General features: G+C 43.9%; 2 protein-coding genes, 3 long non-coding RNA genes, 1 other non-coding gene and 1 pseudogene across 8 annotated transcripts; 3 read left to right on the top strand and 4 right to left on the bottom strand.

Moving 5' to 3' along the window:
* The first annotated feature begins 2,822 nt into the window (after window positions 1–2,822).
* On the top strand, window positions 2,823–48,211 carry LOC116593216. Its single transcript, XR_004286833.1, has 3 exons — window positions 2,823–3,624; window positions 28,196–28,320; window positions 47,289–48,211. It is a non-coding gene; the product is annotated as an uncharacterized LOC116593216 (long non-coding RNA).
* Window positions 45,907–45,979, bottom strand: TRNAK-CUU. The gene has a single exon. It is a non-coding gene; the product is annotated as a tRNA-Lys (tRNA).
* Window positions 48,212–92,225: 44,014 nt separating the features above from the next.
* RASSF3 (Ras association domain family member 3) lies at window positions 92,226–171,497 on the top strand. Of its 3 annotated transcripts, XM_032347159.1 has the most exons (6): window positions 154,798–154,801; window positions 160,073–160,075; window positions 160,587–160,694; window positions 163,496–163,724; window positions 165,407–165,516; window positions 168,735–171,497. In XM_032347159.1, the coding sequence occupies exons 3-6, from the start codon at window positions 160,686–160,688 to the stop codon at window positions 168,882–168,884; spliced, it is 498 nt and encodes a 165-aa protein (XP_032203050.1). In that variant the 5' UTR covers window positions 154,798–154,801; window positions 160,073–160,075; window positions 160,587–160,685; the 3' UTR covers window positions 168,885–171,497. The 3 variants fall into 3 exon arrangements, with proteins under 3 accessions (XP_032203048.1, XP_032203050.1, XP_032203049.1); XM_032347157.1 differs by lacking the exons at window positions 154,798–154,801; window positions 160,073–160,075 and adding an exon at window positions 92,226–92,541; XM_032347158.1 differs by lacking the exons at window positions 154,798–154,801; window positions 160,073–160,075 and adding an exon at window positions 159,876–159,938.
* Window positions 111,961–139,118, top strand: LOC116593215. Its single transcript, XR_004286832.1, has 3 exons — window positions 111,961–114,877; window positions 122,427–122,433; window positions 139,106–139,118. It is a non-coding gene; the product is annotated as an uncharacterized LOC116593215 (long non-coding RNA).
* Window positions 171,498–185,378: 13,881 nt separating the features above from the next.
* On the bottom strand, window positions 185,379–242,450 carry GNS (glucosamine (N-acetyl)-6-sulfatase). The gene is made up of 14 exons (XM_032347156.1): window positions 242,089–242,450; window positions 237,055–237,114; window positions 233,999–234,205; window positions 231,381–231,446; window positions 230,691–230,789; window positions 229,108–229,275; window positions 227,382–227,464; window positions 226,082–226,200; window positions 223,837–223,940; window positions 217,045–217,146; window positions 193,694–193,801; window positions 192,647–192,757; window positions 190,538–190,698; window positions 185,379–187,741 (listed from the first exon to the last, which is right to left on the bottom strand). The coding sequence occupies exons 1-14, from the start codon at window positions 242,275–242,277 to the stop codon at window positions 187,663–187,665; spliced, it is 1,656 nt and encodes a 551-aa protein (XP_032203047.1). The 5' UTR covers window positions 242,278–242,450; the 3' UTR covers window positions 185,379–187,662.
* Window positions 189,123–189,273, bottom strand: LOC116594555 (annotated as a pseudogene).
* A 7,955-nt stretch (window positions 242,451–250,405) lies between the features above and the next one.
* On the bottom strand, window positions 250,406–260,487 carry LOC116593212. Its single transcript, XR_004286831.1, has 2 exons — window positions 260,155–260,487; window positions 250,406–251,755 (listed from the first exon to the last, which is right to left on the bottom strand). It is a non-coding gene; the product is annotated as an uncharacterized LOC116593212 (long non-coding RNA).
* Window positions 260,488–261,898: the final 1,411 nt, after the last annotated feature.

The following is a 261,898-nucleotide window of genomic DNA, read 5'->3' as shown; positions in this document are numbered from 1 at the left end:
AACATGTATGTATTTGATTGTATAATTTAAATGTTCATGTCACTGAACATTAGGTAAAATTTTACTTTTATTATGGGATCAGTTCACATATTTGCAGATTAGTTTTCAGCACCTCTAGAAAGATTACCAATAAATAAACCTATGCTGTGGGGATTGAATTTTTATGAGTTGTATTGACAAGAACAAATCCATTCCACGTGAATATCAGTTAAGATTTAATGTTTTAGGGGCACCAGAGTGGCTCAGTGGGTTAAAGCCTCTGCCTTCGGCTCAGGTCATGATCCCAGGGTCCTGGGATCAAGCCCCGCATCAGGCTCTCTGCTTGGCAGGAAGCATTGTTACCTTCCTCTCGTTGCCTACCTCTCTGCCTACTTGTGGTCTCTGTCCGTCAAATAAATAAATAAAATCTTAAAAAAAAAAAAAATTTAATGTTTTATTCCCCATAACAGCAACAAGGAAACCAGGCATTCTTCCTTTTTTATTTATTTATTTGTTTATTTGACAGAGAGAAACACAAGCAGGGGGAATGACAGAGAGAGAGAGGGAGAAGCAGGCCTCCTGCTCTCAATCCCAGGCCCCTGGAATCATGACCTGAGCCGAAGGCAGATGCTTAACGGACTGAGCCCTCCAGGCATCCCTAGTATTCTTGCGTTTAAATTTTACCTTCAAAAATACAATCCTCATTCAGAACATTTTAAGTTAATGAATACATGGTGATACATACTAGTGTGCTTACCTAATAATAACCCAATAGGCTATATCAGTTTAGTAGCCTTTTTTTCAATATTGTGATATATTTTCAAAAGGTAGGGATTAATGATATAAAAATGGTATATACTTAGTGGATTTAACTCTTTACATAAGCTATAGTTCTAACAGCAGAAGAAATAAAAACTCAAGTGAACATAAAGCATATGGGAAAAAAACAATCTTTTTAAGTAAATAAAAAAGGAATTAGAGGTTACGGAAGAAAGGTGAAAAATAATCCCATAATATCTTCTGAAGTTCCAGGTTCTATGGTTTTGGAAATGACCAAATACTATATGATTGCCTTACAGACCTCTACACTTTGTCAAGCAGGGTGACTCTTCTTAGATGTGAAAGATCTTCTCAAAATATTTACTCTAGAATATATTTATCCATAAATTATCCAGGAAGGAATTATAATAAACTTGGGTTTATCTTGCTTTCCAGTTATTTTTTTGAGCAGTAATTTCACTTTTACGGTGTTCTGTGCTAAAAATAAGAGGTAAGTTGTTGGGAATTAAGAAAGTCACTATTGGGGGTGCCTGGGTAGCTCAGGTTAAGCGTGTGCCTTCGGCTCAGGTGCTGAGCCCTGCCTCAGACTCAGGAGCCTGCTTCTTTCTCTCCCTCTGCCTGCTGCTCTGCCTGCTTGTGCTCTCTATCTCTCTGTCAAATACATAAATAAAATATTAAAAAACAAAAAACCAGGGAACCTGGGTAGCTCGGTGGGTTAAAGCCTCTGCCTGTGGCTCAGGTCATAATCCCAGGATCCTAGGATTGAGCCCCACATCTGCTCAGTGGGGAGCCTGCCTCCCCCACTCTCTCTGCCTGACTCTGCCTACTTGTGATCTTTATCAAATAAAATCTTTTTAAAAATAAATAATATAAAAATTTAAAAAACCACTATCAGTAGGAATAAGCAATCTCAACTGATATATCAAAAATTTATTCTCCCTTCAGAATCACAGTCACAACCAGGGTAAGCCTGCTATTTCTGATTTCACCCCACTCAGAAACGTGTTACGCATTGTGCTTTGTCTTTCAGAAGTGCTGTAGGAAATTTACTCCAATGTTTAAAACTCTGAAGTACTGGGGTGCCTGGGTGACTCACTGGGTTAAAGCCTCTGCCTTTGGCTCAGGTCATGATCCCAAGGTCCTGGGATCAAGCCCCAAAGCCCGACATTACGCTCTCTGCTAGGCAGGGATCCTACTTCCTACCCACCTCCTCTGCCTGCCTCTCTGTCTACTTACGATCTCTGTCTGTCAAATAAATAAAATCTTAAAAAAAAAAAAAAAACTCAGAAGTGCTGAAAATACAAAGTGTTGAAAATATAAGGGAGTTATAACACTATTGTTTTAGCTGGATATATCATTCATGTCCCCTTTTTTAAGATTTTATTTATTTGAGAGAGAGCAAGAGAGAAAGAAGAAGGTATGAGCAGGTTGAGGGGCAGAGCGAGAAGCAGACTCCCTACTGATCAGGGAGCCTGACACGGGACTTGATCCGAGGGTCCTGGGATCATGACCTGAGCTAAGGGCAGACACTTAAGCAACTGAGCCACCCAGGTGCCCCCACATCACATTTTTAAGAACACTAAAGTTGGGGCTACTGGCTATCTCAGAAGAGTATGCAACACTTGATCTTGGGGTCGAGTTCGAGCCCTATATTGGGGATAAAAATAAATAAATAAACGTAAAGACCTAAGTATCTTCAAAAGTCTTACACTGTTGTTTTATTTGGACTTCCTCCCCAATTGTCACTTACAGGAAGACTCAAAGTCCAAATCCTAAGGAATACCAAAAATGGAATAGAAAACAAAGACAGCGGTGTGGAAATAAAAACTGGTAATAATACAGTTTGTGTTTTTTAGCATACAAATCAGCATCAAAGATTTAGTGTGGTGTATAAACACACAACTCAGACACTACATCAGGATATTGAGGGACTAAGCAAGCTATCCTAAGTTTCTTTTGACAAAAAGCACAAGGACTAGTGGTTAAACATAGCTTCAGGTGGGATGATCAGAACCTCAGCCGCAGTTGTTTAGTAGAGAGCTAAACATTGGTGTCCACTGAAATAGTACACAATAATGTTAAAGGTCTAGAAAAATATTCAGCTAAGGGTCAAATTCCAAAACGGAATCTTAGCAAGAATCTTTGTTCTTTTACACATTTCTTGGCTTCTAAGAATCAAAATTTTTTTCCAGGACAAATTCTTGACAGAGTTTAAAACACACATGATGTCTTCACTGGAAAAGTTTTCAGTTTGTACAATATAAAACATTTTAAATTTGTGCAAAACAACTGCACTCAAGGCTATGGCTTTGGGAGGCAGCTTGTTAATCACCAAGTCCTACAAATTGCATTGAAATTCTGCTGGATGCTGAACTTTAGTGGATACTGGTAACTTTGCTCCTCCATTGAAAGTAACTGTGTTTTTTTTGAAAGAGGGAGGGGCGGTCTAGCTTAAAAATTATCAAGTGTTATAATAGGTTAGAGTTTCTGAAGCTTAAAACGCTTTCTTTAGAAAGAACATCTATTAATACAGTTTCTAAGTTATGAGGGCTAAGGTCTAAAGGACAAACCAAAGGAATGACAGGGGAAGGGGATTTAGGGCTAACAGGTGGTCCCCAGACATATTGGCTGGAAGAGAGTTCACAGCTAAAGTGTCATATGTGGGTGTTACTGTGCTTTCATCATCCATATTTTCTGTAGGGAGTCATTCTGGAACATTCATAGTTTTAGCTATGGCCATTAGAAGTGACTTCAACAGGACCTTCAGAAGAATAGCCCATCTCTTTTACTGGTTCCCCAAATCACTGACCTGCTCAAAGAATCGGAAATCCAAGTTGGTGTGGAGCCAAGGGAGCCAAGGTAGAGGTAAGTTATCTCAAGCTAATTCTTCATTTCAGATACTTTTTTTTTCCTCCCTCAAGTATGGAGAAAAAATAAAGCTCGTAAGGCATTATTTAAAATGACTGAGAAGGGGCGCCTGGGTGGCTCAGTGGGTTAAAGCCTCTGCCTTCGGCTCCAGTCATGATCCCAGAGTCCTGGGATCGAGCCCCGCATCAGGCTCCCTGCTCAGTGGGGAGCCTGCTTCCTTCTCCCTCTCTGCCTGCCTCTCTGCCTACTTGTGATCTCTATCTGTCAAATGAATAAATAAAATCTTTAAAAAATAATAAAATAAAATAAAATGACTGAGGAAAAACTGAGAAAATGAAAGCAATTTGAAGGTGAGATATTAAAAGCCATGAACATTTCTGTAATTCAAATTTTATGCTTCGTAGTCATTTAGGTTCAAAGTTTTCTAGAGAAAGATGGAGAATCTTTAGCTTTAAAAAAATAGCTTTTATTTTCAGTGAGCCTTAATTTGCTTATACAATTAAAATACCTCAGAACACATGGAAAAGAACTAATGATAGTAAGTTTCTCCTCCTAGAAAACTAAAAAGGTCAATGGACCTTATATATCTTTGGTTGGGGTCAGTTTATGCAGCATATTTTAGTTGGGATTTTTGTTTTGTTTTGGGGGCGGTTCAGTCAGGTATTGATGTGGGATTTTTAAACACCTTAAATACACTACCACATAAAGCTGTGCATTTTCTACCCTACTCCTGCCTGATGGGAGTGTAGAAGGGTCAGAGGAGGGGGGAATGGATGGAGTAAATGCACGGCTGGTGTCTGGAGCGCCTCCTGCAGGAGGAGGTTGGGTATAGCACTTGGAGCAAGGTGAGCAAATTCTCTTTATAATCCTGCCTGAAGCGGGATTAAAATTATAGTCGTGTGTTTTTGACACCCATACAGGTATGCGTTTTATGTAAGTGCTTAATGTTTTCCCCTTGTCTGGTAGATTATCAAACATCATCTGATGATATGAAAAATGATCCAAAACCAGATCCTCTCCTGCCCCCCTGCAAAGTAAGCTCTAGGGTCAGTGTGAGGCTTGAACTCACATCCCCTAAATCAAGAGTCACATGCTCTACCACCTGAGCCAGCCAGGTGCCCCCAGATCCTCTTTTATTTATGGGACTCCTGGGTGCCTCAATTGGTTGGACGACTGCCTTTGGCTCAGGTCATAATCCCAGAGTCTTAGGATCGAGTCCCGCATCGGGCTCCCAGCTCCACGGGGAGTCTGCTTCTCCCTCATGCTCTCTCTCACTGTCTCTCTCTCAAATAAATAAAATCTTTTAAAAAAAAAATTCTAAAACAGAAATGACTGTGATCTATAAACACTAAGGAAGATATCTGATAAAGAAATCTACAAAATGTGAGGCCTAGTATAATTCAAGCATCTATTGTTCCTTTAATAGTTTATTTTATGCTTTTTTCACTGTCAAAATATGGGGAATCTAGGTTTCAAAGTCCCTCTGTTCATAAATATCATCTTTCAGATATGGAATAGCATAATTTGGATGTCAGAAGCCCCAAGAGAATGTAGAAAAACCATCTTCTCTAATCCCTTTCATTTTATTTTTTAAATTTTCTTTCTTTATTTTAAGTGATCTCTGCACCAAACATGAGACTCAAACTCAAAACCCTGAGATCAAAAATCACATGCTCTTCTGACCAAGCCAACCACACACCCCTCCAGTGGTTTCATTTTAAAGATGAGTAAATTGCCTCCAAACGGTTAAATAATGTAGCCTTCCAAAACAATTACATGGAAGGAAACAGAAGTTTATCCTACACTGTGATTGTTGATCCAGTGCCTTTGTTACGGCACCACAGTGCTAAGTGTGGTGCGTGCACATTGGAGAATGTGAACATATAAACCCTCACAGAATATTTCACACAGAGCCTTCATCAGTGGGGAATCTATCCCTAGAAAGTGTGGTGATTTATTCTTCCAAAGCAGAGCTTGCTAGCATTATTAGTTTGGAGATTAGTAGCCTGTTTCCAGAAATCTTTTTACTCACAGTATGATAAAATAAAATCTTTTAATAAGATACTACCCCATTCTAAGGAGATTATTTAAATATTTGCCTTACAGGGGCTCCTGGCTGGCTCAGTCGGTTGAGGGTCTATTCTTGATTTTGGGCTCAGGTCATGATCTCAGTGTTCTCGGATAGAGCCCCATATTAGGCTCTGCACTCAGTGCCAAGTCTCCTTGAGGATTCTCTCCCTCTCTCTCAGCCCCTCCCCCTGCTCATTGCTTGCAGGCTGGCTCTCTCTTTCTCATTTTTTTTTCAAAGATTCCATTTATTTATTTGACAGAGAGATCACAAGTAGGCAGAGAGGCAGGCAGAGAGAGAGGAAGGGAAGCAGGCTCCCTGCTTAGCATGGCCCGATTCCAGGACCCCAGGACCATAACCTGAGCCGAAGGCAGAGGCCCCAACCCACTGAGCCGCCCAGGCGCCCCTCTCTTTCTCTTTAAAATAAATAAATATGTGCCTTACAGAATCCTATCCCCTCAAAAACAAAAACTCTCTCTCATCTTGTCTCCAATGTTTAACACAATATTTTGTATAGTAGGCAGTTAATAGCTATTTTTCTCACTGAACTGACTTACAAAGACAGCCATATGGGAACTGAATTGGATGAAATAAGAATGGATTGACTTGTAGAAATCAGCTGATCCCTTGCTCCAGCCTTTCATGTAGATCAAAGCATTGTGGCCACCTACAGAAGAAAGCTCAACATCAGGTCACCTCTTCAGGATTAAACTCCTTCTGTCACTCATCAATACCTTATGGTGTAAAGGTGCCTCAGAAATTTGTCCTGGGTTCCTTACATACCTCTATCCCAACCAACCCCACATGAAAACTTAAATGGTCTCAAGGCAGGACCTGTGGTTGATATTTTAATGCTAAGTAAGTACGTGTAACTTTAGCTCACTCTCCTTTATTTCTTCTCTATTTCCCCACCTTAGAAAGTAGTAAGTTGTACCAAAGCCTAAGCTAGGAAGACATATACAAAGACAGTCACAAATATGAATTCAGTACAAATTTTAAGCACCTCATTAATCTCTGGTCTTGAAGGGAAAGAATGGGGAGACGTGTATGAGAAAGTCCACATTCAGTGGCCTGGAGCCCTTTCTGATCAAGTCGAGAAGCCTAAGCAATGTGTGAAAACCACAGAGCTCAGAAGCCTGGGCATCCGAAGGGGAGAGCACAGAACTGTGGTGTCAGACTTTGCTTCTGCGGCTGAGAGCTCCATGGCTCTGAGCAAGCCGCTGGGATTTCTCATCTGTAAAGTGGAAGGATTGGACTTGATCTGAAAGATTCCTTCCAGCTTTGTAAATGCCATGACCCTGAGATACAGGAATATAGATAAAGCAGCTGCAGAGTTGCTGAAGAGAGCAGAAAAAGGAGAAGTTTTCTGGAAGTCAAACAGCATGTCCCCATGTCACTCATCCACAGAAACAGGACTGCATCAGGAATCGTCCATATATCTGAGAACTTACGTGAAATACTGTTTAAGGAGCTTATATATCAAATGCATACAAGCTCTTTTTTGAAACAAACATGAGATCTAGACTCTCCATACGTAAAGATGAGCCCCAGCCTTTAGGCTCCTACATGTTGAAATTGGGCTTGTTTTGAGATGAGTCTCAGGGAAGGAAGGGTACCAGGGGGCTCTTTCATACCAAAGATCTCCTCTGGTCCTCCCTCTCACCTTTTTGCCCCAGGTTGTAGCAGGCAGCTCAGTGAAATTTGGTGGCTGAATGAAAATCTCTTGCTTCCTATGGGGAGGCAGATGTGAGCACATCTGGAATACCCAGAAAACCACCAGCCTCCCATGGCGAAGAAGACAAAGGGGAGAGCTGCTCACCAGACAGCACCCCATTTGTGCCCAGTGTTCCCTAACGTCCTCATGGGCAGCCCTAGAGGAGGAGCCCTAATGAGGACACCGCTCCTGGCTTGCGGGTGAAGAATAGAGAGTAGGCTGTGATCTCCAGGTAGCATTTACCTTCTGCCATCAGTGAGGGAACAGGCAGGCTGACGGACAAGATGACATCACAAAATCTATAAGGCCTATCCTGTACTCAGTGATCTATGAGAAGCAAACTCTCTCTGATTCTAAGCGAGGGGAGCAAGCTCAAGACCCGTCTGACATTACTATCACCGTCAAAGTCTGCTCGTCTACCCTCTGCCTGCCACACCCTCTGCTCACGCGTGCACACGCTCTCTCTCTCTCTCTCTCTCTCTCTCTCCGACAAATAAAATCTAAAAGAAAGAAAAATATACTGGACAAGGAGACAGAAGACAGGAAAGGGTGTTAAAAACCAGATTTCACTGATGGTACCAAAGTCTGATTAGAATTCTCAGACTCAGGAGATAAATAATAAACCCAGCTCTGAAGGGCCTGAGATCATCAGAGTCCAGATGAAGTACAAAATTGATGCCGTCAGAGACAGAGAGGCCTTGCGCAGGTTAAGGCTCCGGGGTCTTAGATATGCGTGTTATTACTGAGGCAGGGGGCCCAGGAGAAGCAGCCAGGGTCTTGGGCAAATTTCAAAGACCTCCAAATTGTCCTTGTTCATTCACCCTCAGCCTCGTGTAGACAGACCTGTAGACCATACAATAAGGGATTCCTCACACCAGAGCAATCATGGGATGTCTCCCCAAAGAAATGGTAGGTTGTACAGGACTGGAGGGGGAGAAGGTTGGTGGTTAGGGCAAATGGAGATGAAGCAGCGTTCTGATAGGCACAAAGCAGGGCTATGTGTAGAGGGATCAGTGTTGGGTCTGGAATGTGAAGTGGTCCCAGGCTCCTATGTCCCTGGAAACCACAAAATGAAGGTGACTGTGGAATATCATGGCAGGAACATCCTTATCTCAAGTTGTGCACCTGGACTGGAAGTTAAAGTTACCTTGTTGTGTCAAAGTGACTTAGACCTTCTAGGCAGAATTGTGATGTTTCATTCTTACCGGTCTTTTCTCTTATCAGCAAAATTTCCCACGCTGCCTAGCTTGAGGGATTTTTCTGGGGGCATTATGACACGTTATTAATGGCAGTGTGGGAGAAACATTAGCAATTATCTGTTTATCTTCCCAGACTGATGAATCATAGGAGAGAGTTTAACTTTCCCAGTCCAAGCGACATCGTACTATCTCGTTAGAAATTCTTCCTCTATTTTTCAGTAGCCTCCCAATACAATTTTACATATAATGGAACATTTCAGATAACCAGTCACTTCCACTTTCCACACTTCCCCCAACCCCAGAGCCACTCCCGTTCCCATTTGGATATGTTGCTCAACTCTGGTTGACCCTTTATCACGGGAATTCCCTTGCCGTAGTTCAGGAGTCCTATTTATTGTTTATTTTGTTTACTCCTTCCCTATAGTGGACAACATCTAGTAGCTTTCTGTAACAAGGGCTCATGAAAGGCATTTCATGTTTCATCTTCAGAAATTCCCCAAGGAAGGGCTTTGAAATTGGTCTTTTTAAGATTATTTATTTGGGGGTGCCCGGGTGGCTCATTCAGTTAAGCGTCTCCCTTCAGATCATGTCATGATCCCAAGGTTTTGGGATCGAGTCCCACATCAAGCTCCCTGCGAGGGGTCTGCTTGTCCCTCTGCCTGCTGCCCCTGTTCTCTCTCTTTCTCTCTCTCACAAATAGATAAAATAGATTTTATAGATAAAATCTTTAAAAATAATAGTAGTATTATTTATTTGGGGCGCCTGTGTGGCGCAGTCAGGTTTTGGCCGGGATTGTGGTCTCAGGGTGGTGATCTCAGGGTCGTGAGATCAGGCCCAAGCCTGGCCTTGAACTCAGTGCAGAGTCTGCTTGGGACTCTCTCTCCCACTCCCGCTACCCTTCACCCCTCCCTTTCACCCCTTCCCCTCCTGGTGCACACAAGTGTTCTCTCTCTCTCTCTCTCAAATAAATAAATCTTTAAGATTATTTATTTAACTAGACACTCACTGGGCCCTTTCAAACTGGAAACACATGTCTTTCAGTTCTGGGAAGATTTCTTGCATTATTTCTTTGAGAATTCCCTACCCTCTGAGTTTTCTACTCTCTTTAAGGTTATCAGCCTCTTAGATTGATCCTCTAGCAGTTTCTCTCCTGGACCACCTCTTTGACTTTTCGTCCTGCATTATCCTAGCAGCTGGTTGTGGGCTCCATGGGGATAGAAACATGTTTTACTCGTTACCCCCAGTCACTTTCCCAGGACCAAACAAGTTCTGGGAAATTACCTATAAACCTAAGAAACTTTAGAGGGACCAAAATTGCTTATTTTCAGTTTTGGAAGCCTTAGTTATGTAATTACTTAAGAAAAACAGAAATATCAGGAAATAAAGAGACTGAAAAGTAATGAACAATTTATTGTAGCCTCTTCTGACTCATAGTACCTGGGCTGGACTGCTGTTTGCTTTTCATTTATTTTTATTTATTTATTCTTTTCTATTTGAAAGAGATAGAAAACAAGCAGGGGGAGTAGCAGAGGGAGAGGGAGAAGCAGGCTCCCTACTGAGCAGGGACCCCAATGCAGGACTCGATCTGAGGACCTTGAGATCAACACCTGAGCCGAAGACAGACACTTAACCAACTGAGCCACCCAGGCATCCCTGCTGTTTGTTTTTGTGCATGCTGTGAAGAAAGACCTGGTGAAACATTATTTGAGAAGTAGTGGGATGTTAAGCTGGTTAAGAGAGCAGATTTTTTTGTAAGTATTTCACTAAATTATTTTTAACAAAGACCATTGCTGATTATAAAATTAAGTGTTCATCAATTTCATTAAAAGGAACTGAGGAGCATCTGGCTGGCTCAGTCAGTGGAGCATGTGATTCTTTTTTTTTTTTTTTGTTAAGATTTTATTATTTGACAGAGAGAGAAATCACAAGTATGCAGAGAGGCAGGCGGAGAGAGAGGAGGAAGAAGGCTCCCTGCTGAGCAAGAAACCAGATGCGGGGATCGATCCCAGCACCCTGGGATCATGACCTGAGCTGAAGGCAGAGGCTTAACCCACTGAGCCACCCAGGTGCCCCTGGAGCATGTGATTCTTAATCTTGGGGGTTATAAAATCAAGCTCCACACTGGGTGTAGAGATTACTTAAAAAAAATTTTTTTTTAAAAGAATGTATCCATTCATTTGACAGAGAGAGACACAGCAACAGAGGGAACACAAGCAGGGGGGGTGGGAGAGGGAGAAGCAGGCTCCCCTCTGAGCAAGGAGCCCGATGCGGGGTTTGATTTCAGGATCCTGGGATCATGACCAGAGCCAAAGGCAGATGCCCAACAACTGAGCCTCCCAGGCATGCCGTCAAAAATAAAATCTTTAGGGGACACCTGGGTGGCTCTGTTGGTTAGGTGGCTGCCTTTGGCTCAGGTCATGGTCCCAGGGTCCTGGGATCGAGCCCCGCATCCAGCCCCTTGCTTGGCGGGAGCCAGCTTCTCTCTCTCCCTCTGCCTGCCCCTCTGCCTGCTTGTGCTCTCTCTCTCTGTCGAATAAATAAATAAAATCTTTAAAAAAGAAAATAAATAAAATAAAATCTTTAAAAATAAAAAAGAAAGAAAGGAACTCTCAGGATCGTGAGATCGGGCCCAGTGTCAGATTCCTTGCTCAGCACAAAGTCTGCTTGAGTTTCTCTCTCCTCTCCCTCAACCCCACAGCCTCCTCCCCGCACTTTCTCTCTCTCCAAAAAAATCAATAAATCTTTTTTTAAAAAAAGGAACTGAAGTCTTACCTATTTTGTAAAGTTGGTCACCAGAAAATTAGTTCTTTTTTCTTTTCTTTCTCTTTTTTCCAGGAAATTAGTTTTAATTTTGTTTGTAGAATGTAGACAAATGTATGTAAAAGTAAGAAACCAAATTTATTAAACAATCTGAAATTCAGACTTATTAATTCAAACTGACATTATGTAATATACATTGTATATACATACGAACACACACACATCCACACATATATAATTATAGGTATAAAGCTTATATCAGACTTCTAAATATTGCTACTCCTGGGGAGTGAGATTGGAAGTTGAAACAGGGAAAAATGAGGAACTTTTCTTTTTACTCCCTATGGTTTTTTTTTTTTTAAATAAGGAGGGAGTTTTTTTAAAGATTAATTGATTTATTTGAGAGAGAGTGCACATGCATATGATGGTGGGGGTAGAGAGAGAGACAAGCAGAGTCCCCCCTGAATGAGGAGCGCTACTAGGGGCTCCATCCCACAGCTCCGAAATCATGACTTGAGCCAACATCAAGAGTTGGATGCTTAACCGAGTCACCCAGGCAACCCTAAAAAAGATTAATTATCCATAGCTAATGAGAACAAAAAACTAATTAGGAAGTCAAAATCTTTTGCAGGATGGATTTCAATTCAGCACATTCTATGGTTGGCAGCACACTCACTAGTCTTTGATGTAGTCCACCATGAAAGATTCTGTGGTCAGTGAGTTTAGAAGCACTACATACCATGATCTCCTTGGGGACACCCAACATAAATTAGCATGTTCAAGTTCTGCAGTAAACTACTTTACTTTATTGAACCACTTTTTCAAAACACTTTTTCATTTCATTTTGGCTTCAGTGTTTTACTTTGTCTGTCTTTCTCTCTCCCCTCCCTGCCTGCCTCCCTTCCCGCCTTCCTTCCTTCTTTCTTAAGTTTTATTTTTATTTAAATAATCTCTACACCCAACTTGAACTCTTGACTCTGGGATGAAGAGTTGCATGCTCTTCTGACTGAACCAGCCAGGTATCCCTATTGTCTTTTTCTTTCTTTTTTTTTTTTTTTTTTTTTTTAAGATTTTATTTACCTGACAGAGAAAGAGATCACAAGCAAGCAGAAAGGCAGGCAGAGAGAAGTGGGGGAAGCAGGCTCCCCGCTGAGCAGAGAGCCCGATGCGGGTCTCCATCCCAAGACCCTGGGATCATGACCTGAGCTGAAGGCAGAGGCTTAACCCACTGAGCCACCCAGGCGCCCCCCACATTGTCTTTTTCTTAATAGAATACCCAGTAGACACCAAGAACATAGTCAAAAGGAGATGTGGTGCAGGGTGTGGGTCGTGAAAGATAGTGTGACCCAGACACTTCTATCGCCAAACATCATCTAGAGGGAGCACATGTTGGAAAATGCTTGCAGATTCTGACTTTTCTTCTGTAACTAGAAGCTTGAAACTCCTACAAGTCACAAGATTGATTCTAAGTGGGTACATGATTTGAAGACCTCTCTCCTGTGTTCTTCACGTTATCTTTAAAAATATGTTAGTTCTGGGGCACCTGGGTGGCTCAATGGGTTAAAGCTTCTGCCTTCGGCTCAGGTCATGATCCCAGGGTCTTGGGATCGAGGGTCCTGGGATCAAGCCCCGCATTGGGCTCTCTGCTCAGCTGGGAGCCTGCTTCCTCCTCTCTGTCTCTCCTGCCTCTCTGCCTACTTGTGATCTCTGTCTGTCAAATAAATAAATAAAATCTTAAAAAAATATATATATGTTAGTTCTTAGGCCAGTAGTAATCCGACCAGCATTCACCCGGCAAGAGGGGAGGAAGATTGACTGGAAAGGACCATGAGAGTTGACGGAAATGTGTTAGATCTTCACTGGGGTAGTGGTTACACAGGTGTGTACCTCAGAACGTGGCCAACTGAACACCTGTGCATTTCCTTATATGTAAACTCCACCACAAGAATGTTAACTCAGAAGAGATTTTAGATCAGAGCAGCATTGTGATGAAGAGCGCCAGTGTTAGAACCAAACCGGTTAGGTTCATAATCCCACCCCACCATCTTCCACATGTGACCTTGGTCAAGTTCCTCAGTCTGTCTCTAAAATGGGTAGCGTAATAGTACCTCCCTTGGAGGATTATTTGTGAGGACTGAGTGAGTTAATAGAAATAATATATTTATATCAGAAACTGGTACAAAAGTACTCAATAGATGTTAGTTTCTACTTCTTGTTATAAGTATATATGGTGCATTTAGAAAAGCTGCTAATTTTTGATCCCTTAAAGAAAAAAAAAAAAAGTGTGTTGTAGGTTTCCAGACTGGAAGCCTAGATACATGTGTTAAATATGAATGTGGTGTTTCAGTTCTCTGGTGTTCTGTTACTATTCCTGCCAGCTAAAAGAATATTGAGGTCATTACTGAAAAGGGGACACTGAAAAAAAAAAAGAGAGAGAGAGAAACGAAATAACTGATTGCAATAGGGGTGTTATATAGTTTCTGGAGAGTTTACATTAAAGTCTTAAAATAGATGGATTTCAAACGTCTGTGAGCCCAGCAACAAACGCCAAAATAGACAAGTGGGACTACATCAAAGTAAAAAGTTTCTGCACAGCAAACAATCAGTAGAGTAAAAAGGCAGTCTATGGAATGGGAGAAAACGTTTGCACACCATATACTCCATAAGTAGAAAATTTCCAAAATATATAAAGAACTCCTACAACACAATAGCAAAAAAAACCTAATAACCCAGTTTGGGGATGGCCAAAGGATTTGAATAAACATTTCTCCAAAGAAGACATACAGATGGCCAACAGGTACATGTAAAGGAACTTGATATCATTCATCATTCAGGGAAAAGCAAATCAAAACCACAATGAGATACCACCTCCCATATGTTAGGATAGACATTATCAAAGAGATTTAAAAAAAAAAAAAAAAACAAGTGTTGGGGCGCCTGAGTGGCTCAGTGGGTTGTTAAGCCTCTGCCTTCGGCTCAGGTCATGATCTCAGGGTCCTGGGATTGAGTCCCACATTGGGCTCTCTGCTCAGCGGGGAGCCTGCTTCCCCCACTTCTCTGCCTGCCTCTCTGCCTACCTGTGATCTCTCTATCAAATAAATAAAATCTTTAATTAAAAAAAAAACAAGTGTCGGTGAGGGTGTGGAGAAATTGGAATCCTTATACTCAATTGGGGACACAACAAGTGCACATAGAAAACAGTAAGAATAGGTGCCTGGGTGGCTCAGGCAACTGAGCCTCCATCTGACTCTTGGTTTTGGTTCAGGTCATGATCTCAGGGTCGAGTGCCACATCAGGCTGCACAGTCAGTGGGGAGTCTGCTGGAGATTCTCTCCTTCTGTGCTTCCTCCCCACCCCCGCACTCACACACACTCTCTCTCTTTCTGTCTCAAATAAATAAATCCTTACACCCCCCCAAAAAAATAGGAAAATAGTATGGAGTTTTCTCAAAAAATTAAAATAGAACTAACATATGTTGTAGCATCCCAAGTCTCAGTATTTATCCCCTCCAAAAGTGAAATCAGGATCTCAAAGAGATTCTGATACTCCCCCAGTCATTACAGAACTATTCAGAACAGCCAAGATATGGAAACAACCCAAGTGTCCACTGACAGATACATGTGGTATATTCATAGGATGGAATATTATCTAGCCTTTAAAAAGAAGGAATGGTAATATGTAACAATATGGATGAATCTTAAGTATATTGTACTAAGTGAAATAAACCAGTCACAGAAGGATAACTAATTCATGATTCCATTTCTGTGAGGTATCTAAAATAGTCAAACTCACAGAAGCAAAGAACAGAATGATGGTTGCCAGGAGCTTGGAAGAGAGAAAAGGAGGAATTGCTAGTCGATGGGCATAAAATTTCAGTTATGCAAGATGAATAAATTCTAGACATCTGCTGTACATTGTCCCTATAGAAAATAATCCTGTACACTTAAAATCTATTAAGAGGATAGACCTCGTGTTAAATGTTTTCATTTACCACAATAAGCAAAAAATTTTTAGGTTTACTTATTAAGTAATTGACCCCAACATGGGGCTTGAACTCACAACCCCAATATCAAGAGTCACATGCTTTACTGACTGAGCCAGCCAAGCACACCTAAACAAAAATTTTTAATGTATTATTTAAGGTTTTATTTATTTATCTGAGAGAAAGAGAGAACACACAGGCAATGGGAGGAACAGACAGGGAGGGAGAGGGATAAGCAGACTCGACAGGGATCATGGAGCCTGACACAGGGCTCAGTGCCAGGACTCGGAGATCATGACCGGAGCTGAAACCACAAGTCAGATGCTCAACTGACTGATTCACCCGGGAACCCCCCAAAAAAGTTCTTAAGATTTATTTACTGGGATGCCTGGGTGGCGGTTAAGAATCTGCCTTCAGGGGCGCCTGGGTGGCTCAGTGGGTTAAGCCGCTGCCTTCGGCTCAGGTCATGATCTCAGGGTCCTGGGATCGAGTTCCGCATCGGGCTCTCTGCTCAGCGGGGAGCCTGCTTCCCTCTCTCTCTCTGCCTGCCTCTCTGTCTACTTGTGATTTCTCTCTGTCAAATAAATAAAATCTTTAAAATAAAAAAAAATTAAAAAATTAAAAAAAAAAAAAGAATCTGCCTTCAGGGCGCCTGGGTGGCTCAGTGGGTTAAGCCGCTGCCTTCGGCTCAGGTCATGATCTCAGGGTCCTGGGATCGAGTCCCACATCGGGCTCTCTGCTCAGCAGGGAGCCTGCTTCCTTCTCTCACTCTCCATCTGCCTGCCTCTCTGCCTGCTTGTGATCTCTGTCTGTCAAATAAATAAAATCTTTAATAAAAAAAAAAAAATTAAAAAAAAAAAAAAGAATCTGCCTTCAGCTCAGGTCATGATCCCAGGGTCCTGGGATTGAGAGCCCTGGGTCAGGCTCCCTGCTCAGTGGGGAGCCTGCTTCCCCCTCTCCCCTCTGCCTCTCCCTCCACTGGTGCTCTCCCTTGCTCCCTCTGGAGGGGCCGAGGGAGAGAGAAAGAAAGTAAATCTTCAAGCACAGTCCATGCTGAGCCGGGAGCCCAACTAGGGGCCCTGAGATCATGACCTGAGTCGAAACCAAGAGCTGACTATACCACCCAGGCACCCTATAAAAAGGTTTTTAATGTTTTAAGAGCCCAAAGGAGCTAGAGTCAGCCATTCTTTAGAATAGGCGGAGGTGCTGTAAACTGACTAAATTTAGGGCTCCCAGTTGTAGCTTGCTGATGAAAGAAGTCCATCCACAAATAGGGAGCAGGTGAGTGGCCTGAGCCACATTTATGGCACTCAGCTAGAAATGGCTTTCAGGGTCATCGGTGGAAGTGTGTGGAGCTCCCCAGTTATGGCTCGAAATGGTGCAGAGACTTAGCCTCCCACCTCACCCAAGAACTGGACCCAGTAGCACATCCTTGTTGCCTCCAATGTTCGGGACCAGCTCCCACCTTCCATTCTCTGCCGTCATGCTCAACCACACCCTGTGCCGGCTGTGCCGCTCAGACAGGCAGGAGATGACAGACAGGGAGTTGAGGAATGCTCTTTGAGAGAGAAATCCATCCCCCACTGCTTGGACAGAGTCAGGAAAGCAACATCCCTCCTGTGCGGCTAAGAGTGCGATCCTGATCAGATGATAACATTTCTGGCTTTTTCCCACCTCCCCACTGGCCCACAACTGCCCTTGATCTGTCCTCAGTGTCAGAGGGCTGTACTGAGAAGACAAAGACTCTGAAACTATGTACATCTTCCTAGGCCAAAATTAAAGTCAGAGAAGTCTTAATTTTGAAAGTCCTCACCTGGTAAAGTCATGCAGGCAAATTACATGTGGGTCCTAGAACATGCACAAAGGAAGAAAGGATCGTGTCCATGGGCATTGGGATGGTAGGTAATGGTTTTCTTCCCTCCATGTGCCTTATATGGTTCTGTTTTCCAAAGTTTCATCATGTTCATTGCCATTTTTGGAATGATGACTCTGTGCCCTTGGCCTCTGCTGCAACACTGCTGGTCTCCTGACTCCCCTCCCCATTTTATTTTGACCAAAGAAGGAATCAGAGAAGCTCAAAGCCTCAAAAGAGTCTCACCCAGATCCCACAGCTGAAAAGAGTTAGAGGCCAGGGCAAGGATCGGTAGTCTCAGCCGCGCCTGACTTGGGAGCACTCCCCCCACTTCCTTGAGTCCCTTGCCCCAAATAGTGGAAACACAGCCCTTCTCCTTGCTGGCTTGATTCATCTCCAGGAGAGAAGAGGAGTCTGTGAAATTATACAAAGTTCAACTTGTGAAGCTTCAAAATTTTAATTTCACACTTGGAAGTTCTTTGGAAACAGCAAGCTTTTTTGGAACACCAGGAGGCATGAAAGCAAATGCCTTTGGTCATGTACCGTGTTTCTGGTGACACGATTTTCCAGACGCCTCTGGGAGGTGCAGTCAAAGTAGAACACCTTTGAAAATACCAAAACCCTAAGTGACAGGATGGAGCTTTCCCAGGCCCCAAACTATTCTTTCTTTCTCTGTTTCTTTTCTTTTCTTTTTTTGAGAGCATATAAAATGAAAACAGAAATTGCAACAGAACTTCTGTTCTCCAGATGTCAAGTCTATTATTTTCATCTCAGCCTCTGCAGGGGGGAGCGCAGGGAGAAACTGGCAGTGACCCGTCTTCAGCTTCTTTTAGTCCCCGTGTAGGCCCTCGGTAGGATGTGCTCAGTGCTGTAGGTGAAATACGCGGTTAGCATTTTTTTTAATAATAAGTAGATAAATCTATTTATTTTACCTATTTATCTTTTTAAATTTTATTTATCTATTTGAGAGAGAGGGGGAGGGAGAGGGAGCAGGAGTGGGGGTAGGGGCAGAGGAGAGGGAGAAGCAGGCTCCCCACTGAGCAGGGAGTGTGAAGCTGGACTCTATCCCAGGACCCTGAGATCATGACGCTTAACCGACTGAGCTACCCAGGTACCCCTGCAGTTAACATTTTTTCATCCCTTGCCCTACCTCATCTTCCTCCCACCGAGCCCAGCTTGCACACATACAGCATTTAACTAAGTCTCTTGTCAAAAGCACTTTTAGGATTGGCCACCCTCCGATGGTTGGTTGAACTGCCCTCTTAGACTTTGTGCCGAGAGAACTTCGATCTCGCTGTCGAGAAGGCAGTGCAAGCTGGGTCCCAGGAGTGCCAACCCAAGGCATTAAGAGACTGCAAGTCTCCTCCATCCCACCCCCAAAATTATATACTCTTGGCTGGGATCTCAAGAGCCATCCACCTACTCAGTTTCAGCTGAAGAGGCCAAGGATACAGAAGTTTCTCTGTCCCGGCAGGGGTTTAAGATGTAACAAAGTGTGCCATCTGAAAAATCTGGTTCCCTGGTAAAGGGGGTGGAGATATATCCCCCCATTCCCTCCCTCCCACTACTCCAGCAGCTGATCCCCTCTGCGAATCCAGAAATAGATTGTTGCTTCTAGACCCTAGAAGGGTAGACTCTACATTCCCCAAATCCAGGGTAATGAGATTGGGGAGGGGAGTGCAGTGCTAATTGATTTCTGGGCAAAGGAGGATGCCCACATTTTTAAAACTGCCACTCTGTTCTTTTTCTGAAATTCCATTTTCTTTTTATTTGCTCTAAAGAAAGGGCTTCCTTTACAGGCATTGCCTCACGGATAAAGAGGTTCCCTAAGGTTCCAAAGACCTCCCTCCTTGCCCCACAAACCCACCAGCCTGTGGCAGGAGCTTTCTGTGAGGACCAGCTCCCCAAATTTACGAATGATCAGAGTCACTTGTAGACTTGACTTGTAGACTAAGACCAAAGCCTCTGAACTCTGGGATGGCTTCAGGAAGGAGAAGCCAAACCAGCTGCAACAGGGACAAGGGTTCTGTCCTGCATCAGACCCCAGTTCCTGAAGGGGACCCGTTCAGGGAGGCCTGGAGGGCTGGTGGTGGGGAAGGAGGTCCCAAGTCCCACCAGATGTTGACAGAGACACGACGCTGTCATTTGCTAGCTGGTCTTCTTGCTCGAAATCATCCTTCTTTCCTTCCTTCAGGCGCCAAGCTTCCCCCAGAGTGATGTTCTTAAAATACAGAGCTACACTCCATCCTCTGGTTCCCTATTCCTTACAGCTTGGGTTCCAACTGTTGTTCTACTTCCAGGCCATTCTTTCAGCACATCTGACTAGCAAAGCTATGCCTGGAGCATGAGAAACTCTTTCCCTCATTGCCTCTTTGGGAAAAAAACCCACACAGATTCTTTCCCTTCGTTTTCAGCCTTTGTAAGCCCCTTACCCTTAGCCCACTTGGGCTACTAATGAGCCTGGCTGCGGCAGGGGTTGTTGGGGGGGCGGGAAGAAGCGGGGAGAAGGGGCTGGCAGCTGGCGGCAGGGAGCTCGGGTGAGATCCTGCTACTCCTTCATATGCTGGCTCCACACTGAAGTTTTTCAAAGTCAACTTTCCTCTGGTTCTCCGCGATGGAGTTTCTTTTACTACTGGTAACCAGAGACAACAGATCTGCTGTCAGAACAGCCTTGAGAATAAAGATCAGCTGGTCCCTCATGACTGCTGTGATGGCGTGATAGGAGCAGCTGAAGGAGACACGAGGTCCAGGCATTACTTTTGTCCCTCAGGCTGAGAAAAGCCTCAAGTATGAGGGGAGAGCCAAGTGAGCTCCCATCCCAACGGTGACTCATTCTTGTAATTATTCCTCGGGCTGCTGCGTCTCCCAACCTGAGACTGTAGGTTCACCTGCTCCAGAACTACCTGGGCTGAGCGGTAAAGCCCAGCATTCCCACACCCCACCAATCTGATGTCCAGGACTTCTGAAGGAAGGGCTGAGAACCTGCAGTTTTAACACGCTTCCCAGATACTGCTCTTGCTGGCTTTGGCGGAGACCGGTCGAGCCCCTGATTCCCGTCTTTGTGTCTCGGTGAGTTGTCTGCAGTCCATCCAGACGGCCAGTGGAGCACAAGGACTAGGAACATGGCTTGAGACCCTGGCTCTGCCACATATTGGCAAGTGACAGTAAGAAAGCTGTGCAAGTAGGCAAAGAGGCAGGCAGAGAGAGAGGGAAGCAGGCTCCCCGCTGAGCAGAGAGCCCAATGTGGGGCTTGATCCCAAGACCCTGGGATCATGATCTGAGCAGAAGGCAGAGGCTTTAACCCACTGAGCCACCCAGGTGCCCAGGATTACTTTTTAAAAACAAGGAGGGGAAGCTGGCTGGCTCATTCAGGGGAACATGTGACTCTTTTTCTTAGGGTTGTGAGTTTGAGCCCCACGCTGGATGTAGAGATTACTTAAAAAATAAAAGAATTTAAAAATTAATGCAAGGGTGCCTGGCTGGTTTGGTCTGTAGACCATGCAACTCTCTCTGTTTTGGGCGGGGTGGGGGGGGGGTTGGTTTGTTTTTTGTTTTTTTGTTTTTTGAGCTCTTAATCTCAGGGTCAAGAGTTCAAGCCCCACGTTGCTCCTGGAGGCTACTTAAAAAAGAAAAAATAAGGGACACCTGGGACACCTAGGTGGCTGTCAGTTAAGGGTCTGCCTTTGGCTCAGGTCATCCCTGGATGATGAAGTCCCACATCAGGCCCCTTGCTCTAAGGGAGGCCTGCGGCTCCCCCTGCTTGTGTTCTCTCTCTCTCTCTCTCTCTCAAATAAATAGATGAAATCTTTTGTTAAAAAAGAAAGAGAAAAAAATGAGTGCATATTAAGTGCAAGTTTCCTGGCACATAGTAAATGTTCAATAAATGGCAGCTCTCGTTTTCCAGTCCAATGCTTCCCAAACATCAGGCATTCACAGGCCATTGTCACAATTTTTGTGATTTATGCCTGCATAATCCTCTACTAGACTTTGCAAAATATTTGTTACTAAATAACTTGCCCTTCTTCTTTAGCACCATCCTAAAAAGCGATACCTGGGAAATAATTGATTTGATGCACTATTATATTCTTTACACATTAAAATTAATACATAATTAAATCTAACTCATTTGTTTTAGGGACTGCCACGGTATGTCTACCACCAGTGGGAAACTCTGGTCTAATCCAACTTCAGGAAACTGAGACTCAGAGAGGCTAAGTGGATTTTCCAGGGTCACACAGGGAATTGTTGGAAAAGCCAGAAGTAGAGGAATTCAGGTCTCCCAACTAGGGCAGTACCCTTTACCCCACATCAAAACTGCTGGTTTTACAGTGTTCTTAAAAGACACACTGAGGGGTGCCAGACTGGCTCAGTCAGTAGAGCGTGCAACTTTTGATCTCAGGGTTGTGAGATCAAGCGCCATGTCGGGTGTAGGGCTTACTGAAATTAAAAAAAAAAACAAAACCTGAAATGTGCTGAAAAGGGATCATTCTTTTGTTAGTCTGATGTTAACAAATTGGAAATAACTTTTATAGATTAAATTGGCTACAAAGATAACCTCCATTCGGCATGAAGCAGAAGAGGAAGTTGAAAGCACATGTTCACCTCATTTCACCCGTCTGCTCTTGAGCGGGCGCTGAGCTCACAGGACAAGGAAGACTGAGGTGCTGAGCCCTGGAGGTGCCGTGGGAGACCGTGTGCAACCGTGACTCCTGGTGACTCGTAATGGTGCAGACAGGAGTCTGCCTGCAGCAAAAGCAGCTCAGGGCACAAGCTCCAGTGTCAGATGGGGCTGGGTTCTAAGGCCGGTCACCACTCACAAGTTTGACTTCGCCTTTCTGAACCTCAGTCCCCTCATCTGCACCACTCTCGCAGGGTTGCTGGGAAATTAAGTCCTCTCTAGAGAACGTGCCTAGAGCAGCAGGGAAGGCTTTTTTTTTTTTTTTTTTTTTTTCGAGGGAGAGAGGGAGAGGGATTGGTGCAGGGGCAGAGGGAGAGGGAGAGAGAAAATTTTAAATAGGGTCCACACCCAGCACCGGCTTGATCTCTGTTCTTGTATCAGATATGTGATTTGTGGGGAGCCTGGGTGGCTCAGTGGGTTAAGCCTCTGCCTTTGGCTCAGGTCATGAAATCAGGGTCCTGGGATCGAGCCCCACATCAGGCTTTCGGCTCAGCGGAGAGCCTGCTTCCTCCCTTCTCTCTCTCTACTTGCCTCTCTGCCTACTTGTGATCTGTCAAATAAATAAATAAAATCTTAAAAAAAAAAAAGATATGTGATTTGCAAATCTTCCAGCCTGTGATTTGCCTTTTCATTCTCTGTTACAGTCTTTTGGAGAAGTTCTAAATTTTTTTTAAAAGATTTTATTTATTTATTTGACAGAGATCACAAGTAGGCAGAGAGGCAGGCAGAGAGACAGAGAAAGCAGGCTCCCCGCAGAGCAGAGAGCCCGATGCAGGGCTCGATCCCAGGACCCTGGGATCATGACCTGAGCCGAAGGCAGAGGCTTTAACCCAGTGAGCCACCCAGGCGCCCCTGGAGAAGTTCTAAATTTTGATGAGTCCTGACTCATCCATTTTTTCTTTTATTAATTATACTTTTGACATATTCTCTAAGAAATTTTTACCTAACCCAAAGTGACAAAGATTTCCTCTTAGAACTTTTATAGCTTTAGGTTTTACTTTTTTTTTTTTTTAAAGATGTAGTTATTTGTTTGAGAGAGAGAGTGAAGTGGGAAGGAGCAGAGGGAAAAGGAGAGAGAAACTCAAGCTGACTTCAGGTTGAGCATGGAGCCTGGCATGGGACTCGACCTCATGACCCTGAGATCACAACCAAAGGTGAGCCAAAACCAAGAGTCAGTTGTTGAACCAACCATGCTACCCAAGCGCCCTGCTTCAGCTTTGCATTTAAATCTATGGTCCATTTTATGAAAGATTTTGTTTACTTATTTGACAGAGAGAGAGAGCACAAGTTGGCAGAGAGGCAGGCAGAGAGAGAGAGGGGGAAGCAGGCTCCCTGCTGAGCAGAGAGCCCGAGATTCGGGGCTTGATCCCAGGACCCTGAGATCATGACCTAGGCAGAAGGCAGAGGCTTAACCCACTGAGCCACCCAGGCACCCCGATCCATTTTTTTTTCTTTTAGATTTTTTATATGAGAGCAAGTGAAAGAGAGAGCATGAGCAGCAGAGAGGAGTAGGGAGAAGCAGACTTCCCGCTGAACAGGGAGCCCGATGTGGGACTCAGTCTCAGGCCCCCGGGATCCTGACCTGAGCTGAAGGCAAGTACTTAACTGACTAAGCCACCCAGGTGCCCTCTATGATCCATTTTTTTTTAAATTTATTTATTTGACCGAGAGGAGGAAGCAGGCTCCCTGCTGAGCAGAGCCCGATGCGAGGCTCCATCACAGGACCCTGGGATCATGACCTGAGCCAAAGGCAGAGGCTTAACCACTGAGCCACCCAGGTGCTCCTATGATCCATTTTTGAATTAATTCTTATATATGGCAAGGGGTACGAATTGCAATTTATTTTAAAATATGCAAAAGCAAAAAAAAATTTTAAATAAAATACAACATGTAAAAGCATATGAATATCCAATCCCAGCACCATTTGTTAAAAAGAGCATCCTTTCTTTACTGAATTGCCTTGGTACCTTTGTCGAAAATTCATTGACCAAGTACGTGTGGGTTATGTCCGGACTCTCTCGTCTACCTGAATGTTATTTTTTAAATTTGTTTTATTGTGGTAAAAATATATATATAACTGAAAATTTGTGATTTTAACCACACTTAAATATACAGTTCAGTGACATTAATTATATTCACACTGTTCAATCATTACCACGATTTTTTCCAAAATGAACGTTCTTTTTTTTTTTTTTAAAGATTTTATTTATTTACTTGAGAGAGAGACAGTGAGAGAGAGCATGAACGAGGAGAAGGGCAGAGAGAGAAGCAGACTCCCCGTGGAGCTGGGAGCCCGATGCGGGACTCGATCCCGGGACTCCAGGATCATGACCTGAGCCGAAGGCAGTCGTCCAACCAACTGAGCCACCCAGGCGTCCCCAAAATGAATGTTCTTTTAGTCTTTTTTCTTAAAAAAAAAAAAAAAAAAGCCTGAGAATTTGATATAGCATTCCATCACACCCTTAGTTTTGTTTTAATATGAAAAAATAATGTCAATGCTCCTGAAAGATAACCATGTTTAGCCTCCAGCCTTATGTGGATTCCATGACAGCCCTCTGTCCCTAAGTTGTTCAAACCCCCATTTCAGAACCTCAGAGGAAACGAGAATTCACAGAGATCTTAGAGATGACCTTGAAGCCCCTTCATTTTACAGACTTGAAAGCCGAGAACGCGGGTCCCAGGCTGGTGAGTGACAGAGCCAACTGAAACACAAGAAATGCTATTCTGGTGCCATGGGGGTTTGCACCAAATCCTGGAGCCTCCCTTCCATGAGACCCGATTTTGGTGAGATCCCTTCTCTTCTCAGGACACCAGGGAGGTGACGCCGCACAACGCTCCTCACATGGCCATCTTGAGAGTTCACCCAAGGGAAAAAAATCACCCTAAAGTCAACAAAAGGCAAGGGGCTGTCAGGAACAGAACAGCTGTGGGATTCCTGACCACCAGCAAGCGGCCACTGAGGACAGAATGCTCAGAAAGAGTTCTTGAGGGGCACCTGGGTGGCTCAGTCATTAAGCATCTGCCTTTGGCTCAGGTCAGGACCCGGAGGTCCTGGGATCGAGCTCCACATCGGCCTCCCTGCTCAGCAGGAAAGCTGCTTCTCTGTCTCCCACTCCCCTTGCCTGTGTTCCCTCTCTCACTGTGTCTCTCTCTGTCCAATAAATACATAAAATAAAATCTTAAAAAGAAAAAAGAAAAGAAGGGAAAAGAAAAGAGTTCTCATAAGAGTCAAGGAGGGCACTAGGCAGCTCTTCCTCCTCTCAGGCTGGATTACGAGTCTTAGAGAAAATAGAAAAGAGTCCTGTTTACGGACCCGACTGAAAATGCGATGCGCACCCTGCTTCCTCTCATCCATGAGGCCATTATTACAGTGGAACCTCCCCCAAAACACTGAGAATTGTGATCTATCATATGAAGTGGGGTTTCTTGGAAGCAGCTAGAAAACACTACTCCAGGTCATGATCCCTGCCCCCAAATGCAAATTTTCTTCTTTTAAGTTGATTTATTCATTTTTTTAGTAAGCTCTGTACCCAACTCAGGGCTCGAACTCACGGTCCCAAGCCAAGAGTCACATGCTTTTCTGGCTGAGCCAGCCAGGCACCCCCAAATGCAAACTCTCCTAACCAGAAAAGTAGGAGGTTTCTTCCAACAACACGGTATCAGCAGCTAACCCTGTGGAGCGTTTACTCTGATGACGCCATCACCGGAAACTCTTCTGGCACTTGTTAGAATTCAGTGAGAGGGGGACCATGGTTTTCTTCACTTTATAAAAGAAATGAAGGCACAAAGAGGTTCAAGAACTTGCTCAAGATCTCCCAGCTCCCCTCCACTGGGTCCAGAGGCCTTAACAACCACATTACTGGCATCTCCAATCAGGGCTGAGGTCGGGAGACCCTCCCTTGACCTCTCTCACGTGATTCACGGCTATGGTTGTGAGAGTCTGACAGCCCCCAGTGAGTGAGCTGTCGGGCATGCTGGTGGACAGTTGGAAAATACATGAAGCCAGGGAGTGGAGGGAGGCCCGGCCTCCTGGTGGGCTCTGAGTCACACAGGTCACCCCGGGCTGGCCTGCTCGGCCTGTCGCCGTCAGCTGTCTATCTTGTCTGTCTGTCTCTCATGCTGCACAGCCAGCCTGGGACTCACAGATGGGAACTGCCATTTACAAGCTCTCTGGCAAAATCAACTTGCAGGTGAAGAAAACCCACAGACCGGGTAGGTTACCTTTGCTTCTGAGTCTGATGGCATCTGGGCTGCTGGGAGGACGAGGAGCCTCCACGTGGGTTCAATGGTCTCTGCCTTTGATGTGCTAGAAAGACCCAGGCGGCCTTCAGGGATGGGGTAAATGCTTCAAGGGGCTCTGCTGTTTCCGTTCCTCATCATCTGAGTTCATTTATCAGCCTCTTCACAAACCGGCTTTATTTCTTGGAGGCAAATGTGCTTTTGAATTTCACACAAGTCCGATGAAGGATGGAGACACCAGAGCCATGGGCGTCTTTCTATTACAGGACAGCTCAGTAAGTTAAATTTTCCAGAACAGATGGAACAGTAACGCCAGCATTATTGTGACCAGTTATAAATATCAAAGACATGTGTTTTGCAGTTCAGATTCTTCCTGAAAGGGCTCAAGGACTTTTAAGCTTTAGTCCGCAGCTCCCAAATCTTTCTTGAGGAGCAATGGAAAAACGCGTTCAGGCGTGCAGCGCTGGAGGCGGAATGGTTGGTGGGGGGTGGTGCTCAGGTAGGGGCGCCTGGGAATGCGTGGGAAAGCCTCGGGTTCATAAAGTGGGCAGATGCTGGTTTGGGGTCCCCAGCACCATGTTGGTGCATTTGCCACACTGTATCATGAGGGTTGCTTCCTGTACCCTTTCCTTCCGCCGAGGGCAGAGGCTGAGCCTTCCGGTAACGGTCTAATGAGCCCTGGGATGACGCAGGCACTAGTATTTTGGGTATGTATTTAAGAATGTATACCTGCATGAGGAATAAGTCTCTGCAAATTAGTTGAGTTTGACTCTAGAGGTTCTGGTTTCTAGGTCACTTCTGGATGCTATTTTGTAAGCCAGGGCCCTGTTACCCTCCTATGGGTTTGATCGGGGGATCAGCACACAAAACATTTTGATGATACAGACTGCTTTATCCTTGGCTAGAATTGAAAACTACGAGTGGATCCCCACTCTTCATTTTCCTGCAGGGTTTTTCTTACCCGGATAATACTACTTTAATGGGTGAAGTTATTTCATAATAAGGTCCCTTAAAGACTTCATAATATAAAAGATTCATTACTAGACTAGTATTGTGAGAATTCTAATTGCCAGTGAACAGAGTTGTAGAATTTCTTATCTATGTGTTGTAAAATGGCTGAAAGAGCTCTTTTAAAGACATTTACATTGGAAAACCGTTTGGCAGTTCCTCAAAAAATGAAACAGAGTTACCATATGACCCAGCAATTCCATTCCTAGGAATGGAAACCACTCATTGTCTATTAACCGATAAGTAGATAAAATGTGGTCCTTCCAGGCAAGGAAACATTATTTTTAAAAAAGAAAGAAAGAAATATTACTCAACAATAAAAAAGAATGAAATTCTGGGGCGCCTGGGTGGCTCAGTGGTTAAGCCTCTGCTTTCGGCTCAGGTCATGATCTCAGGGTCCTGGGATCGAGCCCCACATCAGGCTCTGCTCAGCGGGGAGCCTGCTCTCCTCCCCCTCCTCACCTCTCTGCCTACTTGCGATCTCTGTCTGTCAAATAAATAAATAAAATCTTAAAAAAATATAATGAAATTCTGACACATACCACCACCTGCTGGGTGAAAAAGCCAGACACAAAAGGCCACAGATTGTATGATTCCATTCATGGGAAACATCCAAAAAAGGCAAGTACACAGAAATTAGATTTGTGGTTGCCAGGGGCTAGAGGAAGAAGGAAATAGTCTGTGACTGCTCACAGGCAACAGGTAAGGGTTTTGTTCTTGGGGTAAATGAGTGTTCTGGAATTAGATCATGGTTGCACAACTCTACTCTTCAACATGGTGAATTTTACATTATGTGAACTTTATCTCAGTCGAAGAATTGAAAAAAGAAAAACAGAGTAGCCTAATCCCCTGTCTTTGTGAAATATATTCACCGATATATTACATTTAGATTTCAGTGAAGGCCTGTTAGTCCAGGTTTAAAGGGCTCTGCATACTGTTGTGAACAAACAGGCCTCTCACAAACACATGTTCATTGCTCCGGGTCAGACGCTGGCTTTTGGTTTTGGAGGCTTCATTTCCCTCTGCCACATGCATCTAAGCAGGAACCTCATGTGCTCTGTCTTTCAGAGGGTAAATATATATGTCATTCTTACTGCCGAGACCTGGTTCATCTGGATTATCCCCCAAATGGGAAATTACCAAGCCGCGTGCCAGCTTGTGAAGTAAGACGCTCAAGCGAAAAGCACACTCAGGTAGGCACTGTTGGCTGACGTTCTGGGTTCAGGAGTACCATCTCGCACACGCCCGATGATGGTCTTTTTATCCCCGTGGCTTCCCTGAGTGTCTCCACAGGCTCCACATAGCCCATGTCCAGTATCTGCCGTTTCTCCTGGCCTCAGGGCCTGCCCAATCAGAAGCTGGACTATGGGTTGTGATTTTAGAAATAACCTGATAGAATGGCTTGATGGTTCATCCCACAGATCTGGGGTGAGAGCTGGGGCTCGTCGCAGCTCTGAGTGGGGTCTTGTTGCGAACACGTGGGTCGGTTGGTTGTGTCTGCATCTGATGAGGAACCTCGCAGGAGCGCCCTGCAGGGGAACCCACCTGTGGTCATGGGTCTGTCAAAGCAAGGCTCGCTAGCTAGGAGGTAGAGATCCACTCCTGTAGATCCCCAGCCAGGTCCCTACCGGTGCCTCCACCCCGCTGTCCTCCCCTGCCTTGCTGAGATTTTCCAAAGGAAGGGGGTGCGACTGGCCCTGTTGCCGGCTCCTCCAGAAGCTCGACTATTTCTAGCATCTTCTTTCCTGACCCATCAAGATTGTTCTGCTTGTTCATTTGTTTTTTTGTCAGAAGATTGAGTTGACACTTGCCTTGGATGATCTCTGATTCTCTCGTCAGTTTCTGGGAGCTCACTGCTGTATCTGAGTAGGATTCCTGAAAGTAGGCAACGATTTGCTTTCTTTCGTATGTGAATAACACTACTATTCAATTTGCACCACCCACCCACACCACCCCCCCCACCACGCCCGGGCTGATTCCTCATTGCTCCCTGACCAGTGCTGAGTACAAAAGACCGGATCCGTGGTTTTTTCTGCAACAAAGTTAACTCTTGTTCAGTTAACTCTGCTGTTGTGCAGAGTTTGTTCAGTGTGTGTGGCTCACATCTGCGGAGTTCCCATTGGACTTAATGACACTTGGCACGGGCACGGGACGCAAATGGGGATTCTGTAAAGGGCACGGAGACTAGCTTTTCTGGCAAACTGACAGCTTCATTTTAAGTAATGACTGATGTGAATTTTACAACTGGAGCCTATTGGAGTTCCTGCGAAGTTGTGTCAGCCTTAGAACTAACTTCAGAACATGCCTTCATCTCAAAGAAGAAAAGCTTGGATTAGGGATGCAGTTTGTAATTTAATAGGATGTCTTTAGAGCAAGCAGAGAAGATAATAGACGTATTATGAGAAGCTCTAGGGAGAACAAATATATTCTTGTTGGGCTTGTTGGGCTTGGAGGAAAAAAAAACTGTAGAGTTCAAGTGCGAGGTTTAAACAAATGCTTTAAGAAGTTTCTCAGAAGCTACCTGAGCTACAAGTGCTTGAATCATTTACATTCTTTTCTTGTATAGATCATTTTTTCTTGTATAGATTTTTTTTAAAGTAATACTGAGTTCTCTAAAAGTTTTAGAAAATGATAATTTGATACTTATTTTAGTTCTGTAATTTCAAATTGTAGAATGTAAGATTTAGAAGTTGACATTTTGGGGAGTCCCAGATTTGGTTTGCAAGATGGAATCACACAGAACATTATGAAAACAGTCTTCCCAGCTGGCTGAAGATAAAATTCCTCCGTATTAGAGTAAGAATAACCTCCAACTGGGAATGCCACTCTAGTAGATCATTCGCTGTATGTACCTTTCCAGGATAGTGACATGGACCTGTCCTGCGGTGATGAGAAGCATATTAGAGCTTGAATATTTCTTCTCATAAGGCACACCCAAAATGTGGTGTTATAAAACATCGTTTTAACATTCTACCTAATCAATCTACTCCTGTGAACTGGGATTTAATACTCTGATTTTCTCTTACTGGCTGATGTGCAATTGTTCCAAAGTCATTAACAGGATTCTGAGTGTTGGCAATATCTCTAGCCTCAGGAAATTAACCTTTTGAAAGTGTGTATCAGCTGATTGTGTTACAAGATCTCTCAGTCTAATTATAATCCCCAATGCTGTTGGCCTTGGCCACTGATAGTAAAAGAAATTGCAGAATGGCTTTAATTAGTATAAGACCCTTGAAAAGAACAATTCAAGCAGAATCTCCTGGAAACAATTGAATTTGGCCAAAGAACCAAGAAATGAATTCCTCCCTCTTGTTTTCCTGCTGCTTTCTGTTATGGTGAGGACTTTGAAAGATGGTTGGAAAGCACTTTTCAACTATAAACCACGTATATATTTTTTTAAAGATTTTATTTATTTGAGAGGAAATGAGAGACCACGGGCAGAGTGAAAAAGCAGAAGAGAATCAAGCTCTCTGCTGAGCAAAGAGCCTGATGCTGGACTGGATCCCAGGACCCTGAGATCATAACCTTAGCCGAAGGCAGATGTTTAACCAATAGAGCCACCCAGGCACCCTCAACTATAAGCCATACTTTAAAACATATTTAGTTATTTATCTTTAGGTTTCGATGTAACCTGTTTGGTTTCTATATTCAATACTATGAAGATTTGATTGATTTGCAAATCAAAAAAAATTTTTTAAAGATTTTATTTATTTATTTGACAGGTCACAAGTAGTCAGAAAGGCAGGCAGGGGGTGGGGTGGGGTGGAGTGGAGAATTAGGCTTTCTGCTGAGCAGAGTGCCCAATGGGGACTCAATCCCAGGACCCTGGGATCATGACCTGAGCTGAAGGCAGAGAGGCTTTAACCCACTGAGCCACCCAGGCGCCCCAAAATCAAATTGTTTTTATATTCCATATAGTTTAGCGATTATGAAAATAATACATGATAATGATAGAAATTTTGGAGAACGTAAGAAAGTGAAAAGAAAGAAAGAGGGGTGCCTGCCTGGCTTAGTCAGTAGTGTGCAACTCTTGATCTCAGCGTTGTGAATTCAATCCCCATGTTGGGTGTGGAGCTGATGTACCCAAAAATGATCACTCAGTATTTCAGTACCTTTCTTTCCTGTTTTTAAAGTGTCTATTGCCTGTATGTATTTCTCATAAAATTGGAAGCATTTGATCAATAGATATCATATAGCTTTACTCTTCATTATACTGTGACCATTTTTCTACCCTGTGTTCTCTGAAAACATGATCTCAAAGATAAAATATTTCATCTTATTAATGTTTTACACTTGATTTAATAACTGTTTCTTTTAATGTTGTCTTACTATTGTAAAAAAAAGAAAAAAGCTGCCATAACATATTTGTATGCAAATCTTTTTGCATGTTTCCATTTATTTCCTTAATACAGATTATCTAAAAAGAATTATTTGGTCAATGGCTTTATGGCCCTTGATACAAACTGCCAAATTCTTTAACAGAAAGTTTGTGTCAGTTTACACCCTTACCAGCCATTCCTGAGCCAACTTATCTCTGTATAAATTCATCTGCAGTCTCCTGCATAATGTATTCCAATAAAAAAAAATTTTTTTTTAGGCACTCCTAGGTGGCTCAGTCAGTTAAGCGTCTGACTTTTGATTTCAGCTCAGGGCGTGATCTCAGGGTTGTGAGATGGAGCCTCGTGATCAAGCCAGAGTCAGACTCCCTGCTCAGTGGGGAGTCTGCTTCCCCCTCTGTCTCTTCTCTCCCTCCCCCGACCCCAAAATCCTGCTCTTTCTCTCTCTCACAAATAAGTAAATAAAATGTCAAAAAAAAATTGTTTAAAGGCTTATTCCCTTAAGATTGGAGGATGAGGTTGGGTCTATTCTAATTTTTCAAAAATTGTGATTATTAGTAAAGCTAAGACCCAGAAAAATTGGTGATTTTGTGATTCAGTCTGGTCTTTCTCAGAAAGGAGAAAGACCTTTTATGCAAAGGATATGAGGTTCACAATTGCTTGTCCTCCTGATTTTCTGAGGGCAGATCTCTTCCAAAGTAGGGCAGGAGATGGCAGGTCTGTGTGAGCTAGTAGAAAAGGAAAGTACAGGGGCGCCTGGGTGGCTCAGTGGGTTAAGCGTCTGCCTTTGGCTCAGGTCATGATCCCAGGGTCCTGGGATCGAGCCCCACATCCTTGCTCAGCGGTGGGTCTGCTTCTGCCTCTGCCTGCTGTTCTCCTTGCTTGTGCTTGCTCTCTCGCTCTCTCTCTCTGACACATAAATACATAAAATCTTTAAAGGGGCGGGGGGGGGGGGGAGAAAAGGAAGGAAAAGAAAAGAAAAGGAAGGTACAGAAGCCAACCACCACTTGTGTTTCTGGTTGAGGCAAGGCGGGAACTGTAAGGATGAAGGGTGTTGAAAGAGATGTAGGTGATTAGAAAAACAGCCCCAGATATTAAAATCCCTGAGGAGCTTCACAAAATGTGAGAAGTTGTCTGTTCCTCTTTCATCTCTAGATCCCACAAGCCACAAAGTCATTCTTAAGTCGTTGTCTGTTTGGTTTCCTGGGTTTAGCATTTTACATTCTCAACGTTTTTACTTGCTCCCCATACAGCAGCAAGGACAAGCTTCAACCCTATGAACTTGCCATTTCATGGGTCAGAAATGGCCGACTACCTCCAGCTGGTTTCATAGGGCTCAAATAGGGAATCCTTCTTCATGATCCTCAGTTAATGGTACCATTTTGTGACGGGGGCACCTGTCGCATGGCCTCCGCCCTGCCCTTCCCGGGCAGGTGCAGACCGGTGGTTAACAGTCGGGCAGAGGCTGCTTCTCTCCCCGCCAGGCTGGAGGGCGAGGTCGGCCGAGTCGTCGCTGTTGGTGGCACCTCCGCCACCAGAGGGTGCTGTAGCACCGGTTACCGGACGTTTGCCCGCTTCCAGGGGAAAACAGTAAATATGTAGTCATTGCTAGTACTTAACTGCGCCTTTATGGGCAAAACTAGGGTGTAAACATAGCATATCATTATTATTTGTATTTTTAACATGAACCAAACTTCCGTGTGCTTGCCACCTGTTATTTCTTTCGTGCTTGCCACAATTCTATCAGCAAAATACTATTTTTATTTTTATAGACGAGGAGATTGAAGCAGAGGACAGTTTTACAAATGAGAAAAAATAAAACAGATTTTATCCACAGGCTCAATCCTCTTAAGGCATTCTTTCCTTCCCTCCCTCTTTTTTTCTGTTCCTACTGACAAGGCAAAGGAGATAAATCCTTGTTTAAAAAAAAAAGAAAAGCTTGGGGTGCCTGGGTGGTTCAGTGGGTTAAGCCTCCTCTGCCTTCAGTTTGGGTCATGATCTCAGGGTCCTGGGCTTGAGCCGCACATTTGGGCTTCCTCCTCAGTGGGGTGCCTGCTTCCCCACACACACACACTCTCTGCCTGCCTCTCTGCCTACTTGTGATCTCTCTCTCTCTGTCAAATAAAAAAATAAAAACTTAAAAAAAAAAAAGAAAGAAAAAAAAGCTGAAGCTCATTCCCTAGCGCTGGCAGACTCTCCAGCCCTGTCTGCCTGCTGCTAAAGCAATAGGGCAACCGGCCGTCCCCATGCCTGGTCCCACACATTTCTCAGGCTCCTGCTTCTGTGACCCCTTTCCCCTTCAACCTTGCCAGAAATGACTGATCTTGGTTTCACCCTTATTCAAATTCTGAGGGGCGGAGGGCAGACTGGAGACAATGCTAGGACCTTCCATAGCCCTCAAAGATGGCGGCTTTCCTTCCTCATACAGCACTTTACAGCATGTGCTCAGACTGCCCACGCGCTGTGACTGAGGGCCAGATCCAAGCTGAACCCCGCCACTAGCTGGGTGGCCTTGGTTAAGTCATTTAACCTCATCCATCACATTTATGCAACAAATCTAGTACTATCTCATTCTTAATATTTTTGTGGAGATTTGTTCAGCACATAGGAAAGTCCTTAGTCCAGGGGCTGGGAGAAAACTATTCAATTAAGGTTCGCTAATACTACCATTTTCCTTACTTCTCCCAACAACCTATAAAGTAAGCCTTTAGCAGAGAACCTGGCGTAGAGCAGATGTGTTGAGTGCTGGTGGTTAACAGAAAAGTCTGAGTTTCCAAGAGGCCAAGCAACCTGCCAAAGCTCAACAGGTAGCATTTTAACTACAACCTATTTTCAAAATTGTTTTCAGTTTTTTGGTAGGCAAGACTGAGAGACATTATTTTCAGATAGATTACAAAAGGCACGCAGCACTGTGAGCCCCACCTTACAGAAGAGCCAGAGGTCTTCCAACAGCCTTCAGAAAAGGCCTGGTGTTTGTTACCTGAGGTTCCAATAACACAATCCCACCCTGACCCCAGATTTAGGGGATCCTTAAAGTTAATCTCATTTAAATATTGTAATGTGACTCTGAACAATTAGCATTTTCGTTAGGCTTTGATTATTTTTTTAAAATATATGTATTTATACTATATTTACAGATATAAATATATATACCATATTATTAGTACAATGTATTCATATAACTAGATCTATTTATATTTATATAATTTATATACTTATATTTATATGCAATATAAATATATAGGAGAATATAATTTTGTGGACTCGGGGTCATGGTTGGAAGGGGGAGGGAGGAAAAAATAAAGTGTGGTGAGAAGGTCAAGAACTAAGACAAGAAATTGGAACCCTGGGCTTCATGGTCCTTTTTTCCAAGATGAGCAACTTGGATTCTACTTCTAAAGTCCTGTGATTTAGGGGCACCTGAGTAGCTCAGTCGTTAAACGTCTGCCTTGCCTCTGATCATATCCCAGGGTCCAGGAACTAAGCCCTGCGTTGGACTTTGCACTAAGTGGGGAGTTTCCCAGGGATTCATTCTCTCTCTCTCTCTCCCTCTCTCTCTCTCCTCCTTCCCCTCCCCCTCCCTCCCTCCCTCCTCTCCCTACCCAACCTCGCTAGCTCTCTAAAAGAGGGTGGCTCAGTGGGTTAAGCCTCTGCCTTCGGCTCAGGTCGTGGTCTCGGGGTCCTGGAATCGAGCCCCGCATCGGGCTCTCTGCTTAGCCGGGAGCCTACTTCCCCTTCTCTCTCTGCCTGCTGCTCTGCCTGCTTGTGATCTCTCTCTAAATAAAATCTTTAAAAAAAAAAAATAAATCTTAAGAAAGAAAAAAAAAAAGGAAAAAAAAAGTCCTGTGATTTGAATATTTTCTTTCTACCACTATCCTGCTGATCTTTCTACATGCTCTCTTAGATATTACACAGTGTTGGGTGCCTGGGTGGCTCAGCGGGTTAAGCCTCTGCCTTCCGCTCAGATCATGATCTCAGGGTCCTGGGATCAGGACACCTTGGGTCGGGCTCCCTGCTCAGTGGGGAGTCTGCTTCTCCCTCTGCCTCTGCCCTTACCCCTCCCCGCTTGTGCTCACTGATGCACGTGCTCTCTCTCCCCCAAAATAAAACCTTTAAAAATATATATATTACATGGTGCTTTATGTTCTCAGTACCAGCTTTAGAGACCTGCAAGTTGTTAGCTTTTTCTTCCCAGGGACTTTATTAATATACACTTAAAAGGCTGGCTCAATAATGACACTAGGTTCAGTCACTAAAGAGAAGAGGTCAAGTGATTTTGTGGAATAAAACTGAGCAATAAATAGGAAGGAAACAGCTGTGTGTCTAAGGGCTTCTGGGGTGCGGGACTGCTGCACAGTGAGAGGGGGCCCCTGAGGGGGGGTCACGTGGCCCCTGGCACTCAACAGCATTTGTGGAAATTGTGCTGCTCCTGAAGTATGGCTAAGAAATTTGGAATTTTTACTAAGAATTATAGTAAAGTATATGCTTCGGGACCCTGTGTCCTTCATGAGTAGAAATATGCTATTTGGGGTTAAGAAACATTTGATGCTTGAGGTGCCCAGCTTGAGGTGCTCAGTAGAGCATGCGACTCTTGGTCTCAGGGTCTCAATTAGTGCAAGCCCCAAGATGGGTGTAGAGCTTACTGGGAAAAAAAAGGAAAAGAGAGAGAGAAACATCTGATGCTCAATCAAGTCCACAGAAGCACCACATCTCAGAGAGAGGACCTTGGGTGTCAGTCAGCCTGACCTCCTTCTCAGTCAGGCTTGCAACCTAAAGCAGATGACCATCCAGTCTCCACTTCAACATTTCCCCTAAAGGGTAGCTTATTAATTTAAGGAGTCTCCAGTGTAGTTAGGGCTATAGACTTCTTGATGCTGGGCACAACCTTTGTCTCCCTACAGTTGTAGCCCAATGGCCCAACGCTTGATCCAAGGAACAAAACAGAACTTCTACTTGTTCACACTCCTGACCATCTCCTTCTTCTCTGGGTCATTGTTCCTCTTAAAATATAAGGAAAACAGGGGCAGGGTGCCTGGGTGGCTCAGTCGTTAAGCATCTGCCTTAGGCTCAAGTCATGATCCCAGCTCCTGGGATGCAGCCTGGCATTGGGCTCCCTGATCGGCTGGGAGTCTGCTTCTCCCTCTCCCACTCTTCCTGCTTGTGTTCCCTCTCTTGCTGTCTCTCTCTCTCTGTCAAATAAAGAGATGGATAATAAATAAATAAACTTTTAAAAAGGAAAACAGGCAGGGGCACACGGCTGGCTCTGTTGGTAGAGCACGAGACTCTTGATCTCAGGGTTGCAAGTTTGAGCCCCATGTTGGGTGTAGAGATTACCTAAAAATACCATCTTTAAAAAAATATCGATAGATAGAGGTAGATATGCAGAGTCACTGCTGTCAGAATGCAGAGGAATCTGCTAGAAAGCCTTTCTGAAGTGCAGAATTTGAGTAAAGATAAAAACAGGAATGAAGAGTTTCCAGGAGGTGTCATGACCAAGTGAGCTTAAGAGCTATCAACAAACTGGCAGTTCCTGTAGGACCACCTTAAGGAGATCCTGATCTGGCTTCTGGCTCAGTTCAGCTGATCAGATTCAATATTTATTCCATCTCCATTCTGTGTAGGACACTGGTGATTTTGGCACAGTCCTGTCCTCAAGGAGTTCATGACCTAGCAAGTAATCTTATCTAAAATAGCGGCTAGGTCACTCTCTATCCCGGCACCCTGCTTCTTGTCTCAGGCACTTCTTTCTAGAAATATTTATTGATTGCCAACCATGTGATCAGAATAGACAAAAATCCCTGCCTTTGGGGAGCTTATATTCTGGGGGGAGAAACAGAGACCATCAACAGGAAATAAACAGTTCAGTAGGTACTGATAAGTGCTTTGAAGAAAAGAAGTAGAAAAATAGAAAAAGGATAAGAGAATCTGGAGTGCCCAGGGGTAGTGGTTTTCAGTGTGGGCTAGATGGGTTTCACTGCAGAGGTGACATCTGAGAAAGACGGGAATGTGAGGGTGAGCCCTGTGGCTGACTGGGACGAGCACTGCAGACAGAGGGAACAGCTGGAGGACGGTTGGGGCGGGAGTGTGGCTGGCCTTTTGGAAGCCAGAGTGGCTGGAGGAGAGGGAATGGAGAGGAGAAAAATAAGGGGAAAAGAGTAGGGGGGAATGGTGGGGTGATTTTGGCTTTTATTCTAAGAATAAATCCGCTAAACAGATTTTGGCTTTTATTCTGAGTGAAATGGAGAACCACCACATGGTTTTGGATAAAGAGTGACATGTTCAAAATTTCCTTTTGAAAGGATCACTGGTGGGGCACCTGGCTGGCTCAGTCAGTGGAGCATGCAACCCTTGATCTTGGGGGCATGAGTTCAAGCCCCTCATTGGGGGGGGTGTTAATTTGCTTAAAAAAAGAATTTTTAATGGGATTATACCTTTGTTATACCATCAAAAGTCTCCGTCATAGGGACACCTGGCTGGCTCAATCGGGAGCATGTGACTCTTGATGGCGTGGCTGTTAATTTTGACCCTAGTTGGGTGTGGATATTACTTAAAAACATATTTTTTTCATCTTTTTTTTTTTTAATCTCCATCGCAGGGGCACCTGGGTGGCTCCATCAGTTGCGTGTCTGACTTTGGCTCAGGTCGTGAACTCGGGGTCCTGGGATCAAGCCCTGCATCGGGCTCCCCGCTTGGAGAGGAGTCTGCTTCTACCTCTCCCTCCCCTCCACTCCTCCCCCTGCTCCTGCTTGCTCTGTCTCTCTCAAATAAATACATAAAATCTTAAAAAAAAAAAAGTCTCCGTCATAAAGTAGATGAGTGAGACTTCATGATACACTTCTTTGTTTATTTGGATCTTCAAAAAAATAAAGAAAAGAAAAGAAATTAAAATGGGATTAGACAAGCAAGACATGTACTATGGGGAGTGCCTGGCTGGCTCAGCTGGTGGAGAATTGATCTCAGGGTTGTAAGTTTGAGACCCATGTTGGGTAGAGAGATAACTTAAAAATCGGGATGCCTGGGTGTCTCAGTTGGTTAAGTGGCTGCCTTTGGCTCCGGTCATGATCCCAGCGTCCTGGGATTGAGTCCCACATCAGGCTCCTTGCTCCGCAGGGAGCCTGCTTCTCCCTCTGCCTCTGCCAACCACTCTGCCTGTGCTCACTCTCTCTCTCTCTCTAACAAAAAAATAAAATCTTTAGGGGCACCTAGGTGGCTCAGTTGGTTAAGCATCTAGCTGTTGATTTTGGTTCAGATGATGATCTCAGAGTCGTGAGATTGGGCCCTGAGTCAGGCTCCACACTGGGCAGGGAGCCTGCTTAAGATTCTCTCTCTCAGGCGCCTGGGTGGCTCAGTGGGTTAAGCTGCTGCCTTCGGCTCAGGTCATGATCTCAGGGTCCTGGAATCGAGTCCCGCATGGGGCTCTCTGCTCAGCAGGGAGCCTGCTTCCTCCTCTCTCTCTCTCTGCCTGCCTCTCCGACTACTTGTGATTTCTCTCTGTCAAATAAATAAATAAAATCTTTAAAAAAAAAAAAAAAAAGATTCTCTCTCTCCCTCCCCCTTTGCCCTCCCCCCAGTCCTGCCCCACCACTAGCTCTTGAGCATGCTCTCCTTCTCTCTCTTAAAAATTAATTAAAGTTCTTTTTAAATTTTTTCTTAAAGATTTTATTTATTTATTTGAAAGAGAAATCATGGACGAGAGTACAAGCAGGGGGAGCAACAGAGGGAGAGAGAGGAGTGGGTTCCTCACTGAGCAGGGGCTCCATCCCAGGACCCTGGGATCATGACCTGAGCCGAAGGCAGATACTTAACTGATTGAGCCACCCAGGCAGCCCTAAATTTAACCTTTAAAAAAAATTATTGTGGGACCATCTGTGAAGGGGAGCAAGCCAGGGGAAGTGAGGAGAGACTTCCAGTAGCAATGCAGACCTGACACCTGAAGAGGAAGGGGTAGGGGAAGGAAGAGCCTGAGACTACAACAGAGTTCTGAGAAATCTGAGTTGAGAATCCTTGAGTCGATTTAAAAATGGTCTAAAAACAAATCTTGCGGGGCGCCTGGGTGGCTCAGTGGGTTAAGCCGCTGCCTTCGGCTCAGGTCATGATCCCAGGGTCCTGGGATCGAGCCCCGCATCCAGCTCTCTGCTCAGCAGGGAGCCTGCTTCCTCCTCTCTCTCTGCCTGCCTCTCTGCCTGCTTGTGATCTCTCTCTGTCAAATAAATAAATAAAATCTTTAAAAAAAAAAAAAACAACAAATCTTGCCATTTACAACAACATGGATGACCCCAGAGGGCATTACGCTAAGTGAAATAAGCTGGACACAGAAGGACAAACACCACAGATGCCCACTTACATGAGGAATAAAAATAGTCCAACTCATGGAAGCAGAGAGTAAAATGGTGGTTGGGAGGCTGGGGATATGGGGAAGTATTAGCCAAAGGGTATCAAGTTTCAGTTCAACAAAATGAATAAATAGGTACCGGGCACCTGGCTGGCTCAGGAATAGAGCATGGGACTCTTGATCTTGGGGTTGTGAGTCCAAGCCCCACCTTGGACATATAGCTTACTTTAAAAATAAAAAAAATTAAAAAGTGAGAAAATAAAAAACAAAGAAGATCTTCTAGAGATCTGCAGTATGGCACAGTGTCTGTAGTGAACACTTTTGTATTTTATATTTTATACTTTAAAATTTGCTAAGAGAGGGTGCCTGGGTAGCTCAGCTGTTTAAGCATCTGCCTCCAGCTCAGGTCATGATCCCAGGGTCCTGGAATGAAGTCCTGCATGGGGCTCCTTGCTCAGCGGGGAATCTGTTTCTCCCTCTGCCTCTCCTTTTGTTTCTCCCCCTGCTCATGCTCTCCCTCTCTCTCAAATAAGTAAATAAAATCTTTAAAATTTGCTAAGAAGGTAGATTTTATGTTAAGTGTTCCTATCACAAAATAATGACGATGATAAAAAGGGCAGGAGGAAACTTCTGGAGGTGGTGGTTACATTTATGACCTAAATTGTGATGAGGGGTATATGGGTATATCTGCAAACTCATCAGGCTGTATGCATTAAACAGGTACAGTTTCGTTGTATTTTTTTTTTATATATATATATGCCAGTCATACCTCAATAAAATGGTTTTTTAACAAATTAAAAGGTTGGAAACAGGGCGCCTGGGTGGCTCAGTGGGTTAAGCCGCTGCCTTCAGCTCAGGTCATGATCTCAGGGTCCTAGGATCGAGTCCCCCGTCGGGCTCTCTGCTCAGCAGGGAGCCTGCTTCCCTCTCTCTCTCTCTCTGCCTGCCTCTCCGTCTACTTGTGATTTCTCTCTGTCAAATAAATAAATAAAATCTTAAAACAAAAAACAAAAAAACAAAACAAAACAAAACAAAAAAACCCCATCTCTGTACACAATTCCATTAAAAAAAAAAAAAGGTTGGAAACAAACAACAAAGTTGTTCGTTAAAGGAGCCAAATCTGGCAAGAAGGGGCTTGTATTAGCCCCCTCCTTGCTCAGTGGTTGGCTGGGAGTAGCCTGTAGGAAGAGTGGTTTCCAGTCCAGTGTGGGGTGGGTCGGGGATGCCCGCAGTCCTGGCCCTCAGTCACGCATGCGCCCTCAGCAGGACATCGGACTGGCGTGTTTTCCTGGCCATCACAGCCTCCCGCCAGGTCCCCTGAAGGCTGCTTATATTATTGTTTATATGTCTTGTGAGTCATGGACTAACAAGGCTGGAATGAACCTCAGAGATGATGTCATTGAATCCCCTCATTTTAAAGATGAAGAAAGAGAGACTCAGAAATTTTAAACAAACTTTCCCAAGGTAACACATTTCATATTCCTGGCCGCAGGATTAGGTGCCAGGGTTCCTGACCCGCTGTGCAGGGACAAGCAAAGCTGTGCCTTCCCTTTCTCGGAGCTCCGTGGAGGCAGAGGGTCGCAGGTAGTACAACCGAACGGCTCACTGATTCTAGAGTCAGAATGATTATGCAGATATGACCCCTGTATGACGTACTTGTGTAACACTGAGAACACCATATAATGAAAAATACCCCACGGAACTTCCCCGTCCTGCTTTGGGGAGTGGTCTGCACGTTGGCAGCATTTATCTTGTTTATAGAATCCCCTCGGGAGGCGCCTCGGTGGCTCAGAGGGTTAAGCCTCTGCCATTGGCTCAGGTCATGGTCTCAGGATCGTGGGCTGGAGGCCCGCATCGGGCTCTCTGCTCAGCAGGACCTGCCTCTCTGCCTACTTGTGATCTGTCTGTCAAATAAATAAATAAAATCTTAAAAAAAAAAAAAATCTCCTCAGACATCTCGGAGAGAAGGACCATTCCAGGCAATTTGGGGGATAGTTCAACTTGGCGTCATCTCCTCCTCTCCCCTCCTCCTCCTCCTCTTTTTCCCATAATGCCTTTCCCACCTTTGTCCCCATCTTTCCCTTCTAACTAAATGACATCTCTCTTTAGTTGAACAACTGTCCAAACTAAAAACATGGGAACCTTCCTCCATTCTTCTTGCCCTTTCTCCCCACATCTAATGAGCAGATTCAGTTGGCTCTATCTCCAAAACACGAACAATGTCTGTCCATTTTTCTTCATGTCCGCTGCTGCCACTTGGGTCCCAGCCACCATTGGCTCTCACTTGTACCACTAGGGCGACCTCCTACCATTTTTTCTGTCTCTCTTACATGCAGCAGCAGCCAGAGAATATTTGTAAAATGTCAATCAGATTACATCACACACTCGTTTAAACCCCTAGGGCCCTTTAAGTAAAATATGCATTTGGGGCACGTGAGTGGCTCAGTCAGTAAAAGTCTGACTTTGGCTTAGGTCATGATCTTGGGGTCCTGGGTTTGAGCCCTGTGTCAAGCTCCCTATTCAGCCTGTGTCTGCTTCTCCTTCTCCCACTGCCCCTCCCGCAACTCATGCTCCCTCTCTCCCTCAAATAAATAAGTAAAATCCAAAAAAAAAAAAAAAAAAAAAATTAAAATCTGCATTCTTTACCATGCCTTACAAAGCCCTTTATGACCTAGGCCCTGCCTACCTTGCTGATCTTGGCTTCTACCACTGCCCTATTCAATCACTGTATAACAGCTCTGCTGACTCTTGTTCTCTCCCTTAAATATGCCAAACTCTGTCCTGAGCTCCTTTGTTTTTCACACTGCTTGTAATTTTCTCCCAAGGACTTCTCTCAACTGGTTCCTGGATTCAGGTTTCACCTTCTCAATGAGGCCTTCCCTGGCCATCCAAACAAAAGTGGTCCTCATCCCACCATTATCCTCTAACTATTACCCTGTTTTATCTTTTTCATGCCACTTACCATCTGCTGACTCTAATTTATCTCTTATCTCCCCCATCTAGAATGTCAGTTTCTCTCTCTCTTTTTTAAAGATTTTATTTTTGCATAATCTCTACACCCGATGTGAGGCTTGAACTAACAACCCCAAGATCAAGAGTCATATGCTCTACCCAGTGAGGCAGCCAGGTGCCCCCAGAATGTCAGTTTCATCGGAGAAGGGGCTGTGTCTGTTTAGTTCCTGGCTGCATCTCTAATGCCTATCTGTCCCAACCTGGTGCAGGCTGGGGTCTCAAAAATCCGTATTGAATGAATGAATGGTGGCTTCCATGTACACAGTCTGTGCACATCCAATGTTGCTGTAGATTTTGGTCATTGACTTAGATGATCTTGGCTTTCAATATTCAACATCCCAATGCTGGAGTTATTGTCTCAAACACTGTCAGTTGTCACTGTTGACTTCAACTCTCAACTGATAGACAATGTTTGCTATTTGACAATGGAATATGTGTAATTTCAAAAAAGAATGTTTTATAAACAAAATGTGAGGAGCCCCTGTCCTCTGATGACTAATATCCTAATTTTATTGGACTGGGGACTCAAAATTTTTTGTTAACTTCTAAATTCAGTAAATACCTCCCTCCCTTATCACATTTATACAAGCTGACATCTCTAACAAAGAAGCAGTCATGTTCTTTGAAAAACAATTAGTGTTAAGTCTCAACACTTTTACATAAATTTTTAACAACCTCAAAACTAAATTCAGTATCCATAGGTAATAAAATAAGGTAAACTACAATGATCATGTGAGCAAGAAACAAAATGCTGGTCCATGAGCAGACCAAAATTTCTTCAATTTGGCGGGTGGGTCAGGAGGGTGCTGGGGTGCGGGGGATGACATCGTTTTGTACTGATCACCAGTCCCCAAAGGACTCAAGAGTCTTACTGATGGAACTCTATCCAGAATAAAAGGGGAGGGAAACTTTTCTAAGAATGCTCACCATCCTAGACATTTCTGCTTTCTTCTCCCAAGGAATGTGAACTATCTTGTTTTACATTTTTTTATTCTATCATTTAATCCATTTGCATGGCACTGTTGCAAAGCATTTGAAAAACACATTCCAAAGCAGAATTCACTGGCAGTAAAGCCACTGACTTCCAAATCCAGTGTCCAGCACGGCCGTGCACCTAATGGGCAACTCAACAAGTGTACTAACCAGATCCAGAAGTCCGGAAAAAATCTTGAAATAAGATAGATCCCTAGGTCCCAATGGCTCAGTCATTGTTTTGAGAACTCTAAAACAATATGAGTTGAAATTTCCACATGTACCCACTCAAGAATTTTCCTAGGCAGAGACCAATAGACCACATGCTAATACTGTCAAAAGCCCATAGTGAGACTTAGATGTAAAGATGGTGGGCAGGTCTCCTGCAGTCAAAGAGAACATTCAATTTTCTAATCATTCTGTACACATTGCATCTGTAAAATGGAGGTTATGGTGCGTGTCTGTCCCTGGATCTCCCCTGAGGGGTAGGGATTACAGACTCTTGAAAGTTGGAGGTGGTGTTTGTGTTGTTGCCAGGTGGGGACCAAAGGCAAAAAGCAGTTGTTCCCATGATTAGGTCCAGATTAAGAACAGCTTTAAGGGCTAGGGCTGACATCTTGAATCCTATCCTTCTGCGGAGCAGCAGATGCCGCAATTCACTGAGGGCAGGGATAATTGATTCTCTTGCTACTGGGCCGAGGAGGAGAGAAGCAGCTGGGGTTTGCAACTGTTGTGGCCGATCGATTTCAAAGGAGGCCTGGTTTGAAGAAGCCCGTTGCAGGAGCTGGGCCAAGAGACAGAGGCGTGGGTGACCACGGTGATTCCCAGGGGGAGGAACCTGGGTGACACTCTACCTGAACCCCGGGAAGTGAGAGTCACACCCTGGTTCTTGATCCTGAAGTTATCAGTCACAGCTGCGGGAGCAAGCCTCTGGCTTGAGCAAGTACAAAGTACAAAGAAATGGAAGGAATTCCGCCCCCATGTGTAGACACACACACACGCTCTGACCTAGAAACCTAGAACTTCCTTTCTACAGACAGAGGGTGACAGGCAGTATGCATAGATCTGCAGTCTCCACTTCTTCTGGGCATACATTTCCCAGCCTCCCTTGCAGTAAGGGTGGCCACGTGACGGAGTTTCTGCCAATGTAACGTGAGCGGAAGTGGGCCTCTCCCAGGTGTGGCCCGCAGACCTCCCATTCGTCCCCGTGGCTCTCACTTCTCGTCCACTGTCTGGATGGAGACAGCTTTGGGCAGCTGAGGGACTGGGGAGCCGTAGGTGGGAGGAGCCGGGCCCTGATTGACTATAGTCCTCAGAGTAGGATTTGGGGATTCCTACAATTAACGTACCCTGAATAACACACTTCTGGGACTGCAACTAAACCCTTCCCTGAAAGAGTCTCGCAGAGCCTCACTCATGGAGCTGCTGGCTGGTCAGAGGTGGTTCCACACGCAGGAGCTGCCCCTCAGGGCGCTTGCGCTGCAGGGCCTCCCGGCCTCCCCTTCTGCGTGTGCCTGCTTCCCGGGGCCGCAGCTGCAGCGGGGCAGGGGTGGGGGGCGGCGGAGGTGCAGGGAGCGGCCTCTCGCACCAGGCAGAGTGATGGTGCTGCGGCTTCCCTCTCTCCGGGGGCATGGAGAGAGTTCTTTGGATAAACTCCCATGCCTTTCCCTTCATATCCTGGGGTGTGTCTCTTTGGGTGTTTGCTTATTTGATGTTTTTTTAGACGTGTGTGTTAAAATACATAAAACATAAAATTTGCCATTTTTACCCTTTGCTTGTTTTTCTTCCTTGTATTACATTGCGGGGCCCTAAGCCTTGGTAAGGATCACATCCCCGTTCAGCTTAGGTCAAAAACAATTTTCTTCTCTCTCTCTCTCTCTCTCTCTCTCTCTCTTTTTTTAAGATTTTACTGATTTATTTAAAAGAGAGAGAGAGGGAGAGAGAGCATGCATACAACTGGGGGGGAGGAGCAGAGGGAGAGGGACAAGAAGACTTGGGGCCAAATGTGGAGCCCCACAACCCCGAGATCATGACCTGAGATGAAATTAAGAGTCCCAAAGGTCAACCAACTGAGCCACCCCGATGCCCCTTTTCCTTTTCTTTTTTCTTGCTAAATGTAAGCTCTTTGCCTAACATGGAGCTTGAACCCATGACCCTGAGATCAAGAGTCACATGCTCTACCAACTGAGCCAGCCAGGTCCCCCAGAGACATTTTTGACAGCTACTCTTCCTCACACCTCCCAACATGGCACATGGTGGCCATCTTTCTTTCCCCCTTCTCTGTTTCCAGAACAGCTTCCAGACTCCACCGGTGCAGGAGCTAAGGCAGGCACTTCCTCATCTGTGTGGGGTTCCCACTCTATAGAAAATTCCCAAAGGTGTCTTGTTTTCATTCACCACCTAACACAAGCCTTAAGGTGTAATGAGCCTTTACCAAGTTATCTAGCAGGAAGTAGCCAATCAATTAGGGACACAAGGCCAGTTGGTGAGGTTTAAGTTTTGCTTCCAGAGGAGGTTTTGGTTAGGAATGTTTTATACCCACTCCAGAGTTCGGTGACCCAGAAATAGCAATGTAGATGTGGATGGCAGCTTCTCTCTTGGTTCTCCCTAACAACCACAATTACTCCTCACTTTTATTTTTTTAAGATTTTCATTTTTTAGCGTAATCTCTATACCCAATGTGGTGCTTGAACTCATAACCCAGAGACCACGAGTTGCATGCTCCATGACTGAGCCAGCCAGGCATCCCTACTCACCACTCTGGATACCCCTTAAAAAAAAACAATCATCTTTCATCGTTACTATATGAGCCTCCAGAGTTCCACTGGGGCATAGTTTTTAGCACAAATTAGAAAATTCTCTGACATCTGCAGCCTTGCCACAGCTTGCATGGTGAAGAAGGCTAGATTTCAGCCTCCCTCTGGACCCTGGTCAGGTGCTTTGTGCAGTGCACAACTTGCACACCTGCAGTGCTGGCCCCTTCCATTTGACTGCTAAGTTTTTCTCCCAGCGTTGCCCTGAGTTATAACCAGTACCCCTCTCCTCCACATCATCAGTGTCATCCTGGGGGCTGAAAGGCATAGGCTTGGGGATCTTAAGGTGGCTGGAGGTGGAGGTAACTTGAATTACACTGTGTCAAATAGAATTCTGTGCACTGACCTGAGAACACAACTATCTCAACAACATTGTTCCTATGGGGAAAATATATTCCTAGGGCTTTTCAAAAAACCAACTCAAAGAAAGTCATAGGACCTGACTTAAATGCATTTGACTTCCTTCTCATCCTTAAGTTTGGGAATGTCTGTGGCTCACTCTAACTTTGGCCGTGGCTGGCTCAGATTTGATCTCTCAGACTTTGCCCTACAAGTTGCACAAACTTTGGAAAATAGATTTCTGGACATAATGTTTTCTTTGAAACTTGATCTCCTCACAGAGGATGTATCTTTGTAAATGACTGACTTAATTAAAAAGTGGGCAGGCACTGATTATATGCATTTTCCTCTTGTAGGGCTTATTTTGGTGTCTTCCCAGAAACTGATGTTTTGTGGCTGATGGGTGAGGAGGACAGATGTTTCAGCTTGGCCTTTTCTCCTTGATATTCCTCATCTGGGCACCATCCTAGTATCAAGGGACAAACAAGCTGAACTCAACACCATCACTTGACCTCATTTCTGATTTATGAATTCTCCTGCGACCATGCAATTGGAGAAGAAGGCAGGCTCTGAAGTGTGTTTTGAATTTTAATATCTTTTCATACTGGCCTCTTTTTCTGTCAGCCACCATGTGTGTGCGTCTGCCTTAACTTGCTGACTAGAAAATTGAAACATACTTCTAGCCAGCAGCCAGGAACAAAGGGAAAAATTGTCTAAAGAGCTATTTAGCTGCCTGCATTGCCCTCCACCCCACCCCACCCCACCCCCGCCAACACCCCCTCACTTATATGAACAACCTTCACAAGAATCTAAGCTGCTTTTGTATTAATGTCAGTCATGGCCTTTCTCACAGGGTTCTGTGAGCACTGAAACAGTAAGGATTCTGCCATCTTGGGTGTGTGTGGGGGGGGTACTGTTCCGAGGGAGGAGGAGCTTGAGGGTGTCTCCCATCATCTGGCAAGCCAGATTCCACGTGAAAAGAAGTATCTAGAAACTGGCTCAAGGTTATGTCCTTTTCACTCTGTCTGCTTCCTGGCTCCTTGGAAGACAGTCAGGATGGCTTCAAGGAATTGGCAGTGACTTCATCTGAAAGCATTTTCCTGAAACATGTAAATATTTATGCCTTAGAGGACGCTCTGACTCCAGAAAGGCTGACCCCAGTGGTGCTCTGTGGAGGTAAAGTAGAACCCACAGAACATGCTCTGGGGCAACAAAGTCTCACCTACCTGTCAAGAGAATTTTGAATTCCAGTGACAGGAACGATCCATAACAGGAAAGTTCTGTAGGAGTGGAGAAGTGGGGTGGGTAGGAACCAGGCAGTGCCTGAGAGTCAGGTTTTGAGATGTGAACTTGCTTATGGAGGAGGCACCCTGGAAATATCCTTACAGATGGCAATGGGTCTCTTGAGTTTGTCCTGCTCTGTGCTTTCTAATGGCCCGTTGGGGATGCTGGGCCCTGAGAGCCCTGGACAGAGAAAAGAGGCGGTCAGGTGTTCAACACAAAGGCTTCAAAGGACTGCGGGCCAACCTGGCATCAGGAGAGGAGATCAGCCCCCTCAATCCTGGACCGGCTGCTGGGAAGCCTCGCTATTACCTGGCAATGGAGTGGAAGCAGCAAGTTCTTTCTGGAGATCCACAGGCGAGGCTGAGGCTTCTGCATGAAAAAGCTTCCTGATCATTCAGCACTTTCTTAAGACACCTGTGCTTTTTGGCTGCCACGAGGGGGGAAAAAAGCCAAGCTCTTGGCAGCCTCCTCTGATCTGGTATTAACAGCATCACACCAGTCACTTCCAGAGATTTATGACGCTTTCTTTGTGTGGTTCCCATGCAGACATTAAAATGTAAGATGAATTTTGTTCAAATGGTCTATGTTCTCTTTTCCGAGGGTTCCCAAGTGCTTTGGCCATGCCCAGCGGTAAATGGCTGCAAACCATATTGGTGAGCACAGTGGGGCCAAGCAGAGTCGTTTCTGAGATTCTGCTGGTGCTAGAATTGCTCACTTTATTCTTTCAGATAGCTGGAGGGCAACAGTCCTTTGACCACACTTAGAATTCATAGATTATGACATTTATAAAACTTCCTATTAGGAGCACCTGGGTAGCTCAGTGGGTAAAAGCCTCTGCCTTTGGCTCAGGTCATGATCCCAGGGTCCTGGGATCGAGCCCCGAATCGGGCTCTCTGCTCAGCGGGGAGCCTGCTTCCCCCTCTCTCTCTCTGCCTGCCTCTCTGCCTATTTGTGACCTCTATCTGTCAAATAAATAAATAAAATCTTTTTTAAAAAGGGGGGGGCACCTGGGTGACTCAGTGAGTTAAAGCCTCTGCCTTCGGCTCGGGTCATGGTCCCAGGGTCCTGGGATCGAGCCCCACATCGGGCTCTCTGCTCAGCAGGGAGCCTGCTTCCTCCTCTCTCTGACTGCCTCTCTGCCTACTTGTGGTCTGTATCTGTCAAATAAAATCTTTAAAAAAAAAAAACAACCCTTCCTGTTACCCCAGATTGGGCCCAGTTCTCACTCTAACATTTCTCATGCCTCCCTGAACCTTTCTTTCATGGATCGTATTACAGTTTTTAATTGTAGATTTATGTGCAATTCTTTATTTTACCTCTTCCTCCCATTAGACTGTAAACTTTATGAGAGGACAGGCCGCATTTGTTTTGCTTGTAACTGACTTTCAACATCAAGCACAGAGAATGACATACAGTTGGGATCCTGTAAATATTTATCCAACAAATGCACAAGTGAATGAATGAATGAATGAATGAAGCTTGAAGATCAGAAAGAATAAGTCTAGTGCCATCACTTAGTAGATGAAAACACAAAATTTAAATGATTTATCTAAGTCTATGAAGCTTGGTTTTTGTTTTTGTTTTTGTTTTTTATGTATATGAAGATCCATGAAATTTGTCGATTAATTTGAAAGTATTAGTTACCTACATATTCTGTTGTATTAGGGGATCCAAAGGTGAATAAAATTCAATTCCTATTTTTTAAAAAAACAGCAGTTAGGAGCACCTGGCTGGGCTCAGTTGGTAAAACATGTGACTGTTGATCTCGGAGTTGTGGCTTGGAGCCCCAGATTGGGTGTGGAGAGGACTTAAAAATAAAATCTTTAAAAAAAAAAAAACAAAAAAAACAGTAGTTAAACTGTTAGGATAACAGTAATGACTATTCCCTAAATGCTTACCAAGACATTACTTCATTTAATACTTAAAACAGTCCTATGAAATAGATATTATTGCCCCCATTTAACAGATACGGAAAGATGAGCTCAGAAATAATACTGGTAGAGTGTATTAAGCTTTTACTAGTTGCCAAAATTGTTCTACATGTTTTACCTCTATTTATAAGCCCATTTAATCCTCAAGGCTTGACTAGGGAAGGATCCACTTCCAGACTCACTCATGTGACTGTGGTCAGGACTCAGGTCCTCACTGACAGATGGCCAGAGACAATTCCTGGCTAAATGGGCATCTTTATAGTGGTAGTCACAGCATGGCAGCTTGCTTTCCCTAGAGCAAGGGCTGAGAGAGACAGAGATGCAGAAAAAGAGGCAGAGAGACAGAGATCAAAGGGAAAGTCTTGGTAATGTAATTTCAGAAATTACGTCCCATCACTTAATTATTGCTATTTTCTGTTCATTTTCTATTCTAGTCACTAGGTCCAGCCCATATCCAGTAAGAGGGTATTAAACAAGGGCTTGAATACAAGGAGGTGGAGATGACAGGTCATCCCAGAGGCTGCTTACCAAAACAAGGTTAATTTAATAACCTAAAGTCGATCAGTGTAATCTGTCATATAAATGGTACAAAGAAGAAAAATATGATCACTTCAATAGATAAAGTATTTGATAAAATGTGATATTCATTGATGATTAAAAAATGAAAACGGGGCACCTGGGTGGCTCAGTCGATTCGACATCTGTCTTCAGGTCAGGTCATGATCCCAGGACCCTGGTATTGAGCCCCGAGTTGGGCTCCCTGCTCAGCAAGGGGCCTGCTTCTCCCTCTCCCTTGGCCTGCTGCTCCCCCTGCTTGTGCTCTCCCTCTCTCTGTCAAATAAATAAACAAAATCTTTAAAAATGAAACAAAACAAAAAAACTTAACGAACTAGAAATGGAAGGTATTGTTCTTTTTCTCCTTCTCCTGCCCCTCCCTCCCCTTCTCCTCCTTCTTTTTCTTTTGCTTTTCATGGAGCCCAATGCGAGCCAAACTCAGGACTCTGAGATCAAGACCCACGCTGAAGCCAAGAGTCCGACCCTTACCAGACTCGGCCGGCCCGGTGCTCCTGGGATTGCTCATATTCTGATAAAGACCCGTAATAGATTGGATTAATAGCCTCGCTTTCTCACTCCTTCTGTACCACACGCTTTGCCACGTGACTTTACAGGATCCTCCCATCCTGGGCAAAGGTACTGTTGATTCAACTGAGTCATATTTGGCAACAGTCTTTGAGATATTAGCAAATGTGCTTCTAGCAAAGTTCTGAGGTGGGATTGCCTACTGCAGTTTGCCCTTTTGTTCTACCATTTACTATGAGAAGGATCAACCCAAACTAGCCCACTGGCTCCAGCACTTGTTAAAAAATAAAAAATTTTTTAAAAAAGGTAACATTTGCAATGGTATGAAAAATAATCAAATACCTAGGAGTAAAACAAAAGATTTTTAACATCTCTGAATGGAAAACTATTGAGAGAAACTAATGAGCTATATATTATATATATATATATATATTTTTTTTTTTTTTTAAGATTTTATTTATTTGACAGACAGAGTTCACAAGTAGGCAGAGAAGCAGGCAGAGAGAGAGGAGGAAGCAGGCTTCCCACTGAGCAGACAGCCCAATGTGGGGCTCGATCCCAGGACCCTGGGATCATGACCTGAGCTGAAGGCAGAGGCTTTAACCCATTGAGCCACCCAGGTGCCCCTAATGAAGCTATATTTTAAAACAAACACAAAAAAGAGGGTTAGATCATGTTCATGGATTAGAAGACCCTATATTTTATTTTATTTTTGTTTATTTTTTTAAGATTTTATTTATTTATTTGATAGAGAGCATAAGCAGAGTGAGTAGCAGGCAGAAGGAGAGGGAGAAGCAGGCCTCCCACCGAGCAGGGAGCCCAATGTGGGGCTTGATCCCAGGACCCCAGGATCAGGACCCGAGCTGAAGGCAGACACTTAACCAACTGAGCCACCCGGGCGCCCCAAGACTCTATATATTAAATATGTCAGTTATTCCCAAATTGATCTCCCTAGTGCAAGTCCAATAAAATTCCCAAAAAGTCTTTTGTGAAAATTTACATATTGATTTCAAAATATGTTTGGAAGTGCAAAACGGCCAAGAACAACTAAGTCAACCTTGAAAAAATAATATGGGGAGATTTAATTTTCTCAAAAAAGTAAAACCAGTATAATTGTTATATAATTATATTAAATCAATATAAGTAATTATAAACCAGGGTACCTGGCTGGCTCAGTCAGTGGAGCTTGAAACTCTTTTTTTTTTTTTAAATATTTTATTTATTTATTTGACAGAGAGAGATCACAAGTAGGCAGAGAGGCAGGCAGAGAGAGAGAGAGAGAGGAGGAAGCAGGCTCCCCGCTGAGCAGAGAGCCCGATGCGGGACTCGATCCTATGACCCTGAGATCATGACCTGAGCCGAAGGCAGCGGCTTAACCCACTGAGCCACCCAGGCGCCCCAGAGCTTGAAACTCTTGATTAGAGCTCCATGCTGGGTATAGAGATTACTTTTTTCTTTTTAAAATTATTTATTTATTTGACAGAGAGAGAGAGAGAGAGCGAGCTAGAGAGGGAACACAAGCACCGGGAGTGGGAGAGGAAGAAGCAGTCTGAAAGGTCCCCCAATTTTGGGTCCATGATCAAAGGAGCTAGACTGATACAAAGTGAAGGTCAAGCAAAGCTTTATTTCGCGCCAAGCATCCAGAATCAAACCAACCAAGCAGGGATGTCTCTTACAAAGAGGCGACTCCTCTCTGCCTTACAGACTAGCTTTTATAGAGCAAAGACCGCGTGGTTGGGCCTGGCCACATACAGGTGGCCAATGAGATTGCAACACACAGAGAAAGCTGCATAGTCATGCTAGGTCACACACGAGTGACCAATTGAATTAAAATTTACCCTAGTAGATATTTGAACTAGCCTATCTCCTTGGTCAGAATTGGCTCCCAAAAGGCCGCACCCACACTCCTTGGTAGCTAGGGAAACAGTATGCACGCCCCACTGATTGGATGTCTCTACCTGGCCTGACTCACCCTGGTAGTCAGGCTTTGTTACCTGGGACTGGTTTGGGACTGGTTTCCCAGACTTGCTTTTAAGTAAGTCCCCTGGGTGCGGGGCAGGTTCAGTTTAAGTTTTACGGCATAAACAATGAAATCACTGTTTAACCAGATGGAATCCTCTGGCTAAATAGGCCCTTACACAGACTCCTTGCCCAGTGGAGAACCCAAGCAAGGCTTGATCCCAGGACACTGGGATCACGACTTGAGCCAAAGGGAGACACTTAAGGACTGAGCTACCCAGGTGCCCCAGTATAGCAATTATTTAAAAATAAAGTTTTAAGGGCGCCTGGGTGGCTCAGTGGGTTAAGCCGCTGCCTTCGGCTCAGGTCATGATCTCAGGGTCATAGGATCGAGTCCCGCATCGGGCTCTCTGCTCAGCAGGGAGCCTGCTTCCTTCTCTCTCTCTCTCTGCCTGCCTCTCAGTGTACTTGTAATTTCTCTCTGTCAAATAAATAAATAAAATCTTAAAAAAAAAAAAATCTTAAAAAAATAAATAAATAAAATAAAATAAAAATAAAATTTTAAGAGGGGTGTGTGGGTGCCTCAGTTTGTTAAGTATCTGACTTTTTTTTTTTTTTAAGATTTTATTTATTTATTTATTTGTTTCAGAGAGAGAGAGAGAGAGCATGCAGCAGGGAGAGAATCCAAAGCAGACTCCACGGGGAGTATGAAGCCTAATTCAGGACTTGCTTTCACGCCAGGCGATCACAACCCAGAAATCATGACCTGAATTGAAGTCAAGAGTGGGATGCTTGAACAACGGAGCCAGCCACCCACGCATTCCAAGCTTCCAACTCTTGATTTTGACTCAGGTCATGATCTCAAGGTTGTGAGACTGAGCTCTGCCCTAGGCGTGAAGCTTGCTTAAAATTCTGTCTCTCCCTCTCACTCTGCCCCTCCCAACTTGGCCCTGTCCCCACTCAGCTGCATACTCCAGCTATCTCTCTGTCAAATTAATTAATTAATTAAAAATAAAATCTCAAAAGTGAAAAGGCAAAAAGGAGAAAAAAAGAAAAGGCAAGTCCCTGAGTGGGAAAAATATATGTAACTAACAAAGATCTGTCCAGAACATATTATGAAGCCCTATAAATTCACAAGGAAAAAAAAAAACTAGAAAAATGGCGAAAAGAGATAAATAGATATATATGCATCAAAAAAAGAGTAACCAATAAATACATTAAAATGTGCTGAACACAGGCACCGGGGTGGCTCAAGCAATTAAGCTTCTGCCTTTGGCTCAGGTTGTGATCCCAGGGTCCTTGGACCCAGCCCTATATCTGGCTCCCTGCTCAGCAGGGAGTCTGCTGCTCCTCCCTCCATGCCCCCAACTTGTGTGCTCACTCTCACTCTCTCCAGTAAATAAAATCTTAAAAAATAATAATAATAATAAAGTGTGCTGAATAGCATGAGTGAAGAAATGCAGATCAAGAAATTGCTAATTAAAACTATAAAGAAGGGAGCACCTGGGTGGCTCAGTTAAGCATCTGCCTTCAGCTCAGGTCATGATCCCTGGGTCTTTGGATCAAGCCCCACATCAGGCGCCCTGATCAGCAGGAGTCTGCTTCTCCCTCTGTCTCTCCTCCTGCCCCTCTCTTCTGGTTCCTGTGCTTGCATTCTCTCTCTCTCTCTCTCTCAAATAAATAAAATCTTAAGATAAATAGGGGCACCTGGCTGGCTCAGTGGGTGGAATATCTGACTCTTGATCTTGGTCTCGTGAGTTCAAGCCCTCACGATGAGCAGAGAGTTTACTTTAAAAATAAATAAATAAAGAGATAAAAGTACACACTCCCAAGAATGACTAAAATTACACAGACTGAAAATATCAAATGATGATAAGACTATGGAACAACAAGAACTCCCATAAGTTGCTGGTGGGAGTGTAAATTACCACAACTACTGTGAAAACTGTTTAGTAGTATCTATTAAAGGTGAACATATATATGTACTATAACCCGTTATCTCCACTCCTACGTATATCCTAAATGAATAAGCATGTGTTCATTAAAATTCACATACAAGATGTTGGTAACATTGTTTATAATAGCCCAAATTTGCAACAATCCTAATGTCCATCAGTAATCAAACACTGTCATAGTCATACAATGGAATATTATACAACCATATATTTTTATTTTATATTTTATATATTTTTAAATTTAATATAAATGGTGTATATATGTGATATATATAATATATCATATATAATGTATAATATATAATATGAATTGAAAGTCGGGTAAAATGAATGCATGTTGTCAAAAGTCCATAAAGTGGTTCCCTTTGAAGAAGGGAAAAGGGCTGTGATTGTGAGGGAGCCTAAGAAGCTTGATGCTGCCAGTGTTGTATTTTTTAATCTACGTGGTGGTTGCGTGGGTGTATTTATTTTGTGATGATTCATTGATCTCTATTCCTAATAATGATGTGCTTTTATGCATGTAAATTATACTGCAATCATAAGTCTTCACTGATGAGTTGTTGGGCTGAGCGCAGGCAAATGCCAAGTTCTGATTGGCTGAAGACCGGACACCTCAACCAATCACTGTGGCAAGGGTGACGAGACCTCTTGACTGACTGTACACAAGTATTTTTCAACAGGGGTATTGTTGGCATTTTGGGAAGATAGGTCTTCACGGTGTAAGACTGTCCCACAGCGCCCTGGCTCCCCAAACACTAAATGCCACTAAACACTTCACCCACACACATACCATTTCCCAGTTTGGAGTGGTGGGGAGCCCATTCTGCTTTGTTTGAAAACAATCCCTTTACACTTATCGGGAAAAACTTTTGGAGCTGAAGCACATCCCACCAAAGCCAAAAGGCTGGTACATAGTAAAGAAAGGTGCAGTGGCTTTGGGGAGAAAACCACAAAGGTCACTACATACTGATGAAAAATGGGGACTGAAAAAACATTAATCACCACCCCCTTCTGTCTGCTCCGTCATCTTTCATTTCTTTAAGGGGGAAATTCAATCTTCTGGGGGAAGTAGTGTGTTCAGTTAGTGAAAATACTTACTTAATTGCTTTGATTGTGAGAAACAGGTAAATGAAAATAACTGGTGATCCGGACGGCTTTTCTTTATTTGCAAGTTAGTCTAATATCTTAAATGTACATAAGCTTGCTTCGGCTCAGAAAGGAGTTAATTGGATATATGTCATTGTGAATGTATACGTAGCCTCTGAAAACCAATTTAAAACACAAAAAATAGGGGCACCTGGTTGGCTAAGTCAGTCCAGTACAGCATGTGACTCTTGATCTTGGGGGTAGTGAATTCAAACCCCACACTGGGCATAAAGCCTACTTAAAAAAATTTTTTTTAAATTTTATTTAAAAAAAATATTTTTAGTGTCTGCCTTTTTTTTTTTTTTTAAGATTTTATTTATTTATTTGACAGACAGATCACAAGTAGACAGGCAGGCAGAGAGAGAGGGAGGAATCAGGCTTCCTGCTGAGCAGAGAGCCCGATGTGGGGCTCGATCCCAAGACCCTGGGATCATGACCTGAGCAGAAGGCAGAGGCTTAACCCACTGAGCCACCCAGGCGCCCCTTAAAAAAATATTTTTATTTAAAAATTTTTTTTATTTTATGGTTTTTTTTTTTTAATTAAAAAAAAAAAATCTTTCTGGGGCACCTGGATGGCTCAGTCAGTTCAGCATCCAGTTTTTGATTTGGGCCCCGGTTGTGATCTCAGGGTCCTGGGATCCAGCCCCATGTCTGGTTCTGCGCTCAGTGGGGAGTCTGCTTGGGGATTCTCTTTGTCCCTCTCCTGGGCCACCCCCCACAACTTGCACATGTGCATACTCTCTCTGTCTCAAATGAATAAATATATCTTTTTTAAAATGACCTTTTTTTTTTTTTTAAGATTTTATTTATTTATTTGACAGAGAGAGAAATCACAAGTAGGCGGAGAGTCGGCAGAGAGAGAGAGAGAAGCAGGCTTCCGCCGAGCAAAGAGCCCGATGCGGGGCTCGATCCCAGGACACTGAGATCATGACCTGAGCCGAAGGCAGCAGCTTAATCCACTGAGCCACCCAGGCGCCCCTAAAAATGACCTTTTTGATGAAATGTGGAAACAGGAAAAAGATCGCTGCTATTATGCAAAGTAAAGGAGGCGGGATGAGCAGAGACATGCACGGTATGCTGGCAAATATGCAAACCATGAGTGCCTCTGACCAAGGATGGAAAGATGTTTTGCAAAAACAAAGAGTCGTGATCATTTTCTCTTTTCTCAAAATGATCCCTAAAACTTGCATGACCTTCTATAAATGACAAACTAAAAAAGAAAGGAAAGCCTTCCTTCCCTTGGAAAATATCCCGTTTTCCCTAGGAAGTACCATAGTTTTGAAGATTTTACTTATTTATTTGTCAGAGAGAGAGAGAGAGCACAAGCAGGGGGAGAAGCATGTGACTTGATCCCAGGACCCTGGGACCACGATCCCAGCAGCGGGGCAGACACTTAACCCACTGAGCTATCCAGGCTTCTCAAAAGTACCATGGTTTATGCTGAACTCTGATGAGGTTTTTTATAAAAGACTAGCCCACCTCATCTGGGCTGTGCTGTTGGGAATTCTGGCTTCTAGTTCTAACCCTGCTGACAGGCCAATGATAGACCTCATGCACGCCCTTGAAACTTTCCCCATGTCTGAAGCTTAGAGCCTTTCCACCTGCTGCTGCCATTTAACTCAGTGAGATGCATTTAATGCCCATGAAGCTCACTCTGGTATTTCAGATTATAGTCTTTGAGAAATGTTTATAAAGGATGAAAAAATGGTAGGAGCACTGGCGGGTTGTTAGAAGTGAATTCCTTCAACCAACTTTATTGCATGGCTTCCATAAGCAAGGGACAGTATTTGGACTTATGAAGTATACACAAAGATGTTTAAATTAGGGTTTCTGCCTTCAAGGAGCTTACAATCTTACAGTGATAAAAATATCTAATATTTGTGTGTAAGCCTGACAATTCACAGACCTGTACCCCTAGGGCTAATAATATATGTTAATTAAAAAGAAAAGAAAAGAAAATAGAATGAGGGGGAGTGAGTTGGGGGAAATTGGAGGGGGAGACAAACCATGAAAGACTGTGGACTCTGAGAAACAAACTGAGGGTTTTGGAGGGGAGGGGGTCGAAGGTTGGGTGAGCCTGGTGGTGGGTATTAAGGAGGGCATGTATTATATGGAGCTCTGGGTGTGGTATATAAACAGTGAATTCTGGAACATTGAAAAGAAATTTTTAAAAAATAAATAAAAATTTGGGGTGCCTGGGTGGCTCAGTGGGTTAAGCCTCTGCCTTCGGCTCAGGTCATGATCCCAGGATCCTGGGATCGAGTCCCACATCGGGCTCTCTTCTCGGCAGGGAGCCTGCTTCTTCCTCTCTCTCTTTCAGCCTGCCTCTCTGCCTACTTGTGATCTCTGTCTGTCAAATAAATAAATAAAATCTTAAAAAATAAAATAAAATAATAAAAATAAATAAATAAAAATTTAAAAATATATCTAATATTTATTAACGGTTTACAATGTGACAGTGTTTTATGTACCTTCATTCTGTGCAAAATAATTATGTATTATTTATCATTACTACGTATTAATTAATATGTAATGAACTTATTTAATCCCAACATTTTACGGAGGTGAGGATTATTAGTATCATTTTATTTTTAAGTAAGCTCTACAGCCAGTGTGGGGCCTGAACTCACAACCCTGAGATCAAGAGTCCCATACTCGGGGCACCTGGGTGGCTCAGTGGGTTAAAGCCCCTGCCTTCGGCTCAGGTCATGATCCCAGGATCCTGGGATGGAGCCCCGCATCGGGCTCTCTGCTCAACAGTGAGCCCGTTTCCTCCTCTCTGTCTGCCTGCCTTTCTGCCTACTTGTGATCTCTGTCAAATAAATAAATAAATCTTTAAAAAAATTTTTTTTAAAAAGAGTCCCATGCTCAACCAAGTGAGCCAGCGAGGAGCCCCTATTAGCATCATTTTAAGAAATAAGTTGGGCGCCTGGGTGGCTCAGTTGGTTAAGCAACTGCCTTCGGCTCAGGTCATGATCCTGGAGTCCTGGGATGAAGTCCCACATCAGGCTTCCTGCTCAGCAGGGAGTTTGCTTCTCCCTCTGACCCTCGCCCCTCTCATGCTCTCTCTCTCACACTCACACACTCTCAAGTAAATAAAACCTTAAAAAAAAAAAAAGAAAAGAAAAGAAAAGAAAAAAGAAAGAAGCAAATTATGGGGTGCCTGACTGGCTCAGTTGGTAGAGTATGCTCTACCAAGATCATGATCTTGATCTCAGGGTCATGAGTTCAGGCTTCATGCTGGGTGTAGATATTATACACATACATACACAAATAAATAAACAAACTTAAAAAGAAAAGTGCAAGTTCTTTATCACTCTCATATACTGCTGCCCATGCATTAGCATAACTGTCTTCCTCAACTAGCTTTCAACCCATCAATTAACCTGTACATAGGTTCTGATCTACAGAATGATACCTTTTTTTAAAAAGTTTATTCATTTTTTGTTCATAATCTCTACATCCAACGTGGGGCTTGAACTTACAACTCCAGGATCAAGAGTGGCAGGCTTTTCCCACTAAGTCAGTCAGGTGCCCCATGATGCCCTTTGAGAGAAGACTAGTAAAATCTGTTAGCCAAATAGCCAGACTGGAAAGTCAGTACTTTTTTTTTACCCAGACTCAGTTTCAGAGGCATTTTATTCATTTATTTGTATTATTATTATTACTAGGATTTTTAAGATTTTATTTTGTTTTATAAGTAATTTCTATATCCAACACCAAGGCTTGAACCCACAGCCCCAGACCAAGAGTGGTGCATTCCACTGACTTAGCCAGCCAGACATCCCACACAGTGCTGTGCTTTATCCTGAGAACTTACCTTCTGGCTGCAAGTTTATACCCTTTGTCCAACATCTCTGAAACTGTCAGTTAATCTAGAACGGTGGGATAAAGTCATCACATTTAGTTTATAATTGTTTTAATATTTGTTATTTGGGGGGAAGGGAACTATGAACATTAATATTAACATTAACATTAACATTAATTAATTATAATTTAATTATAATATAATTATAATATTAATTAATATTAATTAATGAGTCATTAATAAACAATCTTTTAAAAAATATTTTATTTATTTTATTTGACAGAGATCACAATCAAGGGGGGGGGGGAAGCAGGCTCCCCGCTGAGCAGAGAGCCTGATGTGGGGCTCGATCCCAGGACCCTGGGATCATGACCTGAGCCGAAGGCAGGTGCTTAACCCACTGAGCCACCCAGGCAGCCCAATAAACAGTCTTTTCTGTAATGCTATAACTTTGCATTGTAAAGATTCATTTATTTGTCTGAGAGAGACAAATTATTTGTCTGAGAAGGGGAAGAGAGTGTGCAAGGAAGTGGAGGGGCAGAGGGAGAGAGAGAATCCTCAAGAAGACCCCTCGCTGAGCACAGAGCCCCACATGGAGCTCAATCCCAGGACTCTGAGATCACCACCTGAGCCGAAACCAAGAGCCCACTGCTTAACCCACTGAGCTACCCAGGCACCCCTGTGTTGTCAATTATTAAAATACTTGTCTTCTTTCCAGAATGTAGAAGGGATTATAGGTTAAAGATCAGCTAAAAGGAGAATAGGATACAAAGCTAGGTCTTTTTTGCTTTCTGGTTCTCCTGATCTACACCCCATTTATGTCTCCTAAAATCACAAATTCTCAAGTTTAGAAAGTTTAGAAAGAGGGGCGCCTGGGTGGCTCAGTGGGTTAAAGCCTCTGCCTTCGGCTCAGGTCGTGATTCCAGGGTCCTGGGATCGAGCCCCATGTTCGGGCTCTCTGCTCATCAGGGAGCTTGCTTCCTCCTCTCTCTGTCTCTGCCTGCCTCTCTGCTACTTGTGGACTCAAATAAATATAAAATAAAATGAATAAATAAATATTGATCTTTGTCAAATAAATAAAATAATCTTAAAAAAAAAAGTTTAGAAAGAACCTCAGTGGGAAGTCCGCAAGAGATTCTCTCTTTTTGCCTCTCCCCCAACGCTCTCTCAAATAAATAAATCTTTAAAAAAAGAAAGTGGGGGGCGCCTGGGTGGCTCAGTGGGTTAAGCCGCTGCCTTCGGCTCAGGTCATGATCTCAGAGTCCTGGGATCGAGTCCCACATCGGGCTCTCTGCTCAGCAGGGAGCCTGCTTCCTCCTCTCTCTCTGCCTGCCTCTCTGCCTGCTTGTGATCTCTGTCTGTCAAATAAATAAATAAAATCTTTAAAAAAAAAAAAAAAAAGAAAGTGGGGCACCTGGGTGGCTCAGCCCATTGGGCATCTGCCTTCTGCTCAGGTCATGATCTCAGGGTCCTGACTGAGCCCCACATTGGGCTCCCTGCTTAGCAGGAAGTCTGTTTCTCCCTCTGCCCCTCCCTCCACTCATGTGCACACATGCTCTCTCTCTCTCTCTCTCTCAAATAAAATAAAATATGAAAAAGGAAGACAGGAAGGAAGGGAGAGAAGAAAGAAGGATGGATGGAACTTAAAGAACATTTGTAGTCTGATATTTTTCATACTGTGGATCCCAACCTCTTAGAGGTTGTAAAATCAATGGACTAGTTATGATAAGCATTTACAAAAAATTAAACAGAATAGAGTAAAACTCAATGTATATGGTAAAAGTATCATTTAGCAAAACTTTTGTTTAAAAAAAGTAACTTTTGTTTTAATTATCATATTAGTGTCATAGGACTCCCACACAAAAAGTACCCAGACTGTTGGTTTAAAGCCACAGAGGAGTGTGGCTCAGTTGGTTAGGCATCTGCCTTTAGCTCAGGTCATGATCCCAGGACACTGAGATAGTCCCTGCTCAGCATGGACCCTGCTTCTCTCTCTCTCCCTCTGCTCCTCCCCACTGCTCACTCTCCCTCCTGTTTTCTCTCTCTCTCTGTCAAGTAAATAAATAAAATCTTTAAAAAATAAAATAAAAAATAAAGTAATGAAAGGTTGCCTGGGTGGCTCAGTCTGCCTCTGGCCCAGATCATGATCTAAGGGTCCTGGGATTGAGCTCCTCCTAGGGCTCCCTGCTCCATGGGGAGTCTGCTTCTCCCTCTCCCTCTGCCTGCTGCTCCCCCAGCTTGTGTTCAATCACACTCTCTCTCCCTCTCTGTCAAATAAAAAATTAAAATCTTAAAGAAAAATAAAGTAACAGAACTTTATTTTTTCACAGCTCCAGAAACTAGCAGTCCACAATCAAGATATCAGTACGTCTGTGCTCCCTCCGAACCTCTGGGTAGAATCCCTCCTTTTCTCTTTCTGCTTCTGATGGCAGCAAGCCATCCTTGCCTGTCTTTGCTTGCAGCTGCATCTCCCCAGTCTCTGCTGGTCATCATACAGCCTCCCCTCTGGTTGTGTGTCTCTGTCCAAATGTCCCTCCACCAGAAGGATACCAGTCAAACTCGATTAGGGCCCACCGCAACGACCTCATCTTAATTTGATTACATCTGCAAAAACCCTATTTCCAAATAAAGTTATATCCACAGGTACGAAGTGTTAGGACTTCAACATATTTTGGGGTGGGGGGACACAATTCAACCCATAACCATATATATGTATATATATACACACACACACACACACACACACACACACACACATATGTGTAAAACTTATAAACTGAGTTAATAAGTCAAACAAGTCATGAACTAAGTACATAAGTCAAAAAAATACATGTGTATGGGGTGCCTGAGTGGCTCAGTGGGTTAAGCCTCTGCCTTCAGCTCAGGTCATGATCTCAGGGTCCTGGGATCGAGCCCCGCATCGGGCTCTCTGCTCAGCAGGGAGCGTGCTTCTCCCTCTCTCTCTCTGCCTGCCTCTCTGCCTAATTGTGATCTCTCTCTGTCAAATAAATAAATAAAATCTTTAAAAAAAAATACATATGTGTAACATTAAAAAATTAATATTAGGGGTGCCTGGGTGGCTCAGTGGGTTAAAGCCTCTGCCTTTGGCTCAGGTCATGATCCCAGGGTCCTGGGATTGAGCCCCACATCTGGCTCTCTGTGCTTCCCTCTCTCTCCACCTACTTGTGATCTCTCTCTCTGCCTGCCTCTCCGCCTGCTTGTGATCTCTGTCTGTCAAATAAATAAATAAAATCTTTTAAAAAATTAATATATTTTTAAAGATTTTATTTATTTATTTGACAGAGAGAGATCACAAGTAGGCGGAGAGGCAGGTAGAGAGAGAGAGAGAGAGAGAGAGAGAAGGAAGCAGGCTCCGCGCTGAGGAGAGAGCCCAATGCAGGACTTGATCCCAGGACCCTGAGATCATGACCTGAGCCGAAGGCAGTGGCCTAGCCCACTGAGCCACCCAGGCGCCCCTAAAAAAATTAATATTAATTGTGATTAAAAGAAATCTTGGAGGCACATGGCTGGCTCAGTTGATGGAGTGTGCAACTTTTGATCAAGGGTTTTTTTTTTGTTGTTTTGTTTTTAAGATTTTATTTATTTACTTGACAGACAGAGATCTCAAATAGGCAGATGCAGGCAAAGAGAGAGGAGGAAGCAGACTCCCTGCTGAGCAGAGAGCCCAATGGAGGGCTTGATTTCAGGATCCTGAGATCATGACCTGAGCCGAAGGCAGAGGCTTAACCCACTGAGCCACCCAGGTGCCCCAACTCATCCAGTTCTTAACCTTTCTGTAATAACTTGCCAGTAGTAATTGGGACTAACTATCCTGAGCCCCTCAACAAGTGGCTGACCATCTCCGTAGACACCTCATTCTGAGTGTTGGCAGGGCTTTTATGAGGGAAGAATTTATTAGGACTGCATACATAGCTCACAAGAGACCTAACCAAGCACCTGAAACCACAGGATGGTTTTTTAGTTGCAACTGTTGCAAGTAACTGCTCTTTTGGAACAAATTATTATATGACTTGAAAGTAGTCATGCATAAAGAAAAAAAAAATAGCTATACCTAGTGATGAAGAGGATGCAGATTTTGTAAAAATTAGTTTTATTGTTTGATTGATTTTTTAAAAGACTTTATGTTTGTTTGTTTGCTTGACAGAGACATATCCAGAGAGTGAACACAAGCAGGAGGAGTGTAAGAGGGAGGAGTGGGCTTCCCACCAAACAGAGAGCCCGCTGTGGGGCTTGGTCCCAGGACCCTGGGATCATGACCCGAAACCATGGCTTAATGATTAAGCCACCCAGGTGTCCCATAATGATTAGTTTTAAAGGCACATCTTAAATATTAGGGCGCCTGGGTGGCTCAGCGGGTTAAATATTACATCTGAGGAAGGTCTCATTGCCAAAGCCTGAAGAAGGATGCATAATCTTTTTATAACTGAAAACCTTTCAAAAGAGTTCAAGAAGACATTTCTTCTTCTTTTTTTTTTTTTTTTAAAGATTTTATTTATTTATTTGACAGAGAGAGAAATCACAAGTAGGCGGAGAGTCAGGCAGAGAGAGAGAGAGAAGCAGGCTCCCGCTGAGCAAAGAGCCCGATGCGGGGCTCCATCCCAGGACACTGAGATCATGACCCGAGCCGAAGGCAGCGGCCCAATCCACTGAGCCACCCAGGCGCCCCTTCTTCTTCTTTTTTTAAATAGATTTTATTTGGCATGCCTGGGTGGCTCAGTTGGTTAAGCGGCTGCCTTTGGCTCAGGTCATGATACCAGCATCCTGGGATAGAGTCCCACATTGGGCTCCTTGCTCCTCAGGGAGCCTGCTTCTCCCTCTGCCACTCTGTCTGCCTGTGCTCACTCTCTCTCTCTTTGACAAATAAATAAATAAAATCGTTAAAAAAATAGATTTTATTTATTCATTTGAGAGAGAGAGAGAGAGATCTATAGTGGACAAGGAAGGACAGAGGGAGAGGGAGAAGCAGACTCCCTGCTGAGCAGAGTGCCCTAGGTGGGGTTCCATCCCAGGACCCTAAGATCATGACCTGAGCTGAAGGCAGCCACTTAACTGACTGAGCCACCTAAGTGCCCCCCCCCATTTTCTTAAAGATTTTATTTATTTATTTGAGAAAGAGAGAGAACATACACGGGCAGGGGCAGGGTGGGGCAGGGTGTGAGAGAGAAAGAGCCTTAAGGAGACTGCACTGAGCTCAGAGCCAAACTCAGCCCCATATCAGCACTCTGAGATCATGACCTGAGCTGAAAGCAATAGACTGATGCTTAACTGACTGCACCATCACCAAGGTGCCCCAAGAAGACATTTTTGTATCCTGACACTTTACTGAATTCCTGTACAAGTTCCACTAGATTTGGCAACAAGACAGAAGAAAGAGAAATTAAGGAGTCAATCCTATTTACAATTGCACCCAAAACCATAAGATACCTAGGAATAAACCTAACCAAAAAGGCAAAGAATCTATACTCAGAAAACTATAAAGTACTCATGAAAGAAATTGAGGAAGACAAAAAGAAATGGAAAAAAATGTTCCATGCTTATGGATTGGAAGAACAAAATTGTGAAAATGTCTATGCTACCTAAAGCAACCTACACATTTAATGCAAGCTCTATCAAAGTCCCATCCATTTTTTCTAAAGAAATGGAACAAAAAATCCTAAAATTTATATAGAACCAGAAAAGACCTAGTATAGCCAGAGAAATATTGAAAAAGAAAGCCAAAGTGGGTGGCATCACAATTCCAGACTTCAAGCTCTATTACAAAGCTGTCATCAGCAAGACAGTATGGTACTGGCACAAAAACAGACACATAGATCAATGGAACAGAATAGAGAGCCCAGAAATAGACCCTTAACTTTATGGTCAACTAACCTTCGACAAAGCAGGAAAGAATGTCCAATGGAAAAAAGGCAGTCTCTTCAACAAATTTTTTGGGAAAATTGCACAGCCACATGCAGAAAAATGAAACTGGACCATTTCCTTACACCACACACAAAAATAGACTCAAAATGGATGAAGGACCTCAATGTGAGACAGGAATCCATCAAAATCCTTGAGGAGGAGTACAGAGGCAACAATCTCTTCAACTTCAGCCACAGCAACTTCTTCCTAGGAACATCGTCAAATGCAAGGGAAGCAAGGGCAAAAGTGAACTATTGGGACTTCATCAAGATCAAAAGCTTTTGCACAGCAAAGGAAACATTAATAAAACCAAAAGACAACTGACAGAATGGGAGAAGATATTTACAAACGACATATCAGATAAAGGGCTAATATTCAAAATCTATAAAGAACTTATCAAACTCAACACCCAAAGAACAAATAATCCAATCAAGAAATGGGCAGGGGACAGGAACAGACATTTCTGCAAAGAAGACATCCAGATGGCTAACAGACACATGAAAAAGTGCTCCGCATCACTCAGCATCAGGGAGATAGAAATCAAAACCACAATGAGATGCCACCTCACACCAGTCAGAATGGCTAAAATTAACAAGTCAAGAAATGACAGATGCTGGCAAGGATATGGAGAAAGGAGAACCCTCCTACACTGTTGGTGGGAATGCAAGCTGGTGCAACCATTCTGGAAAACAGCATGGAGGTTCCTCAAAATGTTGAAAATAGAACTACCCTATGACCCAGCAATTGCACTACTGGGTATTTACCCTAAAGATACAAACGTAGATCCGAAGGGGAACATGCACCCAAATGTTTATAGCAGCAATGTGCACAATAGCCAAACTATAGAAAGAACCTAGATGTCCATCAACATATGAATGGATAAAGAAGATGATACACACACACACACACACACACACACACACACACACACACAGTGGAATACTATGCAGCCATCAAAAGAAATGAAATCTTGCCATTTGCGATGACATGGATGCAACTAGAGGGTATTATGCTGAGCTAAATAAGTCAATCAGAGAAAGACAACTATCATATGATCTCCCTGATATGAGGAAGGGGAGATGCAACGTTGGGGATTAGGGGATAGGAAAAGAATAAATGAAACAAGATGGGATTGGGAGGGAGACAAACCATAAGAGACTCTTAATCTCACAAAACAAATAGGGTTGAGGGGGAGAGGGTGGTGGGGTTATGGACATTGGGGAGGGTATGTGCTATGGTGAGTGCTGTGAAGTTTGTAAACCTGGCGATTCACAGACCTGTACCCCTTGGGCTAATAATACATTATATGTTAATTTAAAAAAATAAAATTAATTTTAAAAAAAGAAAGAAAAAAAAAAGAAGACATTTTTGTAAAAGAACAATGGAGGGTGCCTGGGTGCCTTCGTTGTTAAATGTCTGCCTTCAGCTCAGGTCATGATACAGGGTCCTGGGATGGAGTCCCACATCGGGCTCCCTGCTCAGTGGAAAGCCTACTTCTCCCTCTCCCACTCCCCCTGCTTGTGTTCCCTCTTTCGCTGTGTCTTTCTCTGTCAAATAAATAAAATAAGGGGCGCCTGGGTGGCTCAGTGGGTTAAAGCCTCTGCCTTCGGCTCAGATCATGATCTCAGGGTTCTGGGATTGAGCCCCGCATCGGGTTCTCTGTTCAGCGGGGAGCCTGCTTCCTCCTCTCTGCCTGCCTGTCTGCCTACTTGTGATCTCTGTCAAATAAATAAATAAAATCTTTTTAAAAAAATAAATTAAATAAACAAACAAATTAAATAAATAAATAAATAAAATCTTAAACAAACAAACAAACAGGGAACAATGAGCTAGGGCAAAGGCCCCCAGCCAATATAGTAGGGTCTAAGTAAAACTGTGAACCCTTACCTTGCCAGGTCACTGCTCTTCGGGACTGATCCCCTTTCCCTCCTCTGCCCCTCACCAGCCTGCTCATCCTAGTGAAAAAAATAAAAATAAAAAATAAAAAGCTTACCTAGACTTATCTTTCCTTAGGCAATTTCTAAATAAATCATTATGCCTGTTTTCATTTTGAAAGGCTTCACTGTTTTACTGGTAGAAGGTACTTTTTAGGGGCACCTGGGTGGCTCAGTGGGTTAAGCCTCTGCTTTCAGCTCAGGTCATGATTTCACCGTCCTGGGATCAGGCTCTCTGCTCAGCAGGGAACCAGTGTCCCCCTCTCTCTCTGCCTGCTTCTCTGCCTACTTGTGATCTCTGTCTGTCAAATAAATAAATAAATAAAATCTTTTTTTTTAAGTTACTTTTAATTTATTTTTTAAAAAAATTTTTTTAAAGATTTTCATTTATTGGGGGGGGCACCTGGATGGCTCAGTGGGTTAAAGCCTCGCCTTCCGCTCAGGTCATGATCTTAGGGTCCTGGGATCGAGTCCCGCATCGGGCTCTCTGCTCAGCAGGGAGCCTACTTCCTCCTCTGTCTGCCTGCCTCTCTGCCTACTTGTGATCTCTGCCTGTCAAATAAATAAATAAAATCTTTGAGAAAAAAAAAAAAGATTTTCATTTATTTGAGAGAGAGAGTGAGCTAGAGCGCAAAAGTAGGGGGAGGGGTGTAGAGAGAGGGAGAATCAGGGTCCTCACTGAACCCGACTCAGGGCTAGATCCTAGGACTCTGGGATCACAACGTGAGCCGAAGCCAGATGCTTAACTGATTGCGCCACGCAGGCGCCCTGAACCTAATTTTTAGAACTTGAAAGGCACTTTGAGTAAGGGAATCTTTTTGTGTCTCCAGGACATTCAGGTTGGAAACAGTCCTACCAATGACGATCCTTATCCAGCTGAGACTCCTGGCTGGGGTGGGGGATGGGGGTGGTGGTGCTCGTATTTTGGGAGGAGCCGGAGGGGTACATCTTAGAATGACAGGAAAGACGGTATGGAGTTCTGAATTCTGAATCAAGCTCCCTTCCGCTTTCCACCTTCACAACTGTGAAGCAGTCGGTACCACCTAAATTTCTTCTCCGAGGGGGAGTAGACCTGGGTGTTTCACGACTCCTGGCTGTGCTGTCGGCTTCACGCTATAGGTAAGCTACTAAGGGTTGAGCCAGAGTTCTGACTGGACCCTGCTGCTCATTTTCCTAAGATTGGGGCCGGCATTTATTTTTTCAACTCTCCATGGGGAGTCTGAACGAATAGAGAAGGAGCTTCGAAGGGACACTAGTCGGCCTATAGTGTCTGCTCAGTGCTGGTATTACACAGCTGGCCGAAAGCTTGGGCCTCTGAGTACCCATGTCGAAAGGAACCTTCCACCCTCTGCTTGCTTGCGCAACATCGCACAGACCTGGCCCCCAGAGATCTATCTCCCCACATCTCACCCCACCTCCACCCTAATCTCTCCCCCAGGCAAATGGGAGGTGCTTGGGGAACACACACAGCCTCCAAGTAGTGAGTCTTTGTCCCCAGGTTGGAACAAAACAGTCTCTACCCTCTGGCATGGCTGATTCAGATTATTTGTTTGGGCCTTTTCTGAAATTAAAAAGGATCGGTGTTTTTTTACTCTCTGTGAATGGGATGAAAGCTCAAATGTTCCGTGTCCTGTCGTGTCGGGTAGGGGAAGTCAGACTTGTGTTTCAGTCATGGACATGATTTCTGCAGGCTCCAGGCACACGTGGCTGGTCTCCATGCCCCTCCCTCCAGGTCTTCCATCCCATCCGCCCTGACTGGACTAGGCTAGAAGAAACCAGGGCTCCTGCTGCTGCCGTTTTCTTTACTTCTTGTCCCTCCATCCTGTGTCCTTCCTGATCTGAAGCTCCCTGGCAAGGTGTTATTTTGCATAAAGAATATGGTGGATTTATGGGCGCAGTCAGTTTCTGATGAATTTATATTTTAATCTCTGTCCATGCTCTAACTTGGCTTACGTGGAGCCGCATAGTTCTTGCACAGAAATGGCGGGGTCCAACTGAAATCATATATAGAGGTGCTGATTACAGGAGGGAGACACTGACCTTGAGCTCGAGAGGCATTGCTGTGTGGTGATCCAAGCCATGTGCACTCAGCCACGATTGAAACCTTCAGATCTCTCGGGCGTTTCCTTCCTTTGATTATAACTTAGGGTTTGCAGCAAAACTCAGGAGGAAACAGAGCAGACTGTGGTGCCCACTTGATTTCTGCAGGGCAGGTCTAAGCAGAGAAATCTCCACTTTATAGCTCCTCTTTTCTCAGCTGAAATGCAGGTACTTGACATCTAACAAACATCGTACATTTAATTATTCTGATTGCCTGACTCTTTTGCCCAGAGGGGAAGAGGGGCCTTTTGTTTATGGAGCCAAAGTCAGGCAAAATTATGAGGTAGTTTGTCCGGGAGAGCTCAAACCTCTCCCTGTTTCTCACATTTTCATTTTGGCTTCTCCTGCCTGCTCCTCATACCCTCAAAGGTCTTGTTGCCTTCTACTAAAGATGTCTAAGTAAAGAAAACAAAGCAAAAAAAAAAAAAAAAAAAGTGGGGGGGAATAAAGTTAATGTTCCATTAGGGTTTTGGGATGCCTGAGTGGCTCAGTTTGTTAAGTGTCTGCCTTCGGCTCAGGTCATGATCCCAGAGTCCTGGGATCCAGCCTTGCATGGGGCTCCCTGCTCAGCAAGGAGCCTGTTTCTCCCTCTCCCTGCTTGTGTGTGCGCTCTCTCTTTCTCTCTGATAAGTAAATAAAATATCTAAAATAAATAAATAAATAAAAGTGAAAGGACTAGGTTTTGTTAGTGGGTCACTATCCATAGGATTAATGTGTCTGAAGTCCGGTGGTATCATAGTCACCACCACCCCACCCTCACTCCCCCACCCCCTTCACTTGTGGGGGGCGGACAAATGCTTCTAGTGCAGAGAGGTATTCTGTTGGTATTTGCAAGGAGGGCGCCTGAACTTCCACAGTTGTGGCTTCTATACTAAGATGCAAGGTCCTGGTTGGTTTTTATCATTCCAGCCACTTACAAACATGTAACTGTTTGAAGAATATGGAAACTGTAACGGTTCTATTTTTGTCCCAGTTAAAAATACTTCGGCATAGACAATGGTATCTCCACCAAGTAGAGATTATAGTGTTTGGTTGTTTCATGGTGTTAACTAAATGACCACCACCCCCTTGCTGCATCTTTAGATTTCTATATTTATCAAAATCCATTTGTTAAAGGAGTACATCAGGAAAGAGCGAGTTATTCCAAGTTTTGCTCACATGGCTACTGAAAATATAGAGAGGGAAGAGAAGGAAAATGTCACAAGGCAATCTTTCTTTGCATTTGGGCTTTTGTTTGCTGTGATGGATTGAAGATTGGAAGAGTGAGTTGTTGAACAGCCAAGTCAACTGCACAACTTATTTCTGCTTTCCACAGAGTTGCTGGGAGCTGTGTATAATTATTATTAAACATCTCCATTATGGGGGCACCTAGGTAGCTCAGTGGGTTAAAGCCTTTGCCTTAGTCTCACGTCATGATCCCAGGTTCTCAGCTCCGCAGGAAGCCTGCTTCCCCATCCCCTCTCTCTGCCTACTTTTGATCTTTGTCTGTCAAATAAATAAATAAATAAATAAATCATTAAAAAAAAAAAAGGAGCCAGGGTGGTGCAGTTGGTTAGGTACCTGCCTTCAGCTGGGGTCACGATGCCAGGGTCCTGGGATAAAGTCCCACATCACCTTGCTTTGTGCTCCGCCCCCCCCAACAAATAAATAAAATCTTTAGAATAAATAAATAAAATTTTTAATTTTTTTTTTTTAATTATTTTAGGGGTGCCTAGGTGGTTCAGTTGGTTAAGCGTCTGGTTTAGTGCAGGTTGTGATCTCAGAGTCCTGGGATCGAGCCCCACATTAGGCTCCCTGCCCAGTGGGAGTCTGCTTCTCCTTCTCCCTCAGCCTACTGCTCCCCCTACTTGTGCTCTCTCTCTCTGTCAAATAAATAAATGAAATCTTTTTTAAAATTTTTATTATTTTAGATTAAAATCTGGTACAGGATGCCTAGATGTCTCAGTCAGTAGAAAGTGAGACTCTTGGTCTTGGGGTCATGAGTTTGAGCCACACATTGGCTATAGAGAATGACTTAAATAAATATATTTATATGACAGAGATCATAAGTAGGCAGAGAGGCAGGCAGAGAGAGAGAGGAGGAAGCAGGCTCCCTGCTGAGCAGAGAGCCCGATGTGGGGCTCGATCCCAGGACCCTGAGATCGTGACCTAAGCTGAAAGCAGAGGCTTTAACCCACTGAGCCACCCAGGTGCCCCTAAATAAATATAAAAAGATATTATTTATTCATTTGAGAAAGAGCATAATTAGGGGGAGAGACAGAGGGAGAAAGAGAAGCAGATCCCCAGCTGAGCTGGGACCCTGACGTGGGGCTCAATCCCAGGACTCTGAGATCACAACTTGAGCTGAAGGCAGATGTTTAACCATCTGAACAACCCAGGCACCCCTAAATAAATAATTATTAAGGGGCACGTGGGTGGCTTAGTTAGTTAAGAGTCCAACTCTTGATTTTGGCTCAGGTCATGCTCTCAGGGCCATGAGATGGAGTCCTGCCTCGGGGTCCAAGCTGGGCATGGAGCCTATGTAGGATTCTCTCTCTCTGCCTTCTGTCCCCCACTCCAGAGCCCTTGGCTCGTATGTGCTCTCTCTCTCTCTCTCTGAAAATAAATAAATAAATAAGTAAATATGAAGAAAATCAATTAAATGTAGAAAAACATTCAAAAGAAAATAAAAATGACCTGTAATTCCAGTAGGATAAGGTGACATTTATGAATATCTTACCTTCTAGCCTTTCTTTCTAAGCATAAATTATTTTTAGACAATTGGTGTCCTGCTGAATATTGTTTTGCATCCTACATTTTTTTTTACTTGATATTAATTCATGAATATTTTTCCATAATTTCAAATAAGATGATTTTTTTTTAAGATTTTATTTATTTGACAGAGCGAGATCACAAGTAGGCAGAGAGGCAGGCAGAGAGGGGGAAGCAGGCTCCCTACGGAGCAGAGAGGCCAATGTGGGGCTCAATCCCAGGACCCTGAGATCATGACCTGAGCCGAAGGCAAAGGTTTAACCCACTGAGCCACCCAGGTGCCCCAAATAAGATGATTTTAATATCTACATAATAGAAACATTAAAAAACCTACTTTATTTTATTTTTTAAAAATCTGTTGGGACACCTGGGTGGCTCAGTTGGCTAAGCGGCTGCCTTCAGTTCAGGTCATGATCTCAGGGACCTGGGATTGAACCCCACATCAGGCTCCCTGCTCAGCAGGGACCCAGCTTCTTTCTCTGTCTGCTGCTCCCCCTGCTTGTGGGCTCTCGCTCTCTCTCTCTCTGTTATATGAATAAATAAAATCCTTTAAAAAAATAAATAAAGATTTGTTTATTTATTTAAGATTTTATTTACTTATTTACACAGAGAGAGAGAATACAAGCAGGGGGAGATGCAGAGGGAGAAGCAGGCCCCTGGATGAGCAGGGAGCCCTGCACAGGGCTCTATCCCAGGACCCTGAGATTAGGACCAGAGCTGAAGGCAGACGCTTAACCCACACTGAGCCACTCAGGAGCCCCAAGATTTATTATTTTTTTTAGAGACGGAGAGAGAGTGTGTGCTCCCACATGCCTGTGACAGGGGGTGGGGTGGGGGGGTGGTACAGAGGGAGACGGAGAGAGAAAGAGAAACAGAATCCACACTGAGCATGGAGCCTAGCACACGGCTTGATACCAGGCCCCTGAGATCATGGCTTGAGCTGAAACCAAGAGTTTAACACTCAACTGACTGAGCCACCAAGGTGCCCCCAAAACCTCTTTTTCTTTAAAGATTTTATTTGTTTATTTGACAGAGAGAGAGATCACAAGTAGGCAGAGAGGCAGGTGGGGGAAGGGGGAGGAGGCTCCCTGCTAAGCAGAGACCCCCAATGCGGGACTTGATCCCAGGACCCTCAGATCATTACCTGAGCCAAAGACAGAGGCTTAACCCACTGGGCCACCCAGGTGCACCCCGCCAAAGCCTATTCTAATGTAACTTGCAATGTGGTTAAATATATGTGTATATATATATATACATACATATATGTATATATATATATTTTTTAAGATTTTATTTATTTGACAGACAGAGATCACAAGTATGCAGAGAGGCAGGCAGAGAGAGAGGGAAGCAGGCTCCCTGTGGAGCAAAGACCCCGACGCTGGGCTCGATCCCAGGACTCTGGTATCATGACCCAAGCCGAAGGCAAAGGCCCAACCCACTGAGCCACCCAGGTGCCCTGGTTAAATATATTTAATGGAGTCAAAATGTGTATCTTTTTTTCCTGTATTTGTTACATCTTCTTTTTAGTTTTCAATCTGCAAAAAACTGCTTCAACCCAAATTATAAGAAAACCTGAAGGAAAAAAATGAGAAACCATTACAGTGCCTTTTGAAATATAATAAAACAAAGTATTCAAATAATACCAAATGTGCCCCCATAAATCAAAGAACAAGGGCAACATGGGAATTTAGGTTGAAAGTTAATTCTCTTTTTCACATTAAAGTGTCAGAGTAATCAAATAGTTAAAAATGACACTCCATAATTAAAGTCTAAAGATAGTAGTCCTATAGTTAGGGCCTTCCCATATGCCAATATTGCTCCAGCAAACATGAGCATACTTTTAAAACATTTATGGATACTGTTTTAAATTAACTTTTTTTTCCCATAAAGAAAAACTGTTCAGGGCTTGCCCTGTAACAATGCATTCTGTGACTACTTGATGAACATGAATTTATTAGCTCAATTCTTCTCTATAGGAAGGAATTGTCAAGACAGCAAAACATTCTCAATAATCACTCTGTCCTGGGGTGTCTGGGTGGCTCAGCGGGTTAAGCCTCTGCCTTCAACTCAGGTCATGATCTCAAGGTCCTGGGATCAAGCCCCGCACCGGGCTCTCGGCTCAGTGGGGAATGTGCTTCTCCCTTCTCTCTCTGCCTGCCTCTCTGCCTACTTGGGATCTCTCTCTCTCTTTCTCTCTGTCAAATAAATAAATAAAATCTTAAAAAAATAATCACTCTGTCCCATCATGATTATTTTGTAGACATAGCCCATAAGCCTGACTTGCAAATAAAGTAGAAGGGACACCCTTGATTTCCTAGTAATGAAAAGGAAGACAGAGGGACACACACACACAGAGTGCCTAAATGCATAGTGTCTTTTTTTTTTCTTTCAGATTTTATTTATTTGACAGACAGAGATCACAAGTAGGCAGAGAGGCAGGCAGAGACAGAGAGAGGGGGAAGCAGGCTCTCCACTCAGCAGGGAGCCCGATTTGGGGCTTGATCCCAGAACCCTAGGATCATGACTTGAGCCAAAGGCAGAGGCTTAAACCACTGAGACACCCAGGCGTCCCAAAAAAACAAAATCTTTAAATAAAAAAGTTTGAGGGGTGCCTCAGGTCATGATCTCAGGGTCCTAGGATTGAGCCCTGCATTGGGGGGGGTGTCTCTGCTCAGCAGGGAGCCTACTTCCCCCTCTCTCTGCCTACCTCTCTGCCTACTTGTGAGTTCTCTCTCTCTCTGTCAAATAAATAAATAAAATCTTTTTTAAAAAAGTTGATCTAATATGTATACTATTTAACCACAGTGCTGTAGTAACAGCTAAAATATTATGAATTCTAATCTCATCTTTCGATGTTAATTTCTTCTGTAGTCTGTATAAAATAGTTGAGCTGGCTGATAGGAAACCTAAGTCCCAGTTTTGGTTCAACTGCAATCATAGACACATCATTTCACGTCTCCCAGACTCAGTTTCCCATCTGTGAAGTGTCAGTAATTACAGAGCCTTTAGGTGAAGCTGAGATAACTATATGAGAAAGTGCCCTAAGCATTTAAAAAAGTATAGCCCGAGATACACCATGCTATTATTATTATCCTCCTGTTATTTAGAAATGCAGCAATTAACTGAAATACCACTCAATGACATAGCAAAGCTTTATCTTTGAGATTTTTAAATAGCTTTGAAGATGAAAGGATGTTGAGAGATTTCTTCATAGGAGCTCAGATCCCAACTGAATTTGTTTTTAAATAGTGTAAGGGTTTGATGACTGTATTTCAGTAGGATTACTAAAAATAGAGATCTTATGCTTCTTTAAAAAATTTTTTATTTTGGGGGCACCTTGGTGGCTCAGTGGGTTAAAGCCTCTGCTTTGGCTCAGGTCATGATCCCAGGGTCCTGGGATCGAGCCCCGCATCGGGCCCTCTGCTCCACGGGGAGCCTGCTTCCTCCTCTCTCTCTCTCTGCCTACTTGTGATCTCTCTCTGTCAAATAAATAAATAAAATCTTTAAAAAAAAATTTATTATGAAACATAACCTGAGAATGAATTGTATAATGAATCCCCATGTCCCCATCACTAATAGTCAGCAGTTGTCAAGATTTTGCCATCTTTATTTTATCCATTCTTTTTCTTTCTCTTGCTCAAGCAATTCCCCAACAAAGGTCATTTTATCCATACATACTTCAAAATATATTTCGTTCGTTCTTTTTTTTTTTTAATAGGATTTTTAATTTATTCATTTAACACAGAGAGACACAGAGAGAGAGGGAACACAAGCAGGGGGATCAGGGGGTGGCAGGCAGAGGGAGAAGCAAGCTTCCTGCTGAGCAGGGAGCCCAATGTGGGACTTTATTCCAGGACCCTGGGATCATGACCTGAGCCAAAGGCAGGAGGCTCTCCACAACTGAGCCATCCATGCACTCCTTACAGTAAATTTCTTCTTCTTTTTTTTTTTTTAAATATTTTATTTATTTATTTGATAGAGATCACAAGTAGGGAGAGAGACAGGCAGAGAGAAAGGGGGAAGCAGGATCCCTGCTGAACAGAGAGCCCGATGCGGGGCTTCATTCGAGGACCCTGAGATCATGACCTAAGTTGAAGGCAGAGGCTTTAACCCACTGAACCTCCCAGGCGCACCCCCCCACCCCCGCCTTACAGTAGGTTTTGTTTTGTTTTGTTTTGTTTTTTTAGAATTTTTATTTATTTATTTGACAGAGAGAGATCATAAGTAGGCAGAGGGGCAGGCAGAGAGACAGAAAGGAGGAAGCAGGCTCCCTGCAGAGCAGAGAGCCCAATGTGGGGCTCATTCCTAGGACCCTGAGATCATGACCTGAGCCAAAGGCAGAGCTTAAGCCACTGAGCCACCCAGGTGCCCTCCCCTTACAGTAGTTTTAACTTCCAGTTTGATTATGAGTGTGACTGAAATTCTTGTTGTTGTTATTGTTGTTGTGTTAGGGCTCTTTTCCTCATTTTTCTGTGAACTCTATGACCTTATCTTTTGCCCATTTTTCAATTGAGTTACTGCTCTTCTTGATGTTTTTGAGTTAAGAGTCTATGGACTATGGGTATTTGCTGTCTGTGACAAAATTTGCAAAGATCTTTTCTTGTTTTTTTTTTGTTTTAAAGATTTTATTTATTTATTTGACAGAGAGAGAGATCACAAGTAGGCAGAGAGAGAGAGATGAGGAGAAGCAGGCTCCCTGCTGAGCAGAGAGCTCGATGCGGGACTCTATCCCAGGCCGCTGGGATCATGACCTGAGCCGAAGGCAGAGGCTTAACTCACTGAGCCATCCAGGCGCCCTTTTCTTGGTTTGTTAATTACATTTCTCCTCTTTTAAAAATTAGAACAGGGGGCGCCTGGGTGGCTCAGTGGGTTAAGCCTCTGCCTTTGGCTCAGATCGTGATCTCAGAGGCCTGAGATGAAGCCCTGCATCGGGCTCTCTTCTCAGCGGGGAGCCTGCCCCCGCCACCACCACCACCACCACCACCCCCGCGGCCTGCCTGTCTGCCTACTTGTGATCTCTGTCAAATAAATAAAATGTTTAAAGAAAAATGAGAGCATAATTTATACACAGTAGAACTCACCCTTTTTAGAGCATAGTCCAATGAGTTTTAACAAATGAATACCATTGCATAACCCACCACAATCGCAATCAAGATTTAGAATGGTTCCTGTCATTTGCTTTGACTCCGCCTATTGTATTCTGTTTTGTCATGATTTTGCACTTTTTCTTAGCTACTATAAGCATGACTTAATGTAAACAGTTTCTCTCAACAAATATTTCATAATTCCCATCTGGGTTTTTTTTGTTTTTTGTTTTTGTTTTTTTTTTTAAGATTATTTATTTATTTATTTATTTGACAGACAGAAATCACAAGTAGGTGGAGAGGCAGGCAGAGAAAGAGAGGAGGAAGCAGGCTCCCCGCCAAGCAGAGAGCCCGATGTAGGGCTCGATCCCAGGACCCTGGGACCATGACCTGAGCTGAAGGCAGAGGCTTTAACCCACTGGGCCACCCAGGCGCGCCCCCATCTGGGTTTTGAACAAACATTATAAAGCCTAAATATATATTCTACCTGGGGAGGTGAGGACACATATAACTAATAAAATGCATTTTTTCTGTTGAAGGAGCTTCTACTTCAAAATTACAGGTTTCTTTTTTTTCAGAAAGTACTTCATTTATTTATTTGAGAAAGATAGAATAATGGAGCGTGCACAAGAGCAGGGACGGAGGAAGAGGGAGAAGCCGACTCCCCTGCTGTTAGGGGAGCCCCCCGCCCCAGGGATTATAACCTGAGCCAAAAAGGTAGATGCTAAGAACTGAGCCACTCAGGTGCCCCCAAAAGGTGCAGGTTTCTTTAGCGAAGGTGAATAGGACTGCTCTTTTATATCTGTGGAATTATGGGGCAAGTAGTAAGCTGATGGTACCTCCAGCATGGTACTGAAGGGGATCAGGCTACGCCACTCCAGAATATGCCCCTTTGGCCAAGAATTTTTTGAGCCAAAGGCAACTAAGCACCAGCCAACTGTGGGGGTGGGGTGGGCAACTCTAAAACCAGTGTATAAATGTCCCTTTTGTAAAGGATATTTACATTTATAAAGGCCATTTTCATTTGTAAAGTTGTCTTCCTCTCCCTTTCTAGAAAGAGAATGGCTCCTATAACAGCTTTTATCACCTGGGATGACTGGAGCCTGCTTAACAAACCTTGTAAACAACCCTGATTTACCAGACGTTTCCTCGTCACCTCCCTACAGCCCACACCCTCCATCTCCACCCTGATTTAAAGATACAGAAGTGCTGGGTTTATCAGGCTCGCTGGGTTCTCACCCCTCTTCTGTGAAGCTTCCGTATGCATATGCAGTGGACCCTTTTCTCCTGTTAACCTATCTTTTGTCAGTTTAAACTGTAGGGCCCCAGATACTGCACCCCAGACGGTAGAGGAGAAAGTTTCTTGGTTTCTCCACTGCCCATATCCCTTGAATGCTTTGAGTTTAGTGGAAGATTGAATTTTGCTTCATTGTTTTCAACAACAGTCAGTGACAGCAAAGTTCAAGGATTTGGAGTTATGTTTCCCAATGCTCAGCCAGTGCTCAACCTCTGTGCAGCGAGTCCCTCTGAAAACCACAGGAAGTTTCTCAAGAGGTGGGCAAGCTTGTTTGTCAGCTCCTCTCGGGTTGGGGTTACAACACAGCCCCCCCCTCCCCACCCCCAACACTCTCTTCTCCAGGTCACCTCACTAGTAGTTCCCCAATTTTTAGCAGATAAAGTCTTGAACTCCTCAGCTTCTTTTTCAACACCTTGGCCCTCACCTCTCTGGTCAACTTTCCTCAACCTCAGGTGTTTGATTCAGCCTGAGAACAGGCTGTGCCTACTGAGTTTTTACAGGAGACCTTTCCTCTCATATCAACTTCATATTCTCTCTACCCACCTCCTTTAGGACTCACCAAATCTCATTGCACTTCATCTTTGGTTTGTCTTTTGATGCATTCTTCGTAAATTTATTGATTGCCTGAGTGTATCATGTTTATGTAATTGTTCCATTGGATGTAAGGGAAATGACAAGCGTTTAGAGGGCAGCAAATCTACCTGACACTTAGCTTTGTACCTTACCGGCTTCTGTGGTGCTAGGCACATAGTGAGGTCTGTGGATAAACACTATTTATTTATTTATTTATTCATTTAAGATTTTATTTATTTATTTGACAGAGAAAGAGAGAGAGAGATCATAAGTAGGCAGAGAGGCCGGCAGAGAGAGAGGGGGAAGCAGGCTCCCTGCTGAGCAGAGAGCCGGATGATGATGATGATGACGATGATGATGATGATGATGATGATGATGATGCGGGGCTTGATCCCAGAACCCTGGGATCATGACCTGAGCCAAAGGCAGAGGCTTTAACCCACTCAGCCACCCAAGCGCCATCCCCTTTTCAAAAAAATATTTTATTCATTTGAGAGAGAGAGAGAGAGCGAGAGAGAGCGCACGCGCACACAGGAGCAAGGTAAGGGGCAGAGGGAGAAGCCAACTTCCCACTGAGCAGGGAGCCTGATGTGGGACTTTGTCCCAGGAACCCAGGGTGGTGACCTGAGCCGAAGGCAGATGCTATAACCAATTGAGCCACCTGGGCACACCTGAATGAAATACTTAATGTAATGAAGAAAATGGAGGTTGCTGAGCACGAGAAGAGAGCAGGGAGCCTTAGTGCTCCTGCAGAAATCTCTCTCCATCAGCAATTTTTCTCCTCTTCCATGTGGACAATTCTTAGAGCCTAGTTCAACTGCCCCTCAGGCATCCTCCGTAGAAACTCTGAGGCCACCATTAGGTTTCTATTTGTATTTTTTTTTCTATTTGTATTTATTAAGAAGGATCAGCATCTCCCTGGAATGTCTTTCCTGCACAAAAAAGCATTTCTGTATATCTAAAGCTGCAGTCTTATGAGACACAGATTTCAAAGTCAGATACCTTAGGCTCTGGGTATAGGTACTCCTTATTAAAAAGGAGTTGTCAGATTTCTGTCTTGTATTTGATAAATTGTCCAAATTTAGCCACAGAACACTTTTTATTTCTTCATTCCTTCCTCCACCTTCCAGCCTCGCGAGATTAATGAAATCTCAAGGAAAACTGGCCAAAAGGGGCACCTGGGTGGCTCAGTCAGTTAAGTGCCTGCATTTGGTTCAGGTCATGATCTCCAGGTCCTGGGATCCAGCCCCATGTCAGGCTCCCAGCTCAGTGGGGAGTCTGCTTCTCCCTCTCCCTCTCCCCCTGCTTGTGCTCTGTCTCTGTCTCTTTCTCGCAAATGAGTAAATAAAATCTTTATTATTTATTTGTTTGTTTATTTGTTTATTTATTCATTAAGATTTTATTCATTTATTTGACAGAGATCACAAGTAGGCAGAGAGGCAGGCAGACAGAGAGAGGGAGATGCAGGCTCCCCACGGAGCAGAGAGCCCGATGCGGGCTCCATCCCAGGACCCCAAGATCATGACCCAAAGTGAAGGCAGAGGCTCAACCCACTGAGCCACCCAGGGGCCCCATAAATAAAATCTTTATAAAATTTGCTAAAAAATGTCTTTTTATTCTTCATAAGTTACAAAATGAACATGTCTGTAGAGGAGACATCACGTGACAAGAGCTATCCCAGTAGGGGAATGTGACTCTTCCTCCTGAGGACAGTATTGATCTCCCAGGTACAGGCTCTGTTTTTAGATGCCCTGTCAACAGGTTATGCCCATGGGAACCTGCCATAATCATGGTGTCTGGTACAGTCGGTGGCACACTGACTCTTAATCTCAGGGTCATGAGTTCAAGCCTCACACTGGGGGTAGAGATGACTTAAAAAAAAAGAAAATCTGGGTGTCTGGGTGGCTCAGTGGGTTAAAGCCACTGCCTTTGGCTCAGGTCATGGTCCCAGGGTCCTGGGATCAAGCCCACATCAGGCTCTCTGCCTGATGGGGAGCCTGCTTCCTCCTCTCTCTCTGTCTGCCTCTCTGCCTACTTGTGATCTCTGTCAAATAAATAAATAAAATATTTTAAAAAAAGAGAGAGAAAGAAAATCTTGGTGCTTGGGTAGCTCAGTCGGTTAAGCAGCTGCATTTGGCTCTGTTTTGCCCCAATAATGGGTCCGTGAATAAAGGAGCGAGATTGATACAAAGCTAAGGTCAAGCAAAGCTTTATTTAGCACCAAGCATCAAGAATCTAACCGAAGGTTCGGAACGCACCTCTTACAAGAGAGGGTGACCCTTCCCTGTTTCACAGACTAGCTTTTAAGGGCAAAGGCCATGCGGTTGGCCTGGCCGTGCACAGGTGACCAATGAGATTGTAACACACACAGGAAACTCCACAGTGATGCTAGGTGACCGGTTGAATTACAATTTACCCTAGTAGACATTTGAACCAGACTATTACACCTTGATTAGAATTGGCCTCAAAAAGGCTCCCAAAAGGCGGGGCCCATACTTTTTGGTAACCAGGGAGACGGTATGCGCCCCCCACTGATCGGAGGTCTCCACCTGGCCTCACCCACCCTTGTATCTGGGCTTTGTTACCTGGAGCTGGTTTTCCAGGACTTGTTTTTAAGTGAATCCCCTGGGGGAATGGGAGCAGGGACAGTTTCTAAATACGTCCGTACAGGCTCAGGTCATGATCCCAGGGTTCTGGGATGGAGCCCCACATCAGGCTCCCTGCTCAAGTGGGAAGCCTGCTTCTCCTTCTGCCTGCCACTCCCCCTGCTTGTGTTCCCTCTCTCTCTGTGTCTCTGTCAAATAAATAAATAAAATCTTAAAAAAAAAAAAATCTTAGGGCGCCTGGGTGGCTCAGTGGGTTAAGCCGCTGCCTTCGGCTCAGGTCATGATCTCAGGGTCCTAAGATCGAGTCCTGAATCATCCGGCTCTCTGCTCAGCAGGAAGCCTGCTTCCCTCTATCTCTCTCTCTGCCTGCCTCTCCGTCTACTTGTGAGCTCTCTCTGTCAAATAAATAAATAAAATCTCTAATAAAAAAAAAAAAATCTTAAAAAAAAATAATGGTGACTTACTCCATGGCAAAATGTATTCAGGTTCTCCCTCCTTGTATCCAAAAGAAGGCAAAGAGAGCTAAATCCTCTCATTTCGAACTTCAAATAGCACATTTCTCTCACAACAATATACTCTATTAAAATTAATTCACTGCAAATTATTTCTGACTGACATTTCTCTGAGACGGTCTGACTCTACTCCCCTTCTAGACTGGTTGAGCACAGAAGGCAGTGTCGGCTACGGTTAGACAGGCGAATTTAGGACCTATGGCACTTCACCATGTGGTAGCTATAATGGGTACTACCTGCTTCTCTTTCATGAGGAGAGAATGAAAGCTGTTGGGAGAAGTCAGTGAGTGAACTCAGACCGAGCCTTCAGGATTTAGCACATAGGAACTCAGTAAATGGTCAATGAATTCTATTATCACTTTTTTCCTTATTGAGGGATCTTCTGCAGGAATAAGTTCTTAGAAATCAAAAACCACAACACCCAGGTGCTTCAGTTTTTGTCCTAGAGGATTTCTTTCATTGCATATGAATAAACTAGTACTTTAAAGGCAAACAAAGTGTGTTTACTCAGTAAAATTCGCAATTATTTGAGGAACAATCCGCCAAATTAAGTTTCAGTTTCAAGTGCCCTTTGAAAGTCCTGTATGTTTGCCAAAATGATTCACTGTTAGTGTTTTCTTTGGGGGGAGAGGCAGAGAGAGGGAGAGAGAGAATGCAAGGTGATTCCATGCTGAGGGCAAGGCCTGTTGTGGGGTGCAGATCCCAGGACCCTGAGATCATGACCTGAGCCAACTTCAAGATTCAGTCACTTAAACCACTGAGGCACCCAGGCATCCCAAAATGTAATTATTTTTTAAAGAATGTAATTATTTGTTAAACTCCAGCTTTTTCTATGTCCTTTGGTTTCTTTTACTATTATAAAATTGAGAAGTACTGGAAGCATATAAAAAACATGGACAATACTGCAACAAAAAAATGTTTCCAATACACACATAAAATACACATTAACATTTTGTCATATTTGTTTTCATCCTTTTTCTTTTTAACAAAATAAGATGCCACAGCTCCAGTTAGAAACTGCTCCCCATTCTTCTTCCCTTTTCTCTCCCAAATTTTCTCTCCTCCCATCTCTCTCTTTTGTTTGTTCATCTTTGGATGGAGACAGGCAATTATCACTTAATGAGAATGTTAAGGTCAAGGGCTTTGAGGGTCTGAGATATTAGGTAACACGATTAAGTATCGGAATGATGAAGGACTTTTTCATCAGATAGGTGCTTTCCTTGGCCAGTTCTTATCCGAGTAATGAGGGGATACAGAAGCCTAAGATGAAATCTACTTGGACACAGACACCAAACGTGTGGTTACCCCCACTTTCCAGATGTGGAACTGAGCCTTAACCAGGTTAGACAAGCTGCTATGGATCACACCGTGTTCGCCTGCATTTCAACATAGTGGTCTGATTTTCTTTTTAATGCAAGCTTTAGGGGTGCCTGGGTGGCTCAGGTGGTTGGGCTTCGGCCTTCAGCTTGGGTCATGATCTCCAGGTCCTGAGTGTGAGCCCCATGTTAGGCTCCCAGCACAGCAGGGAGTTTGCTTCTCCCTCTCCCCCTGCCTGTCCCCCTGCTTGTGCTCTCTGCCTCTCTCTCAATGAAAAATAAAATCTTTAAAAAAAAAAAAATAGGGGTGCCTGGATGGCTCAGTGGGTTAAGTCTCTGCCTTCTGCTCAGGTCATGATCTCAGGGTCCTGGAATCAAGCCCTACACTGGGCTCTCTGCTCAGCAGGGAGCCTGCTTCCTCCTATCTGTCTGCCTGCCTCTCCGCCTACTTGTGATCTGTCTGTCAAATAAATAAATAAATAAAATCTCTTAAAAAAAAAAAAAATGTAAGCTCTATGCTAAATATGGTGGTTGAACTCAGGACTCCAAGATCAGGAGTCACATGCTCTGCCCTCTGACCCAGCAAGGCATCCCTAGCAGTGTCTAAGCCCCCATCTTTAACCAGCAAACACACTGTCTTCTAGATATCACAATGGTTATTTCTGTTGCTGTCATGAACAAAATGGAAGTAACCAGAGTGGTTGTTGATGCCACAGGCACTGTTTCTGACAAAGCAGAGGAGACACTAACTGCCCAGTGATATTTTCTAAGTACTGGCCCTGTAGTAACCAATTCCTATCATCTTTATCACAGAAATTTTGAGAGCAATTTTCTTTTTATTTATTTTTTTCTTTATTTTTTTTTTCTTTAAGGCCATTCTTTTTAAAGATTTTATTTATTTATTTGACAGAGAGAAATCACAAGTAGGCAGAGAGGCAGGCCCGGGGTGGAGGTGGGGGATCAGGCTCCCCGATGAGCAGAGAGCCTGATTGGGGGCTCGATCCCAGGACCCTGAGACCATGACCTGAACCAAAGGCAGAGGCTTACCCCACTGAGCCATCCAGGAACCACAGGTCTCAATGACTTAACAGCTGTGAGACCTGCTCACTCCTAAAGCAAAGGGAAATCAGGCTTTACTTCTGACCTGGGATTGGCCCTCCTTCCTTGAGAGGGGAGGATTTCTGAACTTCCTTGTTTGATTAACAAGGAAGTCGGTGATGGGTGTTGAATATGCAACAGGGTCGAATACTTGGAGTAAAAAAGACTAATATTTGCTTGGCCCTATTCTATGCCAAGGGGCTGTTTACAGGGATTCTCTTGCTTGGTCCTTACAGAAAGTTAAGAGAATAAAATGGAACATTGTTCTCTGTTGTTGTGTTTGTTTTAAGATTTTATTTATTTATTTGAGAGAGAGAGAGCAAATGAGAGAGGGAGAATGAGCAGGGTAGAGGGGGAGAGGTAGAAGCCCACTCCCTACAGAGCAGGGAGCCCCTTGCGGGACTTGATCCCAGGAGAGCAGAGTCATGACCTGAGACAAAGACAGATGCTTACTGAACTACCCAGGAGCCCTAAATGCAACATTGTTATTCCTATTTTACTCATGCTGAACCTGAGGCACAGGTAAGGTAATTAAATTGTTAAAGGTCAAAGACGAGTTAAGTGACAATGTTATCATTCACACTCAGGTTGGCCTGTCTTCCAAGTCCACATTTTTCTATATGATATAGGCATCAAAGTAAGTTACAGGTCAGTGAGATCTTTATGATACATCTCCCTGATAAATTGTCTTAGTTCTTACCACATGTTAAGAATATTACCTACAGGGTTGCCCGGGTGGCGCAGTGGGTTAAAGCCTCTGCCTTTGGCTCAGGTCATGATTCCAGAGTCCTGGGATCGAGCCTTTCATTGGGCTCTCTGCTCAGTGGGGAGCCTGCTCACTCTCTCCCACTCCCTCTGCTTGTGTTCCCTCTCTCAGTGTCTCTCTCTGCCAAAAAAAAAAAAAAAAAAGATACTTGCAGGGGTGCCTGGGTGGCTCAGTGGGTTAAACGTCTGACTTTGGCTCAGATCATGAATTTAGGGTCCTGGGGTTGCCTGGGTGGCTCAGTGCGTTAGGCCTCTGCCTTTGGCTTAGGTCACAATCTCAGGGTCCTGGGATCAAGCTCTGCATTAGGCTCTTCGCTCAGCAGGAAGCCTGCTTCCCCCACCCTTCTCTCTGCCTGCCTCTCTAACTATCTGTGATCTCTTTCAAATAAATAAATAAAATCTTAAAAAAAAAATGAATTCAGGGTTCTGGGATCGAGCCTAGTGTCAGGCTCCCTACTCAGCAGGGAGTCTGCTTCCGCTCTCTCTCTGCCCCTCCTCCTGCTCCTGCTTGCTTTTCCTCTCCCTGTCTCTCAAATAAATAAACAAAATCTTAAAAAAAAAAAAAAAAAAAAAAAAAACCTTGCCAAATTTCAGGGGGCACCTGCTGGTTCAGTGGGTAGAACAAGAGATTGTCGATCTCAGGGTCCTGAATCATGAGTTCAAGCACCACATGGGGCATAGAGCTTATTTATTTATTTATTTATTTATTTATTTTTAAATTTTTTAAAAATTTATTTGACAGACAGAGATCACGAGTAGGCAGAGAGGCAGGCAGAGAGAGAGAGGAAGGAAAGTAGTCTCCCTGCTGAGCAGAGAGCCCGATGCGGGGCTCAATCCCAGGACCCTGGGATCATGACCTGAGCCAAAAGCAGAGACTTTAACCCACTGAGCCACCCAGGCTCCCCATATAGAGCTTATTTAAAATAAGAAAAGAAAAATACCAACACTTTCTCCCTGACCTTGTCAATTTCCTTCTTCCTTCCTTTCTTTCTTTCTTTTTTTTTTTTTTGAAGATTTTATATATTTGAGAGAGAGAGAGAGAGAGCACAAGCAGGAGTTGTGGCAGAGGGAGATAGAGAAGCAGACTCCCTACTGAGAGGGGAGCCTGACACTAGGCTAGATCCCAGGACCCTGGGATCATGACCTGAGCCAAAGTCAGATGCTTAACCCAGCCACCCAGGCATTTTGTGAGATCTTGACAATTTCATGGGTGGAAAATGTACCTTGTTTTCATTTGCTTGAGTTTTCATAAGTCTTAACACTCTATTCTCTACCCAGCAACCAAAGGAGTCCTTTAAAAAAGTAAGTCAAATCATGCCATTCATTTGCTTAAAATCTCTAGTCATCATTCATCTCAGAGTAAAAAAACAAAATCAAAGCCCCTATAAGTACTCTTAAGGCATTATAGGAACTCTAAGCTTTCTCCCTGTTACCCTTTGTACTGAAGTTCCTATGACTTTCTTTTCCAATTGCCTACTCAGACACACTGGCTTCTTTGCTCTTATTCAAATATGCCAGCACATTCCTACCTCAGGAACTTTGCACTTGCTGTTCTCTTTGCCTTTCCCCAAGGATATCTACACAGCCAGTTCCCTTATTTCCTACATGTCTTTGCTGAAAGTGACTTTCTCAGTGAAAGCTTAAATAGCAAGTCTATATAAAACATTCTTTATCTTTTGGGCGCCTGGGTGGCTCAGTTGGTTAAGTGACTGCTTTCCGCTCAGGTCATGATCTCAGGGTACTGGGATAGAGTCCCGCATCAGGCTCTCTGCTCAGCAGAGAGTCTGCTTCTCCCTCTGACCCTCCCCTTCTCGCTCGCTCTCTCTCTCTCTCTCTCTCTCTCGCAAGTAAATAAAATGTTAAAACAAAAAACATTCTTTATCTTTGTTCATGATTTATGTGAGAGTACTCATTACCTTCTAATACACTGTAAAACTGTCCTCTTTGTTTTGCCTTTCTCCCTGTAACCTACACTAAAACATAAGCTCTACTAGGACAAACATTTTTGTTTGTTTTGTCCAGTGATGTAGCCTTTGTGTTGAAGTCAGTGTTTGGCCAGATAGTATGTGCTCTTTAAATATTTGTTGTCTAGGTGAACAATTTATTATTTTTATTTTAAGATTTTATTTATTTATATGGGTACTTGGGTGGCTCAGTTGGTTAAGCATCTGCCTTTGGCTCAGGTTATGGTCCTAAGGTCATAGGATAGAGTCCTGCATCCAGCTCCCTGCCCAGTAGGGAGTGTTTCTCCCTCTGCCCTTCTTCCCTTCTCATGATTGCTCTCTCTCAAATAAATAAATAAAATCAAGAGACTGGTGTGAGAGAGAGCACAGGATGGGGGGGAAGGGGGACAGGGGGAGGGAGTGCCAGAGGGAGAGCAAGAAACAGATTCCCCACTGAGCAGGAAGGCTTGATCTCAAGACCCCAAGGACCTGGGATAATGATCTGAGCCAAAGGTAGACACTTAACAGACTGAGCAACCCAGGAGCCCCTACTGAGTGAAAATTTTAATGTACAAAAGACTGATAAGTTATATGTATTTTTCCTTTTATAAACTGATTGTCATGTCCTTTGTTTATTTTTCTATTGTTCAAAGTTTTTATTGATTTGTATGAATTTTTTATGTTGTAAAGATAGCAGTTGTATGGCAAATATTTGCCTTAGTTTTTTCCCATTTTTACCATTATGTGTGTTAAAAATATTTAAAAGTTATGCAAATTTACAAATCTTTTCCTTTGTGATTTTGTGTTTTATTAGGACAAGTTTACAAAAGAAAAATTTTACCTTTAACTATATTTAGTTAGGGGCTCCTGGGTGGCTCAGTTGTTAAGTGTCCACCTTCAGGGGCACCTGGGTGGCTCAGTGGGTTAAAGCCTCTGCCTTCGGCTCGGGTCGTGATTCCAGGGTCCTGGGATCGAGCCCCGCTTCGGGCTCTCTGATCAACAGGGAGCCTGCTTCCCTTCCTCTTTCTTTGCCTGCCTCTCTGCCTACTTGTGATTTCTGTCTGTCAAATAAATAAATAAAATCTCTAAAAAAGAAAAAAAAAAAAGGCGTCCACCTTCAGCTCAGGTCCTGGGATCAAATCCCTCAATGGGCGCCCAGCTCAGCAGGAAGCCTGTTCCTCCGTCATTCATTTCCCCTGCTTGTGTTCCCTCTCTCACTGTGTTTCTGTCAAAGAGGTAAATAAAATCTTAGGGAAGAAAAAAAAAAGAAGTATAAAAGCTAAAAAAAAAGAATACTACCAGAAAAATTTAGAAATAGATTAAGTTGCTTTTAAAAAACAAAATGCCAATTCTTCCTTCCTTCCTTCTTTACTTTTTGTTGCTTAAAAGCACTTCTACTTAATCATTCACTTATGCCTTTTTATTTATTTATTTATTTATTTTCAATTATGCCTTTTTATTAAAACTGATTCTGATGGTGAGCTTACAAATATAAACACCTAGTCCTTTGGAGCTTAAAAATAATATCATGAATAAAATCCTTTTTATGGTATGATGGATCATAAAAAATGTTGGATCATTAAAAAACACTATTTATTTATAAAGATTTTTTTTTTAGATTTTTATTTATTTATTTATTTGACAGAGAGAGAGAGAGAGAGATCACAAGTAGGCAGACAGACAGAGAGGGGAAGCAGGCTCCCCGCCAAGCAGAGAGCCCGATGCAGGGCTCGATCCCAGGACTGAGATCATGACCTGAGCTGAAGGCAGAGGCTTAACCCACTGAGCCACCCAGGCGCCCCTATTTATAAAGATTTAAAAAGTGACGCCTGGGTGGCTCAGTTGGTTGGACAACTGCCTTCGGCTCAGGTCATGATTCCGGACTCCTGGGATCGAGTCCCACATCGGGCTCCCAGCTCCATGGGGAGTCTGCTTCTCTCTCTGACCTGCTTTTCGCTCATGCTCTCTCTCACTGTCTCTCTCTCAATAAATATAAATAAAAATATTTTTAAAAAGATTAAAAAAAAAGATTTTATTTATTTATTTGACAGAGACACAGTGAGAGAGGGTACACAAGCAGATAGAGTGGGAGAGGGAGAAGCAGGCTTCTGGCCGGGCAGGAAGCCCAATGCAGCCTGATCCCAGGCACCCCTATAAAGACTTTTTAAAAGTTTTTATTTATTTTCATTTATTTGAGAGCAAGAGAGAGCACAAGCACTGGAGGAGTAGAGGGAGAAGCAGACTTCCTGCTAAGCAGGGAGCCTGGTTTAGGGCTTATCCCAGGACCCTGGGATCGTGACCTGAGGTGACCACCAACTCTTAACCAACTGCGCCATCCAGGCACCCCATAAAAAACTTTAAGGTATTTTTCATTTTAATATTTTTCTTGCAGGTATTGAGAAACTTGAGCTCAGGTTGGGTTACTTCCCTTTTCCCATCCACAATAAAACAAATTACTTAAATTCTTTAATGTATGTATTACCCTTTTTTCTATACATTATCCTTAAATTGGAGGTATTTAATAAAGATTAGGTTAATGTAACAACAGAAACCAAATGACAAGTCTATCAAAGAAGCAAGTAAATTGTCTTATTCTCTTAAGTTGGGTTATGTGCCCAGCAGCAGCTATCAGTTTAGACCGGGTAAAACACTATGGAATTAGAATTCCTGGTTTCTAATTATTCAGTAGCTGTGTGGCTGGGAAGAAGGCTTTAATATTGCAGCATCTGTAAAATGGGCTTAACTCTGAGGCCTGCCTCTTGCAGAGGTGAATCACTCAGGGTAAGGAACAGCTTTTCAAGCTGGTGGGGTAAGCCTGAAGGTGGAGCAGGTTTGCAAGCCTTCCTTCTGCCTGGGGGTGGGTTGGCTCAAAGCCAGCTCTCCCCTCCACTAGCGCACAAACCCGCAGGCACAGCTGACTGGGAACCGAGCAGAGGACCTCCAAGGCTCTCTGCAGACCTTCAGATAAACAGAAAGCAAATCAGAACCGCCCAGCCCTACCACCTACAGCTTCTTTTCTCTTTAAACCTCAGCTGTTCTGGGTGTAAAATGAGCATACATCAGTACTAACCACTTTATAGAGTCGTTTTTGAGGTTTAAAGGAAATATGTATGATCTCTCTTTCTTGCATAGAAAGTTCAGCGATAATGGGTGAAAAAATTTTTTTCTTAGGTAAAATTCTCTTTTCTAACCCCTGTCTTCCTCTTTTAAATGAAACCTCTTCTATAAAGCCTGCTCACCTCAGCAGTGGCGGTGAACCTTCGAAACAACCTTTCCGTCAGGATCTCTGCAAGGAAACTAGTATGATTTAAATCAGTTCAGTAACACCAAGGTGTAAATGACTGGTACCCACAGGCGACTTGCAAAAAAACCTTGCATTCTATAAAAGGATTAACCGGAAGGATTTCAGAAAATATGGATTTTGCGGGGGGGGGGGGTAGGAGGGTGAATAGAATTCCCTGAACCCATCACCCCGACGCAGAAACCATGCCTTGTAGGACTGTAGGAGGGGACATGGAAAACGCACATTTAATTAATAAGTTCTTGAACCGCAGAACGATTTCACCCCTCACCCCCTTCACCAAGGGGCCTCTGAGATCATAACGACCTTGGCCGTCCTTATCTGAGAAAGAACCTCCGCTAGAGAAAAGGGGAGAGGGAAGAGCGCAGCTCAACTGAATTACCAGAAAGGATGTTTTCATTTGAATAAACTCTACCCAGTTGTTACCTCCCCCCTCTTCTCCCCTAACTTTTATCCTTTTTGGAGGGGCGAGATGCTGGGGTTCGGGACGAGGGGAAACGGCCGCCAGAGGTCCGACGGGCTGGGGGCTCCTCGGCGGGGCGATCTCCACTGCTGCCCGCTGGACTCCCGGGAGGGGCAAACAAGGAGGGGGCAGCGGCGAAAGTTCCCTGTTCTGCTCGGGTCCTCCCCAAAACCCGAGCTAGCGGAGCGGGGGGCGGGTAGCCGGATCACAGAGGACTAGGCAGTTTCCGGCAGGCTGGGGGAGCGTCCCGGGGCACAGCCCGGCCCGACACAGTGGTCGAAGTGGGCGTTCTGGGCAGCAGACTCTGCTGGGAACCAGCAGGCGCCGAGGAGGGCTGGCCGCACCACCCCCACCTGCGGCCGCGCGGGGAGTGCCCGGACCGCGTGGGCCCAGCCCCGAGCCTCCCGGGGAGGGGCACAGGGGGCAGGGCGGGGCCCCGGGAGGCGGGGTCGCGAGGCGCTTGGAGGCTAAAGCCGCGCCCGGAGGCTGGTGGGGAGGCGGCGGGAGGGGCCGGGACCGGAGTGAGCGGCGGCCGCAGCTGCAGCAGGACGGCCCGCCGGCGGCTCGGGGCCGCGCGCCGGGAACCTCGCGGGGCGGGCGGGCGCGGCACCCCCTGCCTGGCCGCCTGCGCCTGGGGGGGAGGCGGCCCACGCGTGACGGGACCAGCAGCATGAGCAGCGGCTACAGCAGCCTGGAGGAGGACGCCGAGGACTTCTTCTTCACCGCCAGGACCTCCTTTTTCAGGAGAGCGCCCCAGGGCAAGCCCCGCGCCGGCCAGCAAGTGAGTGGCGGGCGCGGCAGGGAGCTGCAGCGGGCACCAACAGCCCCCGCGATCCCCGAATCCACGTGTATCTGTGGGACGCGCCGGGCATGCCCGAGGGGAAGGAGGAAGGGGGCGCCTAAGAAGGGGCTTCGGACTTTTGGGATCCCGGGGTTGTGCCTGGAGGTCGTGCACGTGGGCGTGCGGGCGTGCGCTAGGGGCGGCCAGGGCGAGGGAAGGAGGTGGGAAGGGCGGGAGGCCGAGGGCCTGCTCCTGCCTTCGGCGCCGGATGGCCTCTGCCGCCCTGCTTTGGGCTGCGGGCTGCGGGCGAGCAGTTCTGAGAACGTGGAGGTGTCCCCAGCCACTCCCGGCGTTTCCTCTGCATCCCGGCTGTCCATGGTCGGGGTCCTGGCCCCGGCCTCCATTGGGAGTCGGTCCACGGACAGGGAACTCCCGAGGGGCTTGGGGACTAAGGGGTAGTTTTGGTGACCTGGACTCGGCCACCTTCCGGGTCCAGCACGTTGGGGGTGGGGGTGGGGGCGACAGCAGGCGCTCCCCAGATCTCGGTTGCGGGAGTCCAGGTGGTGCGTTTCCTGCGAAGTCAAGTTTATGAGTGCCTTCGGTGTTTTGCAAACAAGTTCCGGTGCTAGGTAAATACCAGCCGGCGGGAGCTGAGCATTAGACCGTTTTCTTCCTTTTTTGGAGGAAGTTTGCTGTGGGAAGTTATGACTTGGGAAAAGATGAGAAGGGAAATTTGGGCCGGTTTGGCCGACCCGAACCGACCGTGTTTTCCTGGAAGGCTTTCCTGAAACGGGCCACTTGGGGTGGACTTCTGAGTCCCGCGCGTGAACCCGCGGCCCCTTGGCCCCGGGAGCCGCACCGGGAAGCTCCGCCAGCCCGGCAGTGCTCGCCTCGGATTAGTGCGAGGCTGTAATGGAACAAATTTGTTGGCTCTTCAACAACAGGCGCTCACCAAACCGTTGCTATTAGACTTGGTCCTGGAGGCTGGAGGCAAGGAAAATCGTTCAGGGCCGGATGATGAGTTATGGGAGGGGTGAGGACTGAGTAATGTTGTCAGGGTTTCCTTGCCAGACCTTTTAAGTTTATTTAACCACTTTCTGAGGTCAAATTTCTTTTTATAATTCGGAAGTTCTAATCTTTTCAACCTCTTAACTTCCAAACCGGAAGAGGGGGGACAGGGGACAGTGAAGGGCGAGAGTGAAAAGTCAAGTGCCCTTTTTCAGTAGCAGGTAATTTTGAGTGAATTTCGGGGCGGTAGCCTGCCCTGTTTATTGTTTCTAAGGCTTAGGGCTGCACTATTTACTAGTCACTTTGAGCGGTGGCTTAGCTTAGGCTGCTGCAACAAATACCGTAGACACGTGACTTAAACACAAATATTTCTCTTAGTTCCGGAGGCTGGAGGTGGATCTCGGTGCCTGGCTGGTGGCTTCAGTTTTGGCAAGGACCCCTTGGCTTGGAGACCGCTGACTCCTTGCAATGACCTCCCATGGAGAAAGGGCTAGCTTTCTTCCACTTACAAGGACACTGATCCCATCGTGGGGGCCGCCCTCATGGCCTCATTCCTTACCTCCCACAGGACCCACCTCCAAATCCTTTGGCATTTAGGGCTTCCTCATACGAGTTTTGGAGTGGGGGTCCACAAACATTCAGTTCATAGCGACTGATCCTCTATTTTCGGTAGAGTGTATTTATTTTTTCTATTTTTTAAAGATTTTTATTTATTTGACAGAGATCACAAATAGGCAGAGAGGCAGGCGGGCGGGGGGGGGGGGCACGGAGCAGGCTCCCTGCTGAGCAGAGAGCCCAATGCAGGACTCAGTCCCAGCACTCTGGGATCATAACCTGAGCCGAAGGCACAGGCTTAACCTACTGAGCCACCCAGGCACCCCAGTAGAGTGTATTTTAATGGCATGAGTTTGCTCTAAGGTTTGGAAGGCAGAAATACTCTTCCTCTCTGTGGGTTAGGGAAGAGTTGCTTTTCCTTGTGCTTCTCTCACTTGGTTCTTTTTTTGGCCTCTCCTGTCTTTCTCTACTTTGTATTTTCTCCTGCCACTTCTGTTGCTGTCACCATTTGACTAGAACATGACAGAGGGGGTTGCACTCATTTGAAGTTGATTCCAGAGGTGGCTCTTCAGAAAACTTGCTGGTTCTTAGATTGTCCAGGTGTGTCAGTCCTTCATGAGGGCCAGAATATCCAGGTTAGAATTTCGGGAGAAAGTGTTAGTGCTTTAAAAGAATAAAACCTCCGATCGCCTGGGTGACTTAGTGGGTTGAAGCCTCTTCCTTCGGCTCGGGTCGTGATCCCAGGGTCCTGGAATCGAGCCCCACATGGGGGCTCTCTGCTCAGCGGGGAGCCTGCTTCCCTTCCTCCCTCTCTGCTTGTGTCTCTGCCTACTTGTGATCTTTCTCTCTCTGTGTCAAATAAATAAATAAGTAATCTTAAAAAAAATAAATAAATAAAACCTCCCCCCACCCCGGGGTTGAGATATACAGTGTTTCTGTTCATTAATCTAGCATATATATTATATAATGTAATTTATTTCACTTTCAGAATGAGCTTAACATTAATATGTATTTTGGAGTATTGTGGTGAAAGTCAGGACAGTAAGACCTAGTTCTTCACTTGAAGGACTTGTTCTCTATATTCTGAAGCATTACTGCCTGTGTATTTCCTCTCCTAACATAATACACGCAAGGTGCTGAGTTATGGGACTTATTTGCCAGTTGGCCACAGCATTTGAAACTGAATTTTATTTTTTTTAAAGGTTTTATTTATTTATCAGGTTTTATTTATTTATTTATCAGAGAGCGAGCACAGGCAGACAGAATGGCAGGCAGAGGGAGAAGCAGGCTCCCCGTTGAGCAAGGAGCCGGATGTGGGACTCGATCCCAGGATCATGACCTGAGCCGAAGGCAGCTGCTCAACCAACTGAGCCACCCAGGCGTCCCTGAATTTTATTTTTTTAAGATTTTACTTATTTATGTGACAGAGATTACAGGTGGTCAGGTGGAGGGGTGCGGGGGGGGGGGGCAACAGGCTCCCTGCTGAGCAGAGAGGCCTATGCAGGGCTGGATCCCAGGACCCTGAGATCATAACCTGAGCCAAAGGCAGTGGCTTAACCTGCTGAGCCACCCAGGTGCCCCTGAAACTGAATTTTTGTGAGCATTTTGGTTAAATTGACTGAATGAGTGTGTTAAATTCCGGATGAGATTTGTGAGTTAAAGAAGTAAAACTTAAAATATAAAGCAAGGCATCCTAAGCAAAAAACATTTCTTTTACCTTAGGTTGGATAACAGATAAGCCTCTTTCATTTTATTTATTTTATTTATGTTAGTATATTATTACTTTATATTTCTTTGTATTGTATTTTATAGTGGGACATACCCCCAGTGGGACTTGAAGTCATGACCCTGAGATCAAGAGCCAGCCAGCCCTGCCTTTTTCATTTTATTATGCTGGTGATTTTAAGAATAAGATAGGTATTTTTAACAAAGCATAAAAGTGAAATTTATCCTTTCTCTAGAAAGGTGGAAAGAAATGTTGCCATAAGGATCTATTATTGATCACAGTAAAGGGTTTTTTTTTTTTTTTTTTTGGTGCTGAACCACCTGGTGAAAAAGCCAGGAAAATTCAGTTTGTAGGACTCCTGAAAATATCCAGAGATAGCAAGATGTTTTTGGTAAATGCAGGATGGAGAAAAAGGGGGAGTAGGATGAGGAATTTCTTTTCTTCTCTTGACAGGCAAAGGAACATCGCCCAACTTCTTTCTGTCTCCCAACAAAAACAAAAATCCTATGGATATAAAGAAAATGTTACCGTTTTCTTCCTTGTGTTGGTACCCTCTTTAAAAAAAAAATAAATAAAAAGGCTTAAAAAACCTGTCTGGAGAGTAGAAACAGCAGTGAGAGGTGGCCTTTTTTGGTGGCAGTTTGATGACCTGTTTATTGCTGTATCCCTGGGGCGTCCATTGGTACTGGACACAAAGTGATTGCTGAGTGAATATTAGTTGTATGAATGAATGCTTTCCTGGTTTGGTAATAATTGGCTCATTGCAAGTTTTTCAGATGTACCCTGTCTAATGAGTCTCCCTAGAGCCCCCTGGAAAATTAACTTAAGGAAAGGTAAGGCCTTGTTAAGTGTGTCACTGAAGGGCCCACGTACTTTGCTTTTGGTTAATTCTCAGCCCCACCCCCCAAAATTATTTCTTCTTTGTTTCCTTTAAATTTTTTTTTTTTTTTTTTTTGAGAGAAAGAGCACATGCACCTGTGTGTCCCAGGAAGGGGTAGGGTAGAGGGAGAGAGAATCTTAAGCAGAAAATAACACAGAGGACATGGGGAGATGGAGAGGAGAAGGGAGTTGGGGGAAATGGGAGGGGGAGACGAACCATGAGAGACTGGACTCTGAAAAACAATCTGAGGGTTTTTCAGGGGCCAGGGGTGGGAGGTTGGGTGAGCCTACTGGTAGGTATTAAGGAGGGCATAAACAATGAATTCTGCAACACTGAAAAGAAATTAAAAAAAAAAAAAAAAAAGATCTTAAGCAGACTCTACTCTCAGAGGGAAGGGCACTCCAGACCTGATCTCACAACTCTGAGATGACCTGACCTGAAAGCAGGGGTCAGACGCTTTATCAACAGAGCCACCCAGGTGCCGCCCCCCCCCATTTAAAAAATCTGATTTTCTCTTTGCAAATATGGACATCTGTAATTCAGGATTTTCTTAAAAGGTTGACCCTCTATTCTGCACATATGTTTGTTACAGTGTTCTTAATTCCTGCTTGTGGATCCACTGTTGTTTCATGTAGAGCGGAGAATGGGCAGTTCTGTAATTTATAATTCTCCTTTTCTACATATTCAGACTTCCGAGAGTAGGAATGAACTGAAATTACTAATATGGTCTGTTGGAACTATCTTACTTCATAGCTAAGGTAATCCCTTTTCTTTCTGAGCCTTGGCTAGTTAACAGGAATAAGGAATGAGACACACTTTTTGCTTTAGCAGTAGAATAGTCAAGAATTCTTTTTTTTTTTTTTAATATTTTATTTATTCACTTGAGCGAGGGAGCAAGTGAGAGAGAGAGTATGAGTTGTGGGGACTGGTAGGGGCAGAGGGAGAAGCAGACTCCCTGCTCAGCAGGGAGCCCAGTGCCAGGCTTGATCTCACCTGGGATCATGACTCCAACTGAAGGAGACGCTTAACTGAGCCACCCAGGTGCCCTGAACAGTCCAAGAAGTCTTAAAATTGTCTTTGTACCACTCACACTTCCGAAAGAGTTATACTGAAGACTTGTTTAATAAGGAAAGCCTATATGAGTCCACATAACAGGTCTCAAGTTCGCCCTATGGGTAATTTCCTTACTATAATTTTTTTTTAAACATTTTATTTGACAGAGATCACAAGTAGGCAGAGAGGCAGGCAGAGAGAGGAGGAAGCAGGCTCCCTGGGACCATGACTTGAGCCCAAGGCAGAGGCTTTAACGCATGGAGCCACCCAGGTGCCCCTTTCCTTACTATAATGTAAATATTTTTCTGACTTGCAGTTTGGTGCTGTGTCTTGCTGCTAGAATCAACAGTAAGAAGTTGCACTGTTTTATTCAGTGTGTCCATTAGATGCTTTGGCAATAAATCACTGGGAGTAAAAGAACAGTGATTTAGGGGTGCCTGGGTGACTCAGTGGGTTAAAGCCTCTGTCTTTGGCTTGGGTCATGATCTCAGGGTCCTGGGATCAAGCCCTACATCGGGCTCTCTGCTCAGCAGGGAGCCTGCTTCCTCTCTCTCTCTCTGCCTGCTTCTCTGCGTACTTGTGATCTCTGTCTGTCAAACAAATAAAATCTTTAAAAGAAAAGAAAAGAAAAGAACTCTGCCTTTGGCTCAGGTCATGATCTCAGGGTCCTGGGATCAAGCCCCACATTGGGCTCTCTGTTCAGCGGGGAGCCTGTGTCTCCTTTCTCTGCCGGCCCTCTCTGCCTGTTTGTGATCTCTGTCAAATGAGTAAATTAAAAAAAAAAAAAAACAAAACCAAAACTTATGGGATACAAACAGGCCAATTTAGCCAAAATACATTATACAACAGCAACTCTTTCGCATGCATCTTTCCCCTATCTTGTTCTGTCATTTCACCATTGCTTCTGAAGAGCACCCCTCTTCCCAGATAATGGTGCTCAGCCAAATCAGAAGTGAAAAGCAAGCCTCAAACCAGGACAGGACATCAAAAGATAGTTACTTATGTGGGCAACTGGGCACGGGTTGAGGGACAAGAACTGATGCTCAGGGCTAAGAGTTACGGACCAAGCATTTGGTCTGCCTCATTTTTCTTCTCCCAGAAAATGATTGTTTACAGTATGACATGCACTGACTGCCAAAGGAAGTCTAAAAAGAATAAGCACATTATTGGGTATTTTTAGCTTCTCTTTTCATAAATGTTTTGTGTCACTGCTTTCCAAATAATTCTAAATCTTGCAAGTTAGCCAGAAGAAGAAACCGGGTAGAGATGTATTGTTCATTTAAGAGGTGACTAATTTTCTCTTGAAGTTGAGTTAAAAGAATGTGTCTTTGTGAGTTCTGCTCACACAAACACAAAATTCCAATGGATTAATAGGTACTGTGTAAAAACAGAATTTATCAGACATGAAGATGAAATGTGCAAATCACCGCATACCAGGCAAAAGGACTGGTAGGAATGTTTGCATTCAACAACATCGGGATCAAAACTGAATGCAAGAGTTAGTACAATCAAAATACCTTTGAGGTTTTTAAATCACTACTTTTTTTTTTTTTAAGATTTATTTATTTATTTGACAGACAAAGATCACAAGTAGGCAGAGAGAGAGAAGGAAGCAGGCTCCCTTCTGAGCAGAGCGCCCAATGTGGGGATGTGGGGCTCCATCCCAGGATCCCGGGACCATGACCTGAGCAGAAGGCAGAGGCTTTAACCCACTGAGCTACCCAGGTGCCCCTGGCCTGTTGGTATCCTTGTTTCATTGAAGAGCTCTGTATAGTGCCTAGGAAGAGGTTTAATTCATCTTCTTTTTTTTTTTTTTTTTTTAAGGTTTTATTTATTCATTTGACCGAGGGAGAGACAATGAGAGAGGGAACACAAGTAGGGGAGTGGAAGAGGGGGAAGCAGGCCTCCTGCTGAACAGGGAGCCAGATGCCAGACATGAGCTGAAGGCAGACGCTTAACGGACTGAGCCACCCAGGCACCCCCAGAAGTTTAGTTCTAAGCAAGCATTAGCAATGTGACAAGGCCCTGCTTCTTGTTCGCTCTCTGATACACCTTAGAAAATAACCACATGCGATGAGGACTGTAGTCACACCAGCCTCACTTTTTTTCAAGGTCCATGTGGTTCCCCGTTGCAGAACCTTACCCTGGGATTGCTGCCATCCATTCTCCTTCCCATGTTAATCTGCCTCTCCCCTCAGAGAGGTCTTTCTGAACCACCAGTCTGAAGTAGGTACCCCTCCCCTCTTAAAGCCCTCTGCTCTTTCCTTTCATAGCAAAGATGATAATATGTTGTTCTGTTTAGTTTAACAAGGTCAGAGACTCCCGTGTTCAAGGAGCACATAAAATAAATGCTCCATGCTTGGTGTGCGAAGGAATGAAAGCTTACTAATTTTGGATGGAAGTTGCTATACAAATTAACACAAATTTTCCCCCTCTCCCAACTAGACCATAAGCCTCCGTGGTATCTTACACATTAGTGTCATTTAAAAATAGATGATATTGGTAATAGGTGTTACTACTAGTTTATGTATAATTCACTTCATGTATTTCCCCCTTATTTTAAGAAAGCCTGTCATTCATTTATTCAGTAATTTATTGAATTTATTTTATAAACAATTTATTTCTGCTATGAAGGAAAGAGCAGAGCATTTTTGTAAAGCATTTGTTTTTATGTATTAGAGTGTGGGAGAGTGCCCATGCGTGCAGCGGGGAGGGGTAGAGGCAGAGGGAGGAGACTCCCTGCTGAGCAGGGAGCCTGAGGAGGGGCCCAGTGCGGGGCTTGATCGCAAAACTCTGAGATCTTGACCTAAACCAGAGACAGACACTTTACCCATGGAGCCACCCAGGTTCCTGGAGAGCAAAGGGCATTAAGAGGGGGAGGAGTGCCTACTTTGTTTTGTCTTAGTTTTATTTTATTTTATTTTTTATTTTTATTTTTTAAGATTTTATTTATTCATTTGACAGACAGAGATCACAAGTAGGCAGAGTGGCTGGCAGAGAGAGAGGAGGAAGCAGGCTTCCCGCTGATCAGAGAGCCCGGTGCGGGGCTCAATCCCAGAACCCTGGGATCATGGCCTGAGCCAAAGGCAGAGGCTTTAACCCACTGAGCCACCTAGGCCCCCTTAGTTTTATTTTTTAAAAGATTTTATTTAATTTATTTATTTTAAAGATTTTATTTATTTATTTGACAGAGATCACAAGTAGGTAAGTAGGCAGAGAGGCAGGCAGAGAGAGAGGGGGAAGCAGGCTCCCAGTTGAGCAGAGAGCCTGATGGGGTGGGGCTCGATCCCAGGTCCCTGAAGATCATGATTGGAGCTGAAGACCAAGGCTTAACCCACTGAGCCACCCAGGTGCCCCTAAAGATTTTGTTTAATCTCTGTACCCAACTCGGGGCTTGAACTCAAAATCCTGAGATCAGGGGCGCCTGGGTGATTCAGTGGGTTAAGCTCAGGTCATGGTCTGGGGTCCTGGGATCAAACCCAGCATCAGGCTCTCTGCTCACCGGGGAGCCTGCTTCCTCCTCTCTTTCTGCCTGCCTCTCTGCCTACTTGTGATCTCTTGTCTGTCAAATAAATAAATAAAAATCTTTAAAAAAAAGAATCCCGAGATCAGGAATCACACACTCCACCGACTGGGCCATCAGATGCCCCCATTTAGTAATATTTTTTAGAAGCTTACCAACTAGACAGCTCTCTAATTTTTCTTTAAAGAACTTGCTCCTTTAGTACAAAGGAAACCCGTACGTGTTGATGGTTTTTCAGGGAACCACGTCTATTGTGTAGATAGAGTGTGGTAAAGCTATACATCTGTTTGGATGGAAAGTTTACTGAGATGTTGTATTCCTGTAAAACAAGTCACATTTTTCCTGTTGACATTTGTCCAGAAACTATAGATGATTGTGTTCCACAGAAACGTCATCATCCTCAAGGATATGAGATGCACTAAACAGAGTTAATGTTAATACCACTAATCAGACCTTAACCACTCTTGTGAATGAAGTTAGTTTTCTGGGTTTTTCTTCACTACTACTACTACTACTACTTCTTTTTTTTTAATATTTTATTTATTTATTTGACAGAGATGGAGAGCACAAGCAGGCAGAGCTGCAGCAGAGGAAGAGGGAAAAGCAAGCTCTCTGATGCGCAGGGAGCCCTATATAGGGCTCCATCCCAGGACCCTGGGATCATGACTTGAGCCAAAGGCTTAACTGACTGAGCCACTCAGGTGCCCCCCAGGATTTTCTTTTTTTTTTTTTTTAACAGTTTCTTTTTTTTTTTTTAAAGATTTTATTTATTTATTTGACAGAGAGAAATCACAAGTAGATGGAGAGGCAGGCAGAGAGAGAGAGAGAGGGAAGCAGGCTCCCTGCTAAGCAGAGAGCCCGATGCAGGACTGGATCCCAGGACCCTGAGATCATGACCTGAGCCGAAGGCAGCGGCTTAACCCACTGAGCCACCCAGGCGCTCCCCCCCAGGATTTTCTTAATAGTTAACACTCGTTTGGGTATCTGTGGCTAATAAAATGATTTTTGTTTAATTTTTTCTTTTTCTTTTTTTTTTTTTAAAGATTTTATTTATTTATTTGACAGAGAGAAATCACAAGTAGATGGAGAGGCAGGCAGAGAGAGAGAGAGAGAGGGAAGCAGGCTCCCTGCTAAGCAGAGAGCCCGATGCAGGACTGGATCCCAGGACCCTGAGATCATGACCTGAGCCGAAGGCAGCGGCTTAACCCACTGAGCCACCCAGGCGCTCCCCCCCAGGATTTTCTTAATAGTTAACACTCGTTTGGGTATCTGTGGCTAATAAAATGATTTTTGTTTAATTTTTTCTTTTTCTTTTTTTTTTTTTAAAGATTTTATTTATTTATTTGACACAGAGAGATCACAAGTAGACGGAGAGGCAGGCAGAGAGAGAGAGAGAGGGAAGCAGGCTCCCTGCTGAGCAGAGAGCCCGATGCCGAAGGCAGCGGCTTAACCCACTGAGCCACCCAGGCACCCTGATTTTTTCTTTTTTAATGGATAGGGCCAGAGATGCAGTAGGATGTCCAAGCCCATGATCAATGATTAAAATGTGACATGCATGTAAAAATGTTGTGAATGGAAGAGACCATCTGCCCTAGATTTATTTTAGTATGCGTGAGAGAGCCCACATGCAAGTGGGGGGAGGGGCAGAGGGGGAGAATCTTCAAGCAGAGTCCTGCTGAGGAGGCCACTTGGATCTCACAACTCATCATATCATGACCTGAACTGAAACCAAGTCGGATGCTTAACCTACTGTGCCACTCAGGCGCCCCTAGAAGAGCCCATCATTCTAAACAAATTTTTTTTTTTTTTTTTTTTTTTAAGATTTTATTTATTTATTTGACAGAGAGAAATCACAAGTAGACGGAGAGGCAGGCAGAGAGAGAGGAAGGGAAGCAGGCTCCCTGCTGAGCAGAGAGCCCGATGCGGGACTCGATCCCAGGACCCTGAGATCATGACCTGAGCTGAAGGCAGCGGCTTAACCCACTGAGCCACCCAGGCGCCCAAGAGCCCATCATTCTAAAGCAGGACTGCCCAGTATGGGAGTTCTGGCCACGTGTGGTTGTTGAGCACTTGAAATGTGGCTGGCTTGAATTGAGAGGTGCTATAAGTATGAAATACACACTGGATTTCCAAGACAAAGGAAGAAAACATAAATTACCAGAGTGCTTGTTTACTATTGCTTATATGTTGAAACAATATTTGGGATATGCTGAGCTGAATAAAATTAAGTTTTACCTGTTTATTTTTTAACATGGGTACAGGAAAATTTAAAATTACATATGCAGTTCACATTCTGTTTTCTGCTGGACAGTGCTGTTTGCTAGGGGCTTCGATCTCCATCCTCTGGTGGCTGCAGAGGGACAGACCGCTTGCCAGCCAGGCACCCTGGGAAGATTTTTCTTCATAAAGAGGAACTTGCCCTTTACTGTTGGGAATGGTTTTTCAGCCCCTCTTGGGTCATGCATACTAGCATTTTGAGGTTGTGAAACCCGTGTGTGGGGAACTTCCCTTTTATCTGACCAATGAGCTGATAGATAAAACTGTCCTAAAGGCATTTCAAATTGCAACCCTGCCTTAAGTTTATAGAGAATGGGGTTCATTAATTCATAGAGTACTAACACAGCAAGAGTAATACACATTTTATAGAATGTAATTGCTAACTGCTGCTACATGATTCAGTCAGCTAAGAATAATTTACTAATTATATACTGCAGCACTCAGTTTTTTTTCCCCAGATGCTAAACAAAGTGAGATAATTGGAGGAGGAAGAAGGATGAATTTGGGAATTGGAATCCAGAAGAATTGATTGAGAAGATACGGATTTAAAAGGTTTTAGAATGCAACCAGCACAGAGTTTTTCATGAAATTAATGAGGTCTAGACAATGTGTGTGTTAAGATAGTAAGGTAGTTTTCTAAATTCATTCCCATGGAATATTCCATTAATTTTTTTAGAATTGTTTCCTAGTGTTTTCATTTGTCCTTCCTTTTTAAATAATTAATACCCCCAGTGTGGGGCTAGAACTCCTGACTCCGAGATAAGGAGTTGCATGCTGTGGACCAGCCAGGTGCCCCTCATTTGTGCTTTTACATGCATTATAATCATACTGATTTTCACAATCCCCATTAAAAAAAGTTGCGGTAAAATACACCTAACCTAAAATTTGCCATCTAGACAGTTGTTCGGGTAAACCATTTTGAAGTGTTCAGTGGTATAAAGTATCTTTTCATTTTAGTGTCTCCAGTTGCCAGAACTTTTTCATCTTGGAAACCGAAATTCTGTCTCCATTAAACTGCACCCCCACCCCCATACTCCTGGCAGTCAGCCTTCTATTTTCTGTTTCTAAGCATTTGACTAGTCTAGATAGCTCATATAAGTGAAATCATACACTATTAGTTTTTGCCTTTTTGTGACTGTCTTATTTCACTTAGCACAATGTCCTTAAGGTTCATCTGTGCTATTCCATTTGTTAGAATGTCTGTCCTTTTTTTTTTTTTTAAGATTTTATTTATTTATTTGACAGAGATCACAAGTAGGCAGAGAGACAGTCAGAGAGAGAGAGAGAGAGAGGAGGAAGCAGGCTTCCCGCTGAGCAGAGTGTCCGATGTGGGGCTCGATCCCGGGACCTTGGGATCATGACCTGAGCCAAAGGTAGAGGCTTTAACCCACTGAGCCACCTAGGCACTCCTAAAATCCCCTTCCTTCAATGGAATATTCCGCTGTATGTATATACCACATTATGCTTATCCATTTGTCAGTCGGTGGCTAATTGGGTGCTTCCACCTCCTGGCTATTGTGAATGATGCTGCAGTAAACATGGGTGTACAGATAGCTCTTAGAGACCCTGCTTTCAATTCTTTTGGGTACATCTATACCCACAGATGGCATTGCTGAATCATAACAGTAGTTATATTTTTAATTTTTTTAAGGAATTTTGTCCTGATAAATTTGAATCTTGCTATTTAGATTTAGGATTAATGAGCTCTTTCTGAGTGATTGATTACAGCTAGCCCAGCTATCATTTTCATGTTTGCCTTGGATTTCATTGAATAGGCATTATTTTCTAAATTTTGGAACACTGAGATGTTCCTGGTTTTTTTTTTTTCTTTTTCTTTTTTGCTGCTATGCATAACAGTGTAGTGAATGTTTTGAGGGAGAGACTTTCCAATATGGATTAACCTCAGGATAGATGTACAGAATGGAATTCTACTTAAGCAATGATGGTATGGCCATTTTTATAACTGTTTGTTCTCTTGCACTAATTGAAGGCTGCATTTTAAACTAGTTTCATTGTGCCCTTAGCTCCATTTTGGTGTAGTCATTAAAACAGAGGGAAAACTGGGACCCCTGGCAGCCTCAGTCAGTAGAACATGCCACTCTTGATCTTGGTTTGTAAGTTCAAGAAGCCTCACTTTGGGCCTAGAGTTTACTTAAAAAACAGGAAAAGCTTTGTAAAGGTACCTCGTTGTTAGTTAATTGCATTCCTTTAAGCAGTAAATTTAATATTTTTCTGCACTTCTAAGTGATCTTCCTCTTGGTATGAGCATTGTTCATGGCCTTTGACCATTTGCGAGGTAGGCAGGAAGTCTCCAGAGAGCCCGTTATTGAGTCCTGTGCACATTTAGCTGGGTAGATGGTTCTCCTTTTTTTGTGGTCAGCTAAACTTCAGGTTATTTTTGACTTACTGTGTTTGTTCCAAAGGGACATTACATATTCTGGCATTTTGAAATACTTTAGCATGTGTCTCGGGCTGACATCATTGAAACTTGGAGCGCAAAAACAAACAGCAAACCAAACAAACCAACCCCCCCAAAACAAAACTAAACACAAAACCACTTAACTTCTATAATTATGACACAGGAAAGCCATTACTAAGAAAGCATCAGTGTCCTATGAATACACTAGAATTACAGAGGGTGGGAGCTGGGTGATATACATCTTTAACCATGTTTAAACAGGCACTTTCGGTTGCTTTTTTTAATCTTTGAATTTCAATTTATTTATTTATTTATTTATTTATTTAGAATTTCAGTAAATTTAGTGCTAGTGTTCCAACCACCCTGGTAGATAGAATTCAGAACTATATAAATAGACCAGGTATTGAAAAAAGGATTGTAGGACAAACTACTAAAAACCCCACCTACCAAAAATGACTTTTATAGTGTTTACTTATAAGCTTCTTGTCTTTTGTTGAAACATTGCAATTAGATGGAATTTGGCATCGATACTTTTTAAGTCTTGGCAGTGTCAAAAATTTTTGCTTAATCTCTTATAATCTGATTAACTCCTACTCCTTGCTTTCATTTAATTTTTTTTCTTCAGAATATTTTAAATAAGTGAATCTTCTAAAGAGATGTAAGAAATTATTTCTGACTTTAGATAGATCACGAGCCCTCCTTCATCCTCCTATTCTTAGACAACTCAAGTTTCCTGTGAAAATTTCTTATAAATGCTTGTTTTGAGGACTCCTTTTCGGTACTTTGCCAGTGAAGTCATAGAAATTTATGTGTATCTGGTCACAGTTCTCAAACAGCAAACCAAAAACTGAAAGATTTGCATGAAAATAGAAAAATAGCTGTATGCATTACAGATGAAGAAAAAAATACCAATACTAATAAAACCAAGTTTAGCATTCCACAGTGTTTTACAGTTTAGGGAGCGTTCCAAGGGACTTAAAATGCAGTTGATTTATTTGGACTCTAATTTCAGTGGAACTTTGAGATAAGAAATTAAACCAACACAAGTTTTATCGCTTTAGACTTTTGCAGATTTCAGGTTTTAATGGCATCGCAGAGGTGAATTTAGGGATATTTGACTGGAGTCCGTCATTTCCCAGCTATGGGAAAATGTAAATATTATGTAGGTGGTTTAAAGAAACAATAATATTACTTGTGTCCATTTAAGGTCTGTTTCTCTTTGTTTAAACAGGCTTGTGGATCGCTTTTTCTTGCCAGTTTTCCTTTGGGGGGAAGTTACTGCCCTTTCAGATCTCTCTGAAGTTTGAAAATTGCTTTCTCTGATGACTGGCGCTGGCCACGTGGTGCGGACGGTTGGAAGGAGTATGGTTGGTTAGGCTGTGGCTGCTGTGCTGAGCTGGGGTGTGATTCTTGGCTGTCCTGTGGGGCTCCGTTAGAGGAAATGTGGTCTGTGGACTGTACCCAAAGCCCAATTATTCCTGCCATTTGGTGCAGAGGATCAGAGGTAGGTCCTCTAGGGGAAGGTAGTACCTCTCAAAAAGGCAAACATAGCACCATTATCAGAGAATCAACTTTTTTTTTTTTTTAAGATTTTATTTAATTATTTGATAGAGATCACAAATAGAGAGGGAGGGGGGGGGGAAGCAGGCCCCCCGCTGGGCAGAGATTCTGGGCTTAATCCCAGGAGTCTGGGATCATGACCTGAGCCCAAGGCAAAGGCTTTAACCCACTAAGCCACGCAGGCGCCCTGAGAATCAACTTTTTTTTTCTTTTTTTTAAGATTTTATTTATTTATTTGACAGAGAGAAATCACAAGTAGATGGAGAGGCAGGCAGAGAGAGAGAGGGAAGCAGGCTCCCTGCTGAGCAGAGAGCCCGTTGCCGAAGGCAGCAGCTTAACCCACTGAGCCACCCAGGCGCCCGAGAATCACCTTTTGATGGAAGTAGTTCTGTGCACCTATCTATCTATCTTATCTTTCTCTTTCTTTCTTCTTTCTTTCTTTTAGCATATAATGTATTATTTGCTTCAAGGGTACAGGTCTGTGAATCATCAGTCTTAAACAATTCACAGCACTCACCATAGCATATACCCTCCCAGTGTCCGTCACCTAGCCACTCTACCCCTTCTTCCCCCACCCCCAGCAGCCCTCTGTTTGTTTCCTGAGATTTAGAGTGTCTTAACGGTTTGTCTCCCTCCCCAGTCCCATCTTGTTCTGTGCATTTTAATTAACAGTGGATCTTTATCCTTTTTTTTTAGGCTTTATTTATTTACTTGAGAGAGAGTGAGCACGTGAGACGGGGGAGAGGGTCAGAGGGAGAAGCAGACTCCCTGCTGAGCAGGCAGCCCAGTGTAGGACTCTGGGACTCCAGGATCATGACCTGAGCTGAAGGCAGTCGCTTAACCAACTGAGCACCCAGGTGCCCTGGATCTTCTTGATCCTTTGAGGAGAGAGCTATTTAAAAAAAAAAAAAAAAAAGTAGCTGGATTTTGTGATGGACTAAAAGGTGGGGCGGTGTGTTCTTGATGGATGACAAGCAGCTGTGTAAGGCAGCCTGGGTTTTACTTTTTTTTATTTTTTAAAGATTTTATTTATTTGACAGGCAGAGATCACAAGTAGGCAGAGAGGCAGGCAGAGAGAGAGAGGAGGAAGCAGGCTCCCTGCTGAGCAGAGAGCCTGATGTGGGGCCCGATCCCAGGACCCTGGGATCAAAACCCGAGCCAAAGACAGAGGCTTTAACCCACTGAGCCGCCCAGGCGCCCCCAGCCTGTTTTTTTTTCTTTCTTTTTTTTAAAGATTATTTATTTATTTGAGAGAGAGACAGTGAGAGAGCATGAGCAAGGAGAAGGTCAGAGGGAGAAGCAGACTCCCCATGGAGCTGGGAGCCCGATGTGGGACTCGATCCCAGAACTCCGGGATCATGACCTGAGCCGAAGGCAGTTGTCCAACCAACTGAGCCACCCAGGCATCCCTCAGCCTGGGTTTTAAATCCGTGCTTGCCAGCCAGTGTCTTGGGCAAGTCCTTGCACCTCTTTAAGCTTCAGTCTGTAAAGTAGCAGGATGCCTGGCACATAATAAGCTATAATGAGTAATAGCAATTTTAAAGAACCAGCTATTTATCCTTGAAAGGTTCTTCTGTGTAGGGTAGGGTCATGCACTTCAACTGAGTTTTGGGCTGAGCAGAGAACTGACCATGGAAGGGAGATTTGAAGCCAAAGAACGGGGAAAGGTGGCAATGAATTAGGTGTGTCTCTCTGGTTTTATTGACCAAAATGAACTGGGAATCCTCATTGTCCTTGATCAAGAAGATTCAGTCATTCCTGGAGGCTTTTCTTGTTAAGCCACTTTAGTCTCACTGTAGTTCCTTTGTTTCTGGTAAAGGGGTTGTTGTCTCCTGACCAAGCCTGAAGCCACCTAGCGAAGTCTTCACCAACTTCTTTTTTCCCTTAAAGCAAGCCACTCCAGTGGAAAGAGAATGATCAGGCCTGTGAAAATGGGTTCTTCTTAAGAGATTATATATAGGGGCGTCTGGGTGGCTAAGTAGGTTAAGCCTCTGCCTTCGGCTCAGGTCATGATCCCGGGGTCCTGGGATTGAGCCCCACATCGGGCTCTCTGCTCAGTGGGGAGGCTGCTTCCCCCCTCTCTCTGCCTGCCTCTATGCCTGCTTGTGATCTCACACTCACTCTCTGTCAAATCAATCAATCAATCAATCTATCTGTCTTTAAAAAAAAAAAGAGTTCATGTATAAGTTAACAAACCAAAGGGTTTTTTCTTTTTTCTTTCAACTTCCTCTGTTCTACCTTACTTACCTTCCTCTGGCTGCAGAGTTTTCCTCAAGGCTTGACCTGCTGATGAATTTGGCTTCTTCCTGGGGGCTTTCCTTTTTCCTCCAGAAGGTGTAAATCACCTTGTGCTTGTTGATTAGGGACTTAGTCACCGTTTTGTTTCTGGTTTTCACGAGATCAGATAGAATGAGGTAATGTATTTAACTGTGTAAGTCACTGCAAAGGCGGTGCTGCAGCTGTCAGGTGAATCCTATCTCCACGTGGCGTTGTGGCCTAGTTCCCAGCCCCCTGGTCTCCCACCCACAGTGTGTCAGCTGGACCCAGCCATGGTTCAGAACAAGCCCCCCCCGCGCCCCCCCCCCCCCCCCCCCCCCCCCCCCGCGCTCCAGGAACACAGGCTTTAAAGCTGCCCAGTGAGTCATGTGATCTGCTCGGCGCACTCCTCCCAGTTCATTTATGCTCTGTAAAACTGGCATGAGTGTTGGAATCTTGTGGGAAACCTCTTCCTTTGGACCACGTGAGCCTCTTGGGGTTTGCTTTTCCCTCTCCGTATGCAGTCTCCCCTTCCTTTGGTTGTATTCCTTACAATGAATCGGTTGTCTAAAACTGGCTTGAGATTCTTAATGCTGCTGTGAATATTTTTAATCCCTTGAATTGTAAATTAGCTGAACTGTAAATTTTACTGATACACTTTTCCGTAAATATAATTTATTCATATAAAAAACCTAGACATTAACTAGCATATGAGTACATGCTCAATAAAGGTTAACTGTTACTTCTAGTAGTATTAGTATTAGTTTATTAGTATTAAAAACAATTTGTTAGGAGACTTTACCCAGTGTGATTTGCTGGAAGAATCCAGGGATGTAGAATTGGGAAATCATCTTGAGTTTGAATCTGTCATTTACCAGCTCTGGGAGTTTTGAACAGGTTCCTTAACTTCTTGAGTATTAGCTTGTTAATTTTTTTTTTTTAAGATTTCATTTATTTATTTGAGAGAGAGAAAAAAAACATGAGCTGAGGGGAGGCAGACTTCCTGCTGAGCAGGAAGTCCAACGTGGGGCTTGATCCTGGGACCCTGGGATCATGACTTGAGCTGAAGGCAGACAATTAACTTACTGAGCCACCCAGCACCCCCCTCTTTTAAAAAATATTTATTTATTTATTTGAGAGGAGAGCGAGCAAGGGAGCAGGAGAACGGGGAGAGGAAAGGGGCAGGGGGCAAAGAAAGGCAGACTCTCCTCTAAGCAAGGAGCTCAGACTGGATTCCAGACCCTGAGATCATGATCAAGGCAGATGCTTAACTTACTGAGCCACTCAGGCGCCCTCAACTTGTTAATCTTTAAAACAGTTATTATGGGGTGGCTGGGTGGCTCAGTCCGTTAAGCAGCTGCCTTGGGCTCAGGTTGTGATCCCAGGGTCCTGGGATTAAGTCCTACGTTGGGCTCCTTGCTCAGCAGGGAACCTGCTTCTCTCTCTGCCTGCCATTCCCCCTGCTTGTGTTTTTGTGCTCTCTCTCAAATAAATAAATAAAAATCTAAAGCAAAAAACAAACCCAAAACAAATCACTACCTTGCACATAAAAATAGACATACATGAGTGAGATGGGGGAAATAAGTTCATTTTTCAATAACAAGTGTCACCTCCAATGCTACCATAGGTTGAAAAATCTAAAATCAATTTTTTAGATAATCTGTATTAAGAAAACAATTTTGTAGGCATCTCTAAACACACTGGTGATGCAGTCATATTTGCAGTTATGTAACATTTTATAACCTAGGAATACTTTTTTTTTCTTACTATTTTTTTTAAGATTTTATTTATTTATTTGACACAGAGAGATCATAAGTAGGCAGAGAGGCAGGCGGGGGGGGGGGGGGAAGCAGAGCAGAGAGCGCGATGCAGGGCTCCATCCCAGGACCCTGAGATCATGACCTGAGCCAAAGGCAGAGGCTTAACCCACTGAACCACCCAGGTGCCCCACCTAGGAATACTTTCACACACTTTATCTTCTTTAACCGTTCTGTAGTAACTGTTTTTATTTATTTATTTATTTATTTAATTTCATTTGTCAGAACACACACAAGCAGAGGAAACAGCAGGCAGAGGCAGAAGCAGGCTCCCCAATGAGCAAGGGACATAGCAGGGCTCTATCCCCAGGACTCTGGGATCATAATCTGAACCAGAGGCAGATGCTTAATCTACTGAACCACCAGGCACCCTGTAGAATTATTTCTTTTCCTAAAGAGGGAAGTCTTGGGAAAGAAATCAGGGGGTCCTGGGGGTTTACTGAATTCATCCCAGTATATTGCTAGCACAAACGGGTTTTGCATAAGCCAAAGCGATCACTTAATTGTTCTGAACAACTTCTATACTGCAGGAGTTAATAAACATAGTGTTAAGAACTGTTTAAGGTCAAGACCACCAGCAGTGCCACATTCCTTGAAAACGGCAGGATGAATGTATGAGAGTCCTTTGCTTTTATGGAGAATGCTAAGGCAGTGGGGGTAGTTTAGTCATTGTGCTTCCTGAAGGATGAGTGCTTGTGGTATGCATTTCCATTTGGGAGTGAGGAAGTATATTCATTTCCTTTGGAAGATTAAATTTTGTCCTTTGTTTCCAGTCTTTTATTCCAGTTGGTCTGCATTTACTGTTGCCCGGTAAATGTTCCAAATAAATTTCTTCTAGCAAGTTAACCTCTATTTTAAAACATCAGAGTCTATTGTCTAAGTCAGTATATCCAAATATGAGGCTTCTAGATACTTCTATCCCTTTTGCCCACATCCTGTGTGGAGTGCCTTACTCAGCCTCTCCATTTGCTGATTCATGGATGTCCAGCTCAAGGCTCATTTCTTACAATGTCTTGTCCTCTGATTGCTACAGGTATTTTAAGCATTGCCTTTCTGACAAGAATGAAACCTCCTGAGGGCCAGGGGCCAGGGGTCTTTGCTTTATAGAGGCCATATCAAATGATTTTGTGCGTGTGATGATTAACTTGATTCATTTTGAGACATTGTGTTTCCTAAGAAGAATTATTTTTAATCTGAGCAATTTACTTAAAATTTTAATCTGTTTCTAATTTCATACAGACTTCAGGAGATACTTCAGCAAGACCCTGTAGGGAAAGATACTTCCTTAAAAACATTTGAGGGATTACTGAAAATTTAGAAAGACATAACTAACTCTAAAGGTATGGCTGGGTGGAATGGTTCCTTTTAATGTGAAGAGTCTGAGGTTTTCTTTTAGCTAGAAGGAACATACTTAAGTGCATAATTACAGGAAGTTTTGTTTTTAGTCATGGAAATCACAGAAAAATTATTTTTCTAGTGACTCCTGTTATTTTCATTAAGTACATCCAAGTGTCCCTGAAATTATGTGGTGCATTTTAGATTTGGAAAATGTGATGTGACAGTACGGATGGCAGATTTTGAGGCTGCTCACGTTTTGTGTTCATTTTAATTTGAAATGTTGGCTGCTGAAAAGGAGTATGTGTCAGAGTGGTTGGTGTGAACTAAAATGTTGCATTGGCATTTTGTGGCAAGTGGAGTACCAAGACTCCATACCGTTCATGTTCGTTATTAAATATTATTTGAAGTATCTCATTTTACATCTAGGCATTACGTTCATTTAGGCACTGATTGATTTTAACAGTTTTTATGATCAGATGGGAGAATGTGGGCTGAACTATAAATAGATTCCCTCAGCTGTATAATTGATGTCATCAAAAAAGGTAGACCCATAAAGTTGAAAAGCTTCTTCAAAATACTGACCTGTTCTTTGTGGCTGTTAGGACTTGGAGGAGTGCATTCTGGCCAGGGTTCAGTGGCTGGCAGTGATTGAGGTGGAATGAAGGCAGCTAGAATGGGGTGGCGTGGAAGTGGGGCCAGGTTACAGATACTGGTCAGCTGGGGGGATCTGGTAACTCTGGATGTGGGTATTGGGGTGGTAAGAAAGGACAGGGGTGAGTTGTGGCCTTCTTGGCTTGGGTGACTCAGGAGGTCATGTCACTCACCACGAAAGGGAATGTAGAAGAAAAATCAGATTTGGGAAGGAAGGTAAGTTCAGACAACCTATTGACTGCAGGCCATCAATAAAAACAGAATGAATGAATCTGGGTGTAGTTTTTTGAACTGTCTGCAGGGCATCAGTGTTTCCCAGGCTTTTCCAAAAATAAGATAGAGGAGGTAGACCTGATCTGGGGAAAGAGCTTTGGGATTTGTTGAGGCCTGGGAGGAGGAGGACCCAGGCAAGGAGGACACGCTGGAATTTAAAGGGTAAGGGTGTGTTCCCAGCCATAAGTAAAGTGAGTGGCTGGGGAGGTAGGAAGAAAGCCAGGGGAGTGGAGTCCTAAGAGTCCAGGAGGAGCCCACCTCAGGAATAAGGACTTGGTCAGGACAAGTGGAGCATACAGAAAAGCCAGGGATCCAGGGACTGAAGTTGAGCCAGGAGGAGACTCTGGAGACCTTGAGGAGTGTCTCTTCAGTGACTTGAGAGGCAGTCTGATTCCAGAAGGAGGAAGAATGAATAGTTGTGGAGGAGACTGCTCTTCCAAGGCATGGCTGGGAAGGAAAGCACCGTGCCCTAAAATGAGGCCGTGGGGTAGAGGGAGTCGTTGGTGTGTTGTCATCATTTTTAGATGAGACACTTGAGGAGAAAGAAAGCCCATGGGTGTTGGAAGATACAGGTGAGGGAAAAGGTTCCTTGAAGGAGATGGCTGGCTTGGCAGCAGAAGGAATGGTGTTCGGACCAGAAATGGGGAAGGACTGCTTAGGAAGAAGATGGCTCCTCTCGGAGAAGAGGGGAGGGGTTAAGTCTGGAAAACACGCTCCTGGTATAGGTGATGGAGACTAGGAGTTCGAGTCGAGGCAAATGGGGACTGATTGGGCGGGCGGGGGTGCGGCTGTGTGGCGAGAAAGCCACGGGCCCAGAGACAGAAAAATAAATAAACTAGCAGGAGGGTGGCGGGGCTGGAGGACCAGGTGACCCTGTGGGTGGAGCGGATGGGGAAGGACACACCTATGGGTGTGGTGAAAGGCTGGGAGAGGGCGCGGGCCCTGAAAGGGCCTTCCTCGCTTGCCAGGCTGAGTGAGATTGTTGGATTTTATTTTCTGGGTAAGGAGGAACCCTGTAAGGAGTAGTAACAGGTCAGACCTCTGATTTTGCAGCGGGGAGCAGTTTAACGGCAGAGTTTGGGCGGAGACGAGGATATTGTTTGGAGGCTATTGCGGTGACCTGGGGCAGGGTCGGTCCTAGGGTTTGAAATGGGGCAGCCGCAGTGGGAGAGGCGAGGATTCCTGAAGTTGACTGGGTAGATGGGCACCTGTTTGGCCAGGTGGGGTGAGGGGAGGAGACAGGTATGTGTTCGGGGCAGCTGAGGACGGTCCTGCCCCCGTGGAACTGGCAGGAAGGTAAGCCGGTCTGGCGAGGTGGCACCGTTCGATTTAAGGCACGTTTTCTGAACATTTGTGTAACGTCCAGTTGGCGACTAGAATGAGGGGTCTGAAGCTTGGGCAAGAGGTCTCTCTCTGCTAGAGACATATTTGGAGGCATGAGATCATCATCCTTCAATAGGAAGTGGTAAAATTTATTTGAAGGAACACGAAAAAAATCTTGATGTGGATATGGACTATAAAAATAAACTTCTCAGACCATTTCAGCATATTATTAACTTTCTTAGAATAAAGTCTTTGATCAGAATGCGGATGTGTTGCCCTCCAGTAGCTCAAAATTTAAATGACAGAAGGATGTTAGGAAATAAATTGAAGGAAATGTTTTTAAAAGATTTTATTTATTTGACAGGGACTACGAGAGAGGGAACACAAGCAGGGGGTGGTGGGAGAGGGAGAAGCAGGCTTCCTGCTGAGCGGGGTGCCCTGTGTGGGGCTTGATCCCAGGGCCGGATCAGGACCTGAGCAGAAGTCAGACGCCCAGCGACTGAGCCACCCAGGCACTCCTCGACAGAAATGTTTTTATCTTTATAGTTTATTGGTATTTTTTCTTAAACTGTTAGGTTGAAATCCTTTTTCTTTTTCTTTTCTTTCTTTGTTTTTTAAAATTTATTTGCCAGAGAGAGAGAGAGAGAGCGAGAGCGCGCGTGCACAAGTAGGGGGAGCAGCAGACTCCCCACTGAGTGGGGAACCTGATGTAGGGCTTGGATCCCAGGACCCCGGCTCATGACCTGAGAGGAAGGCAGCCACTTAATCAGTTGAGTCACCCGGGCACCCCTTATTATGTTTTTTTCTTTTAAGTTTTATTTTTATTTAAGTAATCTGTATACCCAGCACGGGGCTCAGAATCATTACCTGGAAATCAAGAGCTCTTCCAGCTGAGCCAGCCAGGCACCCCCCCCCTTTTTTTTTTTAAAAGATTTTATTTATTTATTTGACAGATCACAAGTAGGCAGAGAGGCAGGCAGAGAGAAGGGGAAGCAGGCTTACTGCTGAGCAGAGAGCTGGTGCGGGGCTCGATCAGGACCTTGGGACCATGACCCCAGCCGAAGGCAGAGGCCTTAACCCACTGAGCCACCCAGGGCCCCCCCTGCCCCCCCCCCCCCAAGAATCTAAAGTCTTTAGATTCTTTGGAAGTTGCAGCAGTGTGGTGGGTGCTCTAGAATTTGGAGCTGTGGGTAGCTCAGGTTCTCCTTAAGCCCCTGCCTCTCTCTTCTGAACTGCCTGCGCATCATTTGGATGTAATGATGTAGAAGAGTGCTGCTTTTATGGCATCAACAAACATTTACTTTTCCCAAGATTTTTATTTATTTACTGAGAGGAGGGAGCGTGCACCTGTGAGAGGGGAGGGGGGAAAGGGCCAAGGGAGAGGAAGAGAGAACCCCAAGCACTAGCCCCAGGGCTGAGCCTGACAGGTACAGGATAGTTCACAATGCGTAATTATGTAAAAGTAGTGTGAGTACCTTTATAGCTGACTACCCAGCTTTATTCTTAAGATTTTGAGGGTGCCTGGGTGGCTTAGTGGGTTAAAAGCCTCTGCCTTTGCCTTTGATCCCAGGGTCCTGGGATCGAGCCCTGCATCGGGCTTTCTGATCCGCAGGGAGCCTGCTTCCTCCCTCTCTCTGCCTGCTTCTCTGCCTGCTTGTGATCTCTGTCTGTCAGATAAATAAATAAAATCTTAAAAAGAAAAAAGAAAAGATTTTGAGAGGGGCACCTGGGTGGATTAGTCACAAAGCATCTGCCTTTGCTTCAGGTCATGATCCTGGGTTCCTGGGATCCCTGCTGAGCCGGAAGCCTGCCTCTCTCCCTCTGCCACTCCTTCTGCTCATGTTTCCTCTCTTGCTGTGTCTTTCTCTGTCAAATAAATAAATAAAGTCTTAAAAAAAATATTTTGAGAGTGAGTGAGTGGGCACGCCTGTGCCTGTGCGTGTATAGGGGGAGGGGCGAGGGGAGGGCCGGAGAAAATCCCCAGCAGACTCTGGACTGCGAGCCCAGCTAGTGTTGGGTCAGTTTCACCACACCAAGGCCATGATCGGAGCTGAAACCAAGAGTCGGACACTTAAACCTACTGAACCACCCCAAGGACCCTGACCATCCAGCTGTAAAGATAACACTTGCAGGTGTCTTTGAAGGCCCTGGGTCTTCCTGGCCCCATTTTCTCTCTGGTTCCTATCTCTCCAGTTCTTTTCTTTAATCATGCTATCCATGTATTTAATACTTTTATTACTGGTGTCTCTGTAAATATTAATCAGCAATAGTTAGTGTTACTTCACATTTTCTTTTCTTTTTTTTTTTTTAACTTGTGGATGTGATGGGGCACCTGAGTGACTTAGTGGGTTAAGCTTCTGCCTTCGTCTTAGGTCATGATCCCAGGGTTCCAGGATTGAGCCCCGAGTTGGGCTCTCTGCTCAGCAGGAGCCTGCTTCCCCTTCTTGCTCTATCTGCTGCTCTGCCTACTTGTGATCTGTCAAATAAATAAAATTTAAAAAAAAAATGTGGATGTGTAATTCCATGTTTTCTTCTTTTTTTTAAAATATTTTATTCATTTATTTGACCGAGATCACAAGTAGGCAGAGAGAGAGGCAGGCGGGGGGTGGGGAGGAGTAGGCTCCCCGCTGAGCAGAGAGCCCGGTGCGGGGCTTGATCCCAGGACTCTGGGATCATGACCTGAGCCGAAAGCAGAGGCTTTAACCCGCTGAGCCACCCAGGCGCCTCCCATGTTTTCTTCTGTAGCTCACTTTGGTTCAACTTTGTTTTTGAGATTCTTGCTGCTCCAGTTCATTCTTTAAGTGCTGAACACTCTAGTGTGTCCCATTTTCCTGTTGATGGACATTTAATATTTCCTTCCATTTTTCTCTGTTGTAAATGACATTGTGATACATATAGTTATTTACCTGTCTCCTTTTGCGGGCGAGTGTGAGACTCCAGGTAGGTTATAATCCCAGGAGTGGACTTGCTTAGTTTGTGGAGAAGGGAATGTGTATCTTCATGTTGGTTGGACAGGTTCTTCAGTTCCATCTTTGAATTGGGTAGCTTGAGGATTTAATTATTTATTATTCTATGTTAGTATTTTCTTTTCTTTCTTTTTTTTTTTTTTGATTTTATTTATTTATTTGACAGAGAGAGCTCACAAGTTAGGTAGATAGGCAGAGAGAGAGAGGAGAAAGCAGGCTCCCTGCCATGCAGAGAGCCCGATGTGGGACTTGATCCCAGGACCCTGAGATCATGACCTGAGCCGAAGGCAGAGGCCTAACCTACTGAGCCACCCAGGCGCCCTGTGTTAGTATTTTCTTGAAACTGTAATGGACCTATGGAGATGTGTGGTTTGGGGAAAATTTGGAATACACAACAGATAATATTTACTGTGTATTAATGGTCTGTGATTTTAGTGATTTGTGTAAAGTTCCATTTAAATGAATTTTATATGGTTTTATATCTTCACCTAGGATCACAATGAAAGGCTGTAAGAAAAGAAATAATGAAACTGTATTTCTTTGTGCTCTCCTGAAGTTAACACGGAGTGTGGCTTGGGGGTGGGGTATTAAAAAACATTGTTATTGAGGTGTAATTGATATTAGTTTCAGGTGTACAACTTAATGGTTCAATATCTGTATATGTTCCAAAATGATCATTAAGTCACCGTACCTTGTTACAGAATTTTTTTTCTTGTCATGAGAGCATAGGGCTTGAGTACCTTAACTGCTGCTCTCTGAGCTACTTTTTAAGTATGTGCCACAGTGTTTGTAATTTTGGCCCAGTGCTGTACTGAAAATCTCTTCTCAGCCCTCACTGATCTCAGTGATCAAGCAGAATGGAATGAATGATGAATGGCATCAGGTCATGATCCCAGGCTTCTGGGATCGAGTCCCAAATTGGGCTCCTTGCTTGGGGCGGAGCCTGCTTCTCTCTCTGCCTCTGCCTGCTGCTCTGCCTGTTTGTGCACTCACGTGTGCTCTCTCTCTTATCTGACAAATAAAATCTTAAAAAAAAAAAAAGAATGGCATAAATCCTGATGGGATCTTTGTGAAGTAACCTGGCATACTCCCTTGGGATGAAAGAGGGTTCTGTTTTCTTAGTCTTCCTCAGGTTGCTTCAGTTTAGTTTGTGGTGTCCAAGAGACTCGTTGGACTGGCTTTAGGCTGATACTAATCAGTTCCTTCGTATTTCCCCCACTGCTTTGTTGTTGTTTTTTTTTTAAATACAGTTTGGTGGGGAGGGTTAGAGGGAGATGGAGAAAGAATTTCAAGCAGGGAGTCCCAAGCAGGAGCCAGACGTGGGGCTTGATCTTACAACCCTGAGATTATGATCTGAGCTGAAACCAGGAGTTTGACTCTTAAGCGACTGAGCCATCCAGGGGCACCTTCCCCAGTGACTTTTTTTTTTTTTTTTTTTTAAAGATTTTATTTATTCGTTTGACACAGAGAGATCACCAGTAGGCAGAGAGGCAGGCAGAGAGAGAGAGAGGAGGAAGCAGGCTCCCCGCGGAGCAGAGAACCCGATGCGGGACTCGATCCCAGGACCCTGAGATCATGACCTGAGCCGAAGGCAGCGGCTTAACCCACTGAGCCACCCAGGCACCCCCCCAGTGACTTTTTTTAAAGAACTTCTGTGTAGCTCTCTTTTTTCAGTAAGATCCAAAAACCATTTGCTACTGTGGCTTAGTTATTTCTCCAAACATTTATTTCCTTCTGGCAGGAATCCGTAAGAGAGCCACTTCTCAGGGACCTTGGCTATAAGTTCTGCCATGTGTCATGTCATTATTGATAGGGACTTCTTGCAAGAATAAAGCATGAAATGGGGCGCCTGGGTGGCTCAGAGGGTTAAAGCCTCTGCCTTCAGCTCAGGTCCTGGTCTCGGGGACCTGGGATCGAGCCCCACATCGGGCTCTCTGCTCAGCAGGGAGCCTGCTTTCCTTCCTCTCTCTCTGCCTGCCTCTCTGCCTGCCTCTCTGCCTACTTGTGATCTCTGTCTGTCAAATAAATTAAAAAAAAAAAAAAAAAAGAATAAAGCATGAAAGATCTTGGCATCCTAGGAGGAGGCAAGGGGCGAGCTTTTTATTTATGCAGATTTAATGTTGATCAGTACTGATTTCATCGGAGGCTTTGTGGGCCTCTCACATACTCTCCACTCTCCTAGTTTATTTTTAAAAAATTTTCATTTAGGGGTGCCTGGGTGGCTCAGTGGGTTGGGCCACTGCCTTCGGTTCAGGTCATGGTCTCAGGGTCCTGGGATTGAGCCCCTCTTCGGGCTCTCTGCTCAGCAGGGAGCCTGCTTCCTCCTCTCTCTCTGCCTGCCTCTGATCTCTCTCTGTCAAATAAATAAATAAAACCTTAAAAAAATTTTTTTTCATTTATTTTTAAAAATTTCACATATTTATTTGATAGTGGGTGGAGCAAATGAGCACAAGCAGGGGGAGCTGCAGAGGGAGAGTGAGAAGCAGGCTCCCCACTGAGTGGCGATGGGATTATATCCCAGGACCCTGAGAGTAGGACCTGAGCCAAAGGCAGCCGCCTAACCGACTGAGCCACCCAGGTGCCCCTCCTGCTGGTTTAGACTAAGAACTTTAAAGCAGGTGCTCCTCGAAATAGAGAGCAAATGGGAAATCCTGTGGACATGGGGTCTCGTGACTATACAGTTGTCAAGACTGGGTTTGAGAAGTGACCTGACTGCTAGGGACATTCAGTGGGCAGGTCATCTGTTCTTGAACAGCAGCATTTCTTTAGTCCTGTGTGGCCTTCTCTTTTGATTTCCTGAAGCACTCAGTGACTCCTAATTCCAATACTCGGAGCTATCCGATCACAGTTATTTGTTGCAAATTATCTTTTCTACTGTATTAGGCTTTCTTGTAAGCTGATCATAATAAACTCTGGTTGATAGCTCACCCGTTTTTATTTATTTACACACACATATATGTAATACATTTTTTTTTTTTTAAGATTTTATTTATTTGGGGCGCCTGGGTGGCTCAGTGGGTTAAAGCCTCTGCTTTCGGCTCAGGTCATGATCCCAGGGTCCTGGGATCGAGCCCCGCATGGGGCTCGCTCTCGGCGGGGAGCCTGCTTCCTCCTCTCTCTCTGCCTGCCTCTCTGCCTACTTGTGATCTCTCTCTGTCGAATAAATAAATAAAATCTTTTATTTATTTGACAGAGATCACAAGTAGGTAGAGAAGCAAGCAGAGAGAGGAGAAAACAGGCTCCCTCCTGAGTGGAGAGCCCGGGGCTCCATCCCAGGACCCTGGGATCATGACCTGAGCCAAAGGCAGAGGCTTTAACCCGCTGAGTCACCCAGTCGCCCCTGTAATACATTTTTATTTAAAATAAGCGTGAGGCTTGAACTGATGACCCTGAGATCAAGAGTCCCGTGTTCTACTGACTGCGCCCATCCGGCACCCTCACCCGCTTTATTTAAGTTGTTTGCTTTCTCCTCAGACCTAGCAATTCTACTTCTAAAAATTTATCCTTAAATTAAAAAAGAAAAAACAACAAGGATATATGAAAAGGTTTGTTATAAGAGTTTCATTAAAGCATTTTTTTTTTTTTTTTTAAGATTAAAAGTGTTTTGGGGATGCCTGGGGTAGGTCAGTCAGTTGAGTGCCTTCAGCTCAGGTCATGAACTCTGGGTCATGGGATCAAGTCCCACATCGGGTTCCTTGCTCAGTGGGGACCCTGGTTCTCCCTCTACCTGCCATTCCCTCTGCTTGTATGTTCTCTCTCTCTCTCTGACAAATAGATATATATATTTTTTTAAGATTTTATTTACTCATTGGACAGAGAGAGTGCAGGCAGGCAGAACTGCAGGCAGAGAGAAGGAAGCAGGCTCCCCACTGAGCAGAGCTTGATGTGGGCTGGGTCCCAGGCATGCGATGATCCCAGATCGTGACTTGAGCCGAAGGCAGAGGGTTAACCCACTAAGCCATCCAATAATCATGGGAAAATAATCTCAATAATCATGGGGGGAAAAAAAAGATTTAAACTTTTTTTTTAAGTAATCACTATACCCAGTGTGGGGCTCGAATTCACACAGTGAGATTGAGTTACTCCCTCTACTTACTGAGCCAGCCAGTTGCCCCAAGGTATTATTTTTAATAGTGGGAAATTTAGAAACAATTTAAAGGTCCAACATTAAACCTGTCATGTATGTATAGACATTCACCTATCTAATAATGTTTGTAGAAGGGCACCTGGCTGGCTCAGTTGGAGGAGCATGATCTTGAGGTTGTGGGTTTGAGCCCCACGTGGAGTATAGAGATTACTTAAATAATTAAATAAGCAAAATTAAAAAACCATAACCTTGTTTAAAAAAAAAAAGTATTTGTAGAGTACAGTGGTACAGGTTCTGGATCCAGACTCTGAATTCTGCTTCTGCTACTGCTACTTGGAACTGTGTGACCTTGGGCGAGTTTCTTTGTCTCCTTTTAAAATTGTGGTAAAATACACATAACATAAATTTTACCTTTTCAACAATTAAAAAAAATATATTTTATTTCAGAGAGCACAAATGGTGGTGGGGAGGAGCAAAGGGAGAGGGAAAGAGAGAGAATCCCAAGCGGATTCCACACCAAGCCGAAGTGGCACTTGATCTCCCCATCCCAAGATGATGACCTGAGTTGAAACCAAGAGTTAACTTGCTTAACCAACTGAGCCACCCAGTTTCTTAATGGAATTATTCATTGTAATCACATCTTTCTTTAGGGCATTCTGAATGTCAGTGAAGTTAATGCATGTAAAAAGCATAGACTGGGCCATGTCCTAGTAACACTCAAACACTGTCTATCATATATATTTTAATTTACGAATTTTATGGGGACACCTGGGTGGCTCAGTTGGTTAAGCTCATCTGCCTTTGGCTCAGGTTGTGATCTCAGGGTCCTGGGATCTAGTCCTGCATCGGGCTCCTTGCTCAGAAGGGAGTCTGCTGCTTCCCCTGCTTTTGTGCTCTCTCTCTGTCTGACAGATAAATATTTTAAAAACCTTTTTTGTGTATGTAAGATATACAGCATGACTTGATATCCACAGTGGGCTGATTATTATAGTCAAGCTAATAAGCATGTCATTTCCTTATATGACTTTTTTTTTTTTAGTAATGATCACGACCTGAAATCTGTTGTAGCATATTTCCTGTGTTTAGTACAATATTAACTATAGTTATCCTGCCTGCCTGCACATTTGCTCTCTAGACTTAACTCATCCTGCAGAACTGAAACTTTGTACCCTTTGACCAACAAACATTAGCTGTTGTTAAAATATTCAATACACAGATACTCACACAAATAATTTTTTAAAAAGATTTTATTTATTTATTTGACAGATCACAAGTAGGCAGAGAGAGAGAGAGGTGGGGGGAAGCAGGCTCCCTGCTGAGCAGAGAGCCCGATTCGGGGTTTGATCCCAGGATCCTGAGATCATGACCTGAGCTGAAGGCAGAGGCTTAAACACTGAGCCACCCAGGCACCCTTACTCACAAAATTTTTTTTTTTAATAATTTTTTTAAAGATTTTATTTATTTATTTGACAGAGAAATCACAAGTAGATGGAGAGGCAGGCAGAGAGAGAGAGAGAGAGGGAAGCAGGGATGCTGAGCAGAGAGCCCAATGTGGGACTCGATCCCAGGACCCTGAGATCATGACCTGAGCCGAAGGCAGCGGCTTAACCCACTGAGCCACCCAGGCGCCCCACTCACAAAAATTTTTAACTGGAGATTTTTTAAATGGCATGTATAGTTTAAATACAAGAATAGAAAAAAAAAAAAAAAAACTCCCAAAGGATTTACCTTTCTGGGTGATAAGATAATCTTTTTTTTTTTTTTTCTTTAAGATTTTATCTATCTGACAGAGAGCAATAAGCAGGGGAATGGCAGGCAGAGGGAGAAGCAGGCTCCCTGATGTGGGGCTCCATCCCAGGACTCTGGGAGCATGACCCCAGCTGAAGGCAGACACTTAAGGACTGAGCACCCCAGGTGCCCCAGATAATCTCAATTTACTTCTCTGTTTTTTTCCCTCCTGTAATTGTCATGGTTTTCTTTTGTAATAGAAAAAAATTTGCATATGATTTTATTCTGGTGTCTGTGGGTAAAAACACTGAGAGGTTCCTAGTCGGTTAATCCTAAAAAGGACAATTTGATTTTTCACTTTATCTTAGAGTTTCATTTGTTCCCTTTGCTTGACTAATTATTTACATCAAGATTATTGTGGCATGTATACAGTTGTGTCCAAAATACTCTCACAATGGCCACTTCCTAAGGGTAGCCTTAAAATTGCATATAGTTTGTTAACCTTATTGTGGTATTTTGTTTTTCTTAACTGTAGTTTCCTGTTCTTTGGATTTTTTGCATGTCAACATTAAACTGAAAATATTTTGCTTTGGGGGGTTAATAAGCCAGACAGAGTGGTGTTGATAATTCAAGGAAATGGCCCAAGCCATTATCAATTAAAATTGCATAAAAAGCCAGGTGTACCTTGATTAGAGGTTTCTAAGGTAGAAAGCCAGGAATATTCTAAATTCCCGTGGCCTGTGGTATTAAAACTGTTCTGTAGTGAAGGTGGGGAGAGCAGAAGAGGCCATGAGTGGGTCAGGAAGAGTGAGGGCCAGCGAAACACACTTGCAGTGCTCGCCGCTGGGAGCTTAAGACTTCTCAGCAGTGTTGTGTGTTCTCTTAGCAAACCTGGTTGTCGTCGTCATTTTTTTTTTTTTTTTAAAAGATTATTTATTTGAGAGAGCACAAGCAGGGGGAGAAGCAGGGAGAACAGCAGAGGGAGAGGGAGAAGCAGGCTCCCCACTGAGCAGGGAGCCCAATGTGGGGCTCAATCCCAGACCTGAGCCGAAGGCAGACACTTAACTGACAGGAGCTACCGAGGTGCCCCAGCAAACATAGTCTTAACGTCTGCTTAGATATAGATCTCTTTTCTTCTTAGTTTTAAGTGAGCCCACCTCAGGTATATATGCCATATGGATCCCAACAACCTTCGGTGCACCTGGGCCTGCCCAGAGGTTTGTATGGGTCCTAGTATGGGAAGCATGGCCTAGACAGTGTGGGACTTTTTGTATGGAATCAGGTGGGAATTGTTGATAGTTGGCATGCTTTGAGAGAGCTTCCAGGTTTATTCTACCAATATCAAATGCCTGCTGAGCTGAGAATCTTTGAGGGTTGGGCTCAGAGATTGAAGGAAGTTGACAGAGAATTAGGGCAAATCCATAAAGTTATGATTCTGTGCTGTATTGAATAGGTATTGTATTAAGTGCTTTATTACGTCCCAGCAACCCTGTGAGATAGACCTTCACTTTTGTTTATAGGACAGTACATTACAGATGAAGTTACCCTTTTTTAAAAAATACTTTTAAAAAAGGATTTTATTTATTTGACAGATGGAGATCACAAGTAGGCAGAGAGAGGGAGGGAAGCAGGCTCCCCTCTCAGCAGGGAGCCCGATGCGGGGCTCCATCCCAGGACCCTGAGACCATGACCTGAGGCAAAGGCAGAGGCTTAACCCACTGAGCAACTCAGGCGCCCCTGAAGTTACCCTTTCTTTAAAAAAATTTTTTATTTTGGGGTGCCTGGGTGGCTCAGTGGGTTAAAGCCTCTGCCTTCAGCTCAGGTCATGATCCCAGGGTCCTGGGATCAAGTCCCACATCAGGCTCTGCTTAGCAGGGAGCCTGCTTCCCTTCCTCTCTCTCTGCCTCTCTGCCTACTTGTGATCTCTGTCAAATAAATAAATAAAATCTTTTAAAAAAGATTTTCATTTTGGAAGTTTTTATGTGCTTTAGGTATATGTTAGGTATATGTTTTATTAAGTGAAACTATATTACTAGCTTTCCTTCTGTCTCTTAACAAAAAAGGAAAAAATATTTTGTTCTTGAGGTTAAGTATGGAGCATATTTTATCTTCAGATACAGAACCTTTGTCTTTATATAGATAATTGCATCTTGAAAATTGAAGTATAGGGGCGCCTGGGTGGCTCAGTGGGTTAAGCCGCTGCCTTCGGCTCAGGTCATGATCTCAGGATCATGGGATGGAGTCCCACATCGGGCTCTCTGCTCAGCAGGGAGCCTGCTTCCTCCTCTCTCTCTCTGCCTGCCTCTCTGCCTACTTGTGATCTCTGTCAAATAAATAAATAAAATCTTTAAAAAAAAAAAAAAGAAAATTAAAGTATAACTAGAAGTAGTAAAATGTCTAAATCTTAATTGGACAGTTCAATAAGGTTTTATTTCCCTCATTTTCTTTCCCTCCCCCCCCAACTGCCCCCCTCCAGCTTAAAATATAGTACATTTCTGGCCCCCAGAAGGTTCTTTTGTGTCCATTCTTTTTATTGATTGATTAAAGCATATGTGCTGCTGAAGTGAGCACTTTTGTGTCCATTCCTAATCAGTAATCTTCACCTTTTGGCTGGAATCACTATTCTGATTCTGTTACTATAGATTAACTTTGCTTCATCTTGAACTTCATATAAATGAAGTATCCAGTATGTACTCTTTCTGCCCCGGCATCTTTTGCCCAAAGCAATGTCATGTGATTGACCCGCATGTGATTTATCACCATTAGAAGTATACTGAAGCCCGTATTGGTTTGATTCACAGGGTTGTTTTTTGGTCCCTTTAGGAGTATAAAACAGTGTAAGTGGAAAATAAGTTCAGTTTTCAAGAGTGCTGTATGAGGTACCCAAGGTAAATGCATATGGCTGATCATGACCTAGAACATGCAAAGGAAAAGTCTTGGTGATAACGCAGGTACCAGGCTTTGTGTAGAAGGAATGAGACCCGTACTTCGAAGACACGTGGGCACTAGAGGTTGGATAGGGGGTGGAGTCGGTGCTCCCAGCATGTGTTTGTGTTTGATGAGTGCGAGAGATGGAGGGCAGTCCTAAACTTGGCCTCCAGACTTGGCCCAGGTCAAGGAGGTGCTTTCTTGAATGTCAAACCTTTGAGGTATTTACACTTTGGAAAGATTCATTGGGCAGTGGTTATGGCATTGCAGGAATGTCGGCTGTGCAGAGCTCAGGGTCAGGAGGAAGATCTGGGCTGGAGAAAATGAACACAAAATGGGTTATAGCTGTGGGAGTAGACCTAGGCTCCTGGCTAGAGTTCTAGAGTGGTGTGGTTCACCAAAGGTGGGTGTTAGAATTGCTCAAGAGACTTCTTGGAAATATACTGGGTAAGCCTACCTAGGAGCTTCGATTGGTGCTTCTGGGGTCACAGCAGCTACTGGGATTTTTGAAAACACTTCAGTTTATTCTGATGTCCGTTCCCTCCTCATGCTGCAGATGGCAGTCAGTGAGGAAAGTGGGGCTTGGGCTCCCCTTTAGGACACACATCCCACAGGAGAGTCAGGAGACCGCAGTCTTGCTGTCTGGATGGGCAAGAGAGCAGTGTTCAGTGGGTCCCAAAGGTCTTGTTTCCAAAGTGGCCGTGGTGTGCCTGTTGAAACGCTGCCACAACAGGGAGCTTGCCAGCTTCCTAGGCAGTCATTTTGGGACCATTTTGAAGATCAGAAAAGGTTTTTGGTGAAATAAGCCAAACTGTCACAGGGTGGGCCTTGAAAGGAGCGCAAAGCTAGTCTACCCTGCATGGGTTACTCAGTCCTGGGTTATAATGACGGTTTTCACAACTGCCCAGTTTCCTTTTCCCATCCCGATCCTCTGCAGTGCTTACTACTCCTGTGTAGCTTTCAAAGCCTCTGTTATGATCCTCTTTAAATTGTTCCTCTTGGGACACCTGGGTGGTGCAGTCAGTTAAACATCTACCTTTGGCTCAGGTCATGGTCCTGGGGTCCTGGGATTGAGTCCTGTGTCTGGCTCCCTCCTCAGTGCTTCTCCGTCTCCCTTTCTGTAGCTCCCCTGCTTGTGCTCTCTGTCAAATAAGTAAATTAAAAAAATTTAAAAAGGGGGGGGCAGAAATTCAGCCATAAAACCTCACATGCCCAAGTCCTACGGTTTATGGGACAGTGTGACTAAAGTAAATAGTCAAGGGCAGGGACTTTCCAATGAGTGTGATTACTGTAAACAAATATGTATAAGAATCAATAAGAAACATCCAAAACAAAATGGCCCATCATTTTGGTGTAAGTTTAGTAAAACTGCTTCTTTAAGTTCCAGGAAAAGGCAAGACCCCTTAAAACTTGTTTACTAGTAAACATTCACTAGAGTGCAAAGGCAATTTTATTTTGGCAACTGAGGACAATTCATGAGTCAAGTATTGATTAAATATTTGAGCACCTGGGTGACTCAGTTAAGCATCTGCCTTTGGCTCACATGATCCCAGGGTTCTGGGATTGAGCCCCACATCGGGCTCCCTGCTCATCGGGGAGCCTGCTTCTCCCTCTCCATCTGCCTGCCCGCCCCCCTGCTTGTGTTCTCTCATTCTCTCTTGCTTGTTCTCTCAAATAAATAAAATCTTAAAAAAAAAAAAGTTGAATTTGGTCTTACGTGTCATATTAGAACTGAACACTTTAGGGGAGTCTTGAGGTAGGGACATGGAGGCAAGGCTGCCTCAGTGGGCTCTGAGCTCTGCTTTCTCTTCTGCTTGGAGAGGATCAGATTTACTTATCACACTGGTAGAATGACAGGCGAGAGGGTGGGTCAAATAAAAGTTAGGATGCATAGGCTCAGCACCTGGGTGGCTTGGTTGGGGGGTGACTGCTTTTGGCTGAGGTCATGACCTCACAGTCTTGGGATTGACTCCCCCATTGGGCTCCCTGCTCAGCAGGAAGTCTGCTTCTCTCTCTGAACCTACCCCCCCCCCTTTGTCTCTCAAATAAAAAAATTGATAGGCTCAATGAAGAGGATGAATCCAAGATGAATTAAAGATATACACTAGGTCTACACTTGTGATGCCTCTACTCCATCTCAAAAATCCAGAAGTATCTTACCTATACAAGGAGAGAGGAATAAATGATCTCTATTTAATGCTGGTCAAAATGCCTGATTGGGGGGAATGTCTTATTTGAGGAGCAGTAGTACAAAGAGGAACAATTTATTTGCTTATTTTTTACTTTTGTTTTTATTATTATTATTTTTAAAAGATTTTATTTATTTGACAAAGACAGCAAGAGAGGGAGTACAAGTAAGGGGAGTGGGAGAGGGAAAAGCAGTGCTCTTACCAAGCAGGGAGCCCTCAGTGGGGCTTGATCCGAGGACCCTGGGATCAGAACCTGAGCCAAAGGCAGATGCCTAACGACTGAGCCACCCAGGCACCCCTATTTACATATTTACATATTTATTTAGTTATTTTTTAAAAGATTTTATTTACTTAATTTGACAGATCACAAGTAGGCAGACAGGCAGGCAGAGAGAGAGGAAGGGAAGCAGGCTCCCCACTGAGCAGAGAGCCTGATGTGGCTCAATCCCAGGACCCTGAGATCATGACCTGAGCCGAAGGCAGAGGCTTTAACCCACTGAGCCACCCAGGCGCCCATTAGCTAGTTATTTTAAAGATTTTACTTATTTGAGAGAAAGAGAGCATGAGAGGGAAGGTCAGAGAGAGAAGCAGTCTCCCCGTGGAGCTGGGAGCCCAATGTGGGACGCCATCCCAGACTGCAGGATCATGACCTGAGCTGAAGGCAGTTGCTTAACCAACTGAGCCACCCAGGCACAAACCCCCGCTTTTTATTTTTTAAAGATTTTATTCGTCAGAGAAAGCGCAAACAGGGTGAGTGGCAAGCATAGAAGATAGAGGGAGAAGCAGGCCCCACAGAGCAAGGAGCCTGATGCAGGACTTGCTCCTAGACCCCCAGGATCATGACCTTGGCCAAAGGCAGATGCTTAACTGACTGACTTGACTTAACCCAGGCGCCCCTGGATTTTTGCCTTTTGCCTCTACTGCTACTAACACCGATCTCTTAAGTGCTCATAAAGTAGTTTCCAAGAGGAATTTGTTTTATGTGCTTTGTTACCTTTGATATAAATAGTTTTGAAGTTGGTGTTGAAACTGCTGTATAACCAACCATATACAAAGCTAATGTAGTAAGGATATGTTACTGTATTTGAAATACGTAAATCTAATACTGGAAAAAGCAATCTCTTTAACAGGCTATGCATCTCTATGGTGCCTCCTCTTTTTTTTTTTTTTTTTTAACTTAAATTGAAGAGATTTTTAAAAAGGATTTCATTTGAGAGAGATTGAGAAGGTAGGTAGGGGAAGGGAGAGAGAGGGACAAGCAGACTTTGCACTGAGCCCAGAGCTTCTTGACTTGGGGCTGGATCCCAAGACCATGACCTGAGTGGAAACCAAGAGGCAGACGCTTATTGGACTGAACCACCCAGGCCCTGCCCCCCCCCCCCCCCCCCTTTATTTAAAGCGCTGACTGAATGTCAGGAACACTGGCAGCTTACCTAATTTAAGGCTGAAGATATATGGACAGGCAATAAAAATAATGACCTTGGTACTTTGAGATAAAATATTAAGTTATTTTTAAGGTGTCATTTAACCTTTGATCGTAGACTTGATGATTGTTTTGTATAAATAAGATTTTGGTTTTAAGTAATCTCTACCCCCAATGTGGGGCTTGAACTTACAGCCCTGAGACCAAAGGTCTTTCTCATGTGCCACCGAAGGAACTAGCCAGGCGTCCCCAAACATTCTTTCTGAATTACTGGAAGTGCTAGGGCAGCAGCTTGAAATTTACAACAGACTAGTTGATGGTTAGATACTAGATGATCATGCTTTTTAGGGTATCAGCAGTTGCCTTCTTGCATGGGCTGAAGAGGGGTGCTGTCATAGCTACAGATAAAAGAGCTGAGGTGCTGAGGAATGAACACTGTAATCCTAAGGTTTCTTGAAGAACGTAATTTTCTGAATAGATGATATATTTTTGTTTTGCTTTGTAGATCCAGGTCAGTGACTTCTTTAAAGGCGCTGTTTTAAAACTTTGTGTCTTTCAGTATATGCTATCATGCTATCATGGGGCTTGCTTCATGGCAGGTCTTTTTTTTTTTTTTTTTTTAAGACTTTATTTATTTGTCAGAGAAAGAGCAGAAGCACAGAGTGCTGCAGTCAGAACAGACAGAGGGAGACGCAGGTTCCCTGCTGAACAAGGAGCCCCATGTGGGTCTCATCCCAGGGCCCTGGGATCATGACCTTGAGCCAAAGGCGACCCTTAACCGATTGAGCCACTCAGCTGTTCCCCACTTTTTTTTTTTTTTTTTAAAGATTTTATTTATTTATTTGACAGAGAGAAATCACAAGTAGATGGAGAGGCAGGCAGAGAGAGAGAGAGAGGGAAGCAGGCTCCCTGCTGAGCAGAGAGCCCGATGCGGGACTTGATCCCAGGACCCTGAGATCATGACCTGAGCCAAAGGCAGCGGCTTAACCCACTGAGCCACCCAGGCGCCCTGTTCCCCACTTTTTTAAAACCCACCTGTAAGACCATGACTTTACAGGCATTATGTTTGTTTTGCAGGAGAATCAGATTAATTTGCTTGCACAGCCCTCAGACTTGGGGACTTCTTTCATTGATTTAGGGTTGTCTTTTGCTCCCTTTATACTTCAGGAGAGTTCCTTTGAGTATTCGATGGGATTTTGTCTGGTTTACCACAGTAATTGCATACTTAATACCTAATGGCTTAGTCCTTAGAAAACTGATTGTTTTGGTATATAATTCTGAGTGTAATTCTCTAAATATAAAGTCTTCAGTAACCAATTGTTGGCATATCTGTGGACCGATGTCTGAAGATGATGGCGATGGATTCCCATCTCTGGGTTACCCTCAAGGATCTCCGGGTTGGTAGAGGGCGTTGTTAGTGGGGCTCCTCTGGATCAAGAGCAAATTCATCTTGGAAAAGGGTATTATTGCTCTAATGTCAGATTTGCCAGTTCTCCTTCTGTCGTCTCCATTCTAACTCCCCCTGAAATCTAGTAGCACTGGGAAAAGTTATATCTACCTTGGCACAATAATCTGGCCACTGGTCTATTACATATTTTAAAATTATTTTATTTAGAGAGTGCACATGAACTGGGGGAGAGGCAGAGGGAAAAGGGTGAGGGAATCTCAAGCAGACTCTGTTGAGTGAGGATCCTGATGTGGGGCTCAGTCCCACGACCCTGAGATTACAACCTGAGCCAAAACTGAGTCGGATGCCCAACTAGCTGCGCTACCCGGGATCCCCAAGGTTTTATTTTAAAGTAATCTCCTCACCCGGTGTGGGGCTTGAACCCACAACCCTGAGACCAAGAGTCACATGCTCCACCGATGGAGCCAGCCAGGTGCTCTTGGAATGTAAGACTGTTAATTAGATATAAACTTGGAGGTGGCTTAATGGGAAGGGGTAGTGTCCCAGTCCTTACAGGGACAGGGTTTCTTTCTGGGTCTGAGAATATTGTGAACTTAGATCTTGGGAACGTCTGTATACATTGTGAGTATACCGAAACCACTGAGTTGTATGCCTCACATGGGTGAATTTTAGGGTGTCTGAGTTCTAAGTCACTGTTTTTTTTTTTTAAAAGATTTTATTTATTTATTTGACACAGAGAGAGATCACAAGTAGGCAGAGAGGCAGGCAGAGAGACAGAGAGGAAAGCAGGCTCCCCGCCGAGCAGAGAGCCCGACGCGGGGCTCGATCCCAGGACTCTGGGATCATGACCTGAGCCGAAGGCAGAGGCTTAACCCACTGAGCCACCCAGGTGGCCCTAAGTCACTGTTTAAAAAAAGATCTTATTAATGAATTTTAGTGCAAAGACGATTGATTACAGAATTGCTCGTGATTTCCTGCTTTCCCTTTTCCATTCTCCAGATCTCCCAAAGCAGTTGAAACGAAAGATAAGAAACATTAAACACTCTTATCTTCTGGTGTTGGGGAAATGCTGAGTGGCCTTGAATTTGTGTGGTGAAAGTTGTTTACGCAAGCCTGAGTCTGTAAGCCCAGAGATAAGAGAAATCCGGCTGAAGGCTCATTCAGGCAAAAAGTGATCAGACAATCGTGCAGACATGCCTGATGGAAAATCTGGGATTTCCTGATATTGGTCCTTTAATTTATGGACCATTCTAGGCTGTCAACAAAGTAGTTGTCTCAAGTGAAATTGTGATACACGCTACAATGTGGATGAACCTTAAAGTCTGTAAGCTCAGTCACAAAAAGACAAATGTAGGATTCCACTTATGTGAGCTGCCTCAAGTAGTCTGATTCATAAAGTAGGATGGTGTGGTTGTCAGAGGCTGAGGGACAGGCAAATGGGGGAGGTATTTTGAACAGGTACAGATTTCAGTTAGAGAAGATGAAAACATTCTGGAGATAGATGTTGGGAGTGGTTGCACAACTGTGTGAATTGTACTTAATGCTGCTGAGCTATACACCTTAAAGTCGTTAACATGTGGGGAGCCTGGCTGGCTCAGTCAGTAGATCTTGGGGTCATGAGTTCAAGCTCCATTTGGGGTATAGAACTTACTTAACAGGGGCATGGGGGTGACACAGCTGGTTCAACATCCGACTCTTGGTTTCGGCTTAGGTTGTGATCTCAGGGTTGTGAGATTGAGTCTACATCTCCACATGCTACGTGGAGTCTGCTTGAGATTCTCTCCTCTCCTTTGTCTGCTTCTCCTGCTTGGGCGCTCTCTCGATTAAATAAATCTTTAAAAAAAATTAAAAAATGGGTAAACTATTAAATTCTATGTTAAATATTTTTAAACACACACAAGGAAGAACTCAGTTAAGAGCGGAATCACTGGAGGGGCACTTGGGTGGCCCATTTGGTTGAGCCCTCCATGTTTTGATCTCCCCTCAGGTTTTGATCTCAGGGTTCTGAGTTCAAGCCCGATGTTGGGCTTCACACTGGGCATAGAGCCTACTTAAAAAAAAAAAAAAAAGGAGGTGCCTGGGTGGCTCAGTCAGTTAAGCATCTGCCTTGGCTCAGGTCATGATCCCAGGATCCTGGGATTGAGCCCCACATCAGGCTCTGTGCTCAGTGGGGAGCCTGTGCTGCTCCCTTCTGCCTCCTGCTATGCCTGCTTATCTTCTCTCTCTCTCTCTGTCAGATAAATAAATAAAATCTTAAAAAAAATAAAAATAAAATCACTTGAGAAGTAAAGTGGGTAGGACACAGGTCTGGCTTCCTATCAGACTGCGCACCGGTTTCAATGGCCTAGTTTCTGCTACCGTCCTGAGTATGTGTGAGGAGCAAACCAGATGCTCAGGTCACCACCTGCTGTACCTTCCTTCTGATCCTTCCACCTGTCACTCATGGAGCATCATCTCCTGTGTCCCAGAAATTGAACTCTGCACTGGAGAAAGATGAAAGTGTGCCCCGAGGTGTTGATAATCCTGAGGGAGGTTGGGAGAGATGGATTTGCTTCTAAAGAAGTGTCACATTGCATAGTGGCCATCTGTGGTAGTAAGTGTGGGTGGCACTATTTAGGTAGTGTTGGGGGGGTGACAGTGAAATGTCTGGAAACCTCATTTAAAATAGTAAAATCAATACGTGGCTGAAATTTGATACTCACAGATGCACTCTTTAAAAAGGCTTTCTATAGAGGAAGAGTCATTTATACCCTGAAAATTCTTCACAGAAATAAAGAAATCCTCATGGTGCCAGAGGAGCTAGGAACTTTGTGTGAGGAGCCACCAGGATGAGGGTGAGGCCGACTATCCGGTGGCCCCTGTTTCCTGAGGCAGCAGAAGGCAAACTCACAGCTCGCGAGTTCCTTCAGGAACTGACGGTCTGGTCAGTGGAGGATACCAGAACACAAACAGGAGAGAAAACGTGTCTACAGAGTGTCCTGTAACAAAACACCATGGACGACATGGCCTATCAACCACAGGAATTTATTTCTCACAGTTCTAGAGTCTTGGAAGTCCAAGACCAGGGGCCCGGCAGATTGGGTGTCTGGTGGGGGCCTGATTCCTGGTTCACAGCAGCCTTTTGTTGTGTCCTCGTGTGGTATGAGGGGGTGAAGGAGCTCTCTGGGGTTCTTTTTCCTTTTTTTTTTTTTTTTTTTTATTTTTTAAAGATTTTATTTATTTATTTGACAGACACAGCAGGAGAGGGAATACAAGCAGGGGGAGTGGGAGCCCACTGAGGGGCTCTGACCTGAGTCTGAGCTTAAGGGTTGAGCAACCCAGGCACCCCTGGAGTTCCTTTTATGAGGGTTGTAATCCTTCAGGACCTGATCACCTCCCACAGGCCTGCAAGCCAAATACCATCTCCCTGGGGATGAGCACTTCAACATACAAATTTTGGGAAGATGGAAACATTCCATAAGTAGCACAATTTTTTTTTATTTTTTAAAGACTTTATTTATTTATTGGACAGACAGAGATCACAAGTAGGCAGAGAGGCAGGCAGAGAGAGAGGAGGAAGCAGGCTTCCTGCTGAGCAGAGAGCCCGATGTGGGATTCGATCCCAGGATCCTGGGATCATGACCTGAGCCAAAGGCAGAGACTTTAACCCACTGAGCCACCCAGGCGCCCCAGTAGCACAATTTTTATATTAAAAAAAAATTTTTTTAAATACAGCCATGTATAAGTGATTGAAAATCAGTAAGAACCAGTTATGGAAGGGAAGCATGAAAGTCCAGTGGGTCAGTGACCATGAGCTTGGACAGTCTAGTTTCAGAACGCATTTTAGACGTTGTTAGTGTTTTTAGGGAGAGCTCATTCTCGGAGGCCGTTTTCATCTGTTAGATTCTCTACTGGGGAGGAGGAGGAGGTGAGGGAGGGTGGGGGAGAGGTGAGGTGAGGCAAGGATGTGATATTTTTGGAACAGTTTGAAATACAAAGTAATTTCCTGATAAGATTAGTTCCTCCTAAGTTAAAACCCAACTGTGGTCGGTCTCTTAGTAATGAAATAGAGTGGACAAGTTTAGAAAAACTGGGTCTCTAGCTCTTACGCTTGAATCCCACTTAAAGTTCACTTTAGGATAAGAGAGGGATCAGTTTTTGTGGAGTACTTTATTTTGATTTATTTTTGAATTTTATAGTAAATCACAGTCTGTTTCCCTGTCACTTTTCTGCATGGGGGGGAGCACACTGTTGCACTGATTTGAAATACAGCAAAAAAAAAAAATTTTTTTTTTAAATATAGCAAATTTTGAAAGAAAATATAGAAGAATGCTAAAGATAAGAGTTATTAACAATGGGGGCACCTGGGTGGCTCAGTTGTTAAGTGTCTGCCTTGGGCTAAGTTCATGATCCCAGGGTGCTGGGATCAAGCCCCACATTGGGCTCCCTACTTGGTGGGAAGCCTGCTTCTCCCTCCCACTCTCTCTGCTCGTGTTCCTCTCTTGCTGTCGCTCTGTCAAATAAATAAAATCCTTTAAAAAAATATTTATTAACAGTGTTTCTGGAAACAAATCCTGTTCCCTACCCCTGAAAAGGGACACTAGAAAATAATTACACCAAAAGTGATATTTCTACTTGCTAATTCCATAATCATTCACCAGTTACATTAAGAAGCTGTTGCAACAGGTATTTATTTATTTTTAAGGTTTTTTATTTATCTCTTGACGGAAAGACGGTGAGAGAGGGAACACAAGCAGGGGGAGTGGGAGAGGGAGAAACAGGCTCCCTGCTCAGCGGGAGGCTACACTGCCCCAGCCAAAGGCAGAAGCAGATGATTAATTGACTGAGCCACCCAGGCGCCCCTGTAATAGGCATTTAAAAGGAAATCATGAAAACGATCGTTGTGTTTAAAGGTATGAATACTGAGACGTTTATGTTGGCCTAAGAGAACTATTGTCTAAACCTGGCTAGGTGCTATAAGGGAGGAATCCAACTTTGTATTTCATAAGTAAGGTTACCACTAGGTCATTAATCTGGGATTTCTTGACCTTTAAGGAGTAGGTCACAAATCTTATTTTAAATAGGTGGTGATACTGTCATTTGTTTTATCTTTTAAATGCAGGGAAATTTCTTTTTAAAATAAATTTTCCCCCAGTGACTAAGATAATACATACTCAGTGCACAATACTTGGAAGTTAGAAAAAATGGGAGAAGTTTCTGGAAAATCTCTTCCTTTCAGGCAGTCTGTTTTCAGGATAGTTTTTGGTTGTGGTTTGAGAAAGCTTTGTCCCTGCTGGTTTGCTTTTATCTAGATGAGCCATCCTTTCTGTTTTGCGTAACACATTTGTGGACGACTTGTCAGAGACCCCACTGTCCTTTTCCTGCCTCCTGTCTCTGGTCTCTGGCATGTGGAGGATTTGGGAGGTAGTCACCTAGCCTCACCCCATCAACTTCCTGTCTCGTTTTCATGGGCGCACTAGCAGCTTTACTTTGCATTTGTTAAACATTAAAGCCAGTAAGGGCACATGGCTGGCTCAGTTGCTAGAGCGTGGTTCTCTTGTTCTTAGGGTTGTGAGTCTGAGCCCCATGTTGGGTATAGAGATTACTTAAAAACCTTAGAAAAACAAAAATTAAAGTCAGCAGAACATACTGCAACAACCTTATACTTGGAAACGTCTGGGTTTGTTTTTAAGTCTGGGGCTTGGCAATCGGAAGGCTTTCTCTACAGGGGAAGAGCCCCCTGTGGGAGGCACTGGGTTCAGATTCTGGCCCCGCTATTCTGGAATTGTAGCCATGACAGACAAGTTCAGCTTGGTTTCTCATGTGCAAGGGAAATAAGGTTTTTGGGTAAAGTTACATGATTTACTAGATGTATGGCCAGCTTTCAGAAAGTGCTCTCTCCATTGATGTTATGCCCAGCAAAACCTGTTTGTTTCTTTCATTCAGAAATCTTTATTGAGCACCACCTGTAGGCCAGGCTTTACTCTAGGTACCAGACACCAAAACAGGGAGGGAAAAAAAAAAAACCCTGTCCACAGGGAGCTCAGATTTTTGTGGGGAAGGCAGTAATAAACTAGATAAATGCCTACTTTATGTGATTATATTAAGTAGTGGTAGGTCCTAAGGAGAAAATCGTAAAGAAGCATGGAAGGTGTGTGTGTGTGTTGCAGGAGAGGAAATAACTGAGTTATTTAACCTGTAATGTAGCTGCATATTTTTTCCACGTGTAATGGGTTTTTATGTTCTCGTTGGAGGCCAAAACTTGCCCTTTTGTGGAAGTGGAACTTCTTTGCTGTCCCTGGCATGTTTCTGGGAGGAGGTGGGTTCTCATCTTGCCTGGCTGGGAATGCCGGCTCCGGTAACAAAGGGTTGGAGTGCTGTGCATCTCTGGGTATATCGTGGAAAGTGCTTACAGTAGTGTCAGGCATTCAGTAAATTTTAGCCCTAGTATGCTAATGCTGTTTAGCTCTTCTGTCTCTTTGTTACAAAACTCAGAAGTTTTAAATAGAAACCAGAGGGGCGGCTTTCTTGGAAAAATTGCCCAGTGTTAGGAAGCGGTAATAACGTGTCAGATTTGGAGCACAGACGTAATGTGGACCCTCCTTCCCCGGTTTCCCACACTGGTCACTTCTTTCTTCAGATCTCATTATCTCTTTTCCCCCTCTTGAACCCCTGCGGCCATCCGAAGGAACAGATTTTTTAAGGCAGGAACCATGGTTGATGTATGAACAAAGACCATTTTGTGTTGCTATCTGTTGAATCAGGCAGAAGGAAGAAACACATTCTCATAGCCTCGTCAGGTTTCTAAGAATGAATGTACTTGGATAAAAAGAGGATAAGAAATCAGTAAAGGTGTGGTGCATGCTCAGTGAAGGAAAAACAGAAACAGCACTTTTCCTAAGCTTGAGTCCTATCTTACTGACTGGCTAAATACGAGATTTAGAAAATAACAGAAATCCATCCAGGGATGTGAGCTTATTCTGTGTGATCTCTACCTTCAGTTTCTCCTTATTTCTCAACAGCGCCTTTTTAGTTCAAGCAATATGGATTCTGTTACCGATATGAAAAATTTATACTTAAAAAACTTTATTTAGCGCTACTGTTAATATTTCAGATCTTTATACATTATGTCTGCCCCAGTTTAATAGTGGTCATGAAGTCAGTGGTTTTTTTTTGGTTTTGTTTTTAAGATTTAAGAGAAAGAGAGGGAGCGTGAGAGGGAAGGGCAGAGGAAGAGGGAGAAAGGATCTCAAGCAGACTCCCTGCTGAGTGGGGAGCCCCACCTGGGGCAGTTCTGAGATCAGGACCTGAGCTGAAACCAAGAGTTAAGAGTCTTGACTGTGCCACTAAATCAGTTTCAATAGTTTTAAAAAAAAAAAAAAAAGGTCTAGGAGTGCCTGGGTGTCTAGGTGGGTTAAAGCCTCTGCCTTCAGCTCAGGTCATGATCTTGGAGTCCTGGGATCGAGCCCCACATCAGGCTCTGTGCTTAGCAGGAAGCCTGCTTACCACCTCCCTCTCTGCCTGCCTCTCTGCCTACTTGTGATCTCTCTGTCAAATAAATAAATAAAGTCATTGAAAATATTAGGACTACCCCTCCTCTGCTTTAAAAAAAAAAAAAAAAAAAGGCTTACTGGGTTCTTTGTTGGTTATTGTATTTCGTGAGCTATATTATCCTCTCAATTCAAGAAAGCAGTGACATATAGTGGGCAGTTTAGCGTGGCTCTGGGTTAAGATGTCAGCCTCTTTCTCAACCGTTGTATAAAATTTGAGACTGATCGTAGTCTGTTTTCCCACATATGAAGTAATTATTGTCTCAAAAGGTGGTTGTGAGGGGCGCCTGGGTGGCTCAGTGGATTAAGCCGCTGCCTTAGGCTCAGGTCATGATCTCGGGGTCCCACATCGGGCTCTGCTCAGCAGGGAGCCTGCTTCCCTCTATCTCCCTCTCTGCCTGCCTCTCCGTCTGCTTGTGATCTCTCTCTGTCAAATAAATAAATAAAATCTTTAAAAAAAAAAAAAGGTGGTTGTGATGATAAAATGGATACATATATATATGTGTCTAACACAGGGTAGATGTTAGAATGAAATCCGATGGATTTGACTTGTCTCAGGAATAGTAATTTTTTTTTTAAAGGTTTTATTTATTTGACAGATATCAGAAGTAGAGTAGTGGTGATGATGACCGTAGGCAGCCTCACACTGTGAAGTGGTTTGTGGTGTACTACGGTTAACTCTGAACAGGGACCCTCTGAGGGTAGGTTTTTCTATGATAATTTTTTTTGCTGACAAGAAGCAGATTAAGAGATTTAGAAAGTCCTGAAAGATGTTAAGAGATCACTTTTTGTTGGTCAAGAGGACATGTGTTTTAAAAAGTCATGGGAGGAGGCGCCTGGGTGGCTCAGTGGGTTAAAGCCTCTGCCTTCAGCTCAGGTCATAATCCCAGGGTCCTAAGATCGAGCCCTGCATCCGGCTCTCTGCTGAGCAGGGAGTCTGCTTACTCCTCTCTCTCTGCCTGCCTCTCTGCCTACTTGTGATCTCTGTCAAGTAAGTAAATAAAATCTTTAAAAAAAAAAAAAAGTCATGGGAGGTTGCTGATAACAGTTGGCAGTAAGAACTTTCTTAAGGAAGCAGTCCAGTGTTTGATGGGACGGCCACCAGGCCTGAGCTCTGCCTGGGACTATGACCCCCTAACCATGCCTCATCATGCCTACGGCGTCCAGCTCTTCGAAGGCCCGTTGGATGGCATCCCAAAGGTTGGGTGTAGTTGCATAGCCTTTCTGACAGTTCCCAGGAAGTGTCTGCTTTTGCTTTCTTCTCGGTCGATCTATCCAGCCGAGAAATAACTGGCTTAATACTGCTGGTTGTGACTTCTGACTGGTTTCCACAGGTGAGAGACCAGCCTGAAATCTGTTTTGCAGGGAAGAAGTAGGCTGGAACAGTACAGCAGACAGTTTGGGCCCCAGGCAGGCGGTCATGATGTATAGCGTGTTCTCCTTCAGGGGACCTGATGTTGGGGTTCTCTGGGCAGCTGGGAACTTGTGGACCAGGATTTGGCCGTCCTGCAACATAGCAATTTAGAACTTTCAGTACACCTGATACCCTAGTTACTTGGAAACGGAAATTCTACGTTCTAGAATGCAACATTTTTTTCTCCTCATGTTTGCACTTCTTTCATCTTTCAGTGCTGACCTTTTAGTGAGTACAGAGAGAAGTTGATTTAACAGGGTTTTTAATTTAAGACGGGAGACCTAACACACCCATATGAGCACCTTGATTGGATCAAGAAGAGCTATAAAAGGCATTTTCTGGAACAGATGGGGAGCTCTTAATTTTGAATGGATATTGAGACGGCCTTACTGATTTTCTTAGGTGTGATAATTTAAAAGTGTTTTGATTATGTGGGAGAAAGAATGTCCTTATTTAGAGATTCATGCTTAAGGATGTAAAGAGTAGCGTGTCCTCATGTCAGCAGTTTAGAAATGGTTATGCAAAAATCAGTGAAGCCCACCCCCTATAGAGGGGTGGCATTAAGTGCCTTGAGGACCGAGGGCCTGACCCATGGCCGCACACAAAGTATTTGCCGAGTGGGAAGCCATTCCCAGGAAACTAGTCTGCGCTCTTCCTGCCTGCTGTTTCCCCTTCACTGAGGTCCTCAAGGGTGTGTCTCTGGGAAGATTCCAAGCACCTTGCACAGGGCTGGGCACGTGGTACTCTGTTGAAGGAATGGGGAAGAATGTGACTAGCACAACCATTTGAAACTCTTAGCAGCGACCATTTCAGAGTGAGCTGTTGTGTTTTCCTTGCAGACTTACTGACTGGCAGGAATCCAGGAATGAGGGGCAGTCTGTCTGGTTTCTCATGAGTATTTTCAGGAAATCAGGCTGAGTTCCTAACAGATCTGAAAAAGGAGTGGCAGGGCATTGGGTGGTCCAGACCAGATCTCCAAGACTAATGGGTTTTGCAGAAAATAAGCAGGTGCCACTGTGCATAGGAAAGCTGGGCTTTCTGGAACTTCCCACCCTAACTGTCGGAATTTGGTTTACTCTCAGGCTGGGCTGGTAGTCAGAGGTTTTAAGAGGCTGGTGGGTAGGTTTGGCATTGCTCTCAGGTTATGAAGTGTTGTTTAAGCCGTTCTTGGGTGGTATAGGAAGGAGGGAAAGCTTATCATTTTGTGCACATTTATTGCCCGTTGCCCATGTGTTTTATGTTCAGTGTTCTCTCAAGCAGTGCAGTGAGAACTAGAGTCAACTTTCTTCCCTAAGTGCTAAGCAAATACAGAGTTCAGGCAGAGAGTGAAAATAGTTACAGAATGCTGATTATTTATTTTCTGTTTAGGATGAGAGAAAGGAGGCACAAAGGAAAGAAACCATTTACTTCATATATACATTTGAAATTTTGTCCCGTCCCCCCCCCCCCCCCCCCCCGCCGCCCTTCTACTGAGACATTCAGAATGGTTAACTGAAACCGCCTTCTAAAAATACCCTCTAGCAGCACAAAGTATTTTCTCTTTGTCTAAAATTAGCTGATTTGAGCTCAGTAGTCTGGTTTCCTAAATCCTTCCATTAGGTGCTTTGGCTGCTTCTCTTTAGTTTTATGAGTGATGGGGAAGCAAACTAGGAAGGACTCCATCTTTGACAGAAGAATTTACAAATATCTGAGGCTAGTTCCAGGTTAAGTCTTATCTCTTCCAGGAAGGCTTCCCAAGCTGTTTCTGTCCTGGGCTCTCCTTTTCTTTCTTTTTAAAAAGATTTTATTTATTTGAGAGAGAGCGCCATGAGCCCGTGCTTGCACAGGCCTTGGGGGGTGGAGGGTGGGGGGTGAAAGGCAGAGGGAGAATGAGCAGAGCCCTGATGTGGGGCTCAGGATCAGGACTCTGAGATCATGACCTGAGCCGAGGCTCAACTGACTGAGTCACCCAGGCACCTCTGTGCTCTTTTCCGTCACCTGTCTTCCTTGATAACACCGCTCTCCCTGTCCCAGCCCTGCCTGTCCTGAAGGGCCTCACCTGTGCTCTGCTCCCTGTTCTATCCAGTGCCTCACACGACCGTTTGCTGAATGTTTAAGCACTTAACAAATATTTGTCAAATGTCAGAGCTGGTCCGTTTACTGAGCAGGAAGAGAGGGAGATACTATTTGGTGGTGGTGTTCACAGACGCCTATCTCTTCATGGGAAAATTAAGGAAGTGGGAGCTGAAGAGAAAGCAGGAGAGATATTAGCTGAGTTGGGAGTGACTGGGAAATGTTGGCCAGGTCAGAGTGCGGTGGTAGAGAGCGGCCAGGCTGATGAGAACTCCTCCATTCCTACCTTCCGTCTGCCTGAGCCCTAGATGGCACTGGGCACTTCGAGGTTTGTTGATGTTTGTAGAATACTGTGCGCTTTTGGAAAATGTGGTTTACCTGCCTCAGGCGGGAAACAACATTGGTTTTGTGGAAGTTAGGTATACTTAATTAGCTTGCATTTGTCAATTTCTGAAAACGTTTTTCAGTAATCTGGAGCGTGTGTTTCTCTTCCAAATCCCTTGAAAGAAGGGGGTCCTAACTTCTCTTTTAGACTCATAGACTTTCCGTCTTAGAAATGTTCCCATTTTACAGCTGTTGGGATGTTCAAGAAGGACCACCTGTCATCCCGTTTCCCCTGCCTGAGTTCTGGATCAGTTCGTTGAGAAGGAAGACCAGAGTCAGGAAGAGGTAGACGGGTGTTACCTTTATTGCTGACAGTAGACGAAACTGATATTGGAGAATGTGGCCTGCTGCGTGGACAGGTGGTCTCCCCGAGGCTGAGCTCCAGTGCTGGGCTGGGGATAGTCCCGCTACAGGCTCAGAGCAGAGTGTGAACCCCCATGTGATGACTCTGGTGCACACTCATTTTTCCTTCCAGACCCACTGATCCTGTGCTTCTTCCTTGTCCAGGAGGTAGGCTCATGGGTGGAGAGCGGAGGCCTTTTTTTCTATTAAGAGGTAACAAAATGACACCTGTAGAGGTGATGTCCTTTCCTAAAGTCACAGAGCTAGCTGGCAACAGACTTTTCTCCTGGGCTCTAGAGACCATTGGTACGCATAGAAAGGGCATGGTTTTGGAGCTGGACAGGCTTACTCTGTCACCTTTGCATTCGTTTATGCATCTGCACTATGGGATTAGTCTTCCTCTCTCAGGGACTTTTGGGGGAGGTTTTCAGTCAATTTAACCCATGTTTAATAACCTGGGCTCGTGCTCCATTGCCTCCTCATGAGCAGTGCAGAGCTTACCCCAGCTTGTCTGTAATATTTACCAGCCCGTATGTTCCTTCTTTTTAATCCTGGCTTAGAGCCTCAGGAAACTTGGTGATTGGGAGGTGTTTCTCAGCAGATTGGGACTTGGAAATTGAGTATTTTAATTTTGATATTTTGGGAGGGAAACTGTTATTCCTCACGAAGTAAAGTGCTATATTGAAAGAATTTTACATGTCCTACACCCTGTAGACAGGATTTGCGTTACACCTGGAATTGATTTTGTAGCCAAGAGTTGAGCACTGTGCCTGCTTAACCTTGGGGAACAGATGCCGTTCTATTTCAAATATTCTTACTTCTTTTCTAGGACATTCGTTAAGTGGCTGTTTAAAGATTTTGTTTAGGGGCACCTGGGTGGCTCAGTGGGTTAAGCCTCTGCCTTCCGCTCAGGTCATGATCTCAGGGGCCTGGGATCGAGTCCCACATTGCATCGGGCTCTCTGCTCAGCGGGGAGTCTGCTTCTCCCTCTCTGCCTGCCTCTCTGCCTACTTGTGATCTCTCTCTGTCAAATAAATAAAATCCTTTAAAAAAGATTTTGTTATACAATTTAGAGGACTTTGAAAAAGTTCCCGAGGTGGAGGGTGATTGGGGCCTAGGGGAAACGGTGAAAATGGGAAACAGACACATATTTGTGCAAGGGACCTGGTCCAGAAAGTGTAAAATGGGATGGAGCCCAGTCTCCACGTTTCTTGCAATGTCCTGGGTGAAACCTCCCCAGGCCCTCCAGGTCATTCTGCATCTCTGAGCGGGTGCACATCCTGTGTTCAGTGCTTTGTGCGAACCTCCTCTTAGCGGCTGCTGCTTGCTTCCTGTCCAGATCCTCAGGCTAGCGAGACTCAGCTGTCAGGCTGGGTCTGCACCGCTCCGATACACACACGTTTGCCTCAGACCCTAATGCTCAGACTTTCCTGAAACAACGTTCTGTTTCTCTTCTTTCCATTTCAATTCTGACTTTTGCTTTTTCATGTGTTCCCAGCCCTCACAGGCAGCCAGAGGCACACCCCCTGCCCTCAGTCGGGACTGACCTGGCCTCCTGGCCGTGGGGAGCGGTGAGGGGGGTTGCTGAGTCCCAGCACTGAGGAAAGGTGGGGCGGGAGGGCACTTCCTCCTGGCCTTGGACTTCCCGCGGAGCCTGTAGGGAAACAGAGCTGGAGGGTGTGCAAACCCTCAGGGTTATACCAGCAACACAAACACTCCTGCTCAACAAAGACAGTTTAAAATGCTGTAAACACCCTCCACGCCCCCTGTCCCCCCCCCTCCCCCCTTACTGGCAGCTCAATTTCCAGGGCAGTTTTTGGGGAGGGTAGATTTTTAATTTAGAAATTGGTTGCTGTGAGAGGGTGACAGTAAAAACTGTCTTTCCTTTTTTGACAGTCTTTGGCAATAGCAGTTTTTGTTTTTGTTTTTACATGGTTAGAGAGGCTTTTTTATTTCCCAGACCACAAGGGCCTATTTTTACCTGGGACTCTCTGGTTGGTTCTCCCTAGGGGCTTCCTGCCTCGGTCTCTGTGAGGGCAACGGGCTGTCGGCTTTGGGGACAGTAGGAGCTGTAGTCGTCTCTCTGGAGGTGGCTTGTGCTCTGCCTGGGGTGTGGGCAGCATATCAAAGTGTGGCCCTTTATGCTGACAAAGTGCTGGATTGCTTTGTGTTTACTTTTTTAAAGGTTATTTTAAATTTTTTCATATGTGAAAGTCTTTTCTTTCCCTGCTTACCATTCATAACAGACTTCCGGAGAAGTTTTTGGAAGTTTTGTGCGGGAAGGAAAACCATCTCCAATCTCACCAGTCTGGCATAAGCACTGGTAACATTTTGGAATATTTTTCTTTCTAGTCTTTAGGCACGTTAAAAGATAAACTCCAACTGAGTAAAGTTTGTAAGATCTTACTGGCTTTAGTCAGTGATTCATGAATTGGGCAGCATCTTATCTGGCAGATAGTAAGGAACTCTGAAGAATTGTACAAAATGAAAGATTTTCAGGGAGCAGGGCCCACACAGGATGGATGGGACAATGACGGAGAAATTTAAAAAAAGCAAAGAGCAGATGGTGGCAAGGTCACCTTCCTCAGGCACAGCAGGGAGCCATCAGGCTGATGACCTCACTAGTGCTGACCAGGTGATTTCCAGATTGACCTGTTTGAGGTTCCACTCCTGGGGGAGGCTGAAACTCTTAAGTTAGGTCTTAAATCTTAGTCTGGAGACTTGGGTTTAGCACAGGTGACTCCATTTTGGGCTTGCTGTCCAACTAGGCACATAATTTATCGTATTGGAGATGCAATTTCTCCTCTAATTTTTTTTTTCCTTTTCCCATGAAAAACTCTCTGTAGCGTTCATGTTAACAGCCCCTGTAGGGTTCCTTTGAGATTTGAAAATATTGTTGAGCTATTTCCTTAATGCTGGGAATACAGTTTCTGATTTTTAAACGAATTATCTGTGGTCCTGTATAGATTATTTCTGTTTCCAGTGCGGGGGCTTGAACTCATGACCCTGAAATCAAGACTGAGAGCTGAGGTCAAGAGTTGGATACTTAATGGACTGAGCCACCCAGGTGCTCCCAGATTACGAATTCTCTGATAAACTCTTAGTTGTATTAGTGCCTCATCCTCCAAAATTTAGGTTGAATACAGCGTTTGAAAACAGGGAAGCCTCCAGAAGCCAGGAGTGCATAGATCTGTTGTCCTCTTGCTTTCACTGTCTCAGTCCATGGTTGGTTTTCCTCCTCCTGCTTTTTTGGCTTAATGGGCTTTGAATTGGATGGATCCGGTATGAACCATGCTTAGCTTCTGTGCTGATGAACTGCATATCCTTTTATTTGCAAAATAGGGATAATAGTGGTACCCACCTACAGCGCTGTTAGAAGAATTCAGAATCAGGTTGTGAAGGCAGTGGCATAGTGTCTGGACTTCGGTGATAAGATTCATTAAGGGCAGCTGCTGTCACCTTCCTCCCTTCCTCAGTGCCTCCCAGAGATTTGGGTTGGCGAATTCTGCTTTCTGGTGTTGGAAGCGTGGCCAGAAAGGAAAGGGAAGCGGAATGGGGGAGGTATATTGAGAAGACCTTTATTTTTCCCTTCCTAAGTGCAGGGAAAGTTCAACTGTTTGTTCCTGGGATTGTCAGAACCCTCAAGGCGGTTGGTCTGGGCTGGGATTGGCCTGGGTGAGGGTGGGCGGGACCCCGGTGCACTCTACTTTTCTTGCAGGGGCTTCTCTCTCCCTGGTCTCTTCTTCCGGCCTTTGGGTCAGTTTGGGTGTCCCGTAACTCACCCAAGTCACTGGCTGGGACCAGCCTTGCATCTCTCCCTGACACGCTTCCGAGGACTTTTGTGTTTCTCACCCCATCGATGACTAAGCAGGAGGGCGGGAGAGGATTTTTGTAGAGAAAAGTTATCTTTATGTTTATGCTTATGTGAAGTCCTTCAAGGTCACAATGCACCTGGTATCTGTTTGAATTGCTCTGACGTCTTTCACTTCAGAGTACTTTCACCTCCTTGGTAGGTAGATGGAAGGTGAATCCTCAGATAAAACCAGCATCTGGGGCTGCATTTGTTTAAAAAAAAAAGGGGGGGGCGCGGGGGTGCTGCTGAGGTGAAGCTAGATGTGGAAGTGTCTAGTGAGAGTGGAGGGCAGCAGTGGGGAGTCTTTCTTTGTCCTTCATCGTGGGTTGCCTGTGGTGTGGAAGAATGCGGCCTTCTGCACATGGTCCTTCAGTCAGGCCTTTTTTTTTTTTAAGATTTTATTTTTATTAGACAGAGATCACAAGTAGGCAGAGGGGCCGGCAGAGAGGCTGCTGAGCAGAGAGCCCGATGCGGGGCTCGATCCCAGGACCCTGGGATCATGACCTGAGCCAAAGGTAGAGGCCTTAACCCACTGAGCCATCCAGGCACCCCCAGTCAGGCCTTTCTAAGGGCTATGAACAGACTTACTCAAAAGAGCAGCCTTGAGTGGAGTGTAGGGGAGGATACTTCAGGAAAGAGGGTTGAGTGAATGAATGGAAACAAGAGTGATAGGAAAGAGTTTTAACCCTGTGGTGTGCTTCGGAATTTCAAGTTTGTCTAGTTAATATCTTTCTTGGTCTGGACATCTGGCCTGAAAGGACTGACAATTCTTTCCCTTCTCTCATAGTGCCACCTCTGTATGTCAGATGGTATGAGAGTGAACGTGACATGGGTTTGGACTAGTGCATTAGTAAGGCTGCAATGAGTAAGAATTGAGGATTTAGAAATCCAGGCCTTAAGGAGTTAAATGCGACTTCCTGGACATTGCCTTCAGCAAATTGCTGTCATCCACACGTTTTAACTCTGTGTTGCCTGAAAACATAGAACTTAAATTGCTTTCACATCTTTTTTTTTTTCATGTGGCGTGAACTTTGACTCTGTGTTATAATTGGCAAGGAAGAACACCAGGTATCTTTTGGATAAGTTTGTTTCTGATAATTTTTCATGGCGTGCTGGCCCATAGACATTTCTAATTTTCTTGAGATATTTCGTTTTTCTGGTCAAATGAGGTAATGACTCCTACTTGCAAGGCCTCTTCCCTTGATTTTCAGATTCCTGCTCTTGGCGGAGCTGGCGAAGCCCGGAGCCTGCTCAGCTTCCCAGATGGGCTCCACCTGCCGCCTCCTGGTTGTTGCTGCATTCCCTCATGCTTCCTGTCTGGCTCATCTCCAAATGAGCCTGCTCATTTCCTTTCTCTGGAACCTCCCTCCCGTTACAGGCAAGGTTCAAAGGTTCCATAACCAATCCAAGGATGGGGAGGCCCCAGACCTGACCTGCAAACTCTGACCTTTGTAAGAGCCTCTGGCACCCGTGTGCTAACCTGAACAAGGACTGTGGCTCAGGAGCTCCGGTTTTAATGGCTCTTAGCTGAAGGCAGTGGCTGGCTGCTGGAGGACCCTCAGAGTCTTCAGCAGTGAGCTGTTTTAATCTAGAATTTAGGGTGGGCACTGTGTCACTATTTACCAGTGTGTGGTGTCTTTCTCACTTCCATCCAGGCTTCTCCGTGATAGCTTCTTTTTTTCCCAGTTAATTTTCCCAATACTCTGTGGACTCCCATTGTGGGCACTTGATTAGGGCAGTGGCGTAGATAGAATATCAGTATACCGGGGTGCCTGGCTGGCTCAATCGGAAGAGCATGTGGCTCTTGATGGGGGGGGGTCATGACTTTGAGCCCCACGTTAGGTGTGTAGAGATTACTTAAATAAACTTAAAAAGAATATTAGACAACTCACTGCTGAAGAGGACAGGGACCATAGCCCAAAGCCCTCTTAATAATCAGAGCTTTCCTTAAGGACGGGTCTTCCTCTGCAAACCCAAGAACCCACTACCTCTCCCATTCTGACCGAAACCTCAGAGCGGTGGGCTGTGGCCACATTCTTTTTCCAATTATGAAAGCTGATTAGCCGGATTTGGGTGTGCTTGTCTCTGAGGCCTCTAATAATCTTTCCTTTCTTTGTTACCCAGCTCACCTAGAATTTGAGAAAGTTAAACCAGTTGTGAAAATGTATCCCCTTTCAGAAATGAACAGCATCTTAATTGATTCCCTTTGAAAACATGTTGAACAGGGATTTGTGAGTCTGAGCGTAATCTGGTATGCCTTGAGGTTGGGCTCTCCAGCGGGGGCACTCTGAGGAGACTGGTCCCCCTCCAAGTTTGTTTTCTGGCTCCAAACAAATGAGTGGCTGTTGGACGATTGGCACGCGACCCGGCTTTGAAAGCACAGCCATATAGGGTATTGTGGACTGGTAACCAGGGGCTTTAAAAAGTGAGGTCATGGAAGGCCCAGATGAAACGCTCTTCATGTGGATCACAACTGCAATTAATCTTATTAACACCCTGGGCCCGTGCCTGCTCTCACTGCCCCGCGTGTGTGAGGGTAGTTAAGGGGCAAGCTTTGAAGGCCTCGCTCCTTTGATGGTGCAGATGGAGAACAGAAGCGTATAAAACTTTGTTTCTGCTGTTACAAAGGCCTTTTGTGTGCCCTTGCAGATGCATTAGTTTTGAGAAGCAAACCAAAAAACCCCACACAGATTGATAAGCGGTAGGAAAGCGGGGATGGATTGCAAATGCAATCTTGTAGATGTGGGCTCTGAGACCAGATAGAATCAATCCGTTGAAAAGGAATGTGCGACGGCCGCCTTCCAGCATCGAGCTGGTCCCAGCACCGTGTTCCCGAGAGGACGGTTTAAAATGCTGTCAGGTTATTGGGAGGCAGGAGTAAACACAGGAAGCAGCCAACGGAAGAGGTGCTGCGGCTGCTGGATCTGCAAGGACGGGGTGGCCCAGGGCCTGCTGAGACACGGAAGTGAGGGCTCTTGTGGGGAGGACTGCTTTCTGGGTGGGGTGGGCCTTGGGGGGGGGCACACGGTGAGGGGCAGGGTGGTGCGTGCACATGAGCTCTTGGGGGAGAGTTAAGGGTGGCTGAGAGGCAGGGGTGAGGCTGGGAGAATATACAGGCAGTAGACGGCTCCCATGGACCTTTCCCAAGTGTATGTGAAAGAGGCCTAGTGCAGGGCTCCATCCTTATAAGGTTACAGCCCGGTTCTATTTTTGAAGTCCATTAAAAAAAAGTCATCCTAAAACACCCACCTAGACTCCCTTCTGCTTTTTCTTTGTTGTTTAACAAGTAGCCTGGAGACAAAGAGGTGGTTTAAAATTGTCAGGTTCGACAGATGTGGTGTGGGTCTGCTAATATCACTGAATGAATACAGGATCCACTTACTAAGTGAATAATTAATAAAAGAAATATCTGTTCTTATGTAATTTACCCATCTGCTCCTAATTAATAATTTCACACGTACAACATTATTACAGGTCTGTTTTCTTAGTTTCCTGCTGTGTGTTTCAACCTGCGGGTCTTCTCAGATCCTATAGCATTCTAAAGTGCTTTGGGACTCACCAAGGAGGGTGGGAGAGGGAGAGGAGGTGAGCATCCTTTCCATCTGCAGAGCATCCTGGAGGAGCAGCGTTCCCTGGGGCGCTGTGGACTTGCTGGCGCTTTGCCCTCCCCCTTTGCTGGCTGCTTCTCCTACCCTGACATCACACTTAATGCCTCTCTCCCTACAGGGAGGGGTAGAGGGCTATGACAGTCTTTCCTTTTTCTTTGGTGTTGGAAACATGAACAGCAAACATCTTATACAGCAGCATAGGAGCGCCCAAGCTGAAGGTGGGCAACACGAGTCCCTGAACCCCCACCGGGAGGGGAGTAGTGCCCCAGCTCTGTCTGTGTCCCACTGTTTGTAAACATCTTCCCATTGGGTGGGGGAAAGCCCTGGACTGGCCAGGATGAGTCAGCATGCCATGGCCAGTCCCCAAGATAAGCGTGAGTCTCTAGACGTGGCACCCAGCCGACGACCGTCGGCGCTGGTGCCGTGAGAACACAGCAGCAAGCAGCACCCTGGACTTTTAAGGTCAGGACCAGTGGCATGAGGCACCCCAGAAACAAGTGCCTTCAGGAATGGAAATCCGTTTGACTTCAGCGTGTTACTTTACGTTGCTCTTGTGCAGCTTTCCCCAGCTTGTTGTTCATTCACCCTTGCGCACCCTACGAAATCGGTCTAGGTTCCCGTTGTCTGGTTGAGCCCCATGAGCCACACAAAGCCATTTACATTTAAAATATTATTTATTGGGACGCCTGGGTGGCTCAGCTGGTTAAGCGGCTGCCTTCTGCTCAGGTCATGATCCCAGCGTCCTGGGATCGAGTCCCGCATCGGGCTCCTTGCTCAGCCGGGAGCCTGCTTCTCCCTCTGCCTACCACTCTGCCTGCTTGTGCTCACTCTCGCTCCTCTCTCTCTCTCCGACAAATAAATAAATAAAAATCTTAAAAAAAAAAATTTAAAAAAATATTATTTATTTATTTATTTGACAGACAGAGATCACAAGTAGGCAGACAGGCAGAGAGAGAGAGGGGAAAGCAGGCTCCCCACTGAGCAGAGAGCCCTATGTGGGGCTTGATCCCAGGACCCTGGGATCGTGACCTGAGCCGAAGGCAGAGGCTTTAACCCACTGAGCCACCCAGGTGCCCCTTAAACTATTTATAATTAAATAAAAACAAAAATTCAGTTTCGCCTGTAAGTGCTCCCATGCCCACATGGGGCTGGTGACTCTTCCTCCGGACAGCACTGTCTGGAACGCTTCCCTCATGGTAGAAAATGCTGTTGGATGGCGCTGGTGCAGATCAGCAGGCTGGTCCTAATTTGAGAACTTTCTGGGCTCCCTCAGCATCTCTACCTACTTTTGGATCTCTGGGGTTGTGGGACCAGGAGTGAGAACGCCTTACAGGGACAGACTTGAGTGCAGAGTCCCAGCCTGAAAGACCCTCTCTGGGGCCTTAGTTGTGTGTGAGAGCCCTTCCTGCATTCATCACGGGGTTTCCACTGTGTACACTTAAGTGTACACAGCAGAGTTCTTTTCCTGCTAAAATGTAGTTCAGGAGCATCTAACTTGATTCGTGGAGAGTTTCTTTGGAGCCTCCAAACTGCTTGCTCCCTAGCTGCTGGAGAGGACTTTTACATGCAAACCTGCTTTGCTCTGCTGATAGGTCTTTCCCTGATCGTCGGGGAAAGCTCTCAGAGATTTTTCTGTTCTGGTGAGGTCCACAACACTTCATATGCTATCTTTGTTGGAACAGAGCCTGGAAGGAGGACATTTAAAGAGGTCATTATCAAGGCTCGTTACCACTGGAGCTGGCCCTGCCTCCACTCTTGTTTGCAGCAGGGGCTCCAGGCTCCAAGACAGGGCAATACCTGATGTTTTGTTCTGTACCCAGGACAGGCTCGTATCCTCTGGGTCACTCCCTGGGCCTCCCCGTCTTGTTGGTGACACTGTTAGGGGACTGCCTGTTTCCACAACTGCACAATGCGATTCAAAGTTGTAATGCATGAGTTCGGAATCTCGCCTCACTTCAAGGAAGCATCTCTTGGCCCGGTAAATTTACCCCTTCCACCGATAGATACAGGCTGGTTCCCACCCCTGGCCAGGAGTCGGAGCGGTTCCATGTCGGGGGCGGTGGGCCCATGGCAGAGAGCTAATGACTCCCGTTTACTGAGTGACCGTCATCAGGTGCTGTGCCTCCGTTGTCCCCCACTCAGAATCTGTGCCAGTTGTGTGGTTTTAAAAAAAATGACCACTTTTTTTTTTCCTTAAGATTTAAAAAATCTATTTGTCAGAGCGTGAGCAAGCAGGAGTACAGGCAGGCAGAGTGGCAAGCAGAGGCATAGGGAGAAGCAGGCTCCCTGCTGAGCAAGGAGCCCTAATATATGCTACTCCTGTCCCAGGACCCTGGGATCATGACCTGAGCCGAAGGCAGCCGCTTAGCCAACTGAGCCACCCAGATGTCCCCAAATTGTGTTTTTAAAAGGGTCTGTACTTTCATTTTTTAAAGAAAACACACAAGGGAGTGGGCCAGGAGTTGGACAGGCTTGACTAGGCTATCCTCCACGAGAGGGTGGAGAGGACTGTCCCAGCTTGAAGCGCTTGGCACCAAGCCAGGCGCCGGCAGGTACTGCATAGAATTGTTGAATGACGAGTTGTATTACATTTTCGTAGCAGCTCTTTAAAGTACATACTGGTTTGCACATTTTACAGAGATGAGAAAACAGATCCGGGAGGTTAAGTAGCTTGTCTTTGGTCACACAGCTAGGACGTGGCAGAGCTGGGATTCAGACCTAGCGAGCCTTGAGTGTACCTGCAGCGGCGGCCACCTGGTCCCAGGGCTGTGAAGGGGGAGCCCAGCCCCCCTCTCACTCGCACCTGGGAGCCGGTCTTCCTGGGTGCTTTTGTAAGGACCTATTTAGAAACTGTCCCTTCTCCCCTTCCCCCAGGGGATTTACAGGTAACAAAGCCCAGATACAAAAGTGGGTCAGGCCAGGTGGAGACATCCATCAGTGGGGGGATGCATATGCATCCCTGGTTACCAAGGAGTATGGGCCCCGCCCTTTGGGAGCCCCCAATCAAGGTGTGATAGGCTGGTTCAAATGTCTACTAGGGTAAATTGTAACTCAGTTGGTCACCTAGCATCACTGTGGAGTTTCCTGTGTGTGTTACAATCTCATTGGCCACCTGTGCGTGGCCAGGTCCGACCGCATGGCCTTTGCCCTTAAAAGCTAGCCTGTAAAACAGAGAAGGGTCGCCCTCTCTTGTAAGAGGTGCGGCCCCGAACGTTCGGTTAGGTTCTTGATGCTTGGCGTGAAATAAAGCTTTGCTTGACCTTCGCTTTGTATCAGTCTCGCTCCTTTTAATCACGGACCCATTATTGGGGCATAACACTTTATCTTGTTGTTGTTTAATTTAAAATGTGATTATTTTTAACTTAAAATATTAAGTTGAGATAAAATTTTCTGTTAATAGATAGGTTAGCAAGAAGGGCAAAGAAGTTCTCCGTCCCTTGGCCCAGAGAAAGGCTCCCCCCGCCCCGGGCTTGCTGATGAAAACACTAGAGGAGAGGCTAGTGGTTCATCATTTTCACAGAACAGATTCTGGAAGGTTGGAAGACTGAATGAAAAGTGGCTTATAAAAGAGAGGACCTGTGACTGCCCCCGCAGACACACCTGGGCGTGGCCTGGCAGCCTTTGAGCCCAGGAACAATAAGGATACATTCAGACACCTGCAGTAAGGATACATTCAGACACAGGCGCCCCGTGCCTTTCCGGTCCTCGCCAGCGCAGGTCAAGGTTAATGTCTTTACTGTTTCCTCTCTCTTGTGCTTGCCACGCAGGTTTTGAAAACCCCTCCTTATGTTCACCTTTTGCACTCTTTTACCTACTCTGTCCTTTGTGGGTAGCATGTTTTTTTCTCTCTCTCTCTTGTAAGGCCGTCTTCCCAAAGGCATTGCATTCAGAGGAGGGGCAGGAGGATCCTTCCCTATGGGAGAGGAAAGGCGGGGTGGGGGTTCTCTTGTAAAGGGGTAAAAATTTGGAAGCTTTCCAGTTCTAGAGACTTCCCCAGTTATGACACTAAAAGAAACCACTCCGGGCCGAGCTTGTGACTTCTCTGCCTTTCTCCCCGCTTCCGGACTCCTCCCCTCAGACGCTGCGTAGTTGTCATTTCAGAGGCCTTTTCCCTCCCCACCTTGCTCACTCCTCCCTAGCCTGTGCCGGAAGGTAAGCCCCGCCATGGTGGAGGTGTGGCACTCACTGTCCCCATGCTTGCGTGAGAGCCTGGCACACAGCAGAAGCTCAGGAAATACTTGCTCAGAGAGCAGCCCTTGGTCCGTGGCCATGAGGTGTGCAAGTGCTAGGTCAGTCGACTTCACATAAGAGAGGAGATCTTAAAAGTTCTCCTCCTCCAAAAAAATTATAATTATGTGAGGTTGATGAAGTTCTAGAACCTAGGTGAGGTTCGGTGGACTGAGGTCCGGAGCTGATGACCAAGAAAGAATTCTTGAGACATCTTTGATGCAAAATGGTGGTTTATTAAAAGCACGGGGAGGACCCGTGGGCAGGAAGAGCTGCTGCCCAGGGCTGTGAGGGATGGCAGGTTATGTACCCTGCGGTTGGGGGAAGGTGAGGAAAAGGGAGGTTTCAACGGAGTTTTCATATACTAAAGAGGGCCTACAAGGATACTGGAGGCCTTGAGGCTGGATCAGTGTTGTCTTTAGGCCAGCCATTAACATCAAGATAGTTGGGAGATTCTTGGTGGGATATCACAGTCCTGCTATCAGTTGTCTGATAGCCAGGGGAGACTCCAGTTTTTCAGGATTGTGATCTCTGCAATTAATTAACTATTTATGGCGGTCAGGGGTGCCTGAGGAATGCCACACAACATTACCAAGGGGAGCGGATGGAGAGGGGGTGCAAGGTACCAGCTTTTGCTTTGTCTTCAGCCAGCCTCCTGCTCCCTCATCAAGGTGATTGATGAGCTCTTTTAACTTGTGGGTGCTGTTTCGCAGTATATATGTGTGTCAGATCCCTTTGCAGTGCACCTGAAACAAAGTGTTGTTTTTCAGTTGTATCTCAATATTAAAAAATCAGGGTCCCAGCCTTTTAGGTATTAGTTCCTTCTGTGGGATCTATGTTCCAGTTGATCTTTTAATAACAGGGTGTTCCGCCTTGAAAGGATCTTGGAGGTCCTTGGGGCCCTCTCCTTTCTGAACTGCTCCTATGGTTTCCTTAGGTTTTAATCTCTGAGAAGGAAGGATGGTTGTCACACAAGTATGTCTCGGTTATGCCTGTGTAAGTGATCCAGGGGGGCTTTCTCTTTCCAGACCAGCTAGCTCCTTTGACTTCCTCAAGCTTCTGGGAATGCTGACGTGAGGAGGCCTAGGGGTGATTGGTGCTTAGCTAAGCATCTGCAGTGAAGAACTCCCTGGGGGCGCCCGGCTGGCTCAGTCTGTAGAGAGTTGGAGCCCTGGGCTGGGTGCAGAAATTGCTTAAAAATAAATTTTTTAAAAAAAAAGATGTTATTTATTTATTTGACAGACAGAGATCACAAGTAGGCAGAGAGGCAGGCAGAGAGAGAGAGAGAGAGGAGGAAGCAGGCTCCCTGCTAAGCAGAGAGCCCAATGCGGGGCTCGATCCCAGGACTCCGGGATCATGACCTGAGCCGAAGGTAGAGGCTTTAACCCACTGAGCCACCCAGGTGCCCAAAAATAAATTCTTAAAGAAAGAAAGAAAAAAAAAGGGAACTCACTAAATTGACTTGACCCTGCCTCTTTGCTCTTAATCATTCTCTCTCCTTTTCGTTCTTCGGCTTCTCCTGTGTCTTAACTTAGGCACTAAGCCCCTGTGGTGGGCATATGCTGCAGTATTGGTACGTTAGCTATTTTGTTCATTTTTAAAAAGTAACTGGTTTATTTTAGAGAGAGAGTAGGGTGCGAGGGAGGAGCAGAGGGAGAGAGTATCACAGGCAGGCTCCATGCTAAGTGACCCTGAGGCTCACGACCCTGAGATCCTGACCTGAGACCCTGGGACCCTGAGACCCTGACCTGAGCTGTAATCAGGAGTCGGATGCTTAACTGACTCAGCCACCCAGGCGCCCCTCTTTACTTTGGGGGTACTTCCACCACCAAGATTTTATTTGTTTATTTTGACAGAGAAGGAACACAAGCAGGGGGAGTGGGAGAGGAAGAAGCAGGCTTCTGGCTGAGCAGGGAGCCCGATGCGGGGCTCGATGCCAAGACCCTGGGATCATGACCTGAGCCAAAGGCAGACGCCTAATGACTGAGCCACCCAGGCGCCCCCACCTCCCATGGTGGGGGGGGGGTACTTAAAATTTTTTTTTTTTTAAAAGATACTTATTTGACAAAGAGACCGTGACAGAGGGACTTCAAGCAGGGGGAGTGGGAAAGGGAGAGGCAGGTTTCCTGCCAAGCAGGGAGCCTAATGTGGGACTCGACCCCAGGACCTTGGGATCATGACCTGAGCCAGAGGCAGCAGCTTAACCGACTGAGCCACCCAGGTGCCCCTGGGTACATTTTTTTTTTTTTAAAGATTTTTTCTTTATTTATCTGACAGAGATCACAAGTAGGCAGAGAGGCAGGCAGAGAGAGAGGAGGAATCAGGCTCCTTGCAGAGCAGAGAGCCCGATGTGGGGCTCGATCCCAGGACCCTGGGATCATGACCCGAGCCGAAGGCAGAGGCTTAACCCACTGAGCCACCCAGGTGCCCCCCCCCGGGTACATTTTTAATGGTGGGCCTTTGATTGCCTTGATTCCTAAGTGGAACCATCTTGCTCCGTAGGTCACACTGTTGAGAGCAGCAGCAGATCTTTGCAAAATTGCCATGTTAGGCCAGGAAGCACTTTTGAGATGAAGATGATTCACACTGCTGGTCTCTTTTATTTGCTCGGAAGTAGACGTGGGCCATTGAGCTGAGGGCACGGGATTAGTGGGCGACAGACTCTGGGTCAGAGCCCTGGGCATGCTGGATTTGGGCTTCTTTGTCACGGTGCTCTCATGCCCTGCTGGTGCCACATCTCACATTTGTGAAGTGGAGACCTCTTACTGGCCACTTCTTAGTATTTGCTGGGGAGAGCCTTGGGCAATCTACTGAAAAAGGAATGTGGGAACAAAGCCTCATTATCTTTTTCAGCTGTGGCCTGTGACCAGTGAATTGTGGATCGGAAAGAGCCGGGTAGTCAGGTGCAATGTATGTTTTGAATTTCCTTAGATATAGTCACCGAAGCTTCTGAAAAGTGACTTTAATCTACAGCTTTTTTTTCTTTCCCCTTTCCTAACCAGTGACACCAAATAAAGGATTGCTTTGGGGTTCTATGTTGGCAGACAGAAGGCTCCCCAAGGGACTTTGAGGCCCCCTCCTCCTGGGGAGATAGGGTGCTCTCTCTGTTTCTCCAGCAGTACCGACACCGACCCATCTGACTTCAGGGCGCTGCTAAACTTGGGAAGTTACTGACCTACTTTATAGTCAGCGTACCCCTATGTTCAGGCTCTGAATTAAAAAAAACTTGACACCTGAATGGATCAAGAGCCATTTTATGTTGGTTTTTTGTTTTGTTCTGTTTTGTTTTTGCAGAGTTTATTTATTAGAGAGAGAGAGAGAGAGAGCGCGTGCGCATGCGTGCGAGCACATGTGCACGCGCATGCAGGGGGAGGGGCAGAGGGAGAGGGACACGCAGACTTGCTCTAGGTGAGAAGCTCCATTCACAGCCCCGAGATCATGACTTCAGGTGAAATCAGGAGTTGGACAACTGACTGATGGAGCCACCCAGGCACTTCTGCAGTCCTTTCACGTTCTTTATTAGTGTTCCTGCCAGTTCTTTGGTTGCCACTCTCTGTGGCTTCGTAACACTAGCTCCCCATAAGAAAAGATGGCAACAGAGACAGGCTTGGGTAGCCTCTGGTAAAAAGGTAGACACCTCTTCAGAAGTTTTGTAGTGGAGGATAAATCAGTCCATATTTAGCTGCTCTTCTCTTTTTGACTTGAAGCTAGTTAGGACCCTTCATCCTTTTGAGTTACTACTCAGGGTTGAATGTGATCATGGTAGCCTTTGACTCAGGCAGGGACAGTGGGAACCTGTTTGTGTTAGTGGAAACAACACAGAGGACCCGATTAAAATTGAGTTTGGTCTGTTAACTAGTTGGGTCATCCCCAGATGAGTGTGTCACACAACTCCCACCCCAAGAGATCTCAGAAACTAGAGTTACTGAAGGTTGGTAGGCTTTGGGAGGGAGTCTCGCCACCACGGAACAGCTGAGTTTCTGCTGGCAGGTGAATTTGCTTAGAACTTGATCTCCTTTGGAAACTGGAATAATGTCTACTTGGTTAGGTTGTTGGGAGAGTGAAATGCAACACGAGGCAGGCGTCTTGGATAGTTGACTTCACGGGGTCCCTGCACACTGAGGTTTGGGCGCCTGTGACTGCATTTTTTTTTTTAAAGACTTTATTTATTTATTTGACAGAGAGAGATCACAGGTAGACAGAGAGGCAGGCAGAGAGAGAGAGGGAAGCAGGCTCCCCGCTGAGCAGAGAGCCCAATGCGGGACTCGATCCCAGGACCCTGAGATCATGACCTGAGCCGAAGGCAGCGGCTTAACCCACTGAGCCACCCAGGCGCCCCTGCATTTTTTTTTTAAAGATTTTATTTATTTGACAGAGATCACAAGTAGGCGGGGAAGCAGGCTCCCTGCTGAGCAGAGAGCCTGATGCGGGGCTTGATTGCAGGACCCTGGGATCACGACCTGAGCCAAAGGCAGAGGCTTTAACCCACTGAGCCACCCAGGCAGCCCCCTATGACTGCATATTATAGAAGGACGTTGCATACTATCCTGTGATGGTTGAGCTCTTTTTAGACAGCAAACCATTGGGGAATCCTTCAGTGGTAAGAGGGTTCAGCTATGTCGTTGCAACCACAGTGTGGAAGGTCAGAGCTGGGGTGAGACTGTAGGGGTTGGGAGTGGTGAGAGTGATAGGGGAGATCTGGCTACTTGTATCTTGACATGAGGATTTGTTCAGAAGGTAAGTTGCCCTCTGGTAGTTGTGTCTGATTGGGTCATTGGTGAGTGCCAGCTAACATCACTACCTTTTTGCTTATAAATATGGTGAAGCTATAAAGACCATAAGGTTCATAGAACATGTTAAAGGGAAGCTTTTGGTGTGTGTCTGTGGATACTGTTTAAAATGGAAATGACCAGTCTTGCACGTACTCCTAGAGAATGGTGTTTGTGCAGAAGGGAAATTTAAAAAGGACAGCTGTACAAAATAGTATTACGTGTTCCTTTTAGCTGCTGATAGATTAGTTTTATTCCATATAGCCCTCAGGAAGACTTGGTCTGAAGGAATGAAAGCCATGTTTGGTGGATGACCCGGGGATTTGACAGTGAGAGGGTGTGTGTATGCCTCGGTGCCAGTGTGTATGTTTCAAGGTGAAGTGCTCCAGAGTTCTTGTGTGGAATGCGAAAAGAATCCTGGCTTATCTGCATTTTTCTTTGTGCTTGTTCATGTGTAACATGGTTTGTTTTCCTTCTAGGATGTGGAGAAAGAGAAGGAAACCCACAATTACCTCAGCAAAGAGGAAATCAAAGAGAAAGTCCATAAATACAACCTGGCTGTCACAGACAAGTTGAAGATGACTTTGGTAAGCACCTACACCTGGCAAAAGACAGATACAAACTGTTGGTCTTCCCATCCATGTGTCTTAAAGTCTCTCAGTAGCACTTGAAGCCATTAAATGGTCAGGGTACGCCAGACGATGAAGTGGAGTACTTCTGCAGCTTTCAGATGAAAGTTCTATTTTGAAGTAGCTTTATCGCACCCATCAGTTAATACTTTAAAGTTTCGTGACCTGGGGCACCTGGGTGGCTCAGTGGGTTAAGCCTCTGCCTTTGGCTCAGGTCGAGATTCCAGGTTCCTGGGATGGAGTCCTGCCTCAGGCTCTGCTCAGCAGGGGGTCTGGCCCCCCCCTCCCCCTCTGCCTACTTGTGATCTCTCTCTTCTCTCTCTCTCTGTCAAATAAATAAAATCTTTAAAAAAAAAAATTTGTGACCCCGGAAAGATTTTTAGCATCGAGGACTGCCATCACCTCTTTAACATACAGGTGGTACCTCAAATTGTGATAAGGCTTACGTCTGTTTTCTCTTGTGCAAATAAGTCGGGAAATGTCGGGAAAAGGATTTCATGCTGGTGGGTTAGAATAGAATGGAGCCAGGATTCCTTCCGGCTGGTTGCCTCGGAAGGTGGGCAGATGTAGTATTCAGCTTCCTGCACGTTGTTTGGGTCTCCTCTGCATTGTTCGGGGCTCCTGCTCTGCGGAACTGAACACTGAACTCAGTGGGGAGCTGGTGGAGGCGGGAGAAGGCATGGGGCGTAGTGGCAGGGGAGAAGAGCCAGAGCAGAGCCAGAGTATTCATTTGCCTCAGACAGGACCGGCGTCTCTGCTTGTCCTCACGTTTGGTGACTTTCCTGGAGGCACCTGCCATCCTGTGGTGCCCGTTTCCAGGGCCCTTGGACTTCTGCCTCTCGGGCTGTTGGCTGTGAACTGACAGTTCAGCCAAGGACAGAGTGACTGGCTTAGAGCAGGTCCTGCTGAAGTCTGTGACCTTTGGGGGAGGAGTGCTACACGTAAACCCTTGTGATAAAGGATTCCTCCCCAGTGGGACGCCTTGAAGAGGAGGAAACGGGACACATGCTCTCGACTTTCTTCTTCATTACTCCCAACGGTGATGCTTGTCTGTTTCCAAACGCGCTTTTCATCAAAGGAGAAATACTGCACTCAACCATCGGCTCCCCCCCCCCCCCCCGCCCCAGAGATGACGTTGCAAAAATAGAAATTTGAAGTGTTGTGGAATACTTTCTACAAGAATGAACAATTGAGGGGCACCTGGGTGGCTCAGTGGGTTAAGCCGCTGCCTTCGGCTCAGGTCATCATCTCAGGGTCCTGGGATCGAGTCCCGCATCAGGCTCTCTGCTCAGCAGGGAGCCTGCTTCCTCCTCTCTCTCTGCCTGCCTCTCTGCCTGCTTGTGATCTCTCTCTGTCAAATAAATAAAATTTAAAAAAAAAAAAAAAGAATGAACAATTGAATTAGTATGGTAAATTGATCTTGTGGAAACGAAGAAAAGCAGTGGACCAAAAAGGGGGGTTTTTAAAAACGTTTTAACTGTCTGATTTCTTCACTTTTTAAAAAAATTTTTTAAAGATTTTTATTTGATAGAGACACATCGAGAGAGGGAACACAAGCAGGGTGAGTGGGAGAGGGAGAAGCAGGCTTCCCGCAGAGCAGGGAGCCGGATGCTGGGCTTGATCCCAGGACCCTGGTTTCATGACCTGAGCTAAAGGCAGATGCTTAAAAGCCACCCAGCGCCCCTAACTGTCTCATTTCTATGTAACACCTGAGGCTTTGTTTTACTAAAACACTAAAATACGTTTTTTTCCTGGATGTAAAAAGAAAAAGTGAAGAGCAGATGATTATTAACTGTTTTTGGTGACTAAGAAATAGTAGGTATACCATCAGCGAAGACAAGTGCTGAACTCAGCAAGTTGTGTATTTTAAATACGCGCAGGTTCCCCCCACCCATGAAAAGCGTATCTCAGTAAAATGGGTAAAAAAGTATATAGAAGGAGATACTAAGTTAAGACACGTTAAGACAAAAAAGACAAGTGCTTATAATATCTGTAGTTTGCATAGTAGCTGCTTGAGGCCGCCAAGATGCATCCCCCACGCCCTGCGCGATGTGGGGTATGCTGTGTCCAAACATTTTGGCGAAATTGATCATCTAGGACACGGGGTGATAGGCACTAGGAATGAGGTAGCTTGTTTGGGTTCTGTTCCCTCGGTTTTGGGTGTTTCCAAGTGACACACAGAACCTCTCCCCTTCCCTCCCTCCCTCCGTCCCTCCCTGATTTTATTTATTTGAGAGGGAGCATACATGTGCATGCGTCGGGGAGGGGAGCCCATGCAGGGACTCCATCCCAGGTGCCTAAGATCACAATCTGAGCCAAAAGCAGACGGTTAATGGCCTGAGCCAGCCAGGCGCCCCACGACCTTCCTTTTCTGTGTAATAGCTGGTTACCAGCTGCAGAAGTTTCCTTCCAGCCAGTTGGCCCCGACCCGTCTGCCACACACCAGTGTGTTTTGGGATTTGGCTGGCCTCTGCTTCGGTGGACTGTAACCTCTCCAGTGGGCCCTGACCTTTCACATGTGGTTTTGGAAGCGTCCCTCCCGGACCGCTGTCCCCACAGCACGAGGAGGCTTCTATTGCCACATCTGCCCTACAGACCCCATCTCTGGAAGCACTTTGCCAGGGTAGTGTTAACCTCCCTCTGAGGTCCTTCCCTTCGGGGCGATCTTTACTGAAGCTGTGCCACAGAGCAGTAAAAGCACAGAACCAGACAAAGAGTATCTTGCCTTTCATCTAACTGTGCGTTTCTTCCTGCTTCAGAATTCAAATGGGATTTACACTGGCTTCATTAAAGTCCAGATGGAGCTCTGCAGACCCCCTCAGACTTCTGGAAAACTCGCTCCCGGTAGCAATGGCTGTATGAACACGCTTCACATCAGCAGCATGAACACCGTCGGGGAAGTGATCGAGGCCCTGCTCAAGAAGTTTCTTGTGACCGAGAGCCCTGCCAAGTTTGCACTTTATAAGCGTTGTCATAGGGAAGACCAAGGTATGTTGCCAGGCCTCAGATGAAAATGATGTCTGCTTTTATGTCTTTGTCATCCTGAGCAGCAGGAATGCTGCTGGGTGTATGTATGTCAGAGCCCAGGGACAGGTTCTGGGAGCCATGGTGATCCTGGCTTAACCCTTTTCCCATTTCCTGGCTTTCCATATTCCTCAGTTGGACACTTGTGGGTCTGAGGAGTTTCAAGGCATCCACATGTGATGGGCATTTGTGGAGGATTTTGTGATGTGTGCACCAGGGGATGGCTTTGAGTTTTTTTGTAAGCCTTAATTTTAATGCTCTTCAGGATGAAAAAGAATGCTTTTGTGCTTGAAGGTTTCATTAGCACATTCCATGTTTGATATGCCTCTGAACAGGGGTGGTCTGGGGGACTTGCCTCCTTGGAGACTTGGAGGATGGGCAGGCGCGTGTGTTACTGCACATTTGCAGACTTCCTGATGTGCATGGCATCATCCCGGGTTCTTCTGTTTCCTGAGCTCACCTCGCTAGCCGTAACCCGGGGGTGGCACCCAGCCCCCCAGAGGCACATACAGTGGATAAATAACATTCTCCTCTGGGGTCTGCCTGTCTGAACTTCATGCCCACATGCAGCGAGTCGGAAGAGGATAGTAAGGAACTCTGTGAAACTGAACATGGTAGTTCAGTGCTCGAGCAGAAACTGATCACCAGCGGTGAATAACCATGATACTGGAAGTCATCAAGTGCTTGTTTGGAAATGCTTAAGATGTGTGGGCAGTCCAGCTACTTAACCTCTGCTTTTTTGGGGTAGAGCCTCCAGCAGCAATGGAGGAAATTAGACTAACTTGATGTGCTAGGCATAGCCTAGTTGCTGAGTGTGCATACTTCTCTTTGACCCCAAACCATGGGCTGGGCCCTGCAGAATACCAAGAGGACCCTAGGCCAAGGTTCCTACTCTCAGGAGGCCCCAAACTTGAAGCATGGGCATTTACATCTCCAGGGAAATAAGTACCTGTGATGTGGCCATATCCAGAAGTGCCAGGATACCATAGAGGAGCTCAGATGGGCTATCCGGCAAGCTTCGTTGCCTGCCCGCTGGACTTGAGCCGCATGGCCAGACAGTAATAGCATCCTGTTGAAATATTATCCTCATGGCTGGCAGAGTCTTTCAGCACTGCAGGCAGTGCTAGTACCCTGTGTGTGTCTCTGTGTGTGTCCCCATGTGTTGCAAGAGACACATGCCTGCAGCCAGCAGAGCCCGCGTTCTGACGGCTTGGTTGGTTTGCAGCGGCTCATAATTCTAAATTAATGTATAGAGAGATTCACTCTGACTTTGTTTTCTTCGATGGTATGTTTTTACTGTTTCTTAAAGGGGCTGCAGATCCTTTTGTAAGTGTATTATCTTGCTTTCTAAAAGGGGGAGCAGAATAAATGACAGGCCCATCCTTGGACTAATACCCATTAAAATTCATTCCTGAGGATTATTCCCTTTGTAATCGAGGCACAGTGCGTATTGTGCAGCTAGAACGGAACTAGCGTAGATTTCATTCCACCGCCGGCTGTTCACAGCGATAGGAGAGGAGGGCGGTGACTGGGTGGCTGGGTCATGGGCTGTGTTGCCTTGATCGGGAGGAGGGGCTGGAAAGCCAGGCGGATGGTCTGGGGAAAGACGGGATCCTGTGTAACCGGCTGCCTGTTTGCTTCTGCAGTCTACGCCTGTAAGCTTTCGGACCGGGAGCATCCGCTCTACCTGCGTTTGGTGGCTGGGCCCAGAACAGACACGCTGAGTTTTGTTCTTCGTGAACATGAAATTGGAGAGGTAAGTGATTGTTCATTCTTGCTTTCCACTGTAGAGAGCAGCTGGCCCTGGTTTACTGCTTGAGTCTAGTGACTCTATTTCCTCGGGGGTGGGGAGGGTTGGGCAGGAGGAGAGAGAATGCACGCAGGCGGGCATCTGTCTAGCTGCCTCTCTGTGTCTCTTGGGACGGGGAGAGGAGTCTGGAGGACAGCTTTCTGTGTGTTTCTGAAATGTCAGAAATGAACCCAAGGTTAGCCTACAATAGAATTTTTTTTTTTTAAACAATATCTGTTCTCTTGGTTTATAATTCTCAGAGGTGGGAAAAGAGCAAGTAAGAAATCTTTTTCCCACCCGAGGATCCCATTTCACTTCTTCTACCTCCAGATTACCCTAATGCAGCTAAACTGTGAAAGTTGATACTCTCCATATGTTTGCTACAAACCTCTCCAGGCTCATTCGTTTAAAGAGAAATAGAAGGAAATGGAATTTAAAAAAAAAAAAAAAGGAAATGCAGGAGTTTGTCTACCACGAGAGACATAAAACTTTGTAGAATCTTTTTTTTTCTTCTTGCCACAGTGATTTAGAAATTATGTTTGTATATGCATCATTTGTCATTTTGTCTCCAGGGAGGATTGAATTTAGGCCAGTTCAGTTGAAAAAAGCACTTTATATGGTCCAGCCACCAACTTTAAAAGGACACTTGAGTAAATTCCTGGGTCTTGGGGCAAGCCATGGGTCTCCGTCTTCTGCCTGAACAAGAAATGGCATGAATTGTCCATGTAGAACATTGTGTGATGCAGTGAGAATAGTTTCCAGGTTTAAAGTTAGGAAGCCAGGGGGTGCCTGGGTGGCTTGGTGGGTTAAAGCCTCTACCTTCAGCTCAGGTCATGATCCCAGGGTCCTGGGATGGAGCCCGGAATTGGGCTCTCTGCTCAGCGGGGAGCCTGCTGCTTCCTCCTCTCTGCCTGCTTGTGATCTCCGTCTGTCAAATAAATAAATAAAATCTTAAAAAAAAACAAAAAAACAACAAAGTTAGGAAGCCAGGAGTCCACTTCCTACCGGTCCTCTTGTGAGTTTAGGAGCATGACGTTAGGAGAATCTTCCAGTCTTCAGCCCTCAGTTTTGAAATCTGTGAAATGGGGCTAAAGACTTTTAAAGGTGGTTTTGAGTTACAAATTAAAAATACATGTAAACATGCCGTGTAAATTATGTATCTGTAAGTTGGAGCTTGATCTGGGGAGTTTTAGGAAGATAGTGCTTTTTTTTTTTTTTTTTTAAAGATTTTATTTATTTATTCGACAGAGATCACAAGTAGGCAGAGACGCAAGCAGAGAGAGAGGAGGAAGCAGGCTCCCCGCTGAGCAGAGAGTCCAATGCGGGGCTTGATCCCAGGACCCTGAGATCATGACCTGAGCTGAAGGCAGAGGCTTTAACCCACTGAGCCATCCAGGCACCCCGACAGTGCTGTTTTAATTAACAGAATATTCTATTGTAGAAAGTTTGTTCTCCTACTCCATGTTTCTTACTTTCTTTAATAACCAGGTCAGAATTCTCCAGACAGCCTTCTACCATTATGCCTACTTGGTGGTTTTATTCCATTTGTTCCATCTGTTTTACTTGTATTAGGTTATCTCTGGTCCTTTTCCCTCCCCACACCCCTGGGAGTTCCTGTCAGATATTGTTCCTGGGGCCCCTGGGTGATTTAGTCCCTTGAGCTTCCGACTCTCGATTTTGGCCCCCATCATGGTTTCCTGGTAGTGAGATTGAGCCTGGGAGCATTGGATGGGCTCAGTGCTCCGCACTCAGCGAGAGTCTGCTTGGGATTCTCCCCCTCTGCCCTGTCCCCTGCTTGTGTGCACGTGCTCTCTCTCTCTCTAATTAATAAATAAATAAACCTTTAGTGGAAAAATTGTTCTGCCTAAAGCCATGATTCTCAGCCTAGGACCCAGGGCCCCCTTTTGGAAGGTGTTTTGTTTGGAAAATAAATTTAAAAAACCCCTTCTGGTGATGCCAAGTATCTTTCTTGACCTTTACTGATGAATTAAAAATTTTTTCTTAAAGTGCCTGCTAGGGGCGCCTGGGTGGCTCAGAGGTTTAAAGCCTCTGCCTTCAGCTCAGGTCATGATCCCAGAGTCCTGGGATCGAGCCCCGCATTGGGCTCTCTGCTTCTCGGGGAGCCTGCTTCCTCCTCTCCCTCTGCCTGCCTCTCTGCCTACTTGTGATCTCTGTCTGTCAAATAGATGAAATCTTTAAAAAAAAAAAAAAAAAAAAAGTGCCTGCTAGGTGCGGGGTGCTTTTGGGGAAGCAACTCAGAGTCTCCAGGGCAAGTGGCAAAGCCCAGATAGTGAGAAAAGAGTAGGTAAAGAGTAGGTGAGGGAGACGCTTAGCAAATGATCCCCATAATTTTTAAATCTTTTGTGATCAGGGCTACATTGCTCAATGAGAGCTTCTCATAGGTGTTGTTCTGGGTCAGAAGGAACAGAGGAAGGAAATCATGGAAGACTTCTTTGAGGAAGTGGCATTTAAGCTGAGACTTGAAGGTTGAGTAGGAGTTTGCCAGGCAGAGTAGAGAAAGTGAGTGAAGCTAATGTAATGAGTGGGACAGTGTGAGAGAGAAAAGGGAGCTAGAGGGGTCAGGGTCTTTCAGACTTATCAGGAATGACTAGGGGAAGCCACCGAAGGATTCTAATAGGGGAGGGACATGCCTAGATCTGCATTTTATGAAGAGTATTCATATTCAGCTTGGCTCCTGAGGGAACAGATGGGGGAACAGAAGAGTGGTGTAAGGAGGTTATTGGGTGAGTTTGTCCCTCTGCTGGAGCAGAGGATGGTGAATGCAGAGGGGGGCAGCAGAGGTAGTAGAGAAGAGCAGGCCAGTTGGAGAGCTGTGTAGGAGCTGGTAAGATTGTGGGAAGTGGAAGAATGTGGCGGTGATGGTGGTGACTGCAAGGAGAGGCAGAGGAGAGTGGTTTCCGATGCTGCTGGGGTCAGGTAGAGAGGGGCCAGGTCAGCCGTGAAAATGTCTGGTGCACTTGGGGCCCTGAGTGCTTTGGCCCCAGTGAGATCCGCTGTGGAGAGCTGTGGAGGCAGGCAGAGGTGCGAGTGAGCCCGGGTGTCCTCGGAGGGCCCGGGTGCTGGGGGAGGGAGGCTGGGGAGCGCCTCCCCCCACCAACCCCACCTGTGCCGGCCCACGATCTGACTTCAGCACCTGGGTTTCTCCTTCTTGTGTCCTTGCACAGTGGGAAGCCTTCAGCCTTCCAGAGCTACAGAATTTCTTGCGGATCTTGGACAAGGAGGAGGACGAGCAGCTGCAGAGCCTGAAGCGGCGCTACGCGGCCTACCGCCAGCAGCTGGAGGCGGCCCTGAACGAGGTGCGGACGCCCGGCTAGGCGCGCCCTCCCCTGCCGCCCCCGGCCGAGAGGCGCGGGACCTGCGTGCGCGGCCCCAGCCGGGGTCTCTCTCGCGGGGTGGGGGGGCCGTCCTCGCGCCCCGTGACGCCGGAGGCCTGCCCCCTCGGACCCCGGCTCTAGTCCCCGCCGCCTTCTGGCCTCTCCCAGCGGGGCTGCTGCCGCCCGTCCGACGGCCCCGCGGGCTCACCTCTGGGCAAGCTGTGAATCTGGTCTCCTCTCTGGGGCCATCTAGGCGGCTTGGAAGCACGACTCTGGGTTTTGTTTGATCTTTCTTCCGTACTTTGTTTTCGTTGATTATGTGATGGTGAAGTGGAGCTGAAGGACGTGCAGATGATTTTCTTTTAAAAGCTTAATAAGGAATCTCTCTGAAGACTGTCCTGTGTTGAAACTACCTGTCCGTTTTCTGTTTTCGGTCTTGAAATGTCCGAGGAAGCGACCCGAGGGACTTCGGAGGCCCCGGAAGCCGGGAACTCGGAGGCCTTGAAGGGTTTGGTTAGGAGTTGGACTGAGAAGGTGAAGAGCAAGTTTGGAGGAAGGCGCCAGCGGAAGTGGGGAGCTCTGCGGGAGCGTGGTTTGGGTGAGGGGCGAGTGGTCGGGGAGACAGGTGTGTTTGGTTACAGATGGGAAAGCCTTGGGTTTTGAGATGTTAAGCCCATCGTGGTAGTGCTTGATGGGCTGGTGAGTAAGACCTGGGAACAGAGCCAAAGCAAGTAGGAGCTAGAGCCGAGGGAGGAGCTGGGAAGTGTGCAGCTGCCCAGAGAATGAGAGGCCAGCCAGGTGGACCAGAGCGGGTCCTGTGGTGTGGGTCGCCCTCTCTGGGGACCCGTCCTGGTGCTCTCTTGTGGGGGTGGGGGTGGGGCGCTTCTGCGGGTGGTGGGGCCATGACCGAGGGCTAGCTCAGGTTACTGTCCGTCTCCTACCCCAGGTCCAGTCTCCTACCCCAGCCAGCTGTTTCCTGAATGGAAAGGGAGTCTGGATAGGGGGTGGCTGTTTTCTGGTTAGCTGCGAGATTTGTCAAGTAGAGAGCTCACTGCATACTTTTGTGACAATCACTCCCCTTCTTCCCCTAGTTTCCCTTTTTCCTGAACCCTTCCCCCTCTTCCTCCTCCGCTCTTCCCTCCTCCCCACCTTCTCTTACAAATTGCATTCTGTTCTTCTCTAAGGTGGATTAGGGATGTGGTGTGTACACCCAGTGCTATCAGATCCTCCTTCCAAAAGGAGTACTTGACTGAGGAGGAGGGTGGCCAGAAAGGGAGGACTCCCCTGCTGCTGCCCTGCCACACACCAGCTGACCACACAAGAGGGGCTCTTTCTGGAAATGCTCTAACGAAAGCGCGTGTTCTGCCAACCAAAGAAAGGCGTGCAAAACAGAAGCCTTCCTTAAAGCAGGTTAAATAACCTCGTTTTTTTGCAGCAATCTGAAAACAAGAAAGCCGTGCTGTGTTCTAAAGGGGCCTTATAATCTGTTTTTGTTTTTTTTTTTTTTTAAGTCTAGATACATTTTGTTTATAAATTCCCAAGGAATTGTCAACACTTTGGTGACACCTAATGGATTCTTTTTGAAATTCCAAGGTGCTTCATTTCTGCCTCTTAAGTGAACTGTGCCTTTTAAAAACTGCATTTCTGTTCCCTTCTTGGTGGCACTTCCGACTTTGCAGAGAGCACCGGTCTTGTTGGAGGCAGGTGTCCGCGGTGGTCTGCTGTGCACACACATTACTGAGACAATCTGATATTCCTAAGCTTTTTAAGGAGAGTTGGGGGGGGGGAGTAGAACTAGCTATAAAATATGTATGGGGCACATCTTGTTTAATTTTGCATGTGACTTCTTTTTAGTGCATCGATGAGGTTTTAGTGACGTTGTCATCCAGCACTTACCTTTATTGTTCAGGGAATGCCTTCGTGATTTTTTATACTGGTTTTACTGTTCAGACTGTGGCTTGGGTTTGAGTATACTGCTATCAACCACCTGGTCTTTGAATTGCCCACCCAGTAAGCTTATATTTTGTGAAGTATTTGTTTTTCAGATTAAGACACTGTTAGAACCTACAAAAGTAGTAGCTGATGGTTATCTGTGAATTTTTTCTTTCTTTCTTTCTTTCTTTTTTTTTTTTTTTTACTTGAAGTAGATTGTCTTAAACAGGCATCCTCCTCTCTAGGATCCAGAACCTCGCTCGTTGTCGTGTGCACTACAAGTTGCAGTTTGGAAAACTTGCTGTATTGAAATTGTCAGTACATAGTTCTTGGAACACTGACGTTCTCTCCCAAACACTGGTTCCTGCAGCAGCATTTTTCATGCATAAAAGAAGAAAAGGCCACTACGGCCAGAGATTTTTAAAAATCACTGTACAAATTCTTATGTTAAATTAAACTAAGCTTTGCTGTAATACTGTTTTCTCTTCAATATGTGATGGTACCAGAATGTTGTTAAAAATGAAGGGGGTAGTATTGCAGGGGAGCATTTTAAATCACAGAAGTAAAAAGGTTATAATATTTATAATTTTGATGAGTTTATTTTAATAGGGAAGATTTTTCTTCCCTGCGGTTGTTTCTGGAATGGCAGATTGTTTCCATTATTAAAAGTCGAAGTTGTTAGCTGGTGTCTGTGTGTTTTTATTTGCGATAATAATATGCCCGGTAAAAGGAGGTCGCAGGAGCGGGACCCACGAGGACATGTGTGGGAACGCAGGGACTTAGTAGGTTTGAGTGGGGCACATTTGTTCTCTCAAGTGTTGCTTTAACTTTGTCTTACTCTCTGGGGAAGGAAACCCTCGCTGAATGTCTACCTGTACAACACATTCCTAAAACAGTTGTTCTGATTGTGGAATATACATATGTTCAAAAGTGTATAAAGCATGTGAACAAAGAATTAATATAAAGTGGATGCCCTGTGGCCCCTTCCAAAAACAGGAGGGTCCCATTAGTTCCTTAGAAATCCTCTCCCTCCACCTTCCCTACCTGCCTTTAGTTCTCTTGTCCTTGAAACAGACCACTTTCAACGTTTAAAGTGTATTTTTTGGTCAGCATGACTGTCCCACACAGGATGGTGGGATGGGGAGTATTTGGGGGTATCTGTGAGTGGGTAAAGGCTCTGTGTGCTCCTCTCCTGTGCCTGCTCTAGGCAAGCATTTTAACTGCTGCACTGCCCCCTAGGGGTGGTGGTGAAATCAGACCAGGGCTGCACCTGTTGGTGAAGGGAAACATTTCCAGAAAAGCACCATAGTTGTTTGAGAAGTGAAAATATTATGATATAAAATGATGGCTTTGTATAGATCTCTCTGATGAAATATCGAGAGGAATCTGGTTTGTTAGTTCAGCCTGGGTTACTACCCAAGGTGCACGGGGGGTTTTTTTGTTTGAATTTTTATCCCTTAAAGGGAGTTAGTTTCCTGCCCTAAGCTTTTTGTCAGAATTTATCACCAAACGATAACCTGTTTAGATTTTCTTATTTTGCAGAATCCTCAAGAATAGTATCTTGCATTTTGTGTTAGAAAGAATGGGGAGGGTGCCTCAGTAGGTTAAGCATCTGCCTTGGGTTCAGGTCATGATGTCAGGGTCCTGGGATCGAGTCCTGTGTCGGGCTCCCTGCTCAGCAGGGAGTCTGCTTCTCCCTCCTCTTCTGCCACTCCTGCTGCTTGTGTGCTCGCTCTCACCCTTTCTCTCAAATAAGTAAATCTTTAAAAAAAAAAAAAAAAAAAAAAGGTTGGGGGGATGTCTCTGTACTGGCAAATTCACACGAAGTGTTCACAGTGTGCCAGGCTGTATTCTCCAAACCTCAGTACATATTAACGCTTTTTCTCTACTGTGAGGTAGGTATTGTCAACATCCACATCTCACAGATGAGGCGGCGCACTGAGGTCCAGCAGCTTGCCCACCGCCTCGCTGAGAGAGCGGCCGAGCCAGGTCCTGGCCTCGAGCAGCCCTGCCGCTTCGCTCCCCCGGAAGCTCCGTCCAGTTTTCCAATGCACCTACCAGCAGGAAGCCCGGGATGTTGCCCGTCCGTGCTGAGTGGTTTGTCAGAAAGCAAGCCTCTGGGTGCGGTGGGGGTTTGTGGGACGTGGAAGGGCAGCCTCGATGTCTGAGTGCTCTGTCATCCTTGTGTGGTGTTCATTCAGCATCCCACTGAGGTGGTTGTGGGTTAACACTAACCGTCTCCCGGTGTTTTCATTCCGCAGGTTCTGTTGTGCGGGAGGCTCCCGGGGCAGCTAGCCCGGCCAGTGTTCCCACTGTGGTTAGTACCATCATTCCCGGCACCACCCAAAGAGCCTCTTCGGGGACTGCAGAGTTCCCATTCGCAAAGGCTAGAGCTTTCCTCCCCGACCAAGGATGGGCCTCTGCAGAGGAACACGGGAAACCAAGCATGGAGTCTTGAAAGTGCTCCCTTGTCGGTGTGCGCACCCGCACAGTTAACCAGGTGCGCAGAAGAGCAGCTTTGTACAAGAACTCGGGCAGGGAAAGCGGGGGGGGACGGGAGTGGGCAGCTGTAAATAACTTTCCGGGGCGATGTCATCTGCATGGTCGTGTTTTGGGTTTTTTGTGGGGGTTTTTTGGTTGGCCCTTTTTGGTTTCATTCTGTTTTTCTGGCAGAACTTTCCCTCTAATCCTGCAAGGTGAGAATGGCAGGGAAGAGGACAGACCCTTTTGATCTTAAATCATAGTTTCCAGAGACAGCTGTGACTCACGTTTGGCTGAGGCAGGACTTGGCAGCAGCTGAGCTGCCAAAGCGCCCCTCTCCTTCCCCTCTTGGAAATGGGAATACTGACATTCTTACATGTTTACACACAAACAGCAGAACACCCAGGGCTCTTGGTATCCTTCCAAGGAAGCTGGGGGTTTTGGCTTTGTTTTTGGAAGGGAGTTACTTTAAGTGGAATAGTTACTTCCAGCCTTTCTAAATGAGCCTCACCTTTAAGGCAGCTGGCTCTTCAGTGGCACAGATCGGGGGTGCTGGCAGCCTCCCCTTGTTTTTGCCAACCTTTGTTGGCAAGAGGGATTAATGAGATCCTGCTCAGTTCCTTTCTCTGAAGTGGGGTGCTAGGGGCTTCGCTTGTGAGGGCCTTCCGAGAAGGCGGGGCTCCGAGAGGGCAGGGCTTGGGGGGGACAGAAGGACAGAGAGTCTCAAGCAGATTCCTGAGTGCAGAGCGTGACCAGGGCTGTGACGCAAGGCTCAGTCTTACACGGGCCTGGGACAGTGACCTGAGCTGAAATCAAGGATTGGAAGCTTAACTGAATGAGCCATCCAGGCGTCCCGAGGGCTTTCAGATTGTCAAGTGCGATAGGATTTGTTTAAATTACAGGAATTTTGGAGTAGCACACTAGAATCCTTGAATTGTTACTATTGCTGGTAGGAAAGTAACAGCTTCAACTCCAGTGTTTTATACTGAGCTATAAATGGGGTCTTGAGATTCTTTTCAGTTTCAAATGACTTTTCCTTGCATATGTAATCTCTCAAGGAGCATGTTGACTCAGTGACTTTTAGGTAGTCAGGCATACATCATGCCTTATCAAGAAAAGACCCTTGTCAGAGAATACATGGGCAGCCACGGTAACTGGGGACTTAAGGAAAGTCCGAGTTCCATTGCCTTTCTTCTGGATAAACTTTCTAATTGGCAGTTTACGTGCGTTGGGGAGGGAGGTGGGTCTCAAGGAAGACAACCAGTGAGGGTGTAGGGGTGTGGGTGAGGCCAGGAACAAAGTTTCTGTTCCCTGTGTCACCCTGTGTCCACCGCCCCAGCTTGCTTTGTACAGTTTTGTTCTTTTGTACCTAAGGAAAGGGAGCAGAGCAGAGGCACAGTGGGTCTCACAGAAAGTTACTTGTTAGGAAGCTGGTGCTTGGGAGGGGGCGGTTTAGAATCTGTTGGAAGAGCTTTCAAGGCAGAATGACGTTTCCATGCGATTCATGGACTGCACCAGACCTATCAGAGGTGCTCGTTTCATTTTATTATTATATTTTTTACAAGATTTTATTTATTTTTTTGACAGAGATCACAAGCAGGCAGAGAGGCAGGCAAAGAGAGGGGGAAGCAGGGTCCCCACCTGAGCAGGGAGCCTGATTCAGGGCTTGATCCCAGGACCCCGAGATAGGACCTGAGCTGAAGGCAGAGGCTTAATCCACTGAGCCACCCAGGTGCCCCTATTTTATTACTATTTTTTAAAAAAGATTTTTATTTATTTGACAGACTGCAAGAGGGAAGCACAAGCAGGGGGAGTGGGAGAGGGAAAAGCAGGCCTCGATCCCAGGACCCTGAGTTCACGACCTGAGCTGACGCTTAACCAACTGAGCTGCCCACGTGCCCTTTTTTTTTTTTTTTTTTTTTTTTAAAGATTTTATTTATGGGACACCTGGGTGGCTCAGTTGGCTAAGCAGCTGCCTTCGGCTAGGGTCATGATTCCAGCGTCCTGGGATCGAGTCCCGAATCCGGCTCCTTGCTCAGCAGGGAGCCTGCTTCTCCCTCTGCCTCTGCCTGCCATTCTGTCTGCCTGTGCTCGCTCGCTCTCCCTCTCTCTCTCTGATAAATAAATAAAATCTTTAAAAAAAAAAAAGATTTTATTTATTTATCGGAGAGAGAGAGAGAGAGAGAAAGAGAGCATGAAGAAAAAGGATAGTGGGAGAAGCAGATTCCCCACTGAGCAGGGAGCCCAATGAGCACTTGATCCCAGGACTCTAGGATCACAACCCAAGCCAAAGGCAATCACTCAACCAACTGAGCCACCCAGGTGCCCGGTGCCCTAATTTTATTTTATTTTTAATTTTTGTATTATTTTTATTATTTATTTATTTATTTTTAAAAAAGATTTTATTTATTTATTTGACAGAGAGAGATCACAAGTAGGCAGAGAGGCAGGCAGAGAGAGAGAGGAGGAAGCAGGCTCCCTGCTGAGCAGAGAGCCTGATGCGGGACTCGATCCCAGGACTCTGAGATCATGACCTGAGCTGAAGGCAGCGGCTTAACCCACTAAGCCACCCAGGTGCCCCCTTAATTCTATTTTTTAAATTTTTGTTTTTTAGTTTAAATTCAATTAATTAGTATATACTATATTATTAGTTTCAGAGGTAGAGGTCATGATTCATCAGTCTTATATAATACCCAGTGTCATTACATCACATGCCCTCCTGGATGCCCATCCCCCCACCTCCCTCCCCTCCAGCAACCCTCAGTTTGTTTCCTATAGTTAAGAGTCTCTTATGGTTTGTCTCCCTCTCTGATTTCATTTTGTTTTATTTTTTCCCTCCCTTCCCCCATGATTCTCTGTTTTGTTTCTTAAATTCCACATACGAGTGAGATCTTACAGTTGTCTCTGATTGACTGATTTCACTTAGCATAATACCTTATAGTTCATCCACATCATGGCAAATGGCAAGATTTCTTTCTTTCTTTTTTGATGGCTGAGTAGTATTTCATTGTATATTTAGACCACATCCTCTTTATCCATTCATCTTTAATGGACATCTGGGCTCTTTCCGCAGTTGGCTACTGTGGACTTTGCTGCTGTAAACATTGAGGAGCGCGTGCCCCTTTGGATCACTACATTTGTGTCTTTGGGGTAAATCTTCAGTAGCGCAACTGCTACTAGGGTAGCTCTTCTTCAGCTTTTTGAGGAAACTCCACACTGTTTTCCGGAATGGCTGCACCTGCTTGCATTCCCAACTACTGCAGGAGGGCTCCCCTTCTCCGATCCCCAGAGGTGGCAATTTGAAAAAGACAGATTTTTCTGCATCCCACCCCAAAGCTGAATCTGTATGTCTAGGACGGGGTTTGGCGAATCTGCCATTTTACCCAGCGCCCCATACGTGTTCAAGTATTAACTGCAGATCTTCAGAGGGTTTCCGGGGGCTGAAGGGAGACATCCGTGGGCACAGGCATCCCTCTTAATGCTTTTAAAAATGCGCCATTTTTTACTGTAATTGACACAGTGTTACCGTAGTTTCAGGTGCACAACATAGTGATTCAACATCTTTGTACAGCGGCTGTGCTCACCACAAGTGAGGCTACCCTGTCACCACAGAAAGCTACTAGAATGCCAGTAACGATATTCCTACGCTGTCTCTGTTCTCGCCGGATGTATTTATTGCACAGTTGGAAACCCATGTCTCCCACTCCCCTTCACCCATTTTGCCCAACCCCCCATCTTCCTCCCCTTTGGAAACCAGCTGCTCTATTTATGGATCGGTCTCTGCTTTTTTGCTCATTTTGTTTTTTAGATCCCACCCATATGTGAAACCACAAGGTATCTGCTTAAACAAGGTCATTTTAAACTAAGTAATGGCAAGTCTGCAGAGGGGCTCCCTGACCTGCAGCCCTTAGCCCTGGAAAGGACTTTTACATAAAGTAGCACCCTGTGCCTCTGACCACAGCTGCTTGGATCTTCGGTTGATACAGGCTGTTGATCAGTTAGATTCTCTCAAGGTTTTAAAATCAGCACAGGAAGTCAGCAGTATCATACTGTGACATAGTCACATACAGTGTCCTAGTCAGCAGTGGGCACTCCCAGACCTTGAGGGCCTTGTGTCCGTGGGGAGAGAGTGCGCAGAGAAAGCAGGAGAACGGGGCCAAGGGGAGCCAAGGGGAGCGGGGGAGGGGCTCTGTGGCCTCCGTGAGGGGGAGAGTGCGTTCAGAACTTACCCGCTACTTCAGCTGTCACATGCTCACAGTCCCCTCTTCCCCTCAGTGTAGAGTCCTCTGTCTGCGCGCCCGTTGTGCTAACGTGCTCATTTCCACAGTAGGATCAAGGATGGAAAAAGGGAAATTTTATAGCACGAAGTTCCTGTTAGGAAAGATGAAGGGCCTCAGATCTCTGCTTCTCTTCTTCTGGTTCTTAGGGTGGAAGCTCTCCCAAGGTAAGCGGGAGAAAGGAAGTACTGAAGAGTGGTAATAAACGAAATAGAAAACAGAAACCCAACGCCACCAAACGCTGGTTCTCCGAGAAGCTGAGCAGAACCAATAATCCTCTGACGGGGCTGCTGGGAAAGACAGCGAAGGTGCAGGCTGGGAACATCAGGAGTAAGAGAGGTTGACGTTGCCGCGGATTGTAGATATTCTCGGGAGATTCCTATTTTAGGCCCCAAACCGCTGTTACGGTGTGCCCCCAAAAAGTGAGCTCCGCACGTACCTGACTCTGCCTAGTTGTGGAGTTGCATGCCAAGGGCCGACGCTGCTACTGCTTCCAGCATCTCGGTTCCCAGCAGTGATCTGTACGTACATTTCGTGAGTATGAGCAGTGGTATTCTAACACTACTTAAATTTACCTTCATATTACTGGAAGGACAGTAGAGTTGAGGCTTATGAAAATGAGAACTAAGGTTCCCTCCCTCCCTCTCTGCTCCCACCACCATCTCTTTCTCTCCCTCTCTTCCCCTTTTTTTCTTCCTCCCTCCATCCCTTTTTCCCTTTCCCAGTCAACAGCTTGGAATTAATTTTAATTACATATAAAAAGTGAGTCAATCTGGGGCACCTGCCAGGCTCTAGAACATGTGACTCTTGATATTGGGGTTGTGAGTTCAAGCCCCATGTTGGGTGTAGAGCTTACTTAAAAAATAAAACAAGTTCTAAAAAGAAAAAGTATGATTTACCATTGGGTTCTATGATGTCTGTATTCTTTTTTTTTTTTTTTTTCAATAGATTTTATTTATTTGACAGAGAGGGAACACAAGTAGGGAGAGTGGGAGAGGGAGAAGCAGCCTTACCGCTGAGGAGGGAGCCTGATAAGGGTTGATCCCAGGCCCCTGGGATCATGACCTGAGCTGAAGGCAGAGGCCCAACTGAGCCACCCAGGCACCCCGATATCTGTATTCTTATAGCCACCTGTTTAACCTTTCACTTCATATTGGTTCTGTTCTTGGCAGAAAAAGAGACTTGAGTAGAACACGAAGCATTTTAATTTCTTTCATTCAGTGTGTATCTATAAATCGCCCTGAAGATGGTAGGTATTGGGTGGATTCTGGTGGGAAAGAGCCTCCTGGCCCTTCACTTCGTGGAAACCAGTGCACGTGCAGTACGAACTGGTATGTGTTGGGAAAGTACAGAGTGGTATGAGCATTTACAGGGTTGGAGAAGCTTCCTTCTAGAGGTGATGTAGAGCCCCCAGCTTAAGGATCGGTAGGGGTTGCCTCGCAGATTCCCTAACCTACGTGAATGTTCTCTACACAGTGGGGACTGGTTTCTGAAGTCCTTTTGGCAGCATGTCCTATCAGTGTCACTCTTGCTGGTTTTCCTCCGTGATGGGAAAAGGACTTGAGGGCTAAAACACGGTCTCTGAGTTAAGAGTTCATCTTCAGCAAGGGCAGAGTTAAAACTAACAGTGGCCATTGCCCTGGAGCAAACCATTTCTCCCCCTGTAAAGTGGAGAGAGCCTTGGCTGTTTGCTTGCCTCCCAGGGCTGATGTGAGGACCAAATACCATGATGAATGTGAAGGTATTTTTGTCTCCTACAAAGCCCAATATTGTGTAAGGTTACTGGTATTGTTTTCCAGGTGGTTCTTTTTTTAAGTTTTTTTTTTTTTTTTGAAAGATTTTATTTATTTATTTGACAGACAGAGATCACAAGCAGGCAAAGAGGCAGGCAGAGAGAGGGGAAGGAATCAGACTCCCTGCTGAGCAGAGAGCCGGACGCGGGGCTCAATCCCAGGACCCTGGGATCATGACCTGAGCCAAAGGCAGAGGCTTCAAACCACTGAGCCACCCAGGTGCCCCTTTTTAAAAGATTTTATTTATTTATTTGACAGATCACAAGTAGGCAGAGAGGCAGGCAGAGGGGGAGGGGGAAGCAGGCCCCCTGCTGAGCAGAGAACCCAATGTGGGGCTCCATCCCAGGACAGAGATCATGACCTGAGCCGAAGGCAGAGGCTTTAACCCACTGAGCCACCCAGGTACCCCTGTTTTCCAGGTTCTTGTTCCGAACATGGAGTTAACTACTGGCTGCTTTACCACTGGGCTAAGATGCTCACCTATCCTGTTGACAGTAAAATTCATCTAGAAGCATCAGCTAGGACGCAGTTTCCAAAAGGGACATTTTCCGAAGCAAAAACATTTTTTATTTGTTCTTCAAACTCTGGCTTAGGAAGGGCAACAGTTAAAGTAAATCTGAGAACACTCAAGATTCCAGGGCGATTGGCAGGACCCAAGTAATCAGCACTCAGTGTCATCCCTCGCACTGCCTGTAAATAGGTGCCAGAGTGTGGCCTGTCTTCTGACAAATCACAGCCACTGTGCTCAGAGCTACTGGGACTGGGGATCCCTGTGCTGTCCGCCCCGGTGAGGCAAGAGTGATACTGAGAGACCCAGACCAGAGGACCACCTGTAGGAGCAGCCCAGGGACTTCCCCCTTGTTTCTAGTTGGTGTGGTCATGCATGTGAGAGCCCCCCCCCTCCCCCCAGGACTCTCCCTGGGGACCGGGCTTAACATCTGCAGTGCTCAGCATTTCATAGTCCATCTGGAATCAGCTGGTTGGGCAGCTTTTGAGACAGGCCCGGGCTCCTCTGCAGGCTGACCGTGAACCCCGGCAGTTGCTAGGGCCTCCCACGGCACCACACAGGGCCGGATGACCTGCGCTGTGCTGAGGACCAGACTTGGTACCCCAGGATTCATTTTCCATGGGAAGCCACGTATACAGAGGAGCCATTTCTCAGACTTAAGCAGGACAGACTGCACTGCGTTTCTGAGCTACTTGGCTAGCACTGGGATGAGGCAAAGGAGTGGTGAGGGATGATCGTGTTTTGGACAACGGGGGGCCTGGCTTCCCAAATCAAGTCCAAGTGTCCACGTGCTGTAGCCGCTGAAAGAGCTGGTCGCCCCCCACGCAGCACTCTCTCCCCTGTGCGGCTTCTGGGAGGTACAGAGACGTGCTGGAGAGAACGTGGATTTGTGACCAGAGCCTGCCAGCCCAGAGTCCGTGAAAGTATTTTCCAACATGTGATGAGAACATCTAAGCAACCATTTCAAAGAAGCTTCTACTTGGTTTTGGAATCGTAGCTGGGAGCCTGTTTATTTATATTCTTTGTGCATATAATACATGTAAAACTCTTTCCCACCTTGGAGGTAAGGTGAGCCTCTACCACTAGACAGCTTTGTCCTGTCTTGGGTACCTACAATTGAATAAGTTTTGGCAAAAGGCTTGCCTGTTTCCTTCTTGGTAAACAAGTTTTGTCATCCTATCAGTCCTGTATTGCTGCATATTACTTCCAAATCAGCTTAAACACAGATTCTGTTGCATGGTTTCTGTGGGTTTGGAAATGGGAAGGCAGCTTAGCTGGATGGTTCTGGCTTGGGTGGCTCTTTGGGAGATGGAGGTTTGGGGGCGGCAGCCCTGGTTAGCACCCTAAGCCTTGACCGGGCTGGGCTGGAGGATCTGCTTCTGAGAGGGCTTGCTCTCCTGGCTGGCTGGCAAGGTGGGGCTGGTCATTTGCAGGAAGGCTCAGATCCTCAGCCAGACCCAACCATAGGACTGCTGGCTTGTCTTTGTAACATGGCAGCAGGTTTCCTCCAGAGTCATCCAAAAGAGAGAAGCGATCAGGTCGTCCGTGATCTAGCTTCGGAAGTCACACGGATCCCAGTATCTTGGCTGCTGGGTTACCACAGCTGTTCTGGAAATACATGAGATCTGAAGAGAGGAGCTGTTTTTGGCTTCTTTTCCAACAGCCATGCTCTGGAGTGGGATAAGAAACCACTGCATGGTAGGGACACCCCCCCCCCCCCCTTCTTAGTCTGAAACTAGTTTCCCTGTGAATCCAGGTACTAGGGACAGGTCCTCCCACCCCCTCCCTTTAAATGCAGTCCGTTAGTAGTTGCTTTATATATTTAAGATGCTCCTATGTTGGGTGCATAGATACTACAGGAATGTTCAGAAACATATCCTCTTGTTGGATTGACCCCTTTACCATTATGTAATTTCCTGCTTTTTCTTGTTCGTTTGTTTAGATTTATTTATTTGACAGAGATCATAAGTAGGTAGAGAGGCAGGCAGAGAGAGGGGGAAGCAGGCTCCCTGCTAAGCAGAGAGCCCGATGTGGGGTTTGATCCCAGGACCCCGGGATCATGACCCGAGCTGAAGGCAGAGGCTTTAACCCACTGAGCCACCCAGGCACCCCTGGCCTGTTTTATATTTATATTTATATTAGCCTTCGTTTTAAAGTCCGATTTGTCTCTATATAGCTGCTGCCTTGATTTCTTCCTTTCCATGGAATATTGCAATTTTTTATCCACTTCAGCTGTGTGTATCCTTAAAGCTGAAGTGAGTCCCTTGTCGGCAGCATGTGCATGGGTCTTGTGTTTTTTGTGATTGGAGAATTTAGGTCTTTTACTTTTTTAAAAGTGTGTTCCACGTTGGATGTGGGGGTTCAACATGGGGCTCAACTCATGACCCTGTGATGAAGACCTGAGCTGAGATCAAGAGTTGGACGTTCAACCGAGTGGGCCACCCAGGTGTCCCAGGTTGTTTACATTGAAGCATTGATACATATGTACTTAACTGCCATTTTGACATTTTAAATTTATTATTTTCACTGCCATTTGTTAATTATTTTCTGGCTATTTTATAGCTCCCGTTTCTTGGTTTCCTTTGTTGTTTGGGGACTTTTCTGTATCTTCTACTGGCTTTTGTATGGTGGTTACTATGAGGCTTAGAGATAACTTCTGTTTCTACCAGTCTAAATGGATAATTTAAGTTTGAACACATTTTTACTATCCCCCCCCCTTAATGTTCTTTAATGTCACATTTTACAACTTTTATCTTGTGTAGCCCTTAATTATTATACTTCTGTCTTTTGATCTTATACTACCTTTGAGATTAATCCATGACCTTTAGTATAAATGTCTTTACTGGTTAGATTTATATTTTCAAATATCTTGTGGCTAAGTAGCACCCTTTTTGGCTTAAAAAAGTCCCTTTCACATTTTTGTAAGGGCAGTTTAGTGGTGATGAACTCCTTTAGCTTTTGCTTGTCTGGGAAACTCTTTCTCCTTCCAATCTGAGTAACTTTGCTAGATAAGAGTATTCTTGTTTGGAAGTTTTTTTCTTTTCAATCTATATACTGTCCTAGATGTCGGAAACAGAGTAATTCCATTTCCTAACTAAGCTCACTGCCTGGTAGTGTAGGCGTGTGTATGGATAATGGAGGAGGGAAAAATCCTTCTTAGATCAGAGACAGAGTTTAACAGAAAGGTGGGCTTTGTGAGCTTGCATAAATTCAGCTGAAGGAAAAAAATCTATTCTGCAGAGGTCTTCTATCACAATAAATACTAATTACAAGTATTCTCTGAATCTCTCCATCCTATCAGCATCAGTCAGACCTGCAGATTGAGAATATATTTAAGATTGTTGTAGAGGGGGGGAGAGAGTGTGCGCATCCATGAGCAAGGGCAGGGGCTGACAGAGAGGGAATGGATCTCACGCAGACTCCCTGTGTAGTGTGGAGCCTGATGCAGGGCTCGATCTCACGACCCTTAGACCGTGACCTGAGCTGAAATCCAAAGTCGGATGCTTAGCTGACTTGAGCCACCCCGGCTCCCTAGGTTAAGGGAGTATTTACGGATCTCAGTTCTGCTGGGTACAAGGTGGTCATGGAAGTTTCCTCTGAAAAACCCAGTATTAGAATAGTTCACTATCTCCTCTGTGACAGTCCAGGAGCAGGCTCCCATGTCCCACATCTAAATTTTGTCTTTTGTGGGAATTCCTAGGCCATCCATGGAGGTCTCAGTCCAGCCTGGGGACTTGGGAGTTCTCTGGTTGTCTGCTCTTCCCACAACACACTTCAGGGTAAGCACACGACCAGCCTTTCAAGCCCCTTGCTAGTTCAGGAAGATGAAACAAAGACCAAGTTTTATAGGGGATTTGGTTCTACAGGGCAGTGTACAGTCTCAGAATAGGTGGGATAAGGCAGAAAAATGGATGGAGCACCGGGTTACTCAGTGGGTAGACAGCATCCAACTCCGGATCTTGGAGTTGTGCGTTCGAGTCTCACGTTGGGTGGAGAGATTACTTAAATGAAAAATCTTAAAAGATCGATCTGGTAGAGTCTATACTTGGCCTTACTTTGTCTATACAAAGAAATGTTCTTTTTTGTTGGATTCACCTCGTGATACTCTCAAGTTACTTTTTTGGGATTTACCTAAGCATTGGGGAAATATATAGAAATATACTTCTGTTTGGACACTTTTTAAAAAGAGTTTAAGTAATCTCTCTACCCACTGTGGGGCTTGAACACATGACCCCAAGATCAAGAGTCACATGCTCTACCCACTGAATCAGCCAGGTGCCCCTCAATTAGTTAATTAATTAATTAAAAGATTTATTTATTTGACAGATCACAAGTAGGCAGAGAGGCAGGCAGAGACAGTGAGAGGAGGAAGCAGGCTCTCCCCGCTGAGCAGAGAGCCTGATGCGGGGCTTAATCCCGTGAGCCTGGGGTCATGACCTGAGCTGAAGGCAGAGGCTTTAACCCACCTAGCCAAGCCACCCAGGCACCGCTAATTTTTAAAGATTGTTTATTTGACACACAGAGATCACAAGTAGGCAGAGAGACAGGCAGAGAGAGGGCTCCCTGCTGAACAGAGAACACGATGCGGGGCTTGATCCCAGGACCCTGAGCTGAAGGCCGAGGCTGAACCCACTGAGCCACCCAGGCACCCCTCAAATTGACAGTGATCTGGTTGTCCTCAAACATCTTGTTTTTCTACTTGGTTTTCACAATTTGTAAGATATGAGGCAACCTCTCAGGTCAGGGTTTGGCAAATCCTGGCCTGTTTGGTAAGTAAAATTTACCAAACATAACTACTCATACTAAGTACTGTGTTCCAACAGCAGAGGTAAGTAATTGTGATAGAGACATCCCTTGAAGAACAAGTCTGTCAGTCCCCATCTAAAGTCCTTTGTTGAGGGCACTACATCACATGAATGGACATCAAGGGAAAGCACCTTCGAAGTTAAGCTTACTTGTACCTAATTTAAAGTCTGCCAGGATAAGACTTTTCCTGCAAAGTGGTAAATGCATAAAGATTTATCATTTTTCTCCATGGTACTCATTCAAGGCTATCGGTCAGCAAGAGAGCACCTACAGAAGAGCTTTCCAGGTAGAGACTACAGCACCCAAGGAGTAAAGGCCTGTTCTCCAGTCTTAGGTGAGTGACAAAAAGATTAACCGGCATCTTGTCAGAATGACTACTTGTGGACTAAAACAAAGGACACATTCCCACTAGAACAGAAATAAATTTTAATTTGTTGAAAAGTGCAGCAGTGAACAGGGTCTTTTGAAGGGCACTTTCTAAGTCAGGTGACTGAGATGACACAAAGCCAGGGCAGAGTAACTTTTAGGAACAGATGACACAAACACAGGAATTCACAGAGGTCATGGGACCTAAGTGGTCAAAGTAAAGAACCCAAATACTCCACCTAATTCATTGGTGGATCGATGGTGGAAATATCCTTTGCTTTACCTTAATAAGGACCCTGGAACATTCTGTCTTTTGTTAAAGCACTAATCCTTAGACACCAAAAATAAATTTTAAGAATATTTCTTACACGTCAAGGTATAACTTCATGGCTATGGTCAGTATTTTGTACAAACCTTAGTATTGTGAATTAAAACATATTTTACAACAGTATTGTTGGTCAAATTCAAAGATGCTCAAAAGGGGTTCTCCACTGGATATTTGAGGGTAGCTTTTAATAGGAAATCTTATAAGGCAAAAATCTCTGTTCATTCCTGTGGCCTTGGGTCACTCCTAATGGTTATACAATTTTCTCCTCTGAAGGGCACCAACCAGTCCAGACCTGGCCTTCGTAAAAGAGAAAATAATCAAAATCCAAATTCATACAGTTAGGAGAGAAAGAAGCCAAGCCTCTTGCAATGTGTTCCTTGTACATACATTCTGTAAAGTTCAGTGCATTTTGTAGTCTGCTAGGCTATGAACTTGAGAGATGATTTTAGTACAGATCCAGAATGAAGCCAGTCTAAGAAAAAGTCAGATTATAGGCCATTCCCAAGTTAGCAGGAAATGTCCCAAATACAGGAGGCAGGAGCTACCAGAGCGGGCATCCCGTCCCCACCCGGACATGGGCCGCTGAGTGTTCGGAGCAGTGTGGCAAGGTTCCTGTGGGCAGTGGACTTGGGTCACTCTTAGGACTTTACCTGTTCTCAGGAACCAGCATCAGAAAACTGAATAATAGGACATCACAATATAAGACCTGGTAAGAGTTGGTTTCTTTTTATTCGGGAATAACTATGGTCAACTTTGAGTAAGGTAGAAGTTGACTGATTAATGTTAAGAATCAAAGTGTAGAATAAAGCTGATACCCATATGTAACATTGTAGTTTGCTTTTAATCACAAAATATTTAGAATATCTTCCCCTAAAACATTCACAGCAGAGGTGTTCATTTTACTTGCCAGTTTCACCTCTGAATACCACCACAGTTACTGGGATTGCATGAGGTAAAGGAACAACCCAAAGGCTATTAACCCAACATGGCTCCAGATCTGGAGTTCTGATAGAGATGTTGCTTACAGCCATGTCTTCCAAAGTGCTTAAAGCTCGACCTAAGACCTTAAATAAAGCTAAAATCACTACTGCCTGAGTTGAACAGGTTATAAACCCCAGCGCTCTTCCTCCTCCCCCTGCTGTTCCAACCACAGAGGAGCTTTCTTGGGAAGAAACCAGTAGAAACCAGATTGGTCTTGGAGCCTGGAAACCTACTAATGTAGGTGTTATGTACAGTCAGGAAACCTCCCCAAGGTCTGGCTTTGACAGGGAACAGTGAATGAGGCCCAAATTACGGGAGACTCCAGACCCTCAGGCAAACTTCTGTACAAGGGAAGAGAGTAGGGTGAAGCAAGCTGGAACTCCGCGTCACCTGTGCTGGAGGAACAGAATGTCCACAAAATGCGGAGTCAAAACCAAACCCAGGCTCCTGCCACACAGGCACCTACGCCGTCCCAGCTGCAGCCCTTCCATCCGTCAAGCTGTTGAGCCGGGCCGCAGAGGCCCTCAAAGTGCAACCTTCACCAGCCCTTAGATGTTCTTCCTCTCTGCTGAGATCCCTAAGCTACTTTGTTCAGATCTCAGAGGGGTAATAATCAAGAGAAGAGATGTTCCCTCTTGTGGTTAGCATGTGGTGAGCAGTCTGGAAGGAGACGGAAGGAAATGGCTGTCACCTTTTAAGAACTACCTGGAATTAGCCTTTACCGAAAACTTAACTGTTCTCTTTCAGTGTAGCACCAGCCCAGAATGCAAAAGAAACGAAAACAAGAAAAAACCCAACAACAGAAAACAGTGCTTGGTTGACAGGTTTGGAATCTGTGACCTTATCACATTGTGATGTGGATATTATAAACAATGTATTTCCACTAATCTGACAACGGTGGTACTTCTTGCTCTGATGGTTATTCAAGGCGTGTGATGTTGGTATTTGTGAGAGTGAAGTGGTTGAGCTGTAAAATACACACCCTCCCCAAAGTACCGCCGTTTATCTGAATGGACTTACAAATTCAGACTCTGATCACACAGGGAATCATCAGGAACTGGAACCCCAGGGAAGGGAGCATTGTGATTAGCTGAACGAGGGATCAGGGCCAGCCATCCCTGACGGAGGGGCAGAGTTCACAGTTTAACACATTGCACAAGGTGGTCAGCTGACTGGGTTGCCTTTTCAGACGGGACCTAGAGCCAGTCCAGAAAGTCTTCCAGGCGCGGTCTTGCGGACTAGCTACAGATACCTACTACAATCACTTCTTCAGACAGAGGCGTGCAGGAACCCAGTGCAGAGGTTGCTACAGAGGAGGTTTTGAAAACCTTCGAGTCCTGACACTGCCCTGATTGTTGAACATGAGACGAGGGTCAAACCTGTATCTGGGGAGGAGAGAAAAAGGATGTCACGTTAACCCGAGTTAGCCACTGAGTACTTCAGTCAGAATGTTCAGTGGAAAGGACGGCAGGAAGGAAGATCAAAGGACCCATTAAATCACTAGAAAGGAATCCAGTGGCAAAGTCTGTAGTACAGAACAGAAGCACTCGATAATTAAGAGCATTTCCAGCACAAGGAAGCAAGCACAGAACAATGTAGTGAAAAGCAAAGAGGAGAAAAACAAGGTTATTCTTGAGAGGCATTAGGAGGCGGCAAGATTTGAGGTAGGTCCCCCCCACCCCTTTTTAGGGGCGTTTGGAGGAATCCTGAGGGTTGAAAGCAGCCTAATGGCAGTCTAGCCCTTGCTGGAACCCTAGCAGCTGCTTCAAAGCCTTCCATTCACCGTTCAGGTAGAACGACAGGTAACAGCACAGGTGTGCACCTCAGACTCCAGTAGTTTCCTACTGATGAGTAGTTTTCCTACCAGTAGTTTCTTACTGATGAGTAGTTGGCTCATCATGAACTGAGCTAGGTCATTAACCTATGGCTACCACTAAAATAGTAAGGCAGTTCAATTCCTGTGAAATACCTACCATTCAGCTTTTACTCTTTTCCTTCGCTGGTAAAATTAAAGTAGATAAGCTGGAAAGACAATTTACATGTGTAGTCTAGACATAACACTGCATTTTACTTTTATCTGCAATTTTTTGGGATAAACTTAACCAGCATTACTTGAGAACAAGGGTGAGCCATACACTCGCTGTCCCAACGACTCAACGTTGTTACTGTATGTAAATGAATGAATGCGGCTATTTTCAAAGGGTGGTGGCTGGACTGGGCCTATAGGATCTAGTCTGCTGACCTCCATTTTCAGAGGATTCCACAGGCCTAGGTATGTGGTGGGAAAGAATAAGCTACTGCTAAGGAATTTAAAAGCAACCAGGTGGCTGAAATAGCTGAGGCTAACATGAGGAAAGCCGGCATCTACAGTCTCTGTTATAAGCTTCGTAGCAAGACAATTAAATTACAGTTTCAACAAACAAAGCTTGCCTGGGAGTCAGGAGGTCTTACTCTGTCAGCTCTAATGGTGACACTTGGGCAAATTTAGCCGAGGGCTCAGCGTGGCTGCTTGGACGTTCTATCGCCAGTCCTCTAACACTTCAGGCCTGATGCTCAGCCTCCATTTGAGATTCAATTAGAGGATGGATTTAAGTTCCAAGAGTCATCCAGAGACTGCTCTAGACATCTCATTGTAGTTGATAAAACATTCTGAGCGAAGCAGCTGCTGGAAACCACAAAATCATCATGTGTCAACCAGAAGTCTTGTGTCTTGTACTTTAGAGAATGAATTTCCTACCTCAAGGAATGGGCCTGAGTGAGGCTGCATTTCACTCACCTGGAGAAAAGCTCCAAGCTGGGCAGTCAGAATGCTTGACTGATGACTGCGTTAACAGGGTTACCCATGTAAAAGTTTAATTAGCAATAACTGCGCCTCGGATAAATCTCACTGGCTACGATACTGCCACTGCGCAAAGCTACCCATATAAAAGAAGGCTCAAGTGATATAAAATTATGATAAATATTGTCTTTTTATATTGTTACCTAATTTTGTTTGCTGGCCTCCGTGTCTCTCTCTGGCTTTATATGCAGCATTTAGGAAAAGTGGGGTTTTTTGGGTTTTTTAAAGATTCTTTTTAGAGAACAGGAGCAGGGAGAAATGGGAGGGGAGAGAATCTTAAGCAGATTCTTGTTAGCTGAGTTCAGAGCCTGATGCAGGGCTCAATTCCATGAGCCCGATCTCATGACCTAAGCTGAAATGAAGAGTTGGAGGCTGAAGAGAGCCACCCAGGTGCCCCTACATTTCTTTAATAAACCATCTATAATCCATTTTCTCTGCTCATCACATGTATTACTAAGTTGTATATTATATTACAATATACAACATGCTGTTGTATATTACAATATACAACTTAGTAATATATGCTTATATATTACTGAAGACCGCTCACACAAAGCTAAATAATTGAGTTACTACTTAAGTTACTATTTTCCATCAGCTCAGGACATCAATCAAAATAACTAAATCCTTTCCTAGTGAAAATTCAACTTTAGAGTTCATGGTCTTCAAGCGTAAAATGCCAAGTTTCTTGCTGTAGGCAGTTCAGATTCATGGTGTGCTAAGACTAAGACCCAGTGTCACCGGAGAGAAGTTATTTCAGAGTACTGAGTGGGAGGATGAGGCTGGCTTAGTAGGTGATCAAGATCTTCTCTCCCTCCATATACGATGTGGTCTTATGCATTTCAACATTTCAGAGTCTATACCTTCTAACTCATTTTGTGTGTTTAGCATATTAAATTTACTGGCAAGCATTTTAAGTTTCTCCAGTTGGGGTTTCTGAGAAGTGAAATGAAGGCTTATCCTCCTGGAAGTGCTAGGGAACAGGGCAGCACTCAGTCGGCTTACTTTAAAGAAACCCCACCTGTCACCAGTGTAATCAAGTTGGTACCATGACAAGGATCACACGAGGAAGGGGAGGGAGGAGAGTCCCATGTGGCAGCGAGCAGGGCTAGGCCTCCAGCTAAAGCAGCAACTGGCACCGGAGAGCAGAAGTTTGAAAGAGCTTATTTTCTCAGTACAGGAGGTGAATGCACGAAGATGCAGTATTCCTACTACAAAGGAGAATAATGAGAGAAACAGCTCAGAGCCAAAAGGACCCCTCAGGCTGCCTCTGGCTTCAAGAATGGCATGATTGCTATAGACAACTAAGTTGTCAAAGCCATCGAAGACAGTGGAAACTTACCCACGGTCAAACACTCCTGGAGTGCGACAGTTTGGTCCAGAACAGGACTGTAACATCATTAGCCGGTAGTTCATTTTTCCTAAAAGCTCTGGGTCTATACTTTTAGCAATGTTCGTGATTTGGTCTGGATCTGCAGTCAGGTTGTACACTTCTACAAATACCTACAAGAATGAAAAGATGGGGGAAGGTTAAGAGCAAGCGTTATAGTTGAAGTAATCCCCGTGTGCGTGTTCTAAACGGGGAGGGACGAGGTGGACAGTGCAGTCCCCAGGAGAACACCATCTGGTCTTCATGTCCTCAGAGAGCCCGAGGGTAAACGCAAGACCACAGAGCATGTTCTTGGGTTAAGGGACTTCAGGTTCAAGGCCCACATGCTGGAAACAGGCCTCCAGGACACCCTGTGCTTTTCGGCAGAGACAGGAGGACAAATTTACTATCTTTCATAATAAAAGCAGAAAAGAGAATGCAGGACCCTCAAACAGCAAGGTCTCAGAAAGTAGACTCAGTGCTAATATTGTTATAGAAGTGAGATTTGACATTTGAAGGTTTATTTTTGTGTTAGAATTGTTAAGACTCAAATGAGAATAAATATGAAAGTACTCTAGCCTGTGTTATACAGATGCTATACTTTCGTGTTTTAAAAAGCAGTTTTGGGGCGCCTGAGTGGCTCAGCTGGTTGAGCGACTGGCTCAGGTCCTGATCCTGGAGTCCCGGGATCGAGTTCCACATCGGGCTACCTGCTTGGCAGGGAGTCTGCTTCTCCCTCTGATCTTCCCCCTTCTCATACTCTCTCTCTCTCTCTCTCAGATAAATAAATAAAATCTTTAAAAAACAAATAAAATAAAAAGCAGTTCTGGATGTCCGACACCAACTGGGAAAGGACACAATCCCATTATTTCTGACACTAGACAGATCTAATACCACTATTATCTCCTCTCCCCCCAGCTCTGTACTTTATTGTCCAAGGGACAGGCTAGGAAAATGACAGCTAAACATTACAGGGAAGGAGGAACAAGAACCGATTCTGAACGATGCTCTTCTGCCTGCTGTCCAAAGTGCTTCTGACCCACAAACGAGTGGTGAGCAAGTCCATTTCCAAGAAACACAGTGCGTGTCGGCTCCACAGGGCAAGATGTGGGATGCCAGCTGGGCACGTGCTGATGAACAGTGTGAAAGCACGAAGGACTGCAGGGCGGGAGGTCTCCGTCCATACTGGTCTCCGGGTGCTGAAAGCCACCTTCTCACAAGCATGGCGCCTCTGGTTTGGCTTTTGATTGCCCACTGCTCATCTATTTGAGCAGCTCTGGGCTAGGCTGTTGTGGGGACCAGAGTTTCTGAACAAGCTGGTTGTTAGCCTTCTGGCAAATGTCCCAACTCCTTTTACCTCCACAGAAGTTGAGGTGTCTTACTGTGGCCCCAAACTAGCAGGGAAGCAAAGAGAGCAGGCACGCAGCAATCTGAACAAGTGGACGGTGCCTTTAAATGTGTGAGTGGTGCTAGGGGTGCAGAAGAGCCCATTCAGAAAGGGCACAGTTAGAGAAATGCAGTATGGCTTTGTGGAATTCTGTTCTTTGTTTTTGTTTTACAAAATTAGAGAGAGACACAAAACAAACTGAGGGTTGCTGGGGGGAGGAGTGTTGGGAGAACGGGGGTAGGGTTATGGACATTGGGGAGGGTATGTGGTTTGGTGAGTGCTGTGAAGTGTGTAAACCTGGCGATTCACAGACCTGTACCCCTGGGGATAAAAATATGTTTATAAAAAATTAAAAAAAAAAAAAAGATTAGAGAGAGAACAAGCATACGGGAGTTGGAGGAGGGCAGAGGAGGAGGGAGAGAAAGTTCCAAGCAGACTCTGTGCTGAGTGTGGGGCCCAGTCTCAGGACCCTGAGCTGGCAACCTGGGTCAAACAATAGTCAGACACTTAACTGACCGAGCCTCCCAGGCGCCCCTCTATTTTCTGAACCGAAGGAAGCCTCAGTATAAGTACAGATAAGAAACCTATCTTCCTTAGGAAACGGCCTTGGAATTGTTATTCTTCTGCTACCTCGACCAGCCAGCAGAGCATGGGCACTAGCACGCAAGGGGGTGGGGGAGACAGGGCCTTCTTACCTCCTGGTCATCGAACTCACAATACTGTAAATTCCACTGCGCCGACAGGGTCCTCACACAGGCGTAGGTGTTATTGTAAGCATCTTCACAGACACAGTCTGGGAAACATTGCTGTAGGGATATTCAGAAAGTTAGATCAGGAGAGTTCTATAGGAACAAATACCACCTGTCTACAGGGGCAACCAAGTTGGTTCAAGCCAGACCTACCACTGGATAGAAATTAGGGAGCTTTCCACAGAGAAGTAAATCAAAGGTAGATGTGGGGCTTTGTTCTTTACTTGTGGCTCACTTGATTAAGGATATTTGTGGTAGTTCTGCTTACAGACTCTTGTCAGCACCGTGTGCTAATCTCATGACAAGAATGTGTTGCAGTGAGCAACTGGAAAGTGGATGGGATAGATGCTGAGGAGACGAAATGAATCTCCTAGGAGTCACGTCTAAGGTCTGTTAGGAACTGTCATCTTAACAGGTTGGAGAAAAAGGCTCAAGTGAGCTTTGTGGAATCAGCTGCAGGTAACTTAATGTTTTCATGTTGTCCTTACCGACTTCCTTATACTTTGGTATTGGGCTTCTCTCTGGAGTTGACTTTCCTATTTTGCATCATCCAAAGTGAGGCCAACATTGCTCCCACCACCTTCAGGACCAGCCTGACTGTCACCAAGCAAGACATTTATGATGGCAGTTACATATAACTGTGGTGACCCCGTATCTCTTCTAAGGGCTGCTGCTAACCTCCCCCATAAACAATGGTACCACTATTGGGAAGGAGAGGAAAACAAGAAGGGGAATGAAAAAGAATATGGGTAGATACATGTGCTGGTTAGGAAAAATGAGGAATTCAAGGTGCACATTCTGAAAATAGGTCAGAAACATCATTTTCAGGATTACTAAATTTGTCTGGTCTACTAATTTCTAGTCAAGTGACAAAGTCAAGTGAAAGAGGACCAAGACTCAGATTTAGGGTTTTAATACTTGACACATCTAAGCCAATGCCTTGCTGTGCTACTGGTAAGAAAACTGTCTAAGCCAACTCAAGCTACTACTCACCGATACTCCAGGACTCAGCAAAGGACAGGTTGGGTCGGTGACATTACGGCCTTCTCCTTGATATTCCACCAAGACATCTGATCGCCAAGTCAGACTGCTGGCACCTTTCTGGAAGGAAGAGCAAAAGTGGTTTCTGTGAGGCGTATAGACTGTGATTAGGATCACAGAGTTCTATTCTGCTAAAGGGGAGTGGCGGGTCAAAACGAATTGGACTATTCATTCAGTAGCTGCAGAGAATGGGAAAACCTGATGCAGATGAAGGCTTCTATCATGTTTGGTTATTTCAGAGCACTGACAGATGACAGAAAATGCTTCGAGCATTAATACCTCTGTGAAGCAGGAGGGGAATGGAAACTATAAACTCTTAAGAATTCTTCTAGGGACACCTGGCTGGGGCAGTTGGCCAAATGTCCAACTCAGGTCTGATAGTGGGGTCGTGGGATCAAGCCCTGTATTGGGTTCGAGTTCAGTGTGGAGTCCACTCGGGTTCCTCTCCTTTGCTCTACCCACCCCCCCAACATGTGTTCCCTGTAAAATAAACAAAACATTAAAAAAATTCTTCTAAACCTATCTGATGAAGAAATTTATAGCCAAATACACACAAGGCTAAAAATTAAATATATTAAAAACGGCTAGTGTGCTAAGGACTATAGCGGGTTCTAAGTTCTTGGTTGGAGTGAAGATACCATACATACTGGAACTCACTTATTCTTCACTGCGCATTAGTGGAGTGAAAGCAAAGAAGCAACAGCATTTGAAACGGGAGGGTCTAAGACAGGAACACAAGTGGTGAAAGGAATAAGGTTAAAGTAGTGAAAGGAAGTTTTGGATCAAAATGACAATATGAGCAGTTTCCCGAAATCCAGCTTTTAGACAAGGAATAGAGAGGAAGGGTGGTCATTAGAATAAAATCAAGGCTGTGCTTTAGAAAAATCATCCTAGGAGCGGAATCTAGAGATGGAGTCAAGAGATGCAGGACAGGGAGATCAGGTTAGAATGCGCTCCTAAAATAGTCTATAGGCTTACTAATCAGAGTCGAGTCTGGCTTGTGGTGTTAAAAAGGAGATAGCAGGCCCAAAATGGAGTCACTTGTACTAAACTCCACATCAACAAACCAAGACCTAACACCTAAGCTAGTTGCAGTTGGAATCCTCCAGGAACGTAACTTTACCAGTCAACTTGGAATTACCTGGTTAGCACTAATGAGGTACTCTGCCCCACAGACCTTCCTGTTCCCCTCGGGAGGGTGACCTTAGCTGAAACAATGCATTCTTTGTTAATAATTTCCATATCCACCCCCTTTCCACGTTAATAAATTTCCCTTTTCTACAGCTCTACAGAGGCTACTACCTTCTATCGCAGATGAGCTGCTGCCTGATTCATGAATCACTGAATAGATTTTTAACAGATCGGATGGCAGTGCCAGGAGCTGAATCAAACTTCTTAACAGCACTCTGGGACAATGAGAACCCTGGGAATGATACTTGCAAACCTATTTTTTTTTTTTTTTAAAGTAGGCTCCATGCTGGGCATGGACTTGAGGCTTGAACTCACAACCCTAGATCAAGACCCAAGCTGAGGGGCACCTGGGAGGCTCAGTGGATTAAAGCCTCTGCCTTTGGTTCGGGTCATGATCCCAGGGTCCTGGAATCGAGCCCCGCATCGGGCTCTCTGCTCGACAGGGAGCCAGCTCCCCCACCCCCTGCCTACTTGTGATCTTTGTCTGTCAAATAAATAAATAAAATCTTTAAAAAAAAAAAAAGACCCAAGCTGAGATCAAGAATCAGATGCTCAACCAAGGTGCACCCCTTACCCCCACACAAACGCATTTTTGAGTTCACGGTCCTTTCACCATTTCTGAGATTCCAAGTTGTGATCCTAGTCTAATTGGCTTTCCAGTCCAGGACTTGTCACTTTCAGCTGGCAGAATGTTCCATTCAGAACCCAGTTCCCCAGCCCTTGGTTCAATTTGCATTTCCCAGTTATTTGGAACCTCTTTCCAGTCCACAGTCCCTATTTGCTGGAATTTGCTGGTTTAGTCCATGCTGGGAATTGCTGGAGGTACACACAGCCTTCTCTTGGCCAGTCTCTAGTAAACCTTTCTTAGTTACTACTAGTATGTTAAGGCACATACTTTTTTTTTCTAATTTGACAGAGATCACAAGTAGGCAGAGAGGCAGGCAGAGAGAGAGGAGGAAGCAGGCTTCCTGCCGAGCAGAGAAAGGCACATATTTATTTGTCATCTTTTGTGTACATAAAAGCTATTGCTGGGACGCCTGGGTGGCTCAGTGGGTTGAAGCCTCTGCCTTCGGCTCGGGTCATGGTCCCGGTGTCCTGGGATCGAGTCCCGCATTGGGCTCTCTGCTCCGCCGGGAGCCTGCGGTGTCCTGGGATCGAGTCCCGCACTGGGCTCTCTGCTCCGCCGGGAGCCTGCTTCCTCCTCTCTCTGCCTGCCTTTCTGCCTACTTGTGATCTCTGTCAAGTAAATAAATAAAATCCTTAAAAAAAAGAAAAAAAAAGCTATTGCTAATGAGGATTTTGGAAGCCAAAAAGCCACAAAAATTGGCTTGAGTATTGGACATGAGTATCTTACGGTGCCTGTCATCCCTAAGACAACTCTTATGATAGGAAACTGGTCATGGGATTGGTTGCACGGACATTTGGTCACCCAACAACTTCAAGAAAATTTCTGTGCAACAAAGGTACACTGTAAAACACCAACCCCCAACCCAGTGGCACATCCCTTTTAGATACTTAGATTGGCACTGAGAAATCCAAAGTCTTAGCTAATTAATTAAGTCTAGTGTACTGGCACACTTGTATACTTTGTATCTAAAAACTATGGTTCCTTAAGTTAGAAGTATCTACTAAAGTGGCGAAATCTTACTAAAAACAGTCCAGAGTTAAAATGGGCCTTGATGGGGACAAGTAGACCAGATCCCTGAGTTAGGAAACACACTTGACCCTGGCACACCTGGCACACAGCTCAGATAGCACCAGAACCTTCCCAAGTGACCTCTTGCTGTGCCACACACAGTGGGAGGCTTTGCCTGGCACTGCACCCCCCCCCCCATGAATGCACCTGCGACGGGTGGGGGGAGCAGCTCTGCACATGAGCGTTCCTGCAACAGCTGCAGCTGGACTTCGCAGCAAGCAGCACCGGAAGGCTGCCGTGCCCACAGCTACTGCAGCCGCCGCACCAGAGAACTGCCCTGCACGCCGGGGAGTCCACACCAACCACAACCCAGCGAGGACAGGAGGGTGTGCACACCCCACATGGACATCCCTGAGACACAAGGCTTGGGTGACCTGGGGAGTTGGCACTACTGGGTCTCCTAGGATGCCTTTGGCATAAAGCCACTTCTTTAATACAGGAGATGTAATCGATCTACTTAGTACATAGAAACAAATATATTTAAACTGAGAGGAAAAATGAGAATATGTTCTAAAGAAAAGAGCCAAGGCAGGGCGCCTGGGTGGCTCAGTGGGTTAAGGCCTCTCTGCCTTCAGCTCAGATCATGATCCCAGGGTCCTGGCTTGAGCCCTGCATTGGGCTCTCTGCTCCACAGGGAGCCTGCTTCCTCCCCCCTCTCTCTCTGCCTACTTGTGATCTCTCTCTCCCTGTAAAATAAATAAAATCTTAAAAAAAAAAAAAAAACTAAACAAAACAAAAACTGGAAGAAACGCACATGCAGGCTAAGAGCAACATGCTATTAAACAACCAACGGGTCAACAAAGAAATAAGAGAAAAAAAATACCCCGAAACAATGCAAATGGGAGCACAACAGTTCAAAACGTATAAGACACAGCAAAAACAATTTTAAGGGAAGTTTAGGGGTGCTTAGGTGGTTCAGTCAGTTATGTGTCTGTCTTTGGCTCAGGTCATGGTCCCTGGGTCATGGGATGGAGCCCTGCATCTGGCTCCTTGTTCAGCAGGGAGTCTACCTCCCCAACCCACTGCTTGCTCTCTCAAATAAATAAAATCTTTAGAAAAGGAAAAAAGAGGGAAGTTTATAGTGATACAAGTCCACCTCAAGAATCTAGAAAAATCTCAACCTTACACCTTTATAAGGAAACTAAAAAACGAACAAAGCCCAAAGTTAGTAGACTAAAGGAAATAAGAAGATCAGAGCACAAATAAATGAAACTGAGACTAAAAAACAATAGAAAAGATCAGCAAAACTAAAAGCTGGTTCTTTGGGGCACCTGATGGCTCAACTGGTTAAGCATCTGCCTGCCAGCTTGGGGTCCTGTGACTGAATCCCTGAGTTGGGCTCCCTGCTGAGCAGGGAGTCTGCTTCCCCTCTCCCTGTGCTTGCGGCTCTGCCCACTTGTTCTTGCTTGCTCTCTATCAAGTAAATAAAATTTTTAAAGAAAACCTGGTTCTTCGGAAAGATAAAATTGATAAATATTTTAGTCCGACTTACCAAGAAAAAAACAGGGACCAAATAAAATCAGAAGTGAAAGAGAAGTTACATGGAAAGGGACAACTTACAAGAAACGGGTAAATCCCTAGGAACATACAATTTTCCAAGACTGAATCCAGAAGCAGGAAATCTAAATAGACCTATTACTAGTAACAAAACACAATCAGTAATCAAAAAACTCCCACCAAACAAAAGTGCAAGACCAGGCTTCACAGATGAATTCTAACAAAGAAGAATTAATATGTATCCCTCTCAAACTATTCCAAAAATTAAAGAGGAAGAAATGCTTCCAGATTTCTCATTCTAGAAGGCTGGCACTACCTGGATACCAAAATCAGACAAAGATACCACACACACAAGTTGTAGGCCAATATCCTTAATCAACTCAGATGCAAAAATCCTCAACAAAATGTCAGTACACTGAACTAAGCAATACATTAAAAAAGATCATATGCCATGATTAAGTAAGATTTATTCCATGGATGCAAGGATACAAGTCAATCAATATATACCACATTAATGGAAAAATCAGGGGCACCTGGGTGGCTCAGTTGGTTAAGTGTCTGCTTCTGGCTCAGGTCATGATCTTGGTGTCCTAGGATCAAGTCCTGCATCGGGCTCCTTGCTCAGCAGGGAGTCTGGTCTCCCCTTCCCTCTGCCCCTCCCCGCCACTACTTACCCTCTCTCCCTAAATAAAATCTTAAAAAAAAAAAAAAAAATCAGATGGTCAGCTCAGCAGATGTGGAAAAAGCATTTGATGAGATTCAACATTCATTTATAATAAAAACTTAAAGTGGGTATTTAGGGAACATTCTTCAACATAATAAAGGCCACATATGACAAAACCACAGCTAACATCATAGTCAATGGTGATAAGCTGAAAGCTGTTCTCCTAAGACTAGGAACAAAACTAGGATGCCTACTTTTGCCACTTTATTCAACATAGGATTGGAAGTCCTAGTCACATCAGACAAGCACAAGAAATAAAAGGTGTCCAAATTAGAAGAGAAGTAAAACACTATTTGCAGGCAACAAGAGAACTATATATAGAAAACTCTATAAAGATTCCACCAAGAAACTATTAGGATAAGAATTCAATAAAGTTGCCAGATACAAAATTAATATACATTAACTGGTTGTCTTTTAATATACTAATAATCTACCATGAGAGAGAGAAAGAAAGCAACTGCATGTACAGTTGCAGCAAAAAGAGTGATTTAACCAAGCAGGCAAAACAACTGTACTCTGAAAACCGTTAAGACAAGAATGAAAGAAATAAAAGATGACACAAATAAATGGAAAGATACACCACACTCAAGAAACCGGAATACTTAATATTGTTAAATGTCCATACTACTCAAAGGAATCCACTCTTCAATGCACTCCCTACTGACACAAAAACAGACACACAGGTCAATGGCACAGAATTGAGTCCAGAAACAAACCCATGCTTATACGGTCAATTAATATTTGACAAAGGAGGCAAGAACATACAATTGGGAAAAGATGGTCTTTTTTTTTTTTTTTTAAAGATTTTATTTATTTGATAGACAGGGATCACAAGTAGGCAGGGAAGCAGGCAGAGAGAGAGGAGGAAGCAGGGTCCCCGCTGAGCAGAGAGCCCGACATGGGGCTCAATCCCAGGACCCTGGGATCATGACCTGAGTCGAAGGCAGAGGCTTTAACCCATTAGGCACCCAGGCGCCCGAAGATGGTCTTTTTTAAAGACTTACTTTAGAAAGAGAGCAGGGGAGGGACAGAGGAAGAGGGAAAGAGAAAATTCTCAAGCAGATGCCACACTGAGCTCAGAGCCTGATGTGGGGCCCAATCCCACAATCCTGAGACCACCACCTGAGCCAAAACCAAGAGTCAGACACTCAACCGACAATGCCATCCAGGTGACCCAAGATAGTCTCTTTAATAAATGGTCTAGGAGAAGTAGATGGCTACACGCCAAAGAATGAAACTGGAGTACTTTTTTTATACCATACACAAAAATAAGCTCAAAATTGATGAAAGACTTAAACCAGAAGCATAAAACTCTTACAAGAAAACAGGAATATATTTTTGGACCTGTCCCCTCAGGCAAGGGCAGCAAGGCAAAAATAAACAAGTGGGACCACGTGAAACTAAAAAGCTTTTGCACAGTGAAGGAAGCAACAAAATGAAAAGGCAACCTACTAAATGAGAGATGTTTGCAAATGATATACTGATAAAGGGTCAATGTCCAAAACAGACCTCACACAACTCAGTATTTTAAAAAGTCCAATTAAAGGGATGCCTGGGTGGCTCAGTCGTTAAGTGCTTGCCTTCGGCTCAGGTCAAGATCCCAGGGTCCTGGGATTGAGCCCCTCATCAGGCTCCCTGCTAGGCGGGAAGCCTGTTTCTCCCTCTCCCACTCTCCCTTGCTGGTGTTCCCTCTCTCACTGTGTGTCTCTCAAAAAAAAAAAAAAAAAAAAAGTCCAATTAGAAAGTGGGTAAGGACCTAAGCAGACATTTCTGCAAAGATGACATACAGATGGCCAAGGCACATGAAAGATGCTCACATCACTCATCAGGAAATTCAAGCGAAAACCACAATGAGATCACCATACACTTACCAGAATGGCTAATGTTCAAAAGACAAGAAATAACAAGTGTTGGTAAGGATGTATAGAAAGCGGAATTTCCGTGCACTTTTGGTGGGAATGCAAAATGGCGCAGCCACTATGTTGAACAGTATGGAGGTTCCTCAAAAGTTAAAGACAGAACTACCCTACGATCCAGTAATCCCACTACAGGGTATTTATGTGAAGAAAATTAAAAGACCATTTAGAAAGATGTATGTGCCCCTATGCGCACTGCAGTATTTACATACACCAAGATATGAAAGCAACCTAAGTGTTCACTGATAGATGGATAAAGAACCTGTGGTGTATATATACAATGGACTACTACTACTCAGCCATCAAGAAGAATGAAATCTTGCCATTTGAGACAACATGGATGGACTTAGAGGATATTATCCTAAATGAAATAAATCAGTGAAGGACATATACCATGATTTCACTTACATGCAGAATCTAGAAAAACCAAAGGAACAAAACAGAAGCAGACTCAAGATACAGAGAACAATCTGGTGGCTGTCAGAGGGGAGGATCATGAGGGGGTGGGCAAAATAGGGGAAGGCGATAAAAAGGTACAAACTACCAGTTATTAAATAAATAAGACACACAGATCCAATGTGCAACACAGGGAATACAGTTAATAATGCAGTAACTTTGTACGGTGATAGAGGGTAGCCAGATGAACTATGGTGATCACTTCGTGTTGTATATAAATGTTGAACACTATGTTGTACACATGAAACTAATATAATATTGTATATCAACCATACTTCAATTAAAAAAAAGAAATGTATTTGAAAGGTTCCTGAATTAAAATGGAAAGAATGGGATACCTATTTTAATTGGTATGCAGAGGTTTCCAAAAGACTTCAATATTCCAAAATAGCCTCACTAGAAGATTCATTTCAAAAAGACCAAGGAGAAATTGAAGACACAGAGGCACCTAAAATAACAGACGATAGGACTGAATCGACTCCTCACTCCCTTCTGTCCTCCTTTATGTGAGTACTCATGTTTTACTAATTTTTAAAAGGGTTTTATTTGACACAGAGAGAACACAAGAAGGGGGAGCTAAACAGGGAGAAGCAGACTCCCTGGTGGGGCTTGATACCAGGTCCCTGGATCATGACCTGAGCCGAAGGCAGACGCTTAACCGACTGAGCCACCCAGGTGCCCCATGTTTTATTCATTCTGTCAAAATTGCCTTTCCACTCTGAAGAGACTATTAAACTGTTATCTTTAATAATAAAATCACCTGATGCTGCAAGTGATCCTTCTCACATTTCTTTCACTCCTTGGTTAAAGACCAAACTAAGGGCCATAGCTAAAGAATTTTCTAAACCTACGGAAGAGCCTTGAGTTTTTGAAGAGTTTAGAATCCTTATGAGTGCCTATGACCCCAGACTGCCAGATCTTTACCAGCTTGTACACATGTTGGTAGAACCTCGTGAAGGCCAAAAATGGATTTGGGAAGCAGAATGGCATAATTCCAAGGATGAGAGTCAAGATCTTCAATTACCAACATAGTCCTCTTACAGACCATGAAAATCTAGAAATAAATCAACTGATATTTTAGAAAGCAATACTGAGTCTTCCCTGCCTGCACAGATTGCTCTATTATCCAAACATGGAAATAAAAGATGAATCTGTGGCGGAATCTCAAGGCTGTTTGGAAGTGTTCTTCCTATGGCACTCCAGATTCCATACGACCTGTTCAAGCTGCCCTATTTGCAAATGGATTATTTCCTGAGATTAGTGGGTTAATAAAAAGGCAGAACATAGGATGAGAGGCCTCTGGCTTGACTGAACTTGTGACCACAGCCAAACACTCTGAGAGGATTTGAACCAAAATCATAAACAAAGGTCCGCCACACTAATGGTCTTACCGGGTCTCCCACATCATACCCTCCTTGAAGTCCGTCATCAAATGGCTGGCCCAGGGTCCATTTTCTCATTTGTAATCAACTGGGACACCTCAGAGAAACTGTCCTCAAAGGTCCTACACAAATTCCTCGATGCCCCCAAGGAAGAGCTCCCATATGGGCCATCTCCAAAACTAACAGGTTTCCAAGGTACCTTCCAGTAAAACTGCTATCAGTAGTACCCTAAACATCCAAGGGGAAAGTAAAATTAATCAAGAATTTTGCTAAATTCTAGTAGATACCAGAACTACACTTTCTACTTTAAACTGCACTCTTGGGCACCTGGGTGGCTTAGTTGGTTAAGCATGCCCGACTCTTGATTTTGGCTCAGGTTATGATCTCCGGGTCATGGGACTGAGCACCCCCATCAAACTGTGCTCAGCACAAAGTCTGCTTCAGATTCTCTCTCTCCCCCTCTGCCCCTCCCCTTGCTTGCATGCATGCTCTGCAATACATACAATCTTTAAAAAAAATAAAAAACCCACTCTCACAGGACAACAGATCCCTCAGAATGGAAAGAAGGTTTATATACCAGGGGTATATAGTAAAGCTCTGACAGAATTTCTAGCTCGACCAATACAAATGACTACGGGGCATTTTACTAAAGCTGCCTTTTTTACTCTGCGATACAGCCCCAATTTATTAGGTAGAGATCTCCTTTCTAAATTAAAATAGCTAATATATTTTGCTTCTAATGTGACCTCACCTTAGAATTTCCTCACCAACCTGAACTTACATTTTGTTTTAAAGATTTTATTTATTTGACACACACAGAGAGAAAGAGATCACAAGTAGGCAGAGAAGCAGGTGGAGAGAGAAGGGAAACAGGTTCCCCGCCCTACCTAACAGAGAGCCCAACACGGGGCTCGATCCCAGGACCCCAAAATCATGACTCGAGCCGAAGTTAAGATGCTTAGCCAACTGAGCCACCCAGGCACCCCTGATCTTATATTCTTTATGACTGGTCTTTGATAGAGATGAGAGAAAATTCCAACAGAAATTCCCTAATTTAACTGAGATGCCTGAAAAATTTGTGGGCCACTTCCGATTCTGACATTGGGGGAACAGCAAGTACAGAGCCTACAGAAATTCCGACAGACAGAACTAAACCTACTTCTGTATTGCTCTAATATCTATTAAGGCATGAGGCCATATAAGGTCTTACACCTTGCCCAGGGGTTAATCATTTCCTGTTCCAGCCCTCCAACATGCAGAATTTGCCAGTTTGGAAACATAATGGGATGGGAAAGCAACTTGTCCAGGACCTGAGAGCTATTAACAAGTTATTCTCCATTGTTCCGAACGCAGGCACCCTTTTGTCACAAGTTCTACCAAATTCAAATGGTTTTCTGTTGTAGACTTGTTCAGCATTTTCCAGCATCTCTGTGGACTTCAACAGCCAATATCAATTTCTTTTACTTGGAACAATCAATAATATATCTGGACAGTCCGGCCTCAAGGATTCATCAAGGTCCCTTATCATCCCCATGTACTCCACCAAGATTTCATTATCCTCCAGTTCCCTGGGAAATCCATCCTGTGATATGCAGACCAGCTCTTTCTATGCTCAGTTACCAAAGAGGTGTCCACAAAAGATTTGATTTACTTGTTGCAGTAGTTCACTGAAAAGGGACATGAAGTCTCTGAGGAAAAAAATCACAATTATTTCTAGACACTGCTGATTACACAGGTCATAATTAAGCACTAAAGGAATTCAGTTATTTCGAAAAAGGATTAAGTTGAGCACAGCTTTGTGGATTTCTTAACCTAGCTGGCTGTTAAATACAATGGGTTTCTCATTTTTCTATTGGTTCCCCACTCTATGAATTTACTAAAATTTCAGTACCTGAACCCCTTGCATGGGAAGATAAACACAAGCAGTCCTTTTTAAGACAAAAATAAGCACTAGAAGATTCACGTGCCCTAGAGTTACCAAACCCAACCCTTTCACCTCATCTCTGCACGAAAGAGATAACCAAGTCACTGCCTGTTACAGCATACAACCTTGGTTCCGCTGCTATAGCCTATTCCAGCCACCATAAGGCTGCAGGTTTAGGAGAAGCCTCCGTGAATTTAACTTTAGGAAAAGACATTTCTCTGTAAACTCCGAACACAGCTTAAAATCTCAATTCAGAATTGACCCAACACTTCTGCAAGCAGACAAACCTCCTGGGAGCTCTTTCTGCTCCTGCCGCCTCATTTGCATCTAAATGTCTGACCGGTCAGGTCTGCAATCTTGGGAAAATGAAATTTGTTCCCAGAGACCTCAAACCTCCTCCTCCTGGCCCCTCTGAACAACTGCAGCGGTAGGGGTTACTACCCATATGTTCTTGAATTCATGCCTTCCAGATAGGCTGAAGCCCTTCCCTGCTGCAAGGCTGATGGCCTTTCAGTAGCAAAGAGACAGAAAACATGTTTTCCACTTGTGGTATACCTTCTATAATTTCCAGTGATTGAGGCACCCACCTCCCGCGGCTTAATGAAAGCCTTGCAAACCTCTTGAAATGATCACTGAGCCAATCACCCTTGATCCTATCAGACAAGGTTGAGAGAACTAATAGGATCCTCAAATTCTAAACTTGCTGAAACGGCTGTACTCCTTTGACCTAAGGTGTTAATTAATGTTGCCTCTGGCTTTGCTGACTATTCACAGCAGCCCTCTCAGGGAAACAAACACACTCCACATGAGATAGTCACTGGTAGACCAAGGTCTATTGGTATACAGCTTTCTGCTGGTCCCTTGTTGTTTCAACTTGGTCTGACTAGCTACTCTAAGTCTTTTAATGTTTTATGCTAAAGCCTATCATCAATAGGTTAGTGAAGCTTTCCTGGTTTCCAATTCAAAGGATCCTGCTAGTCATGGTCTAGAGCCTGGTGACTGAGTATTCTGGAAACATCGTAAGAAAGTAGCCTTCGAACCTATTGAAAAGACCTTACCAAGTGGCTCCTGACTACTGATTCTGCTGCCAAACTAGAAGGCAATGAGCCCTGGGTAAATACCTTACAGCTGAAGAAGGCTCCCCCTGACATCTGGTCCTGTCCAGCATCAGAAATCTCCAAATCAAAGTGATGAGGCCAAGAAGCAGGTGACTTCTACATAGACTGCTTCCCCCTGGATCAAGACTTCATACTTTAACTAACATGAAAACTTTTTTCCTTCTTCTTTCCTTCACTCTGGTCTTGGACTGGAAAGGTAACACCCTCTATCTATTATATCCCAGCCAGTGCTAAGGAAGGTAACCTTTCAGACTGCTGGATTTGTCATCAAAATTCTGATCTATCCAAAAGGCTAGAGATCCCCTGGTCTTCCCTGTGACCAATTTCTCTTCTCTTCCCAATCACTACAATGTTACTACCCCCTCCTCCTTAAAAAACCTTGTATACCAAGTTCAACTCTTAGGGCTAGAACATCCTGTGCCTTTTACCTTTCTCCATTTATAACTGCTAGGTGCCTAATCAGACCCAAGTATCTAAGTAAATCTTGGTACACCTGCACCCCCAAGCTCTCATGATTGTGTAGGTCAGACCTGTTCCTTTTCACTCAAAGATCTCACCAGCAGCACACATCTTCACAAGTCATTTAGAACGACCCTATTTCAAGTTAGGAGATTTTCTTCCCATCTGTGCTGAAAACCTAACTGACCCCTGGCTTGAACAGGTAAATGCAGCAAACTCTGTGAATGAATTCATTAGTATGACCACTTTAATGGAGATGATCTGCACGCTGACAGGGTTTGTCTTTGTCTGTGGTTACTACTCCCCTTGGGCCTGTGAATACCTAGCTAGCTGGCAACAGCTGGGCAATGCCTTAGGTTAGCTGTGCCCCTAACTTTCCACCATGAACAATGATACCTCAACTGGCTGACTCTTGGATTTCTCTTTCAAGTCACAAAGAAATTATTAGGAGACACTCATGACTCAGGAATAACCTCCTTTTGCAGGGGCATACTTCTCTGGTTCTCAGGAAATGCAAATTAGAGTATGATTAGAAACCTTAACTCAAAAATACTGCAGAAGCCACTGCTAAGACAAGAACTTTCCAACAAAGATCCTTAGATTCTCTCGTCGAAGTTGTTCTTGTTAACAGAATGGCCCCCGATTATATTTTGGCTGAGCATGGAGGTGTCTGAGCTATGGCCAACATCAACCGCTGCTGCTGCTGGAGTAACACTTCTGGGGAACTGAAACTCAGCTGTGTAAGATCACGGAACAACCCTCTTGGCTCAAAAAGGTGACTCCTTCCGCGGGGTCTTTCTGTGACTGATTTTGATTGGTCTAGGTCTTGGGGACTACAAACACAGGAATTATCCTGTTCACAGTAATAATAAACTTCCTGCTTTTAAGTGTGTGTTCACAGCCACTAACCGTCAAGCAAATGACCTCCCCCAAGACAGGAATGTCAGAAAAGGAATGACAGACTTAAAAGATTTTGAACCTGAAGTCATGGCTTGTGAATATCACAGAAATTAAGCAAAAGACGTCACAATCTATGAATACCAAAAAAAGGATGGACAAAAGCTGCCTCCCATCAGCTTAACTTTAATCAGTCAATTTGGATTATCTGGTCAGTACTAGTGAGGTAATCTGCCCATTGGGCCCTTCCATTCCACTTAGGAGGGTGATCTTGCTTGAAACAATGCATTCTTTGCTAATAATTTTTTTCTGTCCCCTTTCTGCCTTTAAGATTTTTCTTTAATTTGAGAGAGAGAGAAAGTGAGAGAGAACATAGAGGGGAGAAGGCAAGAGGGAGAAGCAGACTCCCCGTGGAGCTGGGAGCCTGACGCAGGACTGGATCCTGGGACTCTGGGATCATAACCTGAGCCGAAGGCAGTCGCTTTACCAACTGAGCCACCCAGGTGCCCCCCTTCCTGCCTTTAAAACCTTTCATTTTGGGGTTTGGTAGAGCTCTTTTCTATTACCAGATGAGATGCTGCCCAAATAATCACTGAATGAAGCCAATTTGATCTTTTACTTTACTCAGTTGGAAATTTTTAAAGATTTTATTTATTTATTTGACAGACAGAAATCACAAGTAGGCAGAGCAGCAGGCAGAGGGCGGGGGGGCAGGGGAGTAGGGGCCCCGATGTGGGGCTCAATCCCAAGACCCTGAGATCAGGACCTGAGCCGAAGGCAGAGGCTTAACCCACTGAACCACACAGGTGCCCCCTCAGTTGGGTTTTTCACAGTAGTCTACCTCAGTTGGGAGCTTGTTAGAAATGCAGTCACGGGCTCTACCCTTACCCTTAATGAGCCAGGAGCTGCATTTTAATAAGATCCACCAGTGATTCATATGCACAGTAAAATGTGAGAAGCACCTCTGAAACAGTGGTGCTCGAGCTGCTCCCCCAGCAGCATTACCATCATGGGAGTACTTATTGCAAAGGGTGGGGAACCTCCTAGCTTGAAATAGGGTCGTTCTAAACCCCTCATGGATGCTAGCTAGTCTGAGAACTCTGCACTAAGGACCTAAGTGGACCCACATAACCGGATGCACACAGTTGGAATGAGGGACAGCTTGTGCAAGGCCTTGGAACGCCATAGCCCCCTGGAAAGGGGGATGCGGAGACAGGACGGATTTCCTAACCAACTAATCTATAATGAATCCTGAACAATCCCTTGCAGGTCAAGCCTCAGAAATCTAAGTCACAGGAGTACCCACTCTGCCAGCTCTGAGCCACGGAAGCAGGGATTCAGGGGGAACAGTTTATCTGATCAGTGGTCCCAAGCTTTGCTACATAATAAAATCACTAGGGGAGCTTTAAAAATCCTGAGGGCCAGGTTATATTCTGTGTCAATCAATATGGTCAGGAAGGCTCATTAAACAGTCAAAAGCCAGACAGTAAATATTTAGGGTCTGTGGTTATGCAGTCTCTGCCACAACTACTCAACTTTGCTTTTGTGCCAGGAAAGTAGGCCTGACAATATATACATGGAAGAGTATGACTGTATTCGAATAGAACACTGTTTACAGAAAAGCGGGTGGGCTAAATTTGGTCCACAGCGGTTTGCCAGCCTCTGGTCTCTAGCAGCACTATCCAGGACTTTCTGACAGAAATGTTCTGTATGTGTGCTATCCAATACAATGGCTCTGGGGGCACCTGGGTGGCTCAGGCAGTTCAGCGTCTGCCTTTGGCTGACCCCAGAATCTCGGAATCAAGCCCCTCATCAGGCTCCCGGCTCATCGGGGTGTCTCCTCTCCCTCTTCCCTTCACCCCACTTGGGTGCGCTTCTCTCTCAATAAAATTGAATAAAATAAAAATACAACAGCATCTGAGCACTGGATAGGTCGCTAGTGACATGGAGGAACTAACTTTCCCATTTTATTCCAGTTTACATAACTAGCTGCACGTGGCTAGCAGCTGGTCAGTCAGGGCAGAGCTAGAGCTGTAACTCTCTGCAAGCACGACACACCAGTAATTTCACTCGAGTACCTTCCAAAACAAAACAGGAAGAAGGAAAAGAGCCGAGTCCTGATGGCACTTCCACAACCATGCAGAGAAATTAAGTATCACTGACCCTTGAACAACACAGAGGTTAAGGGCACGGACACCCTAACTGGCTGAAAATTCAAGGTGAACTTTTGACTCTCCAAAAGCTTAATTACCGCCAGCCTCCCGCTAACTGAAAGCCTTACTGACAACATGGCTGACTAATTCACGTTTTGCGTTAAGTAGTATATACCATATCCTACAAAGTAAGCTAGAGAAAAGAAAATACCAAAAAAAATCATGAGGGAGAGAAAATGTATTTACAGCACTGTATTTCTCACACTGTAAGTTTGTCATCTGTTTACAAGATGATCTGTTGTTCCTACATTAATAACACCTTACATGATATGCACACTGAACACCTTATACATATTACTAATACTAGACATCAAAAATAAAAAAGCATGAAAAAGTAATTCATGTTTGTTTACAGGTATAATGAATCACACACCGGTAACAAAGCAGCAGCACTATGATTGCTTTATGGTGACGTAGGGTAGCTGACACAGCTATGGTAGCCTAGCTCAATGAATGCGTCGTCGTAAAATTTCTAGGGCAAAAAACCCACAAAAACTATAGCAGACTGGTATGTCATATTCATAACACAGCACTGGGGACACTGTTACATTAAAAAAAACTTACTGGTGATGACAGGCTGATACTCCTGTTTCTCCAGTTATGAGGGAGGGAGCCATAGTGCATGGTAACGTAATTTTTTTTTTTTTTTGGTAACATAATTCTTTGAAAGCAAAAAACAGTAAGCAAACTACCACATTATTAATTTTATACTAAATACCACTCACCGTATGCCTATGTAAGGACAGACTATCCGCTTCCATACAAGTCTCATACACAGTGCTCTAAATGGTGAATACTTAGGTGATGCGGCTGCTGCTACAGTTCTTGCTGTACAGTTACTAGATTTTTGCACAAAAACACAAACCTACACAATGTAAATTTATTAACTGTATGGCGTGGTGGCCGTTCACTCTTCAGTGGACCATCATAAATGTCTTATCTTGGTCATCTTCTTGTTGAATAGGCTGAGGAGGAGGTGGAGGAGGGGCTGATCTTGCTGGTTCAGTGATTTCAGAGGTGGAAGGGGAGGCAGGCACACTCAGTCTAACTTTACAAAATACACAATTTTTGTCTTTTCATTTCCCTAAAAATATTTCCATATGGTACCAATCCTTCTTCCACTGTGTGATTTTAGCTTCATTGCTTGTATCATAGAAGGGTCCATGTCATTAAAGTCAAAAGCAGTCTTGAATAATCAAAATGCTTCTGCCAGACTGTCTGAAGTCAACTCTCTAAGATCCTGAAACCCTTCAACACCCCTCCCAACTTTCTGCCACATCTATAATCTCTTTCACAATTTCCTCTATTGTAAATCTTGTGAAGTTAGGCACATCTGGACAGAGTTTTCTCCAGGAGGAATTTACTATTTTGGCCATGGAGGCTTTTTCTGTAACAACTTCTTCAATGGTATAATCTTTCCAGACTTTCATGATATTCTCTCGGGGTTCTCCTCCATAGTTGACGATCCTTTCCAGAGAGTAACTGTGTGTAATAAAACTTAAAAATCTTTATGACCCCTCATCTAGAAAATAAATTGGGGACACTGTGTTTGGGGGCAAGGAGACCACTTTGATGCCTTCAGTGTTTAACTCCTGGGGTTCTGGGTGGCCATCCTCTTTGTCCAATATCAAAAGAACTTTAAACGCAGTCCCTTATTGGCAAGGTACTTTCTCCTGACTTATGGAACAAAACATTGATGGAACCAATCCAGAAAAATGGTCCTCCCTGTCAGGTCTTCTTATGCAACCAAAAGACTGGGTAGCTGGTGTTTATCCTTTCCCTTCAAGGCTCAGGAGTCCTCATCCAACTGCATTTGCACAAAACAGTAGGACTTAGACTACAGCTTCCTGCCTTAAATCGTGGTGATTGCTTCTCTTTCTTACTAATAAATGTCTTTTATGGCATTTTTCTCCATAACAGAGAATTTCTATCTGGACTAAAAACCTGTTCAAATAGATATTCTCAACGATGAAGATCTTATTTATTTGAGAGAGAGAACACGAGCAGGGGGTTTGGGGGTGTGGGTGGGGAAGGGCAGAGGGGAAAGGGAGAAGCAGGCTCCCCTCTGAGCAGGGAACCTGATGTGAGGCTTGATCCCAGGAACCTGAGATCATGACCTGAGTTGAAGGCAGACGCTTAACCCATTGAGCCACCCAGGCGCCCCTCAATGATTTTCTTAATGGCATCTGGGAACTGGTCTGTCGCCTCTTGGTCAACAGAAGCTACTTCTTCTGTTACACTGACATTTTTTAAGCTAAATCTTTCTAAAATTACCAAACCATCCTTTGTTGGCATTAAATTCTCCAGCTTTATATTCTTTATCTTCCTTTGTTTTCAGTTGTCATATAATGACTTTGCTTTTACTTAATCATTATTAGTTCTATAGGTGTACCTTTTTATTTTTTTTTTAAGATTTATTTGTTTATTTAACAGACAAATCACAAGGAGGCAGAGAGGCAGGCAGAGAGGAGGAAGCAGGCTCCCCGCTGAGCAGAGAGCCCGATGCGGGGCTCGATCCCAGGACCCTGGGATCATGACCCAAGCCGAAGGCAGAGGCTTTAACCCACTGAGCCACCCAGGCGCCCCTAGGTGTACCTTTCTTAAAGCAATCCTGCACCTACACAAAGCTACATTTTCAATACAAGATAAAAAAGTATTTTGCAAAAAGGATTTTTTTCATGCCTGTTGGCATACCTGCCATGACGGCTTCATGAATTTCCTTGTTTCTTTTTTTCCCCCACAGTGGCCTTTATGCTGGATAAATTTGTCTTGAAATGGTGGGCAACCAAAGCTGCAGACCTCAATCTACGGTACATATCAAGCAATTCCTTTTTCTTATAATGTCGTAACTTTTCTCAGCTTCTCAGGAGCATTTCTAGCATCCCTAGTGGCACTCTGCATGGGTCCGATGGTGTTATTCAAGGCTTATGGTATTGCATGAAACACAGTGAAAAATACACGAGAACTGGATGAGATCACTTTTTACGACAATACAAATTTACTGGAGAGAAGCTGTTCATGCACAGATGATTAGCATCACACGGCATTTTAAGCAGATACTCACAACACTTAAGCTCACCGTACCAGCAACTGGAGGTGGCTAGGAAGTGATACAGTAATACAGTATGGACTACAGTCGACGATTTTATGCAGTTATAATTTAATGCTACATCGTTGTATTTCTCTCAACTAAATGGTGCCATGTATATTCTGAGTAACTTTTGATGAACTTCAACTTTTTAGAACAGATTTGTATACATTTTATGATCCTAAGTAATAAAATAGTATCTATGTATATTTTATGCATTCATGACATACCTAGTTTTCCTTACTTTCTTCAATACTTATAGGCTACATGGTTCATCTGCTAGTTTTTAAAAATTGTTGCAAATCTCCAAAAAATTTTCCAGTGTTCATAAAAAAAAAAAATCTGTAAGTGGACCCACACAATTCACACCCATGTTGTTAAAGGATCAACTGTGTATGCCGCAAATAATTTCACCCCCACAGTGAAGATTTTTTTCCTACCTAGAAATACACAAGGCACATAGTATAAAATTTGTGCAAGAACATTAAAAGATGTAAAATTTCCTCTTACTGGATCTATAGATTCAATGCAATTCCAACCAAAAATCCAACGTGAATTTTCAGTTAATCTTCAAAGCTGTTCTAAAGTTTACATAAAGCGTGGTAGCTATGGTCCCCACAAGGGCAGAGAGGTCTGCCTTTACAAAGATTTAATTACACAGCTTTATAACAAAAACAAAATGATACTGTTACAAGGATAGAGAGATCTGTGGAACAGAAAGGACAACTGAGTATATATAGAGAAAAAAATGAAACTGGATCCCTGACTCATACCATACCAGAAAATCAAATCTACGTATATCAAGGACTTTTATGTAAGAGGCAGAAGTACAAAACTATTCTAAGAAAACCCAGGAGAACTGTTTTTTGATCCAAGGTTCCAAGCAATTTTATAAGCAAGACACAAAGAATACTAACCATAAGAGAGACGATTTATACATTTAACTCCTGTGTTCTCAAATCATAATGTAGAGGAAAGACAAGTCACAAACAGGGAGAACATGACGGGCAAAAAGGTATTTCACAAGGGAAGCGACACAAAAGGCATGAAAAACTGATTCACTCATCAAAAACTCAATTAAGGGGCACCTGGGTGGCTCAGTCTGTCTGTCTTCAGTTTAGGTCACTAAAGCCCCACATAGGGCTCCCTCCCTGCCCCGCCCCATCCATGAGCATGTGTGCTGGCTTGCTCTCTCCCCGAGGTATGTGCTTTCTCAAAATCTCTCTCTTTTTTAAAGATTTTATTTATGTGGCCGCCGTGCAGTTATTGGTGCATGCGGTTTTGAAAGTGGGGAGGGTCCTGTCCCAATGAAAAGTTACAGAGCGCTTGTGTTTTAAAAAAAATAAAGAAAAGAAAAAGGATATTCTTTATGTATTAAAGAGACACAGAGCACTCAAGAGATTGAGACAGAGAAAGAGAGCGAGCGAGCAAGGGAGTGAGCAGGGATGGGGGAGAGGGAGAAACAGATTCCCTGCTGAGCAGGGGGCCTGATGTGGGGCTCGATTTTAGGACCCCAGGATCATGGCCTGAGCCAAAGGAAGATGCTTAACTGAGTTACCCAGGTGCCCCTCAAATAAATAAAATCTTAAAAAAACCCCAATAAACATTAAAAAATGGGCAAAGGATCTAAACGTTATCTCCAAAGAAGATACACAAATGTCCAATAAACACACAAGATGTTCAACATCATCAGTCATTGGGGGAATGCATAGATCAAAACCCCAGTAAGACAGTACTTCCTACCACTACAATGTAATAAAAAGACCGCTAACAGCAAGTGCAGGCAAGGACGTGGAAAACGCCAAAGCCTCGTGCACTGCCGACGGGAGTATATAAAATGGTACAGCTGCTTTCGAAACAGTCTCGTAGTTCCTCTAGAGATTAAACATAAGTCACCACACAACCCAGTAATTCTATTCCTAAGAAAACAGGTATGTACCCAAGAGAACTAAAAACATTCGTCTGCACAAACACTTGTACACAGGATGTCCACAGCTGCATTATTCGTAATAGCCAAAAGGGAAAACAACCTATCAACTGAGGAATGGATAAACAAATGTGGAATATCCATACAGTGGAATATTATTTGGTAATGAAAAGGTATGAAATACTGATACCTGTTACAAAGGGGATGATTTCTGAAAACTTTATACTCAGTGTAAGAAGCCAGTCACAAGAGCCCACATATACATGATTCTATTTATACAGAATGTCCACACAGACAAATCTACAGCACTAGAAAGTAGATCAGTGCTTGCCTGGTGCTGAGAGAGGGAGCAATGGGGGAGAGACTGCTAATGGATCTGGGGTTTCTTTTTGGGGTGATGAAAAGGTTCTAAATTTAGATCACGGTATGGAGGCACAACTCTGCATACACCAAAAACTACTGAACTTACTATCAACTTTAAATTAGTGAATAAGGGAATTAAAACTGTTAGAAATGATTCATTTCACTAATAAACGAGGAAATGCAAAGCAGGACTAAATACAATTTTGGTCTTTTCTATCCACCAGATTGGCAAAAATTAAGTTGTCTATAAGTTGTTTCTTATAGAACAAAGGGAATTCTCATACATTGCCGGTGGGAATGTAAGATGATGACATTTTATAAAAATAACTTGGCAATATTTATAGAAATGAACAATGTGCAGTTCCTGTACTGGTATATACACATGTTCACTGGAAGACAGGTATAAATATCAACTAACGGCACTGTTTTTTTGTTTTTGTTTTTTTTTTTAAGATTTTTAAAATTTAAGAGAAAGCAGAGCAGGAGAGAGAGGGCGCAAGGAGGGAGGTGGGGGGCAGGGAGAAGCAGACTCCTGCTGAGCAGGCAGCCTCATGTGGGACTCGATCCCAGGACCCTGGGATCTATAATAAGCAGATGCTTAAAGACTGAGCCACCCAGGCTCAACCCAACATCATTGTTCCTAAAACAAAACTAGCACAAGAGAACAATCTACTGACTAATAAAAAAACGAAGTTTTGATGTGTTCATACAATGGAGCATTCGGCATATGTGAACAACGTGTATCAGTTTGGAAACAATGCTGAATTGGTAAAAGTCCCAGATTACATTCAGGTGTTTTGTTTTGTTTTGTTTTAGTGCCAAAAAAGTATCAAAACTAAGGTATCTTGTTTAAGGATACTTACATGATAATTACTAAAAAAATAAAATCCAGAGAATGACAACCATGACATTCAGGAATATGATCACTCCTAAGGGACAGGCAAGGGACTGATAGGTAGGATGGGGAGGGGCATATAGGTAGATGCACCAGTAGTGGGAATATGTGAGTTCTTAAATGGGATGATGAGTTCCTGGGTATTTCTCAGGTTTCAAGGCTTATGTGAGTGACATGTATTCTCTTGAATGAAGCACATATTACCTAGTAATAAACTGTAACAGACTCAGACAAATCAATGATTAACAGTCACCTATAATGAGTTACCATACATGACTAACATATTTTAACACTGATTCTGCCGATTTAATATTGATCGTTCCACAGATCCTTAGCTCTGTGCAGTCCCATACACACAAATACTTCCTGTGTTTTCTATTCTTTAAGAGATTTTGTTTTTTGAAAAGATTTATTTTAGAGAAAGAGCAGAATGAGGGGCAGAGGGAGAGAGTGAATCCTGAAGCAAACTCCACACTGAGCAGGGAGGCTGACGTGGGGCTCAATCCCAGGACCCTGAGATCATAATCTGAGCCAAAATCAAGAGCTGGCTGCTTAATGAACTGAGACACCCGAGTGCCCCTAAGATGTTATTTTTAAGTAAGCTACCCCCAGCGTGGAGCTTGAACTCACAACCTCAGAATCGACTCATATTCTCTGACTGAGCCAGCAAGGTGTCCCTTAAGGTATGTATTCTGAAGTGAAAGGTCTTGTCAAATTAGCCTCCTGACAGCTCATACTGACTACATGTTTACGAACCGAGTCTAAGTAGTTTTCATTTTCTCAGACTTCTGCAAATACTCAGTTATAAGTCTTTTTAATCTCTGCCAGTTCTGTAGGCAATAAAGACCTCCTACAGTTATGCATTTCTTTGATCAGCACCGGAGCAATCTTTTTTGCACTTACTGTAGACATTTCTAATTCCTCCATGAGTTGATGAGTTCCTTCTTTTGCCCATTTTTCTACTGGGATATTAATCTTTCTAAAAACCCATCTACTGGGGCGCCTGGGTGGCTCAGTGGGTTAAGCCGCTGCCTTCGGCTCAGGTCATGATCTCAGGGTCCTCGGATCGAGCCCCGCATCGGGCTCTCTGCTCAGCGGGGAGCCTGCTTCCTTCTCTCTCTCTCTCTCTGCCTGCCTCTCCATCTACTTGTGATTTCTATCTGTCAAATAAATAAAATCTTTAAAATAAATAAATAAATAAATAAATAAAATAAATAAAAACCCATCTACTATGGTGAAGAACTCATCTGTTGGGACCACGAACCCTTTTTCACATATGTTGCAAATATTTTCCCCATTTCTCATCTGTCCTCACTTTGTTTACGATGGGTTTCTGGGAGGGGGAGAGGGGAAGAAGGGAGGATACAGATCTGTTTATAAATGGTCCAACTGGTCTTTTAGAAGCTCCTTCCCACCAGAGAGAAGAGAAAAATTCTATTCTCCATTCTCCAATTTTCACAATTTGATTTAAGATTTAAATTTTTAATTCTAAATCTGTACAACCTGGAATTTATTTCAGAGTCTTGGCTCAGGCCCGATTGAGGGCTTCATACTCACCAAAATGGGCAATAAAGACATCCCATCCATCTGTGTCTTATTCGGGTTATATCCAGCAATATCCAAAATAGTAGGACCCAAGTCAATGTTGGCAACGAGCATCTATGAGAATGAGGGAAGAAAAACAAGCAATCTAGAACACAGTTGGTCTGGTTTTCCTTTTCTATCATACAGCTCTTCCCCCACCCCACCCATGAGACAAACAGCATTTGCTATTATCTTTTGTACAGCCCAGACTTACTGAGATCTTACTCACTGAATCATATAATAATTCAAAAAATGAAACATAAAGATTTCTAAGACTTGTAATACATGCCCCTGGGAAGTTATGTATCTATTCAACCCACACCGCTATTGAGCAAAAAACATTTTTCAAAACATTTTTCGTAACTTCTTTGGGACTGCCCAAAGTCTGATGAATCATGAGAAGATGTTGCGCTATTTTATACAAAGTGTTTACAACATGTATTTCTACAGTTCACTAAATTTGATTTCAAACAGACTCCTGACATTTTTGAAATCCTCAAAGGGTGAATGCTTCTTTTTATCCTTTCCATTTTTTTTTTAAAGATTTTATTTATTTGACAGAGAGAGACACAGCAAGGGAGGGAACACAAGCAGGGGGAGTGGCAGAGGGAGAAGCAGGCTTCCTGCTGAGTGGGAAGCCTGATGAGGGGCTTGATCCCAGGACCCTGGGATCATACCTGAGCCAAAGGCAGATGCTTGACAACTGAGCCACCCAGACACCCCAGGTTGAATGCTTCTTATCAAGGAAGATATCAGCCCTTTTTGTAGTTTCTCAAAGTGGTAACACTACTAAAAAATGTTTGCAATAGGAAGGTAGAGGAGAGGGGTTTAAAAAAAGATGTTTGTAATAGACTTTGGAGACTGCAGAAAACTCATTCCAACAGTGTACTGACAGGAGTTTCCTTAAAGAGCACAAAACTAAGATGTGCTAAATAAACACGTTAGGCATTAAAGTCACTGTCCTGCATTTACACCTTGCTTTATTCCTTTGGTTTATTAGACTATTTTACTTCTGTATACAAATCCTCTTTAGGACCTAAACCAGCATACTCCCACAGATGTAATTTAAAATTATGTACTAATCACATTAAAGTAAAAAGAAAAGGGGAAGAAATTCATTGTATATATTTTATTTAACTTGATATGTCAAAAATAGTACTATTTCAAATGTAAGCAATGTAAGACATTTAATAAGATTTTATCTTTTTTTTTTGAGCTGAGTCTTTGAAATCTGGAATGCTGTACTTGTAACACATCTCAGTTTGGACTATCACATATGTTTTGGCTCACCAGGCGCAGTGGCTGGTGGCCACTGTGGTGGACATGCAGGCTTAAAGTCACTTAAATCACAGGCTAGGGAAAACTCAGAGTGGTGAAGACAATCCACCAGGGATACCAGGGGAGTCAAAGTTTACCAAGCACCTATTCTGTGCCAGTCCTTACGGTTTATCCTCTGTTAATCCTCGCTGCCACCCCAGGATGCACTATTTCCCCTGCTTTACAGATGAGGAAGTGAAAGAGAAGTAACTGAAACAAAATCAAAAGCTTGTAAATTGAAAAGCTACCATGTACCGAAAGGAAATAAAAGTCTTCAGGATTGTTGAGACAATGCAGAGCATCGTAGAAAGGTCAAGGTGCAGGGGATTAAAAAAGTGAAACCTAACTCAGGAACTTTTCATTTAAAAACAAAACCAAAAGTACAGAAATAATAGGCAAGAAAATGTCTTCAGAGCACTGTTCATCAGGGGCCAGGTTTCCTGGCAGCTATGAAGGGCTAATACAGGGCCGAGTAATATACTTATCTTGGCTCTGAATCAGTAAGTTTAATGCTAAGCTTCCAGAAATCACCATTCAGTGGTAAGCCACTCACAGGAAAGGCAATCCTTTCTTTACTTTTATACTTAAGTGAAAAAAGTTAGGAAATTCTAGATTCAAGAATTAGAATGGATACTATGGGTCCATGAGCGTAATGACTTCTAGAAACACTAGCAATTCAAGTCCTAAAACAGTACTGCTTCTATCACTAAGTATAAAAGTTACTCAGGAAAAAACTCACAAAAATGTCCCCAAGGATTATCCAAGACCCAGGGTAAGAGATATCTTCCCTAATTCCAGGTCTCTCAGAAGACCGAGCTGCTCTGAATACAGTCAACAAGAGTGGGTATGAATACAGAAGAGATCATGGCAGGAGAGAAGAGACAAGCACAGATATAACCTCAAGAATCAGATCAAAGCAACAAGACTCTGATGTGTGACTCAAAAGACCTTCAGTTATGTCTAGGACATGAATGAAGTGAAGTCAAATCCACAGGTATTACTAACATGTCCAAGGCAGTTTTATAAAGAAGAAGAAAAAAAAAAGTAAACACCAAAATTGTAAAACCTACAGAGATTTAAAATGGTGACTGCCTGTTTCATCAGGAAACACTTAAAGAGCCATCAATTACATGATGGGAGGCTCTCTCAAATGGCAGTCTCCTTTGTGGGGAGAAAGGTCTGGAAGTTTCAGTACAAATCAAGAGTCACTAAGATTTGTCCCAAGTACCACAGACATCATCCCAGGACTTTGTTCCCAGCTATCTGCAATAATCACATTTTCCCTAAAAAGTAATAAATTCTCTTCCCTTTTAGGCTTTAGTTTGACTAAGAGGGAAAGAATCTCAAAACCAGCAAACTACATCAGAAGATGGGAGACTTCTAGAGGATACCGAGCATGAGTGAAGAATCCAACAGAGACTTCTGTCTCTGGTTTTTACAAACAAGAATCAGAATGGATACTACAGGCCCTTGATTATAATGACTTCTAGAAACACTAGCAATTCAAGCTCCTAAAATGGTACTGCTTTTATCACTAAGTATAACCTTAAAGATTCATTTATGGATTGGAATTAAAAAGCACTGACAAGACCAAAAGTAAATTATTTCATAATCGCAGCCTCACAGCTTGGGAATGTTCTTAGGATTTATGTATATAGATATTATGATCAAATAAAAACCCTTAGAAAATTCTGGGGCATGAAATCAAAGGATATTGTGCTTTGGAGCTGCTCATTTTTTTAGCTCTAGAAGAATGACTGTGCTATAGAGAATTACGCAGAAAAAATAAGACTGCTCTACGGAGGATACACTGGGTTTCCAAATGGACATTTAAGCCCTGATATTACAGAATTCACGTAGAGTTATCAAAGGAAAGGCTGCAAGCACACCAGACAGCACCCCAAATCCATGTAGCGAAAAGCACTGAAGAAAGGAGAGGGCTCCCCACATCTTGGGCTACTCTGCATTTACCCCTCAAGCCCAGCTTCCCTACAGTGAAGAAGCCAGGGAGTCGCTGAGTTACACTTGTGAATTCTCCACTTAGCATTCTCCCAATTTCACACAGGGAAACAAGGCTTACCTGGCCAGTCCTCGGGCCAATACTGTGTCTTCTTGACCCCCCAGTTCGGTTCTATTTCCCCTGGATCATGCTGTGTCATTTTTTTCTCCTACTAACCTTTTCCTTTCTTAAAACCCTTTTGATGAATTTCTACCACCAAATCTGAAGCTAGCATCACTTCCAGCCAGGACAGAAAACCTCAGTAAGCCAGTCTTTGGCATCCACGCAGACCACTTCTGTTCTGCTCTCCCAACGGCTAACACAAAGCTAAGCCCACTGGTCAAACGTACCCTGTTTTGACCATCAGCTTTTGACAGCTCAGCTTAATATGCCCAACTCATAACCCTGCGCCTCTCATGCAGGACGACTGGCACCGAGACAAGTACCCTGTCAACACAGGATAAATGACTCACCATCTCTGACACTCTTTGTGCTAGGTGGAGGCTGAGCATTTCATACTTCTCAAACTACATCTGTCAGCACAGCACCCCCCACCAAACCCCACCCTACCATGGATTTTGAGAAGAGACACAGTTAATTTTCAATCCCGGTTCTGCCACTTACTATGTGACCTTGGTAATAACCATTCAGGCAACATGGATGTCCCCCAATGTGTGTTAAGGGCAGGGTATTCTAAGTGTAGACAGTGCCTCTCTTCTAGGAACTCCCCCAAGTAAAAAAACACAAACTCAGCAGGGTGTGGTAAGTGTGAGGGCAGCCAGGACAGGGCAAGGGCACCTACCCCAAGTGGGGGTGGGGGGTGTAGTGACTCTCCAGGCAGAAACCCCAAACCAAAGCTCTCAAGGACAATTAGTGAAGTGGAAGGGGCATTTGCGGGGCATTCCCAAACAGAAGGAGCAATCAGCAGACAAAGACAAGGAGGTGAGAGAGATGAGACAGAGAGAACCACTTCACTTAGAAGTGACAGTGGTTCGGTACAGCTGCCATTCTGTCCCCTGGGCAAGCCAAGCTCATTCTTCGATGTGTGACTTCCCATTTATTGTTCTTCTCAGAATGCCCTCCCACAGATCTCTGCAGGACTAAACCCTTTCCAACACCCAGGTCTCTGCTCAAGTGCCTCAGAAGCTTTCACTGACAACTGTAGTGGAAGCATCTGGCTCTCCAGGCACTGAGAGTTAAGAACTAGTCTTTCCTGACTGCTCAGTGCTGTGTAGCCAAGCCTGCAGGCATAAGATATTTAAATATTTTCTGAGCTATACTGTAATGGTTAGGTACAGACTCTGGAGCCAGACTCCAATATTTGATAGCAGACTCTGATATTTTATCTTGGGCATGCCATTTAACTTCTACACCTCAGTTTCCTCACCTGTGAAATGGGTGTAACAGTATCTCTAAGTGGGTTCCTATAGCTAATACACTTAGAATAGCACCTGTCACACACTAAGCATTCAAAAAGTGATAGATATTACTGTTGAAATGGTTTCCTAGGAACCAGGTTTCATTCAGACTGCTTGGAGAAGGTCAACTTTTCTGATTTTAATATTTAGATGCCGCTGTTAACTTGAAGATAAAGGGAACTGTTTGGCTGATGGGCAGCTGGCTGACACATTCCATTCCGTTCTCATTTCACTTCCTTCCCCACGCTGGTTAGAAATGGCCCTAACAGCCCTGCTCCTTGGAAATGCACACAGCTGCCAACATGTTTTGAGTCCACTCCAACACCAAGATCAAGAAAACACTTTTAAGACTAAGCAAAGTAAGTCAATCAGAGAAAGACAATTATCATATGATCCCACTGACATGTGGTATTTAAGAAACAAGACAGAGGATCATAGGGGAAAAGAGAAAAAAATGCAACAGGACAAAACCAGAGAGGGAAACAAACCATAAGAGACTCTTAATGTCAGGAAATAAACTGAGGGTTGCTGGAGGGGAGCTGGATGGGGGAATGGGTTAACTGGGTGATAGACATTAAGGAGGGCACATGATGTTATAAGCACTGGGTGTTACATAAAAGTGATGAATCACAAAGAGACCTTGGGGCAAATAATACATTATATATTAATTTTTTAAAAAAGAGTGATGAATCACAAACCTGTACTCGTGAAACAAATAATACATTATATGTTAATTAACTGAATTTAAGTTTTAAAAATTCTAATAAATAAATAAAGGGCTAAAAAAAAAAAAATCAGACTTAATGGTCCTCTAAACTCGCCTATCTCCTTTGAAAGGAGACCCATTCACATGGTACTGGATTTGTAGTGGGAAATGACTGGCTTTAGGAATGCAGGTGTTAAGAAAAAAAGAAAACTCAAAAGAAATTACAAAGGCCATTTTACCTTTCTGAAGAATTTCAACAGAATTCCATCATTAGCATTATAAAAAGAAATAAGGGTATTACACTTAAACATTAACCTCCAAAATTAGACTAAAGTACCTAGTATACCCAGAAAGTCTGGCCAGTTTTCCAATTCTAGCTTAAGTGATGTATTTGCTCATTTTCTTTTGTCTCACAGAGCTGGGACTGAAATTGTGTTATTAGAGAAGAGAAGACATAACTAGTAGAACTTATCAATTCTTATCTTCCAAGCATTAGACCAAAGCGTTTTGGATAAGAGTGTCTAGAATCTCTAGGAAAAACGTGCCTCAGTATTTGGTACCAAGTTTGGAAAAAGACACTGAAACCAAATGGAAATGGCAACAAAAGAAAGTGGTACATTATGACAGTTCTAGGAGAGAGAATCAGTAAAACAAATGCATGTGGGACAAGCAGTTCCACAGAGAGAGGGAAAAAAATCCTCTGAAGACATGCTTTTTATAGCCTTATATTCAGTGAGGTCAGACTGGCAGCAGCTATCAGCAGGGAGGTCAGATATGCAGAATCAGAATCTGCATTTTAACAAGGTCCCCAGGGGCATTTGCCTGAGCTCTTAATCTACAGGGTAGTAGGCCCCAAACTGAGCTGCTTCTTTGTATTACCTGTGGACTTAAAAAAAGCAGAGGCTGGGTCCCTATTCTAGTTCAAGTGAGTCCACTAGAACCATTCTGGATGTTGAACCTTTCACAATTTCAGAACATGATGTTGAGACAGTGGTAGCAAGTCACTGCTCCAGGACAAAGTAAAGATTTAGTCTCGAAGGACAAATCAAAGCTACTCCTAGTGATATATGTATATATGGGAGGATGGGGGGGGAGAATACAATTAAAAGAAGGTGGCCAGGAGTTTAAAATATAAGTAAATAAATAAATAAATCAATGAATAAGGGAATCACCGACTCCAAGACTTATAAATACACTCACAAGATCTTAAGCCAAACACAAATCATCGTCGTAGGAGAAGTCTAATCAGCCTCCTCTTCAGAGAACAGCCTTCTTTTCTCAGGCAAGTGCTACCTGTAAACAGCGTCAGCTTCTCAGGCACCTACCTTGCTTGTCTGATTTGGTTTGATCCCAGGTCCCCGAACCAGCAGTGGAACTTTGATATCAAACTCATACAGCTGTCTTTTGTCTATCGGCAAAGAAAACTGTCCTGAAAACAAAATACAGGGGGTAAAGAAGGAGCTAGGAAAGAAGTATCACACACATATTCAATCAATGGACAGTAAGAATGCAAACAACTCTGTTCTATTTATGGGGCTTTAATAGAAAGTTTATAATCGCTTAGGTCTCTTATTACTATAAGGCAGGAAATGAGTTCATCTTTAAACTAATGCCTAGGGGGACTCCTTGGTCTAAGATAAGACAAATTCAGCAAAAACAATGACTGGAAAGTACTGAAACACAAATACATAATTTATGTAGGATACTCAACCTGACCACAATTGAATGAGGTTACTCTAAAAACTGTCAATAAAGAGCCAAAGCATTTATCTGACCTTTCCTGAATAAACTGCATTTCAAGATAACCAGTTGAGTTCTTCTCTAAGGAATTCCAACTAATAAATGCAAAAGGACAGAGTTATGAAGTCAACATTTTGCCATCTTTAAGAGAATAGTAAATTAAAGCAAGAATGAATCATCAATGGAACCTTCAGCCACAAAAGGTTCATAGGTCAGGCTCAGGTTGACACCACATGAGCCATCAATTAATAGCAGCATCGCTAAAGTGGTCCAACCAGACACCATCATGAACTCATGTAACAGGAAGTACGTATCAGTATCACCAAGGAAACATTCTTTCTGAAAATGGCAATTTTTAAAAAAAGATTTATTTATTTATTTATTTATTTATTTGACAGAAATCACAAGTAGGCAGAGAGGCAGGCAGAGAGAGAGAGAGAGAGGAGGAAGCAGGCTCCCTGCTGAGCAGAGAGCCCAATGTGGGGCTCGATCCCAGGATCCTGCGATCATGACCTGAGCCGAAGGCAGAGGCTTCTGAGTCACTCAGGCACCCCTAAAAATGGCAATTTCTATTAAGCCTCTAGATCTAACTACCCATCTATAGAAAATGCTGACTAAAGAAACAGAAGTTAAGGAATCCTGAGAATGCAATTAGCCAGATCTAGAATGTGAGATATTCTGAACAAAAAAAAAACCCCAAAACCCTTTTCCCAATAAATCAGTGGCAGTAACATTCTCAGGGCACATGAAAAAATACAGGTAGCATGCGAACTTCGTCTAGATCCTGATACGTAATAGATTAGTCAGAGGCACAATGGAGAGTTCATGTACAGAATCACAATGTCTGAAGTTTCTTCAAAACCTTCTAAACAAAATAAAGACAAACATGGGGAAGATAGGAAGAATTCAAAAGACTGGCCACACATAGCTGAAAAGCGAAGCCGGGAATGGAAGTTATTTTATTAGTCTTTACTTTGAGTGCTTAAAAATATTTACAACGAAACATTAACTGCCTCATCAATCTGCTCCCATGCAAGTGAGCCCCACGTTAGTAGTTTTCAAGTTTATTAAATTGATACGCTGGGAAAGAAGACATTCATTTTTAAGAATATCCAAGTGGAAAAAAGGAAAGTTAAGGATATGGGGCTGACTCATACAGAGTTTTAAAAAGACAAAACATAAAACAAAAAGATACACACACACACACACACACACACACACAAAATCAATAAAACACCCCACAATTTCACAAGAAATTTCAAGACAACCTTCTCTTGTTCTTTCTATGTAAAATCTCTTACCCCTAGTCTACTTGCCCTTTAAATCTAGTTCAATTTCAGGGGGCCTGGGTGGCTCAGTCAGTTAAGCGTTTGCCTTCGCCTCAGGTCATAATCTCAGGGTGCTGGGATAGAGCCCTGTGACAGGCTCCCTGCTAGGGAGCCTGTTTCTCCCTCTTCTTCTACTGCTCCCCCTGCTTGTGTGTGCTCATGAGTGCATTCTAATAAATAAAATCTTAAAAAAAAAAAAATCTAGTTCAGTTTCTTCCTTTTTTCCTAAAGCCTATCTCTAATCTAACAAGGTCACTCTTTCCTCCCAACTCCTAGAACTTGTATTTCATGTAACTTGGCACATGAAATAGCAAATAATGACACGTTTCCCCACGTTTGAATGAGTTGACTTTCTAACTAGAGGAGTCCTGAGGGCAGCAGCCTCCCCCTCTGGCCCACCCACTGCTACAACAGGCCTAGAGCTCCCTGCTAGTGCTACTGACTGGGTGAAAAAGAAAGGCACCTAATCAATGCCACAGTAATACGCCAGTCTGCCCCCTACCTGTGTGGTAGCCGTTGTCTGAGGTATAAAAGATGTAAGTGTTGTTTAGTTCCCCATTGAACTCCAGTCTCTTGACCAGTTTCTCCACAAGGTCATCAACTGACAGTAAAGTTTGCCACCTGCATGTACACAGAGGGTGACAACAGAATTTCAGAATAATAGCTGAAGGAATGCTATCTTGCCAAAAAAGCAGGAGCAAAGTCAAAAACGAAACCACCCAAAGTCCCCAAACCTCTTTTCCTCAGACCCCTCCCTGGGGTGTGTGTGTGTGTAGGGGGGGATTAGAAAATCCCAGAACATAATGAGTTCATTCCAAATTTAACGGTTTCCAAAGAAATGAGGCTTTTAAAAGCAGTTAGTTTTATTAACACTGGTGGTGACAGCAGAAAATGGAAGGGAAACCTGTCAATTCAGTACTGATTAGCACAGATCAATTCAGATAAACCTACGCCACAACAACGTTTAGGGGTCTATTTAGGGGACAGCAAGCTACAGTGACGGGCCAGTTTGCCCACTGTTTTTGTTTTTTAAATTGTGGTAAAAGACCACACAACATAGAATTTACCAACTTAATAAATTTTAAGGGTACTAACAATAGTATGAAGTATATTCACACAGTGAGGCAGATCTCCAGAATCTTTTCTTCCTGCAAATCTGACGCTCTATACCCATTAAACAATTCACCATTTTTATACAGTTTTACTGGAACACAGTTGTGCTCATTCAGTCACATAATGCCTAGTTCTACTCCACAGGCAAAGCTGGGTAACTGCAACAGACACTGTCTGGCCTGACAGGCTATGATTATTTACTCTCTGGTCTTTTACAGACAAAGTTTGCTAGCCCCTGGTATAATCTAAATACATCTTTAGAGAGTGTAATGAATTTTTAAGAACTGACTTAAAAGAAATTCCTTGAAATTCCAAATAGCAACAGCAAATATTCTGTTCTAGTCTAAGTCTTTGGGTCTTATGCAAATACTAGGCCTGATGTCCCACAAAGTGACCTTTTCTTCAGACATAGAGAATATATATATATTTTTTAACCAAAATGCTCCAGTTTGCAATTCTGTTTTAACAAGTCATGAAAATGAATTGTTTTATTAGTCCTCAGGTCCAAAGACCATCTCCTACACCTTCTGGGGCAGCAGACCTCTGAACAGTCTCTCCCATCAACTTGCTACCTGTTGATCTTGTGTCAAAGATAACCACATTGTGCAGTCCCCTGGTTCATGGGCTGATTTGGAAGGTCCTCAAAGACCAGCTACCAGAGTACCAGCTACCAGAGTAGCAGCGCTTACCTTTTCCGAAATGCATTATCTAAGAACTGTATTGAAGAATTAGTCATTGGGGTCTTGGCTTGCCTAATTAACCAGTGCTTGTTCTAAGATTTAAACGAAAATAAAAAGTTAGCACGAAATCATACAATCAAATAAACTGCTAGAGTACATAATGAAAAGGAACATGTTATACTTCAGCAAAAAGGAACTTACTGGAGCATTTAGAGAACTTCAGACTTCCTCTTCCCTGCGCCATGTGTTCCTAAAAACACTTTCTATATATTATCACTCATTCTTTATCTTCCCAGTGCTCCCTATTGAAAGGAGGCCTGGGCTCCTTGTTAGCAGCATTAATCAGCATTTAAAGATATTTAGTGAAAGATATTGGGAAACTGCTGGCTAAAAGGAGACTAAATCTGTAACATTGAGTCTATGCTTTGGGTCTACTAACCAAACTATAAAATGGTAAATATTAACTTTACCTTCCAATAATTTTTGCCTTAAAAATTTAGTCATTACTCTATCAGCCTCTATTTTCCTACCCAAGATACTGATTATCCTAGAACCTTGTGAAAATCTCATCATAGCAATTTCCTAAAACCTCAAGCTCAAATCTAGAGAATTCTTCTCATTTAAAAAAGCACTCACAGTTCTAAAAAACAAAAACATATCCATACATCATTAATTCTCTCCTCTCTACTTATAAAGCCCTAAGTTACCACCTCCCAAACTATCAGCCCCAAAGTGTTCTTAGTTAATATGTTTGAGAAGTGTTATACAGCATATCCTCCTGCTGGAAATTCATGTTGGAACAGGAGTAACTCTGAGAAATTCTGCAACAAGGTGATTAGTTAAAATTTCTAAACTTACTTGCTCATGAGAACTTTTATTAACTTCTTTTGGAACGTGGATAATGGCCCTCTAGTTCAAAACTCAGTTCTCTCAGCTTTAAAAATCCTACCTAAGCACTTGCCTACTTGCCAGGCAACATGCTGCATAATTTCTATGTTCTTCAGTCCATACTGCAGCTGCATGAGGAATCAGGACCTCCCACTTTACTTCTCCCACTTTCGATAGAGAAGCAGAAGTTAAGCATCTTGCTCCCAGATGGGTCACTTGGCTCGGAAATGGTAGTGCTGAGCCTAATCCAAGACTCAATCTACTACACCTCCCCAGCAATTAAGATTTCTGGGCAAAAGGCACGAGGCAGTATAGAACTTCTGCCTTTGAACCAGTGAACAACCTACCCTCTGTGCCAAGGGAAGTGTAAGTAACTAGCATATGAGGCAAATATTTAGGTTGTGGCCCTTAATTACATTCCCTGCTCTGGCTCACTTCTCCATTCAACTTCCCTTTCCAGTCATATTGCACTATGTCACCCCCTCTTTCCTGTGCCTCAGGAAAGGTGAGGGCCACCCACAGGGGGGTGCTGCAGGCCTAGCTCAGCCCCACGGGATGTGTCTGAGCCACTGCCACATGGGAGGAGAGGTGGCACAGAGATTAGAAGAGCCTGTAGTCAGTAAAGATAGCACTTCTTTAACATTTCCTATAGATTCTCCAGCTGCTAACCAGATGTGGCAAGATTATCTCTCCTGAAACAAGTTTACGCTATTATACTCAAGACAGGCACAATTACCTTTAAAATATCTCGAAGGAAAACCAACTACATGGCTCAAAAGCTCCCTAACAAGGTAATATATAGTTACTTATATCAAGTGTGGTTTAATTCAAGGTTAGGGGAAACTACCGTTCCATGGATGTTGAAGTTCTTATTCCTTGGTGCAAAGACGTTCTGGAAACTCTTCTGGTACTGAGGTGCAGCTGTCCAAGGAGAATGAGGTGCTGGTGTGGAGATCATCATGAAGAACGGCTCAGAGTTGGATTTGTAGTCCAGGAAGCCCAAGGAGATATTAGCCTGAGATATACACAGATCTGTCATCTTCTACCCTACCCAACAGTTCAGGACTTGAAAGATGCATGTATACAAGGGGTATAATTTATAATTAGCTTTTAATCAATCTTAAGAATTTTAACAATCTTAATACTAACACAAACTATGTCAAAGTTATTACAAGTGTGTTGCTGAAACAAATATTAGGGTTTTAGGCAATACTTATTTAAAAAAGTGGAAAAGCATACCATCCTAAAAAAGCAAATAAGATCTCAGTGATTTCGCATGATCTAAACGTTGTTTTGCCTCCCATTAGGGTAAAAATAGTAATGCGGCTTTTTAAGGATTATTTTGCACTAATATGGCCTAAAGTATGTCTCTGTTGCCTTAAAATATATAAAAAGAGAGTCAATCTAATTCACAGTAGGACAGGTGGATTAAGTTACCTTAATCTTAGAAAAATATACAGAGCACAGATATCATAAGTTATGCCAGCTCAAGCAGCTAAGCTAAATGAATAACATTAAATCCAAACATATACTACCAGCATTTTAACTTATATTGACTTACATCTTTCATTTGCTTATCTGGAGCTACATTATGAAAATGAAAGCATCCCACACACGTTATGTGTTTTAATTGTTCTAGTTGATTTATAGCGTCATTTACTCCCATCACTGAACTCAAAGGATACTGACTGCATCAATTTCCACCCACCTGGTTACTCTAGGCCTGTCAGAAGCCTGTGGTTCCAACATGCCAAGCACACTTCTGCCTCAGTTCCTGCAAACCCCTTGTTCCCCCTGTCTGTGCACCCTTCCCACTGATCTGCACAACTCACTCTCACCTCTTTAAGCATTATCTAAGTAACTCCCATACCTTGTCAGATTTATTTGTCTACCTGATCACCAAGAGTGACTCTGCTTCATTTACTTAACACCTGCTATGCTGGGTGCTGAACTATTTGGTGAATTAATTCTCTGTGAAAGGTCTGTCATTAGAAACACCTTAGACAGGAAAGGAAAGTCCTAAGTTCACGCAGTTTCAGGAATTTTATATAAAAATCCACAAAGCCTTAAGAACTCCCAGTCCCTAGCTCCCCACCCTCAGGGTGAAGCTGCCATTTCCTAGCTCGTGAGTGAATCTGGGGTCAAGAGTAAGAACCTCTAAAGTAAAACCTCTTCAAAGTAATCTCTATAGTCTTAAGAGATTAGCCTTTGGGGATTTGTTGCTGGAATTTCAAGAACATTAACTCTGAGCCTGGCTTATATACAAAGAAAAAGTCCCTCAGGAGTCTTTAATCAGTTGGAAATACTTTTTGGCAGTTAAATGAAGTTATTATTCATTCATATTACTCAACAAGACCAAGTCCAAAGGTTTTCTAGGCAGAGGTTTCAACCATGAGCCAAACTTGCAAGGACAGAGCCTTGATTACTCACCAGAACATCTGTCAGGTAGTCCACACTGTAGTTTTCACCATGCTTCCGTGCCTTCCCATTGATAGACAGGGTATAGTTATAGTATTTAGAATTCTTTTCCTATTAGACAGGAAAGTAAAATTTGTTAAGCGATTAGCACACTAGAAAGTCAGAAATCATGCTGGGCTATACTCTGTTGCAATAGGGATAAGACATTTTGGGTTGCCTGGGTAGCATGGTTGGTTAACCGTTTCGGCTCAGGTTGTGATCTCAGGGTTGTGAGACTGAGTTCTGCATTGGGCTGAGACTCTCTCTCTTTCTGCCCTCCACTTCCCCAGCCCTAGTCAAATAAATCTTTAAAGAAAAAAAAAAGGCATTTTTTAAAAAAGGGAATTACTCATTTAGTACTGAACTGGATTTTTTGACTAGAGTTTTATTAACTATTAGCACAGTTTCAATAATCTGTCGTAGTTTAAAAAGCCACAAGTAGATCAGACAGAACAGCAAAATATGTAACTAAACCTGGTGTGATGCAGGAAAAACATCTCCCAGAGGAGTGACTCACAAATCAACAGACTTTAAGAGGAGAAAATAGCTAATCATAAATGCAGAGCAACTTATGTCAAAATCAGAGCTAAATGAGAGAGTAAACATATTCTATATCTGTAGGGCTGTGTGTGTTAACTGTCACTGGCTTCAATAATCACTCACCAAGGCGTACCAGTAACTCCAGCCGAGAGGGACATGTTCTAGTCCACCTGCATCTGGGGCTCCATACTGAAAAGCAAGACAAGCAGGACATCAGAAATGCTTAGCTAGGACCAGATCAATAAGAAAGAGGAAGCTTTTAGAATCCTTTCAGATCAGTGCCTGAAACCAGATGTTCAATTTTCCCAAACACATGAATCAAGTCGAAAAGTAAAGAACACTAAAACCTAGGAACTACTGAAGGAGGAGTTTGTAAACTATGGCCGTAGGCCAAATCTAGCCAGCCAACTGTTTTATATGATCAGTAAGCTAAGAATTTTTTTTCCATTAAAAAATACAAACAGCAATTAATAGAGGAGTATTCTGTGACATGTGACAGTTACAGGGAATTGAAATTTCAGTCATGAAGTTTTTTTGGAACGCAGGTGCACTCATTTTGGTTTGTGTCTTTCTATCTGCTTTCATGCTACAACGGCAAGGTCAAATACAGGAGCCCCCCTTATTTGCAGTTTCATTTCCCATGGTTTCAGTTAACCAGTGGTCAACCGAAGTCCAACAGCAAATAAGCCTCCTGCCAGAAGGTCACAATGCCTGTCATTCACCGCTCTTCTTACCATGTAGGTATTTTATCATCTCACACCATCACAGGAAGGGGGAGTACAGTGCAATAAGACACTCTGAGAGACACAAGACTCACATAATTTTTATTGCATTCTATGGTTGCAACTGTTCTATACGGTTATTAGTTGTTGTTAATCTCTTACTGTGCCTAATTTCTAAGTTAAACTTTATTACGGATACATATACATAGATAAAAACAGTATATTATAGAGTTCAGTACTATCCGTGGTTTTAGACATCTACTGGGGGTCTGGGGAAGCATCCCCGTGGATAAGACGGTGGGTGGGGGGAGTATTGTCATCACAAAAGAAAAGCTCAAAGTATTTACTTCTGGCCCTTTCTAGAAAAAGTCCATATAGCTTAGGCCACGAAGTTCATTTCTGGAGTTACTGAAAGCGAAGACTGAACACTCCAACTGACCTTGTGGTTAATGACAACCAAAATAAACAGACTATGAGCTCTCAGCTTATAACTGCACTTGTCCTGATGATGAAACCTACTTTTGGAGCTCAATTTATTTGATGAGATGAATTAAGTGACCAGAGACTCATCCCATTTAACTCAACAAGGTTTAGTATTGCCCATTTATTTTTATTTATTTATTTTTAAAGATTTTATTTATTTATTTGACAGAGAACACAAGTAGGCAGAGAGGCAGGCAGAGAGAGAGAGAGAAGCAGGCTCTGCACTGAGCAGAGAGCCCGATGTGGGGCTCGATCCCAGGACCCTGGGATCATGACCTGGGCTGAAGGCAGAGGCTTTAACCCGCTGAGCCACCCAGGAACCCCAGTATTGCCCATTTAAAAAAGAATTTAATTTATGAGAAATCTTTGTATTTTAATGAACTTCTCCTAATTTTGTATACAGAATTTTTAAAAAAGATTATTATTTATTTACTTGACAGAAGGTACACGAACAGAAAGAGCGGCAGGCAGAGGGACAGGGAGAAGTAGGCTTCCCCCTAAGCAGGGGGCCTGATGCGGGACTCAATCCCAGGACCCTGGGATCATAGACACTTAACCGACTGAGTCACCCAGGTGCCCCTATTTTTGTATACACATTAAGTGATCTCTGATAGGCAAAGTAGTATAAATTCTCTGTATGACCCACGTCTTACCTCAATAACCTAGTATCTGTACTTATTTCTCATGATTCTTTTCAAACTGACTTAACCTTCCTTCCAACTCACAAGGTTGAAAATTCTCCCAATTGTGGGGAGGGAAAGAACGAACAGAAAATTCAGATTAAATATTAGTATCTTTAGCAACCATGGATAAAGTATGTAAAAAATGTACATCTTTTCTTTGTCCTGCACCCCCAGTTTTACTATGAGAGAGAACCCAGACATTCCCAAATAAACTGTTTCCTCTAAGTTTGAACTTTGAGTAAAAGCTAAGACCAATGTGGTGAACCTGGGGGCCATGAAATCTGGACTTGGCCAGCTATAGTGGGTATCCTCTCATCCAGGCACCCAAGAGGCCAGCACATCCACCACTAAGCCAAATGCTGTAGTGGCCTGAATATCCCAGGCTCGGGGTGTTTTCCCTCTATCAGTGATCACTCCACATTTTCGAAAATGGGAACAAAAAGGGATAAGTCTGAAGTTGTTATAACGCAGGAAAGGTGGTAGAAGGAAAAAAATTCTTCATTCTCTTCCTGATAAAGGGGAAATGGAGACAAAGATACCATGAGACGAACATGACAAGCAAAATCCTTGAAGAAAAAGGGGAAGATGCATCAGACAGCAGCAGTCATAGGACAATTAAAAAAAAAAAAATGCTATGAGGCTATCTAAAGGAAGAAGAACTATAGTACTCAAATCATGTAAATATGTTCATGTAAGTAAATTCTTGTTTAATGTGCAGATTAGGAGAAAACTATACCAAAAACATTTTAACATGACTCAAACGGATAATAATGAAAAAAAACATGAATTACATTAATTTACATTTATAAAGCTTTTTTTTTAAAAAAAGGAATAATGAGATCATTCAACCTACCTCATTTAAGTATTTCCCTGCGAAAAAGGTTTGATAACCACACATCGATCTGAGAATTGCTGGGAAAGTATTTGGTTCTTGGATCTTCTGCCAAGACTTACTACTGCAGTTTCCCTCCAAAGTGTTGTTAACAACGTGATGATTATGTGGGTACTTTCCTGTCAAGATACTGGCTCTGCTCGGGCAGCAAAGAGCACTTGGCACATACTACAAAGCGAACAGAAGCAAAAAACCCAGTTACACAAGAAAGATGGATTTCTCCTCATTTCTAAAGAGAGTAAAGAAAGCTGCTTAATACTCTAATTTTGAATTTCTAATTTCCCATGGAATAGTTTTTTGGTTTTTTGTTTTGTTTTTTTTTTTTTTTTTGGTAACACATGACACACTTCAGAGCTGCTTTATGTCACATAGTAGAGACCGTAAACAAACCAAGAGAACAGATTTCTTTTTCAGCTGGTTTCTTTCTGCAGAATAAGTTATTCCAATCTTATCTGCCAAAGAAATATTTACATGGTAGGAGCTAGGTCTTTTTTTTAAAAAAAGGCTTCATGCCCAACCTGGAGCCCAAAGTGAAGGTTGAACTCAGGACCCTGAGATCAAGACCTGAGCAGAGATCAAAAGTTGGATGCTTAACCAACTAGGCCACCCAGGCACCCCAGGAGCTAGATCTTAACCAAATATAAAGACTACTACCTGAATCTAATGTAGCTGAGAGGCACAGGTTCATTTTCAGGATAATCTGTAGCTTTATATAATTCCTATATCACTTAATACACTGGACAGAGATTATTTTTTCTACTCTAATGATTTCTCCATTAGCTACTATCATCAATAAACTTAACCCATTTTACCTATTATTTGTGTATATCTTAGTACACATCACCAAACCACTTTACAGAGAATAATACTAGTTTATACCCGCACCAGCAGGGAAGGAATGCTCATTCAAGTACACCCTTGCCAAAATTATGTATTATCCCTTATTAAATACTTGGCATTTCTTTGGGCTTTCAAATTGGATTTGGCATTTTTAAATACTGGTGAGGATGAACATTCTCCACATGCATACTGACCGACTGTGTTTACGTGAATGACTTGTTCATGTGCTTTGTACATTTTTTTTGTACATTTTTTTCCTGGGACATCAGCTTCTTGTTACATAAAATCTGAGTTAAGGAAGGATTCTATCATGTTACAAATATTTGCCATTTTTTATTTTTGCTTTTTCAATTTTGTCAGATTATTTGACTTCTGTAATTTTTACATTGGCAAGACTTTCAATCCTTTCGCTTGTCTGATGACCTATTTTTTTGGTCGCTATCACACTGTTTACTGTATCTTCATATTACATTTTGTTATCTGGAAGGTCAATTTCCTCCTTTAAGAAATTACCTTGATTGTTCTAACCTATTTATCATTCCAGATAAATTTAGAATCACTTTATTCAGCCTTTAAAAAATCTTGTTGGGATTTTGATTAGAATAAACTAATGTTGGGTCTTCCTGCTGAAGATGATGGGTGTGTCTACATATTAAGTATTTTTATTAAGTAGTTTTATTACATTACGAATGAAGTTCTGTAACCTTATTTATAAACACAGGTCTTAACCATTACTGACCAGCAGCTATACCTAGAGTCTGCATTTTCCTGCTGTATGAATGGGCTCTCTTCTCTCTCCTCCCCAGTACTTCTCTAACTGGTTATATAGAAGAAGATTATTTTTATTTTTTCATTTCTATTTTACTAAACTCTATTAATTTAAAAAGTTTTTGAACAATTCTACATTTTTTGGGTAGAAAATACAAAGAAGTGGAAATAATAATTATGTCTTTTTCCAATATTCCAGTTAAGTCTGCAGGATTCATGCTGATCACGACAATTCAGAACAGCATTAAGTGACAAGTATTAGGCCCCTGTCTCATCTCTAACAGCACTGGCCTGAGTCTTGCACCTTAACTATAAGGTGTGCTATTTGTTTGAAATACTCATCATAATAAGGATGCATTCTTCTAACAGTTCAATAAATTACCAGAAAAGGATGCTAAAATTTCAAAGGGCTTTCAAGCATCTATTAAGATGAACATTACCTTTTTCGTCTTTCAACTACTGATCTTGTTGGTGGACAATATAACAATTACTATTACGTAGTATTTACTGCAACTCAGGTGCTGATATAAGTGCTTGCTTTACATGTATATATTCATTTAATATCACAAAACCCTGAGGCAGATTTTAGGACACCCAGTTACAAATGGGAAACTAGAGAGGTTAATAACTTGCCCAACATCAAACAGTTAGAAAAGAGGCAGAGAGAGCATTCAAAACTAGGTGATCCAGCTCCAGAATCTGTGCTCTTAAGCACAACACTATGTTGCTGTTTAATGGATTTCCTGATAAGCTAGGCTACTACTTACTTGGTTATGTGCATGGTTCCTGAATTTGATTTATTAGTATTTTATTATGGATCTTTGCAACTCTTTGCATCTCCTTCCTTCCCTCATTTGGGCTCCACACCAGGCCTGAACTCCTAACCCTGAGATTGAGACCTGAGCTGAGACCAAGAGTCAGATGCTTAATTCACTGAGCCACCCAGACACCCCTGCATCTATGTTTACATAGACATAGCTATTTATACCTCATACATGCACATATATGTGTATACACACACAAGATACTGGTTTTGTTTGGTTGCTATTATTTTTCTCAGGCTGACTGTCAGGATTAATAGGGCTTTGTAAAGTGGCCGGCAAGAGTTGACCACAAAGTAATTTACATTGCATAAATGTTACTTGATTCTTACAATTCATTTTCAAACCTCAAACAGTAAAGCTTTAAATATTCTCTAGTTCTGAGCTATAAATCAAACTGGCTTAGAAAATACCTACAATTAAGGTTCAAATTGTAAAAAGTAGTATTTCAATTAAAAGCATTTAAATCACATTATATAAAGTTCTTCCTTTAGATCAGGCATTTAACTAGGTCTCCCCAAAAGAGCATGCTTCTTCTTAGAACATCAACATCAAGTCTCACAAAATTAAGGTAGCTTTAAAACTTACAGCACTGGAGAAAGTCATCCCCATTTCTCCAATGAGAGCCTTGGTTTTCTTTAGTGGTGTCTGTGAAGTAAATAATCATCTGTTAAGCCATTTCCTCCAATTAAAAAAAAAAAAAAACACAGAGACCAAAACTCATGTTTTTTGCATCTTACTCGCAATGATCAGCTCCATCTGACACTAAGAAACTGCCAAAAGAGTTCTGTTTCTGGAGATGAACCAAACAGGTTTGGTTACAGTCAGTTATATCCCATGCAAAAGAGCAGTGGGGTCACAATGCCTGCAGGAAGGGAAAGTTCACAGCTGATAGCATTATTCTAGCAATGCTGATTTCAATGTAATGAAATTTTGGTGCTCTCTTTTGTCAGCAGCCCTCTCACAAGATAGATAGGGCAGATCTCCATTAATTCATCTTTAGGAGCAGGATGTGGGCTCAGAGATGAAAGGAGCCTTCCCCTCTTTAAAAACAGAGAGGTTTTAGGTTCCCAGAGCCAGATAAGGTCCCGAAGCCCAGAAAAGGACTCAAATATCATCAGTGATGGAGTCCAAATGCCTCCTTTTCAATCACAAGCTCAAAACCCCATGCACTAGGCCAATCACGACTTTAAGTAAGGACTTGAACCAGATGGCAAGTAGTAGAGACAATAATCTCAAATCCTAGAGTGAGGATAAAAGTATGAAGAAGGTCATTAAAATACAAATAAAAGGAACACTAACAATCTTTATTTAGATTCCAGACAACAAAAAAGGACCACTGAAGAGATTCTAATTTTAGTTGTATTTTATCAATCAGTTCATGATGATTTTGAAGTACCTTTGAAATCTGAGACCATATTCAGTATAGTTTTAAATATACCTTATAGTATATTTTATATTTTAAATATTTTAAATATACCTTAAAGATCACCTAAATATGTGATTATGTTAACAAGGTTCTTGTTTATAATACTGTATAAACGACTCTCCCCCACTGTTTTATATAGATAGTAAAAAACCTAAAGAACCCATAAGCTCAAAAGGATGAGAATTCTAACTTATTTAAGAAGACCCTTCATAAGTGCATGAGTAGCTCCAGAATAGGTTTCCAAGGAGATGCTACAGATCTATAAGTCTTCGTTAACCTTCAGAAGCAATGTCACCAACTGAGATCCTCCAGAAAACATCACTGGGTGCTACTTTCAGGTAAAGAATATTGGGCTGAATTAAACACTGGATGGACAAGAAATCTGAGTTATGACAACAGAGGGAGGGGAAATGAGAATACAAAGTATAAATGGGAAAAAGGACATTGTGAGTTGATTATATGGGACTCAATCCTCAAACTGTTGGATAAATATGCAACAGTACTGAAGAATATCTGATTGTTTTTTATTTTTTATTTTTGAAGATTTTATTTATTTGACAGAGAGACACAGCGAGAGAAGAAACACAAGCAGGGGGAGTGGGAGAGGGAGAAACAGGAAGCCCGATGTGGGACTTGATCCCAGGATCCTGGGACCATGACCTGAGCTGAAGGAAGACATCTTCAGCTGAAGGCTGAAGGCTTCCTTCAGCTGAAGGAAGACATCTCAGCTGAAGCTGAACCACCCATGTGCCCCAGAATATCTGATTTATAGTAAGACTATAGTATGTGATTATAACCCATTTGTTAAATACTTAACGTGTGTCAGGCACTGATCGAGGCCAGGATGAACAGAAGACAGAAGGTCCTTGATCTCATGACCTCTGTATTCTTGGGGACTTAAATAACAGGTAGACAATCATTTCAGGCAGTGAAAAGTGCTATGAACACAATAAATCAGGATGATGTCCTTTAACTGGCGGGAGAGGGGGAAACTACTTTAGTTGGGTGGTCAGGAGAGGCCTCTTTCAGGAAGTAACTTGGGTACTCAGAGTTACATGATGAGGAGGCCAGCCATGCTAAGATCTAGGAAAAGGTGCTTCCAGGCTAAGTGAATAGCAAAGACAAGAGCTGCCAGAGAAGACACACATGTGAGGAACAGAAAGAAGGCACATGTGGTAGAAGTAGCACAGCAAGTAAAGGAGACTGTGGGGTAAGACAAGGTCAAAGTGTTAGGCAGGAGGCAGCAGATGATGCACAGAGATTTTAGTGTCAATAAGAATTTGTCTTAATGACTGTAATTTTTATGCTGCTAACACCAGTACAGTGATAACCATGTCTGCTAAATCAAACAAATCCTAACAAGAACCACGCTGTACTGAAAATGTCTGTGTCTATGCTAATCTGAATGCTAAAATGGATCCTTAAGATACCAGCAAAGAGAGTTACAAGGTTGGTCAGGTCAAGATTGTACAACACTGCTTAAGGAGCAGTCAATCTGATACCTGGATATGGGTAAATGCATTACTTGACTCATCCAAAGCAAATCCCTTCCATAAAAATCCTAAGGAGTCATTTACTTTTTTGGCTCCATGTATAGCGGCTCTGAAATAAAATTTTAACATATTTAATAATCATTGTTTTCAGCAAAGACATGATGTGTTCGTCCCCTACATTTCATCATGGCTCCTTCCCTTACTTCCTTGAAATTTTGACCAAATGTCAGTTCTTCCAGGGTGAATGATTTTAGAAAGAGCAACCAGTGAAGTAGAGTGTATCCATCCCACCATAACATTCAAGTAAAATAAAATAGGAACTATTCCCTAAGCAAAAAACCAGAGTCCCACAGATGATACCTGCAACAAATACAGGGAAATGTTCAAGATGATCATAAAAGACGATTTCAAAGATGACTGAAAGATTCTACATGAAACACTACAGGAAGTACTAGAATCCTTCTACCTGAGCTGGTCTGGTGGACTGGACTACAGTTTATTTGGCCAACGATGGCAGCAATTCATAATCCTTTTTGAGCCAGAGACCTCATTCTCCACAAAATTGAAGATAAAATACAGAGTATTACGTATAAATTAAGGACTTCCATGACCCCCCTGGTGTTCCTAAGTATCATCTTAAGAATCTCTGATCTGAAGTATAAGTGAGTAGCTGATGTGGTTATGTGGAATGACATCTGTTAAGTCAGTATTCTAGAATATGAGAAAAATGGGGCTTCAAGATCATAAGACACCAGGCTTTGCTCCTTATTAGCTACATGAACTTTGGCCAAGTTACTTAACACCCTCTTAGTTTCCTCTTATTTAAGGGAAGGACAATATGTACAGCAAAGAACTTTTATGACTAAAACACAAGTATAAAATACTTCACACTCTTACTGCTCCAAGTAGGTTTTCAAATGCTGTTACTGTCTTAGTGATTTCCCTTCAAGTCCTGCTTGACAACTAGTGGTAGAATACCCTGGAAAAGGATACAAGAGAAGCCAGAATACCCCAAAGAGTTGAGAGCATTAAATTTGACTTGTTCCCCACTCAATTTTGGCTCTTTAGTATAAACACCTATAATAAAGAATCTGATACTGGTTTAAAGAAGCAAATACAACATGCTAAGGAGAAGATACCTCAAAGCTATACAGACCACACCTGTGTTCTGTAAAAATTAAGAAACTCAATTCTGAACACCTTATATTTCAGTGATAAATTTTTGTTTTCACCAGAGATGTAAAAGCTTGACCTTTTAATTGTCTTAGTCACTAAGCTATTACTAATTTTTGATAGAGATGGCTTGCCTTTTCTAGACAAAGCACTTTTCAAGGACGCACATAAAGTTTTTTTGAAGGAATTTTGTGAGGAGGGTCAGTGGAGTGGTGGGAATGGAAAAAACAAAGTAAATTCCAGGAGGGCAATTAAGTCAAGACTCTTCAATGTCAATGTGGTGGAGTAGAAACTAAAAGGCAATGAGGCATATGTGACACAAAATGTAAATGCAAGCATCTTAAACATAAACCAGAAAAGTTTCTCAGCACTGTGAACACAGTCCTGAGTAAGAAATACATTTTCATTAATTATCCAGAAATATATATATGGATATGCGTACCCTTATCATATATACCCACATGTATCACACCAACATTTTCTATTCTACTTTATTTCACAGGAGAGTAAAAATCTGGTAGCTACTCACTAAACTGATTTCACAACTCACTTATGGGTTGAAATCGGCAGTTTGAAGGACACTGAGGTAGGGTGTTCCCAGACAGTGTAAGTTAGGAACCTCTTGCGTGAAGTGTTTTCATAGTCTCAGCACTTAGCTGAAAACAAAAAGATAACTGAAACGAAGAAATAAAGGACATATATATTTTCTTAAAAGATAAGAAAAATGCCATAACCAGGATCAGAGCACTCATCAGAATTTTGACCTGTTTCAACTACATAAGTGCCTTGGGAAAGCCCCTTTCTGGGGCCTCCATGAGTAAGGGGTTGGGTAATGCGCCTGAAGGTCATAAATTCCAGAACTCTAAGATAAAGAAGCAAAATTCACTCTGGGAAACAATGAAGTCTCATGAAAAAACACATTTAAAATGGAACACGGACAATAGTAGCAAATGTATCAGCCAGGTGTTCAATTAAGCTAATTGAATTCTCTCGATTCTTGGGAGGCAAAGCGCAGCCTGAAGAGTTTGACAACCTATCCATCAGATTAGTTGATCTCAGCACTTATTAAATATCGGGCACAGACACTGTACATGGAGACAAACACAGAGGTGGCCTAGGTCCTTTAAAGAGAGAGCTGGACTTGTCCTCAGATCCTCTAAGCCAAAAGAAAAACAAGGCTTGCGTGCTCTTAGCCACCACCTGCTCATCGTTGGTTCAGCCCATCCCTAACTGGCGTCCACCTGTTTATTTTGAGCTATAAACGCGAACTCCGCAGCACTAAGGTCCAGGTTCGAACCTCTGTGTAGTGCGTGCATGTGTGCCTACTCAAAAGAGACGCGGGAGAGAAAGGAAACAGAGTCCTGCGGCCCCTCAAACTTGCGTATGGGGTCAGGCGTGGCAAAAGCAAAACCATCCAGGATCAGGCACCCAGCTCAGGGAACTGGGGGGTGGGGATGGCGAAAGAGGACAAGAAACCTGGGGGTCAGCCGGGGAGATCGAGGGGCGGGGCAGAAATAGAAGCGTTACCATGCCGCCGAGCACTTCGTCCTGGTCGTCGGTGAGGAGCAGCACCACATTGGGCCTCCGAGAGCCCGTCGCCACCCCAGAGACCCCCAGGCAGCTGCCCAGCAGCAGCAGCAGCGCCGCGCTGCAGGAAGGCAGGTGACGGGGGCTGTTCCGCCGCGGCCCACTTGGGGCCAGAGGCAGGAGCCACATGGCAGACTGGGTTCCGGGGGTGGCCCCGGGACCGAATGGAGGGACGCGCAAGTGTCTGAAGACCAAAAGGCGAACGAACTGCAGGAGGAAAAGCGTTGCCGGGAAAGGCCGGGGGACTGGGGTCAGGCGTTTTCTCCCCTAGCACGATCACGTGAACCGGAGACAGGGGGCGGAGTACGCCTTGCGGTCACGTGAGGCCCGACGGGGCAGGGCTGCGAACCGAAAGGGAGGCAGGGCGGATCCGTGGGCCGGAAACCGGAAGTGGGCTCCAGGGGCGAAGAACCGGTCGGGTTGGGGGTTTTGCGCTTGCTTTAGTCTCAGGCTCGGGTTGGATTCGCGAGCGGTGTGTATGTGAACGCTTGGTGCGAGGGTTAAAATGGAGAGAAGATGATGGGGCGTCTGAGTGGCTCAGTGGGTTAAAGCCTCTGCCTTCGGCTCAGGCCATGATTCCGGGATCCTGGGATCGAGCCCCGCATCAGGCTCTCTGCTCAGCAGGAAGCCTGCTTCCTCCTCTCTCTCTGCCTGCCTCTCTGCCTACTTGTGATTTCTCTGTCAAATAAATAAATAAAATCTTAAAAAAAAAATGGAGAGAAGATGAAATGAACGAGGGAATCAGCTCACAGTAGGCGGTTAAGAGAAGGGAGGAGAGTGCTTACCTGATAGTAAGGTCAGCTGGTGGGCGAAGTCTGGTCTCTGTCGTATTTTATTCTCGAGTCAACAGCCACTTACGAGAGCCTTTATGTTGAATCATTTCTCATTTTCTCTACAGCTCACCTGTTACACTCGAAGCTGGATTCTGGCTCAGCTTTCTGGACTCCAAGCCTCAGCTGATAAAGTGTTTTCAAACAAACGATTTAGGGATATCCTGACAGCCTAATACTACTTGGTGAATTTTTGAAAGCCCTTTTAGAAGATGTTGGAGGATATGCACAATTGAACAAAACAAAACCCCTGAAACATGGTTACCCAACCACATTAAGTAATGTTTAGGGGGAAAAATTCCGTGTACTAAGGCTCCAAATATTTCTATGATACAGAAATACAGGTACAGCTCTACCTCAACCGTCTGCTAAAGTCTATGAAAACAGAATTATCCCTGGCAAGGTGAAGGGTCAAGTTTTATTCCCAACTTAGAGTAACAGCCTGTACCTCCTGGCTCCTAACAAAGTGTATTTTCTCTAAGCGAGACCATCTGGCCTGAAAAGTGTTTTAAAACTCATGAAAACACTATAATGAGTTAAAAATAATTGTAGGAGTACTTTGAAGTGTCATATATTCAACTGTAAGTCTTATGCAAAAGGAAGTGTTAACTTTTTGAAAAAAAAAAAAAAAGGTTTACAGAAGGCAAGAGAACCTTTACAAAATGAAGTAAAGTTCCACTGTAAGAAAAATTATTCTGGGAATCTGGTAAGAGTCGTTCCCAGATGGTCAAGGTACTGGGTTACAGCCTCAAACTATGCTCATTTTGCAAACTGGTGTAATAATCCCTAGGAAACCAAGACTTCTAGGAGACTTCTGGCTCAAAGAAGAACCTGCATTGATGCCCCAAATTGTAAGATTATATCACTGGTCTTGGTTCAAGGCTACTTTATGAACTATCTGATGGCAGAGATTGTATAATTAAGAGCCAGCTTTATTCCAGATGCTAGACTAATGCTGAGGAGACACTGTTCCTTTTTCATGGAGCCTGCAGTCTAGTTGCAGAAAGATATACAATCTAATAATCACAGAAGTGTATAATTACAAATAAGGAGACATGCTATGAAGGAAAAGTAAAGAGAGAAATGAACATTTTAAGGAGGTGGGGGGCTGACCTAATTTTTTAAAAAAGACTATTTATTTGACAGAGAGAGAGAGAGAGAGAGATCTTAAGTAGGAAGAGAGGCAGACGGGGGCGGGGAGGGGAGGAGCAGGCTCCCTGCTGAGCAGATAGCCCAATGCGGGGCTCTATCCCAGGACCCTGAGGTCATGACCTGCGCCACCCAGGCATGGGGCAATTTAAGGATTCGCTGAGGAAATAAATTTTCTGTGGCCCTGAGGAGTTTAAATAGGAGATCATTTGTTAATGGGGTAGTGGGGTGGTAGAATGTCTCCTAGGCACAGGGTACAGCATTTGCGAGGATATTGAGGTAGCGCAAAGAACTAAAAGATGACAGTGTAGCTGGAGCAGAGGGAGAGAAGGAGATAGAGAGGTAAACAGGGCCCAGATTATGTTAAGGATTTTGGTCTTCGTCATAAGGCTAATGGGGAATCACTTTAAGAGTAGGGGAGAAAAGGGACGCCTGGGTGGCTCAGTTGGTTGGACGACTGCCTTCGCCTCAGGTCATGATCCTGGAGTCCGGGGATCGAGTCCCGCATCGGGCTCCCAGCTCCATGGGGAGTCTGCTTCTCTCTCTCTGACCTTCTCCTCGTTCATGCTCTCTCTCACTGTCTCTCTCTCAAGTAAATAAATAAAATCTTAAAAAAAAAAAAAAGTAGGGGAGAAAAAATCATACATGAATTTGTGCAGATTAGAAGAGGATAAGAACGGATGAAAAGAGAACAAATCAGATTTTGTGGGGTGTGAAGCTTATATGTATGCAATTTGGCAAGGGTGGCTCCTTAAGAAAAAGAGTGACAATATAAATATAAAATTAGGTGCAAAAGTGAATATTTATTTAGAGTAAGAAAAGAAATAACCATATTACAGATTTTTTAAAGTCGAAAATATTACAAATTGAAATGCAAAATTTTAAAATATAGTATTTTTTATTAATGAACCACAGACACTCTTCTCCATGCTCCTCCCACTGCTCCGCCGACATTTTCGGCTATGTACACTTAAATCGTCTCTTCATAAGAAAGTGGGTTTGTAATATATTCTATAGAGAGAATAGAAGATCATTTAGCCTTTTCTCTAGCATAGTTGATCAATTTTTTATTATCGATAGTTAAGAAATTGTTTTTCATCTTCAGTTCGTTATTGGTTATACACACACACACACACACACACACACATATTTACTGTAATCATGTATTATGAGTTTATATCCTCTGCACTGATGTCAACTTGAGGTCAAGTCAGAAAGAAATTTAATATTTTTAATGAGTTTATATGATTCACTTTCTTCACAAATTATCAAACAATTCAAGAGCCTATTTATTACTTTCATTTTCAATTTATCTCTTCTACAATTACTGTTTTCATTACGATCTGAAAAAAGTGATTACTATTTACTTTTCAATGTCAGGACAATTTCTTTTGATTTTCTCACCTTTATCACTTTAATTTCATATTCATGAACTTTTTTTTTTTTTAGAGATTTTATTTATCAGAGAGAGAGAGGGGGAGAGAGCGAGCACAGGCAGACAGAATGGCAGGCAGAGGCAGAGGGAGAAGCAGGCTCCCTGCTGAGCAAGGAGCCCAATGTGGGACTCGATCCCAGGATGCTGGGATCATGACCTGAGCCGAAGGCAGCTGCTTAACCAACTGAGCCACCCAGGTGTCCCATATTCATGAACTTTTTACCTCAATTTTATCTCGATGCTTTTTTTCCCCAAGATTTTATTTATTTATTTGACACAGACAGTGATCACAAGTAGGCAGAGAGGCAGGCAGAAAGAGAGAGAGGGAAGCAGGCTCCCTGCTGAGCAGAGAACCCGATTTGGGCTCTATCCCAGGATCCTGAGATCATGACCTGAGCCGAAGGCAGAGGCTTAACCCACTGAGCCACCGAGGCGCCCCATCTCAATGCTTTAATAAAATAAATTTAAAGACAACATAAGAAGGTGCCTGCCATATATGTCCACATCAGGAGTCTAAAATTTATCAGTTGGAATGTTCCTAAGTGTCTTTCTAAATGACAGTTAAAATGTTATGTTTGGGTTTTATCAACTGTTAAATAAGTTTGTATTTTTTTTTAAAGATTTTATTTATTTATTTGACAGAGAGAGATCACAAGTAGGCAGAGAGGCAGGCAGAGAGAGAGAGAGAGAGGGAAGCAAGCTCCCTGCTGAGCAGAGAGCCCGATGCGGGGCTCGATCCCAGGACCCTGGGCAGAGGCTTTAACCCACTGAGCCACCCAGGTGCCCAAGTTTGTATTTTTTTATGAAGATTTTATTTATTTATATGAGAGAGTGGGGAGAAGGAGCAGAAGGAGAGAATCTTCAGGTAGACTCCCTGCTGAGTGTGGAGCCCAGCACCCGGCTTGCTCTCACGACCCTGAGATCATGACCTGAGCCAAAACCAAGAGTCAAATGCTTAACTGATTGAAACACCCAGGTGCCCCTGCAAAATTGTTTTTAAAGAGCATGTACCCCTTTGCTCTGTTGTGCTGACATATGACTGTAAATGTCATTCAACAGCAGATTAAAATAGCTCAAATATTTCTTCACCTTGTTGAAAAAAGTCAGATAAAAAAGTTTAAAATTGCTATAGAGGTTCCTGTTAGAGGAGTAGTGCACAGTAATCAACAACTGATCAGTTTGTCACATCCAGAATAGAATGTGTAGTGTTGTTATTGGTGTCTGGTTATATATTTGATTTACCACTTTTGAAAACATTTTTCCATGAGGGGTTCCTGGGTGACTCAGTTGGTTAAGCATCAGATTTCAGCTCAGGTTATGGTCTCAGGGTCCTGGGATGGAGCTATGATTTGGGATCCACACTCACTGGGGAGTGTGCTTGTCCCTCTCCCTCTGCTCCATCCCCCAGCTTGTGCTTTCAGACTTTCTCTCAGATGAATACATAAGATCTTAAAAAAGAATGTAAAAAAATATAGATTTTTTAAAAAACCGAAAAAATAAAAACCCCAGAACATTTTCCCATCAGGATGTCCACCTGGCTTAGTCGCTAGAGCATGCATCTCTTGGTCTTAGGGTTGTGAATTTGAGCCCCATATTGGGTGTGCAGATTGCTTAAAAGTAAAGCCTTTTAAAAAACTTTTAAAAAATTTTTCCCATCATTAATTTTTCATGAATTGTTTTTGTAAAATAAGTCATTTAAAAATTTTTTATACTTTTTTTCCTACACCTTAAGCAAAAGTGGGTTAAACCCAGCTATTAGTTGAAAAATTCCCATGAAATTTCCATTATTGGTACAACACTGTTTCTTATCATGAACTCTGAAGTAAAAATATCTTCAACTTAAATATTTAATAACCTTGACCTCCATCTTTGGCCATGATGGAGTAATAGGGCCAGACTAACCTTTTTATTAGAAACAACCAGAAAACAGGCCAAAATATGTTTCACACAATGGACAACAGTCAGTGTAGGACTATAATCTGTGTGTAGAAAGGAAAGAATTTCCCCCACTTTTAGCCTGTGGGCACATTCTGAACCAGAGAGCCAGGAAGAGGATACTATGCAGAACAAAGATGAGTTTAGGGGAGAGAGATTAAATCTGGAGGAGGTTGAGGTAGCTGGCAGAGGTGAGGCAAAGTTCCAAAGAGGAGGAAAAGCTCCATAAATCTGCAGATAATCCTTTTGAGATTTGGTGGAACACCTAGATGTCCATGTGTAGGGTGAAGCCATCATACATTACATAAAGCAATGAATAGCCAAGGAGATGTAAGAATTCTCAGAGGATATATTTGAGATCCAACCAGCCAGAAGAAAGTCTTCTTTGATCATCAGGGGTATTTAATAGAGAACCCAAGAAGGTCATACCTTAGTAGTAGGGCTAAATTATCATGAGTGAAAAGTATGACAAAGTTTATTTTTTAAAGATTTATTTATTATTTGAGAGAGAGTGTGGGGTGGGGGACAGAGGGGCAGAGAGAGAGAGAGAGAGAGAGAGAAAATCTCAAGCAGACCCCCCACTGAGCACAGAGCCTGATGAGGGGCTTGATCCGAACCAAAATTAAGAGTCAGACACAACCAACTGAGCCACCCAGGCACCCCTACAATGACAGAGTTTAAATATAAGTCTCAAAATATCAAGCTGATCTGCAAGAACTTTAACTTGCTGGTGAGAACAAGGACCCATACTACAAAATCTGGATGCTCAACAATATGAAATTCACAGGATTACACAGGAAATCAAATAGGAAAATGTGATCAGTAACCAGGGAAAAATCAGTCAATGGAAACATAATAAATGACACAGATAAAGGAATTAACAGGTCAGGGATTTTATTTTATTTTATTTTTTAAAGATTTTATTTATTTATTTGACAGAGAGAGATCACAAGTAGGCAGAGAGGCAGGCAGAGAGAGAGAGAGAGGAGGAAGCAGGCTCCCCGCTGAGCAGAGAGCCCGATGCGGGACTCGATCCCAGGACCCTGAGATCATGATCTGAGCTGAAGGCAGCGGCTTAACCCACTGAGCCATCCAGGCGCCCAGTCAGGGATTTTAAAACACCTCTTATATATGTATATGTCACAGTCTAAACAGATTTAGACTGGGCATCCTGCCGAATAGCATATCCATCCATCCATTGCATTGAGGACATATTGATCAGGCAGGATGAACGAGGGGCAGCTAACCTACTGCAATCTTTTGATATGACATGTGCTCTGGAGAGTGGGATATAGGCCCTAAGAAAATTCAGGGACTTGCACTTCAGTGAAGGATGGCGGGGGTCCATGGGGTATGCCACAGTGAGCCTCCAGAGTAAAAACAAATTGCTGCATCTTGCTTTTCTTACTACAAAGAAGGAAGCCCGGTGCTCATTTAACCTTTTGGATTCTGTATGTAACTTACTCAGCTTAGGAAGACTGCCAGCTTTGAGTGGGGCCTGGAGCAGGAAAGCATGCTAGAGCAGATGGGGCCAGCTTTGTAATCTGTTGGGCGTAGTGTGAAATAAAAATGTGGGCACTAAAGGTGCTAAAGTATAAATCCTTTTAAAAATATTGTATTACTAACAAAATGCAATGGGGATTATAGTGATACATGAGTAGCACCATAATCTTGCAAACTACAATTAACATTTTTGGTAATTATATATCCACTTAACATTGATACTTTATTAATGTGATACCTTGACTGCTAATATGTTTTTTTTTCTGGCTGGCTTTCCTGCAGATTCATTTCTTAGGCTATTAAGATGTATACTTTTGGCAGCTTCATTTGATATAATTAAGCCTGGGGTATCTCATCTTACCATGATATTGGTATAGATAATGATGTATATGTATATATTTTCTTATGCTTTGTCCTCAGGTGTTTATTCTCAGGGTAAAGATGGTGAAGAGGAAAGTCTGAAATGGGCATAGTTACCCTCTCCCATCCTGAGTCCCATAAGAGGAGGCAGGTGACTAGGCAGCTCAGGTACTTCCGGTCAAGGGCTTCGGCCAGCGTCCCAGGGCCCAGGGCCTGAAGCCCTTCCACAGGCTTATGGAGAGAGGCCAAAAAGGTAGCCAGGAGCCCACTCTCCACAGAATGGTGGCAAGCGGCTGGCTCTCTCTCCCCAAGGGCTTGGGCATAGACTGTCCACAGTGAGACTGCCCAACACTTGTACTCAGTCAAGAATGGGATACCTGGTTTCTGATCTTGGTAATGACCACCAGCAGCACTCACATTTGAGGGGTCTGGAATTTAATCTGCATTGTGGGATGCACTAACATTCAGAGACCAGTGCTCCTCTGAGACACCATGGAAACCCAACCTACCGAAGAATGGTAAGATGAGATACCCCAGGCTTCCAGCAGCACCAATAGGATCCTATTCTTAAAGTCCCAATCACCTTTACCTCAAGCTTGTAAGAAGGTTGCTAACTTTTGTACTACTTTGGTCATTTTAAAAACAGCCTATAACCTCATACTGTGTCCTTGAAGTCACTCAGATGACTTCTCGGAGGGGAGAACGGGGCTCCAGACCTTCAATGACATCTGACTCCCACAGAGGAGGATCCAAGTTTATTAAACATTTTTAATTTTAAGGAGGATCTTTCTTCCGATTAACTATTACTAGACGTAGTAAGAGTACTTTATAGGCTATATAACAAAAGCATAAATTTTTTAAGAAGATTTTATTTTGAAACATTACACAATATGTTAATTAAGTGGAATTAAAAAAAAAAAAAGATTTATTTAACATAGATGTCGCGGCCGGTGTGACAAATCGACCAGGAACGTGAGGATAAGAGGATGGTGGAAAGAAATGAAGAGACAAAGAGATGGGGACAGAAGGAGCACCAAGGAGGATGTCCAATAGTGCCGAGTTTATTCAAGGTTGTGAGGCATTATATAGCTAACAGAAACAACCATAAGAAAAGTATCTATTTTTAGCTGATTACTAAAGAATTTGCAATATGCACAGAAAATCCTTCAAGCTTTCCCATTATCATTTCCCAAGCCCTAATAGCAGACCTTCCAGCGCCAGACGTACTGACTTCAAGGCCACTCAAGACATAGTTGTGTAAGCACAGCACAGTCTTACAGTGGTGTTGTCTATAGCCCGTGCAAGGACAGCAAGGACCAGCAAGAATTTCTGACCCCGGCCAAATCGTCTCTATCTGACTAGCAAACGTGTGGGAAGTCATGTAGGTGAGAGCGCAACATATAGCACAGACCCTTTCTCAGTGCTACTCGACTTTATTGACCTAAGCCTTTTGTTCGGCTATTCAGCCTTTAACGGAGGCACAAGTCAGGCCCTGGTTTGGTCCTTGTCTCAAGCCTTAACGTGGCCTCCCACATTTCCCCCTTCCTTTTTAAATAAATTAAGCATATGAATTTGTGCTTGAGTGTGTAGTCGTTGCTGTTCTGCATGAATCTGTACAATGCACCATATTAAAACAAAAGCAAGTAATATAATGAGGAGTTCAGTAAACAACCAGAATGAGTGTTACTAGTGCTGCTATTCCTGCTATCAATAGACCCGGAAGACTTTTGACTTGTTTGAGCTGCAACTGCCTTTTAAGGGCAAACTGATAACCATAATCAGCATACCAAGGTCCTTCTACATCTATGGGTAAGAGTACATAAGGGGGGTTGCATAGTTATAAACACTATTATGGGACCTGTGCCTGACAAAGGCAGGGATACAGGTAGACAACTTGTTAAAACACAGTGGTCACAATGGATATTACACAATAGATGTCCCCCTTGGAAAGAGGTGAGAACTATTGATCCCGAGCCCACTACCAGTAGAAAAGGTCTAGGAATACAGCCCACAAAGTCAGATTGAAGTTCTTTGTGGCAGTGTAACCACTCCTGGCTATTTGCACTCCGATTGGTCCCAGGGCAGCAACCAGTTTCCAGAGTTCTGCATGAAACATCCCTCTCCTGTAAGGGGGGAGACGTCTTCTTCTCCTCCACTGATTTCTCCGACTCAGGGTCAGTGTTGCAATTCGTTGCCACCAGGGCGAGGAGTTGGCACCTTCTCTCTGGCATCCAGCGTGGAGTGTCCTCATCCTGAGGGAAAACACAAACAAAACCACGTCCTCTGCAGAGGACAGGGTTAGGACCCTTCCAAGTGCCCATCAGGGGGTCTTTCTACCTAGCATAAGGAAGAGGAGAAAAGTCTGGATGCCAAAAGTGTTCTGCTGCTGTGCGACCTATATCGTCGACATTCAAAAAATTTAAAACATAAAGAATTAAAATTAAATGCATATGAGGAGAGTATTTCATTGTTCCCTGTAGTATCTCCCCCTCTTTTAATTTTTTGAGGTAAGATTTAAGGGTATCATTAGCTTTTTCAACAATGGCTTGTCCTTGTGAATTATAGGGGATGTCCATTGAATGTTCTGATTTGTTTGTAAATAAGTATTTTTATATTTTTGTAAGTCACAGACATCTTAAGAAAAAAATATTTTTAGTTTGGAAGACTAAACATTAGAGAACCAGTAATGACAAAACATTAAAAGATATAACATTATAATTTTTTAGTTTATATAGTTCCATGTTACTAAATCTGGTGAATGCAGTTTTTTTTTATATAAACATATATTTTTATACCCAGGGGTACAGGTCTGTGAATCACCAGGTTTACACACTTCACAGCACTCACCAAAGCACATACCCTCCCCAATGTCCATAATCCCACCCCCTTCTCCCAAACCCCCTCCCCCCAGCAACCCTCAGTTTGTTTTGTGAGATTAAGAGTCACTTATGGTTTGTCTCCCTCCCAATCCCATCTTGTTTCATTTATTCTTCTCCTATCCACTTAAGCCCCCATGTTGCATCACTACTTCCTCATATCAGGGAGATCATATGGTAGTTGTCTTTCTCTGCTTGACTTATTTCGCTAAGCATGATACGCTCTAGTTCCATCCATGTTGTCGCAAATGGCAAGATTTCATTTCTTTTGATGGCTGCATAGTATTCCATTGTGTATATATACCACATCTTCTTGATCCATTCATCTGTTGATGGACATCTAGGTTCTTTCCATAGTTTGGCTATTGTGGACATTGCTGCTATAAACATTCGGGTGCACGTGCCCCTTTGGATCATTACGTTTGTATCTTTAGGGTAAATACCCAATAGTGCAATTGCTGGGTCATAGGGCAGTTCTATTTTCAACATTTTGAGGAACCTCCATGCTGTTTTCCAGAGTGGCTGCACCAGCTTGCATTCCCACCAACAGTGTAGGAGGGTTCCCCTTTCTCCGCATCCTCGCCAGCATCTGTCATTTCCTGACTTGTTGATTTTAGCCATTCTGACTGGTGTGAGGTGATATCTCATTGTGGTTTTGATTTGTATTTCCCTGATGCCGAGTGATATGGAGCACTTTTTCATGTGTCTGTTGGCCATCTGGATGTCTTCTTTGCAGAAATGTCTGTTCATGTCCTCTGCCCATTTCTTGATTGGATTATTTGTTCTTTGGGTGTTGAGTTTGCTAAGTTCTTTATAGATTCTGGACACTAGTCCTTTATCTGATATGTCGTTTGCAAATATCTTCTCCCATTCTGTCAGTTGTCTTTTGATTTTGTTAACGGTTTCCTTTGCTGTGCAAAAGATTTTGATCTTGATGAAATCCCAATAGTTCATTTTTGCCCTTGCTTCCCTTGCCATAGGCGATGTTCCTAGGAAGATGTTGCTGCGGCTGAGGTCGAAGAGGTTGCTGCCTGTGTTCTCCTCAAGGATTTTGATGGATTCCTTTCGCACATTGAGGTCCTTCATCCATTTTGAGTCTATTTTTGTGTGTGGTGTAAGGAAATGGTCCAATTTCATTTTTCTGCATGTGGCTGTCCAATTTTCCCAGCACGATTTATTGAAGAGGCTGTCTTTTTTCCATTGGACATTCTTTCCTGCTTTGTCGAAGATTAGTTGACTGTAGAGTTGAGGGTCTATTTCTGGGCTCTCTATTCTGTTCCATTGATCTATGTGTCTGTTTTTGTGCCAGTACCATGCTGTCTTGATGATGACAGCTTTGTAATAGAGCTTGAAATCCGGAATTGTGATGCCACCAACGTTGGCTTTCTTTTTCAATATCCCTTTGGCTATTCGAGGTCTTTTCTGGTTCCATATAAATTTTAGAATTATTTGTTCCATTTCTTTGAAAAAGATGGATGGTACTTTGATAGTAATTGCATTAAATGTGTAGATTGCTTTAGGTAGCATAGACATTTTCACAATATTTATTCTTCCAATCCAGGAGCATGGAACATTTTTCCATTTCTTTGTGTCTTCCTCAATTTCTTTCATGAGTACTTTATAGTTTTCTGAGAATAGATTCTGTGCCTCTTTGGTTAGGTTTATTCCTAGGTATCTTATGGTTTTGGGTGCAATTGTAAATGGGATTGACTCCTTAATTTCTCTTTCTTCTGTCTTGCTGTTGGTGTAGAGAAATGCAACTGATTTCTGTGCATTGATTTTATATCCTGACACTTTACTGAATTCCTATATAAGTTCTAGCAGTTTTGGAGTGGAGTCTTTTGGGTTTTCCACATATAGTATCATATCATCTGCGAAGAGTGATAATTTGACTTCTTCTTTGCTGATTTGGATGCCTTTAATTTCCTTTTGTTGTCTGATTGCTGAGGCTAGGACCTCTAGTACTATGTTGAATAGCAGTGATGATAATGGACATCCCTGCCGTGTTCCTGACCTTAGTGGAAAAGCTTTCAGTTTTTCTCCATTGAGAATGATATTTGCGGTGGGTTTTTCATAGATGGCTTTGATGATATTGAGGCATGTGCCCTCTATCCCTACACTTTGAAGAGTTTTGATCAGGAAGGGATGCTGTACTTTGTCAAATGCTTTTTCAGCATCTATTGAGAGTATCATATGGTTCTTGTTCTTTCTTTTATTGATGTGTTGTATCACATTGACTGATTAGCGGATGTTGAACCAACCTTGCAGCCCTGGAATAAATCCCACTTGGTCGTGGTGAATAATCCTTTTAATGTACTGTTGAATCCTATTGGCTAGTATTTTGTTGAGTATTTTCGCATCTGTGTTCATCAAGGATATTGGTCTATAGCTCTCTTTTTTGATGGGATCCTTGTCTGGTTTGGGGATCAAGGTGATGCTGGCCTCATAAAAAGAGTTTGGAAGTTTTCCTTCCATTTCTATTTTTTGGAACAGTTTCAGGAGAATAGGAATTAGTTCTTCTTTAAATGTTTGGTAGAATTCCCCCGGGAAGCCGTCTGGCCCTGGGCTTTTGTTTGTTTGGAGATTTTTAATGACTGTTTCAATCTCCTTACTGGTTATGGGTCTGTTCAGGCTTTCTATTTCTTCCTGGTTCAGTTGTGGTAGTTTATATGTTTCTAGGAATGCATCCATTTCTTCCAGATTGTCAAATTTATTGGCATAGAGTTGCTCATAGTATGTTCTTATAATAGTTTGTATTTCTTTGGTGTTAGTTGTGAAATCTCCTCTTTCATTCATGATTTTATTTATTTGGGTCCTTTCTCTTTTCTTTTTGATAAGTCTGGCCAGGGGTTTATCAATTTTATTAATTCTTTCAAAGAACCAGCTCCTAGTTTCGTTGATTTGTTCTATTGTTTTTTTGGTTTCTATTTCATTGATTTCTGCTCTGATCTTTATGATTTCTCTTCTCCTGCTGGGCTTAGGGTTTCTTTCTTGTTCTTTCTCCAGCTCCTTTAGGTGTAGGGTTAGGTTGTGTACCTGAAACCTTTCTTGTTTCTTAAGAAAGGCTTGTACCGCTATATATTTTCCTCTCAGGACTGCCTTTGTTGTGTCCCACAGATTTTGAACCGTTGTATTTTCATTATCATTTGTTTCCATGATTTTTTTCAATTCTTCTTTAATTTCCCGGTTGACCCATTCATTCTTTAGAAGGATGCTGTTTAGTCTCCATGTATTTGGGTTCTTTCCAAACTTCCTTTTGTGGTTGAGTTCTAGCTTTAGAGCATTGTGGTCTGAAAATATGCAGGGAATGATCCCAATCTTTTGATACCGGTTGAGTCCTGATTTAGGACCGAGGATGTGATCTATTCTGGAGAATGTTCCATGTGCACTAGAGAAGAATGTGTATTCTGTTGCTTTGGGATGAAATGTTCTGAATATATCTGTGATGTCCATCTGGTCCAGAGTGTCGTTTAAGGCCTTTATTTCCTTGCTGATCTTTTGCTTGGATGATCTGTCCATTTCAGTGAGGGGAGTGTTAAAGTCCCCTACTATTATTGTATTATTGTTTATGTGTTTCTTTGATTTTGTTATTAATTGGTTTATATAGTTGGCTGCTCCCACTTTGGGGGCATAGATATTTAAAATTGTTAAATCTTCTTGTTGGACAGACCCTTTGAGTATGATATAGTGTCCTTCCTCATCTCTTATTATAGTCTTTGGCTTAAAATCTAATTGATCTGATATAAGGATTGCCACTCCTGCTTTCTTCTGATGTCCATTAGCATGGTAAATTCTTTTCCACCCCCTCACTTTAAATCTGGAGGTGTCTTTGCGCTTAAAATGAGTTTCTTGGAGGCAACATATAGATGGGTTTTGTATTTTTATCCATTCTGATACCCTGTGTCTTTTGACAGGGGCATTTAGCCCATTAACATTCAGGGTAAGTATTGAGAGATATGAATTTAGTGCCATTGTATTGCCTGTAAGGTGACTGTTATGGTCTCTGTTCCTTTCTGATCTACCACTTGTAGGCTCTCTCTTTGCTTAGAGGACCCCTTTCAATATTTCCTGTAGAGCTGGTTTGGTGTTTGCAAATTCTTTCAGTTTTTGTTTGTCCTGGAAGCTTTTAATCTGTCCTTCTATTTTGAATGATAGCCTAGCTGGATATAGTATTCTTGGCTGCATGTTTTTCTCGTTTAGTGCTCTGAAAATATCATGCCAGCTCTTTCTGGCCTGCCAGGTCTCTGTGGATAAGTCAGCTGCCAATCTAATATTTTTACCATTGTATGTTACAAACTTCTTTTCCCGGGCTGCTTTCAGGATTTTCTCTTTGTCACTGAGACTTGTAAATTTTACTATTAGGTGACGGGGTGTGGGCCTATTCTTATTGATTTTGAGGGGTGTTCTCTGAACCTCCTGAATTTTGATGCTCGTTCCCTTTGCCATATTGGGGAAATTCTCCCCAATAATTCTCTCCAGTATACCTTCTGCTCCCCTCTCTCTTTCTTCTTCTTCTGGAATCCCAATTATTCTAATGTTGTTTTGTCTTATGGTGTCACTTATCTCTTGAATTCGCCCCTCGTGGTCCAGTAGCTGTTTGTCCCTCTTTTGCTCAGCTTCTTTATTCTCTGTCATTTGGTCTTCTATATCACTAATTCTTTCTTCTGCCTCATTTATCCTAGCAGTGAGAGCCTCCATTTTTGATTGCACCTCATTAATAGCTTTTTTGATTTCAACTTGGTTAGATTTTAGTTCTTTTATTTCTCCAGAAAAGGCTTTTATATCTCTCGAGAGGGTTTCTCTAATATCTTCCATTCCTTTTTCGAGCCTGGCTAGAACCTTGAGAATTGTCATTCTGAACTCTAGATCTGACATATTACCAATGTCTGTATTGATTAGGTCCCTAGCCTTCAGTACTGCCTCTTGTTCTTTTTTTTGTGGTGAATTTTTCCGTCTTGTCATTTTGTCCAGATAAGAGTATATGAAGGAGCAAGGAAAATACTAAAAGGGTGGCAACAACCCCAGGAAAATATGCTTCAACCAAATTAGAAGAGATCCCAAATCGTGAGGGGGGAGAAAGGGGATAAAAAGAGGTTCAAAAAGGAACAAAGAAAAAAAAAAAAGAAAAAAGAAAAAAAAAGAAAAGAAAAGAATTTAAAAAAAAGAAAACAAATAAGAAAAATATAAAAAAGAAAAAATATATATATTAGATAAACTAGTTAAAAAACGTTAAAAAAGAAAAAGGCAAAAGTTAAAAAAAAATTTAACCAGAAGGCGAGAAAAAAAACAAAAAATGAAAAAGAAAAAAATTAAATTAACTACAAGACTAAAAAAAATCACAGGGAAAAAGCCATGAGTTCCGTGCTTTGCTTTCTCCTCCTCTGGAATTCTGCTGCTCTCCTTGGTATTGAAACCACACTCCTTGGTAGGTGAACTTGGTATCGGCTGGATTTCTTGTTGATCTTCTGGGGGAGGGGCCTGGTGTAGTGATTCTCAAGTGTCTTTGCCCCAGGCGGAATTGCACCGCCCTTAACGGGGGGTGGGGGGGTGGGGGGGTGAGTAATCCGCTCGGGTTTGCTTTCAGGAGCTTTTGTTCCCTGAGCGCTTTCCGTAGAGTTCCGGAGGACGGGAATACAAATGGCGGCCTCCTGGTCTCTGGCCTGGAGGAGCCGAGAGCTTAGGGCCCCACTCCTCAGTGCGCCCTCAGAGAACAGCGCCCAGTTACTCCCGTCTGCCTGACCTCCGGCCGCGCTCCGAGCTCACCGAGCCTGCGACCAGTTCAAGGTAACACCGAGCTGTGAGCTTACTGTCGGCTCTGTCTCTGTAGCCGGCCTTCCCGCTCCAGTACCCGCAAGCTCTGCGACACTCAGACACCCCCGATCCTTCTGTGACCCTGCGGGACCTGAGGCCACACTGACCCCGCGTGGGCTTCGCCCCGGTTTAGCCTCTGGAGCGATGTCCCTCAGCGGAACAGACTTTTAAAAGTCCTGATTTTGTGCTTCGTTGCTCCGCCGCTTGCCGGGATCCGGCCCCTCCCCCCGGGGTCTATCTTCCTGTCGCTTTGGATTCACTTCTCCGCCGGTCCTACCTTTCAGAAAGTGGCTGTTTTTCTGTTTCCAGAATTGCTGTTCTTCTTCTCTTCGATCTGCCGATGGATTTTCAGGTGTTTGCAATCTTTAGATAAGCTGTCTAGCTGATCTCCAGCTAGCTGAAGTAGTCTCAGCCTGCTACTTCTCCGCCATCTTGACTCCTCCCCACTGGTGAATGCAGTTTTAGTTAGTTCTGGAAATTCTTATCCATTTTAGTTTTAGGATTTTCAAGTATATCAAATATTTGTGTTTGTCTTGATATTTCACAAGAGAATTAAAACAATTACAAATGACAAAACTCAGAATAGATATGGTTAAATTACCAGGTGATGACCTTATCAAAATATTAAAACTTTAAGAAATGTATAGAACTCAGAGTAGTTACAGCACTTACCCAAATGTCACCCAAGGTTTATTATTGGTTTAGTAGTACTTATTGAGTATTTTAGTATATCAAGGAAAAGCCTTATGAGTTAAAGAGATTTCATTTATAATTTAAATCTTGTTGGCAATTGCTAAAACCTTAGAAAGTTTTAAAATACATGGCTAAATATAATTAGGGATGTTAAACACCTGATAAAACAAAACAAAGAAACTGGGTTTTCTGGGCAGGCAAAGAGAAAACCATAACGGATCAATTAATCTAAGAAAACTTTGCCCTTTTAAACAGAGAGAAAACCAGCTTTTTAATATCAGTGTCTTTTCTTTTTTATTATTATTAAGCATGTAGTCTTAAGATAGTGGGTTTACTGGGTTTCCCTCCCATCATGAATGATGTCGCAGACAAAGGGAGGGGAATCTTTTACATGTTGTCCTGACCATACCTAAAGTTCCTTTCCTGAAGATATCCCTTCACAAACCTTTTACAACTTGCTTTTGCATTTAGGTTTTGTCCCAAGTCATTTCCTTCCAAACAACCTTTCATTTAGGATAAAATTGCCTTCTTTTACTTTTAATAAAATGCAGTCTCATTCCTTAAATCTTTCTTACGTATTTCCTATTTTCCTACATATAGGGTTGCTTTCCTTATTTCCATTAGCCTTACAGTTAGCAGAATTTTGCTCTTTTAGAAATATCTTAATCTCTAGTGAAGACAAAATATAAACCAATTGTGAACAGTTACAACAGAATTTTTTAGAAGGCAAATTCTGAAACAGTTAAGTATAAAACATGCTTATTCTTAGTTTTTTTGTAGCAAGAAGTTAAAAGCATAAACCTATAACAAGTACTTAATGCTTTAGTATTTTATTTCATTTGGTTAAGACCTAGATGTCCATAATTTAATTACATTTGTCATCCAAAGGCACTCCAACCTCAGGGGTGTCTAAAGGGTCTGATTGTGAACCAGTGAGACCAGCGATTAACTCAGGAGAGGGAGGAGGACTATTTGTGCCCAAGTGCTCATACACATCCTCTTGCTCATCTACTACCAAATCACAGGGGGAATCCCGAGAGGCTATAGATAGTAAATCTATAGAGTGTTGCGGATCTAAAGCCTCCCAAATATCCTCCCAAATTTTTATTGTTCCTTTAGGGCAAGCACATGGACCCCTAATTTTTAATTGATTTTTAACCTTTTGCCCCACTTTTTGCCATGCATCTAAACTTATAGTTCCTTCCTTTGGGAACCATGGACATAACACTGAAACAGTGTCAAAGAACTGCTGCAAGGTTCATTTAGTAACCTTGGACCCTGCTTTTTCATTAGGGCCTGCAATGCTGTCAAAAAGAAAGTTTGTTCCACTGATTGACCTTGCCCCACATTATTTTACTCCTGTTGTGGCCCTGAAAAACCGGGCTCCTCTTACCTGGATTTGGTAACTACTTACCTATAAGAGCGCACTTCCTGAATGTGCTCAGGTCCCCTGTCACGTGGCCGGCGCGACAAATCGACCAGGAATGTGAGGGTAAGAGAATGGTGAAAAGAAATTAAGAGACAAAGAGATGGGGACAGGAGGAGCACCAAGAAGGATGTCCAATAGTGCCGAGTTTATTCAAGGTTGTGAGGCATTATATAGCTGACAGAAACAACCATAAGAAAAGTATCTATTTTTAGCTGATTACTAAAGAGTTTGCAACATGCACAGAAAATCTTTCAAGCTTTCCCATTATCATTTCCCAAGCCCTAATAGCAGACCTTCCAGCGCCAGATGTACTGACTTCAAGGCCACTCAAGACATAGTTTGTGTAAGCACAGCACAGTCTTACAGTGGTATAGTCTATAGCCCGTGCAAGGACAGCAAGGACCAGCAAGAATTTCTGACCCCGGCCAAATCGTCTCTATCTGACTAGCAAACGTGTGGGAAGTCACATAGGCGAGAGCGCAACATATAGCACAGACCCTTTCTCAGTGCTACTCGACTTTATTGACCTAAGCCTTTTGTTCGGCTATTCAGCCTTTAACGGAGGCACAAGTCAGGGCCTGGCTTGGTCCTTGTCTCAAGCCTTAACGTGGCCTCCCACACATAGACAGCACAAGAGGGAACACAAGAGTGGGAGAGAGAGAAGCAGGCTTCCCGCTGAGCCGGGAGCCCAATGTGGGACTCCATCCCAGAACCCCAGAATCATGACCCGAGCTGAAGGCAGACACCTAATAACTGAGCTACCCCGGTGTCCCCCAAAGGGATAAATTTTTGATAGATTATTTCCAAATAGAAATTTTAGGATTTGTGGAACTGATCATTCTTGTGGAATAATTTTTCTAAAAATCTGTAAATCTTGGGGTGCCTGAGTGGCTCAGTCTGTTGAGCTTCTGGCTCTTGATCTAAGCTCAGGTCATGATCTCAGGGTCCTGGGATTGAGCCCTGCTTTGGGCTCCCTGCTCAGCAGTGAGTCTGCTTCTCCTTCTCCCTCTGTGATCTCTCTCACTCTCTCTCAAATAGATAAGTAAAATCTTTAAAAAAATAAAATAAATACATGTAAATCTTCCTATGGATCAGTTTTATTTAGATATGAATTCAATTTTAAATGTAAATCATAAGTTACTGTAATTTTATAATTGTAACATTATCACTGATATAATAGTTACATTGTGATGTGTCCTTTGGTATTTCCTGTAGCTTGTGGAGGGTGTGCAAGAAACCTGAAGTGGCTTCTTCAAACTTTAATATAGTAATTGAAGGTGCCTGTATATTCATTCTATCACTGCATCTTCAGTTACAAGGAAAAATTAATTTAGTTGTTTTCATCATTAATAATTGGTTCATCTGGAGTTTCACATGAAAATGGTGTTATTTTCTATTATAAGCTTGTGGATATTTGATCTGCCATGTTGCAGAAGTTTTCTAAAGTCTTTGGAGAATTCTAAACTCTAAATTCTAATAATTCAAATAATTCTCTGATTTGCTTTATTTCAGTGTTCATGTGTGTGCTTTTATCTTGTAATAATTTACTGACAAAGAGTATTGCCTGAAAGCCAGCAGTTCCCACTGTAGCTTTCAAAAGATTTGTGCAAATATCACAAAGCTGGGATTTGGGGAGCAGATGGAGACCCCCCACAACAGGTCCCAGCACTGGTCTTGTGTAGAGCCCCTTTCTCTTCCTATTGCTGTTGCCACCGCTGCTGCTTCTCCA

Source organism: Mustela erminea, chromosome 6 (genome assembly GCF_009829155.1).
Source record: "Mustela erminea isolate mMusErm1 chromosome 6, mMusErm1.Pri, whole genome shotgun sequence".
Taxonomy (NCBI): Eukaryota; Metazoa; Chordata; class Mammalia; order Carnivora; family Mustelidae; genus Mustela; species Mustela erminea.
The sequence above is the reverse complement of the archived record's forward strand: the minus strand, read 5'-3'. Positions and strand labels throughout refer to the sequence as shown.

Coding starts and splice junctions, on each gene's coding strand:
- RASSF3 (XM_032347157.1), top strand. CDS start 92,431: ATGAGCAGCGGCTACAGCAGCCTGGAGGAGGACGCCGAGGACTTCTTC. Junction 92,542..160,586: donor AGCCCCGCGCCGGCCAGCAA/GTGAGTGGCGGG, acceptor TTTTCCTTCTAG/GATGTGGAGAAAGAGAAGGA. Junction 165,517..168,734: donor GTGAACATGAAATTGGAGAG/GTAAGTGATTGT, acceptor GTCCTTGCACAG/TGGGAAGCCTTCAGCCTTCC.
- GNS (XM_032347156.1), bottom strand. CDS start 242,277: ATGTGGCTCCTGCCTCTGGCCCCAAGTGGGCCGCGGCGGAACAGCCCC. Junction 231,447..233,998: donor CAGGGAAATACTTAAATGAG/GTAGGTTGAATG, acceptor CTTGCTTTTCAG/TATGGAGCCCCAGATGCAGG. Junction 230,790..231,380: donor GGAGTTACTGGTACGCCTTG/GTGAGTGATTAT, acceptor CCTGTCTAATAG/GAAAAGAATTCTAAATACTA.